Below are 288,358 nucleotides of genomic sequence, written 5' to 3' on the forward strand. Positions count from 1 at the left end.
AATTTAAGGAATAAGAGCCCTCAGTGATGTGAGCTGAGCAATGCTGCAGCCACAGAACCATGCTGGTAAATTATTCAGTGTCCAAAGACTGAGAACGTGGCTGAAGGGGCAGAGTTCTGCTGCTGGTGCCCAGCACAGGGCAGCAGCAGGACAGTGACCCCACTGAGGGCTCCGCTAAGAGGGGCAGGTTTGTACAACTGGGTACAAGGCTGGCAGCACCTTGTACCAAGTGAATTATTCTGCTGCTGTCACATTCTGTGTGCCCACAGGGCCTGCATGGCCACCGTGGACAGGGCTGAGTGCTGGTGGATGACCTGCAAAGGGAATGTTAACAGTGAGGAAATGTCATCGTGCCTGATTTTTCCTTTGGGATATTGTCTCCAGGAGAGCTCGAGCAGATGTGTAGCAGGGAGGAGAAAGAGTGTGGTGTCACTTATCACAGAATCACAGTGTGGTTAGAGTTGAGAGGAGCATTAAAACTCATCCCATCCCAGTGGAAGGGACACCTTCCACTATCCCAGGCTGCTCCACGTCCCATCCAACCTGGCCTTGGCCACTTCCAGGGATCCAGGGGCAGCCACAGCTCCTCTGGGAACCTGTTCCATACCAGTTACTAAACTGATGGCTCTTGAGTCTGGAATTTCAGCTTCTGTGGCCTTTCCCAGCCCAGCCTGTGAAATGAAATGGGCTAAATCCATTCCAGTAATGAGTGTCTCTGAGGAGGACAATCTCCTCAAAGGATTCCTGCAGCAGGGAAGAAGAAAGACTGGATTCCTTGGGCTCTTTGCTAATTACTGGCCTGGAGCTGGGCTGTGGTGTGTGCACCCCAACTCTGAGGTGGAAGGTTCTGGTTGGCATCACTCACAATCAGGAGCCTTGGGCTGAGCACTGTGGAAATCCTTCTGCTCCATTTTATGCCTGACAGCAAAAATGAGTGTTCATTCCTGAAGTGAGGAACTCCAGCCCTGCCTGAGCTGAGGGAAGGCATCTGCAGAGGCCAGGAATGCAAGCAGGGCCATACTGGCAAAAATGAGGAGTTAATTTAGTGGTGAATGCTCTGATGTTTTTTTCCCAGATGTGTTTGCAGAGCCATTAAGAGCTGTGTTTAATCCCAGCTCCATTTGCAATCTGATGCACATTGTGCTGCCTCCACACAGAGCAGGAGCAGGGAATGGCACGGCATGGCCCTGCCCTCCAGGAGAGGCTGGATGAGCTCTCAGTGTCCAGGCTGCTCCTCCAGGGCACTCTGGAGCCAGCTCTGACCCCAGCCCAGGGCTGAGGGCTGTTCCCTGGCTGGGTGTGCCACCCTTGCATGCCAGCATTTGGGACTGGATGAAAACTTCCCTGAATTAGTCATGATGCTTTTATTTTTAAGGGACTCAAGCTCAGGCAGCGTTTTAAAAAATGAATTTTAGGTGATTTCTTTCTGCTTGGATGCTCAGAGCTGCCTGAATGTTGTCTGTTAAAGCTGCTGCAACTTCTGTCTCTAATGGAGGTGCTCATGCTCACTAAACTGTTTGGCAAACACTGGCTGTCGTGGCTCATCCTGATTAAATCCCATATTTGCATTTCCTTGGATATACAAAGAAAAAGCAAATCAGCAATGAGCAGCACAGTTAGAGCGGGAATAAGCAAACAGGGATAGAGGAATAACTGCTGGTCTGTGGAGATGCCACACTGCAGAACCAGCCAGGCATGCAGGGCCTGTGCAGCAGAGCATCCCTGCATCCCTCAGAGCATCCCTCAGAGCATCCTGCATCCCTCAGAACATCCCTCAGAGCATCCCTGCATCCTTTAGAGCATTCCTGCATCCCTCAGAGCATCCCTGCATCCCTCAGAGCATCCCTCAGTGCATCCCTCAGAGCATCCTGCATCCCTCAGAACATCCCTGCATCCCTCAGAGCATCCCTCAGAGCATCCTGCATCCCTCAGAACATCCCTGCATCCCTCAGAGCATCCCTCAGAGCATCCTGCATCCCTCAGAACATCCCTCAGAGCATCCCTGCATCCCTCAGAGCATCCCTGCATCCCTCAGAACATCCCTCAGAGCATCCCTGCATCCTTTAGAGCATCCCTGCATCCCTCAGAACATCCCTCAGAGCATCCCTGCATCCCTCAGAGCATCCCTGCATCCTTTAGAGCATCCCTGCATCCCTCAGAGCATCCCAAGCCACCCGGGGATCCCAGTGCCAGGTGGGTGCTGCCAGAGGAGCAGGGTGGCCCTGCCCATTCCCTGCCAGGAGCCCCTGGGGATGCCCAGATGGACACGAGCACTCCAGCTCAGCAGGGCTCAAGTGGAAGCTGCTGTGTGGGGTTTCTTTCTTTGTCCTTTTCCTTTATTTCATCAGAAGGATGTGAGGCAAAGTTTGATGTTTTAACACTTGGCCTACTATCAGCTGGGGAAATCTAGCAGATGTACTTCATCATCTCAAAGATAGGAGCAATCTCCAGCACTCTGCTCTTAATGTGGGGAGATTGACTCAAAGTGTTTTGCTTCAATGGCTCTTAAGAAATTCACAGTTCATTTCCAATCATTAAAATAATTAGTGCTGTGCTCTGCCTCCTCTGAGGACAGAGCTGCCCTGGGTGGGAGTGAGGGCTGAGCTCCCTCCTCAGCCTGGCATGGGGATGCTGAACCTGCCTGGGGAACCCAGGGGAAGGCACAGCTTAAAGGAGGACTTGGGGGCTTAAATGGCTTTGAGGGGCCCTGGCCCTGAAGGAGCACATGAAAAACTGCCCCATTTGTTCTAATGAGGCTGCTCCTGTGATACAGAGAGTGCCATAAATAAGTGATTACAGGACTGAGCCAAAACCAATCACAAGGATTAGATCTGACTCATGGGACCAAGAGAAGTCCTTGGTTTTACTGGAGGCAAGGGAAAAAGTCTGTTCTTTGATGGATCCCATTTCACTCTATAAAGAGGCCTTAGAAAATAGGAGTTAAGCCAGTGCTGCTGCCAGGGGAGGGGAAGGATGTCAGGCACAGGGAGCTCTAGCACTGCGCTTCTCTTTGAATATTGTTTCTGTAACCAGTTCTTATCTACAAGTCTCTAATCTTTTTGGAAAAAGCAGAGATATTCTTGCTGTCCTGGTGTTTGGCAGCAAGATCAGGAAGGTGTTTCTGTAAACAGGCTTGGAATGGATAGAGTTTGGCTCAGGAGAGTTGCTGAGCCACAGCTGTTCTGTGCATTGCAGTCTGGGGAGGTGAGGTGTGTAGGGTGGAGGTCTGCACAGTGTGGGATGGGCAGGAATGGGATATTAGAGCCAGGGCAGCAGAACCACAACGCACGGGCGCTTCAGGAGCATCCAGGGGGCTGGAAACCTGTTGGGTTTGAGCTCAAACCAAACGGGAATCAAAGTGAAAACCTCTCTGTTTGCCCCATGGCAGTGCGGGATCTGAGGGGCCAGACAGGACCAGGGGAATGGCTCTAAGCTGAGGAGTTCCATTGGATATAGGGAGGAAATCCTTCCCTGGCAGGGTGGGCAGTCCTGGCACAGGGTGCCCAGAGCAGCTGGGGCTGCCCCTGGATCCCTGGCAGTGCCCAAGGCCGGGCTGGGAGCAGCCTGGGACAGTGGAAGTGTCCCTGCCATGGCAGGGGTGGAAGCAGAGGATCCACCCACTTTGAGGATTGAAGAATTCAGGTGTTTGGGAAGATTCCATTCACTAGTCCCTTATTTAACTTGGATGAGTGTCACCCATTGGAGCTTTAGAAAGCCAGGCTGTGAGTGTGCCAGGAAAATAGGAAGCAATAAAAAGGCTGTTGAGACACTTATCCAACACTGAGGGAGTTTTCAGAACAGCTGTAGTTGAGTAATTATGAGCAGAACTCTTGTTTCCACTGAAAATAATGTATATTAGATTATTCCCTGATGATAAAGATTATTTAAAAGACAAAAGCTATAGAATAATAGACATTAGCAGATGTATCTATTTCCAAAATCCCTGAAACCAGACTTAAATCTTGGAGTTATTCCTCACCTTTAGCAGAGCTCTCATCAGCTGCAGTGTAAGCCCCAGGGCTGACACTCCAGATAAGTTCATGATATAGTTGAGCCCTAAAACTCTTAACAGAAAATACATCAGGACTTACTGTAAAATTTCATGGAGGATTAGAGAAAATATTAAGTCAATAGTTCTTTAGTTATGAGGGGCTTTTAAGGTAATCAATACTTTCCAGCCATGTTAGTGCCTATGATGATAAAAGATGACATTAATATCCAACTTTTCTCTTTTTTTGGCATATTTATGTATATCCTTCCTTTAGTCACTCCTGCTAGAATCAATAGCTATACAAGGAATATGGTTATTTTTAAATGGCTTCATTATTGATTCACCTGTAATTGCCAGTTTCAGCTGGAACTTCGTTGCAGGTAAAAAACCCTCACTTTTTCATACAAAGGGATTACCAACCTCCCTAAATCTCTGGAGCACCCCTGCCTTTGCTTGCAGTGAATTTCACGTTTAGCAGTGTGCTAATGCAGCAGAAACTATTTTAGGATTAATAAATCCTAAAAATAGGATTAATAGGATTAATTCTAAAATTTCTTTGGAGTTACATGACATTTTATGTCCTCAAAGCATTGTGCAGATGTTAATTGAATTTAATTGATATCATTCAGTCCCCAAAGTTATATGCATGCAGTTATTAATGGTTTAATTATTTTGTCAATGGAATAGATTCTTTTTGATTCTGCTTCAGGAGATCCACACAGTCCTTAGGCTGAATCCTTTTTATTCTGGTGGCTCAGTTGGTCCAAGGATAAAATTTTGCCCGGGGCATCCTCAGGCAGGGATTTTCCCCCTGGTCAGCCCGAGGTCTGGAAGGGATGGTTCCTTGCCAAGCACTGGGCTCTCTGCACGTGGAATGTTTGGTAAATCCAGGTCAGGCTGTTCCTTCAGCCTGGGCAGGGATCTCATGGAGCCATGGGATGGGTTGGAAGGGTTGGATTGGAAGGGTTTGGGTTGGAAGGGAGCTTAGAGATCATCTCATTCCAGCTCCCTGGCACTGGGACACTCCACTGGCCCAGGCTGCTCCCAGCCCTGTCCAGCCTGGCCTGGGGCACTTCCAGGGATCCAGGGGCAGCCCCAGCTGCTCTGGTGCCTCCTCACCCTGACAGTAAATTATTACAATTAAATTAGCATTAGAATGAAAGAAATAAAACTGTCTCTGAACAAAAAGCACACTGGCCAGTCCTCCCTCGGCAGCCCAGTGCCTCCCCCAGGCTGGAGCTGGGGCAGGGGCAGGGCTGCACTCAGGGGAAGGATTTTCCCTGCAGCTCTGGCAATGCTCTGCCATGATCTGAATTCAGCTCTGCATTGAATGGCAGCAGCCTTTGGTCGTTCTGTAATGAACCCAAGCTGCCCTTCAGCCAGAGGGAGCTCTGCAGTGTTCCCTGGCTGTTCCTGGCTGCCAGGGGGCTCAGGGGGGACACAGTTCCAGCAGGGTGCTGCACGGGGCAGTTCTCCTGGCTGAACCTGACTTCTGCCACCCCGAGAAGTGCAGCTTTGTTCCATGGGGTGTTTGCTCAGCTCCCAGCAAGTGCCAGGGGGTGAGGAGAGGATACACTGGATTAATGATGGCACCCGGAACTGCATTGTTTTGGCTGAATTTAAATAACTTTGGAGTACCATTTCCATCTTGTTTTCAGCCCACTTGTATGGCTGAACACGGACTCCTACAGCAGTTGCCAGCTGGAATTTCCCCTGGAAATTAGCTCCCAGATGCCTTAAGATCAGCAAAGCTGTTCCACATACACTTTGTCCCTTTCTGACCCATTCTAAGAAGATGGAAGGAGATCTCTTGGGTTTGAAAATGAAAGAAACCCATCTTTAAAAACATCACTGAATCCACTGCATTTAGAAGCTTTATTGAGAGATGTTGCAAAACTAGTCCCAAAAATGGCTGGAAAGAGCAGGAGGGTGGATGCAGCAGGAAACCACTGAACCTTTCATGCTCAGACCAGTTGCCCCAGTGGCTCTTAGGGCACGGAGCACTGGATTTGGAGAAAATCAGCCACAGCACACTCAGGGAGTTTCCAGCAGGGAAACCTGTGAGTCATGCCCAACTTCCTGGAGCAGCATTCCTGGATGGCAGGGTTAAAGTCCCACCATGTCACCTGTCACTTCTGCAGGCAGTGCCTTTTCCTTGGAAAGCTCTCTGGGATGGGGCAGGTCTCTGGTGCCTGAGCCTGCACGAGGAGAGGCACTCAGGGGACACCAGGCTCCTTCTCCAGCTCCCAAGAAATAGGGCATTAAAAGGGAATTACTGAGTTTTGCATTTGAGAAAATGGTTGGTCTTCTTCCAGTGGAGTGTCAGGCCCTAATGATGGAGGCAGTGCAAACATGTCTGGTCAGGCCTCTTCTCATTTCATTCCCAGCTTATCTGGGGAAGAACAACCCATAAAGAAACCACAGAAAGCACTGAGCTGCCCTCCCACAATACATCATTTGTAAAGCTTTCACTCCAGCTTTCCAAAAGGCCATTTAGCTTAATAGTCTGTCCCATTTTTCATTTCCTCGTGCTACAGGTGCTGGGGGGATGATTTACAAAAGAACAATGGAATGACATTTTACCTGACTTTGGGATGAATTCCCAGCAGTCTCACGCCTTTTGTGCCTCGGATTTGCCTTCCATAACAAGGAATGGGTGGTGAGATTCTGTAACAAAACAATAGGAGATTTCAAATGAGAGAACACATCCAATTTTCCATCCAGCCACGATCTTCTAGAACCATTAGTAAATTGTTTGTATGTCCATATTAGTAATAAAAGATTAATCAGCTGATTGAATTTTCAGAAATTTAGGCAAAGGCCAAATGAATTGGCCTCCATTCTAGTCTAAATGCCAAAAAAATTACATGTACAATACCCATTATTTAAAAAACACTCTGAAGAAAACATGCCTGGCTGTATAACACATATTTATATATCTATATATTTAAACCTGTAAGAACCTACAATATCTGAACGATATGGAATAGAATGAATGAAGAGGGGGGAAAATCAATCTCACTTTGGTTGTTACTGTTCTCATTTCCACTGAAGGTGGCAGGTCATTAAATGAAGGTCAGCTCCTTGTGGAATAGTTTGTTGGTTTCTTCAGGATCTTAAAACTTGTGAGGTGTGAAATCAATGACAAGTTTTCGGGCAGTATTAAGTGTTGTAAAATGGAGAGCTTCCAGTGGTTCAGACCATTGTAGGAAATCACCTGTTGGGTGAACGGCCCACAAAATGTGATCTATTGCTGAAAACCTCCTTAAACACTCGGCCATTGGAGGAAATGAACTTTAAGTGGGACTTCTGTAGTAGAACTTCTGCTTTGATGAATTTGCCATGCTTGGTGGGTAGTGATATTCAACTAATAGCTTAATAACCTCACTATTTACAGGCAATTACCCCCATGAAGGAGCTCACATGGGATGAAAACATCTGTTTCCTTCTGGAATCTGTGCACATCTGCCCTTAAAGTGAGAATTTGGTGTGAGAACTCTTAAGGACTGAATTGCTGAGGTTTTTCTGCAGTGCTGCCTTCTCTGCAATTAGATAACAGCTTAAAATCTGATTACCGAGTTATTTTTTACCTCTCAGAATGCACAGGCACAAGCAAACTCTCTGTTGAGAGCTGATTTGATGCCAGCTACATATTCAGGTAGTCCTCTGAAGGCACTGGAAATCAAATAGCTGAAACATCTTGTGCAGAGTGAGAATTTCCATATTTCTGAACGTGTATTTCCCTGCCATTCCCAGCGGAGGTTCCCACTGTTGCTTTTTCCAAAGCCCTTCAAGCTGTTAGTGAGTTCAGAGTTTCACTGGGGCGTTCTCTCAGGTAGGGGAATCCTCTTGATGTGCTGGTTATGCTGGTAAAGGGAAAATACAACTCTGTGAGTGGTTTAGTACCTGAGAGAGGCGATCTGACAGAGGTTCCCTCACAGCAAGGTCCTTTTTTCCTTCCAGCAGACACAAAACTGGCAGCTGGAAGGATGTGAAATGTGGGGGAGCTGAGGAATCTAAGCACTTCCAAGGCTTTCTTCAGCTCCCAAGGGGACTGGGCTGTTCCGAGGGCATGGAGTGTCCTGGTTTAGGGCACATTTGGGAGAAGACCTCCGAAGGGGTTCCTCTAGAAGGCAGGACATGGAGATTCAGGGTCTGCAGCTGGGAAAGGCCACAGAGAGGACTGGGAAGGTCATGGATCTGCAGGGCTGGAATGTGTGTGACATCAGGGCCAGGCTGGACAGGGCTTGGAGAAACCTGGGCTGGTGGGAAGTGTCCCTGCCCATGGCAGGGGGTGGAATGAGAGGATTTTTAACATTCCTTCCAACCCAACCATTTTATGCTTCTATGAAAATGAGAACTGCAAAAGCTTAAGAGCACATGTAGAGAGTGCATTCCTCTGCTGCCTGAGGCAGAAATCCAGCAGGCTTTGCTGTTTATGGCCATTACTTGCAGTTTATGGCCACTACATTTTAGCATGCATTTTTCCCCCCAATCTTTGCAGTGCACCCTCCTTTCGATTGGAGTGATGCAATACTCGGTGCCACTATTAAAAAGAGCTGGGGAATGATGTTAGCAGTTGTTACTTTCAGCCCAAGAAATGGAGAAATCCTAACAAAGCAGCCTGCACACATGGAGTGCTCAGTCTCCACTAAATTCTAGTAAGTTATGATGTGAAAAAACCCCAAAAGGTCTTGATTTCCAAGCCTTTCTGTGTTCTTTCCCTCCCTGAGCTTTTCACTGCCATCATCGGCAGAGGTTACTGGGCTTCCTCCCCAAGACAAACTGCAAACTTCCAAGATCAATTCCCAAGATTAAGGCAAATATTGTTGTAAATGCAGCTGCATTAACTTTTCTCAAGCTCCCCGAGTTCTGAGTGGTTTTCCTACAAGGATAATGGAAGGAGCCTGCTCCAAATCCACAGTGAAAGAAAAATTGTATTTCTAACTCATACTTAGTGCTCTGTATTTTAAACTGAAGTGAGATATATGAGCAAGCTCCCTCTGCCTCAATGTATATATTCCCATTTACATGATTTTACATAATATATGGGAACAGTTTGTTGGGTATTATACACAGGGATAAAACCAACACTGTTTGCACTGTGACTAGGGATCACTGCAGTGAGCTCTGCATAAACTGCTGTTCAGACAGGGCTACCTGGATCTTCCTGGGAAATAATGTCCAGAATTATATATATATATATAGAGCTACAAATACATTGAACTTGCTGACAGACCCAGCAGGAACAATGGAGAAGGAAAAAGCAGTGTTACAGCTTGGAAGACTCACTGGAATCACTCTTGTTTATGCTGGTTAAAATTTTGGGACCTCATTAACACGAAAATGACCAAAAATTTTGTGACAGAAAAATTAAAGGAAACACCAAACCCTTATCTCTGACAAATCTTCTTTGCAATGGACACAGGAGGTCTGTGCTACCCTGCACCTCAAAGCTGCAGACACATCTCAGGTGATCTGGGAGCAGGGTCTGGCAGCCCTGCATTTACAGAAATATTCCTCAAGGGTCCCTTTGCCTTGGTGCCCCCTTCCAGAAAGTGTTACAGAGTTTTCCCCTCACTTTTCATTCCCTTTGTTGAACCAAATTTGTGTTTATAGCCCCATTTGCTTTCCCTGCCATGCTGTCTGTCACTTGTGTGGAATATGGGTTTTGCACACTTGCCAAATAGTTTTGTTGCTTGGCCAAGGTTCTCTGGCAGGAGCATTTGCCTCTCTGCATAGTAATGGCCATGTTTGGCTAATGGGCCCTTTGTCTGGGGCCTCCTGCATATTCAGAGCTGCTCCTTTGTCACCAGCCTGACCCAGGCAGAAATATGAAAAGGAATGGTAAATATGCCCTGTTCTCACTGGGATGCCAGTCATCTTCCTGGGATAAACTGGTTTCTTGTATTTGCAAGGTTCCCAGATGAAGGAAGGAATGATGAATGTGACTCCATGTTCTCAGAAGGCTAATTGATTATTTTAAGATGCTATATTATGTTAAAGAATACTGTACTAAACTATATTAAAGGGTACAGAAAGGATACAGACAGAAGGCTAAAAGATAATAATGAAACTCGTGACTCTCTCCAGAGCCTTGACACAGCTTGGCCCCAATGGCCAAAGAGTGAAAACAACTCACACCAGAACCCAATGAAACAATCAGCTGTGGGTGAACAATCTCCAACCACATTCCAAAGCAGCAAAACACAGGAGAAGCAAATCAGATAATTATTGTATTCATTTTTCTCTGAGGCTTCTCAGCTTTCCAGGAGAAAAATCCTGGGCAAAGAGGATTTTCCAGAAAATACGATGATGACACTGGTCCTCTCCTGCCCTGGAACTGCCCAGCAGTTGCCCAGGGTCTCATTCTGGAATAGTTCTGACCATCCCTGGTTTTTATGCTTTTGGAGTCACCTTCCTCCGTGGTTTGTGTCCTCTTGGAGCACATTTGATATTGACACAGCAGCTCTGGTGGGTTTGGGGTGGCACAGCTGCTGAGGTGGTGTGTGCAGAGCTGGCAGCTCAGCAGCTGGCCTGCTTGAACAGGTAAAGAAGGAATGATTCCCTGTTTGTTGGGGACTGGCAGGTAACACATCTCCCTAATTTGTGCAACTAAGTGGTGACAAAGGGAGTAGCAAATCCAGCTGGTCACTTGAAAAGCCCGGAATTTCCAAGGCCATGTGGACATGACAAGTGTCTCCAGTGCTCGGGCTGCCTGGCTATTGGAGAGAAAGTGGCTTCATGTACATTTTGTAACTGGTTCTTTTTTCCATGTCTGAAGTACAGATTTTCTTTTTGTCCTGTAGCTGCTTTCTACTGTCAGTGTTTGATAAATTGTCTAAAGGCAGGGAGTCACTTTTTATTTTGGAATACTTGGAGAGATTGCTTGGTTCTGCCTGGAACAGCAGGTTCGGGTGGATAATGAGCCAAGTTATTGGCAGGGCAGAAATCAATGGCACAAGAGCACAGAACTTTTACCAGTTTGATTAGACCATCCAGACTCCTTTTTAAACAGCCCAGTCGAACCAGCACGTGTCAGAAACACAAACCTCCTATTTTAAAATGTTGTAGATCAATGGACAACATTGTAGATCCAACTTTTCCATTGTTCACAGCGAATCTCCTAAAAACAGAAGCCCCAAAGCTCGCGGAGCAGCGCAGCTGAATAATTCTGCCAGAGCAGAGCTGCAAAAGGGCATGTTACAGCACCATCTAGTGCCTCTGCTGCCGAAAATACCGGGAATTTCTGAATTTTCCATCTAGTGCCTCTGCTCCCCAAAATACCGGGAATTTCTGAATTTTCCATCTAGTGCCTCTGCTCCCGGCAATATCGGGAATTTCTGAATTTTCCATCTAGTGCCTCTGCTCCCGAAAATACCGGGAATTTCTGAATTTTCCATCTAGTGCCTCTGCTCCCGAAAATACTGGGAATTTCTGAATTTTCCATCTAGTCCCTCTGCTCAAGTCTCAAGCTGCGCCAAGGGAGATCCAGGCTGGAATTAAGGAGGAAGTTTTTCACAGAAAGAGTGGTCAAATACTGGAATCATCCTCCCAGGGAGGTGGTGGAGTCACCATCCCTGGATGTGTTTAAAAACAGACTGGATGTGGCACTGGGTGCCGTGATCTAGTTGAGGTGTTGGAACATGGGTTGGACTCGATGATCTTAAAGGTCTCTTCCAACCTAAAAATTCTGTGATTCTGTGCTCCTGGCAATATCAGGAATTTCTGAATTTTCCATCTAGTGCCTCTGCTCCCGGCAATACTGGGAATTTCTGAATTTTCCATCTAGTGCCTCTGCTCCTGGCAATATTGGGAATTTCTGAATTTTCCATCTAGTGCCTCTGCTCCCGGCAATACCGGGAATTTCTGAATTTCCCACTTCATTCAAGGATGTAGGTGGGGACTGGCTGCTTAGACATTGACAACTTCTTTTGTCAAGCAGTGTGGAGAGAGAAGAGTGCTCAGGGATGGAAAGGAGCTTTGGAATTTCACACGGGAAGATTTTGCCAGCAGAGCTGCTCTCAGTTCCTCTTATTTCATCTTCTCACCAGTCACAGCTTTCCTCCTGAGCACAGTCAGGAAGTGGATGCAGGAGCAGGAAAATGGGAAGAAAAGTTAAATAAGAAACTGTCTGAATGACATATTTTGGGAAGGCAGAGTTGTGGTTTTGGTAGAGCAGTGATCTGTTCAGTGAGGGACTGACCAGGAGGAGGCTGGGGGTGGTTTGCAAACTCCTCGTGTGGAGAAGTGCACCTGTAATCAGGCAACAAGCACTCCATCCTCTGCTTTCCTCATCCGAGTGTGAGCCAGGATGAAGACTAAATTAACACTGAAATAAATTCTAAATAGAGCTACGTTTTCATATGCTTCACATTCCTGTCCCTTTGTTCCTTTTTCTTCTGGAAAGGTGATTTAACATCCTCTGACTCCAAACTGCTCAATGGTTAACCAAGAATAACTTTGCAATCATTCCCAACCAGCCACTGGAGATGGATTTGGGGATGAAGCCCCTCTAGGAAACAACTTCCAGTTCTCCCAGTCTGAGCTTGGGAACACACCCTGTGCTGGGAGCAAGATTAACGACTCTTCAAACTAAGCTTTTTGTGACAATAAATATCAGTATTTATGTGTTAAACATGTTTTCTACGTTGAATTTAAAACCCTCAAAATTAATGATACCTTAAAGCATTTAGCAAACATCCTGATGGTGATGTGGAACTTAACAAAAGTCACTTATCTAAAAAAAAATCTTCTCCCCAAATCCTCAGTGTCTTCACTACAGCCCTGCAGAAAAAGTTGGTAAATAGTGATGTCTGTAAATTATAGAGTTGAAATTAGATTAAATGCCCAATCTGGGGGTTGAGTTTAGATTTAAAGCACTTGCTGGAGTTACAGTGCTCACAGACAGAGCTTTTAGCAGGGTTAGGGTGACAAAGAGCTGCAACAGCATCCAAAATACTCCCGGAGTCCCCACTACTTGTAATTTTACTATGATTATTGTTGAATTTAAGGTTTCCTAAAAGAAACCCCAGCTCCTTGGGTCATGTGAATTTTTGGAGAATCCCAGGAGCCACTAAAAAAATAAGATCTATCCCTCAAGAGTGCAGAAACAAGCTTAAAAGTGTGACTCAAATATATCCCCAGCAATTTAGTAAAAAAAAAACCAAAACAACAGAAATAAAAATATTTTAGCATATAAAAAGAATTTAAAAATATTTAGCATACAATTTCTTAATAAAATCCCAGGGTTAGGAGAAGGGGCTCATAATTTTTTAATTCTTCAGTTGGCCAGCCTGACATGAAAAAAATATTTTTTTTTAAATTATGGTAAATTATCAGATACAATACCCTGCAACTATGTGTATTAGATTGAGACAATGCAGAAGTTATGGAATCATAACTTAATCATTTAAGAGATTATTGTATTTTATAAATGTTTAATGTATCATCATGGGCATGTTCGTGCTCATTTGGCAAATGTGATATTGATTGTTGCTCTAAAGGCCCATTCAGATCAGAATAGATAATGATTGTTTGGGAATTTTCCACCCACAATAGCAAGGAAATTACAGTGCTATTTGTCTTTTAAATGTGGTTCTCTAAACCACTTTATTCTGATTTTTAAAAAATAAAAATTAGTGTTTTGCTTGCTGGCTAATCATTGGTTTGCTCTGTTGCTGATGCAGGGAGAATATTATTGCTGAAGTGAAATGGGAGATACTGAAGAGAAAAGCAGAAAGTGCAGAATCTTTCCCTGAATAACAACAAAAAAAGGCTTTTTAGGGAGAAAACAACAAACAGGGCTGAGATGAGATAGAGGAATTGTGAAGTGCTCAGGAGCACGATATGGATTTAGTGATTTGTAACACAGAATGCAATAAAAATTCCAGCAATAAAAATACAACATTTTATTAGAGAGAAATCCCAGGGCCACGATATGGCTTTTTTGAGGGTTTCTAAAGGGGAAGGAAATGATAATAAATGATGAGACAGCATTTGTGTGAGAGTTGGGCAGTGCAGAGGCAGCTGCTGTGAACTTTTTGGGGTGTTTTAGCCGGGTTTGCATCCCATGGACTGTTTCTGGTGATGCCACCAACTTCACACCAGGACAGGACCCTGCTGGCAAGTTCCAAGAGCACAGGGCACAGGATTGTGTACAGACAGGTCTGAATGTCCCCAGGGGGAGATTTCACACCATCTCTGAGCATCTGTTCCACTGCACAGGGAAGCTGTTCTTCCTCATGTGCGGGGGGAACTTCTCAGCATCTAAGGCTCCTCTTGTGCCATTGCTGGGCACCATCAAGAGGAGCCTAGCCCCACCCTCTTGGCACCGTAACTAATAAATTTAATAACTAAATTACTAAACTGTGTGTGCACACATAAAATCCCCTTCCAGCCATCCTTTCTCGGGGTTGAAGAACCCCAGCTCAGCCTTCCCTCACAGCAGAGAAGCTCCAATGCCCTCCTGGCCTTTCGCTGCACCCTCTCCAACTCTTGTGCGGATAAATTTTAATCTTATCTTGTGCTCCGTTTCTTTTCAAGCCATTTACCCAGGCGGTTTAACCCACCGCGGGTTTTATTCACACGCAGCCCCTCTCCCACGCCCGAAGCGCTCTGGGGACTCGCCTCAGGTGCCACCGGGGCGGCTCTGCCCTGGCCGCCCACGGCCGCGCCCTGTGAGCAGAGGAGAACCGCTGTCCCCCGCCACCCCCGAGCCCTCCAGGCGGGCAGGGCAGCCCTTCCCCGGGCACACGGTGGCTGCGAGCCCCGGCGGTGAGCTCGGAGCCCGGGGTCCCGCAGAGGCCGCGGCTCCCGGCCGGGTCCGGCGGGCCCGGGCTCCTCCTCCGCCCGCCTCCTGCCCCCGCCCCGGCGCCTTCCCAGCCTGCTCTCCGGGTAAACAGCGATGGCCGCCGAGGAGCGAGGCGGAGAGCCCCGAGATAACATGGGGAACCACCTCCAGCTGGTGCCCGGTGAGGGCCGGGCCGGGCCGGGCCGGGGGCACCGCGGGGGACGCACCGGGCCGGGGCTCGGCGGGCGGGGCGGGAGGGAAAGGGAAAAGGAGAAGAGAAGGAAAGGAAAGGAAGGAAGGAAGCAAGCAAGGAAGCGGAGGCGGAGAGAAGGGGAAAGGGAAGCGAAGCAAAGCGAAGGGGAGGCGGGGAGAGCCCCGGGCGGTGTGCGGGGCGCTGAGGGCCGGCGGGGCTGTGGGCGCTGCCGGGCGGCGGAGGGCGAGCCTTGGCCCGGGGGGCCGCGGGCTCCTGCGGCCTGGGCTCCTGCAAATCCTTCGAGGCCGCAGATGTTCCATCGGGGCCGCAGATGTTCCATCGGGGCCGCAAATGTTCCTTCGGGGCCGCGGATGTGCGGCGCAGGAAGGGACGCGGGTGCTCGGCGCGGCCGATGGGCTGAAGGGCGCCGTGGGGCTCCCAGCAGAGCGGGCAGAGCTGGCACCTGCCTGAGCATCGAGATCTCTGAAACCCAGAGTCCGAGCAGAGTCTGCGTTCTTTCAGGAAGTCTCTGCTCTGTTTCCCAGTGAAAATAAGCAGGGAAGCAGAGGTGCTGGATGGAGAGCGGTGCTAGATCCCATGTGCTGCCCGGCTTATCTGTCACAGGCAGCAGAGCAATTCATCACCCAGGGAATTATTGCATAATTATTGCATAATAATGTGTTTTTCTGCCTGTGGTGCCTCTACACTGACAGGAGATTGAATGGGTTGGGAAGCAGGTTGTGCTTAAGTGAAAAGAAGCATTATTTCAGAATAAGCATGCAGGGGAGAAGGGAGCAGGAAATCCTGCCAGCAGCCAGTGGCATTTCCCATGGCAGGAAATTCTGTGAGCTCTTTAGCTCTGTATGTTTTAAATAATAATAAAAAAATATTTCCTGAATATTTTAGGAAATGCAGTCTTAATATCACCATAATAAAAGCAATTTTCCTGAATATTTGAGGAAATACAGCTTTAAGATTACCTTAATAAGTTATTTCCTGAATATTTTAGGAAATACAGCCTTAATAGAAGCTATTTCCATGAATATTTTAGGAAATACAGCTTTAATATAACCTTAATATGACCTATATATAACCTTGTCCCTTTTCCTTAAATGAGGCTCATATTTCCTCATTTCTGCACAAAGGCATTGAGAGTGGATTGGGTTGTGCTGGTGAACCACCGTGAGGAAAATGTGATTTTTGTTATGCAGGGGAGCCTTCAGCGCTCGCTGTTCCCTCCTTCCTGTGTGCTGGAGGTGCTGCTAATCCTGGAATTGAAGGATAAATAAAACCCAGTATTTGGGGGTGTAAAAGCTTCAGCTTGTTTTGCCAGCTGAGAGGGAGGAGGAGAGGGAAGGCGCCGGGGTTTTCTGTGTTTTGGGCTGGCTGGTGCTGCTGCAGTGAAATGAGTCATCCTCGTCCCTCAGCCAGCACCACACAGCAGCCACTGTGCGCTTTTGGCAGCAGCCAGCAAAAGTTTGCAGGGCACAATTCTTTCCAATCAACTGCTGCTAATTCCTTCTGCGTTCCGAAAAACAAGTGGGACAGCCTCTCCCTGTTAAAACTGCTAATGGTGGATGCAGCCGGATGGGAGCACATGGAAAAATCAGGATATTTTCCTAGTTTTTCCCTCCCCCATCATGCAGTGATGCCCCAGAACCAAACAAAAACTTCCTGCTCTTCCCCTCCATCAAACTAAGTAAAATACTGGCTGTTTTGGACATCTTGAACATTTTGTAATTGTTCATGGTTTGGGTTGCTAATTGAATATAAGAAATTTCACATAGACGTGGAGTATTTTTAACAGCCATTAGGCAGATGGTGTCTCATTGCTGAAAGGACTGTAATTAGGTACAATACCAAAGAGAGTCTGTAACCTCCTTTCCTGTCGTGCTGGATCATTTCTTGCTGAGATAAATGCAATATAGGATGGATCTGTTAGAGCAGGCTCTGTAAACTGTGAACTATTCAAAAAAACACAAGTGAGGTGAAGCAGAAATAAGACCAGTGACTAAACATTTTGTGGGAGCATTTAACAAATGTGTCTGCAGGGCAAAGAGGGGAAAAAAGGTTCCCTAAAATCAGCTTTTAATCTCTTCTTCACTGTTCTCTTGTACTCCCACTCTCAGAAATAGTGTAATTGGTGGTGCTCCCGTTTCTGAGGGAAAATGCTTTGCTTCTGCAGCATCTTTCTTTTTGAGATTTCCCTGCAGAATCCATCAGGATGAGAGAACCCCTCCACCTTTTATATTTTCAACTCTGGACTATTTTTTAAGAAGATATTAATTGCAAAGGCAGGCAACTAGACTGGCTATTGTAATTTTTTTTCCATCTTGTAATAGCTTTCAAGGTTTAAATTATGTTTTTCAGCACCACCAGTGGGATTATCCATTACCCAGCAGTTCTTGGTGTAGAATCCTGGAGACTGGTTTATGCTAACATGAAGTTTAGGCATAGCATGCTGTATGAATAATGTTTGTGTTCAAAGAAATAGGGTCAATTAATGCAGTGACTGGTAATTTAACTGTCCTCTTGCCTGAAAATGACTTTAGGATTGGCTGAGGAACGGGAAGGAAGCTGTTGTTTTTAAATACTGTTTTGTATCTGAAATCCCTTGGAGTCTCGTGATTGGCTTCCTCAGGAGCTGCCTGGGCTGGGTTTGTGTTTGGTGCACACACAGCAGAGGCTGGCAGCAATTAAATTGTCTAAAACACCAGGGAGAGTCTCTGCGTGAGCACAGAGCTTCCCATGGCTTCTTACTCCCTTGCAGCTGGATTGTTGGGGTTTGAGCAGCTTCAGGCACTTTACTCAGCATCCTACAAGGAGTGAAGTGATCTGCCATCCTGGTGTGCAGACAGAAAACCTTTGGAGCTGAGATAAGGAAGCACCACTGCAGTGCAAACCTGCACTGACAGCCTGTGTTTACTGTTTTCTTCCAAGGAAAGTTGTTCTTTAGGCTTTCAGAAATAAATTACCAGCTTTTGACCCTTTCTACGAATGATAATTTTGCTGTAACAACAAGAAAAATTATTTCACTCTGGTTTATTTCCCTGTGCAAAGCTGTAGCCTGGGAATACTGAATGCGTTTCCCTGATTCTCAGGTTCTTCTCAGTATCTCAGTCTTTGCTGATTGATTCCTGTACAATATTCTCTATGTGCTTCTTAGTAGAGAGTGAGGAAGAGGACGACAATGAAATGGAGGTGGAAGACCAAGAGAGTAAAGAAGCTGAGAAGCCAAACATCATTAATTTTGATACCAGTTTGCCCACATCACATATGGTATGTTTCTATCTATTGTCCATTAGGTGTATCCTGAAGGGATTTGGATGGGGCTTGTGTAGTTTTATTGTAATGTTCTTACGCCACAAACTTAATTATATTTTCACAGAATCATAAAATGGTTTGGGTTGGAAAACCCTTAGAGGACACCCAGTTGCACCCCCTGGGCAGGGACAGCTTCCACTGTCCCAGGTTGTTCCAAGCCCTGTCCAGCCTGGCCTTGGGCACTGCCAGGGATCCAGGGCCACCCTGTGCCAGGGCCTGCCCACCGTCCCAGGGAACAATTCCCTCCCAGTATCCCATCTAGCCCTGCCTTCTGGCAGTGGGAAGCCATTCCCCGTGTCCTGGCACTCCATGCCTTGGAAAGAATCTCTGTCCATCTTCCCTGTAGCTCCTTCAGATCCTGAAAATCCACATTAGATCACCCCGGGGCCTTCAGCAGGCTGAACAGCCCCGGAGCAGCTCCATGGCAGTGCTGCCCGTGGTGCCCAGCTCCTCCCTGACCTCCCCTTCCCCTCCTTGCCGCCGGCAGTACCTGGGCTCGGACATGGAGGAGTTCCACGGCAGGACGGTGCACGACGACGACAGCTGCCAGGTGATCCCCGTGCTGCCCCGGGTGATGGTGATGCTGATCCCCGGCCAGACGCTGCCGCTGCAGCTCTTCCGCCCCCAAGAGGTTAGCATGGTGCGGAATTTAATTCAGAAAGACAGAACCTTTGCTGTCCTTGCATACAGGTAAAAGCCACGGGCGGGTTGCTGGTGTGTGCAGCATGTTTTTAGCGCAGTTTCTGTGGATACTAAAGCAAAAGCAGATGGTTGCGTCAGTTCTGTGCTCGATAACGAGCTGAAATTGTTTAACAGAAATTGTCTTCCAGTGTGTAATGGCAGTGTAGGTGCTTGACAGCGTCTCGTGTTTGTGTGGAGAAACAGCAAGTGCTGATCTGCGTCCTTGTTTGAGCATCCTCCTCTTTTCAGTAACTGTTTGTTCCGTCTTGTTAAAGAATAAGCCTTGACCTGAGATGTGAAAGTCACATTCTTGTTTTGAGAGCTGTATTGTTGCTTGTTTTGTGTGTGAACTAACAAGCACTGGCAAATACTTCACAGTGGAGTTGAGAGACAGGAGGTGATAGAAAAGTGGAGAAGAGAAAAGCTGATTAATGCCAGAAGGAGTTGGGAATGTTCCTCCCTCTTCCCCCTGCAATTTACTATGGATTAATTGTGTGGGAGGTGGGAACAGTTCCTGTTATAAAGTCAATCCAAAGAACGTTTGCTTTCAGTGCTTGCAGTGTCTTCATTTGAAATGCTGACACGCTGGTGATCCCTGTGCTCCCAGAATGTCACATCTAGACCCTAAAATAAAATCAATTTACCTGGCAAAAAAAACCAACCAGAAATTGCTTTATAATGGAGAAATTATTACATGATTAATTAAAGGTATTTCACCAAAAATTGCTTTTTTGCTCAGACCAGTCATGTACAGTCAGTGCAGGCAGAGTGGAGTCTGAATGAGCAGTGCTGTTTGGAGTGGGTTAATTAATTTAATTCATCTTTAATTCTGTTACTCTTAGTAATGCACATGAAAGGGAAGCACAGTTTGGAACGACAGCAGAAATCTATGCCTACAGAGAAGAGCAGGAATATGGAGTTGAAACAGTCAAGGTGAAAGCAATAGGAAGACAGAGGTTCAAGGTGCTTGAAATACGGACACAGTCAGATGGGTAAGAAAATGATGCAGTTAATTCTGTGCTCAAGTCCACTTTCATAGGAGTATTCTCTTATTTTCTATATTCCCCTTTGATAGCTGTGATATTTAGAGGCTCTTCTGACATATTTAAAGATATTCTGACTAGTTTTAACATACTAAGTAATTCATGCCTTTTTCCATTTCTAAAAGTGATCAAGATCCTGACCATCCAGTAGGAATGTGCTGAGTCTTCCCTCATTTTCAGCTCCTTGGCATCATGCCCTGCACCATGGCCAGGGGTCCAGGCTCCAGCATTGATCTGGGAGCATGTGACAATTCTTAGCACAATTCCTGGAGCTTCTGTCCTGTTTTCTGCAAGGCTTGTGAAGTATTACTCCAAGTCTGTAAATCCAGAGCTCCTCACCTGTATCCTGCAGTTCAGCATAGAGGCATTGCTTTGGAAGGAGGCCTGGGGCAGCATTTCTGTGGCTTTGTGACCTGCAGCTGAAGAAATGAAGGATACTTGTGCTGTTTGCTCTCTAACATTTGGTTCCCAATAACAGACTCTGAATGTTAGAGCTTAGGAGAAGCCCTGCGTGGACACACGGTGGCAGTGCTTGGACAATTGCAGCAACAGCAGCTTTCTTACTGGGAATTCACTGTCCAGAGCTCCTTAGCAAGAGGAGCATTTCCATAATTCTTGGTGTTTCTGATTCCTGAGTGCTTTTGGCACAACATAACCTTGTAATTTATCATAAGTTACCAGTTCAGTGAGAAAATTAGAAATTTTGTAATGGCACACCCCTCAATAATTGTCATTAGTGACACACCCCTCAGTATTTCAGGACTTCTGCTGCATAATCCTGGTAAGACATGAAGTCTTTCCTGCTGGCCAGCATTCTTAGTAGTCTCAGCCATATGCTGAGGTCTTTGTGGAAGAGGTGACCTTTGATGCTGGGATATTAAAATCTGATCAGAGTCTGTATCCTATTTCTGCTGATTCTGACCTCGAGCTGAGCACAGAAGCTTTTGTGGTTTGAAGATAGCAAAGTGCATTTCAGCTAAACTGAGCCACTGAGATGGAAGAGCTGATTATTTATACCAAAAGTAACTTGAGGAGACAAAAATCTAAATCTATAGTGCTGAGACTGTGGAACATTCAGCTGTGTTGCCACTGCCAATCTGTCTGTATTTCTATCCAGCACAATCCCAAGAGATCTGTAGTGCTCTAAAATAAAAGAAGTTCTGATGGAATGGGCTGTTGCTTGAATTCTCTGGTACTGTGGAGTGATTAATGCATTGCACCAGCCTGTGTTCCCATAAGCAGTAAAATCCATTTTTTGAAATGCATGTATTAGAGAAAACATTTAAAAAATATGTGTACACCTCATCTTTTTGTTTCATTTCTCAGAATCCAGCAGGCTAAAGTACAAATCCTGCCTGAGAGAGTGCTGCCTCCCACCATGTCAGCAGTGCAGCTGCAGTCTCTCAGCAGGTGCCACGTGCTCCCCTCTTCCAAACCCACCTCCTGGCAGGACAGGGCCATCAGGCAGTGGTGGCAGAAGTACCAGAAGGTGAGAAGTTACTCTACAGCTCTGGTTATTCTGGTTTTGTACTTTTTGTCTGAATTTCTGATGGCACCTTGAGGATCAGTATCCAGTTCCATCTGTAGACGAGGAGGCACAGCAGGGAAGGCAGATTCCGACCTCCTGCTTTTCATGGAATCCCACAATGGTTTGGGTTGGAAAGGTCCTTAAAGCCCATCCATCCCATGGGCAGGGACACCTTCCACTGTCCCAGGCTGCTCCAAGTCCCCTCCGTTCTGGCCTTGGGCACTGCCAGGGATGAGGAGTGCTCAGCCTCTCTGGGCAACTGTGCCACTTTATATCTGCATTTATTATTTATCCCATTGTTGTGGTCATTGACACAGAGAAGTTACCTTGGAAATCTTGTGTCCCTGTAGAGATCTTTGGAATTACCTCCAGAAATTAATACAGAGTCCTGGTAACTCGACTCATGTTCGGATTTGCTTTTTTCTTCATCGGTTTGGAACTCCTGTACCCTCAAAATCAAATAAAAAACTCCATTGATCACAAAGAGCTCTTTCTCAGAGCTCCTGACCAAGTTGATGTGAGTGAATGAACTCTGGGCTGTGGGGTGGAAATCCCTTCCCGAGGCTGATTCTGCCAGGTGAAGCTGAAATGAAGGGAGCCCAGTGTAGGAAAGCCTGGGATGCAGATGCAGAGCAGGGTAATTGTCCTGCTGACCTCCATCTCCCCACTGGTGTCGTTTGTAAATGAGGAGAGTTGCCCTCAAGGGGGAGATGAAAATTGAATTTGTGCATATTTGCAGTGCAATGTGAGCTCCTCTTTTGAAAAGCAGCATAGTTGTGTGCTGCTTTTTAGACTTTTACTAACTAAAGCTCTCAATTTCTGTGTTCAGAAATCACTGGAGAAAATTGGTTAATTAAACAAATGGCATTACACTGGTGGAAATTTGGTGGTTCCAGGGACAGCTGGTGGAGACTTAGGAGCAGATGCACTGTTAATAGCACTTAAATTTTCAACTGTCTCATTTCACATAGACACACTTTTGAAAGACATACTTTTTTATTACTAAACATCAGAAATACCTCTAATGCAGAGACAGGTTTTGTGACAAAATCTGTGTATTGTCCTGCTCAGAAGGCTTAGCCCTCAGTGCATCTGAAAATGGGTTTGGAAGCTTCACAGTGGAGTGCTGGTCCTGATGGAGATCATTCCTTGTATCTTTAAATAATCATGTCTGTCTCCCCTGTTGTATTTGTTTCAAAAAAAGCTGTCCCTAAAATCTGCTTTTGTTAAAGAATAAATCTTTGTGGGTTTGGTTTCAGAGGAAGTTCCACTGTGCAAGTTTGACATCTTGGCCCCCCTGGCTCTACTCTCTCTATGATGCTGTAAGTTCACCCTTAAATCAAATAACCTGCAGAGAGCTTTATAGTTGTAATATCTAACTATGAGATGATAGAAAAACTTTAATTTTATTGGCTCATAATTTCCATCTTAAAACATTTTATATTCAGTGTAGTGTGAAAAGATCAGGAAGGGCTTCCCCTGCTGTGGTTGTTCCCTCCATCCTAGGGCAAATGTCTGGGAGGGATAGCAGGGATTCTGGTTCCTTCTGTGTTGTCTCAGAGCAAAACCAGTTAAAACATGCAGGTGCAAAGTGCTTCTTGAATTATTCTTTAACTAAAAGCTACTGTCCGCTTAGGGAAAAGAGCTTACTCTACATTTTGCTTCCCTTTTGTTTTTTTCCTAAGAAGAAAACAGCACTAGCTGTGTATTTAAATCAGGCTTTTCTTCTAACAAAAGGAAACCTTGATGGAGAGAGTCAAGAGGCAGCTCCATGAGTGGGATGAGAACCTTAAAGATGAATCTCTTCCATCAAACCCAGTAGGTACGAGCTTTTATGAACCCACAGTTTCACTATTTTTTTAATTTCTTAAGAGACCACAGCATAGCTAATTACCTGTGGTCGAGTAAATGGAAACAGTTGGATTTATTCCTCTGTGAATTCTAACAGACCTGCTGCTTTCTCATTTCTAGATTTTTCTTACAGAGTTGCTGCCTGCCTGCCCATTGATGATGCTTTGCGTATCCAGTTGCTCAAAATAGGCAGTGCTGTGCAGAGGCTGCGCTGTGAGCTGGATATCATGAACAAAGTGAGTCATTCTGCTCTGTTTGCCATCAAATTGCCACAAATATGGGAGTGACTGTTGCAATCTCTTCCAGAAATGAGGGAATTCCCAGCTAGTCCTTCCAGAGGATGAGTTTGGGTGTTCTGTTATTTCTTCAAAAGTTGGCTCGAAAGGAAAATGATGACTCAGTGCTGGGTTGTGTTTGGCAGCAAGAAAAAACATGAAATATAATATAATATAATATAGTATAATATAATAGTAATTATATCGTATTATATCATATCGTATTATATCATATCATATCATATCATATTATATAGTAATATAATATAATGTAATGTAATAATATATATTATATTATACTATACTGTATTATATTATATATAATGCATATTAGATTAGATTACATTATATTACATTACATTACATTATATTATTACATTATATTACCTTATATTACATTGCATTATATATATTATATCTATAATTATATATTATATTACAATATATTATATACTATACATAATAATGGTATGTATTACATATATAATAACATATGTAATTTTAGATATAATTATATGTAATAATATATATAATATTATATATTATATATCATATATCATATATCATATCATTTGCTTTTCTTAGAAGTATTTCAGTGTGGCACAGCACATTTTTAGCCGAGAGGTGGTGCTAGAAGCCCAGTGTTCTCAACAACCATCACAGCCCCACACTGACACCACCATCAAGTGGCATTTTGCCATGGAAACTTGTGGATTTTGTAACGAAATCTTTGTAGCATGGAGCATAAATCTAAAGATTGGATTAAAAGATTTGTTTTTTTACAAAAGATGTATTTATATCTTAGGCAACTCCTTGTTAAGATGTTCAGAAACTTGTTTCCTTTGCCTTTTTTCCTTTGTCATGGCCTTGTAGTGTTCTAAATGTTTTATTTTTGTCTAGTACAGTTCTTGGTAATAATTTCTGTATTTTAAATAACAGTATTGTGTTTGTCTCATAGACACAGAGCCGCGGGAGTTTTGCCTGTTTGCCTGTAAAGTAGTGTCAATAAATTCCTGCCTTTTCCTGGGGAAAAGTGAACCTGAGGGTCATTTTAATAGTGATCCTCTTCCCATATTCATGCATCAGAAATTTAAAGAAAGGAGACAGAAAGCATCTCTTCCAGATTCTGAGACAAAATGGACAGGTGTTTGCCTGGGGCTGGAGTCAGACTGAATTTCACTTGCCTTTTCTGAGCTGAAACTCTGAAAGCACCCTGGTACTGAAGTGTTGCTGAGAACTGTTCCTGTTCAGTAATTATGTGTTTTCCATAAATTCCAAAGAGGCAGGAAAACTTAAATTAGCCTCGTAAATTCAAGTTAAAGCTGCTTTTTAGCCTATATCCAAAAGGTGTTTTCTTCATCATGCTGTGACATTCTGGTCTGTGAATGTGTTTGGCTGTTCTGTGCTCGTGCCACAATGGGGAGTGCATTATGGCTGTTTACAGTTTATTTAGCTGCATTTTTGTCCAGTCCAGTCCTTTTTAGCAGAGTTCTTTAGGATGCCCTGGCTTGCTCAGAATGCAATTTCCAAGAATAAAACTGATCCTTTTTCCTTTGATCCCAGTGAATGGTACTGTACCTTTATCACTTGCCCTGCTGTTAACCCAGCTACCAAAGCTCGTTTTAAGGAGCGTGCCTGCCTCCCCCTGCAGCACTGGGAGTTCCACTTGGGAGTGCTAATTGCAGTCATTGGAGAGGTTTGGAAGTGGAGCCATGGGATGGAAGAGAGGTGAATTGGACTCTGAGTGCTGGGCGAGCACTGGAGTGCAGTCTGGGAGTCAGCTGGGCCAGGTCCTGGCAGGAGAGAGGGGCCAGGGCAGCTTCAGGGGGGCTGAAGAGGATCTGAGCAGTAGAGCTCTCGTCCTTCCTCATCTCCAGTGAGCAGAGTGGGGCAGGACCAGGGGCAGCTCCAGGAGAGGAGCTGGAGCAGCTGAAATCCAGCAAAAACCTCTGAAGGCAGCAGAGCAGAGAGGAGAGTGCTTGGAGTGAGTGGTGTGCCAGCAGAGTGCAGGAGTCACAGCTCGGGGGGCTCAGAAGCACAAACTCCAGGTTCTGAGAGCGCTGTCCCTGTCCCTGAGTGCAGCATTTCATTCCAAAATCCTGTGGCTCATTTTGGGGGAATTTCCCAGGCATTACCCTTAAAAGGAAGTGCAGGTAGTGCATGTCCTGCAAATGAGTGGGACTGTCCTGCTGAGCTGATTTAAATGCTGCTTTTCTGGGCAGTGTTGGTGATGAATTGTTCAGTTCTACTTTCTAGAAAATGTAGAAGATGGATTAATCTGTTATAATCTCCAGGAGAGAGATCAATATGTTTTACCTGGTTTTGTGAGGAAATTAAACCCATTGATCTACAGTACCCTCCAATTTAAGAAAGACTTAATGATTGCATTTGTCTCATCTGCCTTTTCTGTGCTGTATTGCAGAGGAGCAAAGGTTGTTTTTTCTAAATTAGCCTTTGGAGACCTTAAAAGGTTGGCTCATTTATTATATTTGTGGAGTCAGATCCAATTCTCTGTGCGTGAATCTTTTTGTGAGGGGATGATATGAAAATTATGATGTCCTTTAGATAATAAGTAATGTTTAAATAAGTGAAATATCATAGCATAGGAAAAATACCCCACAACAGTGACTGCTGAACAAAGCAATTGGTCCAAAGTCAGTCCTGATGGAAAGGAAAAGACATTTTTAATTATTTCCCACTGCTGACAAGCATCTGGAAATTAATGAAATCACCCTCTTTGTTTCTCTTTCCCAGTGCACATCTCTGTGTTGTAAGCAGTGCCAAGACACAGAAATAACTACCAAGAATGAAATATTCAGGTGAGTTTATTGCTCTTCATCTTGGGCAGCTCCTAGGTCAGAAACACGGGCCCAGCAAAGCAGATTAAGCTGGGGTGAGTCTTAAAACTGCTGGGTTTGCCACAGCTTCAATAACACTTAAGTAAATATTTATAGAGAGTTTATATTTGAGCTTTTTTTAATAAAAAGTTTGGGAATCTCAGCATTTCCAGGTATATTGGAGGAGAAATTGGTGGTGTGCCACACCCCCGGCACCTCACACTGAACAGTTTGAAATATAAATGTGTCACATAAAGACTTTTTCAGCCTGGTATTTCTGAATACAGATTTTGATACCCCAGATTTTATTTCTCAGCACTTCATTTATGTGTCAACAGGCCACAAGAGCCAATTAAAATGCACTAATTAGGGGATATAAGCAGGCTCTCAGTGTGGTGGCATGCAGGGAAGGTTCCTGTTTAAGCCAGTAAATGTTGTGATCCCTTTTTTCTTTGAAGAACTGAAGGTTATTCCTGATAACTGCCCCCATTCTTTATTTGCCCTATATGACATCTCCCACGTTGAACAATGATTACATTTCCCAAATAATTGCTGCTTCTGTCAGCCCTGTCCCTGCTTTTAATCCTGATGGACTCCCAGCAGCCCGTCCCTCTGGTAATGGCAAGGTTCCAAGGTTCCAAGAGGCTTTGGGTTAACAAAGACCCCCCTCAGTTTTTCTTTATCAGTGTGATAAGGAGCTGGTGGGGTAATTAAAAGCCCTTTCTTATCTTCTAATCAAATAATGGATTGCAGACCCCACAATTCCTGCTGTGTCGATATGAGGAACTTTTAACAGAAGGTGCTGAGAAGTTGGTGCAATTAATAAACATTTTTGTTTACTTTTAAACTTACATTTTCCTTGCTTTTCTTGGAACTTCACCTTCAAAGTAACACAGGATGAGTCTGTGGGGTACTTGTCTGCAATTCTAAGCAAATTTGAGCAATGATATTTTAAATCAGCATCTATTTTCTTTCACTTTTTAATGCTATGACTGAAGACACTTTTTTTTTCCCCTACAAAAAGTGGGGATTTTTTGCTCTGTTGAAATATTTTAAGCTTAGCTGGCAGTTTTTACATTTGCCACACTTTGAGGATGTTTTTTTGGTATTTTTGTGGGGGTTTTGTGTGTGTGTGGTTTGTTTGTTGGTTTTTTGTTTGTTTGTTTGTGGGTTTTTTGTGTGTGTGTTTTTTGTTTGGTTGGTTTTTTGTTTGTTTGTTTGTGGGGGTTTGTGTGTGTGTGTGTTTTGTTTTGGTTTTTTTTGTAGGTTGGTTGGTTGGTTTTTTGGTTTTTTTTTTGTTTTGTGGTGGGTTTTTTTTTTTGTTTGGTTGATTTTTTGGGGGGGTTTTTGGGGGTTTTTTGTTTGGTTTTGTTTTTTTCATTTGGTTTTTTGGGTGGTTTTTTAAAAATTTTTTTTCCCCTTGCTCTCTGACAAAATGCCTTGTGTGTTGCAGCCTGTCCCTGTGTGGGCCCATGGCAGCCTATGTGAATCCCCACGGGTACATCCACGAAACCCTCACTGTTTATAAAGCCTCCAACCTGAGCCTCAGTGGACGCCCCTCCACAGAGCACAGCTGGTTCCCTGGGTAAGAGCAGCACCATTTGGTTACAAAATTCCCCCAGATGGCTGTTTCTGGGGGGGGGCCATAGTAAATAGTGAGTTTTTTAGGCACATGCCATCATTTTGCTCGTGTGAAAAATAAAGAGGTAAATTTAGGCTTACTCAAAATATAGAATAGAGTGGAAAAATCACATAAAATATCACAGAATTTAAAATTTTTAAATACTAAGATTTTAAAACACAGTCTAGAATCTAAACTGCTTAAACCACGTTGTGTGGAAGTTTCTTTGTCTGCAGTTTTGTTTAAAGTACAACTGTTTTCAGCATTGCTTTCACACAGCTTTAGTGCAAGTGAAAACCAGAATAAATAAATACATTTAATCTACTGAAATACGCTTTTATATCTAAAACCTGAACAAATGTTACATTAAGTTAAAAAATTAATAACATTTGTATTGATCTGATTATCTTTGATTTTATTTTAATAATAAATAATTAATAATGAGTCTGCCTCTCTGAGACAGTAACAGAATTAAGTGTTGAGATGTAAAAGTTTGCCTGATAAATAACAGGTCTTGCATCCAGGATTTTTTTCCTGGAATATCACAGAGAACTGAGCAATGACTTGGAGGATGTCTGGCATTTCTGTCACGTGTTTTGACATTCCCTAAAGAAAATTTGAGACTTTTAATATCTGGAGTTAATATTGCTCATCCTTTTGTGTTCTCTCAGCTCTTCTGTGATGGCTTTGAAATATTCATGTTCTGCCTCATAAAACTGTGAGAGAAAATCTCTGCTGCTGTGGGAGGTGCAGCAGTCCCTGTTATTTAAAAAGCAGGGCAAAAATCACTTTCATTGCCATTAAATAATTTACTCTGAGAAGTTTTGTGACCCCTCTTCAGGGCTCTCAGCATTTCTGGGACAATAAAAAACTTTGGTAGCTTCTTCTCTTTGAAGAGGCAAGAGAGGGCTTTGGGGGTGGGATGTTTGTGGGATTTTCTCATTTTATTTTTTGGAGCTTTGGAGGGTTTTAGATGAGAACTGGGCACTGGATTCCTGAGGATTCTTAGCAAATCCAGGTGGGGATTGGTATTAAAATGCAGTTTGGGGTTACCAAAATCCAGCTGGGGATTGGTACTGAAATGCAGTTTGGGGTTGTTACCAAAATTCAGCTGGGGATTGGTACTGAAATGCAGTTTGGGGTTGTTACCAAAATTCAGCTGGGGATTGGTACCCAAATGCAGTTTGGGGATTGTTACCCAAATGCAGTTTGGGGTTGTCACCCAAACCCAGCTGGGCATTGTCACCCAGACCCCCTTTGGGATTGTCTCCCAGACCCGCTTTGGGATTGTCACCCAGGCCCCGCTGGGCTCGTTGCCTGCGGAAGCATTCCCAGGGCCCTTTTCCCTGACGCTGGCTCTGCTGTGCCCCGGGCAGGTACGCCTGGACCATCGCCCAGTGCCGGATCTGCGGGAGCCACGTGGGCTGGAAGTTCACGGCCACCAGGAAGGAGCTGTCCCCCCCCAAGTTCTGGGGGCTGACGCGCTCGGCGCTGCTGCCCCGCATGCCCGAGGACGCCGAGGACTCGGAGCGCGGCCGCTCGCCGCTGCTGTGCCTGTGACAGCCCGTGACACCCCGGCACCCGTGACACCCCGGCACCCGCTCGGTGCTGCTGCTGCTGCTTCCTCAGCCGGGATCCCCGGGAGCCACAGCCCGTCCCCAGGGCTCCCCCGGCTCCCCGGTGTTCCTGCAGAGGGGGTGCCAGGAGACGCCGGCAGGGAAGGTGCGCGTGGGACGCCAGGAAATGTCTGATCCACGCGGACACGCCTTGAGGCTGGACTTGTGGAGTTGCCACTCGCAGTGAAGGAAGGGGGATGGAAACTGAAAGCAAACTAAAATCCCGCTAAGCAGAGTCTGATGATGCACTGTTCCTGGGATGGTAGATAGCAGTCACCTGCTGTGGAGTGTTGGCCATAACGCACTTACACGTGGTTTGCTGAGAATCCCTGCTTCTAACTCTCTGGAGTCCTTCAGCTTTGCTGCTTGTGCTGTTGCTCAGCTTTTCGCTGAAGAACCGTGGAAGAGAGAAGCAGCCTGAGCGTTTGTGAGTGCTGGGATTGCAGCTGCCTCCCAGGATGGACCCCGTGGGGAAGTGTCTGTTCCTTCCAAGTTGTCTCATCTGTTTAGTCCATTTGACTTTAGAAGTCCTAAATTTTAAACTGTTGATGAGAAGTGCACAGGTCAGTCCCAGAGGGTAAACAGCATTGTCATGTTCTGTTCAGTGTGCTTCAATCACTTCCCTAAATTATTCCTGGTTAATTTACCAGTGGAGGTGGCCAGGGAAGGACTCTAAAACACCCCGCTGAGGTGATTTTTAAGTAGTACTTGTTGTGACAAAGGGAAGAAAAAATCTCTTTTAATTACTTCATTGTAACTTTAGGATCATAAAGTAAAATTTCACATTATCACCTTATACAGAACAAAAGTTTCCAAATAAAATAGGAATACAGTGCTTTTCTTGTGGGGAGGTTTCTTGGTTTTTGGTTTGGTTTTTGTTCTGTCTGCTCCACAAATTGGGTGCCAATCTGGGGCAGCTTTTGCCACTGATTTATTGTTTTTTTTCCTCTCAGAATGCACTTTGGTGATGGCAGTGGAGATTTTTTTTAGTGCTTGTGCACATAAACACTTGTTTTTCTTGTGAAGCTTTTATCATTCACTCTTCATTTCTTCACAGTGATGCTAAACTAGTCAAGTCTAAGACATGAGCCACTGGTTGCTTGTTCTGTGTCAGGCTCCAGGCAGGTGTAGCAAGGACAGTTCACTTCAGCTGAGGCCAAGCCTGGCACGCCAGGAGCTGATTCCCATGGCAGTGTGGAAAAACACCCCAAACCATGGACTTGCTGCTGGGTATTTGCCATGCCAGGTATGTAGAGATGAATTGTGTAACTCAGGTTTAGTTCTTTGAAACTTTCTACCTCTGTGCTGCTTCTGTTCCTCTCAGACACCTTTCATTCCGTGCTCAGTTCCATGTGCAGTGCCCTGACTTGGCACTGAGCTGTGAAAAGCAGAATTTGGGATGTGGCTCTGAGCAAACCGAGGTGATGATGGCTCATTTTCACCCAGAAAACATTCTGGATGTTGATAATGATTCATGATAAGCTTGGAAAGCCAGGCACTGGTGTGAGAGGGAGACAGGATGCTGTTTGTGAATCCACTGGAACCAGGCCTGGCTTCCCTCACCCAACACAACACATCTGGGCTCTATATTTGGATTTATTTTTTTTTTCCCCTCAGAGTCCCTCCTGTCTGTTCCTGTGGCCCTCAGAGGGGCTCGGTGGTGGCAAAGAAGTTGGAGGGTGCTGCCTTGGTGTGAGCAGTCACTGGGGGCTGGGAAGGGGAATTTCAAAAGGACTTTCTCAGCTGTCACTGAACATCCAAAGGTTCGGTTCTTTGGGGTTTTGGCCCAGCCTTTGGATTCTCAATTACAAATAGCAATGTTTGAATCCAGAATAAGCCATTTTTTTTGTGTTTTTTTTGTATATGGTCAAACGTAAACTAACAGAATCGAGGTAAGTCAGGAGTAAATTAACACTTGATTAAATTTCGTTGTTGATGATGCTGCTCTGTGTGCTGAGCCTGTGCAGGGTGTGCTGGATTGGGTCCATGACACTGCCCAGGTTAATCCTGAGGTGGTGAATCCAGTCCTTACTGGGAGCTGTCAGAGCATCCAGCACTCCAGCATGTGAGTTGGGGATGGTTCTGTACACTGGTTCATATTTTCCATGCTTTTCTCTGTTTTGAAGAGAAAACTGTTGGGTGGGAATTAGGGGAAAATTTGGAATATCATTATGGAAAAATACAGACAGCAACTGCCCAGAGGGCTAATCAAAGGAAACCAGATTTGGTGAATATTTACTACACTTACCCCATTGATTGGCTGAGTAACTTCCTGCAGGAATTAATTAATCCAGTGGGCACGCCTGAGGGATCACAGGATTCACAGCACAGACTCATTTCCATCTCTGCAGCATCACCAGCATCCCCAGTCAGAGCCTGCAGCTTTGCAAGTTTTCATTTATTTGAGGTTCATTTTGACAAAGAGGTAGAACCACTTGTACACTGAAACATTTCAGATACTCGTTTGTTTTTTGTTAATGCTCTTTTTGGATGTGCTGCAGTTGATTTGTTCCTCTCTTTGTCACCTTCAATTGCTCTGTGATCTGCTCCAGGGGTAGCCCAGTCTCTGCTTTAACTCTTCCTCCTCTCTGCCTTTCGGGACAACTTTTCTGACAAATCTTGTGGCTTGCAAATATTTGCAAAGAATAAAATCCAATTTATTTCAAAACTCACCTGGTTTTGCTGATTGTTGGGGTGGGAAAAGAAAACATTTGGGTTGATGATGAGTTTTTGGCTGCAAAAAGTAAAAGTTTCACTTCCAAGTCTGTGCTGGCCCAACTGGCCCAGGGCAGAGAAGGTAGGGAGTAACACGGGAGAGAGGGGAGGTTGTCAGGTAATTAAACCCCATTGTGGAGATCATTTAATTATCAAATAAGCTGTTATTATCAAATAAGCTGTTGGAGAACTTTACTTGGCCATGTGTGTATCAAACCCCATACCTTCTCTCCCCATTTGCTATTTAATACTCTAAAGAGGAGAATTTATTTAAACCCAGCATTTTTCCAGCTCCCAAGCTGGAAAATATGTGAGTATTTTTTTTATTTCATGCCTTTCATTTTCCTAGGGGTTAATTTTAGTGGAAGATGAACCGAAATGCTCAATAGACCAGTGGGCAACCTCAAGCAGGGGCTGATTTTGAAGAGGTGTTGAACACGGGTGCTCCCTGCCTGAATTCCAAGCAGGGCTGTCCATGAAGGTGCTTGTGGAATAATCTGGTTTTGCTGTTTTGTGACAGGATCCTCTGTGTTATCCATGAGGGATGGAGGAAAAGGGGTTCCCCCTGCTTTTAGTGACCAGCTTGGCCAAGTAATCTCCACTTAAACCCATTAATTTCTATTTACTAATAATTAAACTGGCTTCGAAATGATTGATTTAATAGTGCACTCTACAGCATCTATAGTGTGTAGTAAATAATTCTGATTAAAGTCTTTTCAGGCTAATCATTAGCAGCATCAATTTAAATAAATCATTCCTTGCTGTTCATATGCATGATTTGGGTTGTCATCCTTAATGCTGGGGGCCAGAGTTGTGCACAGGTTCCCTGAGAGCTGAACAATCCTTCAGCCATGAAGCAGTGATTAAATTTGGGAGCAGGATTGGACCCAGGCACACCCAGCCCCTCTCAGGGCTGGCAAGCAGCTGGAAATGGAAGCTCAGCCCTCACGGGAAGATCTCCCTGCTGTATTTTGTCCTAAGTATCCATTTGGTCCATGCCAAGATCACAAATGTCAAGCTTTTCTCCTTAAAAATCCTCTCTCCAAGGGGAGTTGGACCCTGACAGCAAAGCTGGGTACAAGTTAAGTGTTAATATTTTCCACCTCCACAGCCATTGCCCTAAAGCTGCACTTTGGTGAGATCTGGAAAGGACAGCCCTGAGTTCTGTCACCCTCCCAAGATTCCAGCAGTTCCATAAATTACACCGAGGAGGCTCCAATTTAATCACCTCATTCAATTAAGCACCATCCTGTTCCTGTGAGCTTTGCCTTACTAACAAACAGCACTTTCCCTCTTCCCTCGCTGGCTCCCACGAATTCCCAGGCACCTTCAGGATCGTTTATTTAAAGGAGCAGACATCCCAGGAAAATCAAAGGCAGCTGGCAAGGTGTGTGCAAGCCCAAAATGCTGATTTTTTCCAGCATTGCTCCAGTGTTGCCATCTAGTGTTGCAAAATGATATCCGAGGAAAATGAAATCCAAAGGATTTTATTCAGTACCATGGTTCTGTGGGAAAACTTCAACCTGCAACAAGATTTACACACACAAGAGCTGCTCCCAGAGACTTTTCAACAGCACACCAAAACCCCAGGGGCAGGAAGACATTCATAAAGCCCAGGAATAGCTCTGCTCCAAATCCCCACATTCCCAAGACAAGGAGCTGGATCTCCCCTTGCTCATGTTAATTAACATTAATAGTTTGTCTCACAGCTGAAGTTGAAAATGCAATGTAGAACCTTCAGCAGCTTGCTGTGGGTTTAGTTTACTCAGTGATAAGCTGTACTGAAAATTCATGATACTCACTCAGCCAAGTCATCCTTTTAACCTAAAACTGATTCTGGAAAATAAAAACAGTCCTAGAAAACAGCCTGGTTTTTCCATGGCAAGGCTGTTGGGAACTGCTGGAGTGAATATTTCCATCTGTTATCCAGCTTTAAGCACAAAAAGAGTTAAGGTAGAGCCCATTATTTCCTCACTTCCTCCTAGGCACATAAAAACCCCTCCATGATTTTTTCTAGAGGATGCAAGGAACCTTTTTGGGATGATTTTGGGGTTTTTTGGTGGTTTTTTTTTTTTTGATTATAGACAGTCAGAAGGAGAAAAATCTTGCTGTCACCTCTCATGCCCTAAGTCATGAGAAAATAGTAAATATTTATCACTAAGAACAGCAAAGAGAGGTTGAGCAGGTGGGATTTGGCAAACAATGTTTTTACACTGTTACAAAATGCATCCTCTCCTTGCAGAAGTTAGGAATTGTTAAATGTGAGCAATCTCAGCTGGCTGTGAGAGGCTCGGGTTCCTGGGAGCTCAGTTCCACTCGGCTCAGGGCACAAGCAGTTCTGTTCTTATTCCCTTTACAGCTTCTTCAGGCAGCTCAGCAGCTCCTCTTTATCCATGTGGTAGCCACTCTTCTTCCACTCATCCCTGAGCTGCTGCAGTGCTGTCCCGATCTCCTTCCCAGAGGACACCCCCATCTTCCTGAGGTCGTGGCCACTGACAGGGAAGGAGGGCACAGTCCATTCCTGCATTTCCTTCAGGAGCTGCTCCTCCCCTTGGTACTTCAGGAGCTCAAAGATCTTGGAGTTGGTGTTAGCCTCCCTAGACTAGGAGAAAAAAGGAAGGAAGCGTTCAGTACGTACGAAGCAGCAGAACAGCTCCAGCACTGTGCTATTCCCATTGTCCTTGTTGGGCAGGGTCTTGGCCAAGCTGGGACTAAGGGAGCCAGGCTCTCTCCTGCCTCACAGCTGTTAAACTGAGCCTTGCAGGCTCTGGAGATCCTTGGAGACTCCCTGAATCCCAGGAAAGCTGTGATCCCTATCCATCATCCTTCCTGAGGGAGACAGGCCCTGGGGACGGCTCCTTGCCCTCAGTGCCAGCAGAATTCAGCTGGAAAAGACCTCACTGTGCTGTGGGAGCACATCCCAGGTTGCCTAAGGAACATCACCCGAAATCATTTCAAAAATCACCATAAAAATCCTAAAAATTGTCCGCAAAATACCTCAAATTGTCCCAAAAATCGTCCCAAAATCACCTCAAAAATCCCCTAAAAATTTGCCTCAAAATCACCTAAAATCCACCTCCAAATTGCTGTAAAAATCCCCCAAATCACTCCAAAAATCATTCAAAAATCACCCAAAATTGCCTCAAAACCACCCCAAAAATCATTCAAAAATTGCCCCAAAATTTGCCTAAAAATCATTCAAAAATTGCCCCAAAATCGCCCCAAAAACTGCTCAAAAATCCCCTAAAAATTTGCCTCAAAAATCACCTAAAAATGCCTCAAAATTGCTGAAAAAAACATCCCTAAAACTGCTCCAAAAACCACCATAAAAATCACCTCAAAACTGCCCCAAAAATCACTCAAAAACTGCCCCAAAATCACCACAAATTGTCCCAAAATCACCACAAAAATCCTGCAAAAAATTGTCCAAAAATCCCAAAAATCACCTAAAAATTCACCTCAAAAACACCTAAAAAAATGGCCTTGGGAAGAACACCAGGAATTGCACTGATTTTCCATTCACCATCTAGAAAAAGCCAGATTCTCCTGGAGGTCCAGCTCCTGTTTCATATTTCAGCAGGACAGTGCAGCAAACTGCCAGCCCCAGGTAAGGTCACAAGAAAATGTGACATTTTCCAGCCTGACTGCCTTTGAAATCAGCCCAAAAATTGCTCCAGGCATCTCAGGACTGCTAAAACACAGCAGGTTTGGTTTTTAGGAATGCCTTGCAATGAATTCAGCTCCCTGGGAAGCCCAGATGGGGCAAGCTGCTCTCCACTCACATCCATCAGGAAGTCCTGGTATGGTCGAAGTGGTTCTGGCCCCGTGCCTTTGGTTAACTCCTGCCTGTGCTTCACCAAGAAAAGGCCAAGGTTTTTTTCTTCCTTGGAGATTTTCAGCCTCAGGTCCAGGTTTGTGACATCATCCTTCCCCTTGAACAAGGATGTCAGCACAGTCACGGGTTTTGGAGACAGGTTTTGGATGTTTTTACTGACTCTGGCAAATTCCTCCAAATTCCCATCAAGCGGTAGCCCTAAAAACCCACAAAAAGTGCAAAGAAGTGTTAAGCATAAAAATCAAATCTGATTTCTGTGTAAACCCAAGTTTGATCTCAATTTGCCACAAAATTCTGTCTGTATAAGATACAGGAGTAGGAAATCAAAGTTCATTTCACTTCACCTATGTACTGGGCAATATCCAGCTCATACATAAGCTGAACCAAATGATTGACGTGGTTTCCAAGAAGAATTTTTTTTAGTTCCACCCAAATCCTTTCTCCTGATATTCCAGCCAAGCCTTTGGCATTTTCTTTAATTGCTTGCAGTGTAATTGGTTCATGATCTCCAGGTTTCTCTGCAATTCTTCCATAAAATCTGCCAAATAAAACCCCTGGATGTTAGATTAGAAAACTTAAAATTATTCTTACAATTTAAAAAATAATTAGAAACAAATAAATTAAAAAATTCTTACAATTATACAACTCATTTCACTTACAATCAGAAAATCATTTTGGTTGGAAAGGAAATCGACAACTACAACTCTTTTCACATCACTGGTATCTTTTTGCATGTTTTTGAAACTTTATTTATCAAGGAAAGGCAAAAGTTCTTACCTGAAGTATCTCAGGATTCTTAAATAATCTTCTTGTATTCTCTCAGCTGCCTTGCCCACAAATCTGATTTTCTTGTTTTTCAAGTCTTCATAGCCATTAAAGAAATCATAGAGCGTCCCATCCAAACCTAGAAAGCAACGAAAAACCAGAATATCAATTCACAAAATGTGTCTGACACAAAGAACCAGCGTCACTGGGAAATGAGAAGCCGTGTGATTGGAGCTGGTCTCTCAGATCATCTCGTGGATTCAGACCTTTCACACAGACACAATTCAGTGGCAGAACTCAAATCCACTGCTTCGTCCATGTGAGTGTATTGTCACACGTCTGGGGTCACCATTTGTTACCCTGGGTCTGCTGGGCAGTCAGGACTTGCTGAAGGGGAGATCTTGACTCCATTTCAGAAGGCTGGTTTATTATATTATGATATATATTACATTAAAAAGACCACACTATAACTATACTACAGAGAACAGAGAGAAAAAATCATCAGAAGGTGAGACAGGAACAGAAAGGAATGAATAACAAAGTTCTGTGACTCCCAGAGAGTCCCAGAGCTGCTGCCCCCTGGATTGGCCACCAAGCAGAAACATCCCACACTGAGCAATGGAGGAAGCACCTGCTGCATCCCACAGCAGCAGATCACAAACTGTTCACACTTGAAGCTGAGGCCCTTCAGCTTCTCAGGAGAAGAAAATCCTAGCAAAGGGATTTTCATAAAATATCACAACCGCATAAGCGTGTTTCAAATTTACCTAAGAACATGGAGTTGACGGTGAGGTCCCTCCTCTCGGCATCCTTGTGCCAGTCAGTGGTGAACTCCACCTCGGCGTGCCGCCCGTCGGTGACGACATCGATGCGCAGAGTGGTGATTTCAAAATTCTGCTCGTGGAGCTGCAAACCCCGCAGACACCGTTACTCCAACGCAACCACGACATGACGTGACACGACATGAAACGCAAAAGCTGCTCGTTTTTCAGCCCTGTGTTTGCGTCCAGTGGGTGGACACACGCACGGCAACGCGCGCAGGGTTTTCATGCAGAGTTGAGAAACGGGAACTTCTGAAAACAATCCTGACATTATTTATTTTCTACAGAGCATGCAGAAATTTCCCTGCGTGAGATGGACTAAGAGCGAGGTAGAGGAAACAAAACTTGACAGGAAATCAGGAGCAGGAAACATTAGGATCATGTGTGGGCAGCCAACATTATTTTTTCTGGTGATGACACAGCAGCATGAATGGGTTACATGCATTAAAAAATGGTTATTACTTGAATTCTACAATAAATAATCAAAACCACCACTCCAGGCTTTAAAGCGGGGTGTCATTTAAACTCTTGCTGTGATACTTCAACAAATAAGGAGCAAATTTTCTACTGGACGTCCACAGACAGGTAGAAAAGATCCAAACAAATCCCAAACCAACCCTGGCAGTGATGGTTCCGTGTTTTTCTCCTTTGTTATTGATGAGACGAACCCCAGCTGCTGTGAACATTTCCTTCATCTCTGCTGGTGTGGCTGTGGTGGCAAAATCGATGTCTTGTGGTGTCACTCCACTCAGCAGATCCCTCACGGCCCCTCCTGCTATCCTCAGCTCATAGTTCTTCTTCTCAAACAGTTCTGGGAAGGGAAGGAAAACCAAACAGCAATAAACCCATGGCACAATCATAACCTGCCTTCTCACAAAGTTAAGACCATAGATGCAGGAATAAACACTGAACTGTGCAGGAATCAGCAAGTAACTCACAGCTTCATGCAAAATGCACTAATTCGTGTCACAGCTGCGCACCCACAGGTATTTTCCCTGTCATTCTGATTTATTTTTCTGAAGCTTTTTTGAAAACTTAGCTATTGGCAGGTCTCTAATTGGTCCTGGGGACTCTGGGCTGGGGATCATATAGAACACTCAGGGGCTGACAAGGGAAAAGAATTGAGATTATTTACAGCAGAGAACAGTGGGCCATGAGCCTGTATTTCTCTAGGAACAACATGGCATCATGGAATCGGCCTACAAAGGGAAAACGAGCTCTGACATGTCCCTGGAGACCGGCTGAGGGTGATCGGCCTGGAGAAGGCTCTGGGAGGAGAAAAATGCTTGGGGACTCTTTTTATCAGGGCATGGAGTGACAGAGCAAGGGGGAAGAGCAATAGGGTGAGGGAGGGTCGGTTCAGGAGTGAGGATGGAATTCCCAGAGCAGCTCTGGCTCCCCTGGATCCCTGGCAGTGCCCAGGGCCAGGCTGGACACTGGGGCAGGAGCAGCCTGGGACAGCGGGAGGTGTCCCTGCCGTGGCAGGGATGGGCTTTAAGGTCCCTCCCAACCCGGAGCACCCCGGGGCCGCGCTCAGGGTCATTTCGGGGCTCCCCCGCACTCACCGGCCACGCTGCGCAGCCCCGGCGTGAAGAGCGCCTGGAACTGCGGCGCCTGCAGCCTCATGGCGCCGCTGCCCGTGCCGCTCCCGCCGTGCCGCCGCCGCAGCAGCCGCAGCCCGGCCCTGCGGGGCACGGCCCAGAGCTCAGCCCACATCCGCGGCACGGCCCCGCCGCGCTCACCCACCGGGGCCCGGCTCCCGGATCGGCGGCGCCGGGCGATGAGCTCAGAGCGGCGCCGGGCTCGGGGAGCGGCACCGCCCCGGGGCCGGGCTCGGGGAGCGGCACCGCCCCGGGGCCGGGCTCGGGGATCGGCACCGCCCTGGGGCCGGGCTTCGTGAGGCGGCACCACCGGGGATCGGCACTGCTCCGGGGCCGGGTTTCGTGAGGCGGCACCGCCCCGGGGCCGGGCCGGGCCGCGCTCCCTCAGCGGGAGAGATTCGTAAAAAACCTCACGGAATCACAGAATGACCAGATTGGAAGAGACCTTCAAGATCATCGAGTCCAACCCAGCCCCAACCCCTCAGCTAAACCCTGGCACCCAGTGCCACATCCAGGCTTTGTTAAACACACACAGGGATGGGGACTCCACCACCTCCCTGGGCAGGGGAGACCTTTTTCTCTCCTTTCAGGGAGAAAAAGTTCCAGAACTTTTTCTCTCTTTCAGTAAAAAACTTTTCCCTAATATCCAACCTGTATTTCCCTTGGTGCAGCTCGAGGCTGTGTGCTCTGGTTGTGTCAGTTCCTGGAGAAGGAGCCCAGCCCCAGCTGAGCACAGGCACCTTTCAGGAGCTGGGAGAGTGCTGAGGGCAGCCCTGAGCCTCCTTTTCTGCAGGCTGAGCACCCCCAGCTCCCTCAGGGGTTCCTCACAGGGTTTGTGTTCCCAGCTCCCTCAGTGCTTCCTCGCAGGGTTTGTGTTCCCAGCCCCTCTCCAGCCTCGCTGCCTCCTCTGGACGCGCTCCAGCCCCTCAACATCCTTCCCAAACTGAGGGGCCAGAACCGGACACCTCACTCAATAGAAGACATAAAGTATTTACCGTAGCTTTGCTTCAGTTCACAGAAAAACAACAGGAAAATGAGTTATAGCGGGGGGGGGAATACATAGTTTGGTAATGGCAAAATAACTGAGATGGAATTGATGAGTTTCTTCTCCCCCCAGTGAGAAGGAATTTGGGAGAATCATTGAAATCACAAAGGCATTTTGGAAAAGCCCTCTGAGATCATCAAGTCCAGCTGCTCCCCAGCACTGCCAGGCTCGCCACCAAACCCTGTCCCCAAGTGCCACATCCACACAGCTTTAAATCGCCCCAGGGATGGGGATTCCTCCTGACCCAAAACCCCATCCTGTTCTGTGGAGCAGGTATCAGTGATATGAGTGATAATTGATTATTTACATCTATTAATGTGTACATGATAATGTCTAAATGCAGTTGAGATGTTGCCCACATTGAATTACACCCACTTTCAACAATTTGGCGGGAGCTTTAACTGTGTCCTGAGCCCCAAAGCACTCGCCCCTCCAAGCTTGTGTCACCTGCACATTAATAACTTGGATGCCAGGTTGTTAATGAGGGTGAGTCATTAGCCTTCTTCTCATCCTTCCTGTAACTCTGTCACATACAGCCCCACTTTCTGCAGGGTCTTCCCTGGGTTGGATTCTGTTCCCTCTCCTGTTTGTGAGCCTGCAATACCATCACAGAGTCGTGGAACGGGTTGGGCTGGAAGGAACCTTAAAGATCACCTTGTTCCAACCACCTGCCATGGGCAGGGACACCTTCCATGAGCCCCATCCGACCCTGAACACTTCCAGGGATGGGGCATCCTCAGCTCCTCTGGGCAATGCAGAAGTTATCCAACCCTATGGATCTCAGCTCAAAGCTCTCGGCACAGTATTAGGAAGCTGGTTTTGCTCTGGTACTGGTAACGTCCCAAAATGCTGCATGGCTGTATGGCCAGAGCTTTGGACAAAAATGGCATTAAAAAAACTGGACAAAACATGCTCAGCTTTCCAGCAATGTCTGGGTTTGATTTTCTGGGGGAAGAACACATTGGGATATCAGCAGTGTGGCTGTTGGTTGGTTCTTTGCAGTCATCACATTCCTGCTCTTGAAAAGTCATCAGAGAACTCTCAGAGCATTGGATATAATAAATGCTCAATAAATAAAATAACCCCATTTCTGGGCTGGACCGTGCCTGTATGCAGCCTTCCACCCCGTGGCTAAATCCACAGTTCCCTTTTTCAAGGCGTGCTTATCTCGCTTGTCCTCTGCCCTCTCTTCGGGGGTACCAGCCCTGTTGGTACTTGGGAGGCAGCAGTTATAAAAGAAACCCACAGGGAGAGCACCCAGGGGCCGGGGAACACACAGAGCCAGCTCTTGACAGGACTCTCAGATGCCCAGGTAACCTCGCGGGGTGTCTGGCGTGCTTTGGGTCTGCCTTGTGCTTGCTTTGAAGACTGCAAAGGTTCTGCTTCCTAAAGTCGGTTTGCACTGGGAAAAGCACCTGGAATCTGCTGCTTCTTCGCTGCTTGTGAGGTGCTGGGACACATCAGCTGCAAGGGAGAAAATCGTTCCTTTTAGGAGGCTGGTTTTTGTGCTTTGGATTTCTACTGTCCTTCTGAAAGGAAGATATTCCTTGCACAAAGGGAATATCCCCTTTACCCTCTGCTTATTACTCACATAACCAAAACATAATCAAAACTTTGTCCTGAAAACTTACCATATCCATTCTTGTGAGGAGCACAATCCTCCTGTAGCCTTCTAGTTACCATCTTTACTTGCATACACGTATTTTGAGTCTCTTTTCAGCAATTTCTCCCATGAAACAGGGTATCACAGACTGCAGTTTGTTCTCAGGGACTGCAGTCTTACACCGCTGCAGAAATTCAGCTTCCAAAAGCTGTGCAGTCAATCTTAGTCTGGCAGCAAGAAAAAGACAAATAACATTTTGGAAAACAAAGCAAGGAAAAATAAACTGAAAAGATCAGGATAGTAATCTAGGACTCACCTGAATTACAGTAACATTTTATATCCAGTTTCAGTTCAGTAACGTGCTGCACAGAAAATGTAAGATCTAATACATGCAAGCTTTTAGGCAGAAAAAAAAAAAAAAAACAAACAAAAAACCAAAAAAACCAAACCAACTTTAGGATCTTTTTGAAAGTATAGGGAAAAGAAAATCAGAACCCTTAACTTTTTGTGGACAAATTTAAAAAAAATCCACAGGTAGCCAAACCCACTTTAAACAAAGCCAAGGGAGAGTCAGCTGTTGTAGTTATGATAATGCCTGAAACCAACACAATGACTTTATTCAAGTAGATGTGAATGCTTAGCACTTGCAAAACATTAGGCTTTTAAAAGATTTTTTAGAAAATAACTGAAGTTATTGGGTTTTTTTTAGGAAAAAAAATGAGTGAATGCTCTCAGCAGTGAAACTAATGAAGCTTCTTTCCCAAAGTTATTCTTTATTTTCAAGGATGTGAGGATAATGAATTCTTACTTCTAAATGGAGAGAAAAGTTATTAGAGTATTTACTAGTCTCCTCAGGTAAATGAAAGGACGTTTCTTGAAGCAGCAAAGAAAGCCTGATGCCAGTAATTTGTGCAGGCATAAATGCGTGCTGGAAAGAATATTTGTCCCATTGTCTGTGGCTTGCTACATTTTGGGAGAACCAAAATGCCTGGCCAAGATGTCACTCCATAACCCAACGTACACGAAATCAAACTCTGGCTCCCCAGGAATAGTCCATTAGCAAACTCCTGCGTTTCAGCTGGCCTCGTGCACATTTGGGCTGTCAGGAAAGCAGAGAGGCACAAAATGTGAATATGGATAATGAGGGGACTTGGACATTAGAAACACACTCTACTGTAGATGATGTGTCATTCTAATGATCTCAGCACTCAGACTGCATTTTGAAAAATAGTTACTGTACAGCAGAATTATTCCAACTGTGATCAGTGGGAGTGCTTCCAGTCCCTGGGTTATTCCTGCTCATTACCATTGGAAAATATTATGTTTTCCATGTGAGCAATTGCTGTAGTGCCCCAGGGAGGTGGTGAGATTGGGCTGGGGGGGTGCATTTCTCTTCAGTAAGAACATTTTGGAAAGCTGCTGTTCTGAATGCCCATTTTTATATTAGGTTATACATGAATGATTACACAGAGATTATTTTTTTTTTCCTCACAGTAATTCATGAAACAACCCATAGGAAAATGCTGGGTTTAAGCATTAAAAAAATGTTGTTCATTGAAATTAGAAACAAACAAAGCAGTTTCTCCTACACCCAATAATTAACGGTGGAGAATTAGCCTTGAGGTGAGCAGTGACTGTGTCTTCAGAGAGCTTTATTGGAGGAGTAACTAGACAGTAAATCCCAGTCAGCAGCTATTTTATACAGAGTGAGCTAAAATATGGTTATTTCTGTTCTTGGAGGAAATGGGACTCTCCCCAAAGCCAGTCTACACAAACCTGACTCACCTTCCATGGAGCAATGCTCAATTCCATGGATGCCCTGAACATCCCCACGTGAAGGTTTGAAAGCAGCAGCTCTTCAGAGAGGGCTGGCAAAGGGAGCAAGATGAAATGTGCTCTGTGTACTTATATTAAATTTAGCTCCCACAAGAAGCATTTTCCTGCAGAAAAGAAGAGTCTATCCCTGCAAGGCAGCAGTTTCACTCCTTTGATCACGGGGATAGATCGTGATCCATGGATTGGTGTTTAACCCTTGGCTTGTGTTCATTTTTAGCTCCTGTGAAATGGTGCCAAGGCTGGTGTGCTGATGCCTGGCTGTGCCCATCCACCACCCAAAGATGATGGCCAGTGGGATGCCAGTTTTCCTGCTCCTCCTCTGGACAACAAACACACCTCAAGGTGCAGGAGGTGAGGAGCTTCCAGCTGCCAGGGCAGTGCCCTGGTGGGTGCCCAAGGTCCCTGTTTGTGCTGGGCACTGTTCTACACGTGGCTAAAGCAGTCCCTGGCGTGCCACGGGCCCAGGAGCAGGGGTGACCATTGCTGTCCTGCTTCCTGGGACTGTGCCCTGTCCCAGATTGTTCCCAGTTGGTGGCTGGTTTGCTGTGGGAGAAAACAATCTCCACTCATGGGGAAACAACTTGTGTTGAGGTTTTCTGAGCCTTTTTGGGGCAGTTTTCCTACTGCAATGTGAACTCCTGGGCATCAAAGGTTGGAATCACAGGAGAAGAGAAGTGGGGGCTGATCACGGAATCCCAGAATAGTTTGGGTTGGAAGGGACCTTAAAGCCCATCCAGTTCCACCCCCTGCCATGGGCAGGGACACCTTCCACCGTCCCAGGCTGCTCACAGTCACATCCAACCTGGCCTTGGGCACTGCCAGGGGTGCTGCTGGCCCTCAGCTGCCTGGGGTTTGCAAATAAGGAAGAGCAGGCTCTGAAGAACTGGAGGGGAGCAGATTGATTATTTCACTGCCCTGCTATTTATATGCTAACATTTCCCCAGCATGAGATCCTCCTCATTTCCAAGAGAGCTCCAGGAATCCTTCTTGCCCTGTCATTTTAAATTATCCTTCCCATCCTTCTGTGTTTTCTTCCATTTGTGCTTAATTCCTCTGTTCATCATTTTGGTTCTACTCTCACATGCAACTTCTTGTGGCTGTCAACCCTCTCTTTGAAAGCCCCCCACATTGCCCTCTCCTGCAAGCTGATGTGGGTGAGAATTGTTCATGCAGCTGATCCCTCCATCAGCCCTGTTTCTTATGTGTCTTGGTGACAATGAGGACCAAGATGAAAACTCTGAGCCTAGCTAACAAGCCAAATGTAATATATCACAGTAATTTTCAAGTCGAAACTGTTCTAAAAATTTCATTTTTCAAGCTAAGTTTTAATAAACTCTTATTTGATGGGGTGTTGGTTATTTGAAGTGGTTTTTTTTGTGTCAAATATTAGAAATATTTTACAAGGAGCTGTTGAGAGAACATAATATTGAAATGAAATGATTTGCTTGTATTGCTCACTGCTTGCAAACAGGTATTGCTCTAAACAGTTCACTGGATTGGACACTGATGGATATTTCTGTTTTCTCCCTTCCAGTCCAGGTTTTGCCACCTGTTAACTTCACCCTCACAGTCTCTGCATTAGCACAAGTGCTGTTACACTGGGAGCCAAACCCTGCTCAGGAACAAAACAACTCCACCATTAGATACGATGTGAAAATCCTGAGCCCTGAGCCAGAAGAGGTAAGAGAAAAAATAAATCAAGGATCCTAAGAAGGCTAAATCCCTGCTGTTCACTTTTATCTAAACCCATGCTTTGGGAACTGCAGAGATTCCCTCTCAGCCATCCTTGGACACAGCTCTGCTGGGCAGAGCCTCGGGAATTGCACTTTGCACCTCGAGGGGAGGATGCATCCCGGCTTTACCTACTGGCTCCCCACTCAACCCACTGAACTCACCCCAAAGTGTGGCTCAGTCCTTGCAGGTGCCTTGTTTTGCCTGCCATCCCCTGTGGTTGTCTGATATTTTCTGTTTCAAGTATGACACCAGCAGGACTCACAGTGTGCGAACAGTGGCGCTTCACAACGGCTTCTCCGCCCGCGTGCGCACCTTGCTCCTCCAGGGGCACCTCCAGATGAGCAGCGACTGGGTGGAGGCAAACCTCCCACCTCTGCCAGGTAAGAAAACCCAGGGAAGGCCTGGGGATTGTGTTCTGCCCCAGTCTGTGGACTAAACATTAAAAGGTGACAGGTTTAGTTCTTTAAAATAAAAATACGTCGTTTTCCGCTCTACCTGCTACAAAAGGATTCAGTTCAGACCTTTCCCTACTGCAGTGGGGGCTGGAGTACAATCTGGAGGTGCAAAATGTCAACAACACCTATAAAATTTTCTAACAATGCTGTGCTAAGGCTGAGTTAACCTAGCGTGGTGCACTTAGGTATTGTTGCCTTGCTCCACTTGAAATACACTGTGCTGTGTGGCACAGCTTCACTCACTGCTTGGGAGCTGCAGCCTTCCCAAGCCACAGAGCTGTGTCATGAGGAGGGGAATTGGAGCAGCAGACACAGCTACAATGGCCCAAACTGGAATCAAAAAGGAGGAAAATTAGATGCAACAGACACAGCTACAATGGCCCAAACTGGAATCAAAAAGGAGGAGAACTGAATGCAACAGACACAGCTACAATGGCCCAAACTGGAATCAAAAAGGAGGAGAACTGGATGCAGCAGACACAGCTACAATGGCCCAAACTGGAATCAAAAAGGAGGAAAATTAGATGCAACAGACACAGCTACAATGGCCCAAACTGGAATCAAAGTGTTTTAGCAACAGGAACTTGTTATGATTTTTGCAGTGAGGTTTTCTTTCTGCCCCTTGCCTCTCCAGGTGCTGCAGAGACCTCTGTCACCAACCTGTCCTGTGTCACCCACGTCACCATCCCTGGCAATGTCTCTCTCCGTTGCACTTGGCTGCCTGGCCGAGGGGCTCCAGAAGACACCAAATACTTCCTGTTTTACAGGTTGGTGTTTGCTGCTTCTCCAGCCAGCAGTGAATTCCTTTAAGAGCACCTTGTCTCACCAGCATTTTAATTTAGGTATGAGATGCACACAGAGGAATGTCCCGCCTACACCAAAGACAGGTGGAGCAGGAATACTGAGTGCAGATTTTCAAGTACTCAGATTGAACCTGGTGAGATTGACAACCTCATTGTCATTCACATTAATGGCTCCAGCAAACGTGCTGCAATCAAGCCTTTTCAGCAGTTATTTAACCAAAATGCCATCGGTGAGTAGGAATACATTAAAAAAGTATCAAAAATGTCTGGCAGGATTGTCAAAATGTGAGGAAGTTCTGTTGGATTGAGTGGTTCTTGATGCAGGTGAAAGGATGTGTTGGTTTTGTATAGTCATCTTAAGGGGACTGGAAGAAATAACTGGATTGTTTTAGCTAAATTTGATTTTAATCATCTATTTGAAATTACAGAATGGCAAAACTAAAAGCTAGTGAAGGCAATTAGTTATTCTGTTTGTTAGCCAAAGCATTATTTCCAATATTAATTTGCAGCTGATTTAGTCAATACACTTTAAAACACTGGTTTTATTACCCTTAATTTTGCAGCCTTTCTTTAAAAGTAACGAGACACGTGGTGCTCAAGTTAACCCAGTCCTGTAGAGGAAGGCATTAGAGTCTGGAATAAAAGGGAATATCAGCCATGATTGTCCATCATCTCTCATCCACACAAATAATTTACTTTCCTGCATTAGTTCCATACCTTTTTCCTTTTTGAAACAGATAACAGTTCTCTTTTTCATGACTTCACTAAGAGAAAAAAATCACAAATTTTCTTCTTAGAAATCATCCCCATAACAGCAGCTGAGTTCCTTTGAATTTTTTCCATTTTTCAATAACTTTCCTGGGCATTTTCTTTTCCCTGGAAATGAAATTTTTCCAACTATTCTATCATTAATTGAATACTTCTGTGGAAATTAATTAAATAAATTCCTATTTCTCTAATAACCTAATTTTCCAAAACTTTTCAGTGGATTTTCAAACTGTTTTCCTATAACTATTACCAGCAATGTAGTTATTCCTCCTAAATCCTTATCTTTTCAGTCCAAAAAGGGAAATTAATTCAATAATTACAGTTCCTACTCGGAAACACTATCGGGTTATAAAATGCTCCAGTTTTTAGTATTTAAACTCGTCTCTATCAAGAACTCACCTGTATGGTTTTCTTTTTGCAGAGAAAGTGAATATTCCCAGAAACATCAGCATATCCCTGGAGCAAAGCGATCTCCTGGCCGTGTGGGAGAAGCCAATTTCTCCTTTCCACGAGGAATGTTTTGAATATCAATTTTGTCTCATCAACCTGAAGTCAGGGAACAAGCAGGTAATTGCTCCTGCAGCATCCGAGATTATCCAGCATTCCTGTCCTCTCCAGCTGGAATTTGCCTTCCTCTTTTCCTCAATGCCTTTTCAGTCTGCAGCAAACCATCCCCAAGGAACGTGGGAAAGCAGGGCAAAATTGGATTTATTCAGCTTATGCGCTGGGTTCAGCACAGCTTTTACCATCTTGAAAATGCTGCGCTGAGAATCTGCAGGAAGAACGGGGAAATGAGGCATTTCCAGGAATTTTCCCTGGAATACTGGTGTGTTAGGAGAAGTTGCACCCGTAAAAATGGGGCTCTTACCTCCAAAGCAAGGCCAGCAGCTCGCAGTTAATAAAAACAATAAAAATATAAACATGGTTTAAATTTAGTTTATTATTTATTATTTAGAATATATATATTCATTGTATATCATATATTATATATTATATTTTACATATTAGACATTATATATTACATATTATATTATATTATATATATTATATAATATATATTATATATTATATACTATATTATTATATATTATAATATATATACTACTATATATTCAATATAAATAATATATTTATAGAAATAATAAATATAAATAATATTATATACTATTTATAATTCATAATATATAATATAAATTATATATTAAATTATTTACATTAATTACATATAAAACTATATAAATTATATATTACATTTATATATTAAATTAACATATTAATTTATAATTTATAGTATAATTTATAATATAAATATATATAAATTTAAATTATTTTACTATTTTATATATATTACTATATATCTTAATTATATATTACTATATTAATATATTATATTAACACATAATATGTTATATATAATATATTATATATAATATATTATTATATATTATTATATATTATTATATATAGTATTATATATTATTTTTATTATGTATTATATATTATCTTTATGACATATTATTTTATATTATGTATTATGTATTATATATTAAGTATTATATAGTATATATTATATACTATATATTATATAGTATATATTACATATTATATTATTATATAATTATTATAATTACATATATTACTATTTCTTATTGTAATTTTGGTTTTTTTGAGTGGTTGAGTCTGACAGTCTCTGACAGCTCAGTGTTTTTCCCTGGCAGACGCTGAGGATCTCCTCCCGCAGTTTCCGGCTGCGGGTGGATGTCAGCAGCAGGTACTCCATCAGGATCCGGGCCAAGCACACCCCTGTCTGCCGTGCCCCCGGGCTCTGGAGTGACTGGAGCCAGATCCTTTACGTCGGTGAGAATTCCCATTATTCCACTCTGGGGAGCCAATGCTGCCCGATCAGGAGCGTGCCCACAATTCCCACAGGAAACAGGAAAACAGAGATTTGAAGGAATAACCTGACTTGTTAATGCCAAGGGGATTTAAATCCGTTCCATTAAAAAGAAACTATTTGCAAGAGGATTGCTTTTAGGCGATGCTTTGTGAATATTTCCAGAAATTGCTCTAAACTCAAGGCCTCTTCTTGCATCACCGCAGTTTTTCAGGCTTTTCCCTGCCCTCACTGTGATGGCCATGCTGGAAATAAATATGAGAGGCCATGGCAGCCATTGATTCACTGAAATGATCTCACCCCTTCAATGCTGAGGGGAAAAGGAGCATGACTTCAGCATCTTTTAGCATCCCCATTGCTGGGGAGCAAATGCTGCCTAATCAGGACCGTGCCCAGCATCACCAAATCCGAACAGGAAACAGGAAAACAGGGCTTTGAATTTAATTTACTGAAACTATCTCACCCCTTAAATGCTGGGAGAAAAAAAGAGCATGATTTTAGCATCTTTGGAGCCTGATCATTTGCCCCACGCTGTTTTGTATTTCCTGCTTGCTGACCAAGTTGTTGTGGAAATAACAGCTCCTTTATCACTGCACGTTATCAACTGTTTGCTCTTAGACATCCTCCTTTGCTCTTATCGTTGGAGTTTCTCAACTTCCTTGTTTTCACTTAAAAAATACTCTAATGTTACACTCCTGTTTACTACATTTCCCCTCTTGTACCATGAATTCACATTTCCAGTGTTTTGCCTCCTTTCTCCAGCACGTCCCCTTGACCTCCCCACCTGGCTCACCCAGCAAACATGGAAAATCCATTCTGATGGCAAAACAAAGTCGGTCTTCCCAAAAAATTGTTTAAATCTCAACAATATCCAAGGACAGGAGCACTTAATCCAGTTTGTCTCATGGAAAGGAGTTTTTAGGGGCTTGTTGCAGTTCATTGGCACAATACAGGTTCCTGCCACTTTCTCAGCCACTTGTTCTCTCCTTTATTTCAAAAGAAAAGAAAATTATTGTTGAAATCAGAAATTCAGTGCCATGGAAACTCTTCCTGAAGCTCTACATTTAATTTCTTATTCTAGGTATCAAGTCTTCAAAATCTGCAAGTTAATTTGTGATCTGAATACAACCACATTAAACAGCTAATGAAATATTTACAATATTTAAATTCTAAACACATTTCAAATAATCTGTACTAAAATAATACATTTAATTTCTTTTTTTTTTCCCCTTGAAATTCAGGACAAAATAAACCGGAGAGTTCCACAGCCTGGATTCTCACTCTGCTCTGTGTGTCCACGTCCTGCACATTGCTGCTTGTTGCTATAATATGCCAAATGTAAGTATTAGCATTTTTTTAAATTATAAAATAACCAAGGACCAGGTATTCAACAAGTGTGGGGGGATGTCACAAGCTTTACTTAATTCTGAGCAAAAGCTGAGTTTGCCTAAATACACAAAGCAATAATAATCAGCCTCGTTAATTATCAGTAATAACATTCAGCAAAATTGGTGGGGGAAGAGAGTGACTCAATTTAATCTTACACAACAAACCCATATATTGAGTGAGGTGAATTGGTTAAAATTTGTTAAAATCTGTTTGTCCTTATCTCATTTCTTCATTCAATGCACCTGACTGGGTCAGTGATGTCCCCAGCAATCTTCATTTATCCCTGGTGAAAGCTGCTCAGAGCATCCCTCATGGCCAGAATACCCAGACCTCTGGTATTTGCTTTGAATATTTGAAATATTGAATTTATTTTTAGTCATACTCTGGCTCTAGATGCAATATAGCAAAGGCCAAAACTCCCCAAATGCACAGTGAGGAAGCCCAGCTGCACTTTGGATTTGTGTCTGTGACAGTCAAATCAGAAGTGATGAATTAAAGGCTCCATGTAATTAGAAGTTTCTCCCTGAAACACGCAGCAATTACCAGTCCACAATAAAAACATCTCCCCTTAATGGAAGTGCTAATTCCTTATTAATTTCTTTAATGCCTTTTTATTTATTGCTCATCCTGATGCATCCTTGGCTGTTTTCCTCTCCCTGCTGTGCTTCTTTGTCCAATAAAGGTGTGGTGCACAGGATGCTCCAAGAGGAAAACTGAATTAACTCTACCTGTGGGACTTGTTCTTGGGGCAGCTGAGGGAGCAGGGCTGCTCAGGAGGCTTCTGGCAGGAACAGCACAGGGAGTTTATTCCTGTGTCACACACCTGTCCTCAGCTATGCACCCTTGATGTCTTGCTGAAAATCCCAAAGTTTGTCTTACTTACGTAATTCTTTTGTGGATTGACCTGGAGCTGGAGGTCTCCCCTGCTCCAGCATCTTCTCCAGCTCTCTCCTCTCTCTTTGGGACAGCAGAACCAACACCAGTTAGCAGCAGCTTGCTCCATGTTTTGCTCTGGAGTTCTGACAGCATTTGAATGTTACATTTACCCCCTTTGGAGATCCTGGAACACACACAGGGGGAGAAATAAATCCAGGGTACAATTCCACTCAACTTGGTGATGCTGTACTAATGCAATGTATGATTTTAATCCAAATTTCAGGGAGCTTTTCCAGGTTCAGCTGCTTGCTGCTACCTTGGTTGCTCCCAGGAGTTTCTCTCCAGTATAAAATTCCCTGACACCCAAAGGCTCATTACTTTCTCTCTTTGCCAACATGATGAAAATTTTACCTCCCTGCTGCTCTGAATTTCATGGAGCTGCTCACCTTATTCCACCCTTCCCTGCTGCTCCTTGCTCCTTCTCCTTCTCTAATCCCCAGCCTGCCCTGGGAGGATGGGGAAGTGTAAGAAGATGAAACACAAGGTTGTACCTGCAGATATTAAAAAAAGAAAAATCGAGCAGCTTTCCTAGATCACAGTTTCATTAGTACTCTCTGTTTTTACCGCTCTTGAAAATTCATGAAGTGCACTCTGATTCAAGCCACGGAATCGTTTCAAATTCCGTGCGATTTGCAGCCATTAGAAGGAATTTCATTACAGCAAAGAGCTCCATAAATTTTTCTGTGCACTTGCAGGCATCAGGGTTAGAGCCCACCGTTTGGGAGGAGTGCTGCAAGGCAAAGGGGCCCTCCGGGACTGTTTGGGCAGGCTTTTCCTTTCACTCACTTGCAGAGGCTGATGGGGTTAGTCTTGATAAAAACCACAATTGAATGTTCTCCTGGTTTGCTCTCTGCCTTTAGGAGTGAGCAGCTCCTGTACTTCCCTAGGAATAACATTTTCTCCTGTGAGCCCACAAGAGGATGGAGTCAGCAGCTTGCTCTGGCATGAGGGCACTCAGTGCCCTCCACACCCCAAAATCAGTGTGGTCATCCAGGTACCCCCTCTCCTGCATCCCCCAGCAGCCCATGAGAGGCAGTCACCAGCCAGCTTTGGAAAAACTCCAGGGGGAATCTCAGGGGAGGCACTCTGACATGGAGTTCAAACAAATACTTCCCCAGTCTCATCACAGAGCAAGAAGAGCTTGTTCTCCTGCTTGTTTCTCTTTGTTTTTCTCCAGCCTTTCCATGTCACAGCCTGTGGGAAGAGTGGAAATTTCAGAAAGGCAGACACAGCACAAAACCCAGACCCTGAAATGCTGATTTAAGGCACAAGGGTCCCGTGGGGTGTGTCCAAGGCCTGAAGGTCCAAGCAGTGACAATGGAAAAAGGCTGTGCCTTAACCTGTGTAGAGATACCTGGGGTGGCTTTTGTGACAAGGTCCTTAACCACATAACTCTGACTTTTCAGTAACCTCCAAAAAAGAACAGAACCATTCTGAGGGCACCACCCCAGCAACTCCTCCCTGCAAAGACTTGGGGGGCAAAGCCCCCATGGACACACTTCTGCCTCACTTCTCGTGGGCATTTGTGCACCTTCCTTAAGTGCTCCCCTTCCAGAAGTGACGTGTAATTTATGCTTTTTGCTGCCTCAATAAATAATTTTGGTTTGGCTCCATCAAAATCTTTTCTTGGCAAACAGCACAACAAGGAACACACCAATCCCAAGTGGAACCAACTCTTGTTGAGTACTTTGCCCAGCAGTGGCATAAACAGAGCTGAAATGAGCTGCAGGGGGGATGCTGTGGCCTTTTGAGAAGTTTGTGAGAGCTGGTGAGGTGTAGGAGCTGTGAAGTGCAATGCTGCCCTGGCTAAGGGCACAAAGGCCTGACTGACCCTTAGGAGGAGAGCTGGGAGGAGTGGAGGTGATGGAGGTGATGCCAGGTGCTGCAATAACAACACTGGCACCCATCCTGCCCTGCTCCTGAGCTCCAGCAGCCGCCACTTTTCCTGTCCCACCCCAGTGGTGGGCAGCAAACAGCCTGGCTGCTCCTTTGCACCAGCAGTGGCTCTGCTGTATCCAGCATTTCAACAAAAAAAAAGCAAATGTTTCCCCCAAAACACCTCACACCTTGTTTTTCCTCCCCATATTCCCACTTGTGGCTGTACAGTTCCCTCCCAAAGCCTCATCCCCTGCAGCAGAGGGGAGACATCCCACAGCTCGTGTCTGTGGGGTGGTGTGGCCCTTCCCTTCACCTGATAATTACTGAAGCATCAGTGTCACCTTCAAGGCAGCAGCAGTTCAGCCAGGAAGGTTCAGCTCCAAGCTGATAGACAGAAAATATTATTCCTCCTCACCAGGAGAATAGTAATAGGATAAAGGTAAACTTGACAGAACTCAGAAAGCTTCTGGAAGAATAGTCCTGAGAACATAAGCACTGCACTAAGCAGACATCAGCCTGGGGGATTGTCATGAAATAAAGGGGGCAGAGGAGCAGATCTGCCCTTGGTGCCTGAACACATCTCTGCTTCCTCCAGAACAGACCCTGGATACCAATTCTGGCCTGAGCACTCCTCACTCAGGCCAAGTTCCCAAAACCTGCCCCTTTTGGACACAGTGCTGTCCAGGGCTGGAGACAGCAGAGAGCGTTTTGGCACCTGGAATGTGAGATCTGAGCTCTGGCATGTACCAAAGACAAGGAAAAGCCCCCGTGCTGCGAGCCCAGGGAGTGGCAGGCAGGGAAGGGGTCTCAGGGCTGTGAGCAGGATGAGTTATCACAGCACTGAGCAGAGCCATTTGCTGTCAGCTGCCCCTGGTCCTTGCCCTGCCTGCTCCCAGCTCCCTTGGCACACTCATTCGTGGTTGCTCTCCTGCCACGAGGAGTTTATGGCAGTTGATGTCCAGCAACCACAGCCTGAGCACGAGGCAGCTTGTCCTGGCTGTCCAACAAGGTCCCTGACAGCAGAGCCCTTGGGAGGAGCAGCAGTGTGCCCAGACAGAGCAGAGCAGTTCATGGCTCCCCAGACAGCCCCAAGAGCCCTGGCACGGCATGGGGACAGCCTCACCCACCTCCTCCTGTCACCTGCCTGTCCCCAGGGCCCAGAGGTGTTCTGTGAGGAGCGCCAAGGGGCGACCATTGTCTGTTGGAACCCTAACTGCTAAGAATTTTAAACTTTCAGTGCTAACAAACACAAAAAAAAAAACAAACAAAAAAACACTCAAAAAACCCACTATGTTTAACCTGAAACCATGGAAAAAAACTTCCAAAATTAAATTATAAAACTAAAATTATAAGTATATAATGTAAATAAAAGTGTATAATATCACATATTAAAAACTTAAACTTAGCAGTTAGGGTTCCAACAATCATCCCTGACAGGAGGTGCTGCAGGCAGAGCTGGCTGCTCCTGGGGCTCAGCACGTGCTGCTGCTTGGGCCCCTCATCCCCCAGGAACAGCAACTCTCTCACATCCCTCCACTGCTGTTTCTTACAGAAACCACGTTTGGAGTAAACTGTTCCCACCAATCCCAATGCCCAGCAACAAATTCCGAGAGCCTTTCCCAATTGACTACGAGGTAAAATAACTTTTTTTTTTTAACTAAAATGAATGCTTTTGTCTGTGTGCTGTTTTTCCCCTGTAAGGCTGAGAGCAAAGAGGGTCATGGAATCATTACATCTCAAAAAGATCTCCAAGACCATCAAGTCCAACCCCATGAGCACTCACCCCATGGAATTTAGCAATTCCCGAGGCTGTTTTTGCCATCTCCCTGCTGTGGTAAATTCTCACCTTATGTGTGGCTGCTTCTGCTGCAGCTGTGCACCTGGCCTTGCTTGCCCATGTTGTGGTTTGGGAAGGGTTAGAAATGAACAGAAGGGTTAAAAATGAACAGAAGGGTTAAAATGCCGGAAGGGTTAAATGCTGTCCGGGTTTCCCTTTTTGCCGGCTCCATTCCTGACTCCGGCCCGGTTCCTTGTTCCCCACGCTGAATTTGGGGCTCACCTGTGGCTCTGCCCTCTGCAGGAAATGGGTTTGTCCCCAGCCGCACAGAGGCTGCAGGGTGGCTCCTGGAGAGCTGCTTTTGCTCAGCCTCGCAATTCAAAGTGTTTTGTTCCTGCTGTTAAGCTGGACCTGAGCCGTTCTGCGTTGGCTGTTTCTTCTGATAAATACATTCATCTTACAGATAAGACAAACCCCTCATGGTCCTCTCAGGGGAAGGGCTGCTCAGCACCTTGATTTCCATTTGCATGTTGTTCTCCCTCCATGGTCTGGTTGAGGAAACAGGCTTAGAAGATTATCCTGTAATGTTTGTTTTTAATTAAGTGGTGTAAAATACCACAACTTGGGCCATCACAACTAAGAGCATGAGAAATAGCAAATACCAATGCTGCAGCTGGAAAACGTGGGCTGGCAAAGGCAGCTTCATGTTCTCAGCAGCAGCTCTGCCTCTTTCAGTCTCCTCACTCCAGGTGAGCTGGCTGTGGTGGGTGACACCAGCCAGAGGCCTCCTGCTGGCACACGGCCACAAGGCTGGTGGCAGTAGCAGGGAGGGGTGAGGACATGACCCAGGTCCCTGCTGAGGCCACCAGGGAGAGGGAAGTTGTTTGTTGGGGACGCTCAGTTCCTAAATTCGGTGTAAACAGCGCTGAGGTGACGAAAGCCCTGCAGGTGGTGGCCCGTGGGAACCTGCTGGTCCCTGCAGTGTCACCTGCCACCCTGCAGGGCTTCCCAGCAGCTCAGCCACTGCTGCTGCTTCCTCCTGCAGCTCTGCCAGGATGTGGCCCCATAAATGGGCTCTGTAAGGGTGTGGCCCCACAAATGGCTTTGCTGCCCTGTATTCAGAAATATTCCTGTTCCTCAGACCATGATCCCTCCCTGCCAGAGTGCCAGGCCCTGGAGAAGGCTCCAAAGGCAGGGGTGGAGTCTCCATCCCTGGAAGAGCTCAAAACCCACTTGGTTTTTGGATGTGGCCCTTTGGGATAGGATTTGGTGGCTGTGATGGGATCTGACTGAAGGTTGGACTTGATGATCTTGGGAGATCTTTTCCAGCCTTAACAATTTAATGATTCTGTGCCCTCCAGCTCCCCCTGGGCTCCTTGTTCTTGGCTGCAGAGGGGTGGCCACTGTGGTAGAATTTGGCAAATGCGGAGTTTGGGGGTGCAGGGCTGGAGGGACAGAGGATGAGCAGCTCTGTGAGAGCTTCAGCCAGAGGGTGAAAATCCTCCTGTTGAACCCAATGCTCCTGAGCTCCTCAGCCATGAAACATTTTGGGTTAATCCCTCCCTGAATGCACCAATTTGAACTCTTAGCTTTCCCCCAGCCCAAGCCATCCTCCCAGCTCTCAGCTCCAAGGGGTGTTTGCTTTGCAGAGAGCACGGACCTGCCCCAGCTCCACGGAGACCGAGGTGGTCAGCCTGGCTGAAGGCTTCTCCTGCAGTGTCCTCGACGACTCCGTGTTCTGAGAGGCTCCACAAGGTCACCCCCCAACCCTGGAGAGGGCTCTGTGTCACCTCTCTGTGTCCCTGCTCCCAGTGGGGAGGACCATCTGCCCCCACCAGGTGCCTTGTTACCAAACAGAAACTTCCAGCTCAAGCCGGATGGAAGTTCATGGTACAAGGGCTGTGTAGGGAAAAAAAAAAGTTTGGAAAAGAGCCAATGGATTCATTTTTTCTGGTTGGCACCTTAATCTTTTGGATGTTCGTTTTACCTTGCTCTGACAACTGGAGGTGCAAACTGGGTTTGGCACAACCCTGTGGAGGCAGCAAGGTGGTGCTGGCAGTGACAAACACTGGGAAAAGAAGAAAAAAGGTGTGAAGCACTCAGTGCTGTCACCCCCAGGGCTGCAGAGCAAGGCCACCATGAGAGCTGGGACACTCACCTGGCCCTTGCTGCTGCGCTTTGTAATGAAACTGTGAGTTTCCACCTGAAAAACATCCATGGAAATGCAATTCCTGGGTCAGGCAGGTGTGACTGTGCAGCCAGACCACCCTGTGTGGGGACAGTGCAGTGTCCCCTGTGCTGCTCAAAGGCACCTAGCCTTGCTTTGCCAGGGACACAGCACCCTTTTGGGAGGGAGGGCAACACCTGGGACCAGCTCAGCTGCCCACAGCGTGGTGCTGATCACACCAAGGCTGTGGTTTGATCCCTGTAGGGACCACTGGGCTCAATCCTTGTGGGATGTGTCCAACTCAGAACATTCTGTGATTCTCTGATCTGTCTCAGGACTTTATAAAAGGCCAAAAACTTCTGGGGTTTGTAGGTTATTTAAGACAAGTTTGCTTGTGCACCTGACTACTCCTGTGAGCAAAGCTACACTGTGCCTGCTCCTTCTGTACGCTCAGGCACCACATTTGAGTATAAACCAGAGTTTCACCTGTGAATTTTACATTCCTGAGGGAGGGAATCCTGCTGGGATGGGATGGGATGGGTGGGATACCCTGCCCAGCTGGCTGCTCCCCAGGACCTCAGCCCTGGGCAGGCTCAGGACACTCACAGGGGGCTCCTTTCCCATCCAAGGCTCTTTGTCAGGCTCTGACATCAGCTGGCAGCATCTGCAGGAGGACAACCAGCGATTGTTTGTGCTTTCTGCCACCAGAGATTAAAGCTTAAGCAGGGGAAATAAGAAAAAAAAGAAAAAAGAGAAAAATGCATAAACAGATAAACTTCCTCAATTGCACCAACAAAACAAACCAGCCTGGGAACAGAGTTAGCAAATGTGAAACCATTACAGAAATGTGCCAAGGATTGCCTGGTGCTCTTGAGAGCCTGAGCTGCAACGAGCTGGGCTCTTCCTGGGTGTGCAATTCCAGTCATTCTGGAAATCCAAGCCCAATATTGCAGCCTGTTTTTTTTGCTCTCTGCTGTTCCATCTTAGATGGCCTGGGTTTGAGACAGCCTCAGTTTCTGATTTATTTATTTCCCTGTGCTCTGTGGGAGCTCCCAAATCAACCTCCTGCCCCAGACCTCAGGCTTTGACCTCCCTGGCTGTGGCCCATGAAGTTCTCCCAGTCTTGCAGAATTCCTTCTAATTCCAAGAAACCTCCTGTCCACGGGGCTGGGTTAAACACTTTAACAAAGAATGAAAATAAAGATTTGATCCAGCCAATAAGTTCTTTGGAAGGTGCCTCAAGAAATGGAGTTCCCAGGTACTACAGACTAAAAATAATTACAATAAATGAGCCAGTTCTCATCTGGGTGAAGTAGCATTGCTCCATCAAAATTAATGCAGCTCATTAATATAACGTTGGTGCCTCCAATGTCTCTCCTGCATGTGCTTTTAATGGATTTGAGGAGCCCAACTTTAACACTCTAAAATCAGAATTTCATTAGTAAAATCCTAAAAATGAGACTAAAGAGAATTCACTTATTGGGCTATATTTTATATCATGCCTTCAAGTGGCCTAATAAATAATGTTTCTGCACATAACTCCATACCCATTAGTGCCAAGCTACTGCAGAGGTGAATGCAATATATTTACATATATTTTGCATGTCAGGTCCTTGGTGTTTCCAGGATGAGACCTTTGGGGACAGGCAGGGCTGGATGGCTTGGAGAGCCAGCAGCCACCCTTCTACTCCTGCTGGTAGATAAATCCAGCCTGGTGTAAAGCAGGAGTAGCAGCATTCCCCCAGGCAGGCTGCAGGTCCAGCCCACTCACCTTTCGTGATCTCACACGCTGGGGAGCCAGGGGTGCAGGATGAGGACAATTCCTGGCCGAGCTCCTCCTCACAGTCACGATCCCTGGAGGAAAATCTGCATTCCAGGCAGCACGGGGGAAAAAAGAATTTGTCCAGGATCCCAGGCCACACACAGCCAGGGCTGTGCCAGGTTTTGGCACCACCACATCAGATCTCCGGCCCATAAATCCCACAGCACAAATTTATTCATTCTTCATCTTTTTCCCTTCAATCCCAGCTCCCAACCCCCTCATTGCTCCTCCCCTGCTGCCTCCAGGACAGCACCCCCAGGAGCTGCTCTTTGCCTTCCTCTGGAAATGGCAATTTTACTTTTCTTTTTAAAAACAGAATTGTGCTGCAGGGCCGGTTTATTTTTCCGCTTTGTTGCGAGGGGTGTTGCAGTGTGGGCAGGGAGCTGCAGCCTTCCTGAAACATCCCCATGAGGAGAGAGCCCCACCAAGCTCACAGCAAACACCACAGCCAGCAGCAGCCGCTCTCTGAGACAGCTGGTGATTTATTCTGGCTTTGTTTGGATTTCCACGGGGAGTTTATGGCACCTACAGCCACTGAAAGAGTCCAGGGACAAAGACAGGGAGAGGCGCCAGAGCCAGGATTATATACTGCTACAAAGGGGCGGAGCCAACAGCAACAACCAATCACCTGAAGGTGTGGGTGGGAAAAGGAGTACATTGACCAATAGGAAAACAGAAGGTTAGACAGACAGGGGTACGGACCAATGAGAGTACAAAGAAACTGCTGGAACCATGACCATATATGGTTAATGGGGTGGGACAGCTGGTGGGGGTGTGGCTCTGGGGTTGATTGACAGCATCCCACAGGGGTCCATGGCAGAGGCTGCATGGTTGCAGGCCGCAGCTGCAGCGTTGCTCCTCTGGAACGCAGAGAGCGCCGTTCAGCTCCTGCCCGGAAAGGACTGGAAATGAGGCTTGCTGGATTTAGTGGTTTCAAGCTCCCAAAATCCTCAGGAATCCCCAGGATAAGCAGAGGTAGCGCCTGGAAAGGCTTTGCTTCAGCCACAGGGTCAGAGATGCTCCGTCCCCATGAGCTTGGGCAGCTCACAGCTCTACAAAACAAAGCCAAAATTCACCTGCTCACGTTTTTTGGTCAGTTTTGGGAGCAGAATTAGATCAGATTATATCAACAGATTTTATAAATAGATTTTTTTTTTTCCTGCCTTCACAAAGTTTTGATTTAAACCGATTCTTGTATTGTCACATCAGCGACAGTCTCAGCAGGCTCTGAGGGGAAATTTGTCACTGGGCAGAACAAAAAGTGGAGGAAAAAGGCTTCTGGAAGACAGGTATCTTTACAAATGACAGAATATTTATTACCAATACCTTTAAAAAAAGATTACATCTGCTAGATCACTGATAAATATCATTTACACCGGGGAGAAAACTACAGAAGCTTTTTTTTATTATTTCGTTTTTCTTGGTTTTGTGGATTTTTTTTAAGGTTTTTCTTATTTTATTTTTTTTTACATAGAAGTAACCATATCAAACTAAGAAAGGAGCACAGCTTGAAATACTGACAATATTTCTCTGGTCAACAACCCTGACTTTTACACAAGTGGAATCCTGATTATGAGTTACTGAATAAATATAGTTAGAAGGTCTAAAAGTTAACTGTATTATTTTGTAAGCAAAAGAGACAAATTACAGGCAAATTCAAGCTATCAGGAGAAAAAAAAAAAGTACCACTGCAGCGCGTTGAAAATTGTATAGAAAATTCCATTGCCTTTTCCAGCGTTATCCCGTCTGAACTTACAAAATTCCCCGTAGTAACAAACAGTCCTTCTCTTGAGAAGAATTATTCCAGTGTGGACATTGTCGTTTTCTGGTGTGACTCTGTTCTGCCTCCAGGCATCTGGGAAGAGTTTCTAAGGAAAGGCAAACTTCCAGCAGGGATCTCCGGGAGATTCCCACTTTTCCATGGATAACCTGGAGCCGGGGCAGCACCGCTCCCGCTCCGGGCCAGGTTCCCAAGCGTTGTCTGGAGAGTGGAGTTACCAAGGATGAGCAGTTGTGTCCCAAAGAACGAGCCCAGAGCAGCTTTCTGATTTCCTCGGAATTAATCCCCAAACGTGAGGAATTTCCTTGGAATTAGATCCCAAAGGGCTGAGCTGGGCGTGCACCCAGCGCGAGGCCGGTGGCCGTCCCGTCGTGTCACCGCCGGCAGAGGTCACGGCTCTGCAGGATCTTCATTTCCCCACCCAATTTGATGCTGATTACGATCAAGACAAAGCAATTTCACAGCCCCTCCTTGCTGCGCAATGCTGGAACATTGGCTACGTGTCCTGTACTCCACAACCAACCAAAAACCATGCGGGTTTCCAAAATTCCGCTCTTCTGAGTGTTTTGAGTTTGTCCTGCTCAGAGCTCGGGATGGAAGGTGTGTTAGGAGCACTGGGTTCAACGCAGGAGTCGCTGGAACTGCCAGTGAAACTCAGCCTGTTACAATCCGGGTCTGGATCAGCTCTGCCCTGTCAAACTGTACAGTCAACTCCAGCCAATTTGCCAAGAGCAACTTGGAACTCTCCGTCGTGAAAGGAAAAAATCCCAAACAATATTTCCGTGATAATGTCGTCCGTAGCATTTTATAGCAGAGGAAAAAAATTAATATCTACATCATATGTTAACTTTAAAAAATTCTATAAAACACTAAATATATAATAAAAAATATGCATATAAGGACATATGTAAACTGCTTTGGTAACATCGTATTACAGATGTTTTCAGTGCATTGCAGAGTTTCCAAGGAAACTTCAGACAAAGCTATATTTGCTTTGAGGAAGTACTGTATAATGCCATTCCTAAAGAAGCATAAACATTTTTTTTTCCAGTAGTAAGATGTACTCAAACCACAATATTACTTAGTACTGGGTGTCTCCAAAACAACTAGCTAAATGTTGCTTATATTATAAAGAAGAAGTCCTCGATGTCATTGTTGTCATAAACTGGAGCGAGCTGTGAGGGAGATCATGATTGTGCTGAGGGCTGACAGGGTGCAGGCGCTGGAGGTCGACGAGCCCGAGCCTCTGGCGTAGGCATCTGAGAGGGGAGAGGGGAAAAAGGAGCCAGAGGTGAGCAGAGAGCAATCCCTGAACTCTCCCTCAACCCACATCCGCCAAGGTTTGAATTCCCTTTCCTGGGATAAAGCACAGCCCCCTCCTCCTCTTCACGGTCACCTCTCCAACTGAATTTTTGCTTTCTTTTCAATTCCTGCCCCCGTTGTGCTGAGGCTCCTCTCACAGTTCTCTTATTTCACACGCTGCCTGCTTATCATTGCTTGGTATTTTTTCACAATTGCACCATATTCCAGCTGTTCCTTGTGCCTCCCATCCTGGAGGAGCCACGGACCTGCTCTGTGACCCCAGACCTGGAGCCAAATGGGAGCTGGCGTGTTCCAGCTCCCCTACCCTCTCCTGTGCTGCTGATTAAATTCCTCTGCATGGTTTACACAGCCACGCTGGGGAGAACTCTGCTCTCACCCAAGGGTTTTTTTTTACATCTCTGTGATTTTAATGCCACATTCCTGCATTGCAGAGGCTCCTGATTTAATGCAGCTTATAAACCGGGACATTATTAATGGAAGATGGGACATGGAGATTTTGCAAAAGCCACGTTGTGTAATAAAATACTCTTTGTGTTTGTTCTTCTACACCACCTCATTTCCCTAAATAAATATTTATGCATCCAGCACAGTAGCCTTAGAGATTGAGAAGCCTCTGCATGCTGTATTTGGTTATGGTGACTTGCAGTGAAACAATACATTTAATGCACGGAACTGCGAGAGGAAAGCGTCTGGAAACCTTAAATACAAACAGAACTACTTAGGATGGCGTTTCTTATGGCTGAATCTTGCTTTTGGGATGAAATCAGAATTAGGGACTGCACTATCTGCTGGTGGGGCCCTGTGGCACAGAGCCCAGCCCCCCCATCCTTACTGGATATCTTTGGGATTCGGATTTGCTCGCTGCTGCTGCCGTCGCCACCGTCGCTGAAGGGTTTGATCTCGATGATGTAATCCTCATCGAAGGGCAGGGACAGCTCCACTGAGGTTTTATTTGTTTCTATCACAGACGTGCTGCTCTCCCTGTTCCACCTGTACAAAACCTGCGGCCAGGGGAGAGAGGACAGGAGGCAGAAAGGGCAGAGCTGCCCGCTGTGCTCAGAGCTGCCCACCTCAGGGTGTCCAGAGGTGCTGCTGCTCTTTTCCTGCCCCTGATGCTCAGGTGTGGCCTGGTGACACAGGGGACATGTGGGCTTTGCTGGGGACACCAGCACAGAGGTGGCAGTGCCTGGGCAGGGGGGTGACACTGGCAGGAGGATGATGCCCATCAGCAGCACTCAACACAGCACCGGTACCTAGTGGAGCCCCTCAGAGAAACCTTTACCTTGGTCAAGCTAAAACAAACCCTTGTAAAAGTAAAAACTTCTTTATAGAGGTCAGAAACTCCTTACTACACTTCTTCTGGAAACTGAGTTGGGATATTTGATACAGTGCCACCAATGGTTTCCCAGAATAAATGACTTTTGTGAATGACCTTCTGAGCTGTGGGAGTTGCACTAATTTACATCATAAATTGTGTCATAAAATACAAGATTTCTAGGCAAAAAGAAGAAAAATAGGCAATGTTTTGGTATGATTCAGGAAATAAATCCATGTGGTTGTGCTTTGCTTACAGTGAGTTAAAGGAGGATGTTTTAGAAACTCTCTAGATGCTTTTCCAGGGTGATGAGTCTCTCTCTCCCTCTTTCAACCAACTCCTTAATTTGCATTTCAAACCTAAAATATGTAGTGAAAAACTGGTCCAGATTGCTGAGGTTCATCTGAGGTTTGGACTAAAAACCCTGAGGAATTACTTATTTTTGATGAGCCCATACAGAGCACCAAAGACACTTAAAAGTTGGTGCAGGAATTGAGGGGAGCTGGCACAGGCTCGCCAAGCTGCTGGCATTCCAGACTGGGAATAAAACATGGAGCATGGCCAGGTCCTTCACTGGCTCAGACTCTGGTGGCAAACGTTTGCATGACTCCAACTCCAGGGCAACATCTTTCTGGGCTAAATGAAACCCTTGTGCAAGGTGGTGGAGCTGAATTCTTCCCAAGGTTTCTCTCTAGTTAAACTATGTCCTATTAAAACTGCTTCTAATGAGGACTCTCTTTCTTTTCCTTTTGGCTTGGCATTCTGAAGGAAATGGGAGCTATTAAAAAAGCATTTTATTTATCTGCAATTAAGGAGCCAACTACAGCCTTTGGGAAGTTTCCACAGAAGGCAGGAGCAAAGTTCTGCAGGTGGGAGCTGCAGGAAAAATGTGCTTACATACACAGGCATGGCTCTGGTTTTGGAGGAATGCCCCAGACCTGACCTGGGAAATCAGGAATGTACCAGGGAAATACTCACTTTGTAGCCTCTCACTTCTGACTCATTGTCCAAGGCTTTCACCTGGTCCCAGTTCAGGACGATCTTGGAGTCGGATGAATTCCACACGATGTTCCCGGGAGGCTGACTCGGTGCTGCACCAAAAAACAGACAGCACCACGTTACTGAGGAGAATCAATTCCCAGCTGGATCCCTTCCAGTGCCAGTGGGGCTTCCAGCAGCACAGCTGAGCCTGCCCAGAGCCCTGTCCCTCTGGAAAGCTAACGAGCTGCTCCACTGATCTGTGTCCTCAAGGTCACGGGAGGTGTGACACGACACGGGGCTTTAAATGAAAAAGGGATTCAGTCAGTTGCTCAACATGCCTGAGACCAGAGGAAAAAAGCCCTCTTGAACACTGAGATAAATATTTAATTTGCCTGCACAGCTGTGATTTCAGTTTTGCATGCTCTGCTTACTTAACACCAGGAAGAACCTCACGAATAAAATGAAATAAAAAGGCTGAGCCTGGCAAATCTGCACAAAAGCCTGGCAAGGAGCAGTCTGACAGCTCCTTGAGACTCCGGAGAGCTGGGAAATGAGGGAAGCAGTGGCTGGGCCCCGCCAGGGCATCCCTGCCAACACTCACGTGGCTTTTTGGTGGTGACGTTGACAGCGGCGCTGGAGGGGCCGGTGCCAGCCGTGTTGTAGGCCCTGACTGCCAGGTGGTAGAGGGCATTGCTCCTCAGGTTGCTGACTTTTGTGGAGGTTTGGTTCCCGACCGTGCGGATCCTTTTGGCGTTTTCCTCCTTCTCGCCGTGCCGCCAGCAGCGCACCTGGGAGGCAGAGCAGGGCTGAGGCAGCCAGAGGGGAGGGCAGCACCCCCTTGTTCCTGTCACCACCCCGGATCTGCTCCCAGGGACAGCTCCTGCTCCCTGCCACCATCCCTGCCCTGCTGGGGACCAGCCCGGCTGCAGTGCTCCCTCCCCGAGCCTGGCCAAGGCAGCACCTTCAGGGAGGGCTGCATTTCCAGCCAGATCCCACACAGAAAAGTGGACCTTGTGACAGAAAGGTGGAATTTTTAACCATGTCAGAGAACAGTGGAGTTTTTAACCATTTGAGAGAAATCTCTGTGCACTAAAGAGGCAAAGAGAAGCAAATCCACTTCAGGAACACACCCACGGCAGGAGGAGCAGCACGAGGACATCGCTGTGTCCCCTCAAGGCTGGCTGCTGAAAGGATCCTGCATTGTTTCCCATACCTCATATCCCTGTATTCTTCCTTTGTGCTGGCTCTCCCACGGGGGAGCCCAGGAAACTTCGACGTCGGAGGCAGAAATGCTTCTGGCCAAAACAGTGGTTGGGGCTCTCGTTGGCTCTGGCAGTTAAAAATAGAAGTAAGACTTTTCAATTCTGTGTTCAATTAGTCCCAAACATCAGGGGATTTATTTTCCTCATTGCACAAGGAAGGAAGCAAACAAATGTCCATGTTTCAAACCGATGGCCTGTCAGGCTGTGCTCCCTCAGAAATAATAAGATGTCATTACTAAACTCAACCCAGGATACCATGTGCTGTAATTAGGACAAGTGGGAACATTTTCTAATCAGTGGACATTAATTCATACTAAATCTCCACAGAATTCTTCCCAGATTACATATTACTTTTCCATTAATATCAAAAGATTTCATTATGATGAATGTTATTTTAATGACTATTGAAAAGAATTAATCACGGTTCGCCATTTATTATAAATCAGAGCAAGGCTGAGGTATCAAAGGATGTGTCAAGGTGGAAACCAAACCCTTTCAGACCCTGTTACATGCAAGTAAAGATATTATTAAAGAAAGGCCTTATAAAACTGTGGTTTAGGCCTGCTACTCTGGCTAGGTGCAGTCACCCTGCTAGCTCCCGTAAGAAAGAGTTAAAGGAATGAGAAGCAGTTAACAGAACCTATTTTAGGTAAGAGAACTGTTTTCACCTGAATAAACAAGAAACCCGTCCCATGAGAATCAGGGGAAAAATATGTAAACCAACCAAAAATAAAGAAATCTGATAGATATGCAAAATACCATTTACTGCCCAATGACCTGAGTGTCAATGTATTGTCAGCCAGTTTGGTCTAACACGGTGCCTTCTGATAATCCTTTAAAAATATGAACTGTGCAATAAAGATTTGGCTTTCCTGCATGAAGAAACCGAGTCCCATCTGCTTTATTCAAACAAGACCCTGCAGCATGGGGGTGAGAAATGGATTTGTAAAGGATTTTTAAAACTTGATAGAAAGTTTATGCAGTCTTGCACATCTGTATGCAAACACTGAGATAAGGTGTGCTGACTTAGGAAGACCATAGAATAGAGATAACATTGTTGAGAGAGAGATTAAATTAAAAACAAGTTTTGACAAGTTCCAAAATATGGCCTTGCAAAAAGACCAAATCTTTTAGAGAATCAGAACTGTGAAAGATGCATTATAGCAAGACCACGTGGATAAAAATATAGGTGATTAGTATTAGAAGTAATAGCAGCATTGTGTGGCACAAGCCAACAGGCTGAAAAGCATTTAGCCAGTATTGTAACCAAGGAAGAGGTTAGCTTCTCACAGAATAACGTTCAGTTTTACATCTCTTATGCCTCACCCTTATCAAGACTGACAATAAAATAAAATCTCTTAAAACACCTCTCAATTCCCCGTTTCTGTAAAGAAAACCAACACATGGAGGGGAGGGAGACGAGGTGGGGAGGGCTCATCTCTACCTTCCTCTGCCGAGTAGACGACGGTGACGGGGCTGAAGGAGCCTTCCCCCTTGTTGTTGTAGACGCCCACCTTGACCTCGTAGGGCGAGAAGGGCGGCAGGCTCTCGTTGCGGAACACGTAGCGGGCGGCGTCCGGCGAGGCCACCACCGTCTGCATCCAGCTGACCGTGCCCAGCGGCCGGAATGCCACCACGTAGCCAAAGCCACCCCCGTTCTGCAGCTCCTCGGGCACCGTCTGCGGGACAAACGGCGGCTTCAGCACACACTGACCTCGCCGGCGGCTCCCCGCCGGTTCCTCTTGGTCCTCTTCGCTCCCAGGGTGGGCTTGGGGATCTCAGAGGTCTTTTGCAAACTAGTTAATTCTGGGATTCTGTGATTCTGGGATTGTGTGAATCCGGGATTCTGGGATTCTGGGATTTGGTAATTCTGTGATTCTGGGATTGTGTGATTCTGGGATTCTGTGATTTGGTAATTCTGTAATTCTCTGATTCTGGGATTCTAGGATTCTGGAATTCTGTGAATCTGGGATTCATTCATTCTGGGATTCTGGCATTCGGTAATTCTGTGATTCTGGGATTCGGTAACTCTGTGATTCTGTAATTCTGGGATTCTGGGACTTGGTAATTCTGGCATTCTGGGATTCTGTGCACAGCACTGGAGATGGAGGTGCAGGAGGTCCTACGTCACATCCAACCTGAACTCACCCCATCCTGCGTGCACCAGAGCCTTTCTGCTCCATGGAACAGGAAGCAGCACCTCCAGAAGACACTTCTCCTAAAGCTAACTTCCCTTCCCTCCCTGCCTAGATGGGGCCTCCATTGCTGATGTAATTTTAGGCTTCCTGAAGAGCCTGAGGTTTCCTGGGGTGAAGCAAGGACACAGTTCCTGCTCTCCCAACACACGTGCAGCTGCTCTCACGCCTTTGGGATCACACACGAAGCCCCAAAGAACACAGCCTGGACACACTGACACTTCCTACTCCGAGGCTTTCAGCTCCCTAAAAAGCTGCACTAGGGAGATTTAGTATTAAAACAATCCATAATTACGGGCCACCCTCCCTGAGATGTCCATGGAGCTTCAGCACGGGTTACTGCTGGTGACTGCATCCTACTCTGTCTTGGAAGGCTCACATAAAGAAAAGGCCTCTGGACATTTAAAAGAGTAAAACCACTCTTCTATCAAAACACAAATGATATTTTGTGCAAATTACATCTCGAACCAATGGCTGATGTTCTGGCCATGTGTGTTTTTGAAACATATTGCAGTATCTTTAGGAGACACGGCGTAACTAATTAGTCCAACAGAGGAGGAAATTTAGCACATTGAGCTGTGTGCTGAGGACAAAAACCCATTTATAGGTTTTTAATAACCTCAGAAATATCTCTGGCGATTCATTCTGCCAGCTTGGTCAGAAATAGTGCTAAATGGAAGCGTTAGCATGTCTAGTGGAGTTCATTATTAGGAGAAATATGCCAGCTGCATCGCATCACAACACGAAAATATGAGCAGACAAATGACTAAAGTTCTAACCCTGTCTGCCTTAAGGAATATTAAACATTTCTCTTCTCTGCATCTCCTCTCACTGGCTGCCATCAGCAGCAATGAAAGCCAGCATGCCTTGTGCTGGCTCTGAGCTGTTTGCTGCCTTATATCCCAGGGAGGAGGTGGAGGAGGGAGGAAGGTGGGAGCCAGCACAGCAATTCCCCAAATTCCCCACCAGGTTCCAAGCCTGTTTTATCCCTCGGGTGGCTCCTGGCCATCCACATTTTGCCATGTGGATGTGCTGGGAGCCAGGGGGAGCTGAGCTGGTGGCAAATCCTGCTCCTCACTTCTCTGGGGCTGGAGTCAGCCCATCCTTTAGCTCCATCTGACCAGCTGGGCTGTTTCTATCACGCAATCTGAGCTGTTTTATTGCCAGCCCTTTGAAATCCACAGAAGGCTCCGGGGGGGCTGGAGTGAGACTCACCTCCCAGGTGATGACCAGCTCAGACTTGCTGCCTCCACCTCCACTGACATTAGCTGGGGTCACCTCAGGGACTGCAAAAAGATAAATGCAGAAGATGGATGTGACAGCTTTGGAACCCAAAACCCACGTGGAGATGGAGCAGAGCTGTGCAGCAGCAGGACACTGCTGGCCTTCCCCTGCTGGGGCCAAGAGCTGTTAAAGTCACTAATTTGCCATGGCAAACAGCACATTAAAAGTATGTCAACAAGAGTATATTAAAAGTATGTCAATTAACTTGTGTATTCAGCCTCTAATTGTTCAGTTTAAACATTTGTCCTCCATTAAAAAAGGTCTTTTATTTATTTTCCTGTTTCATATTCGGTTCTTCTGCGGAACAGAGGAGCCACCCGCCAGGGCTTCCCCACAACTGGGGATGTCTTGGCATTCAGTGCACAAAGATCCCAGCCTCAGCCCCTGTGCCCAGCAGCACTTACGAGCCTCCTCAGTTCTTCTCTTCTCGGAAGGCCTGCTGGGCTCCCCGATGCCGATGAGGTTGGCAGCCACCACTCGGAACTCGTACTCCACCCAGGGGTTCAGCCCCACCACCGTGGCTGTGAACGTCCTGCCGTCGATGAGCTCTGGGACTGGGCAGCAAGGAAATAAACACAAACATTAAAATGCTGCTGGGAAAAAAGGCACGGGGCAATCTCATTTCCGTAGAGGCGAGTGTCGGAACCCTGACGGTCCTGGATGATCCGAGCCCCAGCCAGGGGGATTTGGGGCCCTGGCAGGGATTTGGAGACCCTGGCGTGCAGCCAGAGACCCCTGCGGCTTTGAGTTCCACCCATGGAACAAATCACCAACTTTGTACGAAGAATTAAAAGTCACAGAAGTTTAGGTAGTACAGTAGTAGTAATTACAGGGTGAAAAGAGAAATTTTTGGCATTTTGAACACAGGGGTTTAGGGTTGCAAGATGGAGGAATTTGGGCGTGCACTGTCCTTCTTCTTTCTTCTTCCTAACGTCCATGTTCTGGGTGATGTTGGCATTCTTGGATTGGTTTAGAGTAGAAAGTCACTGTCTAACACAGGTGACAGGTATTGGGACAGAACTGTAAATACAGAGTACGGGGTTTATAGTATAAAAGACAGCACCAACCCCGTGGGTGGGCAGCGTGCCTCGGGCTGACCTGCTGAACAGACTGCAGCCAGAGAACGAATGTAAGAGATAAGAACTAATAAACGACCTTGAGAACTGCAGCCAAAGAGTCCTGACTCCTTCTTGGACTGCTGGCCTGGGAAACAGAGACTTTTAACACATCTCGGGGTCATCCTGAGCAGAGGAGATCCCCAAGAAGGACTGGTAAGTTTTCTCTCATCTTTCTAGCATTTTGCCAACTGCAAAGAAGTGAAAGAGGCAGCATTAAGCCCCTGTGCTTTTAGCCCAGAAATTCCTGCCATGAAAGAGTTTCTCCAAAATTGCCACAGTTTGGAAACAAAGTGTCATGACAACAGGTTTGGAGGGTCTTTGTTTTTCTCTTTTTGAAACACACTGTTGTCTCTGTTTAATGGTTACTGGGACAAAATTAACCTCTGACGGAATGAGCAATCACATCGTGGGATTTTTCCCTCTATCAGGAAAATAATTCTCCTTAAAGACAGGCTGGATGACACGGTCTGTCCCTGAGGGATGTCTTTATAGACCACAATTACTGTTGTATATCTCCAGCATGGCAACAAGAGATAGGAATTCATTCTGTTTTCCCTTAAACATTCATGAGAAAAATGGGTGAGTAATGGCACTGACTGCACCCTAAATCTTTGGGTTGCCAAACCTGAAACTACTTAATAAGAGCAGTGCTCTGCAGCCAGGGAAATTGCTTTTCACACCAGGGGCCAGAGCTGGCCAAAGCAGCCCTGGGTGGGTGCTGAGGTGTTACATATAGGTAAAAATCTTATTAAAAAAAGGCCTTGAAAATCAGGCCTTATTACTTCAGGTGAGCTAATAGCTAGCCTGATGAGTTCCTGTGAGAAACCTGTCAGTTTTCATAAGAACGGAATGTGAAAAGTGAAAATCTACTTATTTCCTTACGAAAAAAATATAAAAATGAAAATCTGTTTACATAACAATCTATTCTTATGAAAAAAATAGAAAAAAACAATAGAAATAGAAAGAAACAACAAAAAGAAAAAATAGAAATAGAAACAATCTATTCCTATGAAATTTACACCTATAAAAATTAAATAGGTACAAATTTTTAACATATTTCAATCTATTTTTAACATATTTTAACCCTAAAGTCTATCCTGTAAGAATCTGTGAAATGAAAAAAAGATAAACTACCTAAGAAGAGAAAAGTTTGATAAACATGTACGCTAACCATCACCAACCAAAAAACTGAGTTTCGAGAGATCATTAGCCAATCAGATTCAAACACAACACCTAACATGAACTAAATGAATAAAAATCCAGCTATCCTCCAGCAAGCACAGAATCACAGAATCACTGAACAGTGAGGTTGGAAGAGACCTCTAAGATGATCGAGTGCAACCTGTGCCCTTACTAGACCATAGCACCAGTGCCATGCCCAGTCTGTTTCTAAACCCATCCAGAGATGGTGATTCTACCACCTCCCTGGGAAGACAATTCCACTACTTTATTTTTCTTTTGGTGAAACATTTTTTCCTAATATCCAACCTATACCTTCCCTGAGGTACCTTGAGGCTGTGTCCTCTTGTTCTGTCAGTGCTGCCCGGTGGAAGAGACCAACCCCACCTGTCCACAGCCTCCCTTCAGGAGTTGCAGAGAGCAATAAGGTCACCTCTAAGCCTCCTCTTCTCCAGGCTGAACAACCCCAGCTCCTTCAAACGTTCCTCACAGGGCTTGTGTTCCGAGCAGCAGCGTGCTGTCCCTCTCTGCAGCCCCTGAGGTGTGGATGCCATGCACAGAGAGAGAGAAGCAGCAAGCGTTTCTCACAGCAGCTTGTGAGAACTTTCAGGGACTTGTAAGAACATGGTAACTTGTTAAGGATAAATAATTTGCAGGTGGTATTCTTCTACTTCTTGTTTTTCTCCTTCTCAAGGACAGTGTGTGAGGATGATGTTTTTGGTAGCCAGCCAGTCAAACAGAATAGATTGTAACAGTCCATAAAACCGCGCGGTCCTCTCGAATAAAGCCTTCTTGTTCTTTTCTAGAAGACTGCCTCCTGTCTGTTCCCGTGCTGCTCTCGGCACAAGAGCGACACTGAGGTGGGTTTGCCCCCGGGCTGCCTTACCTGTGCTCACTGCCTGCCAGCCCACCGAGAAGGGCGTGCGCGCCTGCACCACGAACATGGTGATGGGGCTGTGGTTGTCTGCCCCCGGCCTCCAGGACAGCTGCGCCGTGCTGTCTGTCACCTCCTCGATGGTCACGGCCTCAGGGGGGCCCGGGGGACCTGGGGGGGGTGCAGGAGAATCGAGTGACTGGAGGAGGAAGGGATGGGTTCACCTTCCCGAGTGGCTGGAGGAGGAAGGGATGGGTTCACCTTCCCGAGTGGCTGGAGGAGGAAGGGATGCATTCACCTTCCCCTCCTGGGGATGGGGGCACAGAGCAGCTGGGGCAGCTCCAGCTCCGCCTGCCTGGCTGGGGTGGGAGGCACTGTGGGGACAGAGCAGGGTGTTGTGCCTCATTGCTGGGGTGGTTTTAAGCAGTGGAGCTCTGCTGGCAACGCCAGGCAGGGAGAGACCCCTCTGCTCCATCCCATGGCCATTGCTGCCCGAGTGGTGCCTGAGGCTCAGTCTGTGCCCATCTCAGAGTCACAGAATGGACCTTAAATCCCACCCAGTGCCACCCCTGCCATGGCAGAGACACCCTCCACTCACCAGGCTGCTCCAAGCCCTGTCCAGCCCGGCCTTGGGCACAGCCAGGGATCCAGGGGCAGCCCCAGCTGCTCTGGGCACCCTGTGCCAGTGTTTTAACACCCCTGGTGTTTTTAGGGAATGACAAGATCAGTACTTTTATCACCATCAAGGGTCATTTCCCTGTGAGAACTTAGTATTCTTGCTGTTCATGAGAACCAAGGGTAGCAGGGACAGAGCAGCACCCAAGTTTGCCTTCCCCAAAGTGAACAAGCAGGAAAATATAAATCATATTTCTCAAAAGGGCACAGACTCAGGGTAATTCATTACAGCTCTGTTAAAGTCAAACTTACACATCACCTGTGCTTGGTAATGAAGAGATCTCAATATATCAGTGCAGTCACTAAATCAGGTTTATTCTACCAAAGAATAATGCTGCTTGGCAGAAGTGCTGCCAACAGCTGGGTGCTGCTCCTGCTGCACAGGTCGTGGCACGAAGGAGCTCAGGGGCTGCAGGGCTGGCATTCAGGACACAGACAGCTACCAGGGCTGGCGCTGTTCTGGGAGCATCTGGAACACTTCACATGCTCTGGCTGATGCTGTGAACCCCAGCGTGTACTCAGAGCTTTTTTCTCAGATTAATTACAAGATGCTGGGCTGTCTCCGAGCCCAGGGATTGTAAAAGGCAGGAAAAAAAATAAATTCTACAACACCACCAACAACAGTAGCAAAATTCAAATACCTCTTACAATCAGGTCTGCAGCAGCTGAGAGCTTGTCCACACTTGTTTGCACCATGCAGACGTATTTCCCTGCGTGCTTCAGCTGGATGCTCCTGATCATCAAATCACCAGCTGAATCCTGCTGATAAAGTAGGGAAAAGTGGTTACAATTACTTTTTAATGAGCCCTAGACATCATTATCACAAGAAGGACACTGTGACTAATGGATTTACTTTATGCTTGCTGATGAAAACATCAGCAGTACGAGCCTGCTGAAATGATGGGAGTCTGCCTGGGAGGTAGGAGAGGGAGCACCCCCAAAATTCTCCTTGGCTCCTCCAAGGAGCAGGGCTGGGGGCTGTTAAGCACTTTCCCCATTAAAACAACATGACAATGCAGGACAGGTTCACTCTGATTGCTCCTTTTTCCTCTCTGGATATCCAATTTTTACCCTCTCTGCCATCCAGAGGCCCAGGCTGTGTCTCCATCTCTCCTGCATGGGAAGCCCAGCCCAAATTTGGAGGTAGCAGCAGTAGTTTCATGGCTTTGTGTCCCAGCCAGCATCTTGATTCCCAGCACTTCTGTGCTAAAGATCACGAGAACAGCACTCTCTGAGGAAATCTTGCATCACACACCAGCAGTAATTTGTTTTCCAAATGCCAAGTGCATGTCTGATTAACTGTTGAATAGAACTAATTAGGTTTCTGGATGTAGTGGATGCTGAGAACCTCTCTCAATTTCTCTCCAGACACAAAGCATTTGATACGTTGGAAATCTCAGGGAAACCTCGTGGTTGTGGCCTTTGGACTGAGGAATATTAATAAAGTTTGTAATTTTAGCTCTGTGGGCCACAGCAGGAGCAGTCACCCCCAAAAGCCATGGCTGCTGCTGTGAGCCCTGTGCATCCATCTGTGAGTTCATCTTCTAATGATTTTTTTAAAGGGATAAGAGCAAGGCTTGGAAATTGTATCTCCTTTTCCTTTCAGCATTAAATTTCACTCCTGACAAATGCAAACATGAGCTGTCACCATGCCTGAGACCTGTTGCTCTCTAAAACCTCTCTCAGAGCAACATGCAAAACCCTTCCCAGTTTTCTACCTCTGCTGAAAATTTTCCATTTCTTCCCTCCTTTTCCTTGCTGCCTTCATCCAGTTCCTTCTGTTAGCAACCTTTTCTGCATGACCCACCTTGTCAGATTCAATACTTACCCCTCCAACCCTTTCAAAGTGGTCCCCATCTTTCTCAAAGTCTATCAGGTGCCCATTGAATGACCAGGTGAACACGATGTCCAGGGAGTGGTCGTGGGACACCTGACAAGGCAGGACAATGCTTTCTCCAACCGTGACATCCATGCTGAAAGGGGACACCATGACCCGGGTTGGATCTACAAACAACACAGAAAGGAGGGGAAAAAAAGGATTATTCTTGTTCTCCTGAGGAGCAGAGATGTTGTAGGGCTGAGAGAGATCCTCAGCAGCGATCCCTGAGGAAGGTCCTTAAATCAACAAGTGAATTGTTCCATCTTTGGGTTTATCCTTTCTCTATTTGCTGGATTAAAACACTGAATAAACCCTCCAGAACCCCCTTCCAGCCAGCATCCTGATGAAGAAGGAGCAAAGAAAAGGCTGGAAAAGAGTGCAGCAGATCTGAAAGGCTCGATTAAAACTTTTTATCAGAGATTCTCTTATTTGAATCTTCTCACTTTAAAGAGTTGTTTCACACATACACTGCTCACCATGGTTATCAAAAAGCTGTTCTGTCGTTCCTAAATTAAATGTAAAACCTCCAAAACTGGAATAAAAAGGTTGTATTAAAACCAGGAGCTTTTAATCTGGCCATACCTGGGAAGGCAAAGATCAGGCAGAGATTATTGTTATTATATTCACTGAGCACTGGCCACGCTCTGAGGGATGGCTTCACATCTCAAATCCTTTCCTTGGGCAAGGAGAGCCCCACAAAGAATAAAGACAAACGCTGAGTGATACCAACAGAACCCTGCACAGCATGGAACCCAATCCCTTGATGTGCTGAGCATTTCAGGGTCTGAAGCAGAAGGGAGTGCCCCGAGCAGGACATTTCCAAAGGGAAGCCCCAGGCCTGGATGTGTGATGCAGGCTCTGTGTCAAACACAGGCAGCAGCTCCAGCCTCATCCAGGACTAAGCCCCTTCCCACAGCCGGAGCTGCACAGCTCCTCCAGCACTGCTTTAATTGTCTGTTTTTCACCTCAGTGTGAGCAGAGTGGTGGCACAGAAAGATGAGCCACGGCGCATTATGCAGACTCCAGCTCCTCATCTGTGCCCGGGAATTCCCTCTGCTTCTAAAGTTAACATTTCTCTTCCATTTCTGTTGACGAAAATGCAGCAATTTTTCCTACGGGGCCTCAGAGGAAATGAAAAGGAGAGAAAATATTGCTTAACAATGAGACCAAAAGTCTGAAAATCACACAGAGATAGATATTTTTGCTTATTCCAAAAATCTACTCTGCACAGCTGTCATGCTAAAATAATACCAGCATTATTCAATCTCTGGTACATGACACCAAAATCTTAACAATTTCTTCCTGAGCCTACAGCCCAACTGCTCAATTCTCTGCTAAAATAATAAAGATGCAGCAGCACAGACACGGGCTGGGCAGAACTGCTCAGGAAATCCAGGGGATGCAGAGCTGCTCCTGGATTTTCAGCCTTATCAAAAGTCTGCAGGAGGTGTGAGAAAGATTTTGTTGCTGTCCATAGAGATTTCAGATCAGGTCCTCGGGGACTTGGCTGTATTATCTTGGGCGAGTTTAATTCATCTGTATTTTGTGTTCACTCCTGACCAAGCAGAAGAACTCTTGGAACAACTGTTATGACACTTAATTAATTAATGAATTAATAAATGAGATGTTTCTCAGGTGTTTATAAACACGAAAGGAATGAAGAATATAAAGGCTATAAATATATAGATATATAATATAGAATTTATATATAAATTTTCTATTTATATATAAATATATAAATATATAGAATAGAAGATATAATTGTATAGAATTTTAGAATGCAGCACAGATTCTAGAATATAGAATTCTGGTATGGAATTTGTATTCCAGAATTCTATACAATGACATTTGCAGAATATATTAGATATAAATATTAATTAAGTATTCATTAAATATAATTAAATATTCTGTATGGAATATTTATATTCTAAAATATAGTTAGAATATTGTAGGTTTATATAGTTAGAACATTATAGGTTTACATAAACATAAAAATATTAAATATAATAGAATTCTAGGATTTATAGAATATCCTAATAATATACTTATTGATATCAAGAAATGGGTGTGTGCTGGAGGCCAGGGCAGCTCAGCACAGCTCCTGCAGGTGCTGTAGGATCTGTGAGTGCCTGGTGCTTCCAAAAACACCTGCAGGTTTCAGGGAATCCTGGAATCATTCAGGCTGGAAAAGACCTTTTAAGGTCACCAAGTCCAGCTATTCCTCACCACTGTCCCCTGTCCCCAAGCGCCACATGCACACATCTGTTAAATCCCTCTGGGCAGCTGGAGGAACCCTTCCATGGGGAATTCCTGCTGCCATCCAACCCGAGCCCGGCCCGGAGCATCCCTGGGGTGGCAGGAGCTCAGCTGGATGTGACACTGGCGGGGACAGTCTGTAGGTGTCACTGAAGGCTCGGGAACAGCAGAGCTCCTTCCCTGCCTGCCTTCCACACCAGCACTCTCAGGAGGGTGCTCTCTGTGGGACAGAGGTGACACTTCCGAGTTTTCCATGGCACTCTCAGGAGGGTGCTCTCTGTGGGACAGAGGTGACACTTCCCAGTTTTCCGTGGCACTCTCAGGAGGATGCTCTCTGTGGGACAGAGGTGACACTTCCCAGTTTTCCATGGCACTCTCAGGAGGATGCTCTCTGTGGGACAGAGGTGACACTTCCCAGTTTTCTGTGGCACTCTCAGGAGGATGCTCTCTGTGGGACAGAGGTGACACTTCCCAGTTTTCTGTGGCACTCTCAGGAGGATGCTCTCTGTGGGACAGAGGTGACACTTCCCAGTTTTCCGTGGCATTATCAGGAGGATGCTCTCTGTGGGACAGAGGTGACATTCCCCAGTTTTCCCTGTCACTCTCAGGAGGGTGTCACATCCATCTGCAGGATGGCAGCACACAAGTGACACAAACCTCAGCAGGGGCTGACACTCGCAGATAGTGCGTTTTTTTTTCCCTTAAAAAAATAGGTCGGAGCAGCTTTGGGATGAGGCGGGGAGAGGCAGACACGGTGTCACCGATGCTGTGCCAGGACTGCCACAGCAGAATTCCCACTGACCAGGGGGGTTTCCCAGAGCAGGGGGACTCAGCATCCCCTTCCCAGTTCGGCTCAGCCCCGGGGCTGGCTGAGCCACCCCAGGGGAGGGATCCAGCAGTGCCCTGCAGGTGAGGATGGCCCATTACAGGTGAGGATATCCAATAACAGCTGAGGATATCCAGTTACAGGTGAGGATATCCAATAACAGGTGAGGATGGCCCATTACAGGTGAGGATATCCCATAGCAGGTGAGCATGTCCCATTACAGGTGAGGATATCCAATAACAGGTGAGGATATCCCATTACAGGTGAGGATATCCCATTACAGGTGAGGATGGCCCATTACAGGTGAGGATATCCAATAACAGGTGAGGATATCCCATTACAGGTGAGGATATCCCATTACAGGTGAGGATATCCCATTACAGGTGAGGATGGCCCATTACAGGTGAGGATATCCAATAACAGGTGAGGATATCCAGGTGCAGGTGAGGATATCCCACAGCAGGTGAGGATATCCAGGTGCAGGTGAGGATATCCAGGTGCAGGTGAGGATATCCAATGGCAGATGAGGATATCCAGGTGCAGGTGAGGATATCCAATGGCAGATGAGGATATCCAGGTGCAGGTGAGGATATCCAGTTACAGGTGAGGATATCCAATGGCAGATGAGGATATCCAGTTACAGGTAAGGATATCCAATGGCAGATGAGGATATCCAGGTGCAGGTGAGGATATCCAATGGCAGATGAGGATATCCAGTTACAGGTGAGGATATCCAGGTGCAGGTGAGGATATCCAGGTGCAGGTGAGGATATCCAGTTACAGGTGAGGATATCCAATGGCAGGTGAGGATATCCAATGGCAGGTGAGGATATCCAATTACAGGTAAGGATATCCAGTTACAGGTGAGGATATCCAATGGCAGGTGAGGATTTCCAATGGCAGGTGAGGATGTCCAAGTGCTCAGCAGACAGTGGGACCTGCAGTGCCAGCCCTGGCTGCTGGAGGAGCACAGAGTGTCAGACTCCAATCAAAGGCTGACCTGGAACACGCTCAGGAGATGCAGCTCCTGTTGTTAAATCAGTGCAATTGAGCATTCAGAGGCTGATTAAACAGAGAAGGGATAATGTCAGCACTTCCAAGGCTGGCTGCAGCTAATACCTAAATGCTTATTTAGACATCTGTCCCAGCCCACAGCAGGAGAAGGAACAGGAGGGAATACTCAGGTTTTGATATATTTATCCAGAAAAAAACCCTGAAGAAGTCAAAACTCCCCTCCACAGCCCCCAAATTAGTAGTTCCCTCAGACTGTCCTACTTATAAAGGAAATTTTCCAAGGACCTACTCCTTCCTTCCTTCTTCCAGCCTTGCCTTCATTCCAGATTGCACTTCCATGCTGCTGGGAAGTGAATGGGAATGTGGTACAGGATCCTACAGAATCATGGCATAATTAAGGTTGTAAAGGGCTCCAAGATCATTCAACTGATCATAATCCAGACTTCAGCCTGCTCTGAGGTCTGCAGTACCTGTCCCTCTCCCATTCCCTCTTTTGCCTGAGTAGGGTGGGTCTGTTGGAAATACTCCTGACTGCTGATATTCCTTATGAGGACCTGGGCAGATAAGCAGCAAATTCCAGTTTGATTAATCAGCTAATTACCTAATTCTCTCAGATTAGTGTTAGTGTTAAAGATCCAGATATATTTCTCCTTACCTGCATAAACCATTTCCTGTACAAGATTTAAGATGTGTTTTTCTTGTAGATGAACTCTAACTCGAGCATTTGGGACTCATTTTTTCTTTTTTTTTTTTTTTTGAATACCAATTCCATTCTGGCTTTTATCAGCAGGAGTTAATAAATGCATCTCAGATCAATGTCCTCTATTTGCAATGACATTTTACATGATTGTATTGATTCCAAGGCAAATCATGTCTGGAGATAATAAAAATCAATCCTGGAGGATGTGGTTTCTATGAGCAACCAAAGAATCAAAGTCCAATACATGAAAATACCTAAAATGTGCTCTATTTTTTTTTCTTTCTGTTTGTGAATGAAATACTCATCCAGGACCATAAAGTCAAAAGCCTCTGAGACCTGCCTGGTGAAACTTCTGGGAGCTTTGAGTGCTCTGTCATCAGAGAGAGGAAAGAGGAAAGGAGTGCAGGAGAGAGGAAAATACAACTGTGAATTAAAGAGATTAAAGCCCAGTGAATGACTGAACACACAGAGGAATTAGCAGAGCAAATTACAGCTGAATGGACTGAGTACTTCATGGGGCATGGCCAAAATTGAGATGAAAAAGAAACGGGCGAAAGGTGAAGTATTTACAGTATTTGGCCTTTAAAATATCCCACCTGTGAGCTGTGATGAGTCACACAGATGCTTTCAGGAACAGGCACTTGGCTTTCATGCCAATTTATCCCTTTTTTTTCCCTGCAATCAGCTATTACACACATTCTTAACAGAAGATTCTACAGCATTTCCACCCTCTGGTGTGTACTGTGGCAGTTCAGCCTAATAAAATATAATCCTATTAAAAGCAGACACTATCAGTTTTGAAAAGGGACTTTAGGCCCGGGACTAAAGTCACTTAGCTCTGATTTTAGAAATATTTGTGATTAGTGATTAGAGCTTTCCATGCCAGCAGGCAGCACTGATCTCTGCAGTGAGCCATGGCCCTGTGTTCAGCAGGGATTAGGGAGGGGAGGGATGGAACATCTGACCTTTCCTGGGAGAGCACAGACCCAATCCAGCCCCACTGGGCCTTGAGGCCGTGCTAAAATTGCACTGCTGAAGGAGGATCCTTATCTTGTTTGGCTGAAATCTCCCCCCAGCACTGTGGGGACATGGGATTATTTTAGCTGGGAGCCTGAGCCCCTGTGTCAGGAATTTTCAGTGAGGATGGGAAAGTTGTTGTAAGAGGAGACTTTGGCTGTTGCTCCCTGTGATCTGTCCCTTCCAAAAGCAGCCGTTTCCTCCCCAGCTCCACTGAGGAGCTTCCCACAGATGGAAAACTCTCCAAGGTTGATGGCAGAGTGTCCCTGGCAGGACTGAATGCCCCCAGTGCCCAGAAGGGAGCAGGCAGCCAGTCAGGGGATTGCATTCTGCACACCCCAATCTGCATTTTTGGGTGACTGAATATTAAAAGAAGGTTATTTAAATCTGAAAACACATTGAGAATGGAACTGCACGGGGATGCTGGGGAGGGGTGTGCCATTAGAGCAAATTCAAAGACAAAACATTTGAAAATACATCCACATCTGAAAATACATCCACATCTGAAAATACATCCACTCCAGTGCGAGTGCAGGGGGTGAGGAGAGGACCCAGTACTCAACTCCAGCCTCCATTTTACCCAGTGCAATGCAATCTGATCAAATCAAGCTCTCTCCACACAATTGTCACAAAGCAAATCACATCTAATGGGCTCTGGAGATGACAATCAAATCTGTCACTCAGGGAAATTTGTTCTTGCTCTTTGCAGCAGGATGCAACGGAGCCTGATTACAGCAGGAACCTCAAACATCCTCCTGCAGCTCTGCAGACTAAAATAAAACCCACTTCACTCCAGAGCTGCCCCAAGTGAGAGCTCTGTGTTTGGCAAACGATCCAGGAGTTGGTGACAATCCCTGTGGATCACCTGGGGAATTCAAGGTGTCACCTTTTGTGGGCTGTGCATTGTGACGAGCTGATATCTGTCTTTTCAAGTATGGAATAATCTACTGTCATTGCAGCAACGATGGCCAGGGAAGGTTAATCAGACACAGCAGAAATCACACCTAATCTGAGATCAATTGCAAGTCACTCAGGGGTCACTCACGGCTCTCCTGGTACCACAAACCAGGGGAATTGAGCAGGTGGAATTCCAGGGAGCCCAGGGACACAGCGCCCAACAACAATTTGCCCCTTGGAACAGCCCACCCTCTGGAGCTGGCTCTTTTATGGTGTTTTTACAGGTTTTAATAGTGGTGATCTTAAATCAAAAATTTCAGGAGGCAGCAGAGCAGCAAAAAGAGAACATCCAGGCACTCAAACTGCAAATCACAGAGTGACTGCCACAGTCCTTGCACTTTTAAGGCACAAATGTGTATTTTAGCCTTTCCCACATGAATTCTGGGCCTGTTACCCGCCCTCCTCATCAGCACCAAGACGTTTGGAATTAGCTGCTGTGCCAGAATAATTCCCAAATTAACAGTCATTAGGAGCAGATGCCTCTTGAGCTGTCAAACTTAGGGAGCAGCCAGAAAATCCCTAGCTGGACTTTCCAGCTTCCCAGCGAATGATCCCCAGCTTAACCATCCTTAATGTCACACAGATCAAGGCTTGGCTGTGTCATCCCTGCCTTGGGATAAGCCAGGCTTGGTGTCCAGGACATTTATCAAGCCCAGGACATTCATCTTCCCACCTGCCATTGTGGAAAGGGAGCTGGAGGGGAGTACCTAAAAACAGGACAAGTTTTACTATTTTTCTACTATTTTTTTTTAAATTTTACTCTTCCCTTTTAACCCATGGCAAATACACACTATCAGGAAGTACCTACCAGTCAAAGTCAAACAAAGCACAGCAGCTGCAAGCCTCAGGATGTTCCAAGGAGCTGAGGCAGGCAGCAGGGAGGCACAGAAAGCAGAACCAGGGGTGATTTTAGCTCTGCTCCCACAGGGAGTGTGTCCCAGCTGCCCACGGGGAGCACAGCCCCTCCAACACCAGCCTGAACACTGGGACTGGGAGTCTCTGCCAGGTGGGAACAATTCAGCTCAACAATTCCATCCAAAAGAGGATTAGATAAGCAAAAGAGGAGGAAGAGTGCCAAATGAAGAGGAAGGTTGCTCCAGTGTGGGCACAGACTTGGAGTAATTTGGAATAAAATGAGTTTTCCTCCTCACTTTCTGTCTGGCCTTGAGCAAGTCATTAAAAGTCTCTGCTGCCTTTTTTGCCCAGCCTGTAAAATGGATCAGGCCTTCATTAGAAACTGTTTTGTCTCCCTGTACCCCAGTGCACAGCAGATATTTTTGTTTAAGATGAACTTTCACTTGCTCTCAGCAGCGTGAGCACGCCCGACGCCCCAACACCTCTTACAGAACAAACCCCAGGACAGGGGGAGCAGAACCAACCAAACAAACACTGAGACAAAACTCCCTGGGCCAAGCAGGTCTCATTTGTCTCCTGGTGAAGATGAGATTGGCTCACCATGCCCTGTGCCCCCTCCTAAGGAAGTGACTCATTCTAATTAGAGGCACACAGAGAGAAGACAAACCTCCCTTTCTGGGGGCTGTGCTCCTGCTTTGCTGCCTGCTGCTGATGGCAGGGGCAGGGTGGAGGCAGGAGCACAGGTGAAATGAAAATAACAACCCCCAAGACCGTTCCTCATTAGAACTTGCTCCAAATCCTCAGCGCCTCCTCTGCTGAATAAATCTTCCCCCCAGAGCATCATTAAAAAGTGTCCCTGACATTTCTGCTCTTCTGTGGCATTTTGCCTCAAATTAGCCAGGAGTTTTTCTTATGTAAATAATTCCAAGGCCGGGATCGGGAGCCAGCCTGCAAAGACACACACGGGGAAGTGGAGGAGCAGCAGCTCCACCTCTCCTCTCAGCCTGGTGCCAGTGCTGGGCTCAGTCATGCTCTGGAGTTCTCTCCCAGACCCTTCCACTCGTGGCTCTCTCCTGCAGGGAATGATTTCATTGTCAGCTGCTCAGTTTAGCTCCCAGGACTAATGGATTTTTTACAGAGACTTTTCACTGTGCCCCTAGCACGGGAACTGCAATTTTCACTGCTGAAATACTGCTGATTTCCTAAATAAACTCTGCATTCACAAAGATTCACAACAAACCTGGAAGAAAACACAGTGCTAAACCCTACAGATTGGATTGGTTCTTCATGGCCCACTTAAAAACTTCAAATGAAAGCAAAATTCATATTCCAAGTGTGTGTGAGACTGACAGAGGCAGGGACAACCAACCCAAGCCATGGCAAGTCAGTGCAGTGATGAAATTCCATGTATTTCAGAGCCCACCTGCTTCTGAGTCAGGAACATTTGTATTTTGGGATAAAGAACAGGAGACTGCTGTCTCCATGTGATCTCTGATGGGATTGCTCATAACCTTGCACTAAAAAAAAAAGGAAAATCAGGTGGCAGGAATCCCAAATGTTGAAGCACCTCCTTCCCCTCATTCAGCAGTGCTGCAGACACCCCCTGGTCTGCCCCGGGCTTTGTCTGGGTGCCACCTGGCTTTTATTATCTGACAGTAACTCTGAGTAACCTGTTGGCAATCCAGGCTCAGGGAGAACAACTCCCATCTGCTCAAATCCTGGGGTGTTTGGCTCTGCTGAGCTGCTTCCAAAAGTGCTCCTGAGAAAACGCACAGCAGGACTGGGATTTCCCCAAACACTGTCCCAGATTCTGGCCTGCCACACTCTCACACCTCCTCCTCCCAGCACAGCAAATGTGCTCTCTAAACACTTCCTCTGTCTCTTTGATGTACAAACATCCCCCTCAGGCCAGTCTGCTGCGAGTCAGTGATTTCAAGGATATAAAGCTCCCTTTCTTTCTTCTCCCGCACTGCTTCCTCCATCCCCACCTGCAGCAGAGACCTCCAGTCACTCCCCAGTGCAGATGATGCTTAGAGCATCATCTCCCCATCCCATCACAGTGAATTCCTGACAGCCGGGGAGAGGTGGCTCTGGGGACACCTTCCCCAGTGCCACTGCAGCACCTCGTGCTACAACAGCCTCAGCTTTCCGTTTTACTGCTTCCCCTTTGGGCATCACCCTGACTCACCCCGGCTTGTGGGATTCCCATGGAACCTCTGCCTGGAAATCCATCCCACGGCGTGCCTGGAGAGGAGGACAAGCTCTCTGTGCCCTCCTCAGGGATAAAGACCAAATTCATCCACTGGTGCACAGTGCAGGCTCAGAAGCCAGCATCTCCTCCAGCGAGGAGGAGAGCACGGAGCACAGCTTGGAATGTTGAGTGCAACTGTCATGTTCCATTTCCTGCCAGCCAGAGCAGCTCCACAGGACTAAAAGCTCAAGGAGACAGACCTGAAATTCCTGGCGACTCCCCTGCAGAGGACAAAGCTGCAGGAACTGAGCTATGGCCCCTGATCTCTCAAAGACCAGGGCTGGGCATAAGAGAGAATATCCTGAGCTGGAAGGGATCACCCTCCACTCTTCCTCTTTGCTCCCAGCCCTGTGCAACCTGGCCTTGGTCTTCATTTTGTCCAGCACAGTGATTCAAATTCTTTCTTATAAAACAGCACATTTTTTGTTCCCAGCCTATTCCTCTGTGTGAATGTTGAAGTGCTGCATTGCAGTTAAAATTGATGAAATACTGTGAATTCTGGCAAAAAAAAATAAATTGTAAAATGTAAATTCTGGCAAAATCAATCCAGATCCAGGGATGGAGCATCCACAGCTTCTCTGGGCACCCTGCGCCAGGGCCTCACTGCAGAATAATTTGTTAATTATGATTTATGTCCAATCACACCCATAAACTCACACACACTGCATTTACTTGGGTTTAGATGTGATCTGTGGCTTTGTTTTAGCCCTGCTGGGCTTTCATTGGTATTCAAAAACTGACAAATATTTTAACCTTTCTGAAATGCAGCGTGTTAAAATAAATTGAAGCGAGTTGATGAAAACTGTTAATTAACCTGCTTTTGTCTCATTAAGAGTCTGTGTTTAACCCAGAGGTCATCTCCTCTCCCAGCTGATGTATGGATCTGATCCTCAGTGATGAGCCAAACAGCCTGGTGTACTGCCCATGGAGAACTCCTGAACCTCCTGCTTTTTTGGGAGAGGTCAGGAAAATTCCTAAAACAAAAGTGCTGAGCTTTTAAAGGCATTATTCTTACCTTTTTTTTTTTTTTCCTGTGGTGGGAGAAGTTGTAATAATGCTGGCCCTGCAATACATTGTGGGTTTAAGGTAAAAATACAGAAAAAAAAAATACTGCCTTTTTTTCCCTCTACAGGTTATTCAGGCATAATGGTTGAACTTTTCTAAAAATATAATTTTTCCCCACTTTATGTGCTGAATCAGGTGTAAATATAAGCATCAGCACTTGCTCTTGTGTTGATTCCATTATTTACCTGAGCAATTTTCAGTTTTAAGAGCCTTGATGTGCCTGAAGGTTGGCTGGGGCTTGGAGGGAGGAAGGAGAAGGTGGTGAGGGGGAAGGATCTGCTGTCCTATTTTATGAAAATCCCTTTGCCAGGATTTTTTCTCCTGAGAAGGCTCATAAAATAAATAAATAATAATAAATAAATATCTGATGGCTGTGGAAAGTGGTCTGGAGATGCTTTACCAACAGGTGCCTCTTTGATTGGTCTCATGTGGATTGGTTTTACTTAATAACCAATCCAGCTGGGTCAGACTCTCTGGTCAGTCAGGAGCTTTTGTTATCATTCCTTTCTATTCCTGTCCAGCTTTCTGATGAATCCTCTCTCTCTATTCTTTTAGTATCATTTTAATATAGCATTTTTAGTGTAACATATATCATCATATAATAAATCAGCCTTCTGAAACATGGAGTCAACATTCTCATCTCTTCCCTCGTCCTGGGGAACCCTCGAACACAGCCACAACCTGTGGCACTTCCCAGAGGCAGCATTTCCCACAGCTGCACCCTCCACCCCAGGCACACGGCACCTGGAGGAGCTGCTCCGTGGGACTCCACCCATTTGAACCTCTGCTTTGAAAAATATCACTCCAATAAGGCTGGAGATTGGTCCACAACTGGCAGCGGAGCCAGGCAGGAGATCTATGCCTTTTAATATCAAGCTCTTCACCAAGATGGCTTTTATCATGTTAATGGCTAAGTCACACTGATTGTGAAGGAGCCAAAATGAGGCAATTAGTAAGGGCTGTGACAGCCCCAGCAAACGGCACACGAGGTTTGCAGTGGGAGCCAGATGGATATCTTCAATATATTTCTTATTGTCTGCTTGTGGTAATATGTTCAATTAAACTAAATCAGTACTACAGAAGAACCTCTGAATTGCCTGGAAAAAAAAAAATTAATTGTCTGCTGCAAATTTAATGAAGCTTAACACTTGTGTTATGTTTACAAGTTTTATTTGTTGTGAGCAGTAAGTGCTTACAAGAGAAAAAGAAACTCTGAAGTGACTTCGTTCAGGCAGCCCTAAGAGCAGCCCGCTGGTGTTTGATTTTATTACTGGATTTGATTTCATTTACATCTCTCTCTCTGCCATTCACTGGTTTTGTCCTTAGCAGCTGACTGGGTTGTTTTTTTTTCCCCAGGAAGAACCTGAGAGCTCTCTCTGTGCTGTTCACTCACAGTTCAATGTTTGGCCACAAACCTGTGATAGGACATGTCCCCAGAGGGGCCACGGCTGCTCCCTCTGACCATCATCATCATCCTCGGGGTGTCACCAACCCTTCCCTGCTCACAGGTCACAGCAGGTGTGGGATCACAGAGCCCTGGAACACCCTGAGCTGGAGGGACCCACAGGGATCACCCAGCCCAGCCCCTGCCCTGCACAGACACCCCAAATCCCACCCTGGGCAGCCCTGGGAGGCTTTTCCAAACCTTCCTGCAGCTCTGGGGCCGTGCCCATTCCCTGGGGAGCCTGGGCAGTGCCAGCACCCTCTGGGGGGAAGAACCTTTCCCTAAAATCCAACCTGGACCCCCCTGGCCCAGCTCCAGCCCCTCCCGGGGTCCTGTCCCTGGCCCAGAGCAGGGATCAGCTGTGTTTAAGTTCACATTCAGAAAATCAGAAGCCAAACTTGCCTCTGAGCAGCCCAGGGAGGGGAGGCTTTGGGGAAAGCTCCACAGCACAGGAGGCATCTGCTTCTCATTTTGCCACTTCTGTCACCTCACAGGCTTTTTGTTTCAGTTAACTGTCAGAGAAACAGGGATGCTGACAGGATTCACAACAATTTCATCCTCCTTGGGGTGCTCTGGGGCTGCCTGTTCTGATGACCTCAGTTCCTCACCTGAACAGGGCTGGGAGGAAAACCAGCCCTTACCTGCCCAAGGTGTAACAAGCTGGGGAGGATGCACCTGCCAGGGCTGAAACTCAACCTGAGCCCCTCACACCTGCCCAGGGAGATGTGGGTCAGCACCACACAGCAACCTTGGCTGCCTGGCGGCTGGGAGGAGCAGGGAAGTTGTCTGAAAGTCTAAAATCCTTGATTAAACCTTGTGTTCCAAGTGCCATATGGAGAAGAGCTCCTGCAGGCTGCAAGGAGCCTGAGGTAGCTGCTGGAGTCCAGCCCCAGCCTCAGCTTCTGCTGCAGGATTTCCCAGCCAGGGAAGAAGAAGTTAAAAAGAAGGAGAAGTTAAGGAGATGCAGCAAAGTGCAGCTCAAGCACCAGGGTTGAGGGAGGCTGGTGGAAGCACAGCTCTCTCATTTATAATCCTGCCTTTCACACAGTGCTCTGGGTCATAATTTTACTTAAACCCAGCAAAAGAGCCTTAATTGTGTCCTAGAAATAATTGGTGTCAGTGGAAATAGTCCAATTAGAGAGGAATATTTTCCTTTGCAATTTCATGGCCAACGATTATGGCTTTCCTTGTCAATTGTGGAAATCAAGCCTTCGCTGCTGGTTGTGACTCAGAAGTCAAGAAAGGTTTCTCCTAACTTAGAAATAAGTTTTATTTCTTAAACATGAGAATACATAACATGTTCTCATGAATAAATCAGAGCCTGCATAACTCCGTGGCACTGCCTGAGCTTTTTTTGCCCACAAATCCCTGATTTAGAGATTCTGGAGTACAAGTTCATACTCTCAATTGACTTTTCCTCCATGAAATTTTTTAAAAAAACGTATTAGACCTGATAAGAAATAATCATTCATGGCTGAACCACACATAAAAATTGTGTTCAGCAAATGCTAAAACAAAATTTAAGAATAAGGAAACTTCTTTTGATGGTTTCAGAGTTGAGTCTTTATCTTGGTTGTGACACCACCTGAACAGAAACCTCATGTGCTATCCAGGAAAATGACAGAAAGCCCAGAAAACATGGACAATAGGCTGGGATTCTTCCTTCAAACTCTGCCTCTCTTTTTTAAATTATATTTTATGCTTTCAACAGCAGGTGCCACTTAACCAGGTCCCTTTTTTAAGGCCTGAGGCATAACCAACATGAATTTAAAATTATGTTGAACAATGAGGAGAGAAATTAAAGACTTTGCATGACCTGAAACACTGCAGGAAGAAGGCAGAGCTCAGAGACAGAGGAGCCATTCGTGCTGCAAAATGAGCAAGCACCAAACCCAGACCATGGATGGGTGGGATGGAAAATGCTTGCAGCAGCTTCCTGGGACAGCTTTTCCATGGGAGCAAAGCAGCAGCAAAGGGGGAAAGTCAGGGAGGTCTGGAGAGGGCTCCTGGGAATGTGGACAGGGCTGAAACAGGTCAACAGATTTCCATTTTCAGCTGCTGTGATTTTCCCTTGGTTCATGTTACAAAAACCCCTCAGCATCTTAAGATGTGGTTTATTCTTCCTCCTGGGGAAAAAGTTAAAGCCCCACTCCAAGGAACTGATATCCCAGTTACTCCAAAGCCACTTCAAACTCAACAGAGCTGAGAACAGCTGGTAGAACTCACATGTACTGGAATTCACTGTTAAAACCCCCAAAACCAAACCCCACGGACACGAGGGAAGCACAACACAAATCCCAAACAATGGAGTCTCAATTCTGATCAAGTGATGTTGAAACAGAGACAGCCAAGGGTGGCAAGAGGGGACCATCACATCCCACTGCCACTTTCTGCAGAAGGCAGATGCTGTGTCCTAAAGGACTGGAACAAACACAGCAAGAATTCCAGGTTTAAAGGCAGCAACATCTGAAATCTCTGAAAAGTTACTCGATAATGGCCCAGAATTTACAGTATTTAATCAATTTTAACTGCAATGCAGCACTTCAACGTTCACACAGAGGAATAGGCTGGGAATGAAAAATGTGCTATTTTATATGAAATAATCTGAATCACTGTGCTGGACAAAATCAAGACTATCACTCTATTCAAGCGTGAGGAAAAAATAACCTCCTGACATTAGCTTTGTGTTCTTTTCCTGCTGAAGTGATACAGATTCCAGCCAGCAAAAGTTCTCCTGCTTTTACTGCCTTGAGCCTCCCGTGACAGCCCAAATGAGAGGAGCTCACAGCAGCAGGAAAATGTTAAAGGTGCATCATAATTAAACAGGCAAATAAAGCCATTGGAAGCTGCCCTTGTCAGGGATGCACCAACGTGAGTGGAATTGCTGCACTCCCCAAGGGGAGCAGGCAGGCACCAACTCCACCAAGCATTCAGACATCATTTTCAACTGAAATGTATTTAAATCTGTGTCTTCAGACACAGAGATGGGTTTCCAGCTGAGCCCACAAAAAGCAGATGTTTGGGAAGGGGTGCCAGCACTGGGACCACGATCCACTCACCTCCAGTGTCCACAAAGCAAGGCTGGTCACAGCTGAAATAAAAGCCATTTATTGTGTCTGCTGGGAACACGTTCTGTGTGCCAAGGACCCTCTCACCCCACGAGAGGAGCAGTGCTGCCCTGTTCTTCTGAGTTCTTCTGAGCCTTCTGATGTTTACATTCTTGTAACCAACTTTCTCAGGCGCTTTCCTGTAAATAACTCATTGTTCTGCATTCCTTTATGGAGGAGGAGAAATTTACTAAGCTGTTGGTTTGTCCAGTGTCACTGGAGAGGTGGCACTGTCACCCTCCGATCCACTGTCACTTTAGGAAATCTAGAAATGTTAGAGTCCAAAATGAAACACTCTCTTTTTTGCCTTGGAAAATGCAGTATCCTCATCCTTCTGTTCCGTGCTCTGGAGTGACAGAGCAGTGCTGGCACGCAAGGCTCAGCTGATCCCCTGATTTTTACAAAACCCAGCTGGGTTGGGATGGGGCTCCCACACCCACCCCACGAGGGTCCCACCCCTGCTGCAGCTGGGGTATCAGCACAGGAGCCTCTCCTGCTGCTCCCCACAGGCCCAGCTTTCACTGCAGCAGTTCCCTGCTCCCCGTCAGCCTGCTGATCTCGCTGCATTAAACACAAATGGACTCATACTGCACAGGCTGGGCCTGTTTACTCTGTTTGTCATTTAATCCCCCTGGTGCTCAGAGAGCCTCTAATCTTTCTGTGTGTTGCAAGAATTGAACATTTAGCCTCGAGTACAGGAAAAATTGAGGGAACAAGATGGAAAATTAATATTTCTATAATACAGGGAAACACACACCATGTTTTACAGCGCTCTGAACACTGCCTTAGAAGGAGCTGCTTCTCCAGCCTTACAAACTCAATCCTGCTTTTTAATTTAAAGGTCAAACTGTACAAGCAAGTTTCTAAGATTTCAGGTCTTGGAGGCCAAGAGGTTCTCATTTAGCACCAGCCAACAGAACAAACCCAACGCACAACTGCACTGGTTCAGAAAACCACTGGGGTTCACCCAGCCTGACAACAGAATGTTAATACCCAGCCCTTTGGGCACCTGTCAGGATTTGATATTTTTTAAACTGTCTACTCATGCATAAAATGAATATTTATTCATCCCTCTCTGGTTGTTTGCCAGGGAGTTATTTTAAGCTCCTTGCTTCTGGTGTAACATATTCCTCTCCCACTCCCATCCTTGTCTACACTGTCTCTGACACTGTAGGCATCTCTCCCTGAGAAAGGAAATTATAAAAAAAAAAAAAAAAGGATAGCCTGCAATATTAATGGAAGAACACAGGAAGGTCAGAAATAATGTCTTGACCTGCACAATTTTTTACTCAATGACATAAGAGGAGTTAGAAAAGAATGCAAGCATATCTTAAGGTCAAAAATCACATCAGCTGTTAAATTAGTCTTTTTGTACTCCACAAAACTGAGTTAAAATAAAGAGTTCACTCATATTTCTGTCCAAACTCACACGTGTTTTACTTAGGGCAGAGAAACTCAAGCATTTCACTCTATAATACAATATTTTACACAGTTCATTTAGAGTTCAGAATAGTTTCTGCTCTTTTATACTTTTTATGGGCCAGACTTCGAAATTGCACTTCTCAGTTTGCTGTTAATATCCCCATCTCAGGCTTAAGAGTTTATTCTCTGCTTCGTGCACATGTGTCACTGCCATTAATGCAAATGGAATGGAGTCAAAACAGAGCACTGAGGGGGAAAAGGCCCTCACTAATCCTTTAGAACCTCACCGTGCAGAAAAGTGGGAGCACGGGAAGGCAGAGATCAGGTGCAGTAACGCCGAGGTTTTCCTGGGAGCTGCAGGACATTCCTTGTGCACTGGGAGGGAGGGAGGATAAGCCAGGAGCTACAAAACTGTGGACTAACAGAACCCAGTCACTCCTGCCTCCAACAGTTGGTTTTTTTATGGGAGGAGCAGTCCCTGAGCTGCAGCTCCTGATTCTCCCCCTGGGGGTCTTGCAGAAGGTGGAAAACCAGGACAGCCCCAGCTGTGGGCAAGCTGGAGCTGGACAGCTGGAACCCCACCCTGCTGCCATCCCTGGGGGATTGGGGCTGGAACCCCACCCTGCTGCCATCCCTGGGGAATTGGGGCTGGAACCCCACCCTGCTGCCATCCCTGGGGAAATGGGGGATTGGGGCTGGAACCCCACCCTGCTGCCATCCCTGGGGAATTGGGGCTGGAACCCCACCCTGCTGCCATCCCTGGGGAATTGGGGATTTGGGCTGGAACCCCACCCTGCTGCCATCCCTGGGGAATTGGGGATTTGGGCTGGAACCCCACCCTGCTGCCATCCCTGGGGAATTGGGGCTGGAACCCCACCCTGCTGCCATCCCTGGGGGATTGGGGCTGGAACTCCACCCTGCTGCCATCCCTGGGGGATTGGGGGATTGGGGCTGGAACCCCACCCTGCTGCCATCCCTGGGGAATTGGGGAGGGGAATTGGGGCTGGAACCCCACCCTGCTGCTGTCCCTAGGGAGGGGGATTGGGGCTGCATTTATCATTTTGCCCCCCAGTTTTGCTTTGGGACTGACAGAGGCTGATCACAGGCTGCTCAGGGAATGCCCCTGCATCCCTGGAGGTGTTCAAGGCCAGGTTGGATGGGGCTTGGAGCAGCCTGGGACAGTGGAAGGTGTCCCTGCCATGGCAGGGGTGGGACAGGATGGGCTTTAAGGTCCCTTCCATAATTTTGATAATGGATAAAGTCTTTTATGTGTGTGGTGCCTCTTAGGACAACCTGGATTAGGAAAAAAGAGAATCAGCTCCTACATAGACCTAACTCTGGTCCTCACTTGTCTCTGTTCTTGTTTTCAGGGACCAACGTGGGCAAATGCCACACAAAGGACTCAAAACAACCCAAACTTGAAGGATTGTTGGGGGCCACATGCTTCCCTACAAGGTTCTGTAGGTTGGAGTTAGAAGGGACCTCTGGATATGTTCCAGCTATAAAAAAAACATGGATTAAAACCCACATTGAAACATTTAAAGTATTTTCTGTATCCCACAGACCCACTTTACAAGGAGAGCCTCTAACTGAGTATGGTCCATCACTGCAAATGTGTGGGAGAATTAAAACTGACAGCTTTAGAGCTTTTTGATTGATTTATCACTTTGTAATCAATGCTTCTTGATTTGCTATCCAATACAGATTTTTCCCCAAAGAAGCAGATAGAGGGTGAGTGTAAGGGTAATAATCTCTATGTTCATGGCCTATAACAATTAATCAGACACTGGACTACTCATCAGCAGGGCAAAAATTAATTCAACCCATTTGTCAGCTCCTCTCATTGTTTATCAAATTATTCCTTTAAATAACTTTGTCAGATTATTCCTTTAAATATCTTGGTCAAATCACAGCTTTTACTTTTGAAAACAACGTGTGACAGAACACCAACAAACACTCGGAATCCCTGAAAAGCTGAAATTCAGCCCTGGAGGAGGAATAATGAAAATAAACAGGAGTTTGTGCCCCAGCCAGCCACAATAAGAATGGTTTCAGTCACCTTTCACCACCAGGCTGCCCGTGCTGCTCGCTGTCCCAAAGTGGTTGGTGGCCACGCAGGTGTAACTCCCCGCGTCCGCTTTGGTGACGTTGACGATCCGCAGGCTCCCGTCATCCAAAACTGTGATTCTGCAAACACAGCAGGCACAGGCGTCACCGACATATTTCATGAAAAATCCCTTTGCTCAGGATTTTCTCCCGAGAAGCTGAGAGGACTCGGGAAAGAAAGAAAAACAATTATTATCTGCTGCTGTGGAATGCAACAGGTGCTTCCTTGATTGGTCCATGGGAGGTGTTTGTACTTAATAACCAAAGATGGAGCTGTGTCAGACTCTCTGGGCAGTCACAGCCTTTGTTATTCATTCCTTTCTATTCCTGTCCAGCTTTCTGATGAATCCTTTCTCTCTGTTCTTTTAGTATAGTTTTAATATAGCATCTTTAATACAATATATATCCTAATACGATAAATCAGCCTTCTGAAACATGGGGTCAAGATTCTCGTCTCTTCCCTCGTCCTGGGACCCCTGCAGATCCCACATTTGGTGACCACACACCGGAGCTTTATTTCCCTTTTCCTTAAGCCTCCCCAAACCCTTCTGAGCTGCACCAATTCTGGTGGCGAGCAGCAGCCAGCCCTGCCCTGCAGCGGGAGCCGAGCCGCGTCTCCGCGGACGCGCTCCAGAAACCCTGAACGCATCATTTACACGAGTTCTCCGTGCCTTCACTCGAGGGCAGCTTTCGTTGACACACCAGCAGCTCGTGGAGGTTTTGCACAGGCTGTGCTTTGATGCTCGGCCCTCTCTCCGTGACAGAGGATCCCTGGCTCTGTGGGCGCCTCCCGGTGCAGGGCAGATGTGCTGGGGCAGGGGTTTCACTCCCCAGGTTTCCCAGCAGGATGGTGGCTTTCCACTGAGGGCACCACCTCGCTCCCCACCCCTCTGCCTGTGTGTCCCTCAGGTAACCCCAGGGGTTTGTCTGCACCGGTGCCTGCGGGTTACAATGTCCTGTTTCACTGCCGTGCTCTGCTCACCTGCACGTCCCCGCATCAACAGGGGGTTTTCTGCAGTCTCTCCAGGGCAGCAGGCAGGTGAGGATGGAATGTTAATTCCTGGGTGATTCTCCACCCCCTCCTGTTGCACAGGAGCACTCCAGGCTCCTCCTGTTCTCTCAGTGAGCTTTGCTTCCTGTTATGGTTTTTATTTTTTCTGCTCTAAGTCGGTGAACACAGAAAACCTGATTTTTGCCCAGTAAATCCCATTGGAACACGAATGACTTGTGCCCTGTGGAGGCATCACCTTAAGGAGACTCCAGAAAAACCTTTCTCCCGCCCTAAAATCATCTCTTTTCACAACATTTTTGCCTCCTCAGAATCACATCCTGCAGCACAATCTGCTTTCTCACCATCATCCACTTGCAGAGCTGCATGGAAAATCTTGTATTAATTCCTGCCTTGTCCTGCTCAATTATTTCCCAATTTCGCTAAAACAAAGAAGCCTTCCTGCAACCTTAATCCCAACAGAGCTCTGCATAAGTGGACTGAGAAATCAGGAGGAGAGAACCTCAGCAACAGCACTGGCACTGCTGCAGGGGAGCTCAGGGGGCCCTTCCCTCCTGAGGAGGCTTCAGGGAATCACCTGGAGCCCTGGGACAGCCCTGGGACAGCCCTGGGACAGCTGAACAAAGGCACAAACTCAAGCACCAAGGGCACCTTGGGGCTCCCTGGCTCCTGCCAGCTGCAGCCACGGGGCTGGGCAAGGTCTGCAGTGACCCTCAGGATGCCCTCAGCTCACCCAGGGAGCTGCTGAGGGTGCCCTTGGCCATTCCCCGGGCTCTTGGTGGGCACACACGAGCTGCAGAGCCCCCATTCACAGCCCTGCTCCCACAAATGGCCCAAGTGAGGAGGAGGAGGAGGAGGAGGATGGCACAGGATGCTCTGAGAGCAGTCGCCCATCTCTGTCCTGGCTCACCTCCGCCTGAGCTGCCCCTGCAGCAGCCCAAAAGGCACAGGGCAGCTGGCAGAGGGCAGGGACAGAGGTGATGTTTCACCCACCAGCAGCAGTGATGTTAACAGGAGCTTCTCAGCTGCCTCGTGGTCCCCAAATGGCTGCAGTCAGTAATGCTCCCTGCTGTCATTTATTTCTGAGGGGCTCCAGTGCCACGGATTTGCTCCTGTGGCAGTGGCTGCAGCTCAGGAATTGGAAGGGAGCAGTGCAGAGAGGCTTCTCTCATCTCCAGCCCTCCCTGGGCTCAGATCAGTGCTGCTGCTGCATCAAACCCGGGCTGGAATGGCCTCGCCGGCCTCCAGCAGGAGCTGGGCAGCACCAGCAGCTCCCCAGGAATGATCTGCTGCTCTTATCAATTCCAGATCTTCAGGAACAACGGGACCTTTCTGAAAGATGAAGGTGCCCTTGGCAAGCATTAAAATTCCAATCAATGGGAACCAGGACAAGCTCAGCATTGTGCTCCAGCTCAAGGAGGACCAGGGTGCTCCAGCACTGCCCCACCAGGCTCTGCCCTCCTTCCCTCCCTCCACACTCCTGCCACCCCAGGAAACCCAGAAAAAGTGGAGTTTTAGATTATTTCTATACAGTTGAGGTTTTATTTTTAGTTATTTACGCTTTATTTTCAGCCATATGGCTGAAAGCTATTTACTGGCTAATCTCTTCCATGGATCATTTTAATTGTGTCTGTTGATGAGGCCGGATTTAATTTCAAATTCTAATGCCTTTTCTGTCTCTGTCTTTCTCCTGCTCTTGGTTTCCTTCTCAGCTGTCTTTATTCCCAGTGTCAGACTGGTTTTTAGACTGGAAAGCCCTGGGGACACCTTTGGATCAGGACAGACAATCCAGCTTTGGCACATCCCAGGGTGTGCTGTCTTTATTTCCTTCCCTTCCTAAGCTGAGCTCGTGCTCCCAGGCTCTACAGCCTGAGCCCACAGACATCCTTTAACCCCAGGAAGATTTGCAAAGAGCTCAGGAGGGACCTGCCCTGAGTTCTCCAAACCCCTTCCCCAGAGAGCTCCAGGAATGTTTAATTCTCATCTGGTCTCTCAGAAACTCCCTCCACACTCCTGGAAAGGAGCAGCATTAAAAGTGACAGATAACTGTACAAGTTAACTGATTTTTTTCCAAATAAATCAGACCATTAAAACCTCTCTGTGACTCATTGATTAGGAGGCCTTATGGTTATGTGGCTCTTTTTGCTGAAGCTGCTTTTCTACAGCGAAGGTTTTGTTCTCTAATCCGAATCCAACGTGCTGAAAGTTAACAAATAATTATTTGAACACTTGGAAATTTGTTACAGTTAGCTGAGAAGGGAGGAAGGCCTCTCACTGACATTGCTAATTCCCAAATTTTCTTTGCAGCCCTATCTGCATTAAATGAGATGAGAGGCTCATTTCAGGCCACTGAGGTTCCCAAACTGCTAACTGGCTCGAAAGCAAACAACCCTTCAGCCACAACTTTCAGCAGTTTGGGTGAAAAAGTTCTTCCAAGACACAAAGTTCAAAGTGACTGAAGCACTGCTCATGGTGCTCTCTCCTCTGAAATGCACCCTCAAAATGTTTCCTAACCAGATGCCTGGGAAGACATAAAACCAAACCACATTTCCCACAAACACACACATCAAACAAAGCGCTGGCTGCTGAGTGTGCACCTCTTTAAACCACCACAAACTCAGCAAAGGAGCTGCTTGCTATTTAAAAGTTCTGGGTTCCCTGACTCTACTAACAGCAGTGGTAACAATAAATAAAAATATAAATCTCTTCTTGCACAGGTTAATGAACTGTTCTGCTGCCAACATCACTGCTAATCAGAGAAAAATCAGAGATAAAAATATCCATTAAAAAAAAAAAAAAAAAGAAAAAAGACAATTTAAGAGAGTTTAGCATCCTTAGAGGAAGAAAGGTCACCTATTTTAAACACAGCATTTGTAAGAGAGAATCTGGGGGTCTGTGCTGGCAGCTGGAGATTCAGGTCTGAAAGGAGGAGATAGAAGCAGGGCTTGTTTCCTGAACTGAAGCACTGGGTTCTGCTGCAGCAAGAGCTGCCCCTGCCAGTGTTTTGATCCAAACTCTTCTGGGGACAAAGGACCCTTGGAAACGCTGCAAACAAAATCCCTCCCCTGCCTTCCCCAGCCATTTCCATCCTGCCACTGCAGCAGCAAATGGGGGAAATCTCTGAACACTGTGCAGCACCCTAAAGCAGCTGCCAGGCACAGAGCTCCCAGAGCAGCTCCTGTGACAAGGACAGGCACAAGGGGACAAGGGCAAGGCTCCCAGTGCCAGAGGGCAGGGCTGGCTGGCACATCCATCCCAGAGGGATCACAGCCCCTGGCTCAGTACAGCCCCGAGCCTCCAGGAGCAGCTGGAGACGGATGGGAGAGCTCAGGCAGAGCTGGAGCAGTGTCAGGGGAAGGGCAGGGCAGAATCCCTGGGCTCGGAGCTATTCCCAGCTCCTGATCCCCTGCCAGGTCTGTAAAACCCCCAGCAGCAGGTGTGTTACCTCCAGCCTGGATGGAGCAGGGCAGGTGGGATTCATGGAGCCCACTGCAGCACTCCCAGCAGCAGATAAATATTCCTCAGGCAGTAACACATGCATTTAGAGATGGAAATTGTCCTGTCGAGCTCGGGAAGAGTTTTATCACCAACTTTGTGAAAATGAGATCAAGCCCTTACTTGGAATAGAAAGGAAAGAGGAAATCAGGAAATCTGCCCAAGTCCCAGAGCACATCCCAAACCTGAGTGTCAGTAAGCACCTCCATGGGAATCTCACCTCCGGGGGCTTGGCTGCATCACCTGCATCTCCCAAAACGTGCCTGCTGCTCAGCTTGGCCTCCTGCTTTGACAGAATATTCCCTTAAAATCCCAGACTTGGACCATCCACCAGAACATCTTGCTCTGGAGTTTCATTGAGGAATCCTCTGTGGCTGCAGGAGCAAAGCAGCAGCCCTGCAGAGCCAGGGGGGTTGGAGCTCACCTGACCTGCAGGGTGAGGAGCAGGGTGAGGCCCTGACCTTCCCAGCAGGAATGATTCCCAATCCCACAGTGCTGCCCAGCCAGGTGGCACGGCAGGTGTCCCTCAATGTATTCCTCACAGCTTGCCCTCTATTCTTCTGTTCAGCAGGTGGAAACACGCGGCTATGAATGGAATATGAACGGAGTACAAACGCAGTGCATGTGGCAGCCCGGGTGTGCAATCCCTTCCCGAGGGACCCAGCACAACCCCAGCCCTGCAGATCACAGCTCCGTGCTCCTTCCGAGCAAAAGTGCTCGGAATTACAAAGTGACTTTTTGCTTCTTTTCCCCCGCCTCTCAAATGGTATCATTAGCACTGCTGCAATGGAGGAAGGCATTTTGTTTTCTTATCTAATCATTTTAGCATTTTAATTTATGAAATACAAGCATAACTACCCTTGCTTTCACTCCTGATTAAACACACGCAGCTGAAATATTTCATGCTTAGCCAAGTGAATATTTTAAATGTTTTTTCCCCCGCGAAACAATGCTTAGGATGTCCGATCCTTTTTTCTATTACAGGGAGAAAAGATGTCTCAGAGCAAGCATTTAAATGAATGTCAGCTGGAAGAAACACACACTGAGTGCAATTTGAGATAAAACTACCATTGATCCCTTCATGTACAGCCTTTGTGGCAGTGGTGACGTGGCTATTGAAAAGAGACACTGGTGCCAGAGTTCTTCTAAGAGATAATCCGTCTTCTGAGAGAGGATTTAGGTTAAACGTACCTGTGAAAAACAGTGTATTTCAGCTGACATGATGAATGGCCTATTGTTACCCTCGCTGCCGTGCCTGGGCTGGGGGCTGGAAGCAGAGAAGAAAGCAGAAGCACCAGGCAGCCCTGGCTGCAGTCTCAGCAGTGTATTTGTTCCCTCTTTTCCCAGAGTTCCTTGGCAGGAATATCTGGAGCCATTTTTAGCCTAACAGCAACTTTGCCTCATGCCACAACTCCGGGCAATTGCATTATTTATCAAATTATTTCTATTTCTATCAGACGTCTGTGTAGCTGTTGATCACCTTTTAAATAATGCCTGCCATGCAGCGGGGGTTATTAAAATGATCTCATGCATGTGGTACTGGCCATTAGGCTATTTTGGGTAAGCAGTGAAGTTTATAAATCCTCACAGGTTTTACTGCTCAGAGCACAGCCCACCCAAATCAGGGACACAGCTCACGAGTACCTGCTCAGCCCTTGAAGAATGGGCTGGTTCAGGGCATAGCCCACAGGTAATAAATAATTCCCGTGGCCCTGGGATGTTGTCCCCAGGTGTGACTCCAACCTTTGTGTTGCATAAATAACTCACAGCCAGGTCAGAGCTTTCTGCTTCCTTCATCTCCATTAAAACACGCCGAGGTCAAAGCCAGGCTCCTGGGGCTCACAACTCTGACAGTGCACAGGGGGAGAGAGCCCTGACCCTAAACCCCACCCAGCACCCTGTCATGCCACTGGGACTCCCCACCCTTCACCAACACCTGCCCAAGCCCTCAGCATCCCCCTCAGCAGCCAGGGCTTTCCAGGCTGGGCTTCATCCCCGTCCTGTCACTCCAGATGTTTCTGAGCAGGGGGGAGAAAGGGACACCAGCACCAGGGTGGGACCCCAACACAGCCTGAGGGCATCAACACCAGCCTGAGCAAGGAGGGGACAAGCTGGGTCTGCTCTAGAGCTGTCAGGGTAAATCCAAGGGGAAGGCAGGATGATCCCACGTGCTGGAGCACCACGAGTTTTCCATCTGATTTCCATCCACGCTCCCAACTGAGTGGACTCTCCTGCTGTGCACACAGCCTCCTACACACCTGCACCTTCTAGCCCTGCTGGCTGTGCCTCACCCAGCCCCCAGAGCTGCTGCAGTGTTTATTTGTCTGTGAGGACCTGTCTTTTCATGGTTCACAGAAGAGCCTGAGATAATTTAGAGCCTCTGTCAAAGCCCATTTAATTTAGTGCACGTCTCTCTCTCAGTGAAGGCAGCAGTAGATAACTCCTGCCTTATCCATGACAACTGACAGGCCTCTTAACAGCAACCCCCTATAATTAATTTTCAGGTAAGAGCTATATGTGCTCTAAATAAACTGAGGTAAAATCCTGTTGCATTGAGTTCAGTAGAACATCTCCCACTTCCCAATGTGGGAAGCCATTCCCCCTTGTCCTGGCATTGTCTGTCCATGGAAAAAGTCACTCTCCCTCTTTTAGTACTGACTTATCATAAAAACCTGTAAATAATATTCTAAAGAGAAAGAAAAAATGGAACATCTTTTGCTCAGATAAATAGTTTTGATATTGTAGCACTGGCCCCTTTGGAAACATCCAACACACACCGCCACTGAATTCAGCATCAGCTTAAACCAGCCATGGATCTGGCATCCTACATTTGCCCACTATTTGCTTTTTCCACTAACTGTTTATCTGCTGTGATGGAGCAGTCCAAAGCAATAGTGCTGCATCCAGCCATTATTAATATCTATAAACACAAAAGCTGTGGTTTGTCATCATCTTCCCTTCGGTCTGTACATTTTAAACACAAGTCAGAAGTGACAGAACCTCATCCTGATGGAGCAGGGAGGCAGGAGGAAAGGAAGGGAGCATTTACAGCTATTAGAGACTTCATGTAGATTGTTCAGGGATGCCTGGAGTTATAATTAACATACAAAAATATCCCTAGGTTATCTAGGAAGAACAGTTCTCTGGAAAATATCTTTCCTAAAGGATACTGATAACAGAAGGAAACAAATGAAAACCAAACACAAGAAATGTGAGGGACCCTGAAGGGAGCAAGAGGGCTGTGGAGAATTTCAAATAATAGAAACCTTTTTGCCTTCTCTCTGCAAGCATTCTTTTTTTTTACTACGCACAAAATTAAAATAAATACAGTCAGAAAGCCCATGCCATCCAAATAAATATTTGAGCAAGCAGATTTGAGTAAAGCAAAGGAAAGCTTTGTTTTTACAACAGCTTTCATTCCCGAGATGTGAGGCAGTGACAATTTGATATGGGAAGATTTTGCAAGTCCAGAAGGGTCTGATGGTGCAAAGAGCCAATTTTCCATTGATTTTGGTGGGAAATAAAGACCATCCCCCAGGGAAGTGGCCCTTTTGACACAGCCCCTCCAGCTGGCAGATTATTTTGCAGACAAAGCTGACCGATAAACCATGAACGCTGTGATGGCACCATGAGGGACAGGCGTGCTCCACTCTCCAAACAAAAGGCTCAGGACCTGGACCAGCTCTTCTGGTGGCAGTGGAGGAGCAAAACACACTGAAAGCACTTCATGAAAAGCTGAGCCCTCCCTTTCTGCACAATTAGCCAGCAGAGACACAGCTCTCCACACGTGTCCTGCTGCGCTCGCAAGCGAGGAAAATCCTGTCTGGGCAGCAGCAGGTGCTGCAAAGCCACTCCTGCCTTCCCTCTGTCTAATGTTCAGTGAAATATTTGCTGTGCTCATTCTTCCAGGGCACTGGCTACAGCCCAAGGCATGGGAATTAAATGACTTCTAGTCCAGGGAGAGGGACAGTGGAAACCCAAGGAATCGTGTTTGGAGTGCAGCATCCAGCCACCTACGCCAACAACGCCTTCCTGGCAAGGACAAGCCACCACCCTCTACCTACAGCAAACACTGTGGAGGTTTGTAGAGCATGACAATCAAAGGGAACTCCACTGGAGCTCGTAAAAATTATTCTCTTATGAGAAAAAAAAACATCCATGCAAGATTTTCAGTGCCTCAGCTGCTGACACAAAGCGTTTCTGGGAGCGTTCGTGAGATCGGAGCAGAGGCAGCAAATGCATTCTCAGCTTATTTGTTCCAGCTGATACCACCCGAATTGAAGCCCAAAGGCACAGCCTTTCAAAGATGACACATCTTTCCCTCTGGTTCCAACAAAAAATGCCCAGAGTACAAAGAGAAATTACGCACTCGGCTTGTAATGGACATTAACAGGTTTGTGAGATCCAAGGACACATTTACATCGCTTCAAAATGATGTCTGAATAGCCATCAAAAATATCACCAACTCTGAAATGTTCATTAGGAATCCTTCTTCCCCTTTAGACAAGTAATGATTTCCTTGGATTCTGAAAGTGCATCTCGAAGTATGGCCCTAACTGTAAAATCATTGCCTGCTTGCTCTTCACCATAAAAACACCCAAGAGAAGAAACATCTGATAATAATTTCTTCCTTCAAAATGCTACAGACATACTAAAATCATTATCAGTTGGAGGACAAGCAGGAAGCTACACGTCAATTCCAAACTGCATTCAGGAGGCTGATGACAGGCGTTTCTTTGGGAAGCAGGGGCTGTGGGGTGTGCTCACCGCAGAGCAAACCCCGTCCTGCTCCTTCCTCCTGTGGGGAGGGACCAGCTCCTTCCAGGAGCAGCTTTACACAGAGGGAGGAACAACTTGTAGCTGTGTGTTCAGCACCCAGAGGTGAATTTAATAATAATAAAAGCATGAGAGACCTCAAGCAGGAACAGCAGCAAGTGACACATTTCTTTTAAGGATGTCTGGCTGCGATCCAGAGGTTGGATGCCTCAGGGACAGAGCTCTGGATCCTTCACCCCCTCCACCACTGCAAGCAGAATGCTGCTTTTAAAATTAATCCACAAGCACCAAGGTGAAAGCCTGATGATTCCTCTTGACCCCTTGTGACAGGTTTCTCTTAAGGATATCGTCATCCTGCTTTTAAGGATGTCAGCACAGGACACGTCTGGCTGCACTCCACAGGTCAGATGCCTCTGGGACAGAGCTCTGGATCCTTCACCCTCTCCACCTCTGCAGGCAGAGCTCTGCTTTTAAAATGAATACACAAGCACCGAGGTGAAAGCCTGCTGATTCCTCTTGGCCCCCAGTGACACATTTCTCTCAAGGATATCTTCATCCTGCCTTTAACAAGACACATCTCACCGTGCTCTGGAGACCGGATGCCTCTGGGACAGAGCTCTGGATCCTTCACCCCCTCCAGCTCTGCAAGCAGAATGCTGCTTTTAAAATTAACCCACAAGCACCAGGTGAAAGCCCTTTGACTCCTCTTGAGCCCCTGTTTGGCCCCAGCAGGGATCTGAGCGGGCTCCAGCAGCAGCACAGGCAGCAGCGATGTCCTACACGTGTTTCACGGAGCACTACAACAACACCGCGCTGCAGATGATCTGCTGGGGAAACAGGAACAGATTGCTGATGTTCCAGGAGGCTGTGGCACGGCATGAGGGACAGGCTCGTTCCAGCTGGAACTTGGCAGAGGCTGGGGCTGCGCTCGTCAGAGCGTTCGGCAACAGTTTGTGCTGCAAACAGGAAATCATTTCCTGCTCCTGCAGGAGCAGATGGGAGGCATGGAAATTCGAGGGATCAGCCTAATTATGGATGCACACGAAAGAAACCAGCACCAAACCTGGATTCTACACAAGTCTCTCATCCTACTCTGGTAACCTTTAGCTGGAAACATTTAGAGAATCATAAAATCATTTTTAGGTAAAGCCCTCCAAGAACATTGAGTCCAACTGTTAACCTGGCACTGCCAAGGCCACCACTGACCCCTGTCCCACATCTTTTTAATCTCCCAGGGATGGGGACTCCACTGCCCTGGGCTGGACAGCCTTTTCAGTGCTAAAACGTGGTGTGATCATAGAGTCAGGATGGGTTGGGTTGGGAGGGACCCTGAAGCTCATCCAGTGCCACCCCTGCCATGGGCAGGGACACCTTCCATAGACCAGGCTGCTCCAAATCCCAATCCAGCCTGGCCTTGGACACTTCCAGATCAGCACAGAGCTAAAACCAGCTCCTGCTGGCAAACAGCTTATGAACAGGAGGCCATCCAGGACAATGGCTTTCCAAGACTTCTGACCACCAAATCCAGTGGCTTCCTGGTTCATTTTATTCTCTTTCTGCAGCAAATTGGTTAAAATAAGTGGACAAGTCAGTTATTTCAGATGTTGCAATGAAGTAGAGCCATCTCTGCCACGGTCTTTGCAAAGTGAGATGAATGATGGACAAACTTCAGAAAGCCATTTGCAGGGTGTCATTTTTCATTCTGCCTGGGCAGGATGTAATGAAAACCCGAGAAGTTATTGATGGTTTGGTTACCTGTCTGCCTTCAAGAAATTGCACAGGTGCTTTATGTAAAAAAAAAAAACAAAAAAACAAAAAAACAAAGAGTCAACACAATTAATGCGAAGCAATGATGGGAAGCATCCTTTGAGGTTTTCTTTTCTGCTGAAGTGTCACTAGGCTGTGTGTCCAAAAGACACTTCTGGCAATTCATCTCTCAAGTAATCAGGATAAAAATATCACCATGGCTTGTACCCTGGCAGCAGCCTGGGAAAGATGTGCTGCCTGTCCTCTTGCCATTTTCTTTCTGGCTGTTTAAAGTAATTAAGCACTAATTAGGAAGTTTGAGGCAACAAATATAAAACTGGAACTTGTACAACTTTTTGTACTCAAGACATGCTGGAAGAAGGGGAGGGAAGCTTTTCTTGTTCAATTTTACCATTTTTCCTCCTCAAAATGATGCAGCATCAGCATGGACACGTTAAAATTCCTGTTATAAAATAATATCTGTGGGAAGGGGCCCATAACTGGACAGCCTTTGTGAGGAGGCCATGAGAATGTGAGATGGAGAAATCCATGGCTGAAATCTCATGGATTTCTGGAGAAATCCATGGCTGAACTCTTTCAGGGAGACAAGACTGACTGGACAGCTTTGAAGTGCAGAGGACAGCAAAAAAAAATCAGGTGAGAGCTTTCTGCTTTTTCTTGCCCAGAACCACTGCAGCTCCTGGAGAAGGGATTCACTGCTTCCGCTTTGCCTGGTGCTTCCCAATGGCTCCGTGCCAGCCAGGGGACCAAGGACAGGAGGGAGCAGCTCAGTGTCCCCTCAGCTCCTCTCCAAAGCAGCTGCAGCGCCCATTGGATGATGCTCTTCTTTACAAACAAATTAACATTCCCTGCCAAATTAATAAGCCTGGAGGCACAGCTGTGAATTAACATATCCAAGAGGCTTTCCAGCTCCAGCTGCCTGCTGTCCTTCCTTCCCAGGAGGCTGGGATTTCGGGGAGCTCTGGTTGGGTTTTCACTGAGGGCAGGGTGAACGTTCCTGCTGCTCCCTCCCAGTCTCCAGCCCTCACCTGTGGGGACACCAGCTGTGGCTGCCACATCCCTGGAAATGCCCAAGGCAGGTCCTGCCCATGGCATCCACACCAGGGTGAGTTTTAAGGTCTCTCCCAAACCAAACCATTCTGGGATTCACGACTTTGCAAACCGAATTATCCTCCCAGACTGTCCTGACCCCTGGCTGTGGTGGAGAGAACAGTGAAATACCTGGGAAAATCTGGACCAAATTACTGAAATCTTGGAGCAGACCAGCCAGTTTGGGTGACAAATCCCAGCAGCTGTCTGGGGGTGCAGTTCTGTGTCCCCAGTGTGAGTCAGCCAGGCACTCCTCACACATCCAAACGCTCCCGTGCCTGAGCTCGCTGGGAAAATGGCACCATGTGCTGCTTTTGGTGGCTTTCAGCCACAAGAAAGAACAATGTTCCTGCTGTAAGCACTGTGGCTGTGCGTGTGCAAGCTCACACATCACAGAGCTTGTCAGCCCTGCAGATAATGGGGGCAGCTGGGAGGATTTCCACCAGGATCGTGAGCGTGCCTGGAGTATCTGGGTCAGATCCTGCTCTAACAAAGTGCACCAAGAGGGTCCCTTTATGCAGAAACTTGTTTAATTAAGATAACAGATGTTGCTACTACACAAGTCATAGGGAATGGCTGCTTAATTGGACACTTTCATATTCTTTGCTACCAGCACAGAACATCATTTGTTTTTTTTATGCATTTCTTTCCTTACAATTAAACTGTACAAACAATGCAGGCCCTGTACATTCCTGGAAAAGAAACAGCTCGAATGATGTAGGGGCTTTACATGAAGAAGAATGAAAGAAGAGCAATTTGTTTTGGGGCTTAAAAGTACAATTATTTTTCTGTCCCAGCCTGAGCACGTGTCTGGTGGCAGGGTAAATGTGACTTCCAATAGCTCTAGGAGAACATTAGGAATTAAGACTGTTGTGTACATATTTTAAATGAAAATTTTCTTGCTTTTCCTGCACTCTTTTTGCTCTTGGGGAGCCAAGGAAAAGGGGGAAAGTGGGAAGCTGTGGAGGAACAAGAGAAAAGTGAATCTGCTCTTGAGCCACACAATGCTACAGCTTCACCTCTGGGAAATGTCTCACTCTGGGAGGAATAATAAATGGAATTATTGCCACTATGGCACGAAAAATAAAAACCCCTTTGCCTAGGCCCAAAACAAGACCTGAGAGAAGAGGGGAGACTTGCAGGGGAAGCAATGCAGACCCTATGCATCTATCTGTGCTAGAGCTGTTCCTATATAAAATTTACCTGCTGGAGCCAGGCCCCCAACATCATTTTGACTCAGTCAGGCCCCCAAGGCAGGATTTCCATTATTATGGAGATGAAGTGCCTTTAATGACTGCAATAATATAATTGTACCCCAGGGCAGAATTCCTAATAACACGATTGCACAGTTCTCAACCAGCAGGAAGAGATGCCCTCAGGCCACGGGATTCATTAGAGGTGCAGCACACACTACCTCAGCCTCCAGAGAAGAAAGTGAAACCTAAACCCATAGAGCTCTTTTTTTTTTTTCACCATGGTAGTTTCTGTTCTCTGGGAAAACATTGGAAAACACACTTTGTTTTGCCTCCTGGACAGCAGGAGCCTCCAGAGCTGGAGTCTCAGCAGCAAAAACCATGCAGAGGGTCTCCAGCAAGGAACTGAACGCCACACACCAGCTGAAAAGCCCCAGGAGAAACTCTGAAGTGATTGCCATGGCAGCCATCAGGCTGAGCATCAGCATTCAAAGCAAGCACTGACACAGTGCTGCTCTTAACTCCACCTGGAACGGGAAGGATCATCTCTATTGATTAACCTCCACGTGATCAACCTGCAGGCTGGGGAAGGATCCAGATGTTCAGGTGCCTCTCTGGCACTCACAGGACCCTTTAACGTCACTCTAAGCAGGGATTTCATTGAAGTTTCTCCTCCCACACCTGCCTAACAGTCCTGTGCCCTGTCCTAGATGAAGGGATTGCAGATCTGAGAAAGCCACCTTCGAGTCAAGCATTAGAGCAGTCAAATTAATCATTGCCCCCAAATAATTCCTGTTTGCAGGACATGGAGTCATGTACCACAGCTGTGCAATTTGCAGGGGAGGCTTTTATCTCCTGGGAATTTTTTTTTTTTTTTAACAATGGTTATTCAGAACGCTGCAGAGGCAAAATATTTGGTTTTTTTGGAGTGCATTCTTATCAGCTTCTTGGCAGGGATGATTTAACAGCAGAGATGGGATGGGCACCATGGGGATAGGAATCTCACCCCCAGCTCCTTGGGATTGAGCAGAGGCTGTTTCCTCATGTATTTGCAAGTCAATTTTGCAAAGCTATTAATGACAAATTTAGCGTTGATTGCTGGAAGTCCCTGGGTTAGTTAATGAAAGAAACGGTTACTTGAAGACATTACCTCTCATTTTCTCTTAGGATGTCTTTTCCTTTCTTCCAAGAATAAGTAGGTCTGGGGGAGGCTTTGGGCTTGCACTCAATGATGACTTCACCACCCACTTTAACAAGAGTCAACTTCTTCAGCAGGGTTTTGGAAAAGTCTGGCCCGATGGCTGAAAGCAAAATCGACACAAACCAGATCAGAATTCCCTCGGGAAAAACCACAGCCAGACTCATTTGAACCTTACAAAATTTCAGGGTTGTTTCTCACTTGCAATTCCTAAATGATTGGACTTTATGAATTAGTGAAGTCTGGATGGGTAAAAAGACACCTGAGTGCTTCTTTCACTGCAAAAAATGCTTGATTTGTTTAAAAATGTGTGTTCAGCTAAAAACCTGAGAAACCAGTAACCCCACCATGCACATCTTACTGGGACAGCAGCCCCAGGAACCTCGTGCATGAGGAGTAAAAAGTATTTATCTTTTCTATGTGAGGATCATCCTTCTGTCAGGCAGGGAAGTGCTCACAAGCACAGAAGCCATATAATTAACCAGAAACGTTAATATTTCCAGAAAGGTTGACACTTTTATGCTTCCTATTCATAATTATTGCATGAACTGGGTTATTTATTTAAATTCTATAAAGGTGGGAGACATTGACGCAGCCAGGTCCTGAACCAAGCAAGACAAAGCAAGACTTGTTGGCTCCAGGGCACAAAGAATCATCTTTTCCTGCCCTCAGGGCACACTCCTGTGTTCTGTGACAAACCCTGAGATATCCACTGAGGTGACCCCCAGAGCCCTGCAGCCTCTCTGCAGCCTGGGCAACAAGGAGATGCCTTGGCCTCTGATTCCTGCCTCAAAGGCTTTTCGGTGATCCCTTTGCTGGGCTCTCAGGCAGCTCTGGCACTGAAATCCCCCAAGACAACCAGGAGTTTCACTGATATCAAATAGGACCATTCATTTTTTTAACGTAGAGAGCTCAGAGCAGAAGGTGAGGCAGCTGAAAGGCTTTAGGAGCAACTCCTGCTGACAGGAGCTTGGCTTTCTATTGGAGCAGTGGCAGCAATCTCTGCTCTCTCCATCCTCCCTGCTGGCTCCTTGGATCCCCCCTGCTTCATCCCTGAATCCTTCCTGCTGCTTCTTTGGATCCCTCCTGCTTCATCCCTGAATCCTTCCTGCTGCTTCCTTGGATCCCCCCTGCTCCAGCCCTGGATCCTTCCTGCTGCTTCCTTGGATCCCCCCTGCTCCAGCCCTGGATCCCTCCAGCTCCTGCTCCATCCCTGAATCCCCCCCTGCTCCAGTCCTGGATCCCTCCAGCTCTTGCTCCATCCCCGGATCCCTCCAGCTCTTGCTCCATCCCCATCCCCGGATCCCTCCTGCTCCTGCTCCATTCCTGGCTTCCTGCTGCTCCATCCCTGGGTCCCCCAGCTCTCTGCACTGCCCTTGGCTCCCTTTTTGCTGCCCCTGGGAGATCAGAGCTGAGATCTCCCTGCTCTGCATCACCTCGATGCCCCACGACAGGATCCAAAGCTCACCTGCAGCAGCCGGGAGACCAAACCCAGCAAATTCCCTTTGCTCAGGGCACCTCATCTGCCTCAGCTCTTCCGGCTATCATTCCTGCTGCCAAAGAGGTGAATAAAGCACAGTCCCACACTGAAAATGGGATGGGCTTTATGATCCAACAGTGCTCCAAGTTCCTGCCTCAGAGGTTTTTTGTTTTCCAGATCTAATCACAGGCAGGGACTTAATTCTGGCACTCAGAAACACAGGTGTGATATTAAATGTATAAAAGAGCCCTGAAACCAGCACTGGCTTTGTAAAACACTCCAGAATTAAAGGAGACATCCTGAGGACACTTCCCACCAATGCACTCAGAACCAAATGCATTATTATTTATATAATTATTAATACATCATCACTTCTGAAACGAATTTCTCAGATGATTGTCCCAAATTTATAAGCAAAAGAGATTTTTTAAAATAATCCTGTTTCTCCCATCTCTGTAATAAACAGTTTAGACTGTTTTTTTGTGAGTAATTCGCTGCATTTTCTTGCTCCTGTGTGAGACACAGGAGTTGCTCACCGTGGGTTTTATTCTGTGATGTTCATAACATCATCATTTGACATTTAGAAACTCTGGGCTCATTTCTCAGCACTGCCACAACTTCCCTGTGCCACTTCAGGAGTAATGAATTTAATTTATTCACACCTTTTGTTTGTCAAGAGGAGATTTTAATGATCTTTCTTTCCCACTCTAGGCCCACATTTCATTTTTCCAATTTGTTTTTTAAACATTTAGCCTGAAAATTCTGTAAGACAAGACTGCATCTCAGTATCCTACAATGTCCACCACCACTGGATTCTGCTTTTATTTAAGGGCTCCAGGCAAGATAATTGGCAACAATAATTGAGAAGAATCACTCTGTGAAAAGCTCGGGCTGTAATTTTCCATTTCTCTCTTTCACTTAATTTTGGTGTAAGTCTCACTTGAGATGATTAAACACCACCAGTAGCAAGTGCTTAACTTCAGGACCTTTTAAAACAACCATTTTAACACTCAGATCTGGTTAAAAGCTAAAATTTCCCAGGGAGGGCTCAGAATGTTGCCCTGCTTTGAAGCTCTAGTGAAAAGGCAAACCTGCTGCTTTCCTTTCAAAATGTGCCAAGTTAAATCACAGATGCACAGGAATTTATCTGCAGGACACCATTTGGGTGCTTTTCCTGTGACAGACAGGAACAGAGCTGCAGAACCCAAGTGAGAAGTTGGCCAAATAAATATTCCTTGCCAGGTTGCTCAGACCAGACCCTCCAAAAATTGGTTTTTTGTGTGGACACGAGGAGCTGCTGGGCACAGGGACACCACCACCAAGGATTAAACCTCTCTCCTCCGAAAACATCTTCCTCCTTCCCAAAGGTCCATTTTTACCAGGTTTTAAATAGACCAGAAAAGCATCAGTGGGTTTATTTCGATTTCTTTCATGTCCAATAAATCCCAGCATTGTGAAGTCTAATTTATTGAGCATTATCGTACCTTTCTCCAACAGCAACACAGACAATCCCTCAAATGAATTTTTTTTCTATGCAGGCATCTATCACTGATGATAAAAAATGACCAATAATTGAAAATCCCATAGCTGGAAAAAACCTCATGTTTTGTTCTTCAGGATAAATCAGAGATTGCTGCTACTGAATGTGTGGTTTGAGAGCAACGAAACGGTTATTTTGTAATCAGGAATTGGGTTTAACCCTTTGAAACTACAACCCTATGCTGAGCAGGGCTGCCTCTCGTTCAAGAACGTGTTTTGGGATGGAGTTGCAGCCTGGCAGGGACCCCTGGGATGGTCCCACCCCAGCCCTGCTCACCCAGGAGCAGCCACAGGAGGTTGCCCACGGAGGTGGCCAGATGGATGTTGAGCATCTCCAAGGACAGGGATGCCACAATGTCTCTGGACAATCTGTTCTAGTGTCCAACCAACCTCAAAATAAAGTTTTTCTTATTTTAAGTGGCATTTCCAGGGTTTTAGTTGGTGGCCATTGCCTCCTGTCCTGGCACGGGCACCTCTGAGAAGATCCTGGCTCTGTAATCTCTGCTCCCTCCCCTCAGGAATTTCCCCACTTGGACTCACATGAGCCTCTCCTGATTTTATCTGGGAGGAGCAGAGCAGCTGTGCCCAGAAATCTGGGGTGGAGGGCGCTTTTCTTTGGGATAGGGGAATTTGTTTTGCTGCAGGATTGCTGAAAGGTCTCTTCAGACAGGAGGTTTGTCACCATGTCCTCAGCAGTCACCTCTGCAGCCAGTTCTGGGCGCCTGGATGCTCTGAATGGCAATGCTCAGGCTTCTCCAGAAACAGCTTTAACCAACAGGAGAGGGAATGCACCTGCCAGCTCCTGGAGGAATGGGGGAATGTGGGATGAAGTAAAAAACATCTGTTCTCTGCCCTCCACTGCCTCAAGTTTCCATTTCACACCTTCCTTAGAAACAAATCGCCAAAGATCCCCTTCTGCTTCAGGAACCAATCACCAAGGATCCCCTTCTGCTTCAGCTGCTGCCGCTTGGCAGGAGCACCTGGGCAGGGCTTGCTGTGCTTGTGGGAGGCTGGCAGGGCTCAGGGACGTGCACTCACCTATGACACTGAGCTCTGCACTGGCAAAGATGACGCCGTGCCTGTTCTCCGCCACGCACTGGTACATCCCCGCGTCCGAGAGGCTCACGTTGGGGATGGTCAGAGAGCCCTGCTCCAGCTGCACCCTGCCCTGGGGACAGCAAAACAAACTCCGAAATCAACAAGAACACGGGCAAGCCTCCACGGGACCTGCACGCAGAGGTTGTCCTGCTGTGTTTTGCAGCAAGGTGGACCAAAGGAAGCGGCGGTAACGGGAGGAATTTGCGTGCTGCAATTTATTTGTCTGCTGGCCAAATTTATGTCAGGCTGGAGACTAAATGGGGAAACCAATACAGGAGTTGGTAAATGCAATTTCAATTGGAGGACTTTCCCTTGACCCCTCATTGATTTAATACCCAAAGCATTTAGATTAATATCCCTTTCAAGGAGATAAGCTCAAGGCAAGAAATGCACTTCTGTTCCACAGTGGCACATCGCAGCCAAGCCCATCCTCAGAAACATTTAAAACAATGCTATTTCCGTGGAATCACAGACTCACTGAGGTTGGAAAAGACCTCCAGGATTACTGTGTCCAACCTTTGACCAAAAAACCACCACAGCAACTGAACTATAGTGTATACAGGTGTTTCTTGGACATCTCCCTGGGGAGTTCCAATGGAGAAATTCACCCTTTCCATGGAGAAATTCCTCCTGATTTCCAACCTGACCCTCCCCTGGCACAGCCTGAGGCCATTTTGAGTGTATATGGCAATGCTGCTAAGACTGGTTGCCATCTCAGCCAGCACAGACAGAAACATTTAAAATCTTCTGCAGTTTACTGAAAACAATGTAAATGCTAATAATTTAATGATCCTTTACTTCATATCAGCCACTAACATGATTTAAGAACAAGCCCATCTGCCAGTGACCAGCATGAAGCAACCAGAATTAGTGCATGGAGTGAAAGACCAGGCTATCATTTGTCAGCCTGAGGACATGGAGCTCGAGTTATCAATTCTAATAAGTACAGCAAAGTGTTCCCTCCCTCCCTCCCCAGGAGTTTGACATTTACAAAAAAAAAAAAAAATCTAAAATAAAGAGCTATTGGCTTTCTACTTGGCCTTGGGGCAGAAATTTAATGTTTGTGCAATTTTTGTCAGGGTTTGATCAAGTCGGGGCTGCCATGCTCTTTCACAGTAAGTGAAGGGGAAAGAGTGCTGGCTACTGTGAACCCAAAGCTTTGGTGACTTGGCTGAGTTTGTGGTGACAAGGAGGGATCATGGACTGGGTGATGACCCTGCAGCAGAGGCTGGGCTGTGCTGGTGGGAGGAGTGTAATTCCCCAGCTCCTGCACAGGGACACAGCTCAGCAGGAGGAGTGGGAACACCATTAAACACCAGCAGGAACCCCGAGGTTTCATTACCATTTGAAGTTCACCTTAACATCATAAATTAAAGTAATTACTTTAGAGTGATCATTCTCTGGTGACACATTCCAAAACCCCATTCATCCATTCCTTTTTCTTCTTTCCAGCCTTAGGTCTGCATCATGGATCCTTCATTTTGGGGAGGAGAGCTCTGAAAGCAGAGCTGTTGTGTGTCCCGCTTGTCCCTGGCAGCAGCTCCTGGAGCTGTAGGGAGGTGCCACCAGGCACAGGAAGGAACGGGGGATTTTCTGTGAGGGTGGGCAGGCCCTGGGTGCCCACAGCAGCTGTGGCTGCCCCTGGATCCCTGGCAGTGTCCAAGGCCAGGCTGGACAAGGCTGGGAGCAGGGGGTGGAACCAGATCATCTTGAAGGTCCCTTCCAACCCAAACCGTTCCGCGATTCCAGAGCGCCGCCATCCTCCCCACCCCAAATCAACCACCCAGAGATCAGAGAGCTGGCAGAGCAGCGCAGCACCCCCAGCTCCCACCCCCAGGGGGTTCCAGCAGTGCCTACCTGTGGCAGCAGGGGCTCCCCGTCCTTGAGCCAGCGGTAGGAGGGCTTGGGGCGGCCGCTGGCACGGCACTCCCAGGACACGCGCTCCTCGATGGCCGCGTGCACGTCGCGGATCTGCTGCGTCCAGCTGGGCTGGGCTGCAAGGCAAGCAGGGAGGGAAGCCTGGGAACAGCAGCTCTGTCCTGCCAAACTGTTTTTTTCCTCCCTTATCAGAGCGTTGGACTTGGTAACGCTGGGATTTCAGCTTTTCTATTTCCATCTGTCTGTAACCCTGCAGTTCTTTGGTGTGTGACTCCAAACCCCACACACAGTGGGAGCTGCTGCTTTCCCATTGGGGGCAGACACAGCAATTCCTCTCCAGGCCTGGCAATCAAGGACACCTCACTGCCTCAGGCCCCAGGGATGGGAACAAAAGGGAGCTGGGGCAGCAAACTGGGGCTCAATGACTTCATTAGCTGGAGCTGGAATTGGCAGATGAACCCCCAAGATGCAAATGGACCAAACTGATCAAAGTGTGCAAACCCTGACCCATCATCCATTTTTGGGTGCAGCCCCTGGGGGCTTTGTCTGCCCTAAATGTACCTGAAGACCCTTCAATAAATGAACAGCTTTTTATTCCCTTAATTCTGCCTGGCCTCTGTTCTTAGGTAGCCCCAAAAAAACATCATAAGAACTGCTAAAGATTACAGTTCCTCCTTGAGTCCAGTGCTGCTTTCTGAAGGTGGCACCGGCCAAGATCAGAAGCTACTTTTATTTTATTTGTAGTAAAAACCATTAAAGAAAAAGAGCAGCTTCAGAAACCCTGCTCATCCTGCAAAAACAAAGCAGTAGCTACACACCTGGTCTTTCAAATAGAGACATTTCCCTCTTCAGGGTCTCCATAACCTGGGCTTCAAAGCTCTAAAATTTAGCTTCAGACTTCAAAACATGTAATTTAGAACTAGTTCTGCATTGAAATTGAGGTTATTCCAGTAACTCTGCATGGTTACAGGCAGTACTCCAGGTCCAGGCTCTCAGTCTTGTCTTGATTATGGCCAGATCTCCATGCCTTGCCACAGGAAGGAAAAATCTTTGGACCCAATAATTGTATTAATGACTCTGAATAAACCTAGGAAGGCCACAAGCAGATACTGGAGATACATTTTGGTAGAATTTGGTGAAAACTAGCACTGGCAGTTTTCAGCCACTTGTGAGATTATATTTTGACTGTGTTTCACATAATTTTATCAGTTTGTTGGCTTTTTTTCTTTGAACAGAGTTTGAGTTTAGCCAGATTCCACTAAATTCCACTGAAATTGCCACACGGTTTTGAAGACCACCCAAAAACTCAGACTTCCTTAAGAGTTACCTTTTGTCCAGATATGTCTACAATATACAACACTATCAATTTAAGATCTTATTAGTAATGGTATATTAATATATCTATAATACTATTCAGAAACTCACAATAAACAACAAAGTTTTGATTTTTTTATGGGCATTTGCCCTATTTTGACATAAGAACATCTGACTTAGCAGGATGAAATTACCAGCAGAGGTCTCCAAGAACCTGATTTATACTTTTCCTTGTGTAATCTGATAAAAAAAAAAAAAAAAAAAAAGAAAAGAAAATCAAGATTTCTCAAAGCCAGGTAACAACTTTATCCATCTCCTTTGGGTAGGGACAGGGGCCCAGAGATGGGCTTGAAAGGATAAATTAAAAAATATCACATCAAAATGGCAAATGGGTATGATTATACCCAAAAGAGGGGTATGCCTGTGATGATGGGATTCTGGAAATCCAAATTCAGAGAGCTCAGGTTGTGTTTAACCCCACCCCTGGCTCTCTGAACGTGCCTAAAAAGCAGAGATGAGGTGGAGACTTTCCCACAGCCCCTCAGCTCCAAGGGAATTCCAAAAATAAAATTTAAAAAAAGTGAACTGAGCATCCTGGCAATGCAGAAGGGAAAGGAGGAGTGAGTGGTGTTTATTTCTCTGGCTGCCCCTCCTGCCCCTGTAATATTTTAAGCTTGTTTATTGTCTGTATCTAAAGAGATAGGAAAGGGAAAGCCTTTAAATGTAAGAAGATGAAAGCCAGTTCTGTCATCTGGAGTAAGAACTTGAACAATTCCATCGAGCTGAGCAATTGCAACGGGTTCAGTGGCTCAAGGACATTTGCAAATTACTCATGAATTTACATATTTACTATTCTAACAGCATCTAACTCATCATTTTGAAGGGAATTTTACGATCCCATGAAAGGAGCTCTATAAAACCCACACACATCCATTTGCCTTTTTTATTTTTGCTGCGCTGTTTTACAGATTTCCCACATGAAAACAAAACTAAAAAACCAAAAAAACCACCCAGACAAAACAACTGGAATTAATTTGCAAATCAAGAAAAGCCATGAATGGTAAGCTGTGCTCTATAACCTGAGTGTGTGCTATGGAAAAACAAAGATAACTCCTGTGGAGAGGAGGACAGAAAATTCAGAATCCATCCTCATTTGATACAGACTCCCCAAATAAGGGAAATAATAATTTTCCCTAAATAAGGGAAATTCTTTCCAAAAGGCAGTTTTTGGGGTGGTTTGTGGGTTGTTTATCCCGACTCCTGCCCTGAGTGCTGAGACTGACACGTGCAGTGCTGGAAGCTGCCACCCCAAATTCACATCACCCTTTGGTGCAGCACCCACGAGCCACAGCCCCCACCCCACCCCAACCCCCTCCAGTGACTTGAACTGCTTAAATTCCAAATTCCAAAGCCATTTATGGTGCAGGCAACTCCAGAGTGAGCAGCACAGGTAAAAAACCATCTCAGTGAAAAGCTCTGAGCCGTTTGTTCGGCAGGAGCTCGTTCTCTGCTGCTCTTTGGGAGCTTTTCTAATTAGGTCAAGCTCTCCTCTCAACAGTTCAGTGCAGAGAGAAGCTCCTGGCTTCGTCTTGGGGAATCCTCAGGGGTTGGCTCAGGCTGCAAATATGTGTGAGCCACCAAAGGAGAGTGGCCACGACCCAATGGAACTGGACAGGAGCCCACTGGGGATCAGAGCAAGGTAACACGAGATTTCAGGCATGATAATTAAAATAATTCAGGTAAGGGGATGAAACCAGCTCCTCTCCACAATGTTTTCTGGTATAGCAACATTCCCAGAGATAATGACAAGGCTGAATTTGTGACTGGTCTAGAAAAGAGTCCTTTGGATCGTTTCAGTGGCGCTGACCAAAGAGAAATTATTTTACAGGAGATATTTTGGTCCTGCTTTGGAGTATTTAAGATAGTACAGGCCTTGGAAACATCCTGGAGGAAAAATCTGGAAGCTGATTAAGAATTCATCTGAGTTGTGAGCAAAATTCATATGCTAAATCTATAAAGTGAAAGAAAAAGCTTAGAGATACAAGCACGACTCTCACATAAGGATTGCTTTACAGAAAAATCTCCCCCTCCTAGGAGATTTCCGGAGTTTGTACTCAGGGGGACTGAAGAAAAGCGATGGAAATAGTGAGAAAAAAACCCTGTTTACCTTTGATCACCTTTCAGTCTTCACCAACACAAAGTGGGACAGTTAAAACCAGGTGAATAGGAAAATATACCCAAATATACTCTTACTTCTCTAAGACAAAAAAGTCCAGGGGCAGTCTGTCCTTCACTGTAATAAATTAAAAGGCAAAAGAAGAAACTAGAAATCATGTCCTAAAAGATACTTGAAAATGAAATGATGTGGCAGGTGATGATGCATCGCCTCAGAAATGAGTAACAAACCCCTAGAAGTAAAGGAGAAATACGAGAAATAAACCAGAAATAAACCTGCAGGACTCTGCAATCATCTGTGAGTTCAAAACAACCAAAAAGACTCAAGCAAATGAGGTGCTAATACATATCCAGAATCCAATTCTCAGCTGGTGTGTATTGATTCCAGTGCTCCTAAGCCAATTTCTAGCAGCTGATGACCTGGTGCAGGCTGTGTAATTCATCATTAATGGCAGATGAAAGGCTGAATGACTCGTCCATTACCATCTCTATTCTAAGGAGATTGAGACTGAGCCCAGGATCAGAGCAGTCTAAAGACCAGAAAGCCAAGTGTAAGAAGTAAAAAAAAAAAACCAACCAAACAACCAGATGGAAAAAACAGATGAGTAACTGGAAATAAAGAGTGCAGGCAGTGTGTAAGGCTTGTGCAGGTAAGTGCTCATCCTGCCCCTAAGGGGGACACAGCTCCTGTGCACAAACCCCTCAGATCCTGATCTGTTCCCTTCCCAAAGGGCACAGAAACCAGACCTCACTGCTCCTCTCCCTTTCCCCCCTCTTGACCTCAAGGACTGTTTGAAATCTATACAACTCCAAGGTGTGCAAATCCTGCACCAAGCCAATCTGCTGGAACGCTGTGCCTAAAAAAAATAAAATCTCCATTTGGCTGAGTCTTTGGAAACTCTACGAGACTGACCCTACTAACCCAGCCTGGGAATTCTGCTTGGCACTACAGTATCAAACACCAGAGGAAAAGAAACAGAGGGAAATCTGAAGGAGTTAACCAGCTGATAAAACCCCTTCAGCCATCCCTTCCTCTCATTTACCTCCTGTTCTGCACCATCGAAGGATTTTCTCCCCAGTTTTTGTGGGCTGTGGGTGTCACAGGCACATCCACAGGGAGCCCTCCTCATGGGTTTAGTTGTTTTCCATGCTGACACTGAACTGCAGCTGCTCAGGGGTGTCAGGGAGGTGTGGGGTGTTCCACGAGTGGCCTCCACATTCCATTTCTATTTGTGTTTCACCCTATTTGTATATTTGCTTCTCCTGCTGGAGAGATGTTTCTCCAGGCAACAATGATAATAACAGGAGACTTTTTCCGAATCTCCAAAAATTGGATTTCTCTGGAAGCAGGGTTCCAGCAATCCCTTGGAAAAGGAAAAGCGGATGAGAAACAATTCTGTGCAGGAATGTGTTCTGTCTGTGCTCTGGATGCAAGACCTCCCTTGGGCAGCAAAGAATTCAAAACTCAGAGTTACTCCTCCCTGTAGTAACTTTCACCAGTGTAAAAGGTGACAACAGGGTTTTCTAGTGAGTGATGTGAAAGATATTTAATAATAATATAGTAATAATGCAATAATGCACTTGACCTATGTACAGGAATTTTCTTGTCTTTTTATCAGTCCAGAAACTCACTTTATTCAAATTTTCAGCAAATTATTTGTGATTTGGGACCTAAACTGAGCAGGCATAAAACTGCCTGATTTTCACTTGTGCAAACTTCCTTTTTAGACCTCCGGCCATAATGAAGAGCATAATCTGATTTACATCTGAGGCTGTTTTACAGACTGGCATAGAGTGGCTTTTGCCCAAATAAAACACAGGCCCACTGATGAAAGGAGGACTCTTTTCATTGCAAAATTAAGGAGCTTCACAAATTCCTGGCGGGACTTGGATTTGAGAAGGATTTAATCTGAAAAGGGGCCCAGCCAATTGAATGGGTTTTGCTGAATATCTCAGAAAACGCTGCACAGAACTGTAATTAGTGACAGAGAAGTCTGTCTGTCTGCTAATGCAGATGCTGCTGTGCTGACACTTTTGGAAAACATTTGAGCTGCAATTTTTTCCTCCTTTCCTCGCCTTGCCAGAGCAGGAGAGGATGGGAGATGCTGGAGCAACACAGGTGATGCTGAGGGAGCTCCTCCATCTGTGCTGGCTCCAGCTGAGCTGCTTTGGAGCTTGGGTAATTCCCAGCATGGATCTGACTGGAAAGGCAGGGCCAAATCCCACGTTTTGTGTCCAAATCCCAGCAAACAAACATTCTCAGTGAGGGTGCAGCTCCTCAGCCCTCCCCTGAGCTGTCACTCCCAGTCCCATGTTCATATCACCTCAACCAGCAGCAAATTTTCATATTTTCTGTTATTCAGGTGAAATATTTTGTTGGGAAGGGGGATCTCAAGATGTTGCATTGACTCATCAGAGTCAACACAGGGAAGCAGAGCCCAAGGAGCTCAAACCCAGGGCTGAGCAGCCTTGGGGTCACAAAAATCAACAAAAGAAGATCGGGCTGAAACAGCATCTAAACTTACCATGAATTAAACATCAATAATACATAAGCATCTCCTTGATGCTGGCTTTATGAACAAAAAAGGCAATTTCTTTTTAAATTAGCTGGTTAAGGTAATCTGTTTACTGTACTTCTGCCAGGAAAAAAAATAATTGTTGGCATTGCTGTTTGCTCAGGATATAAATCTTAGCCCTGCGGAGGGTTAGCAAATGTAAAATTGATGAGCAGCCAGATTAAAAATACAATCAGGTCAATGGGAGTGCATCCCAAAACACACAGGGTTTTGGGATGGAGAGGGCCATGGGAGAAACTGGGAAAATCTGGAGAAACTGGGAGAAACTGGGAGAAGAGAGCCCTGGGTTCCACTGGGGACCTCACCTGCCTCAGCCACGGGATGCAGCTGGCACAGGGAACAAGCTGCAGGTCAGCACCAGCACTTAGAGCTGTTAAAAGGTGGAGAAGAAGAGGCTGTGCAGTCCAATTTGATAATTCAGGATCAGGGAATATTCTGAGTTGGTAGAAACCCACAAGGAACAAGTGGAGCTGTTGGCCCTGCACGGGACAGCCCCAAGAACGCCAGCAGGAGCCTTTGCCAGGAACTAACCTGAGGCTGGGACAGCAGGGAGAACAAGAGAGCCAGCAGGGAAATGTGTCATTCAGAGTGCCAGCAGTCAAGGAAACAGAAGTGAGCTGCTGTAATTGCATTAACAGGACCATGTTTCCATGGGAAGGTCGATCCATCAAGGGGGACTCAGCCCTGGAAGAAGTGTTTGTGGAGAGCAGGGAAACACAGCCTGGTGCAGGGGCTCAGAGCCAGAAAATGCAGCAAGAATGGATCTTGCACGTTTAATTAACCTTTTCTGCTGCAACAAGGGTGTCAAACAACTCCAGTGTCACTGATATGCTAAGGGAGGAGAAAATAAACCCTGATACAAGAGTGAAACCCAGCAGAAGCCAACCCTCCCTGACAATTTCCAGCAGCACACGGAGAAGCTGGGTTATCTACAGTGAGCAGGCAAATTTGAATTTCTTTTTCTTCTCTTTTCTTATTTTATGCCATTGACAGAGGCTGCTAACTGGGTTTAAAGGAGTGGAGCTGCTGGAGCCTCAGTGTGACCTGCAGAGCATGACAGTGCAGGTGGGCAGCACCTCTGATAACCCAGAGCACCCTGAGCCCCAGTGCTTTGGGCTGCAGGGACCTTAAATCCACCCAGTGCCACCCCTGCATGGCAGGGACACCTCCCACTGTCCCAGGTGCTCCAGCCCCAGTGTCCAGCCTGGCCTTGGGCACTGCCAGGGATCCAGGGGCAGCCCCAGCTGCTCTGGGCACCCTGATGATAAAAAATTTCTTCCTCAAATCCATTCAAACCTGCACCTTTCTGCACCTCCAGAGCATTTCCCTCTCCAGGCACCAGCCCTGAACTTCCAAAAGCAACTTGAAAGCTCTGCCAGCATTGCAGTTGTATTTCAATAATGAAATAACATTTCTCAGCTTTAAAAGAAATCCTAATTATTAAGGAAAATTATGTTATTTTCCCCAACTATTTGTATAAAAGCTTACAATAAATTACTTTCCCCGAAAAAATTCACTGCCACGCAAAACCCCAGAGCCCAGAGTAGAGAATGCAAGTTGGGGTTTTTTTTAAGATATCTATTTTCAGTACTGCAAAGCACAAGTTACCCTAAAAAACCCAACTAGTTCCCTGGAAAATCACCATCCTCAAGACAACAAGGATGATATTTTAGTGAATTCTCTTTAAAACCTGCAGCAGGGGAGGTGCCTGTCTGTCACCTTTCCCTTGGGAATTCCTCTTCTCCCAGGGAAGAGATGGAAAGACTTCCCAGCATGACAGACTGACAGCAGAACACCCCTCTTCCCAAAAATCCTCGAGCTTCTCTGCAGAAATGCCACAAAGGGTGTGAAAAGCAGCAGGAGCCACAGTGGCAGCTTTTGTGTAGGATCCAGAGTGGCAAATTCATTACAATAATGAGATTATAACTCGATATATGCTACGGTGGGAGTGTTCCAAAGGCTCCATTCACTGCTTTCCAAGAAAGGCAGCTTTGGCTGTGGGTACAGCAAAACTGTACAACTGATGAGTCTTTTAATTTACTCCCCACATGGGGAAAATCAGGAGAAAAACACAGCACAGAAAAAGGAATCTTTAAATCATCTAATTAAAAAAAAATTAAAACCCGTTCAAATCAACCCCGGATTCTTCCCTTAACATGAAAGGTTTCACTTTGTTCTTGCTCTTTCACTCCTTTTAAATGTTTTCTTATTTTATATTTCCCTCAGTTTTAAAAGGAGAAATGCTCATTTGAAATGGAAGCCCCCAAAGTTCTGATTTCTAAATGAAATGTCTTTCAGAAATATTTCCAATTTGAAAACTTCCCAACTTTTTAAAAAAAGTTACATTACCCACCAAATTCAATTCAGTTTTGCCAGAAGGGTTGGTTCCCAAACTCTTTTTCTCTGGCAAAATTATTATAAATCAAAAACCATTCTCCTCATCTCTGGAGTTCAACCCAATCTTCCCTGCCAGCAGGAGTTCAGAAACATTTGGGGGAGAAAACTCTGAATTTTTGTCCATATTGTCTCTGAAGAATGACATAGGATGGGACCAGGGGAGCAACAAAACCCGCATTTTTTGGATGCTGTGGAGGTCTCTGCACATCTGTGGGGGTGTGGAACCTGCAGCTTCTCCTCTCCAAAGCATCTCCAACAGAACCTTGGTACCAAACCCAACCCTTGTGCCCCTAAATCCCCTCCCTGAGCTCTCACTCACCTCTACACAGGTGAAGCCACACTTTCAGTTTGCTTTGCGGGGTGTTCCCAGCAGAAATTTGGGGATGGGCAGCAGGATCAGAGGGATGAATGCCTCTTCTATTTAACAGAGCAGGCCTAGGAGGCTGAAATTTGGCATTTCACAGTGCCTGGCTCAAGGGCTGTGATTGCAGCCAGGGAAGAGCAGGTGCAGAAAGCCTTTGGGGGAAGAGGGCTCTGCCCTGGCAGAAAATCCCAACTCCCCCTGTTCTTCAATCACTGATCCTCTTGAAAGCTGTTCTTAATTGGTTATCAGCAATTAACATTTATCCACGAAAGCTGGGGCAACCCATACATCACAAATCCCAAGCTGTAACACGAGGATGCTCCCCCAGATTTCCTGCCTTACCCTCCCAGCCACGAGAAGGAAAAAGAGACTTTTCCAAGCATTTCCAGCACGTTTCCATGCCAATGTCCTTCTGGGGATGTGTTTTTGTTCCAGCTGCTCTGATTCTCAATTAATATGCACCATTCAGCCAGGTTTTATTTCAAATTACACCCTTCTCGAGATGTGCCATTTGAAAAGAAAGTCATTTCAAAAACATCCTCGCAAAATTACGTCCCCACGAAATATTTACCGCAGATTGCACCGACTGCAATAAAGCAGCCCAGAGAGCGGGCAGCCTGCTTACCATAAAACGTCAGCTGTCCCCGTGCCACGTTTTTGCCCCTCACATTTTCAGCCACGCACTCGTAGAGCCCGGCATCCTCCTGCTGGAAGTTGGGGATCTCCAGCAGCCCGCTGGAGCGGTGCCGCCGCGCCTTCCGGGGCAGCTGCTTCCCATCCGCCCTCCTCCAGCTGATGGTGGGCACGGGGCTGAGGAAGGGAAAGAAAGCAAAACGACACTGGCAGAGGGAGCCATGGGCCTGGCACAGGCTCCAGAGGGGTTTTAACATGGGTGGGTTACGTGCAATATAATGTAAATGTGTTTATCGTGGTGTATAAGCGGGAAGCGTTTTATTATTAAAATGCTGTTTTGACCCAGATGAATTTGGGGTTCTGCTGTAAAAATACATCCATTTTAAGGTGGGGAGGCCCTGGAAGGGGTTGTCCACAGAAGCTGTGGCTGCTCTAAAAGTGTTCAAAAGATGGAGCAGCCTGGGATGGTGGAAGGTGTCCCTGCCCACGGCAGGGGTGCACTGGATGGGATTCAAGCTCCCTTCCAACACAAACCATCCATTTTGTGATGATTTTCCTGCCAGTCCCAACATTTTGGAAGTGTTGCCAGTGTTTCCTCCAGAAACAGGAGTCCCCAGTCCCTGTGGCTGCTCTGAGAACTGGCCACAAGTAACTCCTGCTGAGGGAAGTGGGTTGTTAGGAACTGCTGCAAACCCCACAAACCCAGCACCACCAACGTGAGAAGCTGCAGGAATAATAATTAATAATAATAATAAACGATCCAAACTTACTTGCCCAAGGCAAAGCACTCCAGTTTCACCGTGGTTCCCTTCGCAGATGGAACAGTTTCTGGGAACTGCACTTCTATTTTGGGCTCATACTCTCCCATCACCCCTGGGAACATAAAGGAGATGCTAAGGCTTGGTTGAATTTCAGCAGTAAATTCACAAGTGTTCCCGTGCTAGCACAGAGCTGTTCTATACATCATTACTTGCCCAATTAATCCATTCATTTTAAACATGGCTTGTTCCTAACAGCCGTGGAGTGTGGGCTCTTTTCCCACTTACTGCCAGAGGAGAAGCTGAACCAACTCTCCACACCATCTGCCAAAGATTAAAATCTCTTCATGGCTCTGTTACTTTTCGCTTTTGAATATGCAGGATTTTTGCAGGTAACTTGTGAAATAAGGGGAGCAATAATCAGGGTTCAGCATCTCCTAGAAATGGAATGTGGAACAAACAGCCATTAGGAAAAAAAGTTTTAAAATCCCTGGAGTTAACAGAGATATTTCTATTAACTTCCAGGACTTCAATGCACAGAGATCTTCTACTCCTCGGGTAATTTCTTTATTTTTTACTGCCCCAGTAAATCACGGAGCGTGGCAGCCTCTTTATGAAATTGTGTTTAAAAATTTGTGCACATAAAAAGGCCATTATACCCCTGACAAATGGCTCCATTTCCAGCCACTGCACTGTCTTAAACCCAGCACATAGAATTCCACCAATAGTGATTATCAGCTAATTGATGACTGCAGTTCCAATCTCAACAGTGCAGCACTTCCTGGACGGTGGCCAAGGCAGGAGAGGAGCTGGGTCAGCCCTGGAGAATCCCAAAAATACAGAAATGAGCCTGCAGTGACCCTGGGGCACATCAGAGCTGCTGAGGTTGGCCTGTCATTGCTGACTGCTCTTGCTTTTCACACTAGATGCAAGAAAATCCTGCTTTTCCTTTAGTTTTCCAGTGATGAAGCTGGAAATGCTGAGTGTGAGGCTGACACCATGCCCACCTCTGCTTGCTGACCTGTTCTGATGCTACAGCAGGTTATGACATCTTCCAACACAGTAATTGCAAAGAAATGTTTAACAAAGTAGCTGCTGCACAGCCTCTGTTGTCAAAATTCAATGCATTTATTAAAAATATGGATACTCTCCCCATACTCGTGTCCTGCCTGGTACATGAAACAGGAAATCTGGGATTCCCTGGTGATGTTCCAGCATTTACAAACCATACAAACAAGAATTATGTGGCATGTCAACACTGCGCCCTCCAAAAGCTCAAAATCCTGTTTTCCCAACTGGGGCCTGCCAAATCCTTGCAATTTCTCCAAAATCTAAATTTCTAAATTTCTCCAAAATCTGTGCTGAATATTTGCTGGGTGAGCTTCAATCAAGCCAAGAACTGCCCTGTGGTCTCCAAAGGAGCAGCTGATAGAACTTGTGGAGATATTTTTCCTCTTCACTCACTTTTTATTTATTCCCATTTCTTTTCCTTGGGCTGGGCCTGGAGAGCTGAAATTCCAAGGGGATAAACCCCCACCCAGAGGGGTGGGAATGCTTCCCTGGGGCTGTGGGACATCAGCTGCAGCCACCACCCCCCTCAGCCCTGCAGATCTGGCCTCTCCCAGCCTCACTGTGAGCTCCAACCACTGAAAAATCAGGATTTGTACCTGGAAAAATCAGGATTTGTACTGAAAAAAACCACAAGGCTCCTGCTGCAATGACACCCTGCCTATCTCCACAGCGCATACAGGGTATGAAGTGAGTCCTGCTGTCTCCTCTTTATAGCAGCAACATCAGAGCACTTGAGACACCTCCATCCTGAATCCAAGATCGTTTCCATGCAGAAAATCCTAATTTTTCCCGCTGTTCCTGGGTGATTGAACATCTGACTTAGCTGTGCAGGTGGCAGGGATGGAGGAGGAAATATAAGAGACCCTGGGTGTGTGGCTTGGAGAGCACTCCCAGTGTCAGGGCACATCAGATGCTCCATGTGTTACATTTCAGAGGCTTGTGTGTCTTTCTTCCAATTTCAAAGCTTAAAAACGTTTTTTTTTTGGGCTGAAAGTCCCAGGAATTCAGGAGGAGGCTAATTTGTCTGAGGATTTGCTGTGCATTTCCTGGCAACACCTGTGAAACGCTGCAGTTTAATTGGCCCATACAGCTGCTGCTGATGGCAATTTTATTCCAGGACTATTTTGGTCCTTTCCCACTCTTCCTGTTTCAATCCTGGTATGGCAAATCCCACATTTTAACGAGAAATAGGGAAGAAACAGCTCTCACCACCTGGATGGCCCCAAGAGGTTTTGGAGTGGGATGGGGCAGCCACAGCTGTGCCAGGGCCTCCCCACCCTCATGGGGAACAATTCCTTCCCCATCTATCCCTGCCCCATCAGTTTAAAGCCATTTCCCCTTGTTCTACCCTTGTACCAAGTCCCTCTCCACCTCTTCCACTAGGGATGGCAAAAAAATCCTATTACTGGAATATTTAAAAAGATTATTTCAGCACTGCAATTGTCAGCACGAGGCAAATTTAAACACTGCTCTTTGCCATCCATGCCAGGGCTCGCTGTGGACTCAGAGGGACAGATTTGCTGCTGCTGCGTTTATGGGAACACAGAATTCCCTGAAAGGGAGGGCAGATATGGAGCAGAGCTGGAGAAGCAGCACTTCCAGCCCTCCCAGTCCAGCTGTGACAATTCCTCAGCATTTCCCACTCCATCCTCAGGGATTGTGTCAACCTGATGGGCAGGAGGCTGCAGCAACGAGCCTGCATTTTCCAAGCAAGGAACTTTTGTCAAATCCCACGAGGTGACAGTGGATCTTCTTCCAGGAGAGGTTGCTAACATTGCATTTCTATTCCTGGAACAAATGTCCCAACTGTTAGCCTTTAAACAGAGACATTTTAATTAATTTTAATTGGAAATTAACATGCAAATGTATTTTTCTTATCTGCTCCAAAATGATGATGATACAGATCAATTGTCTGTATAAATTTAGAAATCCTCTTTTGCTTTCTTCTCCCCTTTTTTGTATTATTCCACAGACCACTAATAATAGCACTAATTCTGCTGGGAAACACAGGCTGAGCTAACAGTTACCGAAACAACAAAGTGCCTTTGTTCACTTTTGGGCTGCATAAAATGAGAAAAACTGCTATGTCCAGACTCTAAAATCTATTTTGTTTCCTGTCTTCGGCCAACTCCCACTGGGTTTTTCTTTTGTAATTACTGCCTGACTCTGAGAGTCGCTCCAGCAGTGGGGAGAGCAACTTCAGCTGCCCATGAGTTTGAGCCCCAGCTCCAGCATCACTGAAAAACCGTGAGAGGGGGAAAACCCTTCACTCCATGTCCTGGATTGCCAAGCAAATTGTGCTCTGTTTGCCATCTGGATGGCAGCTGTCTTCTGCTCAGTGGGCAGCTTTCCTTATCTCCTCCACAGCCACTCCTCCCTCTGGGGACACATCTGCTGATAACAGGCCACTGAATGTCCCTGCAGGGCTGATAAGAGCTGCAGCATCCCAGTGGGAGATGGGCCCAGAGGGAGGAGCCGAGCATTCCTACCTGGATAGAATCTGAGATTTGGAACACCAGCACAGCTTCTCCACTGGATTCCCCAGAGGAACAGCAGCTGCCTCTTCCACTGGATCTTCGGAGGAAGACTCCACCTTTCTCCAGGATCCCTTTCCAACAGAACCACTTCTGACACTCCAGGAGGGCTGCAGCCACGTTTCCAATTGGATTTCTCCAGGATCCCTGCTCCAGCAGAACCACCCCTGACACTCCAGGAGGGCTGCAGCCACAATCCCAATTGGATTTCTACAAGATCTCTTTCCAACAGAACTACCCCTGACACTCCAGGAGGACTGCAGCCACAATTCCAACTGGACTGCTCCCAGCACCCTGACCCACAGTGTGTCAGGCTGTGTTCTGACTGTGTTGTTTTAGTTTACTGCATTGTTTATTTTATCTTTTAATTTTCTTCCCTAAAAATGAACTGTTATCCCTGCTCCCTTATTTTTTTGCCCGAGAGCCCCTTAATTTAAAACTTACAGCAATTCAGAGGGAGGGGGTTTGCATTTTCCATTTCAGGGGAGGCTCCTGCCTCCCTTAGCAAGACACCTGTCTATGCAAACCAGGACACTCCAACAGAAACATTTCAGCCAATTTTTACTTTCTGGGTGCCATCCAGCCACGAGAACACAACGAAGCCCCCAAAGAGCAGCCTGGGGGAGGGTCCTACCGTCGTTCCTGAGCACGAGGGGCGTGGGTGGCCCCAGGACCTTGCTGTTGGTCACGGTGTTGGTCACCACGCAGGTGTAGTTGCCCACGTCCGAGGTCTCCACCTTGGCGATGTACAGGTTCCCGGTCTCCTGGGACACGAAGCGCCGGTTGTCCTGGTGCACAAAGGTGGGGTACTCGTTGAAGATCCAGGCGTAGGTCAGCTCTGCAAGCACAAGGGACCCGCTGTGAGCAGGGGACAACGGAGACAGCACAGCCCAAGGAATGAACCCCACGGCTGCTGATGTCCTGGTGCCTTTTACCTTTTCATCTTCTCTATATTCCCTGAGGCCATTTTGGTTTTTACCTTTTTATCTTCTCTATATTCTCTGATGCCATTTTGGTTTTTACCTTTTTTCTTCTCTGTATTTCCTGATATATATGTTTGGTTTTTGGTTTGGTTTTTTATATACTCTGTTTTGGTTTTTACCTTTTTTTACTTCATATATTCTCTAATGCCATTTTGGTTTTTACCTTTTTTTTCTTTCACATATTCTCTGTACTCTTTTTTTTCTTTCTTTTTTTTTTTTCTATTCTCTGATGCTGTATTGGTTTTTACCTTTTTATCTTCTCTATATTCCCTGATGCCCTGTTGGTTTTTACGTTTTTTCTTCTCTATATTCTCTGATATATATGTCTGGGTTTTGGTTTGGTTTTTTTATATGCTCTGTTTTGGTTCTTACCTTTTTTTTCTTTTATATATTCTCTGATGCCATTTTGGTTTTTACCTTTTTATCTTCTCTATATTCCCTGATATATATGTTTGTGGTTTGGTTTGGTTTTTTTATATGCTCTGTTTTGGATTTTACCTTTTTATCTTCTCTGTATTCTCGGATGCCAGTTTGGTATTTACCTTTTTTTGTTTCAAATATTCTCTGTACTCTCTATGCATATATTTGTAGCTTTTTATCATAGCTTAGCTTCAATGCTTTCCTAGGCAGAAAGACAAAACAAATTCCAGGATCCCTGTGCTGTCCTGGCTCTCCTTAGAAACCAAGGCTGAAAACAGCTTTTCAAGACAAATTTTTGTGAACAGGGCCTAGATCTCATCTGAGGGAGGAGGTACCAGAACTGGGGGGATCAATTCACCAGGCAGTCCCTAATTGGGGCGTTCTTGTCAGATATGCTAATTTGCAGAATCTATAAGAATTGAACAGAAGTCATGAGCGGGGTGCATCCTCAGCCTTTTCCACCTACTGAATTTGTGCACTTAAGGCTCCTTACGTCAAGGTGCCCCTTTTATCACCCTAACTCTGTCGGGCTCATATTTTTAGGACCAGAGAAAAAGGCACCACTCCAAATGCAAATTTCCAGCTGCGACGCTTCCAATCCCACACACGGATCTGATATTCCTGCTACTCCTTCAACTTCATCCAGAATAAAATGCATTTCACAGGAATCTCACCTTTTTGTCGTGAACATTCCAGCCTGCCCATGGCTCTGCTTTCATCCTCCCTAATTAATTTTTTCCCCCCTTAAAGCCAGTTGTGAGGAGGATGTGCCGAGCTGTGTTATCACCCACTGGATGCTTTATTCCTCAGCAATTTCTGAATCAGCAGAAAACTGAACACTAAATTAAGCAGCTGTAATCTTCTCTGTGACTAATTAGACAGGGCTCTGTGTTTTATAAGGCGTCTTTGGAAGTTATTTGAGCCATAAAGAAGAAGTGAGAGACGTTGCAGAGGCTGTGAGTGAGGTTAATGCAGTCTAACCCTGTTCTATCTGCCTGAGCCAAATGCCCCAACACACTCAAAGAGCCTGCAGTGGATACAAGACTGCTGCAGTTTTCTAAGGGAACACTAATTACACTAAAAATCACATTCTTGTTTTAATACTCTAATGAGTCGTGGCTGCAATTGACCTCAGCTACCATTAGGTACTTTGGAAAATATATTCTGCCCTCACGTCCCACTGTTCCCAGCCAGAAGAGGCTGGATGCAGCCTTTTGGCCTTTATTTATTTATTTGTAACAACAGGACTCGAAAATGCCTGCTTAGACTTCCAGAAAGGCATGATAATTCTGTTTATGAGGGAATATCTAATCATCATATTTACACATGTGCATCTCATTAGAAGGAACCTCATGCTGATGTCGAGAGGATACTCAGAGCAAACAAGGTGCCACTTCCCAGCCAGCTTATTATTTTCTGCAAGTAGTTAAGTTTGTTGTTTTTGTTTTTTTTTTTTTTAATTTACTCTTGGTGAACAATTATCTTGCTCCTCCAGAACCAGCCAGCACCAGGCAAATCAACATCCCTGCCCTGGGATGCACAGAGGTGTTGAAATTGGAGTGACTCTTCGCACCAAGGTTTCCACCAGAGCCCTCTGAGCTCTGCAATTCTCAGAAAGTGGAAATGCTGACCTGACCACACAAAAACAGTGGGGAGGGAATTTCTGGATCAATGCCTGTCCCTCCTAGCCTCCCCCAGGAGGTCTCACAGGTGTAATTACACCCCAGAAAGGGCTCCTGCTTTTCTCTGCGAGCCAGTATCACTTTAATTGCTAAAAACCTTCTAATTTCCAGGTTAAATATTTTCACTGTGGTCTGTGCTTCTGTGCTTGTGGGCTAATGATGCCTTTGGCTTAAGGAGTTCTCATCTCTTTGCTGGTGAGAGCCACTGAGAGCCCTCGTGCTGGCATCTTCAAGACTTTCCAGCCCTATAATCATTGTAGGGGCTTTCCCCAGGCTCTGCCTCAGTTAAAAAGTCTGGGATAATTCTGTCACTGGAGCTGAGGGCCAGGCTGGGAGCCCTGGGCAAGCAGGGCACAGGAGGCTGGGCAAGAGGAGCAGGTGTGACCAAGGAGAGAAACAAATGGATGAGCTGGGATCCCTCCAAAATGGTGGAACTGAAGGAGACCCATTTCTGGAGGGAAAAACATTGAAATCCCCCCAAGCCACCTTCAAACTCTGTTAATTTGGCTGCATAAAACTGAGGAACATAGTAAAGGTCTGAAGGTGCAGCTGTGCCCTCCTATCAATGCCAGAGAGATCCAGCTGCCCAAATGAGACAGAACTGCATGTTAGGAGCACTCCGTTATTGCTATATAATATTTAAAGATCTTTAAAATATATTTCTGAACAATATTTAAGGGTTGGAAGCCCGGGGTAAGGAGGGCACAGGAGGCTGGGCAAGAGGAGGAGATCTGATCAAAGACGGGAACAAATGATGAGCTGGGATCCCTCACAAAGTAAAAAGTACCACTCTCTGCTTTAACCAAAAAACCAGTTATCCTATGAAAGCAAATTAGATTTGCTTGACATAATTTTCCTTGGCAAATTCAAGCAGACTAAATATAGGATGGGTATCCTGCAACCTTTTTTAGAAAACTATCACCTAGGAAAAAAATGAGGAACCCAGTGCAGAGGGGACTACAGGAGACCCATTTCTAGAGGGCAAAACATTGGAATCCCCCCCCAAGCCACCCTCAAACTCTGCTAATTTGGAACACAGTAAAGGTCTGAATGTGCAGCTCTGCCTTCCCACCAGTGCCAGAGAGATCCAGCTGCCCAAACGAGACAGAACAGGACATTAGGAGCAGTCCATCACTGCTCTGTAACATTTAAAACTGGCTAATTCCTCCTCTCTCCCCCTCTCAAACCCCATGGGACTCACGGAACATCGAGCCCAGGGAGCAGCACAGAGTGGAGCATCTCTAAGTGCTTCTGCTTGTGTAGCAACATGTAAATAAATACTCCCTCCCACTGCCTTTGATTTCCTGAGAGATCCTGGTGCAATATTTATGGCTCCTCCAACCTGACAGGCTCCTTTTGATAAGGTCTGCCTCTCTAATTGCTGTGGAAGTGACAGGCAGCTCACATCCCACAGGCAATCTGTAACTCCTGAGCAAACAGACACTTCACACACAGCCCGGGCTGGCTCCTGGGGATGGAAAGGTTTCCCAAAGCCAGCAGCACGGAGCCTTGGAGCACGAGGAACCAGCAGCAACGGGCAATCCGTGGCTCTCCAATCCCACATCAGCCTCTGATTCCTGGAGGAATCCGTTACAAACTTCTCCTGTCTAATTTGGGGTCCTTTTCCTGTGATTTTTGCCTATTTTCCACGCTCTTCATTTCCCCTTTACAGCAGATCTCCCCAGCGTAGACTATTCCTCAGTTTCTGACCTGAATTTGCTGTTTTTACAGGAGAGGAGAAACTCCACGAGCTGCAATCCCAGAGCACCTGCCTGGTCATCCCCTGCACAGGCCCAGGACATGTTGTAACCTTATTTTTCTTCATTTCCATTATCTATAGTGAAAGCTGCACAGAAATTCTGAGTAATTATTAACTTAGGCCTGTGCTTTTCCAAAATAACATTTCTCTCTTGCCCCTCCTGGGATGTGCACATATTTTGCCTCTAAGCAGAAGAAACTCTTCTTGATTTTTTTTTTAAAGTCTCTTCCATAAAGTCAGGGCTGCCACTTAAAAAGGTCTCTGTGGCTATTATGGGCAAAGCTATTAAAATATCAAGATTATGGCAGCCATAAAGCTGAGGAGAAAAATGAAATTTTGGGATCAGCATTAGGCAAAAAGTGGGGGCCATTTATCATTTTTAATAAGAACAGTGTGGGTACAATACACTATTATTTTTATAGGCTTTGCTGAAAGTTACAGGGATTAATCCAATCCTCAGTGATTGCTATAATTCCCACCTTATCACCCACTCTGTCACTCTCCAGCTGGACAGGTGGGAACTGATTTTCAGGGGAAAACAGAAGGTTTTCTGTAAGCCATGATGCACAAAAATGATGTTTCTTTACACATGGTAACAGAAAAACATGAAATTAAGGAAATTATAAAATCCTCCCTTTAAGCTGCCCCAAACAACCCAAACTATGACTGAAACATTAATTAATTTTGAGACATTTTGAAAGGAGAGGTGAGGCTCATCCCCTGCTAGAAACAATTTAAATCCAGATGGAGTGAGCACAGCTCGGAGTGCTTGGTTGGCACTTCCCTTGATCATGCACTTCTGTACATTTATGGCTGGTTTCTATATTTTTTTCAAAATTCAATTTTTTTTTTTCTAGAATGCACTTCTAAAAAATTATGGCTGTTTTAAAATTTGCTTTTCATAATTCAATTATTTTTTGCAGAATGCACTTCTGTACATTTATGGCTGTTTTAATTTTTTTTTTCAAAATTCAATTTTTATTTTTTGAAAAATGAACTTCTGTACATTTATGGCTGTTTTAATTTTTTTTACAAAATTCAATTTTTATTTTTTGGAGAATGCACTCCTGTAAATTTATGGCTGTTTTAATTTTTTTTTCATAATTCAATTTTTTTTTTTTTACAGAACGTACTTCTGTAAAATTATGCCTGTTCAAATTTTTTTTTTTTCAAAATCCATTTCTTTTTTCCAGGATGGGAAGTGCTGAACTTTTCCTGCCTGTTTTGCTCCCGGCCATTCCCAGACAGAGCCAACAGCAGCAGGGAAGTTTTTCCTGGAGAGAAGCTGTTCCCTCAACCATTGCACTGCAGGTGATGCTCAGGAGGATTCTGCACGTTGCTTTCAGGTGATTTAGCACTGACAAATTTCTTGCCTCTGGGTGTGTTCTTGTGCCAAACATTCCCACCTGCCCTTTTTTTTTAATATATCCAATTGCTATAATAACATTTTGTTGTACAACCCCCAGCCATGCCCACTGTTGTTGTATAAACTTCATAGAAAAATGATTTTTGGTGGATAATTTGCAGCCTGCTGGGGTTTTTTTTTTTGCTCTGATTGCTCCCATTTCTTGGTGTTTAAACTGCTCATAAGTGAAGGTTACAGCAAATTTGGGCAAAGCTAGAGCTGAACTGATTATCTGATGAGTGTCCTGTGAACCTGAGCTGTATTCTCAATTTGCTTATTAAAATCTTCCAACTGCTTGTAGGGGATACTCGTAATTTGAATTCCATAATTGCAAATTTCACTGTGATTTGATTGAGCAATCAACACCCACAGCCCTGTGAATCACAAAATGTGAGCAGGACAGAAGGCTCCAAGGGCCACCAGCCCCTGGCAGAGCACTCTGGGGGAAGGAAAAAAGGGAATTATCCAGGAAAATCAAACCCCTGGCACAGCTCTCTGTGGTCACGGCCCTTCCCAGCCCTGCCAGGCTCCTCTCCACACACTCCAGTCCCCTGCCATCCCTGGAGTTTTGACCATTTTCCTCTTTCACAGTTTTATTTTAATGTTAAAGCTACATGAATTATGCACTGCCCTTTTTTTTTTGTGGGGCTACAGACAGTTCCACTGCCCTGCCAGCACCCCTGGATCAATTTTTTATCTTCCAGTCTTAGATAATTGCAGAACAATTTAAGGAAATCGGCCTGGACAAAAAAAAATCACCTGGTAATTCTCCCTTTGAGTCTGAGCTCTGCTGCCCAGCTACACCACACCACAGCTCCGGGCCTCAAATGCAGGTTTTAATAACAAGAATGATAAATAATGAACAAGATTAATCTAAAGTTAATAAAACACGTTTGGATGAACCCTCAGCTATGCCAAATCTGAGGACACAGTTACTCAGCAGCCAGGCAACAGAGAAATGTGCTGTCAGAAGTTTGTAAGAACAAGAAAAATGCACAAAATGACCCAAATTCTGTGTTAGATCCATTGTCACAGCAATTTTCAGTGCTGTGTTTGCCTCCCAGCCTCTCGACTGCCCAGCTCTGGGTAATTAAAAGGGCAAGAGGTCTCCATTAGCTGAAGCCTAATCAATACCCCTGTATCTGGTGCATCTCCAGCCTGTGGCTGCCTAAAGCAGTTCCATTTTTGGCTGCACACAGCAGGCCTGGCTTATCTGTGCCAGGCAGCTGTGGATGGCTGTGAGCACTAACCATGATTGCACGGAGCCACTGGGCAACCTGAACCCAGAGGGAGGAAAATCAACACAAATCCTTATCTCTGGGAATAGAAAACACCATCAGATGAGCTCCTGCACGGGGGCATTTGCTCCAGTGAGACACAAAACCTGTTTCAACAGCATCAGCTGGGCACAGCCACCCCCCCATCGAGCACAGCCTGGCTGCTCTGGGGAGAAACCTGATGGTTTTTGTCTGACAAGCTTTTCAAACTTGTCCTACAGACATTTCCAGCCAGTCTTGCCTGGAAGGAAAAGGCACCACCAGCCCCAGGGGTGTTTATCACTCTGATACCTCCGGGGGCAGCTCTGGTGCTCGCTGGGAGTGGTGAACCAGGACTGGGTTTGATGCCACTCCCAAGCCCTTCCCATTTAAACTGAAGTTTCTGGAGTCAGGCTCACCCCAGCAGGGATCAGCTGGGTGATTCTCTCTCTCTAAGCTCATTTCAATGAGGAAATTCGGGTAATAAAAAAGGAAGAATGGCTTGGTAAGGCCCAGAGAGTGGCATCACCATCTTTGCAAAGAAACGCTCATCTGCACCTGAGAGCCAGAGAGAAAGCACCCCTGCCACATGGAAACAGGAGAGATCAGCCAGGGAAAAGGATGAAAAGGAGCCTGGGCTGAAGCTGCTAATTTCCTTTAAGCAACCATCAAACCAGAATACAAACACAGGAAGCTGGGCATGTGCACAAGCAGTGCATACACCGAATTTACCTTCTGCTCTGGATTGGTGCTGTGAGAGATTCAGTCGCTGCTGATATTCTCCAGGCTGGTGTTACATAAAGTGCTCCCCACATCACCTGAAGGAATGACTCACAGATTTAATCCACCAGTTGGTTTTTTGTTTAAAGTCACAGAGAGTTAGCCTAAAAATCCTTTTTGTGTGTGTGCACTAGCTTCAGAAAAGCTAAAGGTCCCTGGGCTTGTTTTAAAACATATTTCAATGTGACCTAGCTAATCCTTTAATACCAGCTTTCACTACCTTTGATCTGTAGTTGTAAGAGATTAGATCAACCCTCTAAAAAAAAAAATAAATGTTGGTTGCAGAGGAATTTTCTTACTGCAATGAATTAAAATTATGATCCACTCCAAGGCTGAAACATCTGCCCAAACAGCCTGAGGGGGTATGGCCTGTAGGGCACTTGCCTGTAGCACAGAGGGAAAAACCATTCTCTTCATTTATTTGATAGATAATCAGTGTTTAGTGTCATAATAACATGCTTTGATATCTACCAGCTGCAAACATCATCGTGGTTGCACATTTATTGTATTTAAACACGTCACGGTTGCATTTTTAGGTGCAACCACGTGCATGAGGTAACAGAAAATGCCCAAACCAACACCCCCACTGATTTTTCAACAACAAAACATCAGCCCATAGGAATGGGGGCTCCAACAAAGCAGAACAAAGTGCACCCAAGGGCGTGGAACCCCAAATTTGACAGACACATCAGTGCTGTGTTTGTGCCACTGGGCACATTCTGCATCCCTGGCTGCCTCCGAGGGCTTTGCAGAGGCCAGCAGAGCTGGGTGTGGAGGGATAGGGTTGGCAGAGCCTGGGAGCAGGACTCTGATCTCTAATTTAGTTCATAAAGACATCACAATATGTCACAGCTCACTACAAACACTATTGACTGGGTTCTGTCAGACAGATTTCACTCATCTTTAGCCAAACCCTGCCAGCCCTACCCCCTCTCAATCCCATTTCAATCTTCATTTAGTGCTGACTGCAACCAAACAGGGAATAAACCACACCACTGGCTCGCAGATGATTTCTTTTTAAAGATGTCACGAGCTGTCACTGATAAATAAAAAATCCATTAACGCCGTGTTCCTTATTATTTCCCTGTTTCCAAGGTCTTTAGTGGAGGGCTGAGCCTCTTCCCTTCCAGTTACAGACCCCAGACCTCCTCCTGTGTCCTTGCCACCCACCTGGGGCACAAAAAAGGGAATGCTGGGGGAGCTGACTCTGCAGGTGACAAGTGACACGTGCCAGCTGAAAATCTGGCTCTGTTCTGGACCCAGCCCCTATTTCTTGCACCTCAAAATTCATCCCAGCTGAAATGAGGCAGATCCCACTCACCACCTCAGGTGCTTAAATGAGTGTAAATCTGTGATGAGCTTGGCATTTGTGCTGTAAGAAATATTTGTAATTTCATAAATCTCTCAATTAAGAGAGCTCTGTGTGTTCCCTGTGCTGTCAGAAATATCAAACCAAAGCACTCCCAAATTAGAGGAGAATTTATCCTTATCCTTCATCCTCAAATATGTTGATAAACTTGTGCACAAACTGAATCAGCAGTTTTACAGAAAGGATTATGTCAGATTAATTTTAATCTAATCCATTTCTATCTCCTGAGAAGCTTTTTACTTCTTGCTTTTAATAATTTAAACGGTGACTGTGGCAGAGCATAAAAAATAAATGATGGGAGATGCACTTTAAATGGAAGTTACCATTCTCAATCACTTTTTATTTAAATGAGAGTTTCATATGCCTGATTTTAAGTTTAATGAACCCCATTTTTGCTGAACTGTAATAATCTCCATCACACGGAGCCACACACAGATGAATTACAGACACCCAGGGTGTGACTCACCCACTCCCTGTGATGGAGAGAGACACCTGGAGGGAAATTTGGGCTGAATTTTGAGGGAATTTTTTGGCAGAAATGCTGCCAGGCTGCTCAGATGCAGCCTTCAGGAGTAGGAGACAAACTGCAGCAGTTGGAAGCGTTGGGAAGTTGTTTTCTGGATCTTGGCCTGGGATCAATCCCTCAGACGCTTTCTGAGCTCAGCTGTTCATGCTCTGGAAAGCACTTTTAGGGTGCTGACACTTCAGACAGGGGAATGTTCCTGCTTTTGGGGACATGGGGGTGGCAGTCACTATTAAGGGGAAAAGCTGGTGACAGGTTCAGGTATTTTTCTGCATCCTTTGCTCTCCTCATGGTCTCTTCCACCTCCCACACATCTCCAGCACTCATCCTGCATCCCCCTCCTGGGAATTCCTGCTGGAATTTCCCACTCCAGGAAAGTCAGCTGTGAGCTGTGCAGCCCCAGCTCATGGGAACACCACCCTGCTGGGGCATTTTCCTGGGTTTTTTTTGGGAACGGTGCCTCCCCTCTGTCCCTCCCTGCATCCTCCAAGCAGAATTATCTACAGAAAACAAAGTTTAACACCTACCCCCCAACCCAGGCAGGTCTGCAGCCCCTCCTGATGCTCCAACACCAACCCAACAGCACAGTCACATACCTCAAATCCGTCACTGACCGTCCCTAATGGGAAAATATTTCCCTGCCTCCTTTTTCTTTGCTTTTCCCAGCCCCAAGGGAGAGTTTACCTGCTCAGATTTTCCCTCCAGCCTTGGGAGTGATCCATGACAGGCTGCCCAGTAACCCTGCAGCCTGCTGACAAATAGCTGAACCAACTTCCAACCAGCTTAGCAGATTTTTTGCTTGGTTTCCTGGAGAAATGGAACTTTTACAGCCACGGTGCCCACCCATGTGTGCGAGGCTCCTCTCTAAATTAGCTTCTCACTAATTGGAACCAAATCTGACCAAGCAGCAAAGACTTCTAAAGACATTAACACAGCAGAGAAAGAGGAGAGACCATCAATCCTTTAATAAGGAGTAACAGGGGGAGCTCAGCCCTTTGACATCCTGCCTGGCAAGGGGGAACTGGGAATAGAGATTCTGTAAAACTGACATTTCTCAAAAGCTCTGGGCATCCCATACTGAAAGAAACAGCAAAATAAAGGCTGAACGTTAAGGCTGCTGTAGTGGAGTGAGGACATTAAAAGCTCCAGGATCCTGCTATGCTCCATTTGCTGATCATGGTGTAAAAATGCCTGATAATTGCCTTTTTCCTCCTGCACTCTTCTGATTTTTCCCAGGTTTGCTGCCCTTCCTCGTTGCACTGTGTGGTGGGGGCTGTACAAACATGAGGCATGATTTGTGGGATGGATTATTCACAGGACAAACCTCCCAAACCATTCATCCCACTGGAGGCCATCAGCCACCCCGACAGCCCAAAGACCCTCACTGTTCCCAGCCCAAGAAGTGTCCATCACCCCTTTAAAACAATAACAATTAAAGGAGAGAAAACGTGAGCAGACAAGTGAGCAGCCACTAATGATTCCTGTGCCCAGGAGTGGTTTTAGCAGCACTGGAATCTGTAAAGTGCTTTCTGCAAACGCCTTTGGTGTCCACACTTCACTCCTGCCTGTGCAGCATGAAAGGCTGGGATTGAGATGGGATCAGAATTGCCATCTCCTCTGTCAAATGCTAAAATTTAGTTAGTTCTACTTGATTAAGCTGTGCAACAGAACTAAAAGTTTTCCTGGATACCGGCAGGGAAAGAAAGGCAGGAGAGAATGAGAAAACCTGAATGCATCCAATCTGTGAAAAGATGTGGGAATAATTCTCTGTCAACAGCTCAGCTCACAGACACGGATGTGTTCCCATCCATGGCCGGGTTTCCATCAGCAGTGATGGCATCAGATAGGAAAGAATTATGGGAACAACTGAGCTTTAATGAATCTCCTCCTCTTTGGGAAAATGGAATTTTCCAAGTGCATTGAGAACACGGGCACTGCAGAGACAGAAAACCGATTTTCCTTGAAATCCTGCCTTTGTTCACTCAAGGGGACACAGCCACCAGGAAGGACAGAAAGAAGCAGAGGGACAAAGTGTCTGAAGAACTGAGGTTCAGAGAGAGGAGTTCTTGGGGAGATTCAGTTCCAGGGTCAGCAGGAACTTCAGAGGATGTGTCTACAGGAGAAGACAAATCCTATAACTCCAGCGGGTTCCCAGCTGAGCCCTTTGTTACCTAAAAAAGCCATCAGCTGGTTGATTTCTTGCCCAGATGACTGAGCTGGATCGGGAGTGAGAACAGATGTGCTCCAGCTGTGGTGAGGGGGGGAATGAGCAGAGCCCAGAGCAGGACACACCGCCAGGGACTGCAGCGAGAGCACGGAATTCAAATAATCCAGTAATTGAGAGATCACTTTCGGCAGCCCTCTGAGTGCACTCAGCGTTTCTCACAGCACTTGGAGAGCTCCATCTCCACAGGCTTTTCCCACGAGGCTGCAAGGCAAATGTCATGAGAACATGGTTATAGATCTTTCTGAAGATGAACCACGAGAAACTCGCAGGAAGGGGGGGAGAGAAATCCTAAAGACAAGTTCATTTATCTTCCCAGAGAAGGGAGGGAAGGATTTCCAGACCTGTTTGTTCTGCATGAGGAAGAGTGTGCTACCAGCCTGTCAAGTAGAAAATCCTTTCCAGCACTGTATTTTTTTAGCCTCTGGACTCACAACGAAATGCCAGGGATGCTAGAAGGAATTTGAAAACTGTAGTTGTTAAAATGTTAACTAACGCTGCCCTGACTATCAAATGAATCTAATAAAAGTGGCAGCTAATGACTCAGCTCACACAGAGTTAAATGAAAATAACTATTTGGCACAAAAGAATATTTTATCTTAAAATCTGGAGATAAAGTTAAAAGGACAGTGACCTCCAAATACTTCCCAGGCTTATCCCCTTTAAACCACAATTTAGATTCAGAGCCCTGAGAAACACAAGGGAGTGTTTGCTTTGGATTTTGGAGCTTTTTGCTTGTTTGTTTCAATTAAGTTTATCTCAACAAGAAATGGACCTTGCTAAATTTGATTAACAACACCAAAAAAAAGCAAACAAGGAAAGGTGTTCCCCCTGCAGAGCTCCTCAGATGGAAAACATCTCCACTAAGAGCTTAGCTTGAACACTGTTGTACACTTTGAAACAGTTTATGGCTTCTAAATGCCTTAAAAATGCAACAGAAAGAAGCACACCAGAAGAAAAAAAAGCCATTTTTGGTGATATTTTCCCTGGTTTGGCTCGAAATTCTCCAGATGGTCAAAGCAGGGGATTCTTCCCCTCTGCTCTGCTCTTGTGACAGCTCAAGGGCAGGGTTAGATGGGATATTGGGAAGAATTGTTCCCTGTAGGGTGGGCAGGCCCTGGCACAAGTGCCCAGAGCAGCTGGGGCTGCCCCTGGATCCCTGGCAGTGCCCAAGGCCAGGCTGGACACTGGGGCTGGAGCAGTCTGGGACAGTGGGAGGTGTCCCTGCCATGGCAGGGGTGGCACTGGATGGGCCATTCCCACCCAAACCATTCTGAGAGTCAATGGTTGATCTCACAGGGCTCTGAAAATATAAAGCAGGAGAGCTTTGTCTTCTGGTATCCAAATTCTAGAACTCATCCTAGCACAGGCTGAGGTACCTAAAGGAGACTCAACAAAGAAGTCACAGGAACTCTTTGCTGCCTCTCCAATGTCCAAGCCCATTTCTGTGACTCCGTCACTGGGCACTGCCCAGTTTGTGCTGTGGCCACGATGGACCCCTGGTGTTCTGCACCAAAACCAAAGCCAAATGTCAGCTCCACACAGACTTTTAGGATTTCTGACTGTTTCCTCTTGTCCACTTAAACACCACCAGAAGCTCATCATGCTATTGCCCAGGCCCCAGTGCCACGCTCCCAGAGCAATATTTACTCTCCAGTGATTTCTTCTGTGGAGTTTCAGGGCAGAATGGCTGCCACAAGGCCATTGTTGGGCTTCTGATTAAACAAGCTGCAGAAATAATGAGGGAACACCCTCCCCACGCAGGGTACTTCTCTCAGAAAAATCCGAACGACGAAGGCAGGCTTCTACCAGCCCGTTAGGAACAAATGGAGAAGGCAAAAAAAAATAGGAGAGGAAAAGAACTGGAACTTCTAGCAGACAAAGGGGTCATCAATACAGCAGGACTGGCCTCGGGGGGGTGGGAATCCACTGCCGCAAGCGCGGAAAACGTGGCAGAAGCAAATGTTTGATTTGCATTTATTCCGCTTTCCAGCCCAGCCGCTTCCCGAGCTGCAGATGAACATTTATTTTCCAAATCTCCGGCACTCAGCATGCACTTCATCAGAGGAGGCCATCACATCATTATGCTGCTTAACAGAATGTACCAGCACAAGGCAGTGACCTGACAAACAGCGGCTCCCCGCCGCACGGAGCGCGCATTCCATCTCCATTTGGGGTCTGGGGGAAGCTCAGATCCATGGGCTTGAATTTCCAGCTCATTTCAAACCAAAAATTGGGACAATGCACAGCAATGCCCAAATTGTTCTGTGCGAGCTGTACACAGCCCATTTGTTGGTGCTGAAAGGACTTGTTCATCATTTGGACTCATTTTCGGGATGAATTTCCTGTAACGTTGGAACAGTAGGAAGCTCTTTATTGGGCATCATTAACAAGAAAAAATAAAAAGAAAGCTCAACAACTAATGTATGTAGGCCAACATAACTTCACTTTTAGCTGACAGCTCCTCAGAAATGGATATTTCCAAGTGGCAAAGGATTAGAGTGAACCACAGCTGAAAAGGTTAATGGTGTGGAGCTGATCAGCATCTTTTTAATAAAGTCACAATTTTTAAGCCCAAGACAACCAGTGACACCATGGCTAACAGGAAACAATTCCCTTCTCATTTACTATTTTTCTTTTCCCAACTCTCAGCACCTGGCCAGGATGTTTTTTTTTCAGGCTTCTACTATTCCAGTGAATACCCTCATCAGCAAAGCAATGGCAATTCTCAGACTGAATAGTTTTGCTTTTTTAATTTTTTTTTTCAGATTTCATTTTCAATGCACATATGAAACTAAAGTAAAAAAAAAAAAAAAAAAGAAGAAAGTATATTTTTTCCCACAATTAGTCGTATGTTTCAGCAGTGGTCACTGATGCCATCAGGCACTTTTTGCAAGGATGATGAACCTGGGTTCACTGCCCTAATCAGATCCTAAAATAAGTCCTTGCATTTTCTCCTCCTATTACCCACTTCCAAGGAGCTGGATTATTTCTCACTTTGAAGCTGAGGAGGTTTTTCCTGTTGCACCACAGTGTCTAACAGGAAGTCCCACCCTGCTTGTTTTTCTCTCTCCAGCCCACGCTGTTTGTGCTCCTGGGCTGAGCTTTGGATCATTTGTCCTTGGTGCCCAGCTGGAGCAGGAATTGTTTTGTCTCCCTGCTCTGTGCACAGAGCTCACCATCCCCTGGTATGAAGCTCAGACCCGCACACTAAAGCAGCACAGAATGTGAAAAACAGAAAAGCCAAACCTGAGGCATCATCCCCAGGAGTGGGCAGTGCTGTGGGGTCAGTGCTGCTGGCTGGGAAGGGTCCCAGGGGACAAAGCCCCCGGGCAGCTCTGCCAGCTGGGCAGCCACGAGCCCAGCAGCTCCTCCAGCCTCTGCTCCTGCCTGAGCAATAAGCTCAGCCTAACAGCACACGGTCCACGGGGCAATTCCCATCCAGCTGATGAGGCCGGACAGCCCTCAAAGCAGGATTGCAGATTTCTTTAAAGGGCCACGGATCTGCGGGAGATGTTGTGCTGTTTTGACAGAGACAGCAGCTCCCGATGAAGGAGCCAGCTGCAGTGGCTGGTGTGGGTCCTGGTGGGGAGGGACACACACATGGAGCTTGTCAGGCACACCAAGAATTCCAGCAGGAATTCTCACAGAACCACTCCTTCTCCAAGACATCTCAAACAGAGCAGTGCAACTCTCACGCTCAGGAAGACACAAACTGGCACAATTAAAATAAGTTTGTGCTAAACTGGAAGATATTTTTGGTATTTTCTAAACATTCATACTGCCCTCTTTGAAGCAAAGAGCACCCTGTGAGATCTGGACACATCCTGAGTACCCAGGACACAAAAAATCGTGCCAGCAGTGTTTGAAAAAGAGAAAATAATGAAAAGATGATGCACACAAGTGGCTCTGCCAGCAAGTTCAACTTTTTAGCAGGAGACACACCCAGACCGTGAACCAGAAAGGCTGCACAGGAAGGTCTTGGTAACACCTTCAGGATATGAAGACATTGCTTTAGTTTCCATCAGTTCCTCTCTGAAGTTTATCCTCAGATCCACAGAGTGCTCTTTCTCTGCATTTGTCCCCCAAGGAGCTGCCCCAGTCATCAGAACCCCCTCAGCCAGGGTGGCCTTGCCACAACCCTGGCCTCACAGGTGACTGCTTCCAACTTCCCAAAAACCCTGAGAATTCCCTTCCCTGAGAAGGAAAACCCCACAGCTGGTTGCCAGGCACTGAAATCAAGAGAAGGAAAGCTCTTTACCTCCAGAATGGGGTGGGGGCCCACAGAGCAGCACCATGCCCTGGCCCTGGCGGACGGACACCGTGCTCCTCGTCCTGGTCTTGAAGTTCTCCAGGTCTGCCAGGAGAGAAAGAACTCGGTCAAAGGCTGATCACAAAAGGGAAATGATGAAATAAAGCAAATATCAGCATGGAGGGTGGGCTGGGGGGATCGGGGGGGGGAATGTAAGGCAGCAGGAGGCCGAGGGGCATCAACAAGAGGATCAGGAAATGCTTTCCCCAGGCTGGAAGGGGAGAAGGTGCTGATTCACCCCCAGAAACAGACACAGCTGGAGAAAACCCCAGCACCTGTAACACTGGGGGAGGTCTGTTGTGTGAATTTAGGAAGAATTACTGCCTTAAACAAGCAATTCCATGCCAAGGCAGGCTGCCTCCCTCGCTGCTGCTGCCCTGCCATCCCACGTGTGGAGACCCTTCCCTCCCCACAAGGATGCCTCTTGCACCAGCTGCATGTTAAGCCACAGAGTGCTTTAATTAAATTAAATTCAATTCCTCCTTCCACCTCTCTGTTTCTCCTCTCCTCAGGGCCCATGCACTGCAAAAGTACAACTCCCCCTGCTCTCCTTGCACACCGAATCCAGCAGACCTGCAGTGAAGCGAGGAGGTGACTCTGAGCTCAGCAGTGCCACCAGGATTGTCACCAGCAGCTGCTTCGTGGGAGCACCAAGACATGGAATCACTTTGGCAGCCTCTGATCTTTTACAATTTCCTGCATTTCAATTTTCATTTTTTTCCCCCCTTGTTTCCAGCGTAGCTGAGCCTTGGTTTGGCAATTACAAACCTGTTGTCAGTGCAGTTGGGAACCAGAGGAAACACAGAGGTGATAAATATTTATCAGCAGGAGCTGGTAGGAACATCATTATGAGGTTACAGGGATGGAAAACTGAGCCTTGATTTTTATCCTCTCTTAAAAATGTTTTCTGCACACATACTTAAAAACATTTAAATAAATAAAATCCAAAGTTGTCACTGCTTCATTTCCCTTTTTAGGAAAGAACCCTTTATGGGCCATTCTCTCTTTCTTTTCTGGCTTAGGACAACAGGAAAACAGAAAAAAAAAAATTGGAGATATATAATATTTCATTTCTAAATTATACAAAATTTGCAAGCTTTTTTTGGGTTTTAAGAATTTTTTTTTTTAAATTTTACAGGAACCACTGTAACATTTCTCTGGCCACCTGCCAGTGCTCAGATTTTTATACATTTTGACTGCACACGGGCACAAGGCTGGATCCCATCCTCTCTGAGGACAGCTGCAGGAGGAGGAACAGCCTAAAGCCCAAATAATGCCTGCAGGAATAAATGTGCTGTTTTTACATCAATATTGACAAGGAAAGGATTGCTACCAGGAAAAGCAGACTCTGCTTGGATGAACATGTAGGAAATGCTGCAAGGATGGTCAAAATCAGCAGATAAAGCAGAGCATTCATCACTCTTGCTTCTCTGCAGACCATCAGGCTGTGGGAGCCAGCCCTGCAAAGCCTCATGCAAGCACTTCAAATCTGCCTCTGAGTAAAACAGCAAGATTGAGATGATTATAAGAAAGGCTAATGCCTGATCAAGGCCATCAGGCTGATTGTGCTTTCTGAAGGCCACAAATTTATTTTTACAACACCTAAATTGGAATGAATAATGATATAATGAAGATTTTATTAGTGAGGAGCTTCATTTAGGATCCACCTTGCAATCTTTGACTTGCAGAGAGGATGGTTCAGCTCCATGGTGACAACACCATCGAGTTCCACCTCCCTTTGCCCCCAAAACTAAAAACCCTGGGTAGCAGAGGAGGATTTTTGTTCTTATTTGCCCATAAAAACCCAAACCAACCAAACAAACCCACCAGATTAAAAGGAAAAACTGAACTATTAACACTTGCAATTCAGGAGATCAATGTGCTGCCAACAATTCTCACAATACCAACCGAGGGCTCCAGTGAGCACAGAAAAATATTGTGTGAGCTCCAGTGGCCCCAGCATTAGAGAAGGATTAGTAATTAGCAATTGGCAATGATTTCAAGAGGAGAATACAGCAGGGGAATGCAGACAGGTTATTGTGAGTAACAGGTACTCCCACCTCCTTTAATGAATGACTTAAGGTGCCTTTTAAACCCTTTCTGGACAGTATCAATTCCAAATCAAGCTGAACAGGCCCACAGAAGCAGAAAGTTGCATGTATTATTTAATTTCAGCTGGATGTGTTCAAAAGCAGCTGCGTGACTTTGGGAAAGTCACTTTGGCTCTCGGTGACAAAGTTTGCACATCTCTGAGGACAGGTCCTTCAGCTGTGTCCCTCAGAAGAGGTTTAATTAGCTAATATTTGCACAGAGCCTTGACATCTGCCTCTGAAATGCACTGGAGTGCAAGGCACACACCAACACCCAGCCCTTAACGGGGCCTCGAATGGCTTTGCTGGCATCAAGAGGTTTTTCTGTGAAATGCTGCCTTGATGCTCAGAGCCAGGACTTGGGCAGGTACCGGGGAGTGATGCCACACATCCCAAATCCCCCAAAAATGCTCCAAACCCAGCAGGAGCCAGCGGCAGCTGCCAGCCCACCAGCTTCTCCCTTTGGGCAGGGTATTGCTGCGTGGAATGACCTGTTGTGGGGTTTGATAAAAGCTGAAGCAATCTGAAATCATCCACAGCCCCTCAAGGCTGGGGGGTTTGTCTCAGCAAACGGCATTTGGAAACTTTCATCAAACCCAGGTGGCTTTGCACAGTAACAATTACCCGAGTTGTCCGGAGTAATGGAAGATTTCCCCAAATTTTGCCTACAAAAATCAGCCTTTATAGCAAAAAAAGAGATTCAATTCTAAGCAAAACAAAAGGAACCGCAGCCTTTTCTCCTTTTTCAGGACCTGCTTGGGTTTGAGCTTTATGAAATGTGGTCATTCTTTTTCTAAGTGATTCCTAGGCAAGAAAAGTTTTAAAGAAGTATTCCGCAGATGGCAAACAAACAAGGACGGGCAAACAAACAAGGTCACACCAGCTCCTGCTGATGGGGTCAGGGTGAAATCTGGCCTCAGAGTTCTGAATTTAAACCCCTCATCATTTCCAGCTCCACCGACTGTCCCGGTGGGGAGACTTGCACCCCAGCAGGGCAGCTCCACAGCCCCCTCAGCTGCCATTACCGGCTGCAACAGCATCAGAAACGATGGGAATGACAGGAACGATGGGAATGAAATAAAGCATGGGAATGACAGGAACGATGGGAATGAAATAAAGCATGGGAATAACAGAAATGATGGGAATAACAGGAATGATGGGAATGAAATAAAGCATGGGAATAACAGAAATGATGGGAATGAAATAAAGCATGGGAATAACAGGAATGATGGGAATGAAATAAAGCATGGGAATAACAGAAATGATGGGAATGAAATAAAGCATGGGAATAACAGGAATGATGGGAATAACAGGAATGATGGGAATAACAGAAATCATGGGAATAACAGGAATAACAGAAATAATGGGAATAACAGAAATCATGGGAGTAACAGAAATAATGGGAATAACAGAAATGATGGGAATAACAGAAATGATAGGAATAACAGAATCAATGGGAATAACAGGAGTAACAGAAATAATGGGAATAACAGAAATAACAGGAATAAGAGAAATAATGGGAATAACAGAAATAATGGGAATAACAGGAATAACACAAATAATGGGAATAACAGAAATAATGTAAATAACAGAACTCCTGAACTCAGCATGCCCCAGGAACCCAACTGGAGCACCATCACTTCCCTCAGGAGCCTGCCAGTCTCAGGGCACTGGGGATGTGACAGAGATCCCTATTTTTGTGAAAGCTGAGCTCTGTTTTGCTGGCTTTGGCTGCCCCAGGAGCCATTCCATGCTTTGCTTTCATATTTTTCCACACGTGCCTATTTTTAGAACACAAAATGCTTCGTAATTACGCCGGGGCTGCAATTAGGAGAGACCCCTCTGTGCAAGACCTATTAAAAACCACCCCAAAAATATGACAGAAACTGAGATGAAGAGTCAACGATGCAAATTGGTGGCGGCAGGTGTCTGCACGTCCTTTGCAAAGCCAATTTCTGTGAGTGTATCATGTGGGAGGCAGCTCTGCTGTGCAGTGCCTTGAATGACACGCTGTCAAAAACTCACCCTTAGTGAGCCCTTTGTCATTACCGCTCGGGGTTTTTTCCCTAATGATTAGAAAAGCAGTGTCAGTGCTATTTTCACCTATTATTCCTGTTTAACTGGTATGAAACGATTTCTGCTTTTACCCTATTCCAACAAAAACGTACACACATCAATCACTGCTTCATACACCAGTGGGTTTTAATTGCCAAAGAAAAGCACGGCTAACAGGCTTAGAAAAATAAAAATGTTACTGGGTTTTACTTTAAAGTCTTGCTCTAGAGAGTTTTACAAGGCAAATTTGGTAACACAGCGTTGGTATCACTCAGCTGAGTTGGTGTGAACAGCAGGGAGCCCCCAAAGCACAGGAGCTGCATCCCTGGGGATCTTTATTCCTACAAAATGAGGTATCCAATGGGCCTGGGCAGGGGCAACTCAGAGCTTGTGCCCAGCAGCAGCACAGGGAGGGAGGAGGGTGGGTGATACCTTTTGTATTTGCTGGGAATGTTGCAATGAAGGCAGGAATGATGAATTTGACTCTATGTTTTTAGGAGGCTTATATTATATTATATTATATTACATTACATTATATTATGTTATAATATGTTATGTTATAATATATTATATTGTATTATGTTATATTATATTGTATATATTATTATGTTATATTTTACATTATATTATATTATAATCACATTATATTATATTATATTATATTATATTATATTATATTATATTATATTATATTATATTATTCTAACTGAAGACTACAGAGAGGACACTTACTCAATGTTAAAAAGCTAATAATAAAAATTCATGACTCTTTCCAGAGCCTTGGCACAGCTCGGCCCTGATTGGCCAAAGAGTGAAAACAACTCACGGCAGAATTTAATGAAACAATCACCTGTGGGTAAACAATTTCTACACCCATTCCATGTGAGCACAACACAGGAGAAGCAAATGAGATAAGAATTGGTTTGTTTTTTTTCTCTGAGGCTTCTCAGCTTCGTAGGAGAAAAATTCTGGGCGAAGGGATTTTTTTCAAAAAATGTAAATACTACAGATACTCACCCACATCTCTGCATCCAACTGGGAATTACTGGGAATTACCGGGAATTATGCCTTAGGGCCATTCCCACTGTACCAAAAATAAGTCTTGGGTTAGGGAACTCCTACTTCACTTAGATGAGCAACAAATCCTTGGATCAGCACTTCAGGAGTTCTTTTAGTCTGTATCTTATGGGAGGTCGGTATTTAACCCTAAGGCTTGGTTGTGCTTTGGGCACAGGAAAATGGAGTGGTTAAAAATGATTGATAATTTAGGAACTGATATATTAGAAAGCTAACACACATTCACTGGCAATTTTGAGTATTCTGGAGTGGACAAAATACCACCTTTACTGATATTAAATGAACTTTAAAGCACCCACACAATAGGAAATATTGACATAGGTAAGGAGTAATTGCCTTTCTTACAGGTGAAATGCCCAGGCCCCTTGGGTACCCAGCCACAGCCAAAACACCCAGAGCCAATTTTCAAGCATGACTTAAAGAGATTTGCAGATCATAATGGGCTTTGCCTTCTCAAACCCCTCCTATAATTTTAAAATAATCCCAGGAATCTAAAATTTAGGGTTATGTTTAAGGTCGTATCCAGGAATAATTGAAGATTATTCCTTTTATTAAAGAGCACAGCACTCATCCCAAGGGAATCTGATTAGGCTGGCAATGACATCTCCAACAAAAAAAACTGATGGGAGGATTGGTCAAATTCTCCTGGTTCAGAATGAGCAAAGAACCTCCATCCAAATATCCCTGGGGATATTTGGATGCCCTTTCCTAAATTATTTTCATTATATTTGCACAACTCTCCACGTACAACAGTTCCCAGGTTCATGTCCTGGACAAAACTCACAGCCAGGTGGGCAGGGGAGGCATTGGCAAGATAATCCCACTCCATTGGCTACAAACTGTGGGAATTTCATAATATTGAAGAAAAAATTAAAAAAAAAATAATATAAACCCAGTCTTGGAGAGGGGATTCCAGTGCACCTCAATCCATGAGGGAGGGAGGGAAGGGAAGGAGAGGGAAAGGAAGAGGGAAAGGAAAGGAAAAGGAAAAAGGAAAAGGAAAAGGAAAAGGAAAAGGAAAAGGAAAAGGAAAAGGAAAAGGAAAAGGAAAAGGAAGGAAAGGAAATTAAAGTAAAAGGGAAAGGGAAAGGAGAAAGGGGAAGCCCCTAACAGGCACCCAGAAAAACCAAGATTTGCCTGGTGGTATTTTTGGTCCCACCACCCCCAAACACTGTCTCTATAAAACTGCACCTGATGTCAGAGCTGGGTTTTCTGCCATCCCTCTCACCAGCCTACAGAGATGAAGTTCTTCAGGCTGTGTCCTTGCTGGTGTGTCAGGACTACCCAGAGAGCTGTGTGGGCTGGAATAAAACCCCTTTGATACACAGCTTAATAGAATTTTAGTTTAAGAGCTGGTGTTCTAATGAATAATTTCGAGAGTCACTGATTTGAGAAATAGTTTACAAGTCTGGGGATGAAAGCTTTCTAATTTGACCTTTAGAGCAGAAATTTCTCTGGGATTTCTACTTCACCAAGGAGAAAAGAAAGGAAAAAGAAGTTTTAGAGGTAAATATCTTGGCATTCCCCCCACCCCTATTCCAGCTGGAAAATATTTTTCCTTGGATTTTATTACTGAGGCCATTAACAAGGCATTAACTTTACCACCCCATCTCTGATCTCTCATCCTGGACTGAGACATCTCTCTCTGGGTTCTGTGCTGAGGCTGTTGGGATTTTCCCAAGTCTTTCTGACCCCACCTGTTAAAGCCAGGCTGATTTCTGCACCCACATGGCTGAAATTCCACCTCACTGGGGTTTGGTCCTTGCCTCCCAACGTTCTGCAAGGCAGCCCCAGGGCTCTTCTGCCTTCCCCCACACCGCTGCTCTTACAGGGAAAAGGAGCTCTGAGAAATTTCTGCAAGGCACCCATTTTTCTTTTCCAAAATCAAGCCACTCTTCTCTATGATATTATGAAAAAAAAAAATCCTCCTTGTCTTCATGTTCCACTTCATAAAAACTGCCTGTTTGCCTTCCTTCGACAGGAAATATTTCAAACATTTATTTTGAAGCAGCTCCTCTGCTTGAGACAAAATGCTGAGGACTCTGAAAATTTTATTACTTTAATCTAGAAAATCTGGGCAGACATTTCCCCTTGGGTTGACTCGAATGGGGTTATTTCACTCTCAGAAGTTTTTTATCTTTTCCTAGATTAAAAAAACAAGCAAAAAAAAAAAAAAAAAAAAAGCTGTTTGCACTTTCTTGGAGCAGAGATGATTTGCAGTGGGCAGAGAGCAGAACTTGCAGGGGCACAGGGGGTGTTGTGCCCCTTTTTCAGGGGATATCTGGGCACTGCAGGAGCCCACGGGCTCTTCTGCCCCTTCCCACTCTGGGCAGTGGCAGGAATGCAAATTCAGACCCAAGATAATGTGAAATAAAATCACTGAGCCACAGAATTCATTAAAGCCCTGGCAGTGCCACGGCAGGGACACCTCCCCCTGTCCCAGGCTGCTCCCAGCCCCAGTGTCCAGCCTGGCCCTGGGCACTGCCAGGGATCCAGGGCACCCCCAGATTTCCTGGATAACATGACTCAAGCTCACTCAGCAGGATGTTTCAAAGGGAAATTTCCCTTTACCTGCTAAAAACCCACCCAAACCCCACCCCCCAGAGACCCTGATCCTCAGAGCTGCCTGCTGGTTCAGCCTCCCCGTGGATATGCACATTTTGGTGCTCAGCAGCATCTCGGAGCGCTGATATTTTCCATTCTGTTCCCCTCTCAGGCCCAATGAATAATGCCACGCCAGTCATGTTTGCTGCAGACAGGGAAACCAACGTGGCACAGCTTTCCACACACACATTTCAAGCTCCTCCATCCTCCACGTGCCAATGCTGGCTCCTGGCTTTGCTTTCCAGAGGGAAAACAGGAAAAAAAAAACCAAAATAAAGATAAAGCAGCCACTGGGATAAAGTTGTTCTTTAAAGCATAAAGTTGTTCTGCACTGCCCTTGCATCTCATCAACAGAAACAGAAATTTTCCTGCAGAAACAGAAATTTTCCTGCAGAATCCAGCTCTGGCCTTTGCCAGGTCCATGCTGGGGTCCTGGAAGTGCTCTACTTCCACACGTTTAGAGAAAATACTGATTTGCAGGGATGCAGAACCCCTAAGGATCAGCTAAGGAGCACAATTATTTCTTCAGCTAGGTCAAGAGCATCACTTCATTCACAGACAGGAGGTTTACAGGCCAAAGGGGAGGTGTCACAAGAAGTTTCCAATGACAGAGGAAATAACAAAACCTCCTGATTTCTCGCCCTGTTCTCCAGCCACACAAACCATGAAAACTGATCAGAATATGCCACAAAAACATAACCCAACAGCTCTGCAGATGTTCACTACTCTAAAATCAGTTTTTACAAGAAGTTTGGGGGTTCATTTAAAAAAACCCCAACAAACCTACATCATCATATAGTTTTGAAGAATAAAGCTCCTAGATATAAAATATATCTATATGCATTTTAAATATTTTTTCATAATAAAGGCAACATGAATAAATATGAAGAGAGATGAGGAAAAACATCAGGCCTGTGCCTTGCTTTTCCCTGAATTCCTAAAGCAGAAGAGGAACTGGGGTGTTGTGAGTGGCCTGTGATCCAGCACCTCCCATGCAACTCCCTGCCCTCTCCTGAGCTCCTTCCAGCCAGAAACCAAAATAACTTCCCAGAAAACCACTGCAGGCTTAGGAGATTCCCAGCTTTAGCACAAAATGTGTGGACTGACAATTTCCAAGTGCCACTGCTTTAAGTAAAAATGAATTCAGCTTATTTATAACCCTGGGGAGGAAACAAAGCAGGTAGAAAATTCTCCATTTCTGCTCTGACTTAAGGGTCCTTCTATCCCAGATGAAAGTAAAGTAGGTTATAGATCCATCCTCTGCTGCAAACTCCCTGTTGGTCCTATTCATCAAAAATAAAAAATAAAAAAGGAAAAGAAAGGGAAAAGAGAGGAGCTTACGTGAGGCTTAGCCTAGTTTTCCAGCCAGCAGAGACTGTGGGGAAGGAGCAGAGGTTGGGAGCTCATCTCTGACACTGATGAAAGCCCTGTGCACAGCTCAGCCAGGATTTCAGCACAGAGCAACCCTGGCATGTGGGGACATATGGAAAAATGCAAATAAATGTGCTCCTTCCTGAGTTAGGGTCACAGCAGCCCCAGCCCTGGGGACAGGCAGGTGAGGGGCTGATTTTGGGCGAGGCAGCAGGGCTGTGGCTGTTATAAATGGCATTTTTCCTTGGAAAGGCTCTGGAGGAGGAATCAGGGGGCTGGCACTTGGCAGGAAACCACACAATTTAAACTGGGGACTCCCCAGCCAGGCTGCTCTCACAGCCTGGCAGCTGCAGGCAAACGGGGACGGCACATCCCACTGGGACTGGGGAAACCTGGGCTCTCTGCAGGGACTGGACATTCCAGCTCCAAAATGATGATTACTGGTCACAACAAAACCCTTCAAATGCACAGAGGCTTCAGCTTTGGGAATACTGAAAAAACCCCTTTTCAGTAGGATGTTGGGAGTCATTTTCTCTATCTACCACCACAGTGAAAGGATTTTGGGGTGGTGGTCAAAGCCCCAAAGTATTCTCATTGCAACCACGTTATCAGTGGATTTTCTGCCACTCTTTGCCCTGTGCAGTGCTGGGTCCTGGCTGCTAATTCATATTTAAAAATTATTTTTGAAGGAAAAAAAAAACATTTCTATAAAATGAATTCTTTTAATGAAGTGTGTGGGGAAGAGTTTTTAGAAACAACAGCATGCTTCAGAGGAGGTTCATGGAAGCAAGGAAGAAAGTAAAGAGTTCCTGGAATGGAATCAGGATATCCTGAGTGGGAAGAGACCCCCCAAGGATCATCCCTCGGGAATAATCCAATGGAAAAGGTACCAGAGGCCAGGTGGAGGCTGCTCCCCTGCCCAGAGGTGGAAAGCAGCCAACATCCAACCCTGATCTTCAGGCAACTGAGAAACAGCTCAATTCCACCCAGAAAATCACACTTTTCACCTCTCTGGGGACATCTGCACGACGAGGAGGAGGAGGAAGAGAACAAGGAGACCTTTCCCCTTCTTTTTAAGCTCCTGGGACAGCACAGTGATGCTTCACCCCTGCTGCAGCATCCTCAGAGGACACCTCCCTTCAGACTCACTATCCTCTGCTCCCCCGGGGCTCATTCCTGGTCTGAAATTGATCCCTCAGCCCCTGGACATCTCAATATCACTTTGGCCAGCTGCAGAGAACATCCACAGCATGAGCATGGATCTGCTAAGTTAAGAGATTCAAGGGAAACTCCTTCCTGGAAAATGGCCATGGGCTGGAAAGAGGATTTCAGAGAGGCCTCTGGGCACAGACAGGGGGAAGGACATCAGCCATCCTCCCCCCATGGGGTCCCACAAATGAAACCCCCCTGAAAACAGACCCCATTTCTCTAACAGCTCCTGCTTCACAGACATCCCTCACAGGCAGTTTTTGTAACAACAGGGGGCAAAGCAATGATATGGCTGAAAACCAGCTCTGATTCAAACTTGATTTTCCTCTTTGGATACCCAATTCCAAATCACCAGCATGTGACAACCAGCAGTGCTGATGAGAAAGGCAGCAGCTCCTGCACAGCTCCCACAGGGCTCATTTCCAAAGCAGCAGCCTGGGCTGGCAGCAGCTTTGTGAATTTTCAGGTTAAACTGCAAATCCTGCTGAGGTGTTTAGGGCCAAATTGAGTCAAGTTATCACAGCAGGGAGGGAATGTTTCATCTGTGAGCTCGGGGGATGGCTCCACGGGAGAAGAGAGGGGTCACCTCCTGGGAGAGGCTTGGTCCTGTGCTTGGGGTGATTCAGCTGCTGCTGGTGGAGGTGGAGATGGAGCAAACACAGCCTGGAGACCCCTGGGTGGGGGTACTGGAGGTGTGCAAAGCTGTCTGGTTCCAAAGCTGGGGCAGTAAAACACAAACTGCAGCCTCAGCAAGGTAAAATAAATTCAAAGTCATCTGTAATTAGAGATGCTGCCCTCGAGGAGCTCATAAATCAGCAGGAGTTGTCCTTGCTCGTCCCACTGTGATCATGAACAACCTGGGCATCCCTTAGCAAGAGCTAAAGCAGAAGGGAAGCCCCGAGCTGTCCCATTTCCTCTGAACCCACTCCCAGCAGTGCTGCCCAGCCGGGACAGGCTGCAGGATCAGCAGAGGCCACCACATGGAACTAAATCTGAGCACACAGATCTCCAAATGCACAGCCCTGAGAAGGGTCTGCAAGGAACAGGAGCTTCTCCTGGTGATTTTGAGAACTTCCCATGGTGATCTGAGGACTGTGGAGGTGTGGGTATAAATCAGACATTTGGAAACCACCCCCAAGATCAAGCCCAGCCTTTGAGCAGACACCAGGGCCACTCAACCACACCACAGAGTGCCACAGTCTGAGCAATTCCAGGGATGGGGACTCCACCACTGCCCTGGGCAGCCTTTTCCAATGTTTAGCCACACTTTGTAAGGAAACTTTCCCAGATATCCTCCCTTGGCACAACTTGAGGCCATTCCCTCTTGTCCTGTCACTTGTTCCCTCAGAGAAGAGACCGACCCCAACTTGCCACCACCTCCTTCCAGGAATTTTTTCTTCCTCTCTCTTTTTCCCTTTCTCTTCCCCCCTTTTTTTCTTTTTTCCACACTAGTTGTCTCTGAAATTGAACATATTTTCACCGAGTGAGGAATCTGCTGTGCCACAGTAACAGAACATGGATTAATGATACCCCAAGCCCTGTGCTTACAGCAACACAGGCTTTCAGAAAATAAAAAAGCTTTAAACTCTTGAGTATGGATCTAATAAGAGATCTCTAACTTAGAGAGTGACAGAGCAACTTCCAGCCCCTGTGAGATGTTCCATTCCATACATCATTCCATGGGCAGCTCAAGTGTGTCCAGAGAGGCAACGAGGCTGGAGAGGGGCTGGGAACACAAACCCTGAGAGGAGGCACTGAGGGAGCTGGGGGTGCTCAGCCTGCAGAAAAGGAGGCTCAGGGCTGCCCTCAGCACTCTCCCAGCTCCTGAAAGGTGCCTGTGCTCAGCTGGGGCTGGGCTCCTTCTCCAGGCACTGACAGAACCAGAGCACACAGCCTCGAGCTGCCCCAAGGGAAATACAGATTGGATATTAGGGAAAAGTTTTTTACTGAAAGAGAGAAAAAGTTCTGGAAAAGTTCTGGAACTTTTTCTCACTGAAAGGAGAGAAAAAGTTCTCCCCTGCCCAGGGAGGTGGTGGAGTCCCCATCCCTGGGTGTGTTTAACAAAGCCTGGATGTGGCACTGGGTGCCAGGGTTTAGCTGAGGGGTTGGGGCTGGGCTGGACTCGATGATCCTGAAGGTCTCTTCCAGCCTGGTCATTCTGTGATTCTGTGGTTCAGTGGTTCTGTGATTTTAGAGTTTGGCAAGGACACACTGGGAGCTCATCCTCCCTGCCCTGTCCAAGGGACAGGAGCTGAGCAGGTGGAACAAGCTGCAAATCCATCACTTTGGGAGGGCTGTGGGCCAGCTCTGGTGCCACCAGAAATCAATGGCAGCTTTATCTCCCTCCTCAATGCAAGCAGGACCGGGCCACAAAAACCAACTTTGATCACATGCCTGGAGGGGTGGGCCCAGCCCCAAAATGCTGCCTCAGAGCCACAACTCCTGCTTGATTCAAGGGTTATTTCCCAACAGAAGCCACAGCACAGTGAATAAAATCACCAAGCTAAGCCCCAGCCCCTAAAATAAGAAGTGCATCATTTAATCTAGTTCAGCTGTGTTTCCGTAGATCTTCGTGGAAAAGCCATTATTAGATCCATACTCAAGAGTTTAAAGCTTTTTTATTTTCTGAAAGCCTGTGTTGCTATAAGCACAGGGCTTGGGCTATCATTAATCCATGTTCTGTTACTGTGGCACAGCAGATTCCTCACTCGGTGAAAATATGTTCAATTTCAGAGACAACTAGTGTGGGAAAAAAAAAAGATATAAAAGTGGGAAGAGAAAGGGAAAAAGAGAGAGGAATTAAAAATCAAAAAGGACAAACCTGAAATGAAAACACCATACCAAAAAGCAAGTATTCGGGGGAAATATTAGCACTTTTATCATAATGAGTTTGTAACCTAAATACACATTTCAAGGATGAAATTGCTGACCCTGTCTGCCCTCCACAGGAGGCTGAATGGCTCAATCACAGCTTAATCTTCCCTGAAAAGGCTACAGAAGAATATCACAGCCCTTGAACAGCAACACACATTACTGATGCCCCAAGATTCACAATTTAACTCTTAAAAGGAGGGGGGACAAACCCCTCAAATCTCACCCATCATTCTCAAAAAAAACCCCAGCAGTCATTTCCTCAGAAATAAAAATGAGGTAAAACAAAACCCACACAACACAAGATGAGGATGGAAAATAAGGGGTTGCTCAGATGAAAGGTGAAGCTTCACAGGTCCATTTTTATTGTTTCTCAGAGGCAGAGCCTTTGCAGTAAACTTAAATCACTCTGTATTTCCTAATTCAGCTAATTCTGGTTGCCATCCCTTTGATTAGACAAAGCAAAAAAATATTTTTGTGGAAGCCCATGTTGAGAAACCCTAATATTTTGGGTTTTTTAATCCAAATGCTTCTAAGCTGATCGTGCTGGTTTAGCAAACTAAAATATAATCCAAGAGTCAAAAGTGTATCCGTTTATCCGAGTTCCCCACCATTACTGGAAAAGAACAAGCTTTGGTTCTAAATCCAGTCTTCCCAGTAGGAATCAGCCAGAGCAGGTATGTGAGAAGAGGATCAGATCCACTCCAGTGGTCCCTGGCTACTGCACTTGGCAGGATCAGAGAATCCCACAGTGGTTTGGGTTGGGAGGGAAAACCCCTGAAACTCATCTCATTCCCACCTCCTGTCCTGGGGACACCTCCCACTGTCCCAGGCTGCTCCCAGCCCTGTCCAGCCTGGCCTTGGGCACTGCCAGGGATCCAGGGCAGCCCCAGCTGCTCTGGGAATTCCATCCCAGCCCCTCCCCACCCTCTGTGGGATCAGGAGGCTCCTCCTGTCTCATCCCACATCCTGAGCTCTGAAGCCCAGACTTGAGGAGCTGCTGCCCAGCGCCCAGCTTGTCCTTTTCCAACAGATTTTGGGAAGCTGTGACCCTGCCAGGGGGTGCTGAGGGGCTTTGCTGGGAGTGCTGCTCTCCCTGGGAGCTGCCAATGGCCATGGATTGGAAGGCAGAGCCTGCTGGGGGAGGTGCAGGAGCCCAAGCAGCAGCCCAAGGCGGTGTTTATGAAGCAATCGCCTTGGCATCTGAAATGTGGAGTGATGGGAATGGTCTTGAGGCAGCTGCTCATTCCCCATGCCAGGGAAAATATGCACCTTCAGTCACGGACAAACTCCAGCAGGTCACTCCAGGCAGGAGGAGAATTTATTGTCAGCCCCGTGGGGAGACAGAGGACTTGACTTCACCCTCTGTATCATTCCTCATTACAAATCTCTCTAAAGCAAGTGAACCTGGGGGTTATTGCCATTTTTATCTTCTTATTTCTGCAGCTGGAGCACATCAGCTCCTCTCCCCAGTCAGTCAAGAGCACCTTTCACCTCTCCATTACTGAGAAGCCCATGCCTGGGAAGGCTCTGCCTTGAGCTCCTGCACTCTCCTGCAAGGATATTCCTGATGGAATTCCTCCCACTTCAGCAGCACAGGGAAATCCCACAGGTGAGGGGTGAATCCCACAGGTGAGGGGTGAACAAGCCCCTGTATTTATTCTCTGTCTTCACCTTCACCACCACAAGAGCCAAAAGATGGCTCGAGGTCCTGTGTCACCATTTGCCCACTCTCACAGACTTTGTGCTCCAAAGGGCTCTGCATAATTTCATATAATGTTAATTAATAGCAATATCCTGCCTTTTCTAATCCTCAGCTTTTGACAAGAAGCTGCAACTCTGCTTTAACCCAAAATAAACACCTGATGTACCACTGAAACCCAGGACTTGTGAAACCTATCACTGTGAACTCCTGCCTTGTGGAGATCATGCTCCTTCTGAACACTGAGAAGCTTTAACTCCCCAAGGAAAGGAAAAGATCAATGGTGAGATCCCACTTGCCAGATCCTTTCCCAGGTAACCTCCTCCTCAAGACATTTTACCCTGTATGCTCCTTTTTAACATATTGAAGCTTTAACTCCCCAAGGAAAGGAAAAGATCAATGGTGACATCCATTTGCCAGATCCTTTCCCAGGTAACCTCTTCCTCAAGAAATAAGACAGTTTACCCCTTATAATCCATACAATTCCAGCTAAACAATGCTAATTCAAGACCTGTGTTCCTTTTTCACACCTCCCCTCTTCCTCACTCCATGAATTACATGAACACCCCATAACCCTCCAGGAGAAGACACCCAGCTCCCAGTTTTTCCAGCACACTGTGGGAACAGAGGCTGCCTTCTGACTTGCAGGCAAACTGGCAAAATACGTGCCAGCATCCTGGCTTTTATTAGGATTACTGATCAGCACAGGGCACCAATTTGTCAAGACAATGCCCTTTTCTGACCCAGAGATGGGGCAACTGAGAGGCGTTACCAAAACTTTCATTCCATTTTCAGTCTCATGAGAAGGGTGAGACAATACAGATGTTACAATTCACGCCATCACACTCAAAAACTATCTCCTAATTACAATACACTGCAAGTGTTTCTTGGCCTATCAGCTGCAGCCACACCACGCTGTAAATGCCTTAAAGCCAATCATCTAAAATTACCCTTCGTGGGTCCCACCACAATGCACCTTTCGTGGTTTTATTTCTCCAAAGTATCCAGAGTTATTGGCCCAGCCATCCTTTGAAACATTTTTCTAGCTCCATTTCTCTCTCCACGATGTCTGTCCATGGCATTTCTGAACCAGCACTTCTTGTCTCAAGGTTTGCACTGTGCGGGCCTTGAGAACTCTCCACAAACCCATTTCCCACAGGGAACACCCCACAACCCACCGGGAAAGGCTGGAAAAAGACACCCAGCAGTGGCTGCCTTCTGACTTACAGGCAAACTGCAGCTTGGCTTCTCTGCTGACAATGGTTCCGAAGGGGTTTGTTGCCACACACTGGTAGGTGCCAGCATCCTGGCTTTTATTGGGATTATTGATCAGCAGGTCTCCTTCCAGCAGGCTGTAGCGGTAATCCGTGCCCACGTCAATACTGCTGCCATTTAACTTCCACCTGCAGCACACAATGCCAAAGTTAAACTCTGCTGATGCTCCTGGGTGTTTGGAAACACAGAGTGAAGTAAGTAAAGGAAGATTTAGAACGGCTCTGAGTACCCATTAAAAATAAAATTAAAAAAAAAAAAAGAAGCAGGCACAAAAATGTAAATTTCCTGAGTGGTATTGAAATATTCCAGTATTTAACTGAAAGAGCAATATCCTTGACATATATTCCAGTCTCTGAAATGATTAATGCTTCTGTAGTTGCTGGTGCTGCTGCTCTCTGGAATTAATCACTGGGCAAGGGGAAGTCCCTGAGACAGGATCTCTAACCCATTCAAGCCCACTGAGAATATTTTTTCCCCCTCTCCCCACTTGCTGGCTGTTTGTTTATAAACGTCAGAAGATTCCCTCCTGGCAGATGTTGTCACAAAGTGGGGCACTGAGGAATCCCAGCCCCTCCCAGCTCCCGAGAGCACAGGGAAGCTCTGGAGCTGTGTTGGCACCATGGATCCGTGGGTTTTATGGCTGTGGCAGGAGACAGCACACGGGCAGAGGCCTGGTGACTCTCACTGGTTTCAGAGTGGCATTTACTGGTGAGCAGAGAGAGAGGCACCGAAGGGGAGAGAGGAGCAGCACCAGTGATTTACAGCAGCACTGCAGGAGGGCAGCACCTTCCTCCAAGCATCCCAAAGCAGCTGCTAAACCTGAAAAGAATGAGGAGTTTTGTCCATGTTTATGGGAAAGGATGGTTAATCTGAGAGCCAGGACTATTTATAATCCTTTTGTAGCATTTTAGAACTCTTTAGAATTCTTGCAATTAGAACTTTAAATTTTAGAATTTTTGAACTTTAAAATTTTTGCAATTGAGTTGCAATACCTGGAGATTTCCTGGTGTCCATTCCCCCTGTTCCTAACGCCCCAGGACCACAGAACATCCTGAGCTGGAAGGGACCCACAAGGACCATCAAAGTCCAAATCCTGGCCAGGACACCCCAAATCCCACCCTGGGCAGCCCTGGGAGGCTTTTCCAAACCCTCCTGCATTCCCTGGGGAGCCTGGGCAGTGCCAGCACCCTCTGGGGGAAGAACCTTTCCCTAAAATCCAACCCAAACTCCCCTGGCCCAGCTCCAGCCCCTCCCTGGCTCCTGTCCCTGCTCACAGAGCAGGGATCAGAGCTGCCCCTGGGGATTTTTTTGGGATCAGCACCGTGGTAGCCTCCAGGGACATCATGACACACGCAGCAGAAAGGCTCTAAGAGCAGTCAAACACTGAACAAACCCAATGGTTGGTCTGGGATTTCCCTTCACTTCACAGCTCAGCTTCACTTTCCTCTCCTCCGAGTCCAAGGGGAAGATGACGCTGTCGGGCTCCTGGAGGAAAACTGGCCCGTGCAGGGTGTTGTCATCTGCAGGGACAGGGAAACGGGACAGGTCACCCATGGAATCTCCATGTTCCAGGCTTAAAATATAAAACAGAGTCTCAGCAGCAAGAGGCCGTGTGCCGTTCACCTTGGAAAGGATCTGAGGTCACTTTATTTCGTTGAGAACGGCAGATTTTTATTTTTTTTTTTCCCCGAAGCCACTGAACCTCACACGGAGTCATGAAAATGCCAGAGCACAGAATGGAAGCTCACCCAAAGTCCAAGCAATGGGAACAGGCACTGCTGTCCTAGCCAAGCTCAGTTCAAATCACAACGCCCCTGGCACCAGCCCCACACCTCCCAGAGGCTCCAGCCCTGACAAGGACATTCCACACTCCTGCCCTTCAGAGCATTAAAAACTCACACTGGATAGAGGTAGGAGAGGGAAAATACTTTGGCAAAACAAGCTGACACGACCTTCCAGGAGCTCAGGAGTCATTTCCCAGCAGTCCAGCACTCTGAGGTTGGTGATTACTGACGGGAGCCTCCCTTGTGCTGACTTTCCTCCTTCATTTTAAAAATACACTTTCCCTTTTTGAGCTGTTAAGTCCTTTCTGCTTTCACCTTATCAATTTATCCTCTCTCAGACCTGGGAGCTGCTCACAGGCCCATCCCTGAGGTGCAGCTCTTCCCTGCCCACCGCTCTGCAGAATTTCAGCAAATCCACTGACACTGCTCAAAACACCCACAGAAAGCTCTGACTAAACTCCCTGCTCTCCATCCTGCTTGGATCAGTTTCATCTCCACAGTGGCTGTTCAGAACACAAAAGAAACCAACTTTTCCTGCCTGAAAAGATCAGCTGTCTTGATTTCACTGAGACTTTTCCTCTCACCAGTGTCAATGTCTGGCTGCTCCTCTAAGTTCAGAGCAAGTGAGGACATGCTGGAAGTGCTCACAGTCAGAAAGTCTTTCAGCTGACTGGAAGGAACCTTGATTTAATATTTTTAAATCATTTTCCAATCTTTTGCTGCCCTGCAGAACCTGTTCTTTCAGTGTGCAGGGGCTTGCAGGGATGTGAACACAGAATTCACTGCAGTCAGGCTGCTGGAAGCCCACCCAGAACGGGATACAGGAAATTCGTGGGTACAGGAGGTCAGGGGAAAATGAATAAATAAAACATAGAGATGATGGGATGTACAAAAAATATAGAGAAAAAGAATGAACAGAAGATGATGGATCTTCCAGGTGGAAGGAAGGTGAGAATGAATGGGAATAACCCTGATATTGCCTGACCCTGGGAAATCAGCTGGATTTACCAAGGACAGAACAACAGCCCTTCAACCAGGGAGAGCAAATTCTGTCATCTCCACAGAAGTATTTCACAGAGACTCTACCAGGAAGATTAGAAAGGAACCACCTCTCCCCGTGTCCCCTCCCTCAGGCCCCACCACAAGCACAGCCAGAGGCCTTGTATTTATCTTTATTTTTAATTATATGTTAACGATACCTGTCTGAAACTCATCTATTATTCAAAACACATTTCACACCGTCTCTAGCTTTAAATTACACCTGTGTGCAACTCATGTTGCTGGTGGGAAAAGATAATAATAGCCATAAAGCATGAGGGACTGGATTATGGCATCCAAACTTGTTCCTGAGACCCTGCACTCCCTGAGCAGCCTCATTCACCCTAAGAAAGAATATTATAGCCTGGCCCATAAGGATTATAGCTCTGAGAACTGAGTGGCTTTGAAAGCAAGAGATTTAAAATATATTTGAATGTATCCAGTTTTCTCCGTGGAAAATACACAAATGCTCGGGTCCTGTGTAAGAGATGCCTCAAATCCCAGGAGCACAGAGTGTGGTGGTGGCACGAGCCAGAGCATCCCAGATAATCCAGTTAGGGCCTGCTGACTCAGGGATGTGCTGGATTGCCTCTGTCACCTGCCTCACACCCCTCTCTGGGCTGTCATCTGCTGTTATTTCAATTAGAGAATGTCAATTTATATCACATCACACCCAAGGTCTGACTTTGGTCCTCCTCCCATCCCAGGAAAACACAGCCTGCATTAAAAGTGAACGGTTCAGCTACTTGAGGTGGGAAACAGGAACAAATCTGAGGGTCCAAAAGTGTCCCCACACCTCCAGGACATCACCTGGCTGCAGGGGCAGAGGTGAAGCTGAAGCAACCTGCAATTCAAGGGTTAATGAAACTGGCCCACACCGAGCTGAGTCACAGTGTGAGAACCACCCCATCCTGTCTGTGCCATTAATTAGTCAGCAATTAACAACTTAAAAAACACAGAGAGACAGAGAACTAAAGGCAGAAATAGTCACAAAGAGTTGAAAAGGCTGATTTGTCTACTGAATAACTCAATTTACCCAAGCCCAAGTGGAAGCTCATGAAAGACCAAATGACAACACTTCCAAATATTCCACCTGCTCTTGACACCGCTCAACATTCAGCTTTTACATGGCAAAAAAAATGCCACCCCTTCCTGTCGGGCAGCAGGAGGAAAAATCCTGGTGTGATTTTCAAGCAGAGGGAGAAGCTCTGAGAGCAGCTGCAGCTTGTCAGGGGAGCAGAGGAGCAGGAAAAACCTCACAACCCTGGCTAGATAAAATTATTTTGAGTGCCTTTCTTCTTCCTCTTATTGCTGCCTGTGTATAACCAAGATAAGCAAGTCCAAACTGTTTAATCTTCAGCCTGTGGAGCTGCTTTGCTGCAGCCTTAATGTGTGATTGAAATCACTGCAGCCCAGATCCCAGCACCGGCTGATAAGGGCTGAGCCACAGAACCTGCCACAGGAGGAGGATTTGCCTCACAGAGCACTAAAGAGTCACTAATAAATAAAACAAGCTGCCATCTAGATTCCTGCAGACAGGAAGCCACGAGTGCCTGAGCCAGAAAAAGCCCATTTTTGACTAAGTTGTGCTGCTCAGATGTTTATTGTCAGCACAGCCAAAGGCTTTTGCTCCACTGAAGTGTCTGCTTTAGTGGGAGCAAAGTTTTGCTGTTTGGATAACTCTGAAATGCAAATTCTACACTTTATTAATAAATTCAAAGTGGTAACTTTCTTTCTGTTGCAGCAATGTCCAGGGACTTGCACTCCACCACTGATAACACATTTTTGGCTTATCACTGGTGAGCACTACGAGCAGCTCAATCCACAGAAACCACCGAGGCCAGGAGGAGGCTCTTTGCTGTGCTTAGAGGCTTTTCCCCTCACCCTTCTCATCAGATTGTGTCTAAGAGACTCTTTTTTGGTCATTTCATCAAAAAAGAACAAGAAGCAGTGCATATCTGAGTACACCCACCTGAAAGTGCCCAGGTATTTTGGTCCACTTCCCTTTTACACCATTCAACAGCTGCTGCCACTCCTCACACATTTCCCACTGCCCCAGGACAATAAAATAAATAACCTTCCCAGCCAAACTAACTGGTGAGACACTCTCAGGGGCAGATTTCATTTTTCTGAGTTACATTTCTTAAATGAGTTAACCCAGAATGAACACGAGCCGCCCTCAGCTTAAGACAACCTGCAAACAAGACTGGCTTCCAAAAAAGCATCTTTCCCCCTCCTTGTCAGATAAAACAAATGTACTCCTGCTCTGGGTCTGCCTCCTCTGACAGAACTGTGCTTCTTTCAGTCAGAGGCAGGATCTAGGAAGTTTCAGTGGCTTTGACAGTAAAAGAAGCATTTTAACCACAGAAGGAGGTGTGTGTCCATATGGTGGCGGATGGAAAGTGATAGATCATTTCAAAGAACATTCTGCTCAATATATATTTTTCCCCCTAGTGAATTACAAAACCTACTTTAAAAAAAAAAAAAAAGCCAGATTAATTGGAATACATTCCAAATGAAGAGTGTCCCTCCAGTACCCCAAAGCTGAGAGCCAGCACGTGCAGTTGGATGCTGAATGCTGTCATCTTCCCCTGCTTTTGAGGAATGGAAACATGAGGAATGTCAGCCGAGGTTAATTCACACCAAACAGGTGGAACCGTTCCTATTCTCTCTGAACATTAAGCCTGGTGACAGATACTGGTACCTAAATAGAACTGCTTTAATTTCCATTGAAAGTTATGGCCAATTTGAGAGAAAGTTTAATTGAATATTCCACACCGTGGGGAAAGATAATAACTAAAGTGAACAGAGAATTCTTGGAGTATTTCCAGGGTAAATGAGAGAAATGCTTTCCTTGTTTGCTGCTGAGGGAATTGCTCCCTGCTCTGTGTGCTGGGCTGTTTTCATACACTGCTACAAGCTGGTATTTCTTCGGGACAAAACTGCACCTTGGGAAGAGCAGCTCTTCAGAAAAGTGGGAAGTGGAATGGATGGGACAGCTCAAGGGCACGGCTGATTGCCACAGCAGCCTGCTCTTCAAGGTGAGCAGCTGCACTCCATCCTCCTGAGCAGGACAGGGCTCCACTGGATGGCTCTCTCCTTCCTTTCTGCCTGTCTCTCCTGCTAGCAGCAACTGCACTTGGCTTTGAAATCCAAGCAGAGAATATTTCACACCACACAGCCCTGCTGAGACTAATTCTGCAGACCTCTCAATGAACAAGACCCACTGAAGGTGCTTCCTGTTCAAAGAAAACAAAATAAGGATAAAACCCAGATATTTTAAAAGTGCATGAAGTGGCATTTTCCACTTGTAGCTCTGCATCTTTGGGGACAGCCCCTTGATACAAGACTGGGCTTCTTTTGTGGCACCTACAGGTGTCCAACAGGTACTTGTGAGCCCTCTGCTGTCCCCTCTCCTCTCCTGCTGTCCCCAGCCCAGGGCACAGCCCTTCCTGAGAGGTGACAGCTGCCACACAAGTGTCTGACACCCAAGCTCCAAAGCAGGGTGAGATATTCCCCAGAGACCACAGGAGCCCAGGAGACAGGAGGGAATAAATCTCCCCTCTCCTAAAAGCAGGCCTGGAAGAGCTCCAGCAGTGGAGATGGATCCAGCACTGCTCTGACAGCTCCACTGAGGAGTGAGCTGGGGATCTGGAGCAGCCTGGATGAAGGCAGGGTAAACTCAGCAGGGTGCCCTGAGCTCTGGTCATACACACAAATGTGGATATTCTTGTGTGGATATCATATGTACAAATGTGGATATTTGTATGTGTATATCATACACACAAATGTGGATATCCTACACACAAATGTGGATATTCACATGTGGATATCCTGCACACAAATGTGGATATTTGTACGTGGATATCCTGCACACAAATGTGGATATTCACATGTGGATATCATAGACACAGATGTGGCTATCCTACACACAAATGTGGCTATCCTACACACAAATGTGGCTATTCACATGTGGATATTCTACACACAAATGTGAACATTTGTATGTGAATATCATACACACAGATGTAGATATTCACATGTGGACATCATACACACAAATGTGGATATTCAGGTGTGGATATCCTACACACAAATGTGGATATTTGTATGTGAATATCATACACACAAATGTAGATATTGACATCTGGATATCCTACACACAAATGTGGATATTCCCTGGGCCTCCTCTCCTGGCTCCAGACTGCTGGGAGAAGCCATTCCCACCACAGCACAAGGGTGACCTGTCCTCCAACAAAACCCTCATTTATCAGGATGCAATTTGAGTTCTCTTAGCAAGTCAACAACCTGATTATAATCACACATGTCCCCTTCAGTGTCCCACAAAAGCACATTGCTCCAGTACTGCAGCAAATCACAAATTTCTTCACCACACAGCCTTTCCCTGAGTCGCCACAGCCAAGAGCAGGAAAATAAACAGAGGAACTCGCAGGGACCTGTTGAGGACAATATCAGCCCATGACAGAGCTGTGAGTAAGTATAAAACTACAGCAAAAATCAGATTAATGCAGTGCTAATGGTGCTACCACCAGTGCTGGGCGTTCTTGCACAGAGATACTTGGGAACAGAAATGCTTCCAAGGCCTGTGCTAATTATCTATTGATTTATTAGGAAAATGGAAGGTGCTGATATAATTGCAGTCTGCCAAGAACACACATCATTACTGTAAAACTTTCAGCTGTCTTCACCATGACAGGGACTGTAAAGTGGATATATTAAAAAAGCAGAAGTAGATGGTTACATGTGCATATTTTAAAGCCACATATTTCCTTTCCACAATGCCTCCTGGACTTCAATTGATTGGAATCTCTGATGTAATCAGGAGGGTGTGTAAAAGCCAGGTTAACAAATGCCATCCTCCCCACCCCAGCAGCAGAGTTATGCAGTGAAAAAGCCTTTTTCCTTTAAAATCCCCAAGCCTTAGAAAAGACAAATCCCAGGGGCAATAACCTATAATCTCTGTCTCATCTATTGCTGCAAAAACAAAGCCAACTCTGGCAATGTGTCCGGGCTCTCACTTGATTGAGGAGCCAAACCCTGCAGAAAGCTTCAAGGTCAGAGGAGCTCTCTGGTGCTTGGCTTCAAGGTGAAGCCTCTTTTCTCCCTCCAGGTTTAAGTACATCAGCCTCTGTCAAAGGAGAGCTGATCCCTGCCAGCTTTTTATCCAGCTATTTACAGAGCAGTTTAGGCCATGGATTCACCTCTCAAATATTTGTGAATAAGCAGATGGGATTGCCAGGGCCTCAGGTGTGGTGTTTTCTGGGTTCCCCAGATGGAGGAGGAATTGAGAATCTGACTCCATGTTCTTGGAAGGCTAATTTATTTTTTTTTTACATTATATTATATTAAAGAATGCTACATTAAACTATACTAAAGAATAGAGAAAGGATACAGACAGAAGGCTAGAAGATAATAATGAAAACTCCTGACTCCTTCCAGAGTCCCAACACAGCCTGTGGTTGATCATTAAGTAAAAACAATTCACCTGTTGGATAAACACCTTCCACCCACATTCCAAAGCAGCAAAAGACAGGAGAAGCAAATGAGAGAATACTGTTTTCCTTTTTCTCTGAGGCTTCTCAGCTTCCCAGGAGAAGAATCCTGGGCAAAGAGGGTTTTTCAGCAAATATGATGGTGACACTCAGGACTGGGAGGGGGGAGGATGATCAGCCTGGCACACTCAGAGCCAGCACCTGAAAGGTGATTTGCACCATGGCACTGGTCAGAAATGCACTGGGGTGGCTCAGCCTGCCGAGGGGCACTGGAAATCTGCTTGCTCTGAGCACACTCTGCAGTGAGGGCAAGGGAACACAGGCTGGGTACAGGGGACCCACAGGGATTCCAACCAACAGGCACAGAACTTCTAAACCACACACAGTTTATTCTGTGCACAAAGAAATAACTGGTTATTATTTGCACAGTTCATTCCCTGCACAAAGCAGAGAATAAAACACCTCTCTGTTAACTCAGTCCACAGCAGGGACATTTCTCCTTGGAGAAACGTTTGGTTTTGGCAATTCTGGAACATTTCCATGTCCCTGAGACAACAGGACATGTGTGACAAAATTTCATCACCTCCACCTGATGGAGGTTTGTTTTCTCCCTATTTTGGAAAAAAACCCAAGTAGAATTAAACTGTAAACACATTCCTTTCTGTCACAGAGCACTGGCACGGGCAAGTTTTAAGGATCTGCCCCATTACAAACATTACTCTCTGCAATTTTTGTTCCTATTTCTAACTTGGTCAGCCCTTGCCTTAAGAAGAAAGGACAAAATTTGAATGTAAGAAATTAAAAGGCAACTGGAAGAATGGTAAGAAAGGGAAACCTCATGTTTATCGTGTTACAAATTTACATTTTTGGGGCAAAATTTTCAGCTTCCAGTGGTCTGATGCAAGACTGATGGCATCCTGATTTATTTAATTTTTTTCTTTAATTTTATTATTTAATTATTTAATTATTTTAAAAGAAATATTATTTAAAATAATCAAGATATTTAGGAAAAGAGAAAGACCTCTGCTTTGGAGTCACACAGCGAGGTAAATCCAAGCCCTTCCTCGCCAGGCACTGCGCAGGGCCTGGGCAGGCTTCTGACCCTGGAGAGCAAAACCTCCCTCACTTTTCACTGCTGCTAAAGCAAGAAAATGTTCACCAATCCTGTAAACAGCATCCAAGGCTGGAATCTCCAGGTGGTTCTGTTCCATAAATGGATTTAAGGCATTTGAAGTCTGCTGCTGGGCACTGGGCTGGCAGCTCAGCTGCTCTCACTCTCTGTAACTTCGTTGGAGTGGCTGGAATTGCTCCAATTCAGGGCACATTCGAGGAGTTGCCCTTCAGTTTTTTTCACTGTTGATTTTCAAAAGGTTTCTGCAACCCTCAGCAGAGCAGGAACAAAAGCCGATCTCAGTACCCAGTGGGAAATTAGAGAACAGAGGGTTCCAGCTGTGGCTCTGGAAGCTGGCACACACCAGCACTGGCCACCCCACCACGGGCACTCCCCAACCCTAAAAATCACCATTTATCCCCATTTTTCTGCTGGGTCATCCCTGCAGAGTGACCAGACCCTCCATGCAAACACAGACAGACAAACATACCAACCCAGCCTTAAAATTAACATCAAAATGCCAAACTGAGGGAGGCTTAAATCAAATTCTCAGAGTTCAATCAGCAAAGCATCAAAGGAGCAGCCAGGAGTGCAGGTTGTACCATCTGCCCACGGAGAACATGTATTCCTTTAATTTCTTTAAATGTTATGAACTTTCAAACAACACAGCAGGGAAAAGATATCAGTAATAGCTGTCAAACCCCTGACTTCTGACACTGCAATTTAGCACTCTCCAAGCCTGCTCAGAGAGATGGCATTTGTCAGGAGAGCTTTTCTTCCCCCTGGTGTCACACCAGCAGGTGAAGCTTTCACACACTCCTGGCTCACCTCTGAAGAGCAGCACATGGGGATGCCCCAGAGACACAATTCACCTCCAGGGAATAGTTTGGTCCATTTCAAAGCGCCCTGCCCAGCTCAGCCTGGGGAAGAGAAGCTCCTTTTGTGGTGTTTCAACGCCAGGAGAAAGCTGCTCCTGGAAACGGAGTCCTGAACGCAAGACAAGGAAATGCTTAAAGTTGTGCAGGACAGGTGTAGATGGGATATCTGGGAAAATATCTTCACTGGAAGGGTGGCCAGGCATTGGAACAGGCCCTGCAGGGGAGTCACCATCCCTGGAGTGTTCGGGAGGGTGAATGTGACACTGGGGACACGGGGTGGAGGTGGGTTTGGCAGTGCTGGGGAACAAATGGACGCGATGCTCTCTGAGGGCTTTTCCAACCTCTACAATTCCATGATTCTGTGACATCCAAGAGCCTCAATTTCCCAACACAGCCTTTCCCAAGGGTAAAATTTAATTTGTCTTTACATATGAAGACTTTGGTTCCTCACCTAGAGAGCACTGAGATGCAACATTACTCAAAATGCAAATTCAATATTGATGAGAAGAGTGAGGCAAGAGCTAAACTGAGGGGCATCACATGTATTTCCTTCATCTGATCAAGGCCTATTACTTTACAATTAAAACCCAATTTTATTTCATTGTTCAACAAGAAATGATGGTTTCCTGTGTTGATAGGATCAACATGAAAGGAAATAAAGTGAAATAAATCACTCACTATGCAAAGTGCATTTATGGCAGGCCAACATAATGCTGAAGCCTTATGGAAGTCATAGATCACAACTATGGTGCAAACTAAATGTTACCCTTGTCTGTGTTTGAGTATGAAAAACCCAAAATATCATAAAGATGCCAAAATAGGAGCGGACTTGCATTCCTCATTTTGGGAGTAATGGGAGACCAGCAGAGTTGTAGTGGTTTGTTTTTCTCTTTTGGTAAATTACAAGTCAGAAGTTAAAAGCAAGAAAATTAACTAAAATCATGTAATTTCATTCTAGAGCAGAGAAGGCTTAATGGGTAATCGAAATAATGTGCACTGCTTCAGCAATTTTTTCATTACAATTGCAGAAAAAAAAAAAAGAAGGGCTTTCTGTGTTTTGAAAATTAAGGATTATACTGGATTGAGAACACACTATGAAAAACCTTTTTTTTTTTTTTTTTTTTTAGAAGCCTCAAAGACAAATAAGAGTTTCTGTAAGCAGCCTTTTATCTGGGACAGAGAGCCTGGGCTTTAACTTCTCTCCAGTAAGCACAGCAGCACACTCCATCAGGAGAAAAGTGCAGGCACAGTAATTAAACAGGGAATAACTCTTCATGGATCACTGCTGCCTGGGCAGGGCCTTGTTCTGTGAGCAGCAAGAATTCAAAGCCACAAAATTCCTCTTGAGCCATTTGCTGCTCAGGCCATCCCTTCTGAGAGTTTCAGCACCCTCAGCACTGGGGCTGAGGTTTGTAAGAGCACTGAGAAGTGGCCAAAAGCAGCTGGAAGATATGAAAACAAATATAAACACATGAAAAGAAACATAAAGACATGAAAACAAACCCAAAGGCATGAAAACAAACATACAGAAAGACATGGAAACAGAGAAAGACATGAAAACAAACAGAAACACATGGAAACAGAAAAAGACATGAAAACAAACATAAAGACATGAAAACAAAGACATGGAAACAAACATACAGAAACACATGAAAACAAACATAAAACCATGAAAATAAACATAAAGACATGAAAATAAATAGAAAGACATGAAAATAAACAGAAAGACATGAAAATAAACAAAAAGACATGAAAACAAACCTAAAGGCATGAAAACAAACATGAAGACATGAAAACAAACATACAGAAAGGATAAAGACAAACATAAAGAGATTAAAACAAACAAAGACATTAAAACAAACAAGAAGACATGAAAACAACCATGAAGATATGAAAATAACCATAAAGACATGGAAACAAACATGAAGACATGGAAACAAACATACATAAAGGTATGAAAACAACCATAAAGACACGGAAACACACATGAAGACACGAAAATAACCATAAAGACAAGAAAACAGCCATAAAATCATGAAAACATACATAAAGACATAAAAACAAACATAAAGACATAAAAACAAACATAGAGACATGAGAACAAACATAAAAACTTCTGTCTTTTTAAAGATGCAAGAGATGGAGATGATAATATGTAATTAACACACAGGAGAAGACACATCAAAATTAGTGCTGAGCTTTCTGCCGATGCATTTTAGGAGCTGCCCTGGCCCAGAAGGAAGTGCCCAGCCAGGGGAAGGGTGGTTCCTTTCAGGGGGGTTTGACACGGGTGTGGTTTTGTGGCTCAAGCATATTTGTTACCCTCAGACCTTAATTAAATACACACATCCTCCATTCTTCACTCATAATGTATCTCATACAGCAAAAAAAAAGAAGATCTTGGTCATTGTTGGAAATGCAGGTATTACCTGAACCTGGCTGTGTTCATTCTGCAGCTGTGTAAGGTACATCCTTCCTGCTTTGCTGTGGGGTTTGGGTGGGAATGGACCTTAAACCCACCCAGAATGGACCTTAAACACATCCAGAATGGACCTTAAACCCACCCAGTGCCACCCCTGCCATGGCAGGGACACCTCCCACTGTCCCAGGCAGCTCCCAGCCCTGTCCAACCTGGCACTGGGCACTGCCAGGGATGGGGAGCCCTAAAAACCTGACAAAATTCTGATTTAAAGCCGACTTTGCAGTCGCCTCAGCAGGCTTCTGGTCTGTCTGTGCAATTAACATCCTCTAATTAAGAACTGTTTTCCCTATAGTAAGACAACCACTGTCACCCTGTTCTTCTAAAGTTCTTCTAGGCCTCCTGATGTTTACATTTTTGCAATGGAGTTTCTCACGCACTTTTCTTGTAAATAATGATTGTTTTGCATTCCTTTTCGGAAAAAGAAAAAAAATTATAGGCTGTTGGTTTAACCAGTGTGATTAGAACAGAAACAGTTTCATCCTCCAATCCATAGTCACTTTTAGAATTCTATAAATATCAAAATCCAGAAATAAACTGACCCTTTTTTTTTTAACCTAAAACATCTCAGCATGCGAGTGTTGTTCATTTCTTGTCGTATCATGATAAACCACCAATTAATTACTACATCCTCCAAGAAATCTTCAAATCTTGTGAGCTGTTCTTGGGCTTTGTTAGCATTGCTACGATTTGAGCTCCTTTTTGAACTTCTCTGTAAACTTTTCCTCGACTCTTTACTCAGCACAAACGTCCCCTCGGCTTCTCCCAAGTAAGCAAAAACCTGCTGGGTGGTTCCTGCTGCAGCAGCATTACTTTGTTTACCTCTGGAAGAGAATTAAAAGCATTTTCCCAGTAAAGAACAAATGTTTACAGTGCAGGGAGCGCCGTGCCCGTGTTTGCACCGTGCAGGAACGCAGGCGATAGATCCCTTCAACATTCCTCTAATCCCATGGATGATTTTTCATCTTGCTGGGCTTAGTCAATGAACACGCAGCAAGCTCCTGCTTAAACAAAGCCAGTTTTCCCTCCTGAAGGAGCTCTGAGCACACGACCCGCAGCCCTTAATGGGCACGTTCCATGTATCCCATACAGGGACCAGCAGTTTGCCTGGAAAAACTCATTTTCCCCCCAAAGCCCCCCTGCAGCTCCCACCTCCTCTCCTACAGCTGCTCCAACTTCCAATTCACAAAAGCAGAACCCCTTTAGAACCAAAATAAATACTAATCTTAAATTCAATGTACCCTGACAGCAAATAAGTTTGCTGTGCTTACTTCAGCATGAATAAAAAGCCCGCAAGGAGACTCCTACATAAGAGTATATTTACAAGTTCCATTACCCACTGGAGAGATTGATGTAATAAACCCATAATAAAAAGCCTCGTGTTATGGATTTCTCTAATGTTTCTTATCAAACAGCCTGTATTATCTGGGCTTGAGTATTCAATTTAAAATAGGTTTGCAATAAGTGCCTGGGAGCTGGAGGTCATTTTCCCCGAGTTTTCTGACACGCTGGGACGTGCAGTGTCTTTTCCTGGCCTGGGAAGCTAAAAGCAGTTTGGAGCTCGGTGCAGAGCAATTTACAAAGCAGGCAGAGGATGAATCCAAGAGAAAAAGAGTGGGAATGCATTATCTGAACACCTATTCCCACCTCAAACCACACAGAGCTCCTCGGGGCACAGGACCCAGCACAGTTTATTTTTCTGACTCAACAGAATAACTCAGTTGTTCCTCAGGAGATAAAACCCATCCACAGAAATTGTTTTGCCACCAATTGTCACCTCATTTGTGTTTCATCCTGGATGGCAGCAACACAGCCCAGGTGTTCTCCGGGACCTGCACGGTATCCTGCAGCCACTTCAGCTTTTAGGTAAAAATAGCCCAAAATTGGGACAACAGCTGCAGTGGGTGGAAGTGGAAGCAGGAGCTTCCTATTTATTTCACCTATTTATTTCTTCCCTGGCACCGGATTTAGCTAATAACCATTAGTTGCTAATTAGGATTCAAAGCAATTTTCCTTAGGACCTATTTCAAATCATTGCAACACAATTATGCAACGTATTTGCCTTGTTTATTAAATCTTTTAAAGACATTGCTGTTTTAATTCTCAGTTCTTAACCTCTCCCTGCAGTGTCCCCTGCTCACTTTGAAGCAGCTCCATGGACCCACATGAGAACATCCATTTTCAGTCCATCTCCCTCTCCCTGGCACCATTTTTGCCAAAGCCTCCTGAATGAACCATTCAGCCCCTGTAAAATCCATCCCCAGAATCAGGGATGGATGGGAGATCGGGAAGGAATTCCTGGCTGTGAGACTGGGGAGGGGCTGGGATGGAATTCCCAGAGCAGCTGGGGCTGCCCCTGGATCCCTGGCAGTGCCCAAGGCCAGGCTGGATGGGGCTGGGAGCAGCCTGCGACAGTGGGAGCTGTCCCTGCCATGGGGCTGGATCATCTTTAAGGTCCCTTCCTGATGCCCTGTGCAGGCTGCCCTAGAGCAGAGGCTGGGCAGAGTCACAGAGTAAAGCAGGGATTTATCCAAAGCATCTCCTCCATGGATCCACCTCGGGCAGCACAAGAGCCCAGCCAGGGCTGCCCCCAAGAGGAACCCAAATGGTCCCAAAATGCACGAGCGCTGCCGGGGTCTCTGCCTTGGCTCAGCTCTGCTCCATTTGCACCTTGCAGTTCATTGTCCCGTTCCAGCTTTAGCCCAGGCACTCCCACCCTGCTTGTTTTTCTCTCTGCAGCCCACGCTGTTTGTGCTCCTGGGCTGAGCTTTGGATCATTTGTCCTTGGTGCCCAGCTGGAGCAGGAATTGTTTTGTCTCCCTGCTCTGTGCACAGAGCTCAGCATCCCCTGGTATGAAGCCCAGACCTGCACACTAAAGCAGCACAGAATGTGAAAAATAGAAAAGCTAAACCTGAGACCCACCCAAACTATTCAGTGATAAAAAGATGCTTGAAAAGCCTAAATTCACACTGCATTCCCCCTGACCAGCTTAAAGAGACCCTTAATGTTTTTACAGCTCAAGTCATGTGGGCTGGGTTTTTTATAACCTTTTTTCATGTTATTTAACAACTTTTAAAAGGAAGACGATGCCCAGAACCAAATTTTAATGGAAGACCTTGAACAAATAACAGCAGAAGAAAATTTGAATGCTTGATAATTTAAGTGTTATTTTTTTTTACTACCAATGTGAATCCAACCCTAGCAAATTAAAACAGGAAGAATTAATTGGATATGCAAATAAGATTATTCACTATATAAATCTAATTACATACCAATTTGCTTTAACAGCATGAAAAAGACAAAAAAAGCCTCTTTGTAAATTGTTTTCAAAACCACCTGTAGCACAACAAAGGGGAAGGGCTGGATCTGGAAGGTGCTGCTTTCAGCACTAATCCAACGAGGTGTTTTGAAGATCTTACCAAGATCCCTTTGCCACGGGCACCCTGCTCAGTTCCCCGATTTCCCAAGTTTCATTAGTAGTTTTCAAACACTGCCTTTGTTTTTATGCCAATCAAAACAGCCTGGATTTTGGGAATGCGAGGTGATTGTGGTCACAAATCCTGACTTTTCGGAGCTGGTCCAGGCTGATTTCCCTGCCTGAGCCCAGAGGAGCAGTGGATGTGCTGGGGCACGCCAGCGGTGGGCACTGGGAGCTGCTGCTGCCCCTCCTGAGCCCCTCGGAGAACAAAAAGGGACAAAGGAATAATTAACACCAGCCAAGAGTGGATGAGGGAGATCTCTCCAGGGGGAAAAAGCCTGTTAATCTGGGAGCCTTTTGTGTCCAAGAAGCAAATTACACTGATGGCCAATTTATTTCTTTGAGCAGCTCCTTGTCAGGAGGAGTAAAAATTACAAACAAGATCACTGGAATTGATTAAGATACAGAATAGCTGAGACCATAATTAGCGTCTACGTGCCACCCCTGATAAAGGGTCCCAATCACTCATTTTCTCTGACTGTACGTTGGATTTTGTCATCTGAATCTGCTTCCTGGGTTCACACTGGGAATCGAAAACAGTCCAGAGCAAAAAGCATGAAAAATATGTTCCAAAGAAAAGGAATGTCATGGCTACACCTGTACAGCAAGCAAATATTGAGGTCACCTTATGGAAAGCAAGGTGTTATTATTATAGAAAATCAAATTCAACTTACATGAAAAAATCCTGCAAAACACTGAAGAGTTGTTAAAAAATTAAATGTGCTCCAGAGGCAGAAATTTGGTGAACACAGGAGGTTTTTTGTCACTTAAACTCTGTATATAGAGGGGTTTTGCAGCCTTTACTGTCTATTTTAAATCATATTAATAAAGAAAGAAGTGCATTACCCATGCACTTTATACACTGAAATATATACTGCAAAGAATTTTGCACACAGAGGAGGGGGTTTTGTCTCTTAAACTCTGTATATGGGATTTGTGTGCAGCCTTTCTTGTATATTTGGGATTGCATTAATAATGGAGGATAGCTCAAGATGAGAGTTCCACATCTCCAGAGTCACTGGTGACACATTTATAAGGTTTAGCAAAGCTGTTTTTCCTTTGAGGCCGCCAATACATTTGTACACTCACTCTGATCCATTTTTCTTTTTATTTTAAATGCTCTGTGGGCAGCTGCACAGTAACTCCTGAATTTACATGGCATCTGAAATCTTCAGGAACAACTTGAAGAGGTTTTTAAACCCCTGCTTGCTCAAAAAGCAATGAATGGAAGGGACAAATACATCAGGAAGGTATTTTTGTGTCCTCCAGCACCACTGAGCGACTGGTGGAAAATTTGGTTTCCTCTAAATTTCTCCAAATTTTGCCCCTTTTCCTCTGCCAAGGGAGCTCCCAGGTGCAATCCAGTGCATGGGAAGGGATTTTTCCAGCTGGAATTTATCCTTGTGTCAACCCTCACCTCACTGATTGCAGTTTTATCAGCTGACACACCTTAAAATGAGCTTTAAAATAATAAAAAAAAAAAACCCAAAGCTGTTACGACATCTCCTAAATGCCAAAACCCTTGCTGCATTTTCACGCATCCCCTAAACACTCTTGAGAGACAGCAGTAAAACACCAGAGATTGCCTCCACTTAAAAAATAAGAAGGGGCGGTGAGGTTTCAGCGGTAATTGGATGCCAGAGGAGAGAAAGTCTCAACAAAGAGGCGTCGGAAGGGTTTTGGAAGAACACAACACCTTGCAGGAGGCGTGAGTGGCAGTGCTGACTCCGAGGTGTCAGAGCTCCCGGGGTGGCAGCTCGCACAGATCAATCCTGCACAGCTCTGACAGGCACATTTTGCTGTGCCCCCAGAAAAACCCACGCCATAAGCACATTTTCCACCCAGCCAGCACTTTGCAAACCAGCACAGCCACACCTGAGCTTCTAACGCTGAGTGTCTGGGGAGGAACAAACTGGAACTGGGTAACGTTTTGAAAGTTTGATTCAGTATTGCTAAAAACAAACCAAAAAAACCCCCAAAAAACAAACAAAAAATCCACCAATAACAACAACAGACCAACCAAATAAACAAAAAAACCCCAAACAAAACAAAAACACAAATCACCAAACAAACAAACAAACAATAAGAACCAAAAAAGGAGGAACACAGCAATCAGACCACTGTTGAAGTGACATGGTTGTTGCAGGAATAACTCCCAGTATCCCAAGGTTAAGGTGGAGATTTCTCCTGCTCAAACGCCAGGTCAGATTCCCATCTCCTGTGCTTTTACTCTGCTTTTGGCTGTGCAGTTCTTGACCTTCCCAAAGTGCCCAAGCAGTGCTGAACAGCCCCTGAGCAGCCTGGCCAAAGGGAATGTGTCCCTGGCCAGGGGTGGGAATTGGATGGTGAGAATGATGCCTCAGGTTTAGGTTTTCTATTTTCACATTCTGTGCTGCTTTAGTGTGCAGGTCTGAGCTTCATACCAGGGGATGCTGAGCTCTGTGCACAGAGCAGGGAGACAAAACAATTCCTGCTCCAGCTGGGCACCAAGGACAAATGATCCAAAGCTCAGCCCAGGAGCACAAACAGCGTGGGCTGCAGAGAGAAAAACAAGCAGGATGGGAGTGCCTGGGCTAAAGCTGGAACGGGACAATGAACTGCAAGGGGCAAATGGAGCAGAGCTGAGCCAAGGGAGAGACCCCGGGAGCGCTCGTGCATTTTGGGACCATTTGGGTTCCTCTTGGGGGCAGCCCTGGCTGGGCTCTTGTGCTGCCCAAGGTGGATCCATGGAGGAGATGCTTTGGATAAATCCCTGCTTTATTCTGTGACTCTGCCCAGCCCCTGCTCCAGGGCAGCCTGCACAAGGCATCAAGAAGACTCAGCAATCCAGCACCAAAATTCAGTCAATTCTCCATGTCAATTCCTGCCCCAAAAGCTTTTTGGTTGTACAAAGCAGCTATAAATCCTTCACCAGTATAAAATCTAAGGGTTGCCCTTTCCTGCACTCTGTAGAGTTTGAATTTTAAATTTTTATTTGTAGGTTCTGTGTTGAGCAATACCTGAAATGCTGCTGATTCACCATGGGTGAGAACTGGGTTTGAAAGAACACATTTTCTGTTCTTTCTCTTCATATTCATGTCTTTGTATTTAAAAATGGAGACATTAGCCACGTGTTTAAATGTGATCTGCAGCCTAAATCAGCAGCTAAATCAGTGCAGAATCAATCCTGAATGGGAAGGCACCCACTGGAATCACTGAATCCCAGCTCCTGTTGGATTTTCCTAGTGATTTCTTAGCCACGGGTTCACCTTTCAATGGTTCTACACATTCCCACCTGGTTTGTACAACACTCCTGAAAAAGTTCTGGAATGGCCTGCCTGGGGAGATGGTGGAGTCTCCATCCCTGGATGTGTTTAAAAAAAGCCTGGATGTGGCTCTGGGTGCCAGGGCTCAGTTGAGGTGTTAGGGCTGGGTTGGATGATCTTGAAAGTCTTTTCCAGCCTGGTGATTCTGTGATTGTGTGATTCTGTGACCCTGTGATTCTCTGAATCTGTGATTTTGGCATTCAGTGACTGCGTGGTTCAGTGATTCTCTGATTCTGTGACCTGTGATTCAGTATTTCTGTGATTCTGTGACCCTGTAATTCAGTGATTCAGTGTGACTCTGTGATTCCTGGAGTGGTTTAAGCTGCACTTTTTACCTGCCCTGCCCTTCCCAGCCCCTCCAGTCTGGATTGCAGCATTCCCAGGAGCAGCTCCCTGTCCCCAGGGCTCTGATGCAAGCCAGGCACACTCTTACAGCTCCTCTCCTGCTGCCTCTTCCCAAGGGGAAGGCTCCAGCAATTCCCCAGCCCACAGCAGCAGCCCCAGGAGAAGCTGTTTGCAAACAAACAAACATCCCCCACGGCTGCTCCTCCTCGTCCTTGCACCTTCTCCTGCTCCCTGATTTGGGATAAATGCAGCTCTGAGTGTGCAACCATCACCCAGTGCCTCGCTGCAATTAGCACCCAGAACCAATTAGGAGATTATTTAATGAGTCATGTGCAGCACAGGTGAAATAGAGAGATCGTGTGAGACAACAGTGAGACAGAGGAAAGCAGAAACAGGGCAGGAGAAGATGGGAACCCCAGCAATTAAAAACTCGTGGATCCAGCTCCTTGGCTGATTTAAATGGAGATTTTTGACAGAAGTCAATAAATGTGCTCTAAAACAGAGTGCCCAGAGCAGCTGGGGCTGCCCCTGGATCCCTGGCAGTGCCCAAGGCCAGGCTGGACAGGGCTTGGAGCAGCCTGGGACAGTGGGAGGTGTCCCTGCCATGGCAGGGGTGACACCGGGTAATTTTTAAAGTCCCTTCCAACCCAACCCATTCAGTGTTTTTGAGCTGCACTGATGGAGGACTGGGATGGTTTCTCAGGTGTGATAAAGCTGTGCCAGGCAGCCCAGGGGATGCAGGATCCTGCAGGGAGAGGCTCTGCCAGGCCACAGGGCTGATGAGGGACCATCCATGAGCTTTCCAGACAAAGCATCTTCCCACAAAACCTGCCCAAAGCTGAACCCCCCACCCCAATGCTGACCCCAGCCCCTCAGGACAGGCTCAGCACTCACTGCAGGAGTGGCTGCAGCTTTGATGAACCAAAACCATTCCAAAGCAGCTTCCCAGTCCTGGGAGCTCGTGAGACAGGCGGATTAAATGAGCAATAAAATGCAACTTAATGGGGTCGATGTTAAATTAGTTTCAATTATCAAACCCCATTTTAACAAAATGAATGCCTGGCTCCCTTCCAGAGCTCACATAATTTACATGGGAAAGCACTGGGTTCTCTCTCCTCCCACTGGCTGATGGCATCTCTCCCTCGCCTTTCATTAGGGGATAAATTCCACATTCCATCCTAATATCCCAACAAATTCCCAAAAAGAGAAAAGAGTGCATTCGAGTTTGCTCAGGAATGCAGCAGAGGTCAATAAATGTAACTGTGACACTTAATAAAACCAAGTCAGTCTGAATAAATCCTGGGAAATTCTGTGCAGATTATTGAGCAACGAGCTGTTTGGAGAGTGTCATTTTGTAACAAGTGGGAAAACACTCAGGGAAGCTCTGCTTCTCACTGGGGAAAAAGAGGACATGGGCTTTAGAGCACACTCCAAGTTATTTCAGTGCTGTAAGGAAGAAAAGGCAGTGCCTGGCAGATGTACATCACATATGCTGGGAATTCATGACCCTATTTTGAAATGGGAATCTCATTTTTATGAGGTTTCTGAGCACCCAGTGCTTGTCCTGCCTGTCTGGGAAGGGAGTGGGGAACCAAGCACATCCCACTCCACCCAGTGCCACTATTCACTATTACCTAGGAAAAACTGAGAGCCAGCAGAGTTTTTCCAATTCCCAAAACGAGGTGCAGCCCTTCCTGGTGACGGTTCTTGGCCGCTTGGCTGGAGAACCACAGCTGGGCTTGCCAGCCCAGAAGAGGCACCATGAGACTGCCATGGAGAGCTTTTTATCCCAGCTGGGGAATGCATCTTCCACCGACAGCCTGAGCAGGAGCTGCTCTGCCTCTCAGACTTGTTCCTCTCCTGAAATGCTTCCATGTCCCCAAGCCCAGAGTGGCTGCAAAAACCAAACCCAGGTAAACACACAAAAAGCATTTCCAGATCACCCTCACCCAGCAGGTCACCCCTCCTGCTGTCCTTCACAGCCTCCTCACGTCCAACTCTCCCATTCTGAGGTCCAGAAGAGATTTTTTGGAGTTTCTTCCCATTATTCCTCAGTCACCATTTCCATGCTGGCAGATGCAGCACTCCTCTGCCTGAGCTCTGCTCCCACATCCCTGCCTCTTCCCAAAGCTGCTCCTTCCCTCAGGAGGAAAAGCACAAGCCCAAAGCTTGTCTCTCTCTAAGCCTTTTTGCTGTTTTTTTTAAATTTGAATTGGCAGTAAATATCATCCATTGCAGTAATATTTACAGTTTCAGAGTTGCCTGTACTGACTTTTTTTTGGATTTTGGTCACAAAACAACCCAAAAAAGCAGGTTGGAAATCTGGATGCACAAAATGGGCACCAGGTCTGTGTTAGGCGTTCAAAGGGATCACAATATCCAGACAGAGAGAAAAGAAGAAAAAAGAAAAAGAAAAAAAATTGTTCAAAGTTATTGCCAAATCACCACAACCTGGACTTCAGCTGTAAAGCCCAAAAATACCCCAAAGCTGTGATTTTTTACCACATATAATCCCACTTTTCAGGGATGTCATAAAAGACAATTTAAGTTACTCAACACAGAGAATTTGGAAGCAATTTTTCCATGGCTGAGGAGGTGCACAATTCTCCTCCTCATCCCACCTGTGCACCCAGCTGCTCCCAGCCCCTTTTCACCTCTGGCTCCCCTCCCACTCCCTGCTTCTCACCCCACAAACCCCACTTGCCTTCTCGCAAGTCCCCCCTCAGATGTCTCCAAGCAAAGCCCACCCAGAGGGAGGCTGGAGAAAATGCAATTTCCTGTGGTCCAGATCAAAATGGAAGGAGAGGGAATGCCCTGAGAGCAAAGCCTGAGCTCTCAGGGAGCATTCCATGGCATCATCTGAGCTGGAAGGACACAAATCATTGATTTCCTTCCAAGTCTCACTGGTCACCCACTGCATAATCCCCATTTCACTAGTAAGAACAATGACCATATCCAGAATTCTGTCAGGGATCTATTCTGCAGATTCCAAATACAGGAGATGGAAATGAACATAAAAAACACCCCCTAAATAACCAGAAAAAACCCCCCACCCAAAATATTAAGGGCAAGGCAGAAGGTACAAATTCAAAAGGTTCAAATTATTGGGATAGCAGGAATTTCAGCCACTTCTGAGTTCATGCTGTAGGTAGAAGGTACAAAGTGAAAAGGTACAAATTAAGAAGGCACAAATTATTGGGATAGCAGGAATTTCAGCCACTTCTGAGTTCATGCTGTTCCCAACATGCACTGGACAAACTCAAAACTTTCCCACACAAACTGCTAATTTCCTTTTCAGCTGTGCCAGACAGCCACGGGAATCTTTATAAATGACAACATCCCTTAAAACAGATGCAATCTTCAGCCATTTCAACTCAGAAAATTGGAATTAAGACACATCAAGCCATTAAGATAGCTGTATTTTTCATACTTTGCCCGACACCTGGAAAGTTTAATGAAGTTTAAAGTCACCAGCTTCAGCTGGAGATGCTGACTGCTGGCTGGCTAATTAGTTACCTGTCTCGTTCATTAGCAGCTTCCCCAGTAGTGGATTATAAATGGTTGTAATTCTTGCCTTGCTTCACGGAGTAATTAATATGATATAGACTATTTAACAACGGTGTCTTAGCTTGATTTATGAAGCTGAATATGTGTATTTTACTGCAAAATAAAAAATCCAAACACATCAGGAAAACCGGGCTGAAGCACTGAAGGGAGAACAGGAAAATTTTGCTTTTTCCCTGCAATACACAGGAAATCTTTCCTAAAACTTGCAGTAATGAGTCAGTGCAGCCTGGCAGCAGCGATATTCTTAATTTCAGAGCGCAGCATTTGACAAATGCTTCAATAAAGAAGCACCAAGCAATGCCCAGCTGAACTGCAGCACCCCGAGCTCTGTTCACTACAGGAACTTACTGATCTGCCACGGGCTGACTTGAGCATGAAGTGCAAAACCACGGCAGCATCTGCTCTGTTTAAGGGCCCCAACCCTGCAAAGAATGCAGCCCTCGTGGCAAGCAAGGACAGGACAGGACTTTTTGAGGGGTGGGGTAAAATAGAATTAGAAATGTAATAATATTATAACAAAAAATATAGTGTTTATATATAATATAATGTGTATGTATAATATATAACTGATCTTTATATAATTTTATATATAATAATGTTGATCTAGAATAATAATATAATAAATAATATGGTGTTTTATATAATATAAAACACCATGTTTACATTACACAATACATACATATGTATACACCATATTTATATAAACACAATATAAAACACCATATTTATATACAATATTTCTATAAAATGTTTATATTAAAATAATGTTCCTGTATAATACTATATAATAAATAATATAGTGTTTATATGGAGTTTACCAAACCAAGAGCTCCAGGACAAGTTAATTTCTTAAAGCTCCTGTATTTATGGGGTGCTTGCAGCTGGAAGGGGCTGGTCAGGACTCAGGCCAGGATCTGCCATGGGTCAGTGGGTGTTGAGCAGTTTTATTGTGCATCACTTGGTTTTTTTCTTTATATTATTATTTACTAGTATTATTATAAAATAAATTATAATGTTATTTATGCAATATTATTATTTACTATATTATTTATTATAATACCATTATAATAAATTATTGCATATTATAATTTACCCTACAAAATACCTGTAATTAGAATTATTTTACCCTATAATTATATTTTACCCTACCCTACAGGTGTTGAGGAGCCTCACTCCTGTATGGCCAGCCCAGGTCCAGTGATTCTGTGGCTGCCCACATTTCTGGCACTTCCTTATCCGAGCTGGGCTGAATTTTATTCCCCTTGGATGATCCTCCTCACTGAGGGACCTTTCCCCAGTGAAATGATCCCTGCCAAGAGCATTTCCAGCCACTTCAGCTCCAAGGGCTGCAGCAAACCCAGGGATTTCACCCCAAAAGGCTCCCCCCGTGTTCTGAAGGATGAAAATCCCCAGCAGAGCGGGAGAAAAGGAGCAGAGGTTTTGTAGCCAGGCAGGGAGGAAATCCCCACACAGACAGGTTTTAGACTAGCTAAGCCAGGCTTGGCCCAGCACCCAGCAGAGCTCCCAGCAGGATTCCCCCTGCACCACATCCCTCACCTCTTGTTCTGCTCCATGACTGCTCAAGCTTTACAAAATTAAGCCCCTTTCCAATAATATTTAGGTTTTCTAAGAATCCCACAGTATTTTACCTATAAAACACCCCACTAATCACCTCCAATTTTGCCATAAAACCCATTTTTACCAGCAATAAATAATCAGTTTGGGTCCATATCCTCGCTAATTTGATAGATGCGTGGTAAAGTAGGTATTTCTGTAAGTCCCTAAATGAGATTTAATTTCAATACCTACACACTAATTCAAATGCAAAGGAGCTAAATTGAAAAGGGGCATCACATAAAACACACAGGGGATCAATACACAGCCAGAGAGTTGGAACATCTGCTCAGAAAGATGTCTGCCTACTCCCTGGTTTATTTAAAGTGCACCATCTCACCTTCTTAACTTTTGAGAAAGAGGCAGTTAAATTTGCCCAGATGGACTTGAGAGTTAAACAGAGAAAAACATCATATACCTAATCATCTGTATATAAAAATGAGGAGATGGCATTGATATGGCCTCTGGTTTCCTAATTTGGGAAACGATGGCCTAAATCAATCAGGTCACATCCAGCAAGGGCTTTGCTGCTGGCAGATCAGGAAGGGAAATGGGTACAGACCTCTCGTGAGGCTGACTCAAATCCTCTGCAATCACAGACAAACTTGCCACATAATCCCTACATAAGCATAAATTACATTTTCTTAGCTCTCCTTTCCACCTCTGTACAGCGGAGCGATGCTGCAGAGCCCACCAGGGCAGCTCAAAGTCTTCTGGCTTTGCTGCCTTGTGCAGGCTGCCCTGGAGCAGAGGCTGGATGGAGTTAAATAAAAAAAAAGGGAATTATCCAAAGCATCTCCTCCATGGATCCACCTTGGGCAGCACCAGAGCCCAGCCAGGGCTGCACCCAAGAGGAACCCAAATGGTCCCAAAATGCACGAGCGCTCCCGGGGTCTCTCCCTTGGCTCAGCTCTGCTCCATTTGCACCTTGCAGTTCATTGTCCCGTTCCAGCTTTAGCCCAGGCACTCCCACCCTGCTTGTTTTTCTCTCTGCAGCCCACGCTGTTTGTGCTCCTGGGCTGAGCTTTGGATCATTTGTCCTTGGTGCCCAGCTGGAGCAGGAATTGTTTTGTCTCCCTGCTCTGTGCACAGAGCTCACCATCCCCTGGTGTGAATCCCAAACACTAAAGCAGCACAGAATCTGAAAAACATAAAAACTAAAACCTGAGGCATCAGCTTCAGTTTAAAGGAATTTTAGTCCAGCTGAGGTTTAACCATTCTCATCCCAGTCAGGAGAGGAGGATCCAGGACCTGCTCACCCCAAACCTTCCTGCAAGACAATGCTGCTGGGGGGCCACACCTCTTCTAAGGGATTTCCAAATACAGGAGTTGGAAATGAACAGGAAAAGCCCCTAAATAATAATAAAAAACACACTCAAAGTATTAAGGCAAGGCAGTTGTGATTTGCAAACCCTTCCCCAGTGGTGCCCAGGGCTGGGTGGTGTTCGAGGAGCACCAGGAGTCACTCCCTGCCTCCTCTGCTGTGCAAACATTAATTAAGCAGCTGGCTCCAGAAATGCAAAGTGCTGCAGAACTGACCAAAATATTAATTAATTAATTACGGGGCAGCAGCAGATGAATCATTTCCCAGCTTCCTGCTCACATCAAAGTGCAGAGGGAGCTACACAGCACGAGCTAAAAAAAAAAACCCCACACTGAACAAATTGAACTGCGGCCTCGTTTAGAGGAGACCATAATTTAATATGTACAACAGGGCTCCCAGCTTTAATTATTTATATTCAGACACGAAATTAGCTGAATTTCTCTGGTATGAAACCTGCAGCTGCTTGGAGAGCAGCACGAATTCAAGTCCTCATCTCTCTGTGAATGTTGAGGTTTGATTTTCAACAGAGCTGGGTGCCCGATTTCACTGGAATGTATTGATATAAATGATGGGGGGTCTTGCCTCACAGTGGAAAACATTTGACTCTCTATTGCATTTTTTCCCTCCCCTGGGTGGCACAGCTGTGCTCTAAACACTCTGGTCTGAACCCTGCTGGGGCATTGCTGGGCTGGATCAGCATGGGATCAAAGGACAGAGAATGCCTGGACAGGCATTTCTGAGAATATCTTCCTGTTGAAAAAAGTTTTGGGGAAAAACCCCAAACCACCACCAAAAAAAAAAAAAAAATCCAAACCAAAAAACCAACAACAACTACAACAAAAAACAAACAGCCAAACCAACCAACCAAAAAAACCCAAAAAACCCAAATAACCAAAAAAACCAAAAAAACCCAGTGAAACACAAAAAACCCAAACAAAACCAAACCAAGCTAAGAGCTCCAGGACAAATTAATTTCTTAAAGCTCCTGTATTTATGGGGTGCTTGCAGCTGGAAGGGGCTGGTCAGGATTCAGGCCAGGATCTGCCATGGGTCAGTGGGTGTTGAGCAGTTTTATTGTGCATAATTTGGTTTTTTTTACTTTATATTATTATTTACTATTATTAAGTAAACAATACTATTATTTACTTTATGTTATTATTTATTATATTATTATTATATTTATCATTATATTTTATTTCAATTATTAAATGGTTCCTTTGTCAACCTACAAGTATCAATTTTGATTCTCCTCCCCACTGCACTGGCGTGGAGGCAGGTGAGGGGGAGCTGGGTGGGGCTGAGCTGGGTTTAACCCACAGCACAGTCAGAAGGGGAATGGATAAATCCCACTCTAAAATATGCATCTGCACACTCAGACATTCATGTGTCTGTGCCACTGCAGCTCATTAACATGCGAACACGACCTCAGCACAGGAACTCTGCTGCAGGAGGGTAATGAGGCAGAGGATGGCACAGAAGTCACAGAAACACAGAAAATTCCCTCTCAGACTCGTCCAGAGCATTGCAGGCACACAAAGTCACATCTCCCTTTGGCTCACCCGTGCAATGCCTTGTGTTTCCACTGATGCCTCGAGTTTGAGCTGTCATATTTCCAGACTCTGCACTGCTTTGGTGTGTGACTCTGAACTCCACACACGGTGCCAGCAGCTCTCCTCACAGCTCAGCCCCACACAACAATCCTTTCCAGCCCAGGACCAAGGACAGAGCTGCAGCTTCAGCCCCAACAGTGCAAACAGCAGGGGATGGAGGAGAGAGAGCAACCTGGGAGGGTGGGACTGGAATTGGCAATGAACCCCAACGTGGAAATTGTTAACCGTGTGCTTTCTGCAGATAGCCAAGCACCCCAGCACCGGATTTGATCCCTTTTATCCCTTAATAAACCTTTCAGCATTTTAAAGAGTGAGCTTTGTTTCTCACACATCCAACAAGGAGCTGGTGGCAGTGGCTGGAGCCCTAGAGAAGCTCTGGGGATGCTGCTCTTGGGCATGGTGGCACCACTCAACTCCACAGGGGTTTGTTGGGGCAACACCCTCTCCTACCTACACATCATAATACTGGCTTTTTGCAGATATCAAAATGGATTTTATTTGTGCGGTGTTAAAGTCACTTTGTTACAGAGATCCAGTTTTTATTTCTGTTGTGATTAAGCTTAGTGCAATAGCTGATACCAGTGTGCTTGTGTTAAAATGCCTGCAGGGATGGGATGACACCCAATGCACACAGGATGAGCACACCTGGGCAGATCTGCCAAGCACCAGCACTCGCTGACTGAAGGCAGTGTGGGCCAAAAACTGGAGGTGATGATGAAAAAGGACTAAAACCACAGCCAGAGAATACTCATGCTCTAAAAAGGTGGAACTGAGGAGGAGCCATGCTAAACAGTTCTTGGAAAATGGAAACTAGTTTGGGGAAAAGTTTGCTATGCATAAGGGTTTATGAATATGCAACAGGCTGATGTAACTAAAGGGTATTTAAGGGGTATCCCAAAGATAGCAGTGTGCTCTTGGCTGACCCAATGACCTTTGCTCCATGGTCCTTGTCTCCCATTGTCCTTTACTAAACTTTTCACATTTTCACAGGAGAGTGAACGTGTTTTTCACAGCCCCAAAACCTCTTCCTTCACCAGCCCTGCTGCTCTCTGCAGCTGAGACCCACGACCAGGATGACACCTGGGCTGTGCCTGACTCTGAACTAACCCAAATATTCTATTTTCAGGTTTAAGAATTGAGCTTTCTCAGTCCTTTAAGGGTCCTCAAGGCACTGTGGAGGGTTGGTAGACAACTTCCTGCAGTCTATTTTTTTTTTTTTACTATTTTATAACTCAGTTATTAATATTTTTTTGCAAGGGTGGAAAATGGTTTGCTCAACACGAAACCACAAATTTCCCCCTTAACTTCAGAATATTTAACAGCCACCTGTGCCTGTGTTCATAACAGCAGAGCACGACACAAAACACTCCCAAAGCTCTGGGAAGCAATCCAAGCGCATCCCTTGAACAGAGCCCAAATGAGGGAGCCCTGCTCATGGCAACACCAGAATTCCCACAGCACAAGCACTTCCCTGCCTCCAGCCAGCTCAGACAATGCTGCAGAAAATTCCACATTTAAACCCTGCCCAAAGAAGGCAGCCCAGAGCACGTCCTGCAGCAGAAAGAAACCATTTCCTCCTTCAGCACCCGTGCTAAAACTCACACAAAACTCCTGGCACTCCTCTCCCCACACATCTGTAAAATCTTCCTGAGCAGGAGAAGAATCTGAGGCCTGGGGAAATTCAGTGCACTGCAAAGAGGAGGGGAATGCTGCAGCAAAATGATGGGAGTGCTGGAGAGTATGTATTTTGTATTTTCATTAAACTCTGTAGTTTGTATTTTCATTAAACACTGATCTTTTGATCAAGGCAACCCCCCCAAACACATCCCCCTGAAACTTTATTTTGCTGGCACTAAGCAGTTTGCAATAGGAGTAGAGAAATTACAGTAAAAATATTTTCCATGCTTTTGTTTTCCCACTCTTTCATTTATTTGCTTGAAATAAAGGCTCGTCCTCGCTGTGCTCCCCCAGCCCAGCTTCCCTGGGGTTGCAATTCCCAAAACACGTGGGGGCTCTGCATTGCAGAACCTCTCTGCATCCAATTTTCTGCCAGCTCAGAAACTGTCAAAGCACATTTAGGAAGACTCGGAACCGAATTTCAAAAATAGGTACCCCTAAGTACCGGAAGAAAAGTGGCTTTGTGTTCAGTAGAGCTAAGCAGAAAAAAATGAACACTGCTCTAAGTACTTTGTTATTATCTAAAATGCTGGGAAAGTAACCTGACAGTGAGCACAAAGAAAAGGGGAGAAATCAAGCTAATAAATAAAGCAGTAAAGCAGTCTGAGCAAGCAGCAGGTAAATTAGAGCAATCCAGGCTAACACCAGGGTGACACAAACATTAATTAAAGCCTGACACCCTCCCTCAGAACAAAACACATGTGGGAGAATAATCGTGGCACTGTAAGGAGGAATTAATCAAGGATTTGGCAGAGAGAGGAAGAGTCAGGACAGCCCTGGTGTGCTCCAGGACAGGTGATCCTACAACCAGCGAGCAGGCAGGGCTTTGAACCAGCTTTACTGAGCCTCTGCTAACCCCAAACGCTCTCAAGAACAGTTTCAGATTTAGGAAAAAGGCACATCCCTCAAAAAATCTCTGGGAATTTCTCCAGGAACGCTCTGAACATTGCAGCTTGGGCTGAAAAGGTTCAACAAGGGCTCTTGCAGGAGATGGGTGTATGGCAGGAATATGTTATTCTAATTATTTGTTAAATGGAGCGAGGGCTCAGCTGTAACACAACACCACTTTAATGGGATTTAAAGCTCCACTCCACCGAGGTTTAATTGAGCAGGGAAAGCTTAAAATGGACTGAGGGAAAACAACTTCCACCAGCAGCAGCTTTGAAGAGGAAAGGGGCAGAGCAGACCTCTGAGGAACTGTGCTTGGGCTGGGAGACAGGCCCAAGAGGAAAGTGAGTTTCACCCTGATGAGCTCAGTAACAAGGGCCACCAACAGGGATTTATTTGGGCATTTCAGGAACCAGGGGGCACTCTGGCACTGGATGGAAAAGCAGGGGTGGTGGAGCTGCAAGGTGTGAAGAGGACACCTCACCTCCCAGGCACAGCATGACTGAGGGCAGCACCAGCAGCTCCCATAGCAACCTCATCTTCAGCTCCAGGGGCAGGGAGCAGCCCGGGAACGGCAGAGCAGAGCAGGGAGCCCTGGGAACCTCAGGCCAGCTTCAATCTGAAAAACAAAACACATTGCAAGGACGTTTAGGGCTGGTGCTGCCGACAGCGTGGTCTTCCTTTCCAGGAGAGATGGATCTGAGGATCAACAAAGAAACTTTGGTAAATGTTGACTTTCAAATCATTCCCAGCAGTGATGTGGGGCCATTTCAGGTGTCTGGGTGGCGGGTGAGGATTGAGAGTTGTAACCTGGAGCAGGGAAATTTCTGCTGTCTCTTACTTTTGCCCTCAGGAGATTCACTCCCTGCCTCTCTGGGGTGTAATTAGTGAACTCTGAAGATTAAAATGAAAATTGGAGTAATTCTCTGCTCTGTAAACTCTTCTGTGCAAACATCATCCAGCGCACAAAGGACACCATCTCTGCAAGGCAACACTTTGCAGGAAAGCTTCCCACCCTGCTCAAGGAAAGGGACATTTTTCCCATTCCACCTCCATCCTCTAAAACTCTGTTTAAAAATCCACCTTAAAAATCTCCAGGTAAAAACTGATCTTCCCCTCACCCCCTATTACAACCTGTAAATAATTAGAATTTGAGAGCAATTTGAGACTTTCTCAGCTGATCACTGCAGACTTCCACCATCCCCCTCTGAGCAACCCAAGGGGGAAAAAAACGCCTTCATTTATGAAAGGAACCACTCCAGAGCAGGCATTTAAATATTAAAAATAAATAAATCAGGCCAGACACACATTCTTATAATTTATTCATCTCGGTGAAGACTGGAAGTTCAGGGCCCTTCGTGCTTACAAGACAAACTGCATGAGTAATAACAAGAGATGTCTCTGCCTGCTTTTGTGAGCTAAAACTGGCAGAATCCTGTTAATAAAGTCAGGTTCAATGCACTGGGAAGGATGAGAATCTTTAGCCTCAGATCTGAAGATGCAGCTTTGAAGCAGGGAGAGATTAATTGCAGAACTTCATCTGCTCTCACGCAGACTGACGGGGGCAGCAGGAATGGCCAATCAGTGAATGCCAAGAACTATTTAAGGCAATGTTTAGAGTATTAATTATTAATTTTGGAAGGAAAATGTCTATATTGATTGACATGGTGAAGCAGTTACACTGCTCATAGTGAACTCCAGAAATGGTTTTGGTTTTTTTACCCTGAAGTCTTGACCTGTAGAAAAGTATTAAATTTCCTCCAAGTACCAAATTCTCTTGATTATAACAGCAGCTACACAAGAGATTTCTACTAATTTTACACCAATTTAAGTGAAATTTGAGATAAATCCTGGATTTCAGCAGCTGCTGAAATCATTCCTGCTCTCTTTTTGCCACTAATCATCCCCATCAATAAACCCCTCCAAAATTTCTCTTCCTTACCCTTCCTGGAGATGCTTTACAATCATTCTCCTCTCTCCCTGCAATGAGCACAGCAATCACTCACAGCATCTGATACCTCATTAAAAACACAAGGGGTTGATAAGCACTTATCAACTTAACCCACTGCCAGGAGCTTGTGAGAAGCACCCACAGACTGGGAGGGCTCACAAAAAAACCCTAATTTATTTTTTATATTCCATTATTTTCCATAAATTAAAAAAAAAAAATCCTGGATAGCCTTGAATTTCTTACCCCTCCCCACTGTAACTTCAGCTCTTGCCACAGCTGCCCTGACCCAGCACCCATTTGGGGAAAGTTCTGGCTACTGTAGGGGTTTGCAAACTCATTTTATTTCTTTTTCCTACTCGGGAAAGAATGCTTCTCTCAGCATTTTAAACACTGATACCAAGCATTTCAAAGTCACTAACATAAATTAGTTTCTAGCTTGCAGAGATATTAAAAGTACCAGGCTCTGTCCTTCCCCCCATCGAGTTTTGACACAATCACTGGATCTCAGTTTCAGCCAAAAATAAAAGTTATGTTAAAAATATAGAACTGTGGAATGGTTTGGGTTGGAAGGGACCTCAAAGCACATCCAGTGCCACCCCTGCCATGGCAGGGACACCTCCCACTGTCCCAGGCTGCTCCAAATCCTGCCCAGCCTGGCCTTGGGCACTGCCAGGGATCCAGGGGCAGCCCCAGCTGCTCTGGGCAATAAACACATTTTAAGTCCAATGAAAAAGCTGAAAGTTTTCCATTGTTATTCTCAGTTATTCCAGAGAACAAACAGAGGGTCGTGCACGTGCTGCAAAGCAAAGTCTCCTCTCCCTGATGTCTGCACAGGGCAATGCAGGACAGACAGTTCCCCCAAAGAGGAGCGATGCCTGTCTTGGCATAAACAGCACTGAAAAGTAAATTAGATGATTACCACTCCAAATATTTTCCTAGGGTTAAATGATGGTGGTTCTCAAGCCAGGGCTGCAATTCCATTTCTTGTGATAGTTCCCTATTTCACATGTGAATGAGTCCAATTCTCAGAATGTTTCCCTGTAAATATTTCTGCTGTTCACATCAGCAGGGCCTTTGTTCAGAGCTCTGCAAGAACTCTTCAAACACATTGACTTTTTATAGCAGCAGCTTTAGGAAAAGCAACATTTGTGCACAAGCAAAAGGTGGATAATTGAAAAGATCCTTCCCATTCCTAAATGTTTCCTGACTATGAAATCCCAGGGGAGTTTGTGCTGCTGCTGAAGGCCTGAAACTCACAAAGTTTAATATTTCATTTCCAGAAGCCAGCAGAGGCAGTTTCAGCAGTACACAAGTTATTTTTTCGAGATGAAAATGAGATTGCTGAGCTTCAGTCTGGAAGTGCAGCCCATTAGAAACCCCAGTGCCACCACACGTGTGCAGATGTCTTTTTAACTTCACTTCTGGCAATGCAGCCATTGCAAATTCTTTTGAAAGGCACCTTTGCTCCTAATTGGATTCTGCCAAAGAAACTTGACTCTAAGAGCTCTGACTGCAGGCAGGTAGGAGGGGGGGGAAAAACATGGAGTAGAAATATTTGTGGTGAATTGTTCTGCATTTGTGGGCACGGCTGTGTGAGTAATTTTGCTTGGATGGTTCATGATTAGCACTTCTGTAAAAGCAAAACAGAAATTAAAATCCTGAGGCTGATGTATCTATGGATGTATTCAGAATGTGAAAAATACTTGTTAAGATAAATTTGTACTACGTGACCTCTCAGTTTTGTAAATATTCTGAAGGAAAACCTGCAGGACACACCTAAGGTTGATGCTTTAAGGTTTAGCTTTTCTATTTTCATATATCTGTAACACTGCAGTTCTTTGGTGTGTGACTCCAAACCCCACACACAGTGGGAGCTGCTGCTTTCCCATTGGGGGCAGACACAGCAATTCCTCTCCAGGCCTGGCAATCAAGGACACCTCACTGCCTCAGGCCCCAGGGATGGGAACAAAAGGGAGCTGGGGCAGCAAACTGGGGCTCAATGACTTCATTAGCTGAAGCTGGAATTGGCAGATGAACCCCCAAGATGCAAATGGACCAAACTGATCAAAGTGTGCAAACCCTGAGCCATCATCCATTTTTGGGTGCAGCACCTGGGGGCTTTGTCTGCCCGAAATGTACCTGAAGACCCTTCAATAAGTATTTTAAATATTGAAATAATAATATTTCAATAAATATTGTTCTTTTCATTCCCTTAATTCAGTCTGGCCTCTGTTTTTCGGTAATCCCAAAAAGGCATCAAGACCCTGAAGAGCAGCAGCAGCAAGGAGCAGCCTCAGCACTCAGTTCCCATTTTGCTCTGCCCACTGGTGTGCTGCAGAGTGCCAGCTCTGCTCAGCTCCCAGATAAATCACTGCTAATGAAGCGTGCTGCACAGCCAGACAGCAACAGGCAGCTTTTAATCACCTCGGCAAAGGAGGAGCTGGGGGGGAGCACGAAGCACTCAGCACTAATGGGGGACTTGTTAGGCTGGAGGTGATGCAGCCCCGGGGCTGCCACAGGTGTGACCCGAGGCCAGGAGCAGGGAATTCACTGCTGCCCTCCACTCTGACATTAATCCATGCTGCCAAAACCTCCTCGGTGGCACCCAGCTTCTGAAACAGGAGTGGAGAAGCATAAAAATAATCTTCTTCTGGGCTGCAGAAGGGAGAGCAGAGCTTGGGGTGACCCCACTGCTCTCTGGTTGCACCTGGAGTGGGGCTGGGCAGGTGCTGAGAGCACAAAATCACGGAGTTGTTTGGGTTGGAAAAGAGCTCCAAGATGATGGAGTCCAACCTGTGAGCAATCCCCACGCAGAGCAGAGCTCTGAGGGCCACGTCCAGCCACTCCTTGAGCTGCTCAGGGAAAAGAGCAGATGGAAAATGCAGCCAGACAGCACCCAGACTGGGTGGATGCTGCAGGCCAAATCTAGAAACAGCACAGCCAGCAAAACAAGGTACAAGAGAAGATCAAGTTCCACTCATCTGCACTGAAAAAAAAAAGAAAAATAAAAGAGTTGAAAATAAGCCACAAAGTTCTCTGAGGTTCCAAAAATCCCCTGTTTTTCTTAAAAAAAAAGAATGGGATAAGGACAGCCTTGAAGTCACTCAGGCTGATTTGGAGCACAGAACCAACTTCTACAAATGCTGGCTAAAGGTGTGATAGATGAGTAATGCGATGAGTGACTCTCACCATTAACAGACAAATACCATGTGTAGGTTAAGAAAAGTTTATAGATTTACAGTCAGGTTTTACCCCCTCAGAGGGTATCAAGGGACATCTGACCTCCAGTCAGGATTTGAGGAAGAGATCTCCACCACTGGACAGTGGAGAAGGGGCTGATGGACAGAACTTTGGGAGGGATTAAAGGGTTAAGAATGGAAAATTTCCATTGTGAGGGGGCTGAGCACATGGCAGGGAAAATCTTTAGCTCCCGGCACCGTAACCTTTTTTCTTTATTCAGTCTTCTGTTGTATTTTTGATAGGGTTTAATAAACCTCCCTAAACTATGACAAGTGAGGAGCAATTTCTCACAAAGGAGCTCCTCAGCTTCGGTCAGGGAGCAAAACCAGCGAGGCTCCTTTGCATGGAGCAGGCAAAGGAGGCTTTTCCCAAAATGACAGAAAATTGCTTTATCTGTGGAAGGAACTGAACCTTCCAGAGGAGCAGCACCTGGGCACAGGCAGCTCCCACCTCCTGAACAGCAGCCATGGCCCAGATTCAGCAAAACTCAGCCTTCTAACCCAGATCCAGCTCAGAGCCCTCTGCTAAGCCAGGCCTGTGTGTCAGGAGAGGCCCAGGCTCTCTCCAGCAGCTGCAATCAGTGACCTGCAAAGCGGAGCAGCCAAAAATAGAAGGTGCCTGAAAGAACTGTCCCCAAAAGTGCAAATTTCACAGCAGTACTTTCATGTATATGCATTGATTTTTTTCAGCACTCAAAGGAAAAAAAGGTTGGTTTTTGGTTTTTTTGTGGTTTTTTTTTTTTTTTTTTTTTTCTGTAGGAGTTGGGTTTTTTGGTGGTTCTAAGTTCTTAGATAAACAATAACTTTCCTTTTTGTGTAAGGAAAAAAAAACAAAAAACAAAGGGGGTTTTGAAAAGAAAGGTGGAGGAGATGAAGGGCAGTGGGCACACACCTGTGGCAGCTCCACTGAGCTCTCCTCGCTCTCACAGCACATCTGGCAGATGCTGGACCAGCTCAGATCTGAAATGATCCCTCCTGGAGCTGGACTGACACACAATTCCCACCCTGTGGGATGGGTACAGGCACACTGTGCCCGACAGAACAGTGACACACACAGAGCACACTGTGCCTGATCAATGGGAATCACAGACTATCCCAGCTGGAAGGGACCCACAAGGATCACCAAGGCCCCAACAATCCCACCCTGTCCCTCAGAGTGTTTTCCAAATGGCAAAATCCACTCTGGGCTTTCCCCCCACTCTGAATTCCAGGCAAAATCCACTCTGGGCTGTCCCAAAAATGAATTGTCTGAGCAAACAATGTCAGATTTCACACTGTGCTCCCCTCTGGGCTCTCATTCCCATTCCCTGGATAGAGATCTCATTTCCCTGGGCCAGGGCAGTTGCAGCAGCTGCACAGGCAGAATTTCCCAGCTCAGCCCAGCCATTTGTCCTTGTCAGGCCTTTGGTGAGCTGTGCCCCAGCCACGTCCTGCCTGCCACACAGCTGCATCCATCCCACCCAATAAACAGAATTCCAGCGATCCCTGCTGGAATCACTCAGGAAGCACCCACTGCCACGAATTACAACCTCTGCAGTTTAAATACTGTTGATTCCATGGAGTTTTTTTGGTGTAAGTGCTCCCTGATTCGTGCTCATCCCACGTATTCCCAATAACCCAGCAGTGGGGCAGACAGGGAGAGGCTTCTGTGCTGCTGGAATTACAGATGGAAATCCCTCTCAGCAGCAGCATCCCCTTCTGACTGGGTCTGGAAGCAACATTCCCAGTTTATCTTTATGCAGAACCTAAAGCCACAGTTTAAAACCTGGTTTAGAGGGACCGGATTATACCTTTAACATTCAGTGTCACCTGCACACCCGGGTCACCACTGAAAGCTCCTTGGAAGCAGCAATCCAATATATTCCCAATATATTCCCAGCTGAGCCACAGGTTCCTTGAATCACAGCACAGCTTTCCACAGGAAAAAAAAAAAAAGTAATTAAATGTTTTTAATCACCAGCCACTAAGTGCACCATCACAGCCCTCACTCTGTGTCTCACCCTCAGGAAACTCAGAATTGCCCTGGAAAACCTGGATAATGCAAGGATAAATCATCCCCAGGGAAGGAGAGGGGGTGGCTGGAGACAAGTCTGAATTAAGGCTGGGGGTGTTAATTAGGGCTCAGTGATTATTGTTCTACCTTTTCCATCAAGGGATGGATTGGGAAATGCTCACCTGAGGCAGCAGCTCTCAGAGAACATCCACACACAAACAGCCACAAATTCTGAGCAGCTTAACTCCAACAAGGAGCAACATTATCATAATAAAAAGCTGCAAGCAGTGAAACTTCCTAGCCTGGCATTTTCTACAAATTAGAATTTATCCTCTTTTAGAGTGACTTTTACTAAAGATTGTCTGGATCAGTTACCTTAAAACTCACCAATTTAAAGCCAATTTCCACCTTCACCAAGTGACATTTTCAGTGCAGTGTTTCGGGAGATTAAAGCAAGGGGCTATTCCATGTAGCCAAGCAATAAATTATAAACCTCAAAAGATGCCAGCTTTAGGGAGAGTAAAATAACTCAAAACAGCAAAAAATATTTGAGTTGGTATTCCCTAAGTCCACTTCTCTCCTAACTGCATCACCATTCCATCATCAACAGAAGTGGTCTGTAAGGACCATTACATGTCCAATTTTGCTTTTTTTTCTGACAGCAAAGCTCTCAGTGAGAGTCCTGGATTAGAGCTCAGCCAGCCCAGCCCCTCCTGGTCTCCAAGCAGCCTTTGAGCAAACCCCCCAATGCAAAAATAAGTTGTCAGACTGGAATATCAAACTGCAGCTGGCTTTAGAGCAGAAATTTCCTACAGAAATAAGGGTTAAGTGAGTGCTGTCTCAGTTTGAGAGAATGCACCATGGGAACCAGGCTCCCAGGACCCTGCTGCCAAGGGAGCTCCTGTTATCTCTAAATCACTGCTTTGAGATAAGGAATCAAGGCAGTTTCACTCTCCAAACAAATTTAGATAAGCAACATTCAAAGTTATCGTTCCCTTTTGGATAGGTCTGTTCCCAAAATCCACATTATCAGACAGTGATATCTTGTCCAGGAGACAAAAAAAATGCTGTGAAAATATTGAAGCTATTTCTGTACCATCTCCAAAATCAGCATCTTAATGCCATTTTACCTTTCGCTTCTGGAGCTTACAGAACAATCCCTTTGATTTCCAAGACAAAAGGAGAGTTTTCTCCACAGGAGCTCCTCAGGGAGGTTCCAGTCCAGTGGACACACACACAGTGCTGAAGAATGCTTTGCCTTCCTTCAGAGGTAAAAACTGGAGCTTTCTTAAGAGCATAAAATGGAACTTGGAGAAGAAAAACAGCAAGCAAGTTTATTAACTTTGAAAAGCTGGTGAGAAGGCAGTTCTCTGTGTATTCCTGGGAACAGAGGCTATCAAAACAACAATTCCCTCATCACCTATTACTGGCAGAAGGCTTCCAACCCAGATAATTGAGATGCTTGGCCCTCAGATGTTTTTAACTGTTTTGTTAAATCCAAAAATCATCTAGGGAAGGGGAAAAAATAAACCTCACCAATCATTTTGATATCCCTGTTATGTGATTATTTAGTGTTTTGTTTCCCCTTCAAAGTTTGTTTTAAAGATCGCCTGGAACTGAGGGAGCTGGGGATGCTGAGAGAGGAGAGGAGCAGGGTTTGGGGAGATCTGAGAGCTCAGGGCAGACCTGAGAGCAGAAGAAAGGAAACACACCTCGACACTTTGCCCATTTTATAGGGAATTAAGAGCTCCCAGGCTGTCCTGGAGCTGGATGTGTTTCCCAGAGGGGCCAAGCTGGAGCTGGGGCTGCTCTGCTCCCCTCCCCAGGCTGGGCAGGAGATGGTGCCAGTCCAAGCCTAGCCCAGAGGACATGTTCCAGAGATTCCTGAGAGAGCACTGGAACCACACCAGGGCTGCCTCTGCTGCCAAGTGACTTGTGAGACACAAACCATCCCAGGGAGCTCTGAGGGCTGAGGAGCCCTGACAAAAGCTGGGTGGAGGTGGCAGAAATGTTCCCCAGGAAGAGCCCAGACCACGCAGGCTCCCTCACAGCCACTCCTCCCACTTGCCTGCCATCCTCTTTACAATTAAATCCCTTTTTTTGTGTGTGTTGGAAGGTGCCTGCCTCCAGCCCTGCTGCTCTCAGCACTCTGGGTGCTCATCTCTCACCACTTCCACCCGGAGCTGGAGCAGCTCGTGGTGCAAAGCCCAACAGCTCAGCTGCTGCTGTGAAACTGCAGAACCCACACAGGGAGACAGCACAGGCAAACACAGAATGTACAGGCTCCCAGCCTGCTCTTCCTCCCGTTATCTGTGGATAATTTCCAGCAGCGAGGCCAGGATCACTCCTGGGATAGCAAGTGAAGGCACAGCACCACTCTAGAGCATCCTCTGGGATTTTTCTGACTGCAGAAATGGTGAGGCCACTGTTCCCTAGCAAATCTAAACTAAAGACACAGCCGAGTCAAGATCCAGCTGGAGATATTTTGCTATGGTATAGTCTGGGTTTGCACTTAAACGTGTTATTTTGATTAAAAATTGAGCTTATCCCCACAAAAACTGATAGGGAATCAATGCTGTGGAGGCCTAGCCTCGACCATGGCCCTCCAGAACAGATTAATTCAGCCCTGACATCAGTTCACTGAACTGCTCGAGTCTTCAGCATGGCCTGAACACAAAGTTTTCCCTCCCACTGGGAGAGCAAATCCTCCAAAATGAAGCCAAGCAGCCAGCAGATGCCAGCGGAGGCATCTGCTCCCTCGAGTGCAGCTCAGACACAGCAGCAGATTTTTGGGGTTTGGCGTGGAAAGAGAAGCAGCTCTGCTGCTCAGGCAGTGATGCGGTTTGGGTTATTCTGGGTTGGAATTCAGGGCACAAATAGGCTCCAACAGAGAACAAAGTGGTGTCCCAGCACACAGCACCTTTGTGAGCAACCCCAAACCCCCAGAGCTGCAGCTGGGAACTGCCACGGGCACAGCAGAGCCTGCCTGCTGTGGCCACAGATTTTGGCCACCGAGAGCCACCTGCCCATGGCCACAGGGACTTTGCACCTGGGAGCTCCTTGGAGATGCTGGGCAAATTTTAAATTTTTTTAAAAATAATTTCTCACAAATCTCTGTGAGAAATGATTTGAAATTATTTCTGTGGCTGCACCCTCGGAGGTGGGAGCAGGGCAGGAGCTCCTGGCTGTCCCAGGGGAGGTGACCCATCCCCGTGCTGTGACCTGCGGGCGACAGCAGAACAAAGTGACTCTGGTGCCACCTCCCTGTGATCCCTGCTGCTGTTTGGTACCCACAACACAATCCTCCCGCTCTGATTTAATCACTAAACATAAAAGGAAATCAAACTTCAGAATGAAAACAAAGAAATTGCTCGGGGTGTAATTGATGGGAGCTGCTCTCCAGCAGAGCACCATAAACTGCCTGTTTACAATCCCTATTAGAGGGCTGCAAACACTCTGCCATTTCCCCACCCTGACTATGCAGATTACATGAAATTACTGCCTCTTCCTGCCTCTGCCATCTTTTAGAGAACGAGTGTGGTTTGTTTTTTTTTTTTTTAAAGACATCCTTGCACTAAGTGTAGGAAAAATAAAGAAATAAAAGGCTCCTGTGAGCTCCCTCATTGCCAGAGGCTCTCAGGCTGGAATGTGCTGAGCAGCTGGCAGAGGTAGCCAGGGAAGGGGTGCTGCACACAGCTTTGTTTTCAATCTGGAATATCAATTATTGAAGGAACCAAGCCCCTGGCCAGACAAAACAAGGATCATCTCCACAGTGGGTAACGAGCCCAGCTCCATCAGGCATCCCAGGAATGGCTGCACCAGGATTTATTGAGAGATCACATTAAGCCCTTGGTTTGCCTGTCGCAGGCAGGAGATGAAAGGAAACAAGGTTTGCAAGCATTGATTTGTGTGTAAGGGCTTCCACAGGTGTGAACAGCAATGTTTGTGGCTGTTATCCCTCTCTGAGGGCTCTGCTGTCCCTCCACCCTGCAGGCAGGAGAGCCTGGCCTGGGGTGGGATGAGCAGAACCTGCTCCTGCTGCCTCTGGGAAGGGGCTCTGCCTGCCCAGGGCCCTGCAGAGCTCCAAGAGCTCCTCAAAAGGCACAGGAGGAGAGGAAAGGGGCCAGGAGGGACCTTGGGGTCTGGATGCACACCAGCACCAAAGCCACCTGTGGATTTTAAAGCCTTTCCCTGCTTCAAGCCCTGCCCTGAGCAGCAGGTTCTTCTCCCACCTTGCATGGATTGAGCCTGGATGAAGAAAGGGGGGAGTTCACACCGAATTCAGCCTGCTCTCCAAAGCTGAGCAGGAATTCTTCACTCCAGGGATGCAGAGGCCCTGGCACAGGGTGCGAAGAGAAGCTTTGGATGCTCCATCCCTGGAAGTGTCCAAGGCCAAGTTGGGCTTGGAGCAACCAGGTCAAGGGAAGCTGGGAGGAGCTGAGCTTTAAGGTCCCTTGCAGCCCAAAGCATTCTGTGATGTTGGGAATTCATCCCCATGCAGGCTGCAGAGAGAGCTGCCAGCTGGACCCCAGAAAAGCTACACATCCCAGGGCTGTGTCAAACCAGCCTGTTCAACCCCACTTGAACGTCCCTTGAAATGCTAATTGCCAACCTTTCAACCTCTATCTGCCTCTTAACTTTAGGTGCCAACTTATTTCCAGCCATAGTTGGTGTTTTCCACTTTTCCTCCTGCATAGATGGAGCTGGCAGCTCAAATTTAATACATCCAATATTTGGCAAAATTTCTTTGTGATGTCTGAGTGATTGTGGGACAATTTCTTTTTTTTTTAAAGTAACATATAGAATTGAAGATAAAAGTTCCAAACAAACCAGGAAACAGAGTATGGAATTAGAACATTAAGACTGAGAAAAGGATGAGTAAAAAATGTCCAAATGAAGTTTGGGGTGGGAGGGAGGAGTGTGAGCAGGCACTGGAGCAAAGCCACCCCAGAGCTGCCAGGAGACTGCAAAGGAACCAGGGGGTGGATGGAGATTCCAGCTGGGAGCGAGGGGAACAGCCCCACACCCTGTCACAGCTCTCCCCTGCCACGGAATTCAAGGGAATTTTTGGTGGCTAGATAAGAATTTACTGCATGCAGTAAAACTCTAATTGTTCAACTGAAGTTACAGCAGCAGTGTGTTAATTTATCTGCTGTTCACACAGTTAAAGCAACGACTGGGAGCTAAAACCAGGGAGCAGAAATCACCCAGTTTATGGCCCCTATTAGTTCTCCAAGGGCTTTGGATAAGACCATACTAGAAATAATAGAAATATCACCAGATGCAAGAAAAAATAAATTATCAATATCTGCATCATCTAATTTATCAGTTAAATCAATTCTAAGTACAGGATACTCATTGAAAAAGAACTACACACATTATAAACCTTAGCCAACATTTAACTGAAGCTCTTTTTAAATTTTATTTTAATTAAAGCATAATCATTACATTCCCCTGTATTTTATGACTGCCACTTTATCAAGGGGACCTCCATAAAATACCCAAAGTAAGCAAGAAGTTATAGATAAAAAAGGGAAAATAAGTATTTTTATTGAGAGAATTATTTCTTTCTCTTAATTTTCTTTTTAAATCACTGCACAAGAGAGAACATCCCAGTAAAGGCACAGCAGGCACTGAAAACAGAATTGTTTTGAGTCGGGAAGTATAAAAATGTTTCATTTCAGCCTACAAAGCTGCTGGTTTTTAAAAGTCCCTCCGTTTTTCTGCCTGCTCTCTTCTGCACAAGTTCTCAAGCCCAGCAGCCCCCAGGCTTGGAGTTTTGTAAAGATATTAAACTTTATACAAAGATCAATGACTTTCAGAAAGCCCAGTCTGCCTTTAAGCCCAGATGTGAAACGATTCCATTTCATTCTGATGAAGAGGTGGCCATTGCCTGTTTCCACATTTTCCTTCAGAGAAACGTCCCCCCAGCCGAGCAGGGAGCTCAGAGAAGCCACCCCAAACCCACACGGGGGTTAATGTGAACGCAGTTAAAAATTCAGGCAACTCCCACCAACCCTGACCTACGCTGGAGATGTGCTGCAGGAACTCCATCAGGAGGATCTCCTCCTGCCTGGGAGCAGCTGAGAGGGGCTGGGGACAAGGCACGGAGGGACAGGACACAGGGAATGGCTCCCAGTGCCAGAGGGCAGGGCTGGGTGGGATCTTGGAAGGAAGGAGGGTGGTGATGGACTGGAATGGAATTCCCAGAGCAGCTGGCTGGGGCTCTGGCCTGAGGTGGCTCAGGGGGCTGCTGTGGTGGCCTCTGCCCGTGACAGGCCTGGGGCAGCTGGCACATCTCTGCTGCTGGGACATCACCTCGGAATGAGGGAGTTGGAAAAGGCCTTAAAGCTCATCCCAGTGCCCCCCAGCTGTGGGCAAGGACACCTTCCACCATCCCAGGGTGCTCCAGCCTGGCCTTGGGTACTGCCAGGGATCCACAGCTGCCACAGCTGCTCTGGGATTCCATTCCAGTCCATCACCACCCTCATTCCTTCCTGAGATCCCATCCAGCCCTGCCCTCTGGCACTGGGAGCCATTCCCTGTGTCCTGTCCGTCCATCTCTTGTCCCCAGTCCCTCTGCAGCTCTCCTGGAGCCCCTTCAGGCCCTGGAAGGGCTCTGAGCTGTCCCTGGAGCTTCTCCTCTCCAGGTGAGCACCCCCAGCTCCCCCAGCCTGGCTCCAGCCCCCCATGGTCTCCCCTGGACTCCTTCAGCAGCTCCGTGGCTTTGATATTTTGGGGCCCCAGAGCTGGAGGTGCCTCCAATGCTCAGCCCAGAGCTGACCCCAAACACACCTTTCAAACAGCAAGGAACTGAACACAACCACCCTGAGAGTCTGCCTCGATGCACTTCCCAGAAACGCTCATTTCCAGAGGATGGCCCAGGGCAGCCCACTAAAGCTGTCACAACACTCAGCTATAATCACCAACCCCAGCCCGGGGACAGATCCAAGTAATTTGGTATAAAAGGGTAGGAAAGACAAGTTTTTGGTTGTAGTGCCAGAGGAAAAAGGCTGGGAAGATGTTTCCTGACGTGCTGGCAGCTGCTCTGAGAGCGAAGCTGCACGGCAGCTCCTGATGGAAACCCACAGTGACAGTGCTTACACAACTTCACACGTGCAACACCCGGGCAGCGCCCGGCAGAAACCAGCATTCAGGGCAAGAACAGCTCACAGGAAACTCTAACAGCAAGCACAGAGATCCCTCCGGAGATTTCTTGTGGGAAAATAACGCTAAACCCCAGTATTGACATAAGGTTAAAAGATATTCTAAATCAATTGACATTTGAGGCTGTGGCAGTGTTAGCATGTCTGGAAAATGCAAAAACCTTGTTAACCCCCTTGTATTGGTCTTTAAGTTGAAAATGCTGCCTCCATTTGATACTGGGAAGGAGACTTTCAGTATAATCAGGAGGTTTTAACCTACTAAGAACCAGCCACACAGTGCACTTTGCTGTTAAACACTACAGGCTGCAATCCCCACTCTCATAAACCAGCTGGGGATTCCTCCCTGGCCTCCCTGCCCCTCTTGCTCATCCAGAGGAAGCTGGAAGGAGTCAAATGAGAAATAACTTTTACAGGGTCACCCCAATATTCCTCATTTCTGTGGGCCCCCAGCTGTTTCCCTCTGAGGCTGCAGCACATGCATTAGGAGCTGCTTGCTGTGGTGTTCAGCCCTCGCAGCCCTGCAGAGGGTTTAAATTGTTTCCTGTTCCTTCCATCTGGGATGTGGTCACCAAGCTGTCTCTGCTGCTTCCACCCCACTAAACCCCATTATGGTTTAATGCCCCTCCACCCTCCCTCTCCTGGCAGCAGATGGCGAGCACACACACACACACACAGCTTCATCAAATCTCCTCAAATCCATAATTTATAGGCAGGGAAGTTCATCAGCCACCTAACCTCATTAGCTTCTCATGCCCCACTTGCAAAACTTCAGAGATCCTTCCAGAATTATTCATGAAATCCCTGAGAGGGGAAGTAAGTCCTAAACAAGTTGTATTTTCAACTGGTGCCCAGGAACTGAACCTGAACCCAACCTGTGCCAAACCCCAGCACTGTGTGCAGCCCTCTGCCCTTTAATAGATTAATTTTTTCAAAGCTCAGCTTTGAAAACATAATGTCAAATAATCCTTTCAGAAACCTTCAGGAAGACTGGACAAATTAACTTCACAGTTGACGGGCCACGGCAAATAAACTCAGCACCCAAAAGCATCATAATAATTAGCATGTAACATATAACAAACATCACAACAATTCCCCAAGCCACATCCCCTGGCTTTTTAGCTAAAAATAGAAGCTTTCTGCCCAAATCAGTGCACCTGTCACGTTAGGAAGATAAATGAAATTGTGTTTAAATAAACACGTGACGCAACATGGTTTTATTAGATTTAACATTCCCACGCTGCCCAAATCCCACAGTTCACAGTAATTTCAGCTCAGATTTTTAACACGTGAAGGATTTCTCAGTGCAGCCTAATCCAGCCTGGTTTATGGCCTGGGTTTTCTTTTCCTGCCCAAAGCAGGGAGCCCTGCAGGATGTGCAGCTGCAGTGCAGGAGGTGCTGCTGCCCCTGCCAGCTCAGCTGCTGTCCCCTGCTGCTCCCTGCAATGTCACCAATGCTCCCACACGGCTGTGGCACAGCCCAGAGCTTTTCTGTGAACTGCAGCTGCTTGGTTTTACCAGGCAGAGAATCCAGGGATTTTATCTAGCAGGACACCAGTTCTGCTCTGTCACAAGTTCCAGGACAGCAATATCTGTACTCAGGTTCCTGAGGAAAATCTCAGCTGGGACTCGAGTTTTGTCACAGATCTCAAAAATAATCCATAAAGATGAAAGCTGCAGAGAGCCAGAGTAGTTTTACAACATCTCTTAGCACAAATGCAACATGACATGAGCTCTCAGAGCTGTTTGTTGAGATGTAGCTCGTGTGGGTTTTCATTACTTTAATACCAGTTTGCTTTTCCCCTCACTAACATGATTTCACCTGCAATATGTGTTTACTTTGAGGGGTTTGCTACTCCCTGAGCTTGGCACAGCAGGTGTTTTCTTTGGGAAAAGCTTGGAACAACAACGGGCTGTGTTTCCCTGAGGGACAGGGCCCAGCAAGCGCCTGCCCGGCATCCCCTGAGCATCCCAGCTCCTGTCCCAGTAAAACCCAGAGCTGACTCAAAAACCACTGCAGCACCTCCAGCTGCACCTCCAGCAGAGCTGCCAGGGCATGGCTTCAGCAGCACTACAGCCGAGCAGGGACCTGCTGCAGGGGGAACCTGCCATCAGACACATTTCACTGCCTGCACCTCACGCAAAGATGATTTGGGCTCTGCTGAAGCACAGGCTCGTCACTGAGGACATTTACCCCAATCTGTGAAGGTAAAATCTGTGATGGCATCACCCACACACCACCACCTTGTGCCCTAAGAGGACTCTGCACATCCCTGGCATTTGCTGGAATCTGAAATGCAGGGAGCCCTCAGAACTTGGGGCTCCTAAGCCAAAGTTTAGAATTAAAACACAGGATTTGATCTGAGACCTTGGAAAAGGCTTCCAAACTCAGGAGCTAGAAGTGAGAATGTGGATTTATAGTTTAAAACAGAGACAGGTTAAGTTAAGAAGAGGAAAGTTTAGGGTTTTAGAGTGGAAGATACAGAAAAAATAAAAGCAGTTACAAAGGTAAACAAGAAGTTTAGAATGCAGCACTCCAGGTTTGTGTGCCATAACATGATTGGCTAAGAATACACTGTAGCATGAGTCCATAAGACAAAATATTTAAGGATTGGGTCAAAACCATGAATATCCTTGTTAGCACTGTTTTATTGGTCAATAAATCATTAAAAGGTCTTGTAACTAGAAGTTTTGTGACCTTCTGAACCATGCAGCGAAGATGTGAGCTGAACTCCCCCCTTCCTGTCTATGTAGAAGATAAGAGCAATAAACCACATCATCTAAAAACCTCAGAAGTCCTGTCTCTAACTCATTCAAAATCCCTTCAAAAATCCCCATAACTTTCACTGGGTACTTCATGTACATCATTTTTTCTCACTGTTATTCACCAAAGCCTGCCCAGAAAACAGCCAAGATCCTGCCTTTTCCACAGACAAACCCTCACACTCCTCTGGAATGGCGCCACTCACCACCAGGCTGCAGGATCTGCTTTTGAGTCTAGTTCTGAGCTTATACAGATATTTTTAAACACATTTAAACACCAAAAAACAGCTAAAGGCAATTAATTTCCTCTTGACCACCTCTTCTCACTGTAAACCTCTCAAGTTTCAAAATCCTTCCCACAGTCACTCACCAGTGCATGTGGCAGCTGTTCCCAGATTCCTCCCAGTGGCCTCACACTCGGTATTTCCCCACATCCACATCCTCAGCATGAAGCTGCTCCTGTGCACCCAGACTGCCTTATTTACATTTCCTTTGCAGAGCACTTGAGTTCCATCCCCTGACACAGGATTTCCTTCTGGCAAGCCCCAAATCTGCCTCCTTTAGTCCATTTGCCAACTGCCTGGGACACTCATTCTGCCCTCTCCTTCAAAATCTGCACTGCTGCATTTGGTATCTTGCCACGAGACACTTTATTCCTTTGGTCTGCTCCTGATGCTTCTGCCTGAGCTTAAATCACCACTTTTCCATGCTCAAATCCAGGCTGGTAATGGTGCAGCCCTTTGCTGTGTAAGGGAACTGCTTAATGGGTTCCTTGAGAATCTGGAGCTTTTAATTGTGGTAAAAGAGCTCTAAGAAAGCTTTTCAGGACAGTAAATTCAGGCAGATCTTACCTGGGATGCAGAGCTGGGCTCCCCCTGTGCCACAGAACTTCTGCTGCACCAGTGGCACTGGGAACTGAGCAGAACAAATTCTGATTTATTCCTGGTTCTGAGCCCAGTGCACGGCGTTGCTGCAGCCAAGAGGTAAAACTGCAGCTCAGGAACTAACAGCTCCAAGAAATCCCAGATCCCACCATGGCCCCAGGGCCTGGAAAGATGCAAAAATGCTTTCCTTTCAAAGGAACCTACATCCCCAGGATGGGGAAAACACCACAGAGAAGGAGAGATCCTGCACTGGGGCTTCCTGGGAATGAGGTCTGACTGGTTCAGCTCAGGCTACTGATACTCTGGAACCCAAAAGCAATATGATTTTCATCACTCTCATAAAAATTTAACTATTTCATGGTTCAATATATGACAGCCTCGAAGTTTAATCAGAAATGACATTACCAAAACTAAAGCAGGGAAGATCTGAGATGGTATCTGTTGCTCTCAGCAATAAAGGGCTCCAAATGATGTGCAATAAAGCATTAAAGGATATAGAAAATACTGTTTTCTGCTATGTTCCTCAGGGTTTAAGAATACCAGGGATTTCTTTATGAAATCAGTAAAGAAAGCTTTCTTTTAATAATTTTTATGGCTCTGTGAGAGTAAAGTTTATAATCTGCTATTTTATTCCACCTGCTGGGGGCTCCTGTCCCCACCTCTCCCCTTTTCCACTGGAAAAGAAGAGAGATGGAGAGAGACTATTTACAGGGGCCTGGAATGACAGGGAAAGGGGGAATGGGTTTAAATAATAACAACAACAATAATAATAAAATATTATTATTACTATTAAGAAATTACTATTAAGAAATGGAGTTAATGAGGCACAGGGTGCCCAGAAGTGGATCCCTGGATCCCTTGGATCCCTGGAAGTGCCCAAGGCCAGGCTAGGTTGTGGCCAGCATAAAAATATTATTTAGGAAATTCACATTATAGTGGTCAAGTTTTGCTTAGTTGTGCTAGGAGAGTTTGGCAATGGGGTGAAGTTTCAGCAAAAAGATAAAAATTCCTCAATTTAAAAGCTTTGGAGCTCTTAATGTAGAAGCAAGATCTCAGGTGTGTATATTTAAACATGTAGATATTTATCATTTGAAAGGAACATGTGTGCATTTGCAGAAGCCTTGCTGAGAACCCTGGGTTTTGGTACCACGATTTGTGCTGAAGCCCTACCCCTGATCGTTACAGAAACTCTGAAATTACCACATTCCTAAGAAAATTAATTATTTCCATGATGCTCCTATCAGCCCCTTCACTGGTGCTCACTGGGGATGGTTTTTATTCTGAAATGAGGGCGAGCTCTGCTTTCCATGAGATAAAAAATGCTGGAAAAAAGAAACCTGTCCCTTGTAGCTCACACTTAGCTCTGAGAGCTCCCCCTCCACCCCCAGGTGCTGGGCAGGGCAGGGTGCCCATTCCTGAGGCCCAGGTGTGACATTCCATGGATATTCTGCTCCATCTCTCCCTCATTCCACCCCTCAGGCTCTGTGGAACATCAGCAGCACAAAAGTCATGCTGTTCTTTTTTCCTGGGATGTTCTCCCCAATGAAACCCAAGGAGAACATTCCCTGTCCTCACCCTGGGACATTTCCTGGGATGTTCTCCCCAGTTAAACCCAAGGAGAACATTCCCTGTCCTCACCCTGGGACATTTCCTGGGATGTTCTCCCCAGTTAAACCCAAGAAGAACATTCCAACATTCCCTGTCCTCGCCCTGGGACATTTCCTGGGATGTTCTCCCCAGTTAAACCCAAGGAGAACATTCCCTGTCCTCACCCTGGGACATTTCCTGGGATGTTCTCCCCAGTTAAACCCAAGAAGAACATTCCAACATTTCCTGTCCTCACCCTGGGACATCTCCATGCTGTGCTTTTCTCTGCTTTCACCTGGTGCCTGTCCAGGACAAAAACTGTCTGCAGAAAAATCATCTGCAGGATTTCCTGCAGCTCCTCAAATCAAAGCAATTCCAGCTCCAAGGTTTTGAGCTTTAGCCAGAAGAGCCCAAAGCCCAGGGACAGAGCATGAAACCCAGGGTGTGACAGGCACATGGAACTGCAGAGTGGCATTTCCTAAAGCCCCACAATGTCCCCAAAAATCCATTCCCCTGAAAACACACCGTTATCAATCCCCAATGTCACCGTGACTGCTGGGAACTGCAAGGCCTTGCAAAAACCAGGGCAAGACCCAAAATGCGAGGCTGCTTTTAGAGCTATTGACTGCTGCTCTTGGCCAGAGGGAGCCAGGAGGCTGCAGGAAGGATCAGCACGTGGATCAAGGGACAAGGGAGTGCTGCAGCCCTCAGCCATCGATTTCTGAAGTATTTTTAAGAATAAAAGCAAACACTTAAAGGTTTCAACCATTTATCCCACAACTCTGACTTCTGCTTTCTTAACACTCCAAGAAAACACTGTGAAAAGTCTTGCTGGGCAAAGCACATCCTTCTCTGAACTCACTTCTCAGCATTCAAATGAAAGAAATTAGTATTAAAGCCACAAAGCTCAGAAGTTTGAAAGCACAGGTGAAAGGCATCAGGCATTGCACTGTCCCACCCCCGCATCCCAGCAACTCCAAAGAAAGCTGCTCTCTCCACAAATAATTCCTATACTCCACCAGAAAAATTCTACTTATTGCAGATAGTTGTTGCTCTTTTTGTGCCTGCTATACCTGGCTGAGCTGCTGCTGCTCCTCCTGAAGAGCTTTACTGCTGCTCGGCTCTGGGGTGACGCTGTGCCATCCTGCACGGGGACACCTCTGACTCCTGCACAAGCTGTGTGGTCCTGAGGAGGGGCAATTTCCTTAAAGAATCAATGCTGTGCCTCTAAAAGAAAAGCCCAGAACTGCTGAGCTCTGAGCAGAGGATTCTGTCTCAGCAGCAAAGAGAGAAGAGGAGCCCAGGAGCAGCCAGGGGAGGAGAGCTGGGGTGCGCAGGGATGCTCTGTGAGGCAGCAGAACCCGCTGGGCTGCACCAGGGATGCAGGAGCTGCTGCCTGCACGTCCCTGCCTCATCCCCGCTGCTCTGCCCTCAGCTGGGATGTGCAGGAGGCTTCTCCCTGCCCTGCATCCCTGGGGAGCAGCAGCAGCTGAGCCCTGCTGGAGGGAGAGAGCAGCACCTCCTGCCCAGGGGAGCATCCTCACCGCCAGCCCTGTGACACCCAGGGGAGGCAAGATGCAGAATGAGCCCTGCTCTCGGCCTCTCAGCCTGCCTGCACAGAAGGCGAGTGGAGAAGGCTGCATTTAATCAGGATGCTGCCTGTGCTGGGGGCTGAGCAGGCTCTGCAGCCCTGCTGGAAGCAGAGATGGAACTGAAGCACCACCTTGCTTCCCTCTGCCTGAACCTTTACTTCATCTCTGTTTAAACTTTGTGGAGCAGACTCCTCTTGAAGTCTCCACTTCAAAGACCCCGACAGAAAACATTTTCTCAGGATTTTCTTGCAGTGAGGGCAGCTGTTTCCTCCTCCCCTCAACCTGCAGGTTTATTCTTTACAGATATTTTATTTAAGTATCACATTCACCAGTTCCTAAGGTCAACATAACAAATATTTAATTGCCACTTTTATCTTTAAGCCAGCAGATTCTTTCCCCTTGTGGAACCCCTGCACAGCCCCAGGAGTGACACAGAGCACCGGGAGTGGAGGCTCTGAATTTACCCCCATGGATGTGCCCAAACATCAGGCAGGAGAAATGGGGAAGGAAAGGTCTGGAAGGGGAATTGCTGCAGGAAATACCTGCAGGACACCTGCAGAGTTCATCCCAAGCCAGAGGATGCCCAAGGACACGGATCCCAGACTCAGCACAGAGGAAACAGGAATTTCCTGGTTTAAGGAATTGCTTCCAGGCCTTCAGCAAAAGCTCTATTTATATTTATATTATTATATCATATTACTTTATGCAATATAAACTGGAATAAAGCAAAGCTACAGGAAAGGAGGGGGTGTGATGGACAAACAGACCAACATCCCACCTCCATCCATCCACACAGCCTCCACAAGGGGCTGCCTGGGACTGTTGCACACGAACTTCTTTGTCATTGAGAACAAAATCCATATTTCAATTTTGTCCCCATGCCATTTAGAGATTTCTGCATTTGGCTATTACAAAATAAAAATTATATTATTCCGTTTTTAATGTAAGATTCCCAAACTGCAGCTTTTACAAAGATAACCACGCTCTTATTGTGACTTTATGCAAATTGCCACGGATCCAGTGAATTCAATTAACTGAATTGAATTCCAATTTGCAGAGAAGCCTGGTCCAATAATTCAAAAACTGCATTTCTTGAACAGCTCCTAGTTGGCCAATGCTTACAAATCTGTCATTTCTATTTGGACTATTGTTCCAGAGCTGTCAGCACACACATTTCATAGAAACCACGAGATGCCCACAAAAACAGGTTAATTAAGGAGTTCTCATACATCCCAGTCACATTAACAAGCAGACCCCGTGAGCAAACAAAAAGTGAAGCAAATGAAAATATCCTGGAGTATTTGTTCCATAATAAAATGGAAATAAAGGCTTTAATTGCCTTCAAGTTCTCTTCAGTCTTCATTTCCCTAGCAATTCCACAGCCTCAGATGTTATTGTTCCGTGGGTTGGACTCACTGTGGTGCCCTGTGATTTGTTCCTAAATGCTGGCAGTAATTAGCAAACAGGATTCCCTCCAGCTCTGTCTGTCCCTGGTGGGATGGATCCCCTGGAAACAGCCCATCAAAGGCAGGAAAACTTGTAACTTTAAACGGTGTGATGTCTCAATGATTCCTTGAAGGTGGAACTGAGTGCAGTAAAGGAGCTGCTATTGCAAAGAGAGCAGAGATCCATCATTAAATCATTCCATACGTGTAAGAGCCACCACCAAAATGGGAACTGATGGATGCTGTGATAGAGAACACTGGGAGAGGAGGGAGAAAACAGGAAAAAAACTGCAATAAGGGATGCAAAAGGAAGCACTGAAGCCACTGAACAAACCACAGCAATCTCATCTAACAACGTTTGAAACCCCTTATTTTGTGAGGCTGGGGAAAGCAATAGATGTTCCCAATATTGGAGCAGTGTGGCAATGCCTGGGGAGGCTGAGAGGGATTCTGGAATTATTTCTATTAACACAGACACCACGAAACTGGGGACAGCTCTCCAGGAGCTCCTTCTTTCTCTGGGCAGCATCACCCTGGCTGTGCTCCCTCCCACACCCCTCCTGTACAAAGCAAAATTATTCCTTTCCTAAATGTAAAACCCTCCCCTAAAAGCAACTTTACACCCAGCAAACTTTGCTAAAACTGCTGTGGTTTTCCAAATTCGTGTTTTTCAGTTTCTGTCTCTGTGATCAAGGGTAGATTTTCCTGTTGGGAGCAAATCAGCTTTGCAGTGACATTTCTGTCCTTGCCTGAAGGAGCTGTACTCCTGGAGAGCCTTAGAGTGAGAAAATGAAAACAAAAATAATTAAGGAATCCAGGTGAGGAGAAGCTGATCCTGTGATTAATAAATGACACTAATTTGGAACTTGTGTATATCCAAGTTGGAACTCAATGATCTTTAAGGTCCCTTCCAACAAAACCCTCCTGAGAGTCTGAAAAATAAGTGAGGAATAAGGTAAGGAAAAAAAACAACCCTTATGTGATTAATAAACTACACAGAGCATCACAATCTGTGGTTTTGCTTTTTTAAATGGCTTAACAACCTCCAGGCTGAGCTCACAGAAAACTGTTTTTTCACAGAAGGTCACTGTTTGGAGAGAAAATAACTTTTTTTTTTTTTCTTCAGTAACAAGCTCCTTTATTTCTTGGACACAAGCTAAGCCAGCTCAACCAAAATGAGGGGAGGCACAGTTTGGAGGGATCCTACTGCAGGACAATAATTTTTTTTTTTTTTAAATTTAGTCACCCATAATTGTGAATTTCATTTCATTTCATACATGCCACCCCAGGGAATGAGTGTGCTGCCTGTTAGGTGATGCTCTCACGCTGCACCTGCTCCAGCCTGCAAAACATGGGAAGGCAAAGCTGTGGAGTGCACAAAAAAACCCAGGATGAGGTGGTTACAGAAGCCAAAACTCTGGTTTTTTTTTAATAGCAATAACAGATTTTAAATCATATTTAGAAAGCCAAACACATGGAAAAGGTTTGGACAGCACCCTGGCAAAGCAGCACTTCCTTGGTGTGCATCAACCAGGATCACTCCAGGAATAAAGAGCACAAGTGTCAGATTCCATTCCAGAACATTTGTTGTTGTTGTTGTTGTGGATATGCCATTAAGGAATTACTTGCTAGCAGCAAAGTATCCAGGAAACCATTCAAAGTACAATCCTCAGTCTTTTATGATTCAGCTCAGTCGTTTCCAGTAAATAAGAGAAGTCAGAATAACTTTAATTACTCAGCTTCAGCAATTTCTGCCATAAAAGATGAGAGCTATCAGCTCCAAGTATGTACTGCAGGAGTGAAAAACTCGGGCTGGAGATCCACAAAAAAGCACTTAGCTTCAGAAAAAGAAGGAAAATTACCCTATGTGTTATTTTAGACTGTATAAAGATGGCCACGGAAGGGCAGATTTATTCTCTCTTCCATCTTTGTTGACTTCCCAAATGGATCAGAGTCATCAAAGGCAGAGCAGGGATGCTCAGGGCAGCTCATCCTCTTAATGCTGCCTGTATTTCTCTGCCATTAAAACCCCAACAAAAAACAGTCCTGAGATGATCACAAAATATTGAACTGCTGGGAGAACTGGTTCATCACTCCACCAAAGCAAACAGCGCACTTTGTCAATCTGCAAATACCTCAGAACACAGGATAAATAATCTGTGCAAAGCCAAAGCAGCACGCCCAGGAGCAGCTCCTGCAAGCCAGCGAACCTCAAACTGTGAAGATTTGAGCCATTTGTCCCTTTCCTGTTATTTATAATGTTTTTTATCCAAGAATCCCAAACTGCCATTCCCCAGAGATGGTGCCCACACCCCATTCCTGTGACGCTGTGACACTCGGGTGCTTCCAGCATCCCCAGCAGCCACTGCCAGGGAAGCTGCTGTGGAAGCCCTGGGGTCACAGCCAGGATTGCTGCTGCCTCCCCCCTCCAGGGCTGGGCAGGGATCGTGAGCTGGTCCATGGTGGCATCCTGTGGAATCACTTTTCTGCTCACTTTTCCAAGCCAACAAGACCTTGGGACATGAATTGTTCAGCCCCTGGATGTGAGGCAAGTGCTGCTTGCAGAGTTTGAGGGGTGTGAGACTGCTGAATGTGCCACAGTGGATAATTAGAGACACTTTAATTGCTTCAGGTCTCTGAATTGCCAAAGTCCAGGGATGAGGAGGGGCAGGAGGGAACTGAGGCCTCCAAAATTCCACATCAGGAGTTGCCCCTCTGTGTTTTGGGGTCGTGCCTTAGGGACCAAAGCAGGATAAAAGGAGGTGACATCATTTTCCAAAGAGCTCACCTGTCCCTATCTCCACAGCTCCTCTTTGCAGGGGAGACATTCCAGGGAAAGCACTCCTGGGTGTGCTCTGCAGGGGTGAGTTCCTGCAGGGACATTGTCACTGAGCCTTGGCCACCTCCTCTGGGAAGGGAAGTTCCCAGAACTATGGCTTGGAGTCAGGGCACTGTGGAAGAGCAACAACCTGCAGAGCATCCACACCTGCAAGTCTGGAATAAAAATGACAGAGTTTGGGTCCTGCAGCAAGTCCAGGCAGCAGCTGGAGCTGCCTTGTCATTCATTCAGACGACTCTCTCCTAGCACTCATAAAAACCCACAAATCTCCCATCCCAGAAGTTATTAGAGATATTTAAAGCTCCTGAAATAAGTCAGACTGGCAGATGTGAAACACGAATTCTCCTTTTACCCACTGAGAGGGAACCGTGCAGAAATCCCTCAGCCTGGTTTGCACATCCCTCTCCTTTCTGAGCTTTCCTCTCAAAGGGAAAGGAAACAAAACAAATAAATACCTTTCTGCTGATGAAATACATCACTGGACTTGCTGCAAAACAGCCTTTAATCACCCTGAGCACAAACTGGGCCCTGAAGGATCTCATGAAAAATTTTAGCATTTAAAAAAACATATCAGCTCACAATTTCCATTCATAAATATTTTTCCAGGATCCTTTTTTTTTTTTTGGTTTGTTTCTCTGTTTGTCAGACAAACTGTGTCACCTCTGTCACCTGCCTGGCCCTGGACAGGGAACACAAAGCCAGGGAGCTGCCAGCCCTTGGAACATCTGGAATCCCCATTTAAACCTGGATGAACTGGGGGACCCACACAAATCCCACCCAAACACAGCCCCGTGCTCACACAAAGCACAAAACTTCTGCTGAAGTGTGTAAAGGTCTCTTAATTTGATGTTCTACCCCTAAAGAAGAACTCAAAGATGCAAAATCACAGTTAATGAGTATTCTTTCAGGAGCTGGTGAACATGACAGAATCTCAGGACAGCAATTCCAGTTCCTCAACTACCACTGGTTTATCCAAAAATAATAATAAAAAACTGAGACCTCTCCACAGGTTACATCACATAAACAGATTAAAATAGATTATGGCTGATTTGCTCTTCATGATCCATTACATGAGGAAAATACAGCCATTAATTCATGCCTGGGATGGAGAGAATTTGCACTGATTCAATATAACTCGATGGAATTGATAGTGTCATCTGTAGGAAGCAAAGAGGGGTGTTACCAGAGTATCAAATGCAAAGTACCCTGAAAAATACAAACAATGGTTTGAGGGAAGAGATTTCACCCAGGAAATAATGGCTAGCAGGTTAAAAATGAATCTCAGAGAGAAGAGACAACTCTGTGCCTCGGCTTCCCTCTCTTCCTCATGCACCAAAATCTGAATTCTCTGGCATTCAAATTTTTCAGGAGCAATCATTTTCTATTACCAGAGTGAAAGTGACTCCTCATCTCAAACCACATGAATTCCAAGCACCTTCAAACTCAGGATTTGCAGCTGTCCACGTCTTCATTCCCCTCTCCCACTGACATGGTGAGAGCACAACTCCTTGAAGAAAAACTGACACATTTCAGGCAGTTTTGCATCAAAAAAAATTATCCCCAGCTCCCAAGAACATCACTGATTATCAGAGTAACTTTGCTGGGATTTTTCCAAGCTATCCTTCCCCTAGAGTGAAGCAAAGTCTCTGAATGTCAAAATGTGGTTTATTAATAGGGAAAAAAGCCATTAGTAACACTGAAGTTCATCAAGTGCCAAGTGTCCCCTCTGACAGGAGCAGGGCACACCTGCAATAATTACTGCAGAGAGATTAGCAACCTTTCCATGCTCCAGTGGCTCCGTGGAGTGGGGGTTTAGTTCATCCAAGAGCAGGGAATGGATTGAATTCCCTGCTGTTTTCTGCAGACCGATTACAAACTACCTGCACACTTGGTGCTCCTGACCTTGCCCAGAACAGTACCTGGCTGATGGACTGAGGCGCTCTCAAATGGTAAAAGTTTGCAGCAAAAAGCCAGGAAACTCCTCCCTCCAAAGAGCATTAGCAAGTTTACAGCAGGATTATTGTAATTAGCCTCTTAAACCTACACTATTTGCTTTAAATCCTTCTACCCCACTCGCTCTGGCTCTACTGGAAACGAGGGAAAGTATCACAAATTTCTTTAAATGCACCCAAAAAAACTCCCCCAACTTCTCCCCCACCCCCCCAAAAAAAAGCCCCAAACAAACAGAAAAGAACAAAAAGCCCCAAAACAGCAACAGCAACAAAAAAACCCCACCAAAATCAAACCAAAACAAACCAAACTGCCCAAAAAAATCCCACACAAAGCAAAATTTGTTTTTCACCAGCCAGAATTTTTAGCTTTTCCAAATACCCAAATTCACACTCAGCGCCAAATTAAGCCACAGTTTCAGCCTAAACTGGCCCAAAATACCCTCCCTTCTCCCCCCCAGCTAAATATTGTTATTAATGTCTGATGCAGGCTGTGCTTCTGCTCCAAGCAGATGGGAGCTGTGTGGGCTGCTGGAATTTCTTTGAGCGTATCATCTCCACAAGTCCTTCATTAGCTTCAGGACCGAGGTTTGAAGCCAGGCATTCAGAAAAAGCAGTCAAAGAAAACGCTGCTATTTCTGGTTTACACAGTTGGTGCGTTTTGTTTATAAAAATGAGCTGGAATAACTTTCTGTGGAAACATTCTCTCCTCGTTTTTCATTTCCCTCCTGTCAAAAGCCTTCTAAATGGAAGTTATTACAGCTTTTATAATTTGGAACTTCCAAAAATCCCTCAAGGTGAACGCAGAAAATTTATTTTCTGTTTAACATTACGTGACACTGCCTTTTGTGAGCAGCATTTCCTAAAGAAAGCTGCCTAAAATAAACAAAAACAACACCAAGAAGTCCTTCCGCAGAGGATCCAATTACACCTGAAGTTATTGCAGTCAGGTTTTATGTAAAAATAGCTTCGTGATCCCTCATGGGATTTCTTATACTCCTCAAAATCACACAGAGGAAGGAGGGGGATTATTTCCATATCCACATGTCTTGATTTTGGGGTTAATATTCCAAATTCTGTGCCCAAGCCCTGCATTCTTTGTTCAGCAGAGGCGGGAGAGCGGGGCTGGGGCTCAGCAGAAGGCTCTGCTCTCTCCTCTGGGCACAGACATCCCAAAATCCTGCACAGGGGGGGCTCTGGGGACAGTGCCCAAGGTCCCTCCACGTGCTGCCACAAATCCCAGCAGAGCACGAGGGATGCTGTGGATTTGTGACACCAAAGACACAGCACCAGACCCAAACCACCTGAAGAAGGCAGGCAAAGAGCCTGGGCTGTTCTGCCCAGGGTTTCACCACTTCCAGGGCAGGGATGGATGGGATTTGGGCAGGAATTGTTCCCTGGGAGGGTGCCCAGAGCAGCTGGGGCTGCCCCTGGATCCCTGGCAGTGCCCAAGGCCAGGCTGGATGGGGCTTGGGGATACCTGGGACAGTGGAAGGTGTCCCTGCCATGGATGGGGTTGGAAATAAATGACCTTTAGGGAACCTTCCAACCCAAACCATTCTGATTCTGCGATCCCCTGGTTCTTCCCACAGCCATTTATACCCAACCTGAAATCCCCAGATAAACCCAGCGACCAAATCTGTTGGGTTTTTTTTAAACTTTATCATTAAATTCTGAAGATTGTTAAATTAAAGCCAAATTAATATTCCTGGGAAGAATCACTTCTCTACCTCTGCCACTGTGTGAAACCTTGGGGGAGTCAATATAAATACAGATATAAACAGATATAAATACAGATATAAACAGATATAAATACAGCTGTAAACAGATATAAATACAGATATAAACAGATATAAATACAGATATAAACTGGCACAGGGTGCCCAGAGCAGCTGGGGCTGCCCCTGGATCCCTGGCAGTGCCCAAGGCCAGGCTGGACACTTGGGCTGGGACCATCCTGGGACACTGGAAGGTGTCCCTGATCTTTAAATTCCCTTCCAACCCAAAGCATTCTATGATTCCATGATCCAAATTTCCCCTTAAAGCTACATAAACTAATAAAGCTTGACTCCATTAATTTCTAGAAATAAAAATATTCCTAAAATGAACTAAAAATCACCTCCATGAAGGCACTGGAGACAATTCCCTCCCCCCAGAGCTACAGAGAAAGCGTTAATCCCTTTTTTCCTCAAATGATAATCCTGCTCCTTGGGGATTCTTTTGCTGAGATTGCATCTCACTTGCCTGAGGTATTAAGCCAACATCATTTCCTTACCCATGGGGTGTCCATTCATCAGATTTGGTGCTGATATCTTTGAGTTGCTTCACTTGGAGACAAAAAGCTTCTTTTAGGAAAAAAATATTAAAATATGACTACAAATAACCAGGAGAAAAAAAAGCCACCTAAAGGTATCAATAGGTCTGAGACAACAAAATTCAGTGTTATGTGGAAAGAAAATTAGGGTAAATCAACAGCCTAAACCTAAAATTGCTGTATCCAGCAATTCCTGCTTTCCCCCATTCCTTTATTTCCTGAAATTGTATCCAGCAATTCCTGCTTTCCCCCATTCCTTTATTTCCTAAAGTTGTATCCAGCAATTCCTGCCTTCCCCATTCCTTTATTTCCTAAAATTGTATCCAGTGATTCCTACTTTCCCCCATTCCTTTATTTCCTGAAATTGTATCCAGCAATCCCTGCCTTCCCCCATTCCTTTATTTCCTAAAATTGTATCCAGTGATTCCTACTTTCCCCCATTCCTTTATTTCCTAAAATTGTATCCAGCAATCCCTGCTTTCCCCCATTCCTTTATTTCCTAAAGTTATATCCAGCAATTCCTGCCTTCCCCATTCCTTTATTTGCAATCATTTGGAAGAGCCTCTAATGAAAAAAGGCCAAAGACAAGTACTTTTAATTCCACTAACTGAAGTCCAGTAAGTTGCTATTATCTCTTTTGTTTCTGGCCCACATAAAATAATTGCTGGTGTTTATCGAGGCTGTGGTAATGGAGAAAATTAATTTGTGGGAAGTTCATTAACAAACTGCTTTGCTGGGCTGGCATGGCCACCTCAAATGACACCACAGACTGGCAGGGAGAGGGGAAGAAAGATAACAGCCAAATAAAATCCTTAATTTTAATGAATCCAGCACATTAAGGCCTCGATTTGACTACTTAAGGGCTTTTTTATATTTTAAAAATAAAGAGGAAATTGAAATAAAAGGGGAAAATCTGCCCCTAATGAGCCACAGGCACTGTCGGGCGGCTCAGCCCTGGTGTAATTCCAGTGTAATTCCTGAACTTTACTGGAATAAACACATGCACTTGGCAATATATTATGCAAATCTACTTCTTGATATTAAGAGCTTTGCATCTGCTGGCACAGGTTAATTATCTTTATACAATTTGTAGAGTTAGATCATCACTTGGATAAAAAAAGCACTGCCAATTCCCAGGACGACTGGATTTCATCAGTTGTTTTTCTTAAATGAGCACTGGGTCTTCCTCAGCTGGAGGAAGGTTTTTCCAAGGCAGCAAGGCCTTGGACAAAAGGAATTTTTAATCCATTTTTAGTATTTCTTCTTGCCAGAGGGTTGTTCCTTATTTGTTTTTTTTTTAACTGGATTTGTGATTACTCAATTAGCAGGGAAACAAGGAATGATAGCCAATGGAAATTGTGCACTGCGATGAGAAATTGAATCAGGAATAAGTGATCTAGAAAGAGAGGTCACCGAGTCATTTGGAATAAGTACATTTGAGATAATTGTTCTGTGCTTTGAAGACATTCTGAGAAAAAGAGGCAAAATTAATCAGATACATTAAATTATGAATTATTAACTCAGCTCTATTAAACATCAAATAAAAAAGCTCTTTAGGATTAACCATGTTTTTGGAAATTCTACTAACTACAGAGAAGATGTCTTTGATTTGAAAATGATTTTTATTTACATTTGAGATGCAGGAAAGGCCCTCAGGGGCAAGGGATCCTTTCCAGAGGTGTTGGATCCATTTATGGACGGAGCTCACCCTTCAGCCACAGAAATCCCTTAATCCAATTACACCAAACCTCCTCAGGCTCAGCTGGGGGTGGTCAAACAAACCAAATCCTAAAAAAAATGAGTGCCTAAAGACAGAGGCACCCAAGAAATTCCCCATTTTCCAAGCACTGGAGAGTAGTTTTTAAAAATTATTCAGTGAATCTGTCAACCCCTAAGTGAGGAGGAGCAGCTCACACTGCTGCACTCTCCTCAAAATAAACACAACATTTCTACTCCCCACCTCTCCCAAGGCCTTGGCCAGCTCAGGTGCTTGATTCAACTTTTTAAAGGATAAATTCCTGGGCAGAGTCAGCCCTCAGGTGGAATGATGGGAGAGCCAAGTGCCCTGGCCTTATTTAAATCAATCCATGAACGAATAAAGGCTGGGCTGGATGCTGATGCTGATTTTTCCTGGCTGATGAACATTTCCCCAGTCATTTCCTGAGCCACCATCCCACCCTGGCACTCCAGTGGGATGAAAGGCAAGGCTGCTGCTGCTCTGGGGGCACTGCAGCACCCAGGGGAGGCTCTGCTGCAGATCCTGCTCCCAGCCCATGCCTCAGGGGCTTTGCTGCTGTCCCTGCTGGAGCAGGGTGATGCTCCCACTGCTCCTCAGGATCCATAAAAACCATCCAAAACCACCAAAAACCATCCAAAACCACCCAAAAGTGTCCAAACCCATCTACCTTCCATCTCCAGCTGCTTCACAGGACTCCAGCAACACCAGATTTGCCCAGAGCTACTCACTGCAGGTTTTGTGAGGTCCCTAAGAGCTGCATTTCACCAAGAGTAAAATTCCTAATGATTAAAGCTGCCACTTTTCCTTATTTATTTTCATTTCTACGAGTCTGTGGCACAGAGAGCAGACCAAGGAGCAGCACCAGGGCCTGCCCCAGGGGCTCTCAGGTGTCTGCTCCCTCTGAACCCCATCCCTGCTCCACAGGCACCTTTCCACACCAAAGCCCTTCAGCAAACACACCTGGGAGCTTTCTCCCTCAGGGTTTGGAGAGAATTCCTGACATGCCAGAATCTCCCCCCACCTCTCCGCTGGTTACCTCTGGCTTTAAGGAGTGGAACTGGGTTTGGATCCTCATTTCCAGCTCTGCATTCCTGCGTGGAGCACTGGGAGAAGCTGCACAGCACCAGGGCTGCCGCAAACCTGCAGCAATTCCTGCTGGCTTTTGATTTCTGACAGCAATCCCTGATGGCTTTTGATGATTCTGACAGGATTGGTTTTGTTCTTGGCCAGTTCATCATCTAATTACAAATTAGTGAATTGCTTGATAACCAGAGGATTGTTTCATAAATTAGGTCACTGTCATTCATCATTATAATTTCTTTACCCCACACATCTCATCCTTTGATCCATTCACATCCCCACCCTGCACCATTAGCACTCCCTCTCATCACCACCCTAATAAGCTAAATACTGAAATTCAACTTTTACCAAGCCAGAAAGATTCACTTTCTTCAACCTCATTAACAGGTGAAATGTAAATTAAAGACATGTTAATAGGCAAGAGCAGCAAACCTTCCAAAAATCCTCCTTTTAGAGAACGGGGTGTGCTTTGCAACAGAGCCTCACCCTGGATGAGGCACCTCTCTCCTCCCATCAGATAATTCCAGTTTTTTATCCTCCACACATTTCCCCTAATCGTGTTTTTAAGATACTCTGCATAATTTCTTGCCTTAGAACCCTCAAACACTTCCAGAAAAGCTGCACCCAAGTAACCACAGGAGAGCGAAAGGAAAAGTGATCCTGGGTTGAGCCAGGAGCCCAACCAGCCACCTCTGAAGTTTCTCACATAAACCAGGACAATTCACAGCCCTAAATCCAGTCTTGGGGAAGACTTCAGAAGTTCACTGATGGGTAATTCCCAGCCTGAAGGAACTGGGGAGGCAGCAAACGTTACCAGCTCATTCCTGGGTGACAGCAAACTGTTCCTGACACCTGGGGAAGCTGCACATGCAGGTGAGGACCAAACGTAGAACAGAACACCTTAAAATGATTTCCTGTGGCTTTTCCATGCATCGATTGTCATCCTGGTATCTCCAAGGGCTTGGGAGAAGGGTGATCCAGTCCCAGGACCAGCGGGTGCAGCCAGGGACACAAACCCACCCCAGGCTGAGCCCTGGTCCTCTGCACGGTGCCTTGTGCTGCCCTAGAGCAGAGGCTGGGCAGAGTCACAGAATAAAGCAGGGATTTATCCAAAGCATCTCCTCCATGGATCCACCTTGGGCAGCACAAGAGCCCAGCCAGGGCTGCCCCCAAGAGGAACCCAAATGGTCCCAAAATGCACGAGCGCTCCCGGGGTCTCTGCCTTGGCTCAGCTCTGCTCCATTTGCACCTTGCAGTTCATTGTCCCGTTCCAGCTTTAGCCCAGGCACTCCCACCCTGCTTGTTTTTCTCTCTGCAGCCCACGCTGTTTGTGCTCCTGGGCTGAGCTTTGGATCATTTGTCCTTGGTGCCCAGCTGGAGCAGGAATTGTTTTGTCTCCCTGCTCTGTGCACAGAGCTCACCATCCCCTGGTATGAAGCTCAGACCAGCACACTAAAGCAGCACAGAATGTGAAAAATAGAAAAGCTAAACCTGAGGCATCATGCACACCACAAACCACACATCAGCCTTTTTAAAATCCATATCTTTTACACAGATGTCTTGGAAAATGCTGCCAGAATGTGAAATTTTCCATTCACAGCTTCTCCTGGTGACCCTCTCACGCACACCAAGCATCCCTGGTACCACTCTTGGGTGACTCTGCTTCACCTGAATCATACCAGGCTGAAATAGCAGCTCCCAGCTTTTGAACTGAGGTTTGTTTTACTGCCTGGAATTGGATCAACTCTAAAAGTTTTTCTCCAGAACCACCACGGCTGCTTCTTCACAAAGTTCTCTTGGAGTTAGCTACAAAAATACAGATACTGCTGCATTTCTGTCTTAATTATATTTTTGGTGGACAGGACAAGAAAAACCCACAACTCCTCCTTTCTTTTGTCATTAAAATAAACCACTTTCATTTACAGTCCACCGTGGTGGGGACATTTATTCCTGCCTTGTGTTCACTTAAAATGGGCTTCTTCCAAGTTATTATCACCAGCTCTGAATCTTGGGTCTGGCAAAGCAAGAAACAAACCTCCAAATCCTAAAAACCTTTGTATAATATTTCCCAGCCAGCCTTTTTCTCTCTGTGGTTTAGTGTGTTATCCATCCCCTGCAGTGCAAGGATAAAATAAATGCAATTTCAATGGCTTGTTATGAGAAAGACTCAGGAATTCAGGGTAGTTCTGTGGACAAAATACCTCATTTCAGTTTCTTCTGAGTCTAATGAAATGGCTGAAGTTTTCTGACACTGCCCCTGAATGATATAATCCTAGAGAAGACATTAACAGCTGCTCTAAAAATCTAATTAAATTTTAGAGCACTGGTAATGCAGCCATAAGGCCCATGTAAGCCATTATCTACATTAATAAAAATTAAAGTCAAGCAGTGTCTATACAGTAATAACGTACCTGCATTCAAGGTCACTTTAATTCCCTTACTCTCAGGTTTTTATTTATTGCTGCTGTAACTATTATTAATATTTATTCCAAATCCCAAATCCATGTCCATTCTTTCGCCTGAACTGTTTTCCTAATACACAGTATTGAGACAGCAATTAATTCATTTGTCTTAATTGTTTGTTTTCTCCCCTCCTGTTATTAGCATAGAAAAGGGCAAGAAACTGGAAAAACCTACAGGGATGTTATGAGATAGCTAAATGAAAATCCAGAATGGAACAAAACAGGCACAACTCATCTCAAACCCCAATTATTCTCTTGCATGGAAGGGAAAAATAAAAGAAGGATGCTATGGAAGTGGAAAAGGAAAAAAAAAATCAGGAAAATTATCTGAGGATAGTATTTTATTTCTATCTAATTATTTTTCTCCACAAATTGCAACAAACTGATTTTGTTTTCCTGTGTTGGCAAAGATTACTGTGCCTTTCTCTAACACCTACCAAGGGGTGCTGGGAGTGGCAGAACAAATGCTAAAGAGAATTTCGGAGCAGCTCCTTGGAAACTGGGGATTTACTTTACTGAAACTTTGACTTCTTTGGGAAGACTGAAAACTGTTGGAAAAGCAGAGAGTGGACAGTCTGAGGCAGGACCATCTGCATTGCTTCTAAAACCTTCTGGAAAAGTCTTAAAAATTCTTTAAAAATCAGAAACGCATTTTAAGAATCAAAGTAACGTCAAAACACCCCGTTAAGATTGTGCCATGTAGGAGTACACAGCATCTCAACAGTGATTTAAATAAAAATTTAAATATCCAATCCAAACTCTCCATGGAGAAAAAGGGATCAGGCATGGGGGGCCCCCCACTTTCCTTTCCAACAGCTGTGCAGGTGCCCAAAGAGTGGAAATAGCTCCTAAATGTGAATAAAATATTCCCAAATGCCCAGACTTCCATTAAACTTCTCAGCACTGAGATAGAGAAATTGTTTATGGAGTGCCTGATGAAAACCTCCAGTGTTTTCCATAAAAATATTTGTAAATCAGGTGAATAAATGATTCAGTGGGCATTCCTCAGATTAAACATTCTCCCAGAATATTCTCTCAGCAGAACACTGCTAATTCCCCTCACTGATTGTTTCAGTGCTGCCACAGCCCACCAAGATCCAAAATTCTGTTTGGTTCATGGAGCTCCAGCCTTCACCTCCCCAATATTCCTTGGGAATACACAATCCTCATCTTAAATCCCTATAAAGACACCAGACCTTAAATTCCTTTTTCTCCTGTCCAACACCATTCACCAGCAGCTCAAGAAAAAGATCAAGGTGGCTTCTGAGGTTGTGCCACCGCTCTTTAAGACCTTCAAACACTCAGATCTTGTGCCTGAAGTGATAAAAGAGACTTGAGAAGGGGTTAAGCAATGAGAGGGATGGGAATGCTCTGCTCTTCCTCCCCTGATCCAGCTCAGGGAGCAGGATGTTACCCAGGCAGATGCTGCAGGCAAGAATTAATAATTCCCATTTATTTTTTCAATCAGGATCACACTCCTGGATGCAAGTTCAGCATCAGCCACTCTCCATTCAAACAGAGCAAGGATGAACAGGGCAGCTCTTGGGATATTTGGGTTTTTACTGGGTTCTGGCGAGAGGATGGAGAATGGTTTTACTCAGGATAAACTTTGGGAGAGTCTGGTCTCTTCTTGCTCACTGATTTCCAATTCTAATCCCTGCTGGCGCCCGGGGAAATCAAAATCCCTCCCTCACCTGCTCGCCACGAGAACCTCACCTGGTGCTGCTGCAGAGAGGAGGGAAAACACCCCAGGGATGGAGCAAAGAGCAGCAAAGAGCTCAAGGATGGCATTTCGGTGCTGGGACAGTTCATTCAGCCCTAGCAAAATGCCACTTCCCACACTGGCTTACAAGTATTTTTAGGCAAAAAGCAGATTACACACCCAGCCCATCTCTGCTCCCTGCATATCCTCCTCCTGCTCTGCTTTCCTGAAGTGACAATTTGCAGGAGCTCATAAACAACCCCAAATATCAGCTCACCCGGGAAAATACATCCTCTGCTTTGCTGTTCCTGTCAGTTTAAAGGAAATTAGTTAAACCACACAACAGCTTTTACAGCCCCAAGACTTTCTGTACTTGGAGAGAAAAAATCTGCCAGCTTTATTTCCTCCAGGCAGTCATTTCACCTCTGGGCATGTTAGGGAAACAATTTTTACGCTGTCAGTGAAAAACTGTTTGTTTTAAGCAGCACTTCACAGGAAAGATGCCATGAACTGCATTTAACAATGTTAAAACTGGTTTATTCACTCAAAACTTTTGACAGCCAGGCATAAGGAAGTTTAATTTTCTTTTTTTATTTACTTTGATTCATTGTTTCTCTTGAAGCCAACTCCTCGCTGCACCATTTCATTTTTAAGTACAGGAAGCACCACTTAAGCATCACACAGGGAGTTTGTGAAATCATCATTTAGCTCTGAATTTTGCCTCTCCAAATTCCTTCCCTACTTCAAAAACTCAGCGGAGGGGAGAGGAGGACGGATGGATGGTTGGGAGCAGGGATCACAGAAACCTCAGGCTCCTGTTACAAATCCAACCATTTCTTGCACCATTTCCTCCTGTCTTTAGGATGGGCCGCCCCAGCAGCCAGAAAGGAGCCCATAAATCAACTCTAGGAAGTGGAGAGGACTCCAGAATAACATTTGCTCTGTGCTGTACCAATAGTTTGTCATTTCTATTTCCACTGCTTTATAACTTAGGCAAATAAATTGCTTCAGCAGCTCGTTGGAGGAAAACATGTAAATAAAAATTGTATTTCACGTGGTGCCTGCACTGGTGACTCCCCATTCAGCTTAACTGAGGGGTAGCTTCTTTTAATTCCTGAAGGATTTAGGAAGAAAATCAAACAGAAAATAAACATTGTGTTGTGAACTTCAGGGATGCAGCCGTGAACATCTGGGGACTTGGGAGGACACCCAAAATCTTATTTACATTTCAGGGCTCTCTCAGCTCTCTGTGAGTCAGGTAAGGAATGAAACATGGAATATCTTACACACATCATTTGGGTAATTTGATCCCCAACTCTCCCTGAGACTCCTGAAATTCCCAGCAAGGCAAAGGAAATGGGAATTTCTCTTTCTTAGGGCCCTGGCTGTGGTGCTGCTCAGGCCAGCTGAGCACACCTGCACTCTGCAAACCCCAGCCACAACAGCTGAGCAGAGTTCTGGAAGGAAAACGTGGCTCCAATCCTCATGAATCCAATATTAAATATTTGAGTGTGCTTTGCCGTACACTTTATTGATAATTTCATTTACCTGCTGCTACAGGATCTTCCTAAAAGCACTTTCCCCTCTGGCAACAGGCATGGAAAGTCAAGGAAGAAGAAAGGAAAGGTTCTCCCTCTTCCCAGGCTCTTTTCCCAACCTGTTTGCTGCAAAAACTACAAGGTGTTAAAAAATGCACTCAGGGTCCGAGACCTCTCCAGGCTACAGAAGAACTGGGAGCCTGAGGGTGCAGAAATCAAAGATTTTTAAGCAGAAACCTGTAAGAATGACAATATTTTAGCAGTTTTGTTTGTTTTATTGCTTCTGAGTTGCTTTGACAGTCTCATCTAGCCACTGCCACAGGCCATCTTTATCAATGATTGATCTCTGCCTCCCTTCCAACCTTCTGGGGCAATCTGGAGAGCTGAACAGAATATTTACCTTTATTTTATATAACAACAAAGCTTTCTCTCAAAATCTCTGCGTGTTGAACGCCACACACGTGGCCCAGCTCATTTATTGATGTTTAATATTCTCCTCTCTCACTGAATATAAGCAGGGGAGGAACACACAAGTGCAGAGGAGCAGAACGCAGAACAACCCAGGCCCTGTCAGTCTGAGCCCCAGGGGTCTTTGGGGATGACAAAACCCTCAATCAGCTCCACCACTGCAGGAGACAAAACCCATCCAACCTCCTCCTCTCCTGGCTGCCCACTCGGGGACATCTCACCCTGAGCAGTGCCAAATTCCATGTTCAATAACAGTTCCATGTGAACTTGGGAATGCCATGAGAGAGGCTGAAGGGATTGCTTTGGTTGTGATTTGTAGGGAGTTTCAGGGAAGTTGTGGGCACAGCTTCTTGTTTCCCAAGACACACACAAAAAAAAATCCATCATGGCATTAACAGATCTCATGCACCAGGGAGAGGAGTGAAGAGAATAAGGAATGGAAAATAAAAAAGAACAGTAAAAACCTCACATTTCTGAGCAAGCACCATTCTCTGCCTGCACTGGGGGAAGCTTTGAGCAAACACCTCTGCCTGCATCAGGGGTTTTGCTCCACACACAGCCCAACACAAGCCTGATGTTCTCAGTCCTCACCTGTGCCAGACCAACCACGGACTGATAACCTGCAGCTCTGTGCCTCACTGAGCAGCCATTCCCTTCCCAGAGATCAGTTCAGATCCTGCCCCTCCCCACACAAACAGCTCCCCGTGGGTTTCCAACACCAAGCACTGCAGGGATAAAATTCTCCTTTCAACATTGGTTCTACCAGGATCACCAAAAAGATCTTTTCATAAATCTGTCCCCAAAGGGGAAGGGCAGCTCGTTCCCATGGCAGCAAAGCAAATAAGCACAAAAATAGTGGGGTTTTTTTGGTCAGAAAAACTGTAGATTTGGTTGATCATTGTCAGGGATCAGATGTGGATAATCACTGCTGGAAGAGACTTTCAGCAGAGTTTTCCCCTCACTTTTATGTAGGGTGGTGCTGAAGGCATTCAGGAATTATTATGAAAAAAAGGGAAAGCAGGACAAGAAACTGCTGAGTCCCCAGGTGGAAACTAAAGGATTTGAAGCAGGACACGATTTCCACACATCCCCACAACATTCCATGAGAAGGCATCTCCAGCCCCACTGGGGAGATTCCCCACTCCAGTGATCTCTGCCATGCCAGCACCAGGGCAGCTTTATCCTGCTTTTTCCATCAGCAATGGAAGCTCAAAAAACCACACAACAACAGTTCAAAACTAAGGAAGAGCTGAACTTTCAATTTGATGAACTTTTTTTAAGGATTCTTTGGAAAAATCCCAAAGATCCGGCTACCACGTCTCAAACTGACACCACTGCACAACAGTGAAAAGAGGAGAAGATCTGTGGGCAAACCATCAAGTTTTATAACCATGAGCATCTCAGAAATATTTATTCTCACTTCAAAACTGGCAAGGATTTGCACTGCATAAATTACTTGCTGGTTTACTCTCGAGGGAGCAGGTGTGCTGATAGAAAAAAAATATTGAAATAAGTTCTTCAAAGGAAAATGACAACACTTATCAAATTGCTGGGAATGATAATTCTGCTCCTATCAGACTAAAAATACAGCAGATGCTGCAAGTCAAAGGTCGGTTAAGTAGGATTAGCACCTGATTGCTCTTCTTTCATATTCCCTGTCTTCCACACATTCCAGAGTCGAAGGGTTATTGTTAAAATAATTTGAAAAGGAAAATAAGGGGGGAAAAAAACCCCAAGCTTAGAGTCTCTTACATTGCATCCTTAGTCCCTAAAGGAATGAAACCATCTATTTTGTAAGGATTCTACCTTCAAAAGCACAATTAAATAGTAAAGCTCAGCACCTTCCAAGATCATTATGTAAACAACATTTAAGAGTGACTCTTGGGCTAATATTAGCTTTATTCTTGCAGGAATGACCTATGGATTTCTTTCTTTTTACTCGGCTCACCACAAATGCAGAGCCTGCAGATCAATTTATTTGCTTGCAGACTTCACTGGAGTCTTTGTTTTAAGCTAAACGTTGTGAAGTTTTTATTACAATAAAAATACTCAATATTTTCCTCCTTCTGCAATAAGTTGTTTCTTTCAGTTAGGAAGCTTGCACTGAATTTGGTTAGAAAGGTTTATGGGGTTCTTTTTCCTCTAGAGCTGCAATAAAATTAAGCTTTTAAGCAACCACTGTAACCACTTCTATCTGAGGTACTTTCACCCAAACAGCCCATGCAGCAATGGACATTTAATGAAATGAGACCCAAAATGAACACGGCAGTTTTACACCACACAACAATTTCTTCTCCCTGGGATTCCCAAAAATCATTTGCTGGCTGTGGGTTTCCCAAAAGCTCTGCTGTGGCCACGCCCTGGGGTCACTCTGTCCTTCCCATGGGACACCTGGAGCCAACTGTGTCCTACAAAGGAGGGAGCAGCTCCTGGGGGTGGAACCGTGCTGGGCATGAAATGGGTCCCATCTGTCTGCTCGCAGTGCCCCAGGGCACAGCTCTCCAGATCCATCCCTCTCAGGAGGAATTGGCAGCCCAGCACTCCAACATTTCACATTTCCCATCACCTACAACAGCAGGAGGAGTCTGGTGGGCCAGGCTGCCCAGCCAAGCAAAGACATAAAGGTTATTTCCCCAAATTATGTAACCCAGTTCTGCATAAACAACCAGAGCTGTTTTCCCAAAGGAAATATTTAAAGGCAATTTTAAACTACTGGGGTTTTAAAACTAATTAAAAGTCTTGGTCTTGATCTTGGAGGCCTTTTCCAACTTTAATAATTCTCTCTGTAAAAGTAAATATAAACACACACTGTGCTGAAAAATTACTTTAAATTATAAATGAACCTTCTGAGATGACCAAACTGAATGTGCAGATCCTCTCTCACCCAGCAATTACTTTTCAAAGCTGGGATGATTCTTTTTTTCAGGTTCATCCTAAACATTCTACACCACTACAAAAGGAAAACTTCACAGCGTGCTTTTAAAAATGACTTTCCATCCACTTGATTCAAATCAAGGTCTGGCTGAACATGATCAATGTTCATTAAAAGCTCTGGAGTGACAGGTACACGAGCAGCACTCGGCATTTGCACAGCCAAGCTCCCACAGCTGGAATGAGTAAATGGAGCGTGGGCTTCCACACGCAGCTGACACCATCCATAACTCTGCCTTTGACACTTGGCTGCCCTGAGGAAGGAGCTGTTTTTCAAAAATAGTTTTATTTGCAGAAAAAAAGAAAAAAAGGTATAAAAAATTACCAGAATAACCTTCTCAGTAAAGTGGCTTTGGAAAAGAATTATGAAAGAAATGCCAGGCAGGAAATTCTTCCAAGTGGGAATGCTTGTGTGAGCTGGAACCACTGCTTAACCACACAGACTCATCAGAAATGGGATATAAAACCACATTTGTGTCTTTCCTTCAGTAAGCAGATGAAGAGACAGGCACTGCTTTGCTGGGACAGCATCCCACGGGAAGCCCACCTGAATCCAGCCCCCAGTTCTGGAACAGGAGAGAGAACCCAGGTTCTGCTCACCCCCTGCTAAAATCCCATCAAATCCCAGAAAATCCTGGCGCTCAGGATGGAATACACTTTCTAGGAGATGATTTCCTGAATTCTAACAGATGTGTGGGTGTGGTGCTCTTCTCCACGAGAGAAGGTTCAATGCAAGCTTTAGGATTGGTCTCAGAGAGACAAATCCTTCTGGAGGGCTTCTCCAAAGGCACTTCAGGCCATCCCACAGCCTCCTTCCCTGGATGATCCCTGCCCCTGAATTCCTCTAAAAAACCCCTTGAAAGTTTTCATGTATTTTTATAATATTTACCACTGAGGTAGATTTTGGGGTGACAAGTTTTCTCAGGGAGCATTTTTCTCTGTTATGACACCAAAAGCGTGAGGGAACCCTGGTAGGAAATCCCTCACAGTTTGCACAATGGATTAGAAGAACCAGAAGGAATTTCTTTCCCATCAGCTCCAAATATCACATTGCCAAGTTTCACTTTAGAGAGGAAGCAAAGCAGATCAAAACATGAACCAACAAGTTTCCTCTCACTACTCCTACAGGAAAAACCAGCTCAAACTGCCGTGACATCCCCAAACATCTTCTAATTACAAAAAACCCCAAACGAACATGCAGAAAAGGACCAATGTTTGGGATTTGGGAAGGAATCCTCAAGCAGAGGGAAAGCAGCTGTAATTTAACAGGTGGGGTTTGCCGTGGGGTGTTGTGGACACAGCAGAGGGAAATATCTCCCCTCTCCCTGCAATAGCTGAAGGGAGAAGGTTTGATTTGTTCTTTTCAGCCTTTCTGAAGTCTGACTGTCCATTTCATTAATCAGATTTCCTTTGAGGCAGGGCTTGAAGGCCTTGCCTTCCCTCCCAGCTGAGCTTGGGATGCTCTGGGTGGTCTCCACCTCATTACCTTGATCAGCAGCTGCAGACAGTGATGGCTGGTGATGGACAAAGCCTGAGGGCTCTGCTTGGGCTCAGGACAGGCTGCTCAAACCCTGCTGGCCTTGAATCTTAGGAATTGAACTCCTTGGGGGTGTTTGGGAATGCATGAAACAGAAAAACATCTGTCCATCCAGGGCTGAGATGAAGCCGGGGATGAACCTGGGGAGGAACCTGGCTTGGGGGGAAAGGATGGATCCTGAACAGGATAATCTTCAGTCCCAATGAAACTGATTTCCTTGGGTTTCATTTCATATCTTCATCTGATTGATATATGACAAGTACTGGCAGCAATAAAGAAATAAGAAAAAAGAATCAGCTGTGAACTGTGGTACTTCTTTTTTTCCCCCTTGTTGGAAATACTTTAAATCAATGATTTTGATGAACTCCAAAATATCTGAAGTGGCTGGTATCTGTGCAGAAACAGATTAAACTGTGGAATTGCCACATGCTCAACTCTAAACTGTTAGCACATGTAGGACCAAGGTGAAAAGAGTATTTTGCTGACTTTTAATAATTTTTATTTAATTTTGAGCTGAATATGAAGGGATTGTTATAACCCAACCCCGGCAAGGAGAGGGAGCATGTTCTCACTCACACCAAGGAGATACCTACACACAGATACACCCACAAAGAGGGGCAAAATCATTCCTAATTCATTTCAATAGATGCATAATTCATGATATGCAACTTTTTGTTGTATTTACAAGACCACCATGGCAGTGGGGTGAGTTAAACTGATTCCCCAAGGTGGATAAAGCCAATCTTCCCTAGGCTGAAGATAAAAGGTGGTGCAGCAGCTGCTATAAATACCACCAGGCATTATTCTAAATCTTAAAGAACACCCTGAAATATTTCACATCACAGAGTAAATGGTTTGAAGATTGCAGACAAAGTAGTCAGGCTATGAATAACTGACAAGAAAGTCTCCAGATAAGCACAGGGAGTTAATTATGCCATAGCCAGAAATAAATAAAACCACCAGCTCCAATGTTCGTGAAGCAGCTGGTAATAAATAACAACTTGTAAACATTTTAATGCACTTATTCTGGTAAAATTAAAATCAATGTTCATGCAGCAATAGCTATTAAATAATACTTACTGGGGAAAAATCTGAGAAGCTTAAAATCCAGTACCTTGTGTGTCAGAAAATAAACCACACAATGAGAAACAGCTGGAGCTCATCATTTATACCATTTTGAGGTCTTAAGGAAAAAGGCTGCCAAAAAAAATACCATGTACAGATATTTGGGGCAAATTGATCTCATAAAAAAAGGATTAGTGCATGCGAGGAGTAATCAAATGCTTCACGTTGGATTACAATTCCACTTAATAAATCAAGCTACTTCTGCTCCTGAAAAGGTTCATTCTGCACTCATTTGATTAGTTACACTAAAAATAAATCCCACCAGCAGAAGCAAAAGATAAATGCCTCATCAAATAAACTCTCCCACGAGTCCCTGTGGGCACCTGACTGATGCCAGCCCCACATGTCTGAGGAGTTTGGGAAGATCCCAGCTCAGCCAAGGCTCTTCTCGTTACAGACTGGACTTTTTACAGGGGCAGCCACTTTAGCAGCCCAGCCCTTGCTTTAAGGTCACCAAACACCAGTTCAGCACCTTGGACAGGAGTCTGGAAAATCACAGAATATTTAGGTCAGAAGGGACCTTAAAGACTACCAAGTTCCAACCCCCTGCCTCAAGCAGGGGCACCACTTCATCATCATCATCATCCTCATCAGAGATCAGAGGAGATACAACAGAATACCTTCCAAATGTGGCTCAAGAGGGTCACTGTGAAGAGGATAAACCATCCAGCAAGGTTAACTTGGTTCGTTTTCTGTTTTCACTGCCTGAGGCGGTGAGCTCAGATGGATGTGACACCACACTCTCCTCACAGGATGAAATCTGAAGACAGTTTGCATTCTGGCCAGGCTGTTGCCAGCCTTGCCTGGAGAATGGAAAACTGCTCTGGAGCACATTCCCCTTGCAGCTTTACTTCAGTATAATTAGGGACCTCTCTGTTCCCAGGGTAATTTTTCCTCACAAGAGGTATCAGCTACTCACTCTTCTTATTTTTCTCTGGACAACATCCCTGAGTAAGAACATGACTGCACAGCAAAAAAGGACAGGAGAAAGCAGGAACCAAGGTTCTTTTTGAAAAATAGAGATGAGTTTATGCTCTGACAATGGTCTGCTGTGCTCTGTGAGCTGAGCCCAGCCTTTGCTGTGAATCTTGGGAGTTCCCCATTTCATTTTGACCTTTTCATCATCATGCAGCCTGATTAGCTCTCCAAGCCAACTGCCTTCATGCGAGAATGAAATCAGCTACTTAAAAGATAAAAGATGAAAGCCATCAAAGTTCTGTTTCATATTCTCAGAACATTTCTTTTAGAGCAGTGCCACCAGCCTGACATCCCCGGGCAGTAAACACCTTCCAGTGCAGCGGGAAAGGACAAGTGAGCCTCTCCTCCAATGGAGGAAAAAGCCTGGAAAGGCTTTTTGGAGGGATGATGTAGCTGAGAGACAGCAAATTCACAGCTGAATTGCCTGGGTGCCTCCAGGGATGTGCCAGGGCTCAGGGAGTGATGCCAGCTCACACCCACACAGCGCTCAGCAGGCACTCCAAGGGTGGAACAGGAGGAGGGAGCTGCATTGGCAGCGCACAGAAGTGGCTGCAATCACAGATGCAAATTCAAGAAATGCAGCAAAAATCTGTTGAAGAGACATCGAGGAACATGCTGAGTAAGCACTTCCTGCCCACCTGTCCTTGGAGCATCCACAACCAACTTCCAGACCCAGAGGAATCCAAAGCTAGGATTGAAAAGACTCCTTGAAAATCTGTCTCCCCATGCTCACCTTCCAACACTGCTCTGAGCCACCGGAGCAAGGAGAGGGCCAGGATCTCGCCAAGATTTCCACCCCAACGGGGGCAAACAAAGAGAATTGGTGAGAGACCTGCCCCAAACACAAACCTGCCAGAAATGCATCAAGTTACTACAACAAATTTTGGATTGATGCACATATCCACACACACACAGACACGGAGGAGCTTTACCAATGTACTCATCTATTTCCCCCCACAAAGACTACCAGAGATGTGAAAGGAGGACGGGTGAGATGCAGCCCTGGGGTATCGTCAGTCATCACCCACAGCAGCCCACCTAGAAAAGAGAAAATGCCAGGAGTTCACCCCTCCAAAAAACCCAACCAAACACCAAAAAAACCCAACCCAAACCCAGATTTGCATCTGCTCACCACAAACCTCACTGCCAATCTGGCACCAGAGCATGGAGGAGCAGGACAGGTTCTCCAAACCCCGGTGAAAACAGCCTTGTCTCCCTGCAAGGATTTAAAGCAAGCAGCCTTTGCCAATATAGGAACTAAGCAGCCAGCTAAAATTCAGAGATACAAGATCTTTAAGCAATTATGGAATTTGTACTTGACTCGGGTGTTTCTAAGGCAGCAATACTGCAGCAGGCAGAGTCCCAACAGAGCGTTTAGCGTGCTGCAGGCTCCACACGGGGCTCTGTCACTCACGATAATTTGGTTATTAAGCTTGATTAGCTGGTGTTGGTAATTAGAGAGTATCTTGAATCTGGGAGATCCAGTGGCTGAAGAGGCGAAGCAGCAGAGGGAGGTGCAGGGCAGGAGCTGGTGCTGGCAGGAACGATGCGAGGGGATGATGTGGGCACCAGGATGTGGCAGGGCTGGAGCAGAGCAGAGCAGCCTTTTAAATTTTTTTTTCCATCCTTCAGATTCTCTCACACCAACCCACAAGCCCAGAGACGAGCACTGAGAGCTCCATGCATCTATCAGCTCTATTTATTACCTAAAACCACAAGGATGCTTTAACAGTCCCTTTCACTCTGCTTCCATTAGCACAATATTGGCACGACTTCCTCTCCCACTCCTCCAATGACAATTATAAGCTATCCCCCCCCAAGTACTTCTGTTTTTTAAAAGTACATTTTCCTAATATTTAATTTATACATCATTTCCCACATGTATTAGTAATAAATGTTTCAAGGCGGCAGACAGGAATCCAACAGGAAAGCATAATGCTTGCTGTTTACTAGGAGGCCTCATTAAAAAGACATCAAGAGCAAGGAAAATAAAAACAACCTTGTGAACCTTTGTAATTGGTCTCCAGAGAAACCTAACACTGAGGACATTGAGGCAGAAACGCCCCAGTGACTGGAAAAAATACAAAATCCAGTTCACTCAGCCTCTTGCACCCCTCAGTTCTTACATTTATTTTTTTAAAAATTATTGTAACACACACATTTTGTATTTTTTTATGGCTGTAACAGCTCTCTCAGGTATTTGATGTGGTGGTATCACATACTTTAATTGTTAATCCCTCCCACCTTTAATGATTTTTAAGGGCAGAATAACAAGAGACATTTTCATGGAGTTTAACTTTTTGCAAGCTCTCTTGTGGGGGAACTCTCCAGTATTGGAACCAGTTGTGTATTTTTATAATCTCTCCTGTACTAAAATAAAGAGAACGAGTGCAATTACAGTGGATAAATTTGTTATTATTTGTAGAACAGAGTTGCTACATCAGACACATTTTTAGCAAAATGATGGCTTAATCCCCCTTTGAAATGAAAGTTAATTTGACTGGCTTTGCCCCCAGTTAGGCCCAGCTGTCACTGGCAAGGCTTAATTTTTAAGCCAAGCCCAGCATAACCCCCCCTATTACTGAGCAGCCTTCAAAATTCATATTTAAAGCCAACAGGTCCCAGCGGCTCCTTTCAGATCCTTCTGGGCTTCCCAGAAGACTCATGAAAGTTGATTAAAGTAAAAATTGCATTTCATTTTCCTGTTTTGTTTGCATTTAAATGGAGAAACTTGCAGCTGGATAATGGCCATATATTTCCTGTTGTACTTCCACTCGCAGCAATAAGTGTTTTGTCATGTTTTGTGCCGCCTGAAATGTGAACTTCTTGCTCCACATGCAGAATTAAGACTGTGCAAACCTGAGACTACAGCAAGACCTGCCCGAAATGTTTGATTGGTGGGGTTTAACATCCATCTAAGCACAATTATTCTTCATGTTTTCGCTAGCAGGAGCATTTGGTGACCCCCCGAGCACCCATTCCTCTCTAAAAATTCATTAACTATCCCAAATAATAGGGAATAGGGATAGGAAAGCTGGGACAGCTCCCCACACCAGCCCTGGCCTCACAAGCACATCTCCAAACCAAGTTGTTAAATCTGTCGACACACAAGTGCATTTATGGCTTCATGCAAACACACAGAGATAAGATAATTAATAATTTCCCTCTGGAAATTGGTGATTGGCATTCCTATTGTACCAAAAATTAAGGTTAAACGACAAAAAGGAATAAGGAAATTAAGGGAAGGTTTCCAACTTTGTTTTGCAGCGTCACTAACCAAATTCCTCGCCTTGGGCACCAAAAAAGGAACCAGGGTGGGAATTGCCACATTTAATCTGATTTTTTTTTTAAGACTAATTACTTTCCTGCAAGCAGAGTCGCTGAACTGCTCGTTCCTAACCCTGCCTTGTCTGGCACATCAACAGATGGGAGCAAAATGACTTCTGTAAATCAGAGCCCAGTGACAGCAGTGAGATTATCTCGGTTCTGGGAAACAATCTCAGGTACAGCTCACATTAGAATCTCGTTAGGATTTCTCCCTGAAATATTGCTTTACATCAATTTTGCAGTGTAATGGTTTCTAAAAACTTCATACAAAATGAGATCTAATCACTTCCCTCACACCCTCTCCTCATTTGTTTAGAAGTCTAAAAATACCTTTAAAAATAGATGATATATTACAGGAGAGACTCCTTATTTTAATAACTTATCTTCAGAGACAGAAAACAGCATTACCAAAATACTAAAAACGTTCCAGTGAAATTTCAGAATTAGCAAAGTCCTGAAATATTTCAACTTTCCATTACACACCCTTAAATTCTGCAAGACGGGATTCAATTAAATCAGCTGCCGCCCTCGACTCGGCAATTGCCAAAGGCAGATTAAATCAGAGAAGGGCAAAGTTGTGAAAAGAACCTTTAGGACTACGTCAAACATGGAATCATTTAAGACAAGGTACAAAAATACCTGTTTTTATTGGGAAGCTAAATTAGGGGACGAGAGGAGGGTCGTCAAATAAATTAAACCTGGTTGAAGGGGCGCTTCGGTAATTACCTGGAGAGCTCTGTTATTTAGGAAATAAATTTTACTTACAATCCCAGCTTCCTTTGAATTTGGCCAATGCTACCTTGCATCCATTTGAGTTCAGTTTCAAGCCACCACAGATTCCTTCTGTTCTTCTACCATGAGCAGTTAAAGCCCTTCCCTTTCAAGCTCTTTGAGCTGCTGGTCTCCCTCGCAGTGATGCAGCTTCAACATCTCCAGCAGCCCAAGCCCCTGAGAAATCCACGTGTATTCACTGCTTTGAAATTGTCACAGGGGGAAAAAAAATAGAAAAAAGGAGAAAAAAACCAATCCACTTCCTCGCTTTGTGTTGTATTTCAGAGAGTTTAAATGATCTAATATCCAATTCCTTCTCAACGTACCACAAAGTGCTAAATGGGAAGAATTGCATTACTGCCACTGCTTAGATCTTGGCTGATAAGGTGAGCTTTGTACATTTAAAGTGACTTCTGAAAAAGCTGGTGCTATCCTGGTCTGGTAATTAATAATTCATGGAGCCAAATTACAGCTCGAGAAGGATCCAGCCATTTTTACCAGTTCTTTCAAATTCCTCTGATTTATGTATGACTAAGTAGGAGACTGAGCAAAGGGAAAAAATTAAAACTTAACACTTCAGGTTGCAAATTAAACTGTTCTGTACTCAGAAAGGATGGATGGAGCAGGATATAAAAATGCTTCTTGAGAGACGAGCACATGGAGAACATTTCTGAACATACATTCATTTTATTATATAAAAATAGCTTCCGCAGCTACTAAAATTGGAGATATTTAAAACTGGAAATATTTATCACTAATGGGACTTGAGTGCCCAGGGAGTGCAACACAACACATTAATATTTGTAACATCTTTACAGCAGCCCTCCTTCCATGCTGTCCTTGATGAATGGACTCATTTTTCTGCCCCTTGTAGCTTTATTCTCTCATTGTTAAAGACATTTTTATTGATCCATGTACAGAACAAGATTCACCTAAAGACAAGGATCAGTAAAGGAATCCAATTTTGTTATTTTATTTCTTCCAGGGAAAAAAAAAAAAAAAAAAAAAAAAAAATCAAAAGATGATCCAGAAAACGATTTCTTTCTCAATTTACCAAGCAGACTTTAAGCTGATGTTTTCAAAAGGGCCTCAAAATGTTCTACAGGGTAAGGACACAGCCCCAAAAAACCCAGCTAGAGGAGTAAACTACAGATACAGGAATATCCAGGGGCTTTAAGAAGTTTTTGGTCCAATGTGGCCTTTAATCAAATCAATGTTTTATTTAGAACATTTCATCCTGAGACAGCAGCTGAGGAGATGCCCATACTCAGAGCAGCTGCGGAATTCCTGGCTATTGCATAACCCAAATAAAAACCTCAGAAAACCTTAATTAATGCAGCTACTCTGTTTAATCTTTTAAAGAATAAAACATTTTTTTTTTAATGGTGCCAAGAAGAAAGAAACTTATTTACTCTGGTTTTCAGGAAAATGTGTAAGGGCAAAATTTTCATAACTATGGAAATAATTAGGTCTTAAATTGCAGTTGAGCTTCCTAAAAGCTTAAGTTACTTTGAAAATTGTTCATTCCATATCACAAATGATAATCTAGCAGTTTTTCATTACCACTATCTAATTACATCTTACTGGAGCTCCAACATCTCGTGATAGGAAGTTATTTAAGCAGATAATACAGGATTTTGGAGCTGCCCCATGGCTGGCCGCATTTCACAGAAATATTTACACCCACAAGTTTCCTTCAATGCAAACAGCAGCTAAAAGGTACCACAGCAGATTGTTCTGCTGCAAACCAAAACGATCCAAAATACCCCAAAATCATCTTTTGGAAAACAACTCTGAGGATCTGCCAGAGGCAACTGCTCCATGTGTTAACCCTGATATTGATTTACTCCTCTTCACACTGAAGATGAGAGCATGAGAACATTATTGGGAGTGTCATGGAACAAGCTGGGGTCTTTAATTCCCACCCAGTGTCACCTCTGCCATGGCAGGGACACCTTCCACTACACCAGGCTGCTCCAAGCTCCATCCAGCCTGGCCTTGGACACATCCAGAGATCCAGGGGCAGCCACAGCTGCGTTGGGAATTCCATCCCAGCCCCTTGCCACCCTCACAGGAAGAATTGCTTCCCAAAATCCCATCTAACTCTGCCATTCCCCCTTGTCCTGGCACTGCAGGTCCTTGTGAAGTCTCTCTCCATGTTTCTTGTCCCCTCCCTTAAAGTCCTGGGAAAGCTGCATTAACTGACTCCTTAATTGAAGCTTCTCTTCTCCAGCCTGAACAATCCCAATCTCTGAATCCTCTCCAAGGCTAATTCCTGCATAGACTGAATAATATATTTACTTTTGGTTCTTTATTTTCCACAGTGGATTGTAAAATCCTGCAGTGGGTTGTCCATAGAGGTTGCAGAGTCCTTGAAGATGCTCAAAACTCAAAATGGAAAAGTGTCTGAGCAACCTGTCCTGCTGCTTGGAACAGGAAGATGGAGCAGATGACATCCAGATTCCCTCCAGCAACATTATTTTATGATTTTAACAACAAAACAGGCATGAAAACTCCAAATGTTAGAGTTGGGAAGTGGGAATGAGCAGAAGAAGGAGTGGACATACAGAGACACTGTTCTGTGTTAAAAACAAACCAGTGAGACTTACTGTGAGCAGTTCATCGAAAGAACTCGAGCTATCTCTTGGAGCTATTATTTTGATAGCAAATCATTTGATTTGTCACTAAAAGGTACATTTCAAAAGGAAATTGTTTGTGACACTAAGAGGAGTCAACAACTTTCAGCTCGTGGAAATATCCAGCACCCTGGGGCACTTGAGGGAACTCAAATCAAGCTGATGAATGAAATCCCCACGCGGTGCTTGGCCAGTGAGGGACTGCTCTGCTCACCCCGGAGAGCCACTCCAGAGAGCTGCTGGCGGAGTGTTCACTGGCCACAAAGCAGCTTGAAAATCAGCCCTGTTTACGTTTACTCCTGAGGAATCTGAGGCCTCACTGGTGTCTCCTGGAAAGGCTCAAAGCACAGTTTAATTGAGAGAGAGCTCTGATAGAGAGGAACGGCAGCGGGGAAACGGCCACGCTCCTCGGCACCAACACATCACAGAAACCCCTCCTTCACTGAGCTCTCAAACACTCTAATCGAGGTGATTTTCAATGCAGAATTGTATCAAAGGCTGTTTCTTTTCGCTGACAGTTTTATTTACACCCTGTTTTTCCTGCAGGTTCCTCCACGGCCCCCAGCGCTCCCCACGCACGCAAGGGCGGCCGCGCTCTCGCTTCTCACGCAGCCCTAATGAGGAGCTTTGCAACTGCACTTGGCCCCAACTCCCTGGGATGAAAGATGCACGGAAGATCACTGCAAAGATGCAGGTGTGTGGTTTAAGAGCCTCTCTAAGCCTTCAATATGATCATCCTGTACAAACACCCTGAGCCTTGGACTGTGCAGGATTTCTTAACCCACCAGTCACATAAAAGAACCCTCTGCTCAAGCTGAGCCAGACACGCAGTCTGTGTGTTCAAAACAAATGTTTCAATAGTAAAATCACTTTTTCCAAAGCTGTTTGGCTCTCAGTGAGCTCCCAAGAAGCACCTGAGCAGTCCAAAAAACACTTGACAGCACCCTCCTCTGTGCTGAAGCACCTCTGAACGTTTCTGGTGTCATCCAGTTATTTTAATTTATCCCAAAGTCCTAAAAGCCAGCACTAAAAACAAGCAGAAGGCTCTCAGCATGAAAAAGTACATCCTAAATAACAAATGTAACGTATGTAAACACCAGTCCCCTAAAATAAGTTCAGTAGCTTAAAGGTATTGCCATCAATTACACCATTACAACTGCAGTTTAAAATACCATCAGAAACTTCTGGAAATAGAGTTTTGTACTTTCTGCAACCGTTGTGACACATTTCTGATCATGTTCAAATGAATTATTATTTAAGCTTAATAAAAATCTTGCTCTGACACAATTGTCACTTGTATTGGCTAAATAAATCAGCACAGCAAACCAGGGCAATAATATTCATTCTCAGTAAGAAGGTGAAAGCAAAGTCAGAAGAGGGAATGCAAAAAACAAACAAATATGTAGAATTTAAAACACAGCTGACATTCCCCAAATCATTGAAATGTGGTTTTTGTTTTTTCCCTAAGAAAAACAGAACTGTGCAGAAAAATGAAGAAGACAGGAAGAAACCCACAACATCAACCCATTAACATCAACACGCACCTTCCAAGAGGCCAGCTTGCTCAAAACTCCCTCAAATCTCCAGCTGAAATAAAATTTAGTTCTTTTAGAGTAAAGACATAACAAGGGGCACAACTTTTCCAGCTGCAGGCCCTGGCAGAGGTAGAGCTGGTACACCTTTTCTTCCTAAACCCAGATATTTTTGCATGTGTAACGATTGTTCAAAGTCGCTGCTAACTTCCAGTTTTTTCTTTGCTCCAAGTCTAAGACGCCTCTAGCAACATCTTGAGTATAAACTCTAAAAATCCAGGTAGAGCTGTCCGTCAGTTGACCCTGCTATTGCTCAGAGAGCATTAGGCAGACTGGCAAAAAGCCACATCCAGTTTGAAATGCGCACTGAAAATTTCCTCTGTCAGATGAATCTTTAATCTATTTATAATCTCCAATGTTTCCTCTAAACAGCACTCCATGTCTTACCTTGTATCATTTTCCACATAAATGCCATGCCACAGAGCTGAAACGTATGTCCGAAGAGAAAAGTGGATTTCATTTTGATTTTTTTAAAGTGAAACGGTTGAGAGATTGACCTTATTATAATTTGATCTCCAGTCATTATTACCAGAACAACTCAAAAGCAATTCCTGTCATCGTCCCTGCTGCAGAGTGTTTTGGAAACCAGGGCCCTGCTACAAGAAAACAATTCCTTCCATTCTGTGCACTTGATCAGAAAATCAGGATACTGACAGAAATTAGCACAGATCTTCTGATGCTTCTTTTAAACATTAAAGGTTTTCAACTCATATTCTTGTCTGGGTAATTAACATCATTATGTGGAAATGCTTCAGACAGGAATGGTTTATCTGAACCAGAACCACAGAATGTTGGAATGGACCTTAAAGCTCATCTCATTCCACCCTGGCCATGGCAGGGACACCTCCCACTGTCCCAGGCTGCTCCAGCCCCAGTGTCCAGCCTGGCCTTGGGCACTGCCAGGGATCCAGGGGCAGCCCCAGCTGCTCTGGGAATTCCATCCCTATATCCCATCCATCCCCACCCTCTGGCAGTGGAAGCCATTCCTGTGTCCTGTCCCTCCATGCCTTGTCCCCAGTCCCTCCCCAGGTCTCCAGGAGCCCCTTTAGGCACTGGAAAATACTCTTTAGGTCTTCCCAGAGCCTTCTCAAGCCTCTTCCTCCTCTCCAGAGCCATTCCAGGGAGCACTGTTCTGCTCCCAGACTTCCCTCCACTGCAGGAGACAGAATTTGGGATGTCAGGAAGAGATCTGAGGTTGTGTGCCATGGTCAGTCTCTCTGAAACAAGAGGAAGCTTGGTAGCAGCAGGTGGACAGAAACTGCTGCTGCAAATGCCAGCACTGGGGCTATTCCCACTCCCATCCCTGCCCAAGAGCCCTCCAGGACAGCAGACACACAGAAATTGGATTTCCTTGCACAAACCTACGTCTGGCTGTGTCGAAAGGAAATAAATTAACAACAAACAAGTTACCAGCGACACAGAGCCTTTCACCAGCCCCTTTACTCTTGTACTACAATCCACACAGCACTGCTGTTCTTTCAGAAGCTACAGACACTAACAAAGCAATGGTGCTGAGCTCCCCTGTGATTATTTATGACCTATTTTATGCATCTGATGATTCGCAGGAGCCAGATTTACGTGTGGCTCCTTACCCTGGGTGTTCATTCATTCAGCAAGGTGCTGTGGGTTTAATTTCCCCTTCTCCAAGCTCCATGGGATCCCAGCTGGTCCTGGAGTGGAATTTTGAGCAAAACCCTCACCTCAGACCTCTGCAAACACAGCAGGACCTACAGCAGGATGGCTTTGAACAGACACTCGGTATCCCATTAGTGCCCTTTGTGTTCCTCTAAACGTGCTGGTGTCCCTGATGCTCCGATAAGGGCAGCAGCCCCATTTGGTGCCTATCAGATAACGCAGCTATCAGGGGGATCGTTATCTGCTCTGTGTAATCTTTATCTGCTCTGTAACGCTGTGGGATGGAGCAGATCTGGAATCTGAGAGTTGTGCTGCTGCTTTGGCGATTTGAGTCACTTCAGCTCACAGGGAAGAAACTCTCACAGGAAAATATCTGACATCTCCTCCAAGTCTTAGGGTACTTTAAAAAGGAGAATTTTTAAATATTGTTGATTTTAAAGCTATGGAATCACTGAATATGGGCTTGCAAATAGCAATAAACTTCTACAGTCCATACGTTAAAGTTCTTGGAGTAGAGCATATAACAAAAATGGGCAGCTGAGGGTTGGAACTGGAGAACCATGGATGTCCCTTCCAACCCTGGCCATTCCATGCTTTTTCATTATTTACGAGGAGGCAGCAGCTCCTCCTGTGTAGGACAGAGTGAGGCATTTCCCCATGCTGGAAATGTGACAATCCTGGCGACAGCACTCGACTGGAGAGGGTTTGGTTTGGGTTTTTTTAACAGTAAATACTTTTCCCCAATTTCCCCCTTGCCCACTAAACCAGAGCATAAAATCCACTCATGTTTTGAACACTTGGCTCTGAGCTTTTGGATTACAAGACAACCACTAAAAAGGAATAATTTTCCAGTGCAGTGGAAAAGGAATAATAGGAAAAGGAATAATAGGAAAAGGAATAACACTTGGCTCTGAGCTTTTGGATTACAAGACAACCACTAAAAAGGAATAATATTCCAGTGCATGGAATAATACTGATTATCTCCTCCCTGGCCCCTTCCCTCATTTCACATCTTCTAAAAATTATGAAGTTTAGCCTGCTGAGGACTGGAAGGTCTAAGTTTCCCTCACTTGGACAAAGTTTGAGACAGCAGGATAGTCTGAAGGAGACACAAGGGCAGAACTACTCAAATATGAAAAGAAACTCAAAAACTGATTTACTTCTCACTTTGATATTCTTATGGAGACACACAAATAGATCTCAGTTTTTATAGCCTTTAAGGGCAACACATCATGAAATTCAGTCTTTCAAACTGAATTTAAATGCATCCTTAAATTATAGAAAAAAGGCTTTTGTTCCCATAAGATGGCAATCAAAACCAGACCCACTAAATAATGTGGCTGCTATGAGTCTGGGCATTTTTATTTCCAATACAAAAGAATCCTACTTATGCAAAAACTTTGATTAATTATTTTGCATCAGGAAGAAAGAATCTCTTTTTAATTGTAGCAAAAAAATCATTATAGATTAAAATGTCATTTTAAGTAAGACATTATGGAACCAGAAGATCATTTCTGCTCTTTCCAAATTAAGAATGGAAAACTAAAAATTAAACTGTAACTAAAATGCCATATATTGCCTTGGAATGAATTTCCAATAATAGTATCTACTTTATATTGGTACAAACAAACTTTGTCTTAATTAGATTGACCTTTAAAAAGCTTCTCAGGCATTTGAGAATTGTAAATACTTAAAGTCTGATTCATTCACATTCCTGTTTGCTGAAAGCTTCGAAGCACAGAGCTGGGGCCAATTCCACCCGTCCTGCAGCTCTGCTGGGACCAGGCCAGCCAGGCCTTGGAGGAATTTCATCCTTCTGCCTCCACGGAGGCCTGGGGGGATTTGGAGCTCGGCTGCGAAATCCAGCAGGACCTGCAGCGAGGGCTAACAGGGAGATGAGCAAATGGGAAATGGGGCTGAAGTGGCATCGCTGCACCAGCAGAGGAAGTTCACAGAGTGACAGAATAGTTTGGGATGGAAGGGACCTTAAAGCTCATCCAGTGACACCCCTGCCATGGCAGGAACCTTCCACTGTCCCAGGCTGCTCCAAGCCCTGTCCAACCTGGCCTTGGCACTGCCAGGGATCCATGGCAGCCCCAGCTGCTCTGGGAAATCCATCCCAGCCCCCACCACCCTCACAGGGAAGAATTTCATCCCAACATCCAATCTCGCCCTGCAGAACACTAACACATCCACATGGATAACTTGCAGATTGTCTCTCAGAGCAATTTCCTTTTATTGATGTTGAGCTTGTCCTTGCTGGAGCAAGGAAGTGAATTTGATCTGAGGGAATTTATTTCAGCAGTTTATGATGCTGTTTCACAGAGTGTGGACCTCCCACGTCAGAGGATAACAGAGCTCATGTTTCAATGCTCAGAGCTGCCATCTCTGCCTCCACCTCTTCTTCCAAGTGACCACTGCACAATCCCTGTGACCAGCCAGACAATAAATAATTGATGAACTTCAGTGACTGTGTCCAGAAGGGCTGTAGAATTTGAAATAAAATGAACAACACACACTAGCAAACATCAGATTTTTTTCTGCAATAAAGAACAAGAAAACAAGAGGCTGAGCCTTAAAAATACTCCTTGTACACACAGCTACAGCATTATAAACCCAACTCAACCCTGCCCAGGCTGACAGCTACATGCAGGTATCTGCAACCTTCCTTTCCAAAGGTCACTCTCATCCCAAGGAATCCTCCAGCTGTGCCAGCTGTGCTCACCTGCACAGGGAGCAGCTCCTCACTTGCTTTCACCACAGAAAACCTCCTCCAGCTCCTGACTGTTCATTTGAAACTGTCAATTTAAAATCCCTCTCTTCCCAACTTAAGCTCTAACTGGACTACAGAGGCTGTGAGTGTTCCTGGCAATAAAGGAAGATTAAGGCTGGGAAGGACAAACAAGTATCATAAAAATAACAGTGTGTAATTGGGCAGCCTCCTATGGTTGGCGAAGAGAAATGAGCAGGTCAAGCAATTGAGAACCAGGAGAAATGACCTTAAAAAGTTCTGTCTGGGGACAGGCTGCCGATGGTCTCATCAGCATTCAGCTCCACTGCCACAGTCTGGAGGAGGAAACATAATGCAGAAAATGGAAAGGAGGGAGATAGAGGAGCAGTGGGGAGAAAAACATCTTTCTTCATTCAGCCAGGGAGGAGATGGAAACCAGCCGGCCGCAGCCTTTTCCCCTTTTCCTTCTTTTTTTATGAGTCCTCTGGTCTGTGACCCCCCCACTAATATGTTTTCAGTATCACACATAATCTTTAAGAAGGCAGATTAGTGACTTATAAAGAAAACAGTTGGGAAAAAGGAGCTGTCAGATCTTTTACTGCACGTTTCAGCTGTTTCACACGAGGCGAGAGGGGCTTTGGGTGGGATTTTCAACAGTCGAGGCGCTCAGTGATTTTCAGCAAGAGCAGAACACCAATTTACCTTTTATGTCTTTGAAAAAAATCCCCTTTTACTTGTAAGCTGTTCAAGACAGATTGTGCTTTCCGAGGTGTTTATACAGCTCCTTTGGCGTCTGGGTGTTACAGCAACATAAAGTGATATTGAGAATTGGTTATTTGCTGTCATCCGGCTTTTCCATCAGCTCTTTACAGCTTTTTGTAATGGAAAAAGATGGGGGGGGGGGGAAAGGCCAATTTTGGAAATGTATACACAGACACAGTTTTCATACGTGTTTACAGGTTATCACTGAGAAAGTAAAAGCCTCCAGAATTTATGTCTTCTTCAGGATGCCATTCTTCAGCCATGATATTTTTGCCAGGAGCCAGAATCGTCGTGATCCCCCTTCCACACACAGAGCAGCACCCGTTCCTCAGCAGAGACTCAGGTGTAATTAGGATCTCTAAGGTACCACCTCCAGTTTCCAATTTCCATTACTTCATTAAAATGAGTTCATAATTAGACAATGATGTAAATACTGGAGGTTGGGCTAGCTGAACTTGAAAGGTTCCATCCCTGGAAGTGGTCAAGGCCAGGTTGGAGAGGGACTGGAGCAGCCTGGGACAGTGGAATGCGTCCCTGCCCATGGCAGGGGGGTGGAACAGGATGGGAATCAAGGTCCCTTCCAACCCAAACCATTCTGGGATTCTCTGATTCGTCCAACTGAAACCATTTTGGGATTCTGTAATTCTATATATGAATAAAGATACCAGATTAAATTTCCTCATAACTTCCATTTTTTATTGCATAAGGGGTAAATATCAACAGAAACACTGGCAGTGCTTCTTGCCTTCAAATCCACTCATGTTCTGGGCAGAGTTTGGATTCAAGCCTTCAGATAAGGTCTGGTGCTGAGCCACTCACACACTGAGTTATTCACACCCCAAGGTTTATTCCCCACACTGTTGCTCCAATGACATTTAAAAAAAAAAAGATTATTTTTCAGCAGGGATCAGCACTCTAAGAAAATGCTATCCCCAGATGAAATAAAAATGCAAAAAGCCAGACTCAAATATTCCTCCCAGGCAGGTTCCCTTCTCCTCTGCTCAGGTCAAAGACTAAGACAAGCTGTAGGAGGTAAAACCATATCTGCTGTGCCATATGTCACCCCATCGTGTCCTCAGACCACTTATCTCTTTCAAATGTCATTAGAAGTGACTATATTGGAACATATCTGAACATCACAGCATCTGCTGTGCTCCTGACCCGTGATATTCAGGGCTGCAAGACTTGCACTAATCTGCTCAAAAAGAGCTCACTCATGGGTACACAGGACTCAGTCCTGAGAGGTGACAACAGCCCTCAGCTCTCATCAGCGAGGAAGATGCTCAAGAATTTTTAAAAATCTAAATAAAAAGTTACTCATTTCGCTCCAGATGCTGCACAAGTCTCTCCCACGTCACTCATCCAATGCCTCCCTGCAGCTAACTCAGGTATATCTCTTGTTAGCGCCATTGTTGCACTGGTTTCATATTAATAAACAACAATGGCATGAGGCAATCACTCCCAGCACACTCTGTTTAATTTTTCAGAAGGATTTCAAACAAGTTTATGGCTGAAATCTGTGCAAAATCTAAAGAGAAACAGCTAGGCTATTTTTGCTGTGGAAAGCAGCATGAAATTGATGCTGGATTTGTTACATCCTAAACCATCTGGACTTCACCTATCTCTGCCCTCCATGACAGTCCTGCCATGGTGGGCACTTAGTTCTTACATCCCAGATTTTCCTGGCATTTTCACTACAAACTCTTTGGTTTTTTTCTCTTTACACCCAGAGCACATCATTTTTCTGGAAGTCTGGCCAGAATATAAGAGGCATGAGATGTCCAGGTCTTAAAAAAAATGCAAGGAAACCCATATGATCACTCTCATATTGATTCATTGACCCTTCTGCACTCATTTACACATAGGGATTGTTTCAGAAGGACCAACAACCACATTACCAGATCAGCTCTGGCACTTAGACACACCAGCACGTTGGGTTTTCACCAAGCATTTAACAAAAAGAGGTTGATTGCATAATGTTAGATTTAAGAGGTCTGGACAAAACTCCAAAGAAGGAATGCCATGCAGATAACCTCACTTCCCAGCAGGCTGGGATCTCATCTGTGCACAGAAATTTGTGTACAGGAGCTGGGATTTTCATCTCCACAACGACAGAGCTGCACTAAAAGTGGTTTTACTGCTGTGTGTGTGCTCTGGCCCTACATTAGAGATGTGCACATCTCAATTATGTGTCTGCTCCAGAGACTTTTCCAGGGAGAAGCAAAGGCTGGCTGAACATCCCGTCCCGAGGGATGTGCAGCTCATTCCGGTGCCACGCGCGGCCTTTGCCACACGAGCTGAATAACCCACGAGCACCAAGCTCCACACAGAGAAACGCCCTCCATTATACACACATCCTGCTGGATTATCTAGTAAATAATCCTTCCTGCACCTATTGCTCACTTCAAAAAACCTGGATCTGGGGAATGATGCGAGGAGAACACAGCGCGACCTTGTCCTCCATGGAGCCTCGCAGGCCCTGAGCTGTTTGCTCTCCCACCTCCCGTGGGCAGAGATAATGACATCCTCCTCTTCCTCAAACCATTCTCCTCTCCTCTTCCCCTCCCCAAGGCTTCCCCCAGCACCAGCACAGGGAGCTGCTGCGGAATGGATGCAGCTGGAAGCAATCCAGCTGCTTCACTCCCGGCCTTCTCCCGGAGGCCGCGGCCACCAAAGGCTCCCACGAGTGATTTTCTGGAAGCACACAGAGAGTGCTCTCACTCTCACAGTCAGATGGGACTCCTCAGAGACGTACTCATGCTTTACAGTAAGATGGAGGAGGGAAAAGTCATTTCTACCTTATCCAGTTGCTTTTGGTTGGAAACACAACTACAACATCACAGAATTGGAGTTTTTCTTTGTTTTTTTATGTTTTATCCACAAAAATTTTCTTACGAATCAAGGAAAATACTTTGCTTTTAGTATTTTAATGTTTTCAGCTCTACAGGTGATGGGGTGAGTAGGTATTTCTAAGGTCTCTCCATTTGCTCCTGGAAAACTCAAAACACCCCATTAGATTTTGGAAGACCCTAAGATCAAGTGGTTGGGGAAGCACAACTGTTTACATTTAAAAAAATGATCAGGTTGCCGAGCAGGGGAAAAAAAAAAATTGCTGAAGTTCAAATATGAAAACATTATGGTGTGAAAGATTTCTTATTGCCAATCTCTGCTTCAGTTACACTGAAACATTAATTCAGGTTGAATTTCCAGCCAGTGCAAACAAGTAGGAAAAAAAACCCCACAAGGCCAGGTTCAGTTCTTCATTTCCATGAAATCCGCAGCCAGGATTCATCCAGGCTCATTTCATCCTAACATGATTCAAAACATTCTACATCCATACAGGAGGGTTTGTCCAGAAGCTTTGTAAGCAATATATGAAGTACAGCCTACATTAATTTGAACTTCGGAGCGGACTAATAAAAAGTCCATCCTAAGTTTATTAGCATCATCTTATCCCCACCAAAAACACAGAGTAGGCACTTGATAGCAAAACTCTCAGCAGTGACCTTCCTAAATTCAGCCAGAAGAGCCTCCATTTCATTAGGATTCCTATTAAGGCAATAGAGCCCAGCTGTAAATTACTGGTTATTACCAAATTAAATGGTACAGAACGGATTGTTTCTGGGAGCTCTACTCCACTGCTCAAACTCCCTCCCCTTCTTGTCAGGCCAGGCTGGAGGGGATTGATCACCCAGCACTGCAAATAATTAATCTGTTGTGGTGTTACCCAGCTTGAGAGCTCAAACACAGAATGAAGAACAAATATATTTGCTGTTTGCAGGAGATGCTGATCATCAGGATCCACCTCACCCTGCTATGCTGATATTTATTGGTGCCAATTGTTCTGGGCATCCTCCCATCAGAGGAGCTTGGATAGGTTTGGAAAAATAAAACTCTGAGATCAAGGCATTGCTGCTGTCTGCTGAGGATGCTGAAACTCATCTGGGATAGGGGAATTTCCACACCAAAACAGGGACAGAGCAGGAGGCTGTGATGGCACATAAGGCACCAGGATGGACATTTCTAGGTACAAAGCCAGAACGATTAGAAGTCATCTGGGGGGTTTGGACCTAGAAAGGAAGAGAAAAGACCCCCACAAAGACTATGAAGGCACCCAGAAAACTGCCAGGGTGGCTTGGTGATAGCTGAGAGAGCACCAAGCCAGGGGAACATCATTGTGAGGTTCCTGATGCTACTCAATGTTTTATTTGGGCTCTGGACCTTCCAGTTTCACTCTGAAATAATGCCCAAGGACTTCATTATTGTCCGTATGCTACCCCCAAATCACACTGCATGACTTTTGAGGTTTGTAAAGTCTCTACTGTGGGTCAAGGCCACGTGCAAAGAAAAAAGGGAAACCATCATTAAGGATTCCATGCATTTCCCATTCATCAAATAAAAATCATAAACCCCCTCCCAATCCTGGTAAGTAAAACATTACTTTACACAGAGAGCAGATTTCTGGAGAGGCCATAGATATTTGAACATTTCTATATGATAGCATTATTTCCCTGGCTGACTTTTCCCTTCAGATACATCCCTTCTTTTATCTTCCCTTGGTCCTTTATCATACTATAAAGATTAATTTTGAATTTCTGCTGATTGTATGATCTTGGACTTGACGAACAAAAACCTCTTTTATGGGAGACATTAATATTCACTGTGACAGCCCCGAACATCCACTTGCAGAAAGGTTTAATAATTTTCTAAAACCTCTTGATTTTGTCACAATGACTTGCATTCAGCCTAACTTTTCTCCTTGTCTTGGGCTACGTCATTTACCTTGAACCCTGGCTGGGTAATAAGCACGAGTCAAATCCCTCATTCATCTTGTCACTAATTGCAATTTCTTTCCCTATTTTTCATAACAGATAACTTTTGTGCAGAGCAGAAACTCGAGAGAAAAGTGGTATGAAAGCACTGTCCATGGAATCCCACGCCTTTCTTTCCAAGAAAGCATCTTTAAAAGTGGGAAAGGTGAGCTAGGAGTCTGTCATTCCAGGTTTTCCCAATTTGGGATATTACCCTCCCTCTAGGGATGGCCAGGAACTCCTCTGGGGCATCAGCAAGGGAAAGCTCAGCTCTGAACATAAATCAAGCAGCAGCTGCTTTGAAGTCTGACTCCTTTCGCCAGAGCAGGCAGGGTTTCAAACTGAACCTTCTTTCCCCAAACACCTGGGGGCAGGTAACCCCCCTTGCAGAGAGGGCTCCTCACAGCAGGAACCCAAGCTTCAAAAAAACCCAGTGAGGAGGGACTCTGATTAAAATGTCCCTCTTAAACAGGTCGTAAGCGTTTGAAGGGAGATGAAAAGCAGATGGGAATAAGTGTCATTGACAGCTCTCCTCCAGTGGAGTCAGAAAATGGTATTTCTTTCTGGAGGTGAATAATTTGTTAGCAAAGATTAGGAAAAAAAAATATTTGGGCTTGGAGGGAAGAAACTGGCAGAAGCCCAGCAGTGTTCTATATTTAGGGACATCAGCTTAAAAATGGATTTGACTGGCCTGGCCCTGCAGTGCCAGATCCAGGGTGGGATGAGGATGTGCTGCCTGCAGAGATCCAGGGGTGCATCCAGCCAGGACATGGCCTGGGATGAGAGCCCATACCCCCAGGATGCTGTTCATCATCCAGCTGCTCTTCCCACACTGCCCCAAAGGGTCCTTCTGATGAGGACACACTGCTCCACCAGAGACTAAATTGAGTTTCTTTCCGAGCCATGTTTTTCCTGGGTGTCTATCCCAGGCACTGAGCAGGGATAGAACTCCACTCAGCCCCTCCTGGATGACAAACCATACTCTGAGCTTCCAGTCCCTGCTGATTTAGCACTGATAAAAGAGCTTTGAACCACAGTCTAAATATTTTGTCCCTTAAAATATTGAATAATCCGCTCATTTCTTATTCTGCCCTGATCAAGAGATTCCAGTGAATCTCTCAGTAAATTCTGGGAGCAGAGCTGCTTGCACTGGGCACAGCCAACTTCCAACACCAGTGGCTCTGATCTCCTTTTTTTCCATTGCCATTGGCAACTCTGGCTTTTCTCCCCCAGCCCTCATTTGTGCCCAGGGGGAGTATTGATGAGGTTAAGAGGATTAATCCCCTGCTGCATCCCCCCACCTGCTCTTCCAACACTTGGTTTTCAGGGCTTTGAATGCTTTGTGCACATACCTTGGGCTCAGTTATTACAAACACTGATAATCTGCTTCCTCAAGGCTTGTTTCTGTCTTATTTGAAGACAGCTGTAATTAATAATCTCCTTTTAAGGGCCTAATTTCTTTTTAGTTAAAGCCAACTTTCATCTCATTACTAATCTTCCTTTTATTTTAAAGTCAACTTTCATCTCATTACTAATCTCTCTTTTATTTCAAAGGAGGCTCTAAAGTTAGAGAGTGAGCAGACATCTGTAGAAAATAATGACATCTGTGAAAATATTTAATTGCAATTTTTATACGAAAAGTTTTAGTCTGACTGCCAAGTAACTACAGCTCTATGATGATTTTAATGTTCAGCAGACCCTTCACCCCTCCTCACCATTTCTCTGTGCTTGCTGACAAAAAAGCCTCTGTATTGTGGAGTTAAAAGATTTTTTCAGATTTTTTTTGCCATTTTATTTCACTCCATTTTTTTTTTACCATTTCCCCATACCGGGACAAGTTTTTCTTTTACCCTGCAATATTTGTGGTGTTGGAACAGGAACTTGTTAGGCTGGGAAAGATCTCCAAGACCATCCAGTCCCAGCTGAGCCTGATCCCCACCTTGTCCCCAGCCCAGAGCTCTGAGTGGCTCCTCCAGCCCTTCCTTGGACACTCCAGGGATGGGCACTCCAAACCTCCCTGGGCAGTTCCAAAGGCTGAGCTCCCTTTCCATGGGGAAATTCCTGCTGATGTCCACCCTGAGCTTGCCCAGCCCAGCCTGGGGCCGCTCCCTCTCCTCCTGTCCCTGGCTGTCCCCTCCTGTCAGAAGTTGTGCAGAGCCACAAGGTCCCCCCTGAGCTCCTTTTGGCAGACTAAAATACAATATTCTAGATCTGATATTAAATCCTAGACAGAAATTCAACCTCCCTTTCCCCTGTTCCACCACCTTGGTGAAGTTGTAGGGTACTTCATCATGAAGAGACACAACAACCCCCTCTCCTTCCCCCAAAAAACTGCTGCTGTAATTTCTTACATTTCAATCTTCCGTAAGATTAAATGTGTCACATCAAAAATTGTCATTGACCTGAAGCTGACTGGTTATCTGCTACGAAGGTGGTATTTTAATTACCAAAGTTAATTACCATCTCCATGGAATGCAATTTCCTAACTTCATGCAGTTGTAAAATAGGAAATGGAAAGTACAAGCGATGCAAAATCCACAGAAGGTCTACACAAAGGCGTCTGTATGACTAATTGGTCTGAAATTTAATCAGTTAAATTTCTGTTTCATGTTCCTTTGATAAGATTATCTTAATTACTTTTTACAGTATCTAAGTAGGAAAGATAAAGAAAAAACAATCTGCTGAAGGGGAAAACTAATTCATAAGTCTAAAGGGAGAGAGGAAAATAAGGGGAGGGGGAATACACAGCTGTTGATTAGGCCACAAAAGCTCCAATCTTGTACTTCCAACACTTGATGTTTCAGAGTAGTCAGGAATGTATGAAAGCCTCAGAAAGCTGAACTTCTACTCAATCAACTTGCACAATGTTTTTGGTTCTCATCTGCTTTCAAAGGCTCCATATGTAAACTGGTTATAGACAAATATGAGAAAATCAGGGCAAGGATCATACAGTCCATCAGCATCAAGGCTGCCCTTGAGGGGTGCTAATACTGCTCTGATATTTTATGTCCTTTACATGGTGGTTTTACAGTTCTTATCATCCAGAGGGGGAAAAAAAAATTACAGAATTAGAGACTCAAAGATTTCAGAGAAATTTCCTCTTCAATGTCAAATAACCTCACCAGGGGAGAACTCCAGGGCATTTTGATTTTTACCTTCTCTGAAACTTAACAAAGATTGCTGCCAGACTGGTTTGGTTTGGGAGGACCTTAAAGCCCATCCCATTTCACCCCCTGCCATGGCAGGGAGACCTTCCAGTACTCCAGGGAGCTTCAAGCCCCATCCAACCTGGCCTTGGACACTTCTAAGGGCAACCACAGCTTCTCTGGAAATGCAGCCCCTCATGACCCTCACAGGGTGAGGTGATTCCTTCCAAAATCCCATCCATGCCTGCCCTCTGTCAGTGGGAAGCCATTCCCTGTGTCCTGTCACTCCCGTCCCTTGTCAAACATCCCTCCCTGTCTTTCCTCACGAGTCACGCGAAGCCCAGCACGACACGAGTCATGCTAGGGACATCTCCTGTGCCAACATCCAAAGTCAGCCCCAGAGCAGGCTCAGGAAAATTATCTTTGGATGTGTCTCAAGAACTCGTTATGCATTCAAGATGCCACATCAATTCTCACGCTGCTGTAATATCCCCCAACAGCAGAAGGGAGAAGGCAGCAGCATGGACCCAGGGCAGGGCACTGGGAGGCTGCGTGCCAGGAGAGCCTGGCTGTGCCTTGGCAGAGCAGAATAACAACTGGGAGTAACTGGGAATAAATCCATGTCCCTGCCCCACAGGAGCAGCCAGGCCATGGCTCCATTTTCACCTTTCACTGCTCATTGCTCTCCTCTCTATGTCATTTCCCTGCTGGAGACAGAGGTGACAGATCTGGGCTCCCCAGAGAGAGGATGAGCTCTCTGAGCACCCATCTCCCAGTCCTGCTGATATCCAGCTGGGAATGAGCGGGTGTGGCACAGGGAATGGAGCTGCCCTCACACCTGGCAGACCAGCACCATCCTCCTTGGCTGTGGAACAAACACCAGGGATGATCCCATTACCTGGTCTAGTGGAAGGCGTTCCTCCCATGGGGGTGGAACAAGATGGTCTTTAAGGCCCCTTCCCACCCAAACCATCACTCCAGTGTCATTTTAAAGGAGATTTGGGATCATTTGTCCCCTAGCTCACCTCACCAAACTGATACTTGGGCATGGACTAAGCCAGCAGGCGCTGTGCTCACAGGGTGCTTTAACATCTTTCTATAAATTCATTCCCTTCTACAAAAAAACCCAACTATGGATTCATTCTCCTCTCCACAAAAATCCCTACAAGCTTCTGATTTCAAAAATACGTTGTTTTCTCCTCTCTTCAGCTATGAACTCTTGCCTTGGAGCCAAATCAAGTGACTTAATGCTATGTAAAAGCTGTTCATTTTTAATTTGATAGAAGAGGTTCATTGTTTCAAAATGTATGGTTTTGATAAGTGTGATTTCTGTGAAATTAAAACAGAGTAAAATTAATGTCTGTAGTTATTTCACTTCAATTATGTCAGCTTTACATTTGCATAAAATATCGTTTTCATTCCTCTTTAGTGCAACACATAATAAGGCTTTGTATTTTTAATTTATCTGGAAGAAAAAATATGAAAGCTCTGCATCCATGTGGAGAACTCTGTTAAGAGTAATTTCAGATTTGGTTTCATTTAGCTGAAAAACCAGAATTTGGACTGGAAGAATTTCTCTTACAATGGAAGCCTGCTTCTTTTTCAAATAATACTTAATTTACACTATTTTAAACCTACACTCTTTGGGCAAACAGTCACTTGAAGTCTGTTCAGTATTTCTGTAGATCTCATCCTGTTACTCCTTTTCTTCAGTGGTGGAAATAAAGAGTGGGATATGTTTTAAATTTAAAAGATCAGACAAAAATAAACCCCGAAAGATGGCTTATCCAAACCCTGTGAACTCCAAGGGCTGTTTTCACCCATACCAGGGATATGGAGCAAGGTCCACTCTCTCTCTCTCTCTAAAATTAAATGAAGATCCTGAAGGAACTCAAGTTTAATTACACCACAAACCTCAAGTGCCAACTGGAAGTGACAAGAGACACATTGTGATCCCAAACTTTTGCTCTGCCAGTACCAGAAATTACAGAGAGAAGAGGTTGTTGAAGTGTTGCATTATAATATTTATTTAAGAAATAAATTGAATCCTGGAGACGTTTGAGCCGCCTCGCCCTCCTGGGATTTCTGGTCCCTGTGATAATTAACAGAGATGGACTTAACCAACAGACCCCTCTCCTGCTGCTGTCCACAGGCAATTTAGGAGTGGGATAAATTGCTAAAAGCTCCACGTGAGCTGGCAGTGCCACTGATTCCCAGCACTGCTCTCAGCTGCTTTGATTCTCCAGACACGTAAAAGACAGGAGTTATGCATTAATTACCATCCAATATTCTTAATCAACATCAACTATCAAATTCTTCGTCAAGCTCTCGATCACAAACTTAATCATGCCTAGCCCAAACTGCTTCACCCCGTTAAGTGGCATTCATTAAAAAGGCTCTGCCATCACATCATCAGGCACTTCCCAAGCGTGAGACTCTCTCAGTGACAAACAAGGTGCAGTTGAAGCAATCACTGTGGGGCAAAGCTGGCATTAATTAAAGAGGATGGACATTTAACTACACATGAGCCAAGCAGCTCCACAAGGAAAGGGAATCTAGAGCTCCAGCTCCATTGGTTATCCATTATGAGATACTTTGGAAGACCCTTGTGATACCTCCTGCTCCAGCAAAGAGAAGATAAAACTGATGAAGAAGAAAAGCAGCAGTGAAAAATTAAAATCTCTCTTTTTTCAGATATGAAAGGAAACAAGTCCTTCTCAGAGTAAGGAATAATTGGAAGAGCAATTAGAGCTCCCTTAGGATGTTCAGGCACATCTCATTTTAAACACTGAGCTTTGCTCCCAACACGTTCCCACTTCACCACACAGCAGCTCTGAGCAGGAGTGAGGGTGGCTGGGAGCTCCTTTCCCAACCCACACAGCTGGAATTGTGTCTTTGCCACTGGAACAGCCCCTGCTCCCTCTACACACACAGCTGAACCCCCTGGATCTGAGCACCAGGTCATCCATCCCACAGGGTCCATGGCATGGGTGTGTCCTGCAAGAATTTCCTACCTAGGAAGTTTTATTTCTCCCCAGAGTTTTACGGGAAGAGGACAAGGGAACACATTGCTTTTGATCACTTGGTTTCTCCAATCAAAATGCACAGATGGATGCAATCCTAATCCATCAAAATGCACTATGAGATAGGAAGAAGATCAGGAATTTTTTCTTCTATCAAACGCAAGTAGAGAAGTCTTCTCAACCAGACAGTTTGGAAATCCAGGTTGACTGTTCTATAAATCCCCCCAGTTCATAAAACAACACCAGGGTAAGGTGTCCATTATGACAAACAAGCACTTAATAAAACTTTGAATCAGTATTTCTACATCTTGGTTAAAAAAAAAGAAATCCGAGGGGGAAAAAAATGTTGTCAACTGAGAAATTTCCATTAATCCAACACACGAAATGTTCTAAACACAAGTGAATTCCTTGGACAATTATGAATGAGTGGTTACCACCCAAGAAACAATTCTTTTAACATTCATTAAAAGATTTCTGTCACTCAGAAGTAGTAGAACAAACGGAATCTGCAGGCTTTGAAAATTAAATGCAAACTTGTACCTGATTTATTACCGAGATGTTGTAATCAATAATAGAATTGAAGCTTAAAAGCACAAGGCGTCCTCTGACAGCAGAGCATCTTCTTCATCCCCCTCCCTGCCCCAGCTGACGTCTGATCCTCAGCATCTCTGGTAATAAGAACCCCTGTCTGCCAAAGGAGCGACATCTCCAACTATTGATTTTTTTTTTTTTTTTTAACACACCGAGTACCTGGGTAGATTTAATGGAGCTCTCTCCCCCTGTTTTGTATGTGCACAGAGTCTGATCTCACTTTCCAAAGCTGGAACCCTTTCAAAAAGGGTTTGAGCTGATCCTGGGGAGGTGTTCTCTCCAAAGATCATCCATCCCTGATCACCCTGGTTCATTAATTAATTGTTTCAGTGATGATAAAGCCTGGTGACTTTGACCCTTCTGGCCAGTGGGTATTTTTGTCATTAAGGCTTCCAGAGGGGAGGATCTTCAAGCTAAAATTCTCTTTTTCTGGCTGTGCTTCACTTCCACCCCTCCCAACACCAGCACAGCAGCTCCTTTCCAAAAAAACCACATGGATGGGTTTGCCTGCTACATCCCATAAACCTGCATCCCATAAACCCTCCTGCAGCACAGTAACATCATTTGGGATCCAGGGTCTTCCAAGCAACAATTCCCACCCCTGGGGAAGGTCCCAGAGGGAGCAGGTGACTTTTCCTACCCCACAACCAAGCAGGTTCCATGCACAACAAATTCCACGTGTGGGCTGACCTTCAAGGAAGCCCCGAGGAGCAGGTGCTTATCAGAGATCTCAACAACTCAGCAGGGAACGTGCTGCCTCAGCAAAAAGGTCTGAGAAGCCAAAAAAAAACCCCATTGGAGAGAAGAGTTAACCTCTCTTTTCCAAAACTGTGGCTAGGTCCTTATGTCCTCAGACTTGGACATCAAACCTCATGTTGAGCACAATAAAATAAACAATTGGAAGGTGATCTTTTGAGGGAAATAGGCAGAGAATGCTTCTTATAGAATGAATAAAAATTCTGCTTAGTGCAATGAGGAAAATGAAATGACTGCTGCACTTTTCTCCTTCAAAGAAAGTTCTTTAGGTGATTGAAATTTCATCACTTCAGTGCTTGTACTGTATTAAAACACATCTCATACATGCTGTAGGTTAAACTTCTCATTGCCTCTACCCACTTTATATTGATACAGTGCACAAAACAGATGTAAGAGTGCTCCAAACCTAAACTTCCTGCACTAAAACCTCTCTAACCTCACTGAAAATGAATATATTAACCCTCCATGCACTCCTCTGCAGCACTAGCACATTTATGGCTATTCAAAAGTATTCATAATTTATTGCATCAACACATCAGTGTTACTCTGTTCCTATATACATGTATATGCTTGAATATACATTTAATACACATTAGATTTTATTTAGTAACACCACCAACTGCTGCACAAATTTCACAACTTTTTTTTCTATCTTTTTCTCTAAAAAATAACTTGGGCTTTCTCCAGCATATCCACAAATTTCCATACTGCTGACCACTGTATTTTTGTGCTTTGCCAAGCACTGTGCATCCACCCTTAAACTGAGCTTAATCCTTGAATCTTAAAAAAAAAAATAAAAATGTTCATCATAGTGTAATTAACACACCGTCATTAGTCACAGCTAGATTAGTGAGACCCAAATTTTCTCAAAGATAATCTGGAAATGCAATTAATTACTCTAGTACACAACTTTTCATGTTGTTAAGACTCCATTAATAGCCACCTTAAATTCCAGGCATCTGCAGGAAATCCAGTGGTGTCATAAAGGTTTAAAAGAATCAATCTGAGCTTTCAATGGCAAGGAAATATTATTTGGATACAAAAAAGCCTTTTTTGCTTCCAGAATTCCTGCTAGCTTTGCCTCACTCCACCTGCACCCTGGGAGCCACTGAAATACAAGCTGGAGGAGAAGGCTTTTCAGTCCACTCACTTTGCTCCAATACCTGGTTCCAGGTGTTTGGGGCTTTAATGCAGCTGCCTGATGCCAACAAGTAAATGGTCACTTTCATTCCTTCAGCGCCCCGATAAAATCAACCTCAGGGACTGCAAACGCTGCCTGCACTGTGAGGAAACAACAAAGCTGAGCAGGCTGGAGAGGTATCAGGAGATAATCACCTCCTCAGGACATTTATCTATTGTGTGAGATAAGAACCACTGCCAGAATATGATTATCTGCTGATAACAAGAAACCCCGGAGTTTGCACTCTGCTGCAGGAGACTCATTATGGGGATGAAAACCTGTGTTTATTGCTCCCGAATGTGGGATTGGCAGCTGAGAACTGCCTGTGGCAGCTGCGGGGGGCCAGCTCATGACACCAGTTCTTGAGGTGACCACCTGGACACTGAAGGGACCCCCTCTAAGATAAAACTGCCCAGGACACAGAGAAATGAGCTGGCACAGCATTTAATCTCCTCCTCCCATGAGCTCCACTTGAGATGGAAGCACATGCAAGGAGAATGAAGTTGTATCAGATAATTAAAAAAAAAAAAAAAATCCAGCCAAAAAAGAATGATAGGAACAAAGGATGGCCTTGTGGATAAGGAAAAATAAAGTCCTCACAAATTCTATCACCGTATTTGACTCAGAGGTCTTTGCAAGGGTGTTACTCCCCTCCTACAGTAAGGATATAAATAAGTTTAGATGTGGAATGGTTTTCCTGTCCTGTCAATGCCTCAGTTCCAAAAGGAACCCAACCCCTACCAACACAGCCCAGGCTCCAAAAATAAACCCAGCCTGCCTTGGGACAACCTTCTCCTCCAGGAGACTCCTGCCAGTGAATGAAGGTCATCTGCTCCAGAATGGCCATTCCCTCAGGCGCTCCAAACCACATTCAGGCAGTTTTTGCTCTTGATTAACCCAAAAACCTCTGCATGGAGGGTGGAAACAGTGGAGAAGGGCAGCAAAGAGCCTGACCAGGGCTGGCACAACACTGGAACAGGCTGCCCAGAGAGACTGTGTTTCTCCATCCTTGGAGAGGCTCAAATCCCAGCTGGACACAGCCCTGGCCATCCTGCTCTGGCTGCCCCACCTCTGATTGGGGTGCACTGGAAGCTCTCTGGGGGTCTTCACCAGCTCCAGCCATTCTTTAATACCCTTCAAAGATATTTTTCCCAATGAAAACCAAAATGCGTGGTGAGGGAGGGGAAGAAGTAATTTCATATGGATTAACTTATTTTTCTAAATGAAAAACACTTCCAAAGAGCTCCCAGTCCCAGACATTCAAGCACAACCTGAGGTGTTCAGTTGTCTCAATATTAACAGATGGGACTTCTGATTCCTGATGCAGAAAAGCTAATTTTTTATTTACACAGCTCATATTTTATACGATTATTAGAAGGCACTGTGTTAGATCTAATTGGTTAATAATATACTGACAGTTCATTGGTTGGTAAATGGCATTTTGCATATTTCTAAATTTTTGACATATTTTTCCTACTGATTCTCATGGGATAGTTTCCTTGTTTTTGCAGGTGTGAACAGTTCTGTTACTAGAATAATTTGTTGTGCTAACTGCTTTTTATTCTTGTAATTTTCCACAGGGGAACTTACAAGCTAGCTGCTAGTTTAGTAGCAGGGCTTACACTATATTTTATAAGGCGTTTCTTTTATAATATCTTTACCTGTGTGCAACATTCAGCCAGGCCTTTTCTCCCCTCTCCTGATTCCAGGCTCCCCACAGACAGAAAACGACCTAATTCAGTGCCTTCAGCTCCTCGCCAGACTCAAAATCAAATTTAAGGATTGGATAACTCCGACACAGTGGGTGCTATTTTGTCCTACCAGCTCTATTTCCCTCAGCAAAATGTCAAGTGTGTCTGTCTGGACAAGAGGCTTCTGCTTCATAATCTCCTCTCCTCAGCACTCGAGAGCACTTGGGCTCCTGCCTCTGGAGAGGCAGGAATTCCCTGTGGAGCTCTGCCCCTCTCCTCTCTCCTGGAGGGGTCATTCCCTCCCCAGAGCTCCGTTTACTCAACTGGTGGGACTGAAGTGGCTTTGCTCTTAGTTCCAAGTGCTTTATTTTATTTGTGTTTACTTTCCTCTGATGGTAAACCCACCATCCAGACTTCCCCTCCTGTAGCTGCAGGGAAACTTTTTTTTTTCCTAAAAATACAGTAGGAAAGCAAAACCAGAGCCTCTCTAAATAAGAGACCTTAAATTCATATCCTATTTTCTCCCACTTTTTTTTGGTCACATCACTGCTGGCTAAGGCATCACTTCCCACAGTTATGGAGATGTTTTAACTGGGGACATGATAAGTGAGCAACAATAATCAGGTAACAAAAAAGAGCTTGATTTTTTCAACAGGTAACAAACAAATTTAAGGAACCCCCAAATTTCTTCTAAGGATCATTTGCCAGATTACCATTGAATGCTCCATTATTACAGATTTCTTTTCTTTCCTCACATTTAGGCTTGCAACAATCAAGTCTTAAAAATACGTATGTAAAAAAGGAGAATTGGTAAAACAACAAATAAATTGATTTTTTTATCTCCTCCTGAAAGGAATCTTTTTCTAACCCTATACTTTTACTTTCAACATCTTTTCCCCCCTTCAAAACATGTGAACAGCTTAATATTTTAGGATTGGAACGTCATTTATACTTCAGGCATGACTAGACAGTTCCATAATTTCATAAATACCATCCAAAAGGGGCCTGATGCTGGCTGTACTGAGGGTACAACATCTACTACAGCTTCCTGACTGATAGAAGAATAAAGTGTATTTTATCATCCTAGATTAGTGCAAATATTGCAGCCCAGTGCATGTTGAAAACATGCCCACCATCTGAAATCCTCGACAGCCCAATTAGGAGAACATAAAATACTTCTCAGGAAAAGAAAACCGTGTAAAGGTCTGGTTTGATGTCAAAGATTTGAGATACAGCCACGCAGGACAGCGATTTCAGAAATGGAAATGGAAGAAGTTTGGCTTGTTCCCTGCTCCTGTAAAGTGTTTTTCTGATTCCAAGTGAATTATTGCTAATTACTGCCATGAAGAACACAGAGAGGCAGAGCTCTCTGCCTGTGTTTAGGGAAAGCTCACTGCACTAATCCAAATGACAAATGGAAGTTTTCCACAATATTTTAGGAGGATAATTGTGCCATCTGGGAAGCCATGTCACAGCTGTAACAGAGTGAGCAGGCCCAGGGTGTGCAGCAACTCCTTCTGTGCTGAATTCATTTCACTTAATAGATTCATCTTGGAGTTTATTTATTTATTTCGAACACCCTGGGACTTGGAGCACTGTAACAGGGCTGCCTGGATATGCATCAAATGAGCTCTTTCTTGGAGCTTTTATTGGAGATATTATACCAGAAGTGTATCAGTAGCTCTTCACGAGATCATTATCAGGGAACTACAAATTAAAATTCATTTCATCAGGACCAGCTCCTTTATCCTGCAGCCCTGTCTTATCACTTCTCTCCTTTAGAAAAGAGGGTTTAAGAGAAGAAGAACAGACAGTATTTCCCAAATATATAGACCTTAACATTGTGTTAGAAGTGAGAATGCACAAAAGCTCCCATGGTGGCAGGAGATGATGAGCAGCATTCCATGGAGGGATCTGTGAGGATCTGGGGACCTCATGGCACAAACAGCATAAAGAATTCCATGTAAATGCCAAGATTAAACCCCCAGCAGCCGGGATCAATCCGTGCCCGACGACAATTTAATACGTGTGAGAGTAGGAGGATTACATTTCACACGGGGACCACAAAATTTCCATATGGGGACCTTTAAACTTCCCTTTCAACAGCTGCAGCTCATATCCCAACAGTCCTTTTAATCCCTTTAATCCACGCTGTGCAAAGCCAGGGACCAGAGCTCCACTGGCAGCAGAGGTCCTTGGAAACCTGAAGCTGCTTGGTCCCAGCAGATCAGGTCCCTGTGGACAGCCTCGTGCCATCCTCCTACACTCACCCACGGAAAAACCCTCACGGATTTGGAGGGGAGTGCTGAAAGGAGCAGTGGACAGCAGCAGAGCCCTTCTCCTCTCCTCAGGGTAAGGAGGCATCACGGCAGCCTCAATCAGACACTCTGCATTTGCTTCTGTGCTCACTCTGCCCCTTCCTCCCGGAGCTGGGGCTCAGCCAACACTCCTGGGGCTGCTCTCACCAGAGCTTCCCCAGCTCCAGACCCTCAGCTGCAATAATCACAGCTTGATGTGAGATCAGAACAGAAAATCTGATTTCCCCTGCACACGGCTGCTCCTCCTGACAGCCACTGGAGCTTCCAGAGGAGCTGCCCAGCCCAGAACAGCATCCTCAGCCCCAGGAGCAGCCACTCCTGACCCTCAGAGGGAACGGGAGGTGAGCCGTGCTGGCATCCCTGGGATCTGATTCCTGCCTTCCCTCTGAGCTCAGGGCATTCCTTCCCCTCTCTGCTCTCCCCACTCCAGACCAGGTACAAATAAAACCTGTTGGAACGTGGCGGCAGCAGAATAAAGCAATGCAAGGTCTCAAACCCCAAACCCAGCTGCAGTGACCCCTGCAAGAACACAAACACAAGCAGAGCTTGCACAGCAGGAATATCCAAAGTGACAAGTCCATAGAAAATATGTAATTACAGACTGGCTTACCCGGCCCAAATATATTACAACTTAAACAGGCAAAGCCTCTCATCTATCTGGCTTTGTAAAGCTTTCAAAGTTGGTGTGACCCTTCTCTGTGTCCATGTAATCCTTTGATGGAGGGAAAACCTCCCATTCATGCAGGACAAGTCAGTAGATCATGTTCTTGTCTAGTCAGTGGGAATGTTTAGTGCCTTTTTAATAGAAACAACACCCAGAATATCCTGCAAAACAGGCAAATTAAGTGCCAATTCCTGCATTGACAATTTGAGAAGACTGTGGTGTGAGCAGAGCTGAATTCCTACTGCTAATTGCTTTGGTGTGATTTATGCCAGGAGGTGCTACAGGAGGAGTAAGATACCAGCAGATAATACTGCAAATTAAAAACAGAATTTGCATCAAATTAACGTACCACTGAACTTGGGACATCAATAGAAGAGCACTGGGAAGGTCAGCAGCAAGACCCAAAAATCCCTGGATCCACACCAGTTTCAGACACGTGAAGTTATCTGAAAACAGCAGAGGAGCAAAGACAAGCAAGGGGTCACAGAGAGAGAGCAGGAGCGAGATCCTGACCTGGGTAATTCCATTAACTTCAGGGAAATTGCATCAGGCTCCACCAGAGATGCTGAATTTGGCACCAGTTGTGGAATGTACACTGAATAAATGCACAGGATTTACTGCTTGCTGTTGCCTTGGTTTTAGTGCATTTTTACTGAGTTGTTGCAAAAGTCACTTTTATTTGGATTTAGAAGCACAAGAAAAACTAAATGTGTTTAAGGTAAAGCAGGTTTATCAATTATTCTAAAAAGCAACCACGTGTTTCCTAAAATACAAACCACTACCTATGTTATATACACCGATTATTCCATTACTGAATTTTCTTAAAAATATAAGCAAGTCCCCCAAAAGACCATCTGAAAATCCTATTTCTCCTTGAAATGCCACGGCCATGAGTGGCCATCACACTTCCCTGCTGAAGTCACTTCACACTTCCACAGAGGAATCATTTTTGGTTCACTGAGGTGTTTTTTTTGGATAAAGAGACCAGGAAATAAATATTCTGTGAAGAGATATTCTCATCTGTGGGATGAAATCCCTTCAGGATCAGGGAATGAGGAAGCTCCTTGCCCCAGAGAATTTGCTGTTACTCAGGAATATTTTAAGGGCTTGATCCAGACATCAGGAATATTTCCAAGATCAGTGAAGGCAGCTGGATTTGAGGCTGTACACACAGAGGAGTTTGATTTGTGGTTTCATCCAAACCAGAATGGTTTGGGATGAAGAAGACCTTAAAGCCAATCCAGTTCCACCCCACCATGGGCAGGGACACCTTCCACTCACCAGGATGCTCAAAATCAGGACGTGGAGATCACAAAGAATCATTCAAACCAGAGAATCATTAAAAACAAAAAACTGGGGAAAGGCTCCAAGCCCTGCAGAGTATATTTAATAGGCAGCACCAAAACAAATGAAAAAGGAGGATCCAAACAATGGCATCTCCTTGTAGGAGAAGCAGTGACAGCTCCCCAGGATGGGAAATGGCCGTGCTGGAACAGCAGCGATTTTCAGGGAATTACTGGCGTGCTGTGTTTGGTTTGCTGTCTCCCACCTTGCATTTCCCAGACTGGATCAAAGCACAGACTATAACAGCTCCAATTTCTCTCACAGCAGCTACACCATGTGAGAAAAATTGACAGATTAAATAGAATGTAGCTGCCAAAGCAACTGTGAACTATGGCTGCCCAAGAGAAGAAAATGATGTTCCTGAGTATCATGTTAAGAAGAGCTTTTGTGATCAAATGCAACAAGAGTCCATTTCATTATAATGCACTTTAAAAAAAAAGAAAAAAAAAGGCAAAAAAAGCAATTTTTTCCCCTCAGCCCAAAGCATCCCTGCAGCTCACACAACCCTCCTGCCTCCCCACCTGAAACACAAGCGCCACACACAGAACAAACACACGCCTCGAATTTCTTTGGGCTGTGAGCACTTCTATTTTGATGACATCTCAAATCCAACCAGCTTCAAGATGGCAAAAAAAAACCAAAAAAAAAACCCACCAAAAACAACCCATATCTGGCCCTAACAAAAATTGATGATGCTGTGCTAAATGAGCCCCTCGCTCAGCTGAGGAGACGGGCGCTAATCCAGCCCCAGCCCTGGAAGTTCAGTGCTTTATCAACGCTGACATGCACATGCCTAAGTGCCACTGACATCTGCATACATGCCTTATTTATCTTGCTCTGCCTTCATTAAAAGGACAAATTGATGTCTCAAACATTTTAAACTCGTCACAGAATTCTCCCAGGCTCAGCAGAACGTGCCCCACCGCTGCTTCAGAGGCCACGTGGGCTCTGGTGGGTCGGTAAGGGATGAAGAGATAAAGGGGTTTTATGGTTTGGTTATGAAAATATAAATACCTGGTCATACCCCACAGCAAGAATCCAGAACCCCAGAATGGGATACCACAGAATTCCAGCATGGTTTGGGTTGGAAAGGATCTTAAAGCTCATCCAGTGCCACCCTCTGCCATGGCAGGGACACATCCCACTGCCCCAGGCTGCTCCCAGACCCTTCCAACCTGGACACTTCCAGGGATCCAGGGCCTGCCCGCCTCCCAGGGAAGCATTTCATGCCAATATTCCATCTAAGCCTGCTCTCTGGCAGTGGGAAGCCATCCCCACTTGTCCTGTCTCTACACGCCTTTGTAAACAGCTCTCTCCATCAAGATTTGCAACTTCAGCCTGCATTAAACTAAAGATAACATAAAAAGGGGCTTTTTAACAGCTCATAATTTAGCCATTGGGATAAAAATTGTAATAATCCATTTGTAGGCTCCATTCCTGTGAAATTGCCAATAAGTGTGATTTCATCAGCCCTCCATAAAAAGAGCAGTGAATAAAGCAGTGATTTTTGGGAGCTCTGACAGAGGCAGGTGGAAGAAGCTCTGATGTCTTCTGGAGATGGGTGGGACAAGAGCTCCAGAGCCTGGCTGGGCAGCACAGCTCCTCCAAGCACAGGGAAAACAGGTGTTTTCATGAACCAGCTGCATTTCTACAGCTTCAAACTGAGCCCAAGTCCTGGGGACTCAGACTTCTGGGTGGACTCAGTCCTTCATTAGCAAAGTAAATGCCAGAGTCAAACCACAGCATCTTTTGAGGGAAGAGATGCTCCAAACCCCTCAGGGATTTGCCATTTAGTTGACTTTTACAAGGCAGCAGAAAGAGGAGAAGCCATCCAAACTTCAGCCATCCAAGCCAGCAGGGAGGCTCCTCTGGAGCTCAGCCCTCCCCACAGGGCCTCCCGAGCTACTCGGTGTGACAGCATCCCAATTCCAAACCACAGCACAAATACCAACCCAACAACTGACTCTCAAGGCTCTCTCTTTTGCCTGCATTTTTCAGATTTCTTCCTAACTAATTTGATTTCTTAACTGTAAAGAAAAGATTAATTTCCATCTTGGAAATAAGGGACAGGTGAGGGAGCAGAACAACATTTGGAAGTGAACCTGCACCTCACAAAGGCTCAGCAACTTACAGAATGTTCAGATACATCAATTATACATTAGATAGAGCACCCTGGTCTGTACAAACTGAACACTCAAAGTAATGTTAAGCAGCTGACTTCAGATGAGAAAGGCAAGAGTGGTTCAAATCAAACAGACAATTTATAATTAACAAAACCCTGAGTTATCTCTGGCTTCAAGCACTGCTTGTGGCTCCTTCAAGCTGCAAGAGGGCACAGAGGGGAAGGCAGGAGAAATCCCTGTTTTTCCTGAATTCAGACTTCAATTTTAGAAGTGAGGCTGATTCTTGCTTTCACTCTGAGAATTCTTCTCCCATTTCCAGTTCTCCCTCATCACTGCTGTGCACCCCTGCAGTGCAAAGCCTCTGCCAGGAGTGCTCTCAGGGAGGTAATTCAGCATCTCCCATGGTCTGCATGGGTTTCATGGAGCCCTCTGGGTGGTGACAACAATCACACAACATTTTTGTGGGTATTTTCAGTTCAACCTGCAACCACCTTATTTCTAACTTGTTATCAGAGAATCACAGAATGGTTTGGGTTGGAAAGGACCCTAAAGTCCATCTCATTCCACCCCCTGCCATGGGCAGGGACACCTTCCCCTATCCCAGGTTGCTCCAACCTGGCCTGGGACACTTCCAGAGCAGCCACAGCTTCTCTGGGCAACTCCTTCCCCACCAAAGTGATTTCAAAAGAGGGACACAAGCACTGCACATAAAGGAAACCAAGCAAAGTCAGCTGCAAACATTCACAGATCTCCCGTGCTTCAGTCAATAATTTCTGCAAACCTTAAGTGGCTGCTGGAATCTGTCACCATTTCCTGCTGCTTTCAGTGCTCCGAAGAAACCAAAGAGATGGAGCTGAACCAGTCTGCACTGGGCCCAGCTCTCACGCCAGCAGCTCTGCTAATGAGGGTGCAGCTCAATAAATGGTGTTCCAGAGATTTAAGGACTAAAGGAACAGCTGTACACTTGTACTCGTCTTGGTACAAATTTTCTGTTTCAAAACATAATTATAGGCCGGGGGAGTAAGGAAGATAGAATAAGAGCATGATGAACGTTACAAAAACTACCAGGAAAGCAATTATTTCCAATCAGAGTGTGTTGGATTAGCCCAGAAGCATTTTTCTTTTGAACTCCTACAAGTTATCTGATGGGAGCCAGAGTATTTCACAAGCTCAGCTGGTGGTGAGCACAGGGGGACAGGGCAGGGTGGACACCTGGCACAGGTAGGGAGGCATCTCTGCCCTCAGAGAGGGCTGGGGGTGCTCCTGCATCCCTCCCTCCCTGCCAGGATCAGCACTCCAGACAGGCAGCACATTCAATAGAAGGGAAGTGATTTCGGATTACAGTGATCAATGCTAGGAAACAGTGACCCGGGGATACAAAGCTACAGTTCATAAAATACCAGCAGAGATTATCACACTCAAAGTACTTCCATTTCAGTTGTTCTGACCTTCAATTGGAGCTGATTTTTTTTTTTCCCCTCCTTAAGCCCTTTAAATCTTCTGTTGAAAATACCATGGTGTTGAAGACTGGCCTGCAGCAGCATTTAGAGGATTTCCCTCCTGCATGGCTCTACCCAAGGTAGGTGCTGCGATTCCTCCCACAAGGGGTGTCTGGTTCAAAGCCAAAAGGACTCTTTGAAAATCCCCAGAGCAATCTCATTTCAAGACCCAGCACGTGCAGCCATCAAGCAGACTTCACTCACACTGCCTCTGCTTTATTCTCCCTCTGAATAAATCCTGGAACATGAAAATGCTCTGAAGAGATGCTGCTGCTCAGCAGAACGAGGCTGGTGAGTGTCACCAACACCAGAGGCAGGAGACAGACAGAAGGAACGGGGAATGTTAGGGAGGTCCTGCCAGTCATTTCTGTCTAAAAAAAAAAAAATCAACCAATAAAACAGAGTCTGACAAGAACATTCAGCTGTTGTTTGGTTTCTGGGGCAATGCAGTATGCAAGTGGTCAATGGCTGCTCTTTCCTGGAGATAAATGTGCCCATAAAAGCATTTTAAATCATCGAGGACATTACTCACAGCAGTGCTGAATGATGGACGTGCCACGTCCTGCCAGCAACGAAGGTGATTTCTTTGCTGAGCTGCTCTGCAGAGCAGCATAAGTGCTTAAACCAAAATAAGCTCCTCACACCTACAACACTTCTGAGAAGACTCATAAAATACGACAAGATAAACCACGTTTTAGGCTAAGAAGTTCATGTGTGCTCACCAGAACTGAGATGACAGATGTGTCTGTCTGCAGCCAGCCTCCTCCTCAGCCAGAAATAAAACACACAGCAAACACACCCGGGCTGTTTGCTGTCATCCCTCATTGTTCAGATCTTTGAGGAGATAACCCAGGTTCTTCAAACAAGCAAAACACTCCTAAAACCACCCTGGAGCTGCAGTGCCTTTATGAAATGGCTCTTCATTCTCTGCTTTTCCATGCAAATACTCTAAATAAGTGGGGAAGATTCCCTGGAGAAAGGCACCAATATTAAAAGCTCTGGGCATTCTAAGGAGGGTCTTTTTTCCAAGCTGATCTCCAAACCCAACCCCTCTCCAGCAGATTTCTCTGCAGACACATCCAAGTGTCACACGAGATGATTTTATGGGTCAAATCATGGCTAGCTTCACCAGCTCATTCCTCCAGCTGCCAGGGCCACTCCTGCAAGAGTTAAATTCTGCTGTAATAAAAAGTAAGAAGATATTTGCAACCCTTGTCCCACCTTCCAGCTCAGTAAAGAGCAGGGGAATTATTTAATGCAAATAAACTCCATTTGCACTATTCCTAACCAACAAAACATCCAGTGGAGCCCTGAAGAGCTCCCTCTCCCAGGATGTTCAGTGCCACTGATCTTGCTGTTAAAGGCATTATCTCTGCCCCACCCAAGGGAAATAACAGATAAGGAAGGATTTATAAATGAATGAGGTGGTCAGTGCCTCCTCAGATGAGACCTTTAAGTCAATACAAACAAATGGTGTGGCCTTTCTGTACTTCAAAGATAAATATTATAAATAAATGAATTCCGATATTTTTATTCTGAGCCCTTGCCTCTCCCATCCTCCTGCCTGCTTAACGGCCTGCAGTCTGTATTTATGAACACTTGCAGATCAGTGGGGTCCTTCTGGTTTACTGGAGCTGCTGCTTGTGGTGCCCCAGCCACTGCAGAGCCTCCTGGTGTGCCCTGCGATCTGGGCAAAAAAGAGAAAATAAAAACCACCTGGATTTTCCCCTAATAATCTCTTAAAGTGCTTTCCACTCTGCATTTTGGGCCCCACATGATGAATTCACCTGAACACTCTTTATCCCTCTTCCTGTTGAGCTGCTGCTTAGGGCTGATCTGGTCTCTGAGTGGGACCCAGAGCCTGAGCATCCTCCAGCTGCACCTGGAAGCAGCAGGAACACCAGAAAAGCACTGCTGAACCACCAGGGAACACCTTTAGAACACACAATTATGATTCTGCTCTCGGCTTCACAGAGCTCCTCATCCCCACCAGCCTAACCCAGAGGAAAAAGATGTTTTAGCCATGTAATTAAGCCCAAGGAGTGATCACGGAACCAAAAGTTAATCCAGAATTAGTTAAATCAGTGCCTTCACAAAGAAAGATGCTCCAGCAATTTTAATTACAACTCAGGCACTGGTTTTGCTACCCTAAAAATGAAGTGGCTCTCTGAAATAATGAGGTTATTTTACTTCATTAAGTGGGAAAAAATTAATTGGGTTCACAAGAAGAGCCACACTGTGGTAAGTCCAGCTTTGCCTTTCTGATAAGCAAATATTTGGGAGAAAAAAAAAAAAATTAAGAAAGGGGACACCATCCCAAGCAGCCAAGAGCATGGGGGTCATGTAAACAAAGAGTACAAGCTCAGAGCTGGGCAGGAGATGTAAAAAAGGAGGATAAATAAGAAAGAAGGAACTTCTGGAGCAGAATCTTCAGCAAGCACAGAGCAAACCAGAACTTCACTCAGAAAAAATTGGTTTTGTGTGTCCATTGTAAATTGTTCAAATTACAAACTTTATTCTGCAAATGAAGGGGAAGGTTCTCACCTGGAGGAAATTCAACTTTTGGGATCAGATATTGTCTCCTCCCCACATTTTGGGGACAATTAGTACCTGTTTTGAGCCTGTGAAAGACCAGGACAAATACAAGGGAAAAAAAAATCTGTGTTTTGCAAGGTGTTTGTGGGATCGTGGTCTGTCCAACACCCTCCAAGCACTCCGAGATATCCTGTACCATCACCTGAAGGGTTTCTCATCTGCTGGGACGCTGCTCCAGGCAGATAATCAAATTACTCCAGAATCAGAGAGAATAAGACAGAGGTGAAGCTGTTAAAAACCACCCATCAACCTAAAGGTCAGGGCCTCTGGCAACAAAGAGAAAGAATTATTCCTGCAGTCCTCAAACAGATTTATCCTGGATATAAAGCAGGACCATTTACAGCTCAGCAAAATTTGAAAACTGGTAGTAAAGCACATTACAAGCTTTCTTAATTCAATTTTCCCTGGCATTTATTGTGGTTAATAAAATACCCAAATGTCATCGAGATTTATAAAAGTGTATTTATAGGTTAATAAATGCGTAAAATGGATTATTCAGAAAAAACAGCTTACAGAAAGCCTAACTGGATCCAGATTTGGGGGTTTGCTGCCTGTCAGGGGGGTAATTAGTGCTTATTTACACAGATTTTCCTTGCCTGTGAAAATACAGCCCTGAATTCAGAGTTCAGGCTGAGTGAATCTCCTCTGTGAACTTGTATGCACCAAAATGGGAGAATAAAGGTTCTTCCAAAGACCCTTTGCAGATTCTTTTGGGAATACAACCCTGCTGCTTGCCAAGACAAAGACCACAAATACCAAAATTCAGGATGAAGATTCGCCTGGGCTGGAATGCTGATAAATAGGGGAAAGAGGCTGTTTCGAGTTCAAGGACATTACTTTAAATAAGAAAAATACACATTAAAGCATGCTGGAACAAGCCTGGAAGCACTGACGGGAGTGATAGTCTCTATTTCCACATTTTTATGAAGTATTTCCAGAGAGTGACTCAGATTTTTTGCTAAATAGGCACAAAATTTAAACTATTTATTGGCTTTTTCCAGCTGTGTCAATAAACTACTTTGGATGGTTCAGTGTTTGGTCTGTGTGCACATACATACACAAAAAACTGGATTATATCCTTTCCTCATTTCTTCACATGCTAGATTACAAACATACTCTGCTATCCAAGCAAAATTCTAAGTATAGAGAAGAAAAAAACACTATAAGTATAAAATAATAAAAATACAAACCAATATATCATAATAATAAATAATAGAATTACAAAAATAATAAAATAAAATAATTAATAAAATAAAAATAAAATAAATAAAATAATTAAAGAAATTTAAAATAACAAAATAATAAAAATAATATTAAAATATATAATTCACACATAAATATATATGCACATATATATATAAAAACGATAAACCCATACTGATCCCAAGAAAATTTTGTCCTTTTTGCCCCATTTTTAACAAACCCTCCTGGAATAGCCCTGTCAAATATTAGGTTTTCTCTCCCTACTCTTCACCCTGAATAATTCAGGTTCAGCCTTTTCATTGCTGTTTCCAGATCTCTGCCTCAGCCCGAGCCAGAACTTCCTTGAAATAAACTTTAATGTGCTTTAATAATATCCCTGCTAATGCTGGTGATTGGCAACGCTCTGGTTTTAACAACTGCTCCAACACTGAGTGTAACCAAAGCTTTTATTTGTAATTACTGCTCTGAGCTGAATTCTGGTACAATCCCATTTATATCCAAATTATTTCTAATGAACGTTGGGCCGCACCAGACTAGAGGGCTGCATGTTTAAAAGAAAATGGATTAATATTTTATTTTCAAGCCGTTTCAAATGCATTTCTGTAACTAATAAAGAAACAAAAAAACCCCACATCAAGCCCTTGCTATGATAATTGACTAAAAAGGGGATTTTCTAACTCACGGAGCACTGCATGAAGTTTTTTGTTCATTAGAGCACGAGTGCAGCAGAGATTTATGGACACAAATAGACATAATTTCAGGAAAAGCAGAGAGAGGGATGCACACACACAAATAACATAAACACAGCAACTTATGGGATGTGCTGAGCCTTTTAAGCGTGGAGAGGACAAACGTTTCGAGGCACTCATCCCTTCTAAAAGGTATTTAATAGAATGGAAAAGCCTCACGTTTCCCAGAAAGCTTTCATGTACAGCTCATCGTTTTTAGACAAATGCTTTCTGAGCCCTCACTAATACAGTAAGTTATAAAAATTCTTGGCAACATCGTTCTCATTCCAGAAGCTGCCATTTTTTAATTGACACTTCTGCATTATACAAGTAAAGGACACTGCTTTCCTTTTTTTTTTTTAATACTTTCATTTCCCTTAAAACTTATCAGGGAATTACAGACATTTCCAGGCATTAGTCTTAAAAGACATTAGTAAAGAAACATTTCAGGCCCTTAATGCCACGAGTTTTAGCAGTTGCTGAGCTTTTCCAAAGCCAAAATAAAACTCAAAATGTCCTATTTTAGCTTGCAAACCAAATATTACAGGGAGGCCAGGTGGAAATTTTGCTTCCTTCAGCAAGGTTCCAGTCCATGAACACAGCCCCAGATTCTCAGTCAGGGGAAATATCCATCCTGGGGAGCCCAGCATTATTCCCAGTTGGTAAAACATCTCACAAGTAAGAATTTAATTATTCCAGAAATTTCATTATTTCTGTTCAGCACTGAAAACTTCCACCTCCTTCCAAAACCTTGCAAGACACAGAACCATCCTGGCAGTGCCAAATGTCTTTTTTCCAAGCTAAAATGGAGATTGCTGGGATGGACAATGACCACCATTCCCACCCTTTTTATCACAACCAGCACAACTGTTTAATTATTATTATTGTTAGAAACATTTCCCCACAGAGCCACAGAGATGTGGGGGTGGGAATCCCAGGGGTCACTCCTGCCCCTTCCAGACCTTTGGGATTTTGAGCTACAGACAACCCTCAAATTTTTAGCTTCCTGTCTTTCCTCCATCTGCAGCCCCACTCTCTAATTAGCTCTAATTATGATTTGCATCATTAGCCTTTGGTATTGTCCCCGAGTGCTCACCCATCCCTCGGGGCTGACACAGCAAGGGGAGATTCACTCCAGAACTCCCAGGAAATGTCACAGTCACAAAAATGTCACTGTCAGAAAAAGTTAAGGTTTATTCAAAGCCCTTTTTGAGACAAAAAAAAAGTGAGACTGGAGATTCCACAAACTTTTCTTGGCAGCTTCTGGGCCTTTTAAGTGACAGCTTTTCTAAGGCAGTCAAACAAGAAAGTGCTCACTGCAGCCTGCCTCTCTCCGTGCAACGTTTTGCCTCCAGACTGAATTACATATTCTGCAAACTCTACTTTTTCAGAATGGCTTTCAAGAAAAAGGGGTAAATTTTTAGATAATCCAATTAATTTAGTCAGGACATGGCTGTCCTAATTAATCCTGCATGATTCAAAGCCTATTTATGCAGCACAGCTGCAAGCACACAAAAATGTATTTATCCTAAAAAAAAAAAAAACCTTAGAAAAAAAAGTTTCCTGTCTTGGTCCAAAGTCCATTTGACCCGCTGGAAAAATAGCAACAATTTGGAAGGAGGCTTTTAGAGCAATTTGCATTATTTTTAGGAAAGATTATCTTAAAGCCAAGCTTCTGAAAGACTCTTCAGAAGTCTAAAGCACCACTCGAGACCAAGTCACAAAAGCTTTCTGCAGACAAAATTCTCATTACAATCAGCAGGGGTTTGCTCTTCTAATGAATATTTGAGTGAACTGATTGGAGTGCTCAGCTTTGGAGGTGGTTGGAGCACAAGATCTTCTTGACTCGATGATTTCCCTGCAATACACAGCACTGATCTCTTGGAAAACAGCAATTGTGGCAGGGCTGAAAAGGGTGGAAATGGATGAAGTTCTTCCCAGAGTAGCTCTCAGAAGTACAAATTGTTCTTACTTCAATGACACCGCTCAAAGTTCCCATCAAATAAATGATCCAACTGTTCTAACTCCTTGAAATAATACAGACAGGCTGGAATTCTTACCCTCTTGTGCAAATAAACTCTGAGAAAAAAGAAATTAAGGAGTTCTTGTCCTCTTGAATCTGCCTCGATTCACAGCATGATAAAGTCGTGAACCCGGCGACATCCGGAGCGGCACTGAAGGGAAGCTGAGCTGCAGTCTGCAATAACCAGATCCCTCAATGGAAGCTCTTCACAGCTCCTGTCACTCTCAGCGGATCACAACATCCATCCCCGGGTTTTAATGACTAAAGGGTAAACTGCAGCTGTCCAATAAATGCATTCACATTCACACACCACCCAAAATCCTCGGCACGTCAAGCGACGGCACGGAACGTCAGAGTTTTTACTGGTTCCACAAAGCACTGAACTGGTTCAGGGAGATTTTAGGGGCTTTCAGACACGTGCTCTTCAGCAGGGGGACTTCGGGTCAGTCCATCCGCTCCCAGTGTGAAAAACTGGGATCAGACTCCAGAGGTTCCTAACAGGTTTGACTCCACACAGACCCTGAGGGATGCTCTGCAGGCATCATCCCCCTCACCCCAATTCCTGCTGAGTGGTTTCAGCTCTTTACTCTGGAATTGGCCACCTCTCCACACAAAGTGCCAGGGGAACTTCTCCATGGGATATTCCAAGTGGCACAGGGAGGTTTCCGAGTCCTTCCCAGCCCACCCCTGCACACACCAGAGTTCCACAATCAGCCAGTTTTGCCACTAAAGCCAATACAAAATCCTTCTGTCTCCTCTCTCCCTCTTCATTCGTCTTCCCCATATTCCAATTTATATTCTATTCTACTACAGCAGCTTTTGTTGGGCTGCTTCATCAAGTGGATAATTAAAAATAACATTTCTCTGACTATATTTATTTAGTTTTACTTATTTAAATAGGTTGCTTCTCCAGAAAGGTCACTTACTCTTATTTCTCCTTTTTTCCCCCAAGAAACAGAAAATATTTTAGTACATTCTTCTATTTAAACAAGCACAGTAGTTTAATTAATGTATTTAGTCTCTGGAAAGCTTCTAAGTTCTGTCTAGCAGAAAGTGGCCATGAAATTTTCTAGTTTTTTCCCTGTAATTAGGCATAATAATTAGCACAATAATGCCCTTGTTAACATCCCTAATTATATGCAACTAGTGCATCAATAGCTCCTAGAAGGAAGCTGGTTACCTTTCCCATCTCCTGTGGGCACAGCAAACCAGGATCCTGTGCTGAGCAAGAACAGAGCCACAAATGAAACAGCAAAACTCCTCAGTCTAAAACAGCCCACACATCAAAACCACTCCTTGGAAGAGTCGTAAAATAGTTCCCAGCCAGGCAAAAAAGTTCAATAAACACTCCACATCAAAAGCAGCACCGGGTTCTCCCAGCACTCAAGTTTGGCCATTTGTTCTTTGACTCATTAATCAGCTCCGGCCGCGGGTTCTGCCTCGGCTCTGACGGAATCAACGCAGGCACCTCTTACATCTTTACATTTTCAGTGCGTCCTGCCCTATCGCCAAGCTGCTCAGGTTAGTTCTGCTGGGAGGCTGGCTCCTTCCAGGAATAGAAATTAATTAATCAGTGTATTTTCCACCCCCGTGCCAGGAAAAACATCCCTGATTAAAATGCCGCGCTCAAGTTTTCGCAATCACGGCCGACACCGCTATTGATTAAATGGAAGCCTCGTGAGCACTCACTCATTTTAGAGGTGGATTTATTTCATTCTTCTCAAGCTGCTTTGTTTTAATTAAAGGGTGTATTCTAGACACGCTATTATTATATATTGAGAACACCTCTGCAAGCCTAAACTATCTTTGTGGAAAAAAGGAGTGCTCGTGGATGATGGAAGCATTAATTCCCCAGTTCAAATCAGTCTAGAGAACAGCATGCCTTGAAGGCAGTCACAAACTTGGTGTGGAGGCTTCAAATCCATCTACAACTCTGCTTCCAGACAGAAAAAGTGCTTCAAACACGAGCAGTTGGGGCACCCCAAATAAATCCCACCCAGACTGCAAAGCTGGCAGTCTTGGCATCTTATTTGGCTGATACCACTTAAATGGAAATAAAGAAAGGAAAAACCTTTTGGTCCCAGCCTCCATCAGCAGTCATCCTCATACACTTGGTACACTCAAATTCCAGGTTATCCTTTCCATATTCCACAGGAAAGGACATCACACTTGCCCCTGGCACCTTTTCACATCTCACTGCTTTTTAAAATATCTTTATGGAGACAAATGTTCACCAATTTCTTCTGAAAATACCAGATATTAATCCTCACACATTCCATTATAAAGAAATCATGCTAAATTAGCCCAATAATTACAAATTGTGAATTATCCGGTCAGGTCTGATAGATGAGAGCTTGAAGCACTCTTGACCTTAAACACCTCATATATTTCTCAGTATTTTACTTGCAGCACAATTGCATGGAATCCTCTGGGAAGAAGATTCTGATAAATGCACATTCTGAAGTTATTTTGCCATTTTTTAACTTACCAAAACCACAAAACTCTTCTCAAGTTGTCGAGAACATTTTCAAGCTTCCTTGTGCATAAATTAGTGGTGCTGCATAAGGCAGCCCTAATTTATGCACTCACTACGGACCCAATTAGTTCCCCTGTACCAGAATGCCAAACAGATTTCCCTAATAAAGCAGAACAGATCACATCTCATATTTATATAGAAGGCCAAGCTTTGACTGTTGTGTCACCAACTCCAGACTTTGAGAAAGGAATTCTCAATCAGCAGGGACACCTTTCATCATCCCAGGCTGCTCCAAGCCCCATCCAACCTGGCCTTGGATGCTTCCAGGGCTCCAGGAGCAGCAACTCCTGCGAGGGCCAGGGCCTGCCCACCCTCACAGGGAAGAATTTCTTCCCAATATCCAATTTAAATCTCTCCCACATGATGAGGCTCTGAGATCTCACCCTCCTCTTGCCCAGAGCAGCGCCTTCCCCTCTGTGGGCAGGAGGTGATAACCTGGTATCAGACAGCTGTCAGGGACTCAACATCTTCATTATTCTCTTGCTAATATTTTGATCTCTCCCAGAGAGATTGGTTAGGGCTGAGCCATGCCTGAGTGCTCACAAGCTGAGGCTCCACCAAGGGAGCTGAGAGTGATGTGGTGAACTGAGAGAAAACAACCCAAAACTGCTGATGACGTTTGTGCTGTGGGTATTTCTCACTCATGGTGGGAAGCAGAAACCCTGCCAGACATCTCTGTGCTGCGGTGATTCTGCTTCAAGCCCTCCCTATCCATTTATAACCTACTTGAGGCATCTCCCACGTATTTATTTTGTCAAGTTTTGGCTGCCCCAGGTGCCAAGAGCATCACAGAAAGCACCAGGGACCACATCAGGGTGGTCAAATCCTGGGGAAGTTTAACTGTGCTGAGGTTTGCACAGTTGAATCTCGACCAAAATATTGACTTTAAGCAGTGCTGTGTAGATAGCCAAGATCAGTGTAAAGCAGTCTGTGAAGTGGACCATAAACTGATAGAGAAATCAAGTGAAATGGGGAACTGCTTCCCTGCATCCTCTGAGAGAAGAGCAATTTAAGATACTGCTGTCCCACAGGAAATACGCTTACAGGGGCTCTGAGCAAAGCCACGTCTGATGTACAGTGGCAGGATGAAGTGCACTAAGTCACTCCACATGACAAGCAAACCATTTTTCACCTTTCAAACATTTGTTTCAAGCAGATTAATCAAAATGAGCCATTTTGATTTTCACAGGTACCTAAATTAGTTTAACTCTTTTATCAAACAATCTCTATTAAAGACTGTGATAGTAAGTTAAATTCGTATAAACATTTTACAGCAGAATAACAAAAAAAAAAATCACATTTTTATAGCTCTAATGAGAATCCTATACCACCAGAAATTATGTAAAATGATACACCTGCAATAGAGCTGCTCCAGTGAATGCTCACATTTCGCACCCCACAAATCCCTTCCAGCCCAAATAACACAAAACCCTGGCTAAAAACCACACATATTTTTGCTCAGGTATGTTTAGGTTTAAGTGAACAACCCTGCAATGAAGTTTGGCATTCTTTAAGCAGAGGGCAGTATTACATCAGGAAATGGTTATTAAAGTTACCTGCTCCACAGCATGTGAGATTACAGCACTGCCATTGAACAGACATATTCCAGGTAACTGATTTTATGGATATATAAAGTTTCTGAAACTACAGCTATATTCAATTATGACAAAATTATAGACAGGAGAGCACTGCAGCCTTCTCCTACACTTTGCAAAGAATAAAAAACCTTCTTGTCAATGCATTGTTTTACTTTGGCCAAGTCCCTTTAATCCCAGAGGGTTTACTCTTCTCTTCTCCAATTAGCAGCTCATAAAATATAAATATACCAGCAACTCTGTCCATTCATCCTTTAAATCCACACATTCTCCCATCCCTCCTGGACCTGGCACTGCAATTCTTTAACAGGAATTACTCCTCTGAGCATCCTTTGATGCTCTGGTCCTTTTGGCTCCTGCAATCCCCAACCCTGCTGCTGCTGCCCCTCATAATGGCAAAGGGGATAAAATTCCCCAGCAAAGGCTCAGCCTTAGAACTTTTCCTCCTGCTCTGACATTTGTGTAACATTCAGAGGCCTCTTGCTCACACAGAGATGTTCCTCATCTCCAGCCAAGCACTTCAGATGGGAAGAATTATCTATTCCTCACTGACATCTTCCACTAAATGGAACATTTAATTAATTTGGTCCTAGGCCAGTCTGATCTCTTCTGCTCGCACGAAGACGAGCACGACTTGTAACTCTCTGGCACAGTTTCTTCTCCTCCTCCTCCCCCTCAAAAGGAACTTTAGTTGTTTACAGAATAGATACAAGAAAAGCCAAGCTGGTACAGTGACACATCATTAGTTAAAAATACACCACAGCATAAAGAGCTTTAGTGCCGAGAGCGCATCGGAATGCGGAATTACACGAAAATGGCTTAGGAAGGAAAATGAAAGTCATCTGGAAAGTGGTGATTTTTCCTGCTACAGGCTGGAACAGAACAAAAAAAAAGACTACAAGCACTTTGTGTTATTGCAGAAAGCCAACTTTAGTGCAATTAACCAAGTTGAAAAAACGGTATAAAGGGTTGTAAAAATGCTCGAAATGTATTACCATCTCTAAAACGCAGATGGTAAACAGAGGGCGTGAGGAGAGGGAGGAAGGTCTCAAAAGCCACCCCAAAGTGCAGGACCCTGGCCAGAGGCAGCCTAACCAGCAGAGACAATTTGTGATCTCAGCAAGTTGCAGGAAGCTCTGAAGACAGAGATGGAAATGCAGCAGAGACGAGAGGAGCTCCCGGGCAGAATTCCTGAGCAAAGCCCAAACCAGTGAGCACCACGCTGGGTCTGAGAGGCACACTGAGCTGGGACTGCACAGAGCCCGGCACAGGGAGCCAGCCTGAGCTCAGCACCTCAGCTCAGCTAAAAACCACAGCAAAGCCCAGAGCTGGGAGCCCGCTGCGAGAGACAAAGAGCTCAGCTCCTCCTGAGGTTGGTGGTGGTGCTGCCTCACAGCCCTGAGCTGCTGGGAGCTCAGAGAGAGAGCCCAGGTTCACAACTCAGAACAGAAATCTGGGCAGAGACCCCCTGAAATAAACCACTTACACCTTGGTTTGAAATAGAGTTCAGACTAAAATAGTTAATTGAAAAGCAGCAGGTGAAATGCCAGCAGGTGCCAGCACCTGTACAACACCTGCAGAAAGGTTTGGGTTGGAAGGGACCTTAAATCCCATCCAGTGCCAGCCCAGGGACACCTTCTACTGTCCCAGGGTGCACCAGCCTGGCCCTGGACACTTCCAGGGATCCAGGAGCAGCCACATTTCCTCTGTGCCACCATCCTCACAGAGAAGAATTTCTCCCTAACTGACCAATCTTCCACTGACATCAGAGTGAGGCAGCCCCAAGCACACCCAAGGCATCCGGAATGCTGGAAAGATGAAGATCAGACAGTTTAAAGTCTTGATGCATAAAAAGAAATTGTGAACAGAATATTCCTGTAGCTGTAGCAAAAGGAATTGCCAATATGAGACTGTCAATAGTGGGGGCTCGAGTTCCAGGGGTGTAACAAAGCACAGCCCACTGCAGCTTCAGGGCTGCCAAAGAAGTCACCAAGAAAAAGTGAAAGAGATGCTCTAGTGGCATTTTAAAGGGGGGAAAAAACCAGAGGTAGCTCTAATCATCATCCTCTGATGAGGTGTTTTAATTCTAGGATAACAGACTGTGGCAAAACCTAAATAAAAACAAAGAATCAGGGCGCATCTGTTCAGCATGGAAATGGGGGGGTTTTCCCCCCATCTGCTTCCTTTGGAAGAAAAAAAGACTTCAAGGACTGTGCTGAGGATAAGATCTCCTGTATCAAAGCAGGTGATACAGTAGAGTTGTGATAATTCTTGTGGAATGAGAGGAACGAAGATTAAGAGGAAAATGAGGAAATAAGAGATCTTTGAACTGCTTCGAAGTAGGGCACCAAAAAGCTGCTCCAAAACCCCATTAACTTCAGCAGTGCATGAAATGCAGTTTACTGCCTGCATGGCTCCGTGTCCTGGCAATTCCAATAGTGGGCAGTTAAACCCTGGAAATACACAGGCTGCAGGCAGGGAAAGCAGCACAACTCTGCACGCTCAGAGCTGGCAGTGAGTCAGCAGCACAAAGGAAACGCGGATCTAACAGGAACAGGCACACAGGGAAGAACTGATGGCCAGGAGGTTTTGGTGTGAAGAGGAATGAAAATAGTGGCTGTGAGACTGAGGCGATAACTCCTAAAAGATTTACAAGTGGTGAGGGAGCTGAAGTGATGGGGACAGAGCAGAAGGAATTACAGACTGGAGACAAAAAGTGAGTCAGATTCCAGCTCTTTCTTTGGGCCACATGGTGTATTGAGGACAGCTGCCACTCAATAAATCCTAAAAATAACATTTTACTAGAAAACTTTGAGCAGGGCAGTTGCACCACATCACCTCTACAGATCCCTTCCAAATTCAACAAAACCCACCAGAATTTGCAATATGGTTTATGCAGATTAATCTTTTTAAAAGAGCATTAAGAGAACTCAAACAAAATATGTATTTGCAAGTAAGGAGATAAAGATGTTGTTCTTGAAATGGTATAAATGGAACAATGATCAATTTGAATGAATCAAACAAACCAAAACCATCTTGTGCTCCTTCTCAATAAGGACAACTGTGAACTTGAGAAATTAAGACAAAATGCAAAGAAATAAAATTCAAAACTGACCCTAAGGAATATTTCTCCTCCCTTCAGTTGGCAGGTGGATCCTTTGAAGCAAGGAATCCATTTGCCAAACACTTCCAGGGGGACAAGGGATGCAAATTTTCACCAACATAAAGACAGAGAAACCAGGGAAACATTTCTTGAGTTACTCACACTCCAACACCTTTATGCAGAATCACATCTGTAATATTCCTATTGATAACTAAAAGGGTGACAAAATCAGTTCTAGCGAAGATTAGAGTGAATATCTGAATCTGCAAAGATTATTCTGAATTATAGATTTC

The 288,358-nt window shown here is 45.4% G+C and overlaps 4 protein-coding genes across 8 annotated transcripts; 2 read left to right on the forward strand and 2 right to left on the reverse strand.

Annotated features, from left to right (window-relative positions):
- The first annotated feature begins 14,448 nt into the window (after positions 1-14,448).
- CRBN (cereblon) lies at positions 14,449-32,424 on the forward strand. 2 transcript variants are annotated; one of them, XM_038149306.1, is made up of 11 exons: positions 14,449-14,964; positions 18,146-18,255; positions 18,788-18,990; positions 19,824-19,973; positions 21,351-21,513; positions 22,812-22,874; positions 23,290-23,374; positions 23,524-23,639; positions 26,433-26,497; positions 27,969-28,100; positions 29,513-32,424. In XM_038149306.1, the coding sequence occupies exons 1-11, from the start codon at positions 14,898-14,900 to the stop codon at positions 29,694-29,696; spliced, it is 1,338 nt and encodes a 445-aa protein (XP_038005234.1). In that variant the 5' UTR covers positions 14,449-14,897; the 3' UTR covers positions 29,697-32,424. The 2 variants fall into 2 exon arrangements, with proteins under 2 accessions (XP_038005234.1, XP_038005233.1); XM_038149305.1 differs by having other exon boundaries at positions 14,468-14,964; positions 18,143-18,255.
- Positions 32,425-33,938: 1,514 nt separating this feature from the next.
- Positions 33,939-39,709, reverse strand: TRNT1 (tRNA nucleotidyl transferase 1). The gene is made up of 7 exons (XM_038149307.1): positions 39,454-39,709; positions 38,506-38,699; positions 37,835-37,973; positions 37,080-37,206; positions 36,647-36,840; positions 36,250-36,500; positions 33,939-35,069 (listed from the first exon to the last, which is right to left on the reverse strand). Exons 1-7 carry the CDS (start codon positions 39,602-39,604, stop codon positions 34,821-34,823), a joined length of 1,305 nt encoding a protein of 434 aa, XP_038005235.1. The 5' UTR covers positions 39,605-39,709; the 3' UTR covers positions 33,939-34,820.
- A 2,018-nt stretch (positions 39,710-41,727) lies between these two features.
- IL5RA (interleukin 5 receptor subunit alpha) lies at positions 41,728-59,333 on the forward strand. 2 transcript variants are annotated; one of them, XM_038149212.1, is made up of 11 exons: positions 41,728-41,846; positions 44,191-44,324; positions 45,508-45,653; positions 45,949-46,087; positions 46,797-46,929; positions 47,005-47,195; positions 48,155-48,300; positions 49,452-49,590; positions 50,869-50,965; positions 55,383-55,464; positions 57,257-59,333. In XM_038149212.1, the coding sequence occupies exons 2-11, from the start codon at positions 44,255-44,257 to the stop codon at positions 57,347-57,349; spliced, it is 1,236 nt and encodes a 411-aa protein (XP_038005140.1). In that variant the 5' UTR covers positions 41,728-41,846; positions 44,191-44,254; the 3' UTR covers positions 57,350-59,333. The 2 variants fall into 2 exon arrangements, with proteins under 2 accessions (XP_038005140.1, XP_038005141.1); XM_038149213.1 differs by lacking the exons at positions 55,383-55,464; positions 57,257-59,333 and adding an exon at positions 53,359-53,734.
- Positions 59,334-60,888: 1,555 nt separating this feature from the next.
- Positions 60,889-193,046, reverse strand: CNTN4 (contactin 4). 3 transcript variants are annotated; one of them, XM_038149088.1, is made up of 22 exons: positions 192,889-193,046; positions 163,186-163,312; positions 161,745-161,920; positions 145,488-145,583; positions 129,460-129,663; positions 125,233-125,335; positions 124,455-124,639; positions 114,983-115,119; positions 113,066-113,195; positions 108,961-109,111; positions 94,435-94,562; positions 75,411-75,586; positions 74,224-74,344; positions 72,920-73,078; positions 70,141-70,290; positions 69,668-69,738; positions 67,702-67,936; positions 66,209-66,324; positions 65,597-65,783; positions 64,993-65,105; positions 63,532-63,700; positions 60,889-62,635 (listed from the first exon to the last, which is right to left on the reverse strand). In XM_038149088.1, the coding sequence occupies exons 1-22, from the start codon at positions 192,941-192,943 to the stop codon at positions 62,535-62,537; spliced, it is 3,090 nt and encodes a 1,029-aa protein (XP_038005016.1). In that variant the 5' UTR covers positions 192,944-193,046; the 3' UTR covers positions 60,889-62,534. The 3 variants fall into 3 exon arrangements, with proteins under 3 accessions (XP_038005016.1, XP_038005014.1, XP_038005013.1); XM_038149086.1 differs by lacking the exon at positions 192,889-193,046 and adding an exon at positions 163,416-163,524 and having other exon boundaries at positions 74,224-74,341; XM_038149085.1 differs by lacking the exon at positions 192,889-193,046 and adding an exon at positions 163,416-163,524.
- Between the last annotated feature and the right edge of the window lie 95,312 nt (positions 193,047-288,358).

This window comes from Motacilla alba, chromosome 12 (genome assembly GCF_015832195.1).
Source record: "Motacilla alba alba isolate MOTALB_02 chromosome 12, Motacilla_alba_V1.0_pri, whole genome shotgun sequence".
Classification (NCBI taxonomy): Eukaryota; Metazoa; Chordata; class Aves; order Passeriformes; family Motacillidae; genus Motacilla; species Motacilla alba.

Excerpts from the sequence above, each read along its gene's own strand:
- TRNT1 (XM_038149307.1), bottom strand. The coding sequence starts at position 39,604 with ATGTGGGCTGAGCTCTGGGCCGTGCCCCGCAGGGCCGGGCTGCGGCTG. Across the intron at positions 38,700-39,453 it reads GGGGCTGCGCAGCGTGGCCG|AACTGTTTGAGAAGAAGAAC; the intron begins GTGAGTGCGGGG and ends TTCCCTTCCCAG. Across the intron at positions 36,501-36,646 it reads GGATATTGCCCAGTACATAG|GGCTACCGCTTGATGGGAAT; the intron begins GTGAAGTGAAAT and ends GTGGGTTTTTAG.
- CRBN (XM_038149305.1), top strand. The coding sequence starts at position 14,898 with ATGGCCGCCGAGGAGCGAGGCGGAGAGCCCCGAGATAACATGGGGAAC. Across the intron at positions 18,256-18,787 it reads GTTTGCCCACATCACATATG|TACCTGGGCTCGGACATGGA; the intron begins GTATGTTTCTAT and ends TGCCGCCGGCAG. Across the intron at positions 19,974-21,350 it reads ATACGGACACAGTCAGATGG|AATCCAGCAGGCTAAAGTAC; the intron begins GTAAGAAAATGA and ends TTCATTTCTCAG.
- CNTN4 (XM_038149085.1), bottom strand. The coding sequence starts at position 163,509 with ATGACTCCGTGTGAGGTTCAGTGGCTTCGGGGAAAAAAAAAAATAAAA. Across the intron at positions 94,563-108,960 it reads ATCCTAAGAGAAAATGAGAG|AATCACAGTTTTGGATGACG; the intron begins GTAATGTCTTCA and ends CTGTGTTTGCAG. Across the intron at positions 74,345-75,410 it reads ACTTTGAAAGGGTTGGAGGG|CAGGATTCAGCTGGTGATTT; the intron begins GTAAGTATTGAA and ends CTACTTTATCAG.
- IL5RA (XM_038149212.1), top strand. The coding sequence starts at position 44,255 with ATGATGGCCAGTGGGATGCCAGTTTTCCTGCTCCTCCTCTGGACAACA. Across the intron at positions 44,325-45,507 it reads CACACCTCAAGGTGCAGGAG|TCCAGGTTTTGCCACCTGTT; the intron begins GTGAGGAGCTTC and ends TCTCCCTTCCAG. Across the intron at positions 50,966-55,382 it reads GTTGCTATAATATGCCAAAT|AAACCACGTTTGGAGTAAAC; the intron begins GTAAGTATTAGC and ends TGTTTCTTACAG.